The 288,358-nt window shown below is 44.4% G+C and overlaps 2 protein-coding genes and 2 long non-coding RNA genes across 4 annotated transcripts; 2 read left to right on the plus strand and 2 right to left on the minus strand.

Annotated features, from left to right (window-relative positions):
- Positions 1-32,067: 32,067 nt before the first annotated feature.
- On the minus strand, positions 32,068-33,440 carry LOC123409522 (the record flags this gene model as incomplete). The annotated part of the gene is made up of 1 exon (XM_045102393.1): positions 32,068-33,440. A coding segment is annotated over exon 1 (1,170 nt), but the record flags the coding sequence as incomplete, so codon positions are not given.
- A 21,400-nt stretch (positions 33,441-54,840) lies between these two features.
- LOC123409523 (histone H4-like) lies at positions 54,841-149,448 on the plus strand. Its single transcript, XM_045102394.1, has 2 exons — positions 54,841-55,103; positions 149,352-149,448. The coding sequence occupies exons 1-2, from the start codon at positions 54,841-54,843 to the stop codon at positions 149,446-149,448; spliced, it is 360 nt and encodes a 119-aa protein (XP_044958329.1).
- On the minus strand, positions 75,509-77,317 carry LOC123413145. The gene is made up of 2 exons (XR_006613681.1): positions 76,728-77,317; positions 75,509-75,754 (listed from the first exon to the last, which is right to left on the minus strand). It is a non-coding gene; the product is annotated as an uncharacterized LOC123413145 (long non-coding RNA).
- Positions 149,449-149,630: 182 nt separating the features above from the next.
- LOC123413146 lies at positions 149,631-149,960 on the plus strand. The gene is made up of 3 exons (XR_006613682.1): positions 149,631-149,662; positions 149,740-149,779; positions 149,896-149,960. It is a non-coding gene; the product is annotated as an uncharacterized LOC123413146 (long non-coding RNA).
- Positions 149,961-288,358: the final 138,398 nt, after the last annotated feature.

Genomic DNA, 288,358 nt, shown 5'->3' on the forward strand with positions numbered 1-288,358 from the left:
GACCAAGGTAGAAAACCATGCCCGTTGTGCTCTTTCGGTCATCAACATCACCTGCCATGTCACTATCTGAATATCCACGAAGGATCAATCCTTCCTTTCCCTTTCTTTACGTGCAACCAATATTAATGGTGCCTTTCATATAGCGCAAGATTTGATTGACCGCGCTCATGTGCTCGGTTGTCGGATTCTCCATGAAACGACTCACGATCCCGACTGAATAAGCCAAGTCAGGCCGGGTATGCACCAAATATCTTAGGCTGCCCACAACGCTTCGATACATTGTGGTGTCCACCGGCGGATTTGAGCTACGCTTGCTCAACTTGTGACGTTGGTCCATTGGAACTTGTGTCTCGTAGCAATCGGACATGCCACACTTTTCCAATAACTTGACCGCATAAGCCGATTGAGATAGGGAAATCTCTCCGGAGCTTTGCTTCACTTCGATGCCCAAGTAATAGCTGAGTAATCCCAGATCACTCATGCTAAACTTGTTCTTCATTTGCGCCTTGAAACGTTCAATTTCTTGTACCTATCTCCGGTGATAATCAGATCGTCGACATAAACTCCAACTAGCAGGTTTGAGCCTTTGGAGTTCTTTGTATAGACTGCGTGCTCGAGGGGACATCTCTTGAACCCGAGCGAGACCAGACTTCGGTCTAACTTTGAGTTCCAAGCTCTTGGCGCTTGCTTCAACCCGTAAAGTGCCTTCTTGAGCTTGTAAACTTTCCCTTCTTCGCCTTTCTTCTCGTAGCCGAGGGGTTGTTCCACGTACACTTCTTCTGTGAGATCGCCGTTGAGGAAAGCGGATTTAACATCCATATGATGAACCTTCCAATCCTCTTGTGCTGCCAAAGCTAGGAGCACTCTCACCGTCTCGATTCGAGCAACCGGCGCAAACACCTCATCATAGTCAACTCCTTGACGTTGAACGTAGCCCTTTGCAACGAGTCTTGCCTTGTACTTCACAATGGCACCCTCCGTGTCCTTCTTTAACTTGTAAACCCACTTCAAACCTATCGTCTTTTGGTTTGGAGGTCGGGTTACCAAAGTCCACGTGCCATTGCTCTCAATTGCCTTCATCTCCTCATCCATGGCGTGCGTCCAGCTAGGACTTTTGCTCGCCTCTACGAAGTTCGCCGTCTCCTCAACTCCGAAAAGACATAGTCCGGAGTATTCGAGCGTAACTGGCTTTGTGTACTTGTAGACTTTCTTGAGGGTCTTGTAGCGACGAGGCCCTGAGGAATCTGTTGTGGCTTGCGAAGGAGGTGACACAAATTGTGTCGATGTTGATGCACTTGAGGAAGATGGCTGAGTCTCGGGCGTGTCATCGACATCCGCGTCGTCGGCGTAGTCGTCGTGATCATGATCATCATCTTGATTGTCATCGTCACTATGCGCCTCGTTGTCGATGTTGTCGTCGAGATCTCCACCCGTGTCGTGCGCTTCGTTGTCGCTATCTCCTTGCGACCTATGCGCGTCGTCGTTGGTGTCGGCACCATGATGATCACTACCATTGTGGTCACCTTGGTTGGGCGTCTTGCCAACCACCTGGACATCCTCCCCTGCATCATCATCAGTTGGAAATTCAACTGCAAATATGTTACTGTTTGGAGCATCGTCGGCTGCGGTGCTCCAATTCCACGCTTGGTTTTCTTCAAACACGGCGTCGTGTGAAATCCGTAGACGCTTGGTTTGTGGATCGTAGAAATGGTATGCCTTGGTGCCAGAACTGCTCTCGTATCCGATGAACACCATCTTGGTGCTATGATCGGCAAGCTTTGAGAGGTGCGGCTCCGCCGTCTTCACATGTGCCACGCACCTGAATGTCTGTAGATGAGACACATTCGGCTTACGTCCGTAAATTGCTTCATACGGAGTCTTGTCGATCACCGCCTTCGTTGGAGCCCGGTTGAGAAGATAGACCGCCGTGGAGACAGCTTCTCCCCAAAAAGTCCCCGGCAGGTTCTTGCTCTTGAGTAAACTCCTTGCATGTCAACGACGGTTCGATTGCGCCTTTCAACGACCCCATTCTGCTGCGGCGTGTAAGGTGCCGTGAGGAACCTCTTTATGCCAATCTTCTCGTAGTAGTCGTTGAACTCATTCGACGTAAATTCTCCACCGCGATCTGTCCGTAGAGCGCGAACCTTCAACTTGTGTTCCATCTCCGTTGCAGCCTTCAGCTTCTTGAACGCTTCAAACGCCTCATCTTTAGATCGTAGGAGAACGACCCACATATATCTCGAGTAGTCGTCTACCACGAGGAAGAAATACTTCTTTCCAGCGTGAGTTGCCGGGGTGATAGGGCCACATAGATCACCATGGAGCAGCTCGAGTGCATCACTTGCACGATAGGTAGACTGAGCAGGGAATGGCCTGCGGTGCTGTTTTCCAACCAAGCACCCGTCACATACTCGATCAACATGGTCGATAACTGGCATCCCGGATACCATCTCCATCTTTGACATCTTCTTCAAGGCGTAGAAGTTAACGTGTCCAAATCTAGCATGCCATAACCACGAATCATCATCACTCTTGGCAAGCCAACACTTCGGTTGAGATTGATCAAGGTTGAGGATATAGAGCCTATTCCGTGTGCGATTAACACGAGCTAGCACGTTTCGGAGGTTGTCGAAGATCGTCATCACTCCACTCTCTATATTCACCTTGCATCCATTCTCGTCAAGCTTCCCAATAGAGATGATGTTATTGCGCAGCCGTGGGATGTAGTACACTCCGGTGAGTATGCGATGTTCGCCTGTGAGACCCTCAAAGAGGACAGATCCTTGCCCGCAAATCTCCATAGCTGAACCATCACCGAACTTGACCGAGCCTTCAACATCGTATTCCAGCTCGAGGAATTTCTCCTTGCACCCCGTCATGTGGTTACTGGCACCCGTGTCGAGATACCACGACACGTTCTGATCACCAGATAACTTTGATGTCACTTTTTCCTCATGAAGTAGCACCTTCCGGCTTGGTTTCACAACCACCGTTTCAGCGAGATCACAAACTTCGGCCATCAGAAGACCTGGACCTTTGTCTTCCTGCTTTGCCAAATTTGCCTTGATCTCCCGCTTGTTAGGCTTTGGACAATCTTTCGCAAAGTGACCCATCTTATTGAAGTTATACCACTTGACCTCGGACAAGTCCAAGTTCCGTGGTTTCTGCTCTTTAGATTGGCCCGCCTTACCACGACCTTGTGGTTCGCCTTTTCCGTTTTGTCCATCGCCCTTCGTGTTGCTTGAGCCTTCGCCACCGTCACGCCTTCCTTTGCTACTTGGGGCCTCCCAATCTGCGCGCGAGTACATGAGTTGGTCACTACCTCCTCCTTTGCCTTTCCGACACCCACGAGCATTCTCTTCCCATGTCCGCAATCGTCCGATCGCCTCCGTTATGGTCATGTCGTCGATGTCGTAAAGCTGCTCGAGCGTGCCGATGATGTACGTGAATTTATCAGTCACCGAACTAAAAAATTTCTCCACAACCTCGGTCTCACCGAGCTTTGCACCAAGCGCGCGGATCTCTCCCACCAAAGTAGTAAGACGCATGGCATAGTCGTTCACCGATTCAGTTTCCTCCATCTGCAACTTGTGAAATTGGCGCTTCAGCACTTGTGCCCGAGCCTTGGTGACACGATCTTCTCCGATCCTCATCTCCTTGAGTGCGTTCCACGCCTCTCTTGCCGTCTCGAACTCCGCCAATGTCATTAGCATGGAATCCGGCACAGACTGGGCTATGGCGGCCATGGCACCTTCGCCGCGCTCCTCGTCGACGTCGTCGTCCGTGATGGCCTCCCGCACTCGAAGGGATCGAAGAATAATCTTCACCTTCACCGCCCACACGCCGTAGTTGGCGTCGGTGAGCATCGGGTACTGGATGGGGATGTTGCGATGCGCCTGGACATTAGCGCCGCTGGTTCCTCCACCACTGGTTGCTGACTTGACGCCCTTCTTCACCTTGTCGCCGTTCTTGTTCGCCTTGGCACCGCCGCTGCCGGACTTGATCGACACAGCGTCGCTGTCCGTCATCGTAGATCATAGATCGTCGAGGCTCTAGATACCAATTGTTGGCTTTTGAACGTGCGTATGCAGCTGTATATGCGTGCCTACGCGATTCTTGCTTCGGCCGGCTACTTGACGGAACTTGCGTAACTAGCGACACGAATAAAACTGATCGATGGATTTGATGGCTAAAGGCCCGTGTCGAGCCTTTGCTTTGTATTGCTTTTCGTTTTTCTGGTGTTACAATCAACACCCCTAGGGTGTCTTTTATACACGTCCACAAGGGACTATGGAAATAGACTAGGACTAGGAATCCTAATACTACTAGGACTCGGTTTGGCTTTCTTTCCTAATCCTAAAGAAACAACATGATTAACTTCTACATTCACCTCCTTAATCTTGTTGCTTGACTTCACTTCTTGCACTCCGACTTTCTTCCTCATCTCGATGAACTTCTGTCGACCGAGGGACTTGGTGAAAATATCGGCAAGCTGGTCTTTCGTGTTCACGTGCTGAACTTCAATCAACCCTTCCTCAATGCACTCCCGGATGTGATGAAACCGGGTATCTATGTGCTTGCTCCTTTCGTGATGAACCGGATTTTTGCACAATGAGATTGCAGCTTGGTTGTCAATCTTCAATGACACCTTCTGCACCTCCCGCTTTGCAAGAATAGCTAGGAGTCTTCTCAGGCACACTGCTTGACAAGCTGCCGTGCTTGCCGCTATGTATTCTGCCTCGCATGAAGACAGTGCCACCACCTTTTGCTTCTGAGAATTCCAGCTAATCGGATTCGGACCAAGGTAGAAAACCATGCCCGTTGTGCTCTTTCGGTCATCAACATCACCTGCCATGTCACTATCTGAATATCCACGAAGGATCAATCCTTCCTTTCCCTTTCTTTACGTGCAACCAATATTAATGGTGCCTTTCATATAGCGCAAGATTTGATTGACCGCGCTCATGTGCTCGGTTGTCGGATTCTCCATGAAACGACTCACGATCCCGACTGAATAAGCCAAGTCAGGCCGGGTATGCACCAAATATCTTAGGCTGCCCACAACGCTTCGATACATTGTGGTGTCCACCGGCGGATTTGAGCTACGCTTGCTCAACTTGTGACGTTGGTCCATTGGAACTTGTGTCTCGTAGCAATCGGACATGCCACACTTTTCCAATAACTTGACCGCATAAGCCGATTGAGATAGGGAAATCTCTCCGGAGCTTTGCTTCACTTCGATGCCCAAGTAATAGCTGAGTAATCCCAGATCACTCATGCTAAACTTGTTCTTCATTTGCGCCTTGAAACGTTCAATTTCTTGTACCTATCTCCGGTGATAATCAGATCGTCGACATAAACTCCAACTAGCAGGTTTGAGCCTTTGGAGTTCTTTGTATAGACTGCGTGCTCGAGGGGACATCTCTTGAACCCGAGCGAGACCAGACTTCGGTCTAACTTTGAGTTCCAAGCTCTTGGCGCTTGCTTCAACCCGTAAAGTGCCTTCTTGAGCTTGTAAACTTTCCCTTCTTCGCCTTTCTTCTCGTAGCCGAGGGGTTGTTCCACGTACACTTCTTCTGTGAGATCGCCGTTGAGGAAAGCGGATTTAACATCCATATGATGAACCTTCCAATCCTCTTGTGCTGCCAAAGCTAGGAGCACTCTCACCGTCTCGATTCGAGCAACCGGCGCAAACACCTCATCATAGTCAACTCCTTGACGTTGAACGTAGCCCTTTGCAACGAGTCTTGCCTTGTACTTCACAATGGCACCCTCCGTGTCCTTCTTTAACTTGTAAACCCACTTCAAACCTATCGTCTTTTGGTTTGGAGGTCGGGTTACCAAAGTCCACGTGCCATTGCTCTCAATTGCCTTCATCTCCTCATCCATGGCGTGCGTCCAGCTAGGACTTTTGCTCGCCTCTACGAAGTTCGCCGTCTCCTCAACTCCGAAAAGACATAGTCCGGAGTATTCGAGCGTAACTGGCTTTGTGTACTTGTAGACTTTCTTGAGGGTCTTGTAGCGACGAGGCCCTGAGGAATCTGTTGTGGCTTGCGAAGGAGGTGACACAAATTGTGTCGATGTTGATGCACTTGAGGAAGATGGCTGAGTCTCGGGCGTGTCATCGACATCCGCGTCGTCGGCGTAGTCGTCGTGATCATGATCATCATCTTGATTGTCATCGTCACTATGCGCCTCGTTGTCGATGTTGTCGTCGAGATCTCCACCCGTGTCGTGCGCTTCGTTGTCGCTATCTCCTTGCGACCTATGCGCGTCGTCGTTGGTGTCGGCACCATGATGATCACTACCATTGTGGTCACCTTGGTTGGGCGTCTTGCCAACCACCTGGACATCCTCCCCTGCATCATCATCAGTTGGAAATTCAACTGCAAATATGTTACTGTTTGGAGCATCGTCGGCTGCGGTGCTCCAATTCCACGCTTGGTTTTCTTCAAACACGGCGTCGTGTGAAATCCGTAGACGCTTGGTTTGTGGATCGTAGAAGTGGTATGCCTTGGTGCCAGAACTGCTCTCGTATCCGATGAACACCATCTTGGTGCTATGATCGGCAAGCTTTGAGAGGTGCGGCTCCGCCGTCTTCACATGTGCCACGCACCTGAATGTCTGTAGATGAGACACATTCGGCTTACGTCCGTAAATTGCTTCATACGGAGTCTTGTCGATCACCGCCTTCGTTGGAGCCCGGTTGAGAAGATAGACCGCCGTGGAGACAGCTTCTCCCCAAAAAGTCCCCGGCAGGTTCTTGCTCTTGAGTAAACTCCTTGCATGTCAACGACGGTTCGATTGCGCCTTTCAACGACCCCATTCTGCTACGGCGTGTAAGGTGCCGTGAGGAACCTCTTTATGCCAATCTTCTCGCAGTAGTCGTTGAACTCATTCGACGTAAATTCTCCACCGCGATCTGTCCGTAGAGCGCGAACCTTCAACTTGTGTTCCATCTCCGTTGCAGCCTTCAGCTTCTTGAACGCTTCAAACGCCTCATCTTTAGATCGTAGGAGAACGACCCACATATATCTCGAGTAGTCGTCTACCACGAGGAAGAAATACTTCTTTCCAGCGTGAGTTGCCGGGGTGATAGGGCCACATAGATCACCATGGAGCAGCTCGAGTGCATCACTTGCACGATAGGTAGACTGAGCAGGGAATGGCCTGCGGTGCTGTTTTCCAACCAAGCACCCGTCACATACTCGATCAACATGGTCGATAACTGGCATCCCGGATACCATCTCCATCTTTGACATCTTCTTCAAGGCGTAGAAGTTAACGTGTCCAAATCTAGCATGCCATAACCACGAATCATCATCACTCTTGGCAAGCCAACACTCCGGTTGAGATTGATCAAGGTTGAGGATATAGAGCCTATTCCGTGTGCGATTAACACGAGCTAGCACGTTTCGGAGGTTGTCGAAGATCGTCATCACTCCACTCTCTATATTCACCTTGCATCCATTCTCGTCAAGCTTCCCAATAGAGATGATGTTATTGCGCAGCCGTGGGATGTAGTACACTCCGGTGAGTATGCGATGTTCGCCTGTGAGACCCTCAAAGAGGACAGATCCTTGCCCGCAAATCTCCATAGCTGAACCATCACCGAACTTGACCGAGCCTTCAACATCGTATTCCAGCTCGAGGAATTTCTCCTTGCACCCCGTCATGTGGTTACTGGCACCCGTGTCGAGATACCACGACACGTTCTGATCACCAGATAACTTTGATGTCACTTTTTCCTCATGAAGTAGCACCTTCCGGCTTGGTTTCACAACCACCGTTTCAGCGAGATCACAAACTTCGGCCATCAGAAGACCTGGACCTTTGTCTTCCTGCTTTGCCAAATTTGCCTTGATCTCCCGCTTGTTAGGCTTTGGACAATCTTTCGCAAAGTGACCCATCTTATTGAAGTTATACCACTTGACCTCGGACAAGTCCAAGTTCCGTGGTTTCTGCTCTTTAGATTGGCCCGCCTTACCACGACCTTGTGGTTTGCCTTTTCCGTTTTGTCCATCGCCCTTCGTGTTGCTTGAGCCTTCGCCACCGTCACGCCTTCCTTTGCTACTTGGGGCCTCCCAATCTGCGCGCGAGTACATGAGTTGGTCACTACCTCCTCCTTTGCCTTTCCGACAGCCACGAGCATTCTCTTCCCATGTCCGCAATCGTCCGATCGCCTCCGTTATGGTCATGTCGTCGATGTCGTAAAGCTGCTCGAGCGTGCCGATGATGTACGTGAATTTATCAGTCACCGAACTAAAAAATTTCTCCACAACCTCGGTCTCACCGAGGTTTGCACCAAGCGCGCGGATCTCTCCCACCAAAGTAGTAAGACGCATGGCATAGTCGTTCACCGATTCAGTTTCCTCCATCTGCAACTTGTGAAATTGGCGCTTCAGCACTTGTGCCCGAGCCTTGGTGACACGATCTTCTCCGATCCTCATCTCCTTGAGTGCGTTCCACGCCTCTCTTGCCGTCTCGAACTCCGCCAATGTCATTAGCATGGAATCCGGCACAGACTGGGCTATGGCGGCCATGGCACCTTCGTCGCGCTCCTCGTCGACGTCGTCGTCCGTGATGGCCTCCCGCACTCGAAGGGATCGAAGAATAATCTTCACCTTCACCGCCCACACGCCGTAGTTGGCGTCGGTGAGCATCGGGTACTGGATGGGGATGTTGCGATGCGCCTGGACATTAGCGCCGCTGGTTCCTCCACCACTGGTTGCTGACTTGACGCCCTTCTTCACCTTGTCGCCGTTCTTGTTCGCCTTGGCACCGCCGCTGCCGGACTTGATCGACACAGCGTCGCTGTCCGTCATCGTAGATCATAGATCGTCGAGGCTCTAGATACCAATTGTTGGCTTTTGAACGTGCGTATGCAGCTGTACAGGCGTGCCTACGCGATTCTTGCTTCGGCCGGCTACTTGACGGAACTTGCATAACTAGCGACACAAATAAAACTGATCGATGGATTTGATGGCTAAAGGCCCGTGTCGAGCCTTTGCTTTGTATTGCTTTTCATTTTTCTGGTGTTACAATCAACACCCCTAGGGTGTCTTTTATACACGTCCACAAGGGACTATGGAAATAGACTAGGACTAGGAATCCTAATACTACTAGGACTCGGTTTGGCTTTCTTTCCTAATCCTAAAGAAACAACATGATTAACTTCTACATTCACCTCCTTAATCTTGTTGCTTGACTCCACTTCTTGCACTCCGACTTTCTTCCTCATCTCGATGAACTTCTGTCGACCGAGGGACTTGGTGAAAATATCGGCAAGCTGGTCTTTCGTGTTCACGTGCTGAACTTCAATCAACCCTTCCTCAATGCACTCCCGGATGTGATGAAACCGGGTATCTATGTGCTTGCTCCTTTCGTGATGAACCGGATTTTTGCACAATGAGATTGCAGCTTGGTTTTCAATCTTCAATGACACCTTCTGCACCTCCCGCTTTGCAAGAATAGCTAGGAGTCTTCTCAGGCACACTGCTTGACAAGCTGCCGTGCTTGCCGCTATGTATTCTGCCATGAAGACAGTGCCACCACCTTTTGCTTCTGAGAATTCCAGCTAATCGGATTCGGACCAAGGTAGAAAACCATGCCCGTTGTGCTCTTTCGGTCATCAACATCACCTGCCATGTCACTATCTGAATATCCACGAAGGATCAATCCTTCCTTTCCCTTTCTGTACGTGCAACCAATATTAATGGTGCCTTTCACATAGCGCAAGATTTGATTGACCGCGCTCATGTGCTCGGTTGTCGGATTCTCCATGAAACGACTCACGATCCCGACTGAATAAGCCAAGTCAGGTCGGGTATGCACCAAATATCTTAGGCTGCCCACAACGCTTCGATACATTATGGTGTCCACCGGCGGATTTGAGCTACGCTTGCTCAACTTGTGACGTTGGTCCATTGGAACTTGTGTCTCGTAGCAATCGGACATGCCACACTTTTCCAATAACTTGACCGCATAAGCCGATTGACATAGGGAAATCTCTCCGGAGCTTTGCTTCACTTCGATGCCCAAGTAATAGCTGAGTAATCCCAGATCACTCATGCTAAACTTGTTCTTCATTTGCGCCTTGAAACGTTCAATTTCTTGTACGCTATCTCCGGTGATAATCAGATCGTCGACATAAACTCCAACTAGCAGGTTTGAGCCTTTGGAGTTCTTTGTATATACTGCGTGCTCGAGGGGACATCTCTTGAACCCGAGCGAGACCAGACTTCGGTCTAACTTTGAGTTCCAAGCTCTTGGCGCTTGCTTCAACCCGTAAAGTGCCTTCTTGAGCTTGTAAACTTTCCCTTCTTCGCCTTTCTTCTCGTAGCCGAGGGGTTGTTCCACGTACACTTCTTCTGTGAGATCGCCATTGAGGAAAGCGGATTTAACATCCATATGATGAACCTTCCAATCCTCTTGTGCTGCCAAAGCTAGGAGCACTCTCACCGTCTCGATTCGAGCAACCGGTGCAAACACCTCATCATAGTCAACTCCTTGACATTGAACGTAGCCCTTTGCAACGAGTCTTGCCTTGTACTTCACAATGGCACCCTCCGTGTCCTTCTTTAACTTGTAAACCCACTTCAAACCTATCGTCTTTTGGTTTGGAGGTCGGGTTGCCAAAGTCCACGTGCCATTGCTCTCAATTGCCTTCATCTCCTCATCCATGGCGTGCGTCCAGCTAGGACTTTTGCTCGCCTCTACGAAGTTCGCCGGCTCCTCAACTCCGAAAAGACATAGTCCGGAGTATTCGAGCGTAACTGGCTTTGTGTACTTGTAGACTTTCTTGAGGGTCTTGTAGCGACGAGGCCGTGAGGAATCTGTTGTGGCTTGCGAAGGAGGTGACACAAATTGTGTCGATGTTGATGCACTTGAGGAAGATGGCTGAGTCTCGGGCGTGTCATCGACATCCGCATCGTCGGCGTAGTCGTCGTGATCATGATCATCATCTTGATTGTCATCGTCACTATGCGCCTCGTTGTCGATGTTGTCGTCGAGATCTCCACCCGTGCCGTGCGCTTCGTTGTCGCTATCTCCTTGCGACCTATGCGCGTCGTCGTTGGTGTCGGCACCATGATGATCACTACCATTGTGGTCACCTTGGTTGGGCGTCTTGCCAACCACCTGGACATCCTCCCCTGCATCATCATCAGTTGGAAATTCAACTGCAAATATGTTACTGTTTGGAGCATCGTCGGCTGCGGTGCTCCAATTCCACGCTTGGTTTTCTTCAAACACGGCGTCGTGTGAAATCCGTAGACGCTTGGTTTGTGGATCGTAGAAATGGTATGCCTTGGTGCCAGAACTGCTCTCGTATCCGATGAACACCATCTTGGTGCTATGATCGGCAAGCTTTGAGAGGTGCGGCTCCGCCGTCTTCACATGTGCCACGCACCTGAATGTCTGTAGATGAGACACATTCGGCTTACGTCCGTAAATTGCTTCATACGGAGTCTTGTCGATCACCGCCTTCGTTGGAGCCCGGTTGAGAAGATAGACCGCCGTGGAGACAGCTTCTCCCCAAAAAGTCCCCGGCAGGTTCTTGCTCTTGAGTAAACTCCTTGCATGTCAACGACGGTTCGATTGCGCCTTTCAACGACCTCATTCTGCTGCGGCGTGTAAGGTGCCGTGAGGAACCTCTTTATGCGAATCTTCTCGCAGTAGTCGTTGAACTCATTCGACGTAAATTCTCCACCGCGATCTGTCCGTAGAGCGCGAACCTTCAACTTGTGTTCCATCTCCGTTGCAGCCTTCAGCTTCTTGAACGCTTCAAACGCCTCATCTTTAGATCGTAGGAGAACAACCCACATATATCTCGAGTAGTCGTCTACCACGAGGAAGAAATACTTCTTTCCAGCGTGAGTTGCCGGGGTGATAGGGCCACATAGATCACCATGGAGCAGCTCGAGTGCATCACTTGCACGATAGGTAGACTGAGCAGGGAATGGCCTGCGGTGCTGTTTTCCAACCAAGCACCCGTCACATACTCGATCAACATGGTCGATAACTGGCATCCCGGATACCATCTCCATCTTTGACATCTTCTTCAAGGCGTAGAAGTTAACGTGTCCAAATCTAGCATGCCATAACCACGAATCATCATCACTCTTGGCAAGCCAACACTCCGGTTGAGATTGATCAAGGTTGAGGATATAGAGCCTATTCCGTGTGCGATTAACACGAGCTAGCACGTTTCGGAGGTTGTCGAAGATCGTCATCACTCCACTCTCTATATTCACCTTGCATCCATTCTCGTCAAGCTTCCCAATAGAGATGATGTTATTGCGCAGCCGTGGGATGTAGTACACTCCGGTGAGTATGCGATGTTCGCCTGTGAGACCCTCAAAGAGGACAGATCCTTGCCCACAAATCTCCATAGCTGAACCATCACCGAACTTGACCGAGCCTTCAACATCGTATTCCAGCTCGAGGAATTTCTCCTTGCACCCCGTCATGTGGTTACTGGCACCCGTGTCGAGATACCACGACACGTTCTGATCACCAGATAACTTTGATGTCACTTTTTCCTCATGAAGTAGCACCTTCCGGCTTGGTTTCACAACCACCGTTTCAGCGAGATCACAAACTTCGGCCATCAGAAGACCTGGACCTTTGTCTTCCTGCTTTGCCAAATTTGCCTTGATCTCCCGCTTGTTAGGCTTTGGACAATCTTTCGCAAAGTGACCCATCTTATTGAAGTTATACCACTTGACCTCGGACAAGTCCAAGTTCCGTGGTTTCTGCTCTTTAGATTGGCCCGCCTTACCACGACCTTGTGGTTTGCCTTTTCCGTTTTGTCCATCGCCCTTCGTGTTGCTTGAGCCTTCGCCACCGTCACGCCTTCCTTTGCTACTTGGGGCCTCCCAATCTGCGCGCGAGTACATGAGTTGGTCACTACCTCCTCCTTTGCCTTTCCGACAGCCACGAGCATTCTCTTCCCATGTCCGCAATCGTCCGATCGCCTCCGTTATGGTCATGTCGTCGATGTCGTAAAGCTGCTCGAGCGTGCCGATGATGTACGTGAATTTATCAGTCACCGAACTAAAAAATTTCTCCACAACCTCGGTCTCACCGAGGTTTGCACCAAGCGCGCGGATCTCTCCCACCAAAGTAGTAAGACGCATGGCATAGTCGTTCACCGATTCAGTTTCCTCCATCTGCAACTTGTGAAATTGGCGCTTCAGCACTTGTGCCCGAGCCTTGGTGACACGATCTTCTCCGATCCTCATCTCCTTGAGTGCGTTCCACGCCTCTCTTGCCGTCTCGAACTCCGCCAATGTCATTAGCATGGAATCCGGCACAGACTGGGCTATGGCGGCCATGGCACCTTCGTCGCGCTCCTCGTCGACGTCGTCGTCCGTGATGGCCTCCCGCACTCGAAGGGATCGAAGAATAATCTTCACCTTCACCGCCCACACGCCGTAGTTGGCGTCGGTGAGCATCGGGTACTGGATGGGGATGTTGCGATGCGCCTGGACATTAGCGCCGCTGGTTCCTCCACCACTGGTTGCTGACTTGACGCCCTTCTTCACCTTGTCGCCGTTCTTGTTCGCCTTGGCACCGCCGCTGCCGGACTTGATCGACACAGCGTCGCTGTCCGTCATCGTAGATCATAGATCGTCGAGGCTCTAGATACCAATTGTTGGCTTTTGAACGTGCGTATGCAGCTGTACAGGCGTGCCTACGCGATTCTTGCTTCGGCCGGCTACTTGACGGAACTTGCATAACTAGCGACACAAATAAAACTGATCGATGGATTTGATGGCTAAAGGCCCGTGTCGAGCCTTTGCTTTGTATTGCTTTTCATTTTTCTGGTGTTACAATCAACACCCCTAGGGTGTCTTTTATACACGTCCACAAGGGACTATGGAAATAGACTAGGACTAGGAATCCTAATACTACTAGGACTCGGTTTGGCTTTCTTTCCTAATCCTAAAAAAACAACATGATTAACTTCTACATTCACCTCCTTAATCTTGTTGCTTGACTTCACTTCTTGCACTCCGACTTTCTTCCTCATCTCGATGAACTTCTGTCGACCGAGGGACTTGGTGAAAATATCGGCAAGCTGGTCTTTCGTGTTCACGTGCTGAACTTCAATCAACCCTTCCTCAATGCACTCCCGGATGTGATGAAACCGGGTATCTATGTGCTTGCTCCTTTCGTGATGAACCGGATTTTTGCACAATGAGATTGCAGCTTGGTTTTCAATCTTCAATGACACCTTCTGCACCTCCCGCTTTGCAAGAATAGCTAGGAGTCTTCTCAGGCACACTGCTTGACAAGCTGCCGTGCTTGCCGCTATGTATTCTGCCATGAAGACAGTGCCACCACCTTTTGCTTCTGAGAATTCCAGCTAATCGGATTCGGACCAAGGTAGAAAACCATGCCCGTTGTGCTCTTTCGGTCATCAACATCACCTGCCATGTCACTATCTGAATATCCACGAAGGATCAATCCTTCCTTTCCCTTTCTGTACGTGCAACCAATATTAATGGTGCCTTTCACATAGCGCAAGATTTGATTGACCGCGCTCATGTGCTCGGTTGTCGGATTCTCCATGAAACGACTCACGATCCCGACTGAATAAGCCAAGTCAGGCCGGGTATGCACCAAATATCTTAGGCTGCCCACAACGCTTCGATACATTGTGGTGTCCACCGGCGGATTTGAGCTACGCTTGCTCAACTTGTGACGTTGGTCCATTGGAACTTGTGTCTCGTAGCAATCGGACATGCCACACTTTTCCAATAACTTGACCGCATAAGCCGATTGACATAGGGAAATCTCTCCGGAGCTTTGCTTCACTTCGATGCCCAAGTAATAGCTGAGTAATCCCAGATCACTCATGCTAAACTTATTCTTCATTTGCGCCTTGAAACGTTCAATTTCTTGTACCTATCTCCGGTGATAATCAGATCGTCGACATAAACTCCAACTAGCAGGTTTGAGCCTTTGGAGTTCTTTGTATAGACTGCGTGCTCGAGGGGACATCTCTTGAACCCGAGCGAGACCAGACTTCGGTCTAACTTTGAGTTCCAAGCTCTTGGCGCTTGCTTCAACCCGTAAAGTGCCTTCTTGAGCTTGTAAACTTTCCCTTCTTCGCCTTTCTTCTCGTAGCCGAGGGGTTGTTCCACGTACACTTCTTCTGTGAGATCGCCGTTGAGGAAAGCGGATTTAACATCCATATGATGAACCTTCCAATCCTCTTGTGCTGCCAAAGCTAGGAGCACTCTCACCGTCTCGATTCGAGCAACCGGTGCAAACACCTCATCATAGTCAACTCCTTGACGTTGAACGTAGCCCTTTGCAACGAGTCTTGCCTTGTACTTCAAAATGGCACCCTCCGTGTCCTTCTTTAACTTGTAAACCCACTTCAAACCTATCGTCTTTTGGTTTGGAGGTCGGGTTGCCAAAGTCCACGTGCCATTGCTCTCAATTGCCTTCATCTCCTCATCCATGGCGTGCGTCCAGCTAGGACTTTTGCTCGCCTCTACGAAGTTCGCCGGCTCCTCAACTCCGAAAAGACATAGTCCGGAGTATTCGAGCGTAACTGGCCTTGTGTACTTGTAGACTTTCTTGAGGGTCTTGTAGCGACGAGGCCCTGAGGAATCCGTTGTGGCTTGCGAAGGAGGTGACACCAATTGTGTCGATGTTGATGCACTTGAGGAAGATGGCTGAGTCTCGGGCGTGTCATCGACATCCGCGTCGCCGGCGTAGTCGTCGTGATCATGATCATCATCTTGATTGTCATCGTCACTATGCGCCTCGTTGTCGATGTTGTCGACGAGATCTCCACCCGTGCCGTGCGCTTTGTTGTCGCTATCTCCTTGCGACCTATGCGCGTCGTCGTCGGTGTCGGCACCCTGATGATCACTACCATTGTGGTCACCTTGGTTGGACGTCTTGCCAACCACCTGGACATCCTCCCCTGCATCATCATCAGTTGGAAATTCAACTGCAAATATGTTACTGTTTGGAGCATCGTCGGCTGCGGCGCTCCAATTCCACGCTTCGTTTTCTTCAAACACGGCGTCGCGTGAAATTCGTAGACGCTTGGTTTGTGGATCGTAGAAATGGTATGCCTTGGTGCCAGAACTGCTCTCGTATCCGATGAACACCATCTTGGTGCTACGATCGGCAAGCTTTGAGAGGTGCGGCTCCACCGTCTTCACATGTGCCACGCACCCGAATGTCCATAGATGAGACACATTCAGCTTACGTCCGTAAATTGCTTCATACGGAGTCTTGTCGATCACCGCCTTCGTTGGAGCCCGGTTGAGAAGATAGACCGCCGTCGAGACAGCTTCTCCCCAAAAAGTCCCCGGCAGGTTCTTGATCTTGAGTAAACTCCTTGCCATGTCAACGACGGTTCGATTGTGCCTTTCAACGACCCCATTCTGATGCGGCGTGTAAGGTGCCGTGAGGAACCTCTTTATGCCAATCTTCTCGCAGTAGTCGTTGAACTCATTCGACGTAAATTCTCCGCCGCGATCTGTCCGTAGAGCGCGAACCTTCAACTTGTGTTCCACCTCCATTGCAGCCTTCAGCTTCTTGAACGCTTCAAACGCCTCATCTTTAGATCGTAGGAGAACGACCCACATATATCTCGAGTAGTCGTCTACCACGAGGAAGAAATACTTCTTTCCAGCGTGAGTTGCCGGGGTGATAGGGCCACATAGATCACCATGGAGCAGCTCGAGTGCATCACTTGCACGATAGGTAGACTGAGCAGGGAATGGCCTGCGGTGCTGTTTTCCAACCAAGCACCCGTCACATACTCGATCAACATGGTCGATAACTGGCATCCCGGATACCATCTCCATCTTTGACATCTTCTTCAAGGCGTAGAAGTTAACGTGTCCAAATCTAGCATGCCATAACCACGAATCATCATCACTCTTGGCAAGCCAACACTCCGGTTGAGATTGATCAAGGTTGAGGATATAGAGCCTATTCCGTGTGCGATTAACATGAGCTAGCACATTTCGGAGGTTGTCGAAGATCGTCATCACTCCACTCTCTATATTCACCTTGCATCCATTCTCGTCAAGCTTCCCAATAGAGATGATGTTGTTGCGCAGCCGTGGGATGTAGTACACTCCGGTGAGTATGCGATGTTCGCCTGTGAGACCCTCAAAGAGGACAGATCCTTGCCCGCAAATCTCCACAGCTGAACCATCACCGAACTTGACCGAGCCTTCAACATCGTATTCCAGCTCGAGGAATTTCTCCTTGCACCCCGTCATGTGGTTACTGGCACCCGTGTCGAGATACCACGACACGTTCTGATCACCAGATAACTTTGGTGTCACTTTTTCCTCATGAAGTAGCACCTTCCGGCTTGGTTTCACAACCACCGTTTCAGCGAGATCACAAACTTCGGCCATCAGAAGACCTGGACCTTCGTCTTCCTGCTTTGCCAAATTTGCCTTGATCTCCCGCTTGTTAGGCTTTGGACAATCCTTCGCAAAGTGACCCATCTTATTGCAGTTATACCACTTGACCTCGGACAAGTCCAAGTTCCGTGGTTTCTGCTCTTTAGATTGGCCCGCCTTACCACGACCTTGTGGTTTGCCTTTTCCTTTGCCTTTTCCGGTTTGTCCATCGCCCTTCGTGTTGCTTGAGCCTTCGCCACCGTCACGCCTTCCTTTGCTACTTGGGGCCTCCCAATCTGCGCGCGAGTACATGAGTTGGTCACTACCTCCTCCTTTGCCTTTCCGACAGCCACGAGCATTCTCTTCCCATGTCCGCAATCGTCCGATCGCCTCCGTTATGGTCATGTTGTCGATGTCGTAAAGCTGCTCGAGCGTGCCGATGATGTACGTGAATTTATTAGTCACCGAACTGAAAAATTTCTCCACAACCTCGGTCTCATCGAGCTTTGCACCAAGCGCGCGGATCTCTCCCACCAAAGTAGTAAGACGCATGGCATAGTCGTTCACCGGTTCAGTTTCCTCCATCTGCAACTTGTGAAATTGGCGCTTCAGCACTTGTGCCCGAGCCTTGGTGACACGATCTTCTCCGATCCTCATCTCCTTGAGTGCGTTCCACGCCTCTCTTGCCGTCTCGAACTCCGCCAATGTCATCAGCACGGAATCCGGCACAGACTGGGCTATGGCGGCCATGGCACCTTCGTCGCGCTCCTCGTCGACGTCGTCGTCCGTGATGGCCTCCCGCACTCGAAGGGATCGAAGAATAATCTTCATCTTCACCGCCCACACGCCGTAGTTGGCGTCGGTGAGCATCGGGTACTGGATGGGGATGTTGCGATGCGCCTGGACGTTGGCGCCGCTGGTTCCTCCACCACTGGTTGCTGACTTGACGCCCTTCTTCACCTTGTCGCCGTTCTTGTTCGCCTTGGCACCGCCGCTGCCGGACTTGACCGACTCAGCGTCGCTGTCCGTCATCGTAGATCGTCGAGGCTCTAGATACCAATTGTTGGCTTTTGAACGTGCGTATGCAGCTGTACAGGCGTGCCTACGCAATTCTTGCTTCGGCCGGCTACTTGACGGAACTTGCGTAACTAGCGACACAAATAAAACTGATCGATGGATTTGATGGCTAAAGGCCCGTGTCGAGCCTTTGCTTTGTATTGCTTTTCGTTTTTCTGGTGTTACAATCAACACCCCTAGGGTGTCTTTTATACACGTCCACAAGGGACTATGGAAATAGACTAGGACTAGGAATCCTAATACTACTAGGACTCGGTTTGGCTTTCTTTCCTAATCCTAAAGAAACAACATGATTAACTTCTACATTCACCTCCTTAATCTTGTTGCTTGACTTCACTTCTTGCACTCCGACTTTCTTCCTCATCTCGATGAACTTCTGTCGACCGAGGGACTTGGTGAAAATATCGGCAAGCTGGTCTTTCGTGTTCACGTGCTGAACTTCAATCAACCCTTCCTCAATGCACTCCCGGATGTGATGAAACCGGGTATCTATGTGCTTGCTCCTTTCGTGATGAACCGGATTTTTGCACAATGAGATTGCAGCTTGGTTGTCAATCTTCAATGACACCTTCTGCACCTCCCGCTTTGCAAGAATAGCTAGGAGTCTTCTCAGGCACACTACTTGACAAGCTGCCGTGCTTGCCGCTATGTATTCTGCCTCGCATGAAGACAGTGCCACCACCTTTTGCTTCTGAGAATTCCAGCTAATCGGATTCAGACCAAGGTAGAAAACCATGCCCGTTGTGCTCTTTCGGTCATCAACATCACCTGCCATGTCACTATCTGAATATCCACGAAGGATCAATCCTTCCTTTCCCTTTCTTTACGTGCAACCAATATTAATGGTGCCTTTCACATAGCGCAAGATTTGATTGACCGCGCTCATGTGCTCGGTTGTCGGATTCTCCATGAAACGACTCACGATCCCGAGTTAATGGTGCTTTCACATAGCGCAAGTTTGTTCATTCTTCAGTTTTGTGAGCTACATTATTTTCAGTTTCAGTAAAACTAACCAATTACAACCTTACTTTAGGGAATGCTTAGTCATAGTTAGTTCTCCGTCATGTTCAGGTTTTCATTCCTTTCTACTTCAGTTTTCCTATGACCTGGCTAAACCACATATTAGCTTTTGATTCATTTAGTGTGTTGAAAACGCGACAAGGTACGTGGCAGTGGCACAGGAAAGTTTAAATCCAGAGATTTTAGCATAAGGGTTAGATTCGGTATAAGTTCGGGAGCTAGGCCATTTTTGGCTGATCTTTGAAAAGAGGGTCAAATTTGACATTTCTCACTCCATGCCCAGCATTGCTGTTGGTCGCCTCACTGCTGCGGCGATCATTTTAAATCCCGTGGGAGGAGGAAGGGGGGGGGGGGGGGGTCTTAACAGAATCATAGGTGCCGGCATCACCTGCCACCCACCCCTAAGTTTCTTCCTTGCCTGCGCCTTACAGTCAGCCGCATCGTCGCTGGTTCATCCCGGTGTCATCTCTCCTGCACCGTCTCCGCCGCGGCAAGCCAGGGCATTGTCGGCTCTCGCTCGATCTGCCAAACTACCGCTATTCTACTTTTTCTTATATTCTTTTCCGTTCTGCGTCGCACTCCTTGTTAACGTACTTGTCGCCGCGGCGTACAAAGGGCACTCATGAGGCACTCGTTGCTGGAGTTATCGCTGGCTCTGGTTGCTAGCATGGATACCGGAGAGATAAGGCGGACGCCGGAATTCTTGTGGAGATGGGAGAAGATAAGGAGACATTACGAAAGTTCGTGGCAAGGCCCACATTTGTGGCTGTAACGATTTTTTGACATGTGAACCAACCGCGCGACAAAGAGATTAATGCTTATATTTGGCATGCATGTGCATGGGAAACTCCGAAATAGGCAGGTGAAATGTTCAAACTACTATCAAAAAAGAAGGAAAAGGGAAAGTGTCCCACCTATAACGGATGTTGTGAGGCTGATTCGATCAAACAGCTGTACAAACCGTACAGTTAAGCATATTTATTTTGAAACAACATCGAAGATAAAATCATAGATTGAACACGAACACTTTTCTACCTCCTTGTATCTATTAAAAAAAGAGTGAATTCTGTTTTTTACCCTACAGTTGTACATTTGTGACACTAATTACCCCATCAAGTAAAAATTCGTCTATAATACCTCTTTTGGAAGCTTTGGACACCCGTTTTCTTATGCATGTCCATCAGGCAAGATGTGAGGTAACGTCCGGGGTTCAAAAATATATGGACGATGATGAGGAATGGAACCGATGGACAAGGGAAGTCTGTACATGATCGTCAACAATGTCCTCTGATCTTTACAGATTTTTCTATGAATCATTAACGCAACATGTGAATCCTATCTAACATAAACAAGAAAAATGTAAATCTGAGGAATTACCGTGTTAAAAGTCACCAAAATCTGATATTTTGATAAAAAATCCACTAATTGGGGTAATATGTGTCACAAATGTACAACTACAAGGTAAAAAACGGAATTCACTCTAAAAAAAAAGGCAACGAGAAGAACCATGCTTGAATGGCATGCGCTTTTGTGAGGTGAGAGAAACACTGGAAAGGTAAACTGGATCTATCAATCCTTTTACACCTTGACCACAAAATATTCTTTTGTTGATTTCATAAGGCGTAATGTAATATTTGATGCATAAGCTATACAAAAGATCTTATCTCTTGTTTGATTCTCTCAAAAGGGCAATTTGAACAAACAAGACAAGACAAGGCAATGAATCACAATTATGTATCTGTACTGATTAGCTTCTCCACAAGCACAATATAAATAGCCACCAGTAAATCATGCAAACAAGAACAACCAACTCCAGTAATGAATATGCTGGAAGATAACCATGAAGGGAATGACATAACTAAGATGAAATACAAAGCTTACCAAGTTCATACTGTCGGCAAAGACAACAACGGCGGTGGAAAGTTGGTATATATGTAAAGTGTATGTCTTAGTCCGTTTTCAGCAAGCATCCTTTGAAGCTGCATGGTCTTGGCATCCAACGAGAAAAAATCAATATGCAGTGATGAAAAGGCTATGTGCGGCGGCCACTGGGCATCCATCCTTGATAGGATCAAGTACTTGTCTGTTGCAGCTCTGATACAATGACGATACCCATATCCTAGTGAGATTGTCTTCATGTCCCACTGGCCAGAACTCTCACCTATATTTTCCCTAACCATATAACAGAGAAGAGATTCAACACCTGTATTTTCATCATGAATTCTAAACATCCCAAGCCTGCCTTGCCCTGCATCCACAATAGCTACTTGCCCTGCATCCACAATAGCTCCAGGTGGGAAGTCAACAGTGGCGAACTCCATAGTCCTGGTGTGAAGCACCAACATCTCTTTCTTGATCGTCTCCGAGACCCAATAGATACAGCCACAAGCGAAATGGAGCTTGAGAAAATACAAAGGCTCATCTATAACGAACAAATCCCTCGAAGCCTGGGACACTGCGGCTTGCCATAGCCTAGTGCTCGAAGAGAAGACGAAGACGGCCAGATTAATTCCACAACGTGCCATCCAGATCACTCTGAATGCAGTCTCGTCAGTCTCCGGATCGCTGGGTGGAATGAGGTTGGGCTGGCAGATGTGCCCGAAATAATCAAAGACTTTGTTCTCCACCAAAGATGCTAGGTCATCTGGCACCGGGGGAAGGAGGACGTACCGCCGGTGCAAGGGGTCGCAAACCACAAGCTCCGGTAAGATCGTGAGATCCTCCTCGTGCTTTCCGTGCTTGCGTTTAAGCAGGACGAGGCCGTCACGGGTGTCCTGGACGGTCCATTGGCAGTGGGAGGGAAGGAAGGAGAAGGTGAAGTCGGCGGCGAGGGCGAGCGCATGGGCGGCGGGCGCGGAGGGGTGAGGCGGCAGAGCAGGATGGAACCCGTCGAGGGCAAGGAAGCCGAGGAGTGGCGGCACGTGGAGGCGGCGGAAGCGGCGGAGGAATGAGCCGGTGGTGACGAGTCCGCGGAACGCGACGCAGACGGCGGAGGTGCGGGCTAGATCTTGAGGGGGGGACAGCCGGAGGAATATCTCCTCCAAGAGGTGGCCGGGGATCTCCGATACAGTGGAGTCAATTTTCCGGCTGGTCTCCATTGGCGTGGAGTGGAGTGGGGAATGGATCAGAGGAGATATATCTCTACTATTAAAGCAGGATGTGCCGTCGTGATGGTTCAACCTAGGCAATGGTTCGACCTCCCAACGCTAACGCTCGCTACCCTCCCACCCACGTTCCACCACTGATTTTTATTCAACCCTTCAAAAACCAGTCGGTTTAATTAAAAAAAATCTCTTTCTTCCTCTGCGATTGGAAAATCCGCTGGCACCTCCCCCGCACGACGCATCCAACTCCCAACCCCCAACTTCCCCCACTCCATCGCTCCTGCCGCTCCCCTCCTCGCCGACCCTCATCTCAGCATGGCCAATCCATGCCTCTCGTCGCCCTTCTCGTCCGCCTCATGGCCACGGTGGCCACGGTCCTTGCCGCGAACGGCGCTTCCCCGCCCTTAATCCTCCACCAGCGACCTCATCAGCTCGGCCATGTCGGGCCACGGCAAGGGAGGCAAGGGGCTAGGCAAGGGCGACGCGAAGCGCCACCGTAAGTTGTTGCGCGACAACATCCAGGGCATCACCAAGCCGGCCATCTGGCGGCTGGAGCGCAGGGGCGGCTTGAAGCGCATATCCGGGCTCATCTACGAGGAGACCCGCGACGTTCTCAAGATCTTCCTCGAGAACATCATCCGTGACGCCATCACCTACACCGAGCACGCCCGCCGCAAGACCGTCACTGCCATGGACGTCGTCCACGCGCTCAAGCGGCAGGGATGCACCCTCTACGGATTCGGCGGCTAGGCCACGTTCTCATCTATTTCTGTTAGTCCGGTGCCGGTGTTGGCCATTGTTACGGGTTACCGGTGTCTTGTGCTTAAATGTTGAATCCACAGCTCTAACTTTGAGCTGAATAGTAATAAACTTTTAACTTGTGATCATGGTGACCATTTCGTTGTTTGATTTGACAGACCTACCCAAATCCCCTGCAAGATAACACGGCCTACTCTGTTGTCAAGTAAGACTGAACTTGCTCCTGGCTGGTCTTCCTCTGTATGTTGTTGCTGACTGGAAAACCAAATATTCTGTTTGCAGGAAATACTTCGTTAATCCGGATGACACTGTCTCTCAGAAGGTGAATTCTTGAGAAATTCGCCGTGTACTCGTGTTTCCTTTCTGTCAACAACATGTCAAGTACTTTGGTTTAGACAGTCTTCATTTTGATTCAGCGTCTTGTACGTCTCAATGCAGATTGTTGTTCACAAGGATGGCCCAAGAGGAAACCACTTCCGTCATGCTGGACCTCACTAAAGGGTATACCACGCCGTTTTTATGCTGACAAAAGAGAAGGATTGTTCTCTAACCTCTTTGTCTCCATCTGGTCTATTTTGAACCTGACGAGGTCCATGCATGTATTGTCACCTGTGGAGGACTCTGCCCTGGGCTTAATACTGTAATTAGGGAAATTGTATGCGGCTTATCTGACATGTACGGTGTCACCAAGATACTTGGGATTCAGGTAAGTCGCTTCTCATTACATTGCATCACAAATTTCAGTACCAAGAAGCTATTTCCCCTGGATTATATTGCTTCTTTCTGTTTCCTGGAATTTATACACTTACATTGTTTCTGTTACAACTGTCCAATCACATCAACCTAATATCTAGGAAGACGCATCGCGCCAAAACCAAGTATGGATAATGGATATCTATGTCAGTTTGAGGATTTAATATTTTGACTTAGTGCCAGAAAAAATTCTACCAAATTTGTTACGTTGATTATGCCGTACATCAATAGCAGATTCTTTTCACTTACAAACTGCGTTACAGTAAGTTTTTGATGTGTGGGATTAGGAATCATAGGAAAAAAAATAACAATGGCCTCACAAGAAACTGAGATCAATATTACATTGGTTCTGTCTTCTAATATTATGATTATTTCTATGTAGGGTGGGTATAGAGGTTTCTACGCTCGCAACACCATTGACTTGACCCCCAAGAGTGTAAATGACATTCACAAAAGGGGCGGAACTATTCTTGGCTCATCACGAGGAGGACACGACACCATGAAGATTGTTGATAGCATTCAGTACCGTGGCATAAATCAGGTGAACTAAAGAAAAAACACCATTTATACTATTTTTCCGGGCTTGATGGAGTGATTAGGGACATAGATGATGGGTCCCGGCCATCTCCAGTTGTGATGGAACAGTGCCAAGAGGCCATGTCTTGTATGTACTACTTGCTGTAGCGTTACCCTTCTAAGTTTACAGGACTTGATAAGGCATCAGCTGTCTTCGAGAGTGCAGTTAGGACGATACTGACTGTTCTAAAGTCATCTGCCTTTTCGAGGGATTGTCTGGTGGCCTCTGGAGTCAGCTTCTGTGCTGCAATTCAGGTTTTCATGAGTCCCGTGGAGATTTCCTGGTTTATTTCTCAAGGGCTCTTTGGTATCTTTCCTGACCATGAAGATATAAAGGATCTAGCTGTACATGATGCACTTTCTGATTTTAATCTGAGTGAAGAAATCAGAGATCTCTCGGTTTTGAGTAGACTATGTTTGCTCAGAGGAATTTTGACGGCTATTCCAAGGAAAGCACTCAATGTGCGCCAGCTTCATTCAAATGGATCTTTATGGACTGTATTGTATGATGGGATTTTACCTGAGCTTTGCATGCACTGTGAGAACCCCATTGACAGGCACTTCAATTTCCATGCTCTGACAGTTACTCAAATATGTCTGCAGCAGCTTAAGACATCTGTTTTGGCTGATTTCACTGACTTCTTTGGTGACTATAAGCCTTTCTCTAGGGATGTTGTCAACCGTGTATTAAAAATCATATGGAGCAACCTGGAAGATCCTTTGAGTCAGACTGTAAAACAAGTGCACCTCATCTTTGATCTCCTATTGGATATTGAATCGTCTCTTCCATCAGAAGACCAAAGCGTCAAATTGGTTCTGTGCGACATTGCAAATGATTTACTTCGCCTAGGTCCACGATGCAAATTAGGGAGATATATCCCTTTAGCTTCTTTGACAAGGCGACTGGGTGCCAAATCTCTTCTAAGCTTGAAACCAAACCTCCTTCTAGAAACAGCCTATGCGTACATAGATGATGATGTTTGCTGTGCTGCAACATCGTTTTTAAAATGCTTCCTTGAGAATTTAAGGGATGAATGCTGGAAGGAGGATGGTGTTGAGCAAGGATATGATGCCTTTAGAGGGTTGTGCTATGCTGCAACATCGTTTTTAAAATGCTTCTTTGTCTTTTAGGATCACTTTGTTTTTCCCATGCAATATACTCCCTTCGTCCCAAAATAAATGTCGCAACTTTTGTACTAAGTTAGTGCAAATTTAGTACTAAAGCAGCGACACTTATTTTGGGACGGAGGGAGTACAAGTTATTTCAAACCTAAACATTGTAAGCTTGTGCGTTGGTTTCACTCTCTTGTTTTTCCTCTAGGTGTATGTTATTGGTGGTGACAGTAGTCAAAGGGGTGCAGGAGTGATTTTTGAAGTAAGCTCCACTATAAACCAGAAGAAAGCTCTCTTTAAGCTGATTGAATTAGAGCTCTTACTCTCAACATTTTGTCGCTTATAATATCCTTTATATCTTATAATGTGAATCAAATGACATATTGGTATTAAGATCAACTGTATATTCTTACATTTTTTTGCTGATATTAAATCAACCGTACCTTTTTTTTGTGCTGAAACAAGTTTGTAAATGTACGTTTACATGAATCTTAATGCAGGAGGTTAGAAAGTGTGATCTCAAAGTTGCCGTTGCCGGCATTCCTAAGACTATTGATAATGACATCCCGGCAATACTCTGCTCCCGCAGGATGCCGCTCAGGGATGACGACACGCTCAAAGGAGACGATGGTGTTCACGCTCTGCCTGTATCGCTCCTTCGAGGCCGCCGAGGGGTGGCAGTCCAGAACGGTGCAGGTGGCGGAGCCGCGGAGGGACAGGGTGTGCCCGGTGGCGGCGACAGGTCACCAAGACGATCAAGCTTGGAGGCCCCCGTGGCATGGTCGGATGGGTCGACCTCTGGCGCGGCATCCTCGTCCACAACGTGTTCGACGAAAATCCCGCGCTCCATGACGTGCCTGCCGCTGGCGGCCAGGGGCAACTGCGCATCTTACGCCTACCACAAGCGCTGCTCCTCCCCGGTCCGAGACATCACCATCAGCCCGAGCAAACACTACATAAGTACATCGAGATGGAAACTGACCTGCAGAGAAGGCCGGAGGCGGTGACCGCCGAGGAGGAATGCTTCCACCAGAAGCCACGCCCTCAACCCAACTTTGATGGCTGGAGGTCCACCACATGGAGTATGTCGATCCCAATTCTATCATGGGAGGACTGGAGCCCCGGCTGCACCATCGATGCCGATGAAACCATCGTCCAACCAATGCACCACAAGCTGCTGCCTCGGACGTCAGGAAGTATCAGTGACAATGAGCCCACTCAGGTGACGTCGCTGCCAGTCCTCGCCACGGGTTTCCCTGCAATGAGCACGGATGATGATGTAGTGTGCCTGCTCCGTGCAAGTCTTGCTCCACTGACGAGATGGAAGTGGTGATTTCTGTTGATTTGAGGAAGAAGACGCTCCGAGGATTGGGCAAGCTTGTTGCCAGCAAAGACTTCGCTAACATGCACAACCGCGGCACCTAGATATCCAAGTATCTCGGTCCCAAATTCCCAATACGACCGCAGGTAACTTCGCTTTACTGCTACTGCTTCTTGAGTATTTTACCACCTGAATCAAGTGTCTTGTTATACGTTCGTACTTGCTTGGCAGTCTGATTTCATATCTTTTCCAGGCAGAGCATGATGTTCATTAACATAATGAAGTTTGTGAGGGCTAAAGCTAGGTATGCTAGCTCCTGTAAATTGGACATGCCTCCTTATTAATTTGGAAACGAATAAGACCTAGGGTCTTATCACTTACGGTAGTATTCTTTTGATCAGTATGGTATGAAACTCTGAAGGACAACTTCAGATGTTAAGAGACTTAATTCAAGAGTGTCAGGTGATGGTGTGCAATGGGAGGGTAGCAATTATGGCTGTTATATTATGTACTTTGCTGTGTAACTGTCATATCAGCTGATAAAACAGTTCTTGGGAGGCCGTACTGCCATGGTAAGAAAAATAAACAGTGAATTATGTAGCATTTACGCAGCATGGCAGCAGGTGTTCTTCTAACAGAATAGACAGACTGCGGACGGTTGGATGTTGTCAGAAAAACCCTGACACCATATTTCGAACCGACACTTGTTAGATGGTGGAATTCGAATGAACACTGTAAAGGCAGATGATATGCATCCAAGTAATGGTGTTTAGACCTGTTCGTAGCCAAATCAAGCAGGTACTATGCCTGGAAAGAAAAAAAATGATATACATGTCATTCCTAAAAGGAGTACTGAATTTCGTGACAACTATTTTCATGGATGCAGGGGAAGCAAAAAAATTCAGAGCATGGTTGCCAGTTTGAACTTAGTGGTGCTCACGTCGAAACATTACATCAAACTTGTGCGGAGGTTAATTCACAACTCTATCAATTTCTATAAATTAGCAAACTGCTGCATGCACAAGTATTTACTTTCTATAGAAATCTATGAAATGGAAATGTGTTGGAACATGGAGAGGTCGTGATGCACAACCATGGATTCATGGTACATACCCTACACGATGGAATTTTTTTGGTCAAGCAGATGCAGCCGCACTGCTCCACCATGGAATCGACCGAGTGAGGTATTTTTTCCCTTTTCAGATTCTAAAATCTTCCAACTTCCATATGTGAACTTCCTACTTGGCACAGATATTGGGCCAATCGCTACCATGCAAATCATTTGCATGGGCAGGCACGGGGAGGCACTCCCGGCACATCCGCTCGATCCCAACATCCCTATAGATTGCCGCCTGTCCCCAAATCCAGGAAATACATCGGGCGTGGTCCAAGATCGGTGAGGGCAACGAGCGACTTGGTGGTGCGACTGCGGACGACAACGATTCGAGATCCGCGGGTTACGAGCAGAAGCCATGGATGCCATGAAGATGCTACACCAAGTGGGCAAGACAGTTCACTCGATTTGAAGCAACGCCGTACTGGAGCGGTGATGGAGGTGGACTGGTGCCTGGTGGTGGTCTGGTGGAGCCGTAGAGGCGGTCAACAGGGGGTGGCCAGCCGGTAGGCCAGCGACAGCAGGGGCGGCCGGGCGGGGGTTGCCGGGAGGCGGTCAGGCAAAGGCCGGAGGCCGGAGGGGCGGGAAGGGAGAGACAGAGAAGGCCGGGCGTCCGGCGGCCGACCAGATTGGGGTAGAGGGAGAGGGAGAGGGTCGGCGAGTAGGTGTTGAAATGAAGTCTCAAGGATTGAAATAAAGGAGTGTGTGGAGTTGTTTTTGTATAGAATAGATTTATATCCTCTGTTCTTTTAGCTTCGTCATTGGTGAAAGCCTACATGGAAGATCAATTAACCTATATTGTTGTCTTAACTTCTAGTATTATTTCATTTCGATCTAAAGGGACAAAAAGGATCGACGGATATTATGTTGAATCATTGATTTTGTACAAATTTGTGTGTGTGTGTGGGGGGGGGGGGTGGTATTTCAGAGAGCAATCTTGGTTGGTTATTATTAATTTCTTGCATATTAGTAATTGATATTTACAATGCTAACACGATCTTAAAGTTTAGTTGGTTATTCCCTCAAAAGACAAGTTTAGTTGGTTAAATTACTTTCGTAGTACTTATCTTTGGATTCATTTTATAGGAGTGAGGTTCTGCAACGAGGGGCCGTAGTGGGATTTACCAACAATGTGTAATAGGTAAATTTTCTTAAGGAGAAGTTTGAAACATAGGGCAAAAGGGACATTTCAGTTAATCAAGTCTTTGTATAAGTTTAGAGTATCTTGTTCTGGTCAAAAAATAAAGTGGAGCAAACAATTTTTGCACTGAATACATGCTTCATTGTTCACAAATGAGAGATATAAAAATAAATATTCTTTTGAATCAATAAATATAGTATATTTTTAGAAGTACGAGATGGAAAATGACAGTAAGAAAGGACTGGAAGTCAAGACATTACTTTGTCTTCTCACAAGTAGACTATGGTTGCGAAGAAAATGATAATTGCCGTGTGACAAGAAGCGGGAGAAAATCAGTTTATCAATGGCAATCACATACCATCATGTCAACAAATTTGTAAATTCAGACAATTATTCAACCGCTATGTTTTTTTTGCTTCCGTGGCAACGCACGGGCATTAAACTAGTTTTTTCTAAGGGATGGATCAGAGGAGAATATTTTTAGAGACAAATGGATTTTTTTGAGCGGTGAGAAAATGGATGAGAGGAGGGTGCTGCTGCTGGAGTTGGGTGACGGGCCTAAGAATGTGTAACGGGCCATGATTGGGCTGACTTGGGATGAGGTAATTCTTCCGATCTGATCAGACTTTTTTTTGCGAGGGATAGTAATCAAACTTCCCTAAAAAAACTAGTAATCAAACATATACTTAATGTCTCATGGTTGTACAATTTTTTGCGGAGTGTCTCATTGTTCTACTTATCCATTCTCAATCATACTTATATTTCATTTTGTATTCATCAAATTATATTTGACTATTTTCCATGGTTATAAAAATCCTTTTTATGTGATATTTATAGAATAAAATTCGTAGTGTTATGCCTGGGATGGGCAACTTGTATGAATAGGCTATGTTTGTTCAGAAATTAATGAAGATGCCGTTCACCTGGTTGATGAAAAAAAATACTCGGGATGGGCAATGCGAGTTGAAGTTCCTAGACTATTTAAAAAAAAAATAGCATTCAATTATTTGATAATTAGTATAAGAAGGTAATGCTTCCTAACATACTTGCACAAATTCATAAACAACGGTTCTTGCCATGTCAGATTTATTTTAAAACAAATTGTAACAGAGATATAGCAACAACTGTGCTTTTTATATTAAATTTAAAATGATATTGTAACAAACTCATAAACGATGGTTCATGTCGAAGTCACACCCGATAGATATAGCAACAGCATCCCTCCATCCATCAACATATAGCTTTCTTTCCCTAGCTCCTTTGTGCACATCTCTAGCTAGCTAGTAACTAGGAGCAAAGTCAGAGCATAGAAGCCACTAATGAATTCATAACAAATGGTTCATATCAAAGTCACATGCGACAACATAGTACAACTGCATTCATCAATCCACATACATCAACATGCGATAGACAAAAACATATCTGATCAGTTCCGTGCTTCTTGAACTCTAGCAATGCTGCAAGCACCCTGATCTTGCAAATGCTTATTACAACTGTCAGATCTCAGCGCCAAACGAGTTCCGAGGACGACTATGCTCATCTGGCTCAATACCCCATCGATCGGCTCTGCGCAAACATCACAAGAAAATTAATCAGACGACTCAGGTTGCTGACTTGCTATACAGATTCAGCAGTACTTTATGAAAAAGGAGAGCAAAATCTTCTTTTAGGCGCACGATTCGCCTCGCTAAATGCTTCTCTTGATTGAAGGCTTTATGAAATAATTACACGCCGCTTAGTTTTAGCAGTACAACGATAAATATCTCTCCTCAATTTAAGCCTTCGGAACACTAATTTGTGGATGGTGTATTTTAACATGGGTGATGACGTGCCTTAGTAAAGTGCACATTCAGAACTGGGTTTGCTGTAAGTGCCATGTGAAGCAGGTTCGATTGTGGCGAAAATTTGGCCCATTGCCCACAAATTGTTAGTGCTAAATAAGCATGGAAGAAAAACTGGGTACCCTAACTACTAGCTATGCCTGATCTTACGAGGCTGATTGAAATCAAAAAGTTTGTGCGCACAAGTTGTTCTTGCCATGTCAGATTTATTTTGAAACAACATTGAAGATAAAATCACAGATGTGAACATGATCAAAAGAAATCTTTTTTGCCTCCTGATAAATTTACAAAAGATAAAAAGCAGATAATACATGAGTTGCACCTGAATGGAATTAAATTTCGTCAGGTGGATGAAATAAGGTAAACTGGATCTGTAGCAGTATTACTTCTACACCTTGAGTGATTGAAAAGTATTCCTCAAAAATAATTGTTGTAATCTAGCATTTTAATGAGGCAGAATAACAGTTGATTCATATGCGATTGAAAGATCTGTTCTCATGTCAGATTATATCCAGAAGGCAATTGGAATAAACGAAAAAACAATCGCAATTATGTCCCAATGCTTGATTGGTTTTCTCACAAGCACAAGATAAATAACCACTACCAAATCGTGTAAACCAGAATGACTAACTGCAATAATGAACTGTTAAGCATTAGACAAGTATTGTGTACTAAATAGGATGTAATCGAAAGTTTACCACTTCATATTTTTGGTGCAGACAACAACGATGGTGGGAAGTTGGTATATATGTGCGCTCCATTCTTGGCAAACTCGAAAGGTTTAACACAAAACCTCTCAAGCTGGAAAGTATTGACATCTATTGAAATGCATTCCTCGTCTGGCACGCACCAAGGCTCTCCACACTTTGCTAGGAGCAAGTACCTCTCGGTGGCAGCTTTGATATAATGACGGTACCCAGAAGCTAGTGATATTGTCTTCTCCATATGCCATTGGGCAGAACTATGACCTTTATTCCTCCTAATGTAAAAACAGAGATCACCGCCAGTTTCATCACGGATACCAAACATGCCAAGACTGCCTTCTCCCGCCTCCACAATGGCTATATTCATAGTCCATTCTCCAGGTGGAAGATCAACAGTGGAGAACTCCATGCTTCGGGTGTCAAGCATGAGCAACTCTTTGTTAATTTTGTTGAGCTCCCAAAAGAAGCATCCATAAGCATAATGGCGCCTGGAAAATGTATATTGGATCAATGAGACCATGGTGAACTCGCCCACACTTTTCCACTTTCCAGTGCCTGAAGAGAAGATGAAGGCGGCGGCTACCGCGGTTTTCCATGCCGTTTGGTAATGTGCCACCCAGATCACATTGAATGATGTCCCCACATCCACATCCTCGCCAACGATGAGGGGGACACCGAGGAAAGGCTCGCACCATGGATTGTTTACCATGTCCTGGTGCGCTACCAAAGCGGCAAGTTCTTGAGGTACTGCAGGAAGCATGATGTATCGCCGGTGCAAGGGGTCGCATACCGCAAGATCCGTGGATTCTAGGCGATGATTTCCCCAGGGGGCGTAGCGGAGGAGGACGCGGCCGTCGCGTATGTCCTGAACGAACCAATAACCGGGTCGACGATGGGGTGATGGGACGAAAGAGAAGGTGAAGTCGGCTTTGAAGGTGAGTGCGTGGGCGGCGGCCGTGGAGGGGTGGGGCGGTTGGGCTGGGTGGAACCCCCCCTCCTCAAGGAGGACAAGAAATTGTGGGGTGTGGACGCCAAGGACACAACGGAGGAAGGATCGGTCGGTGACGAGGCGACGAAATTCGGTGCAGGCGGCGGAGATGCGGGCGAGATCTTCTATGGTGGCCAACCGGAGGAAGATCTCTGTCAGGAGATGCTCGGGGATATCCATCAGCGACAAGCCCACAACTTCGTTGTTCGCCATGGGCGAGGAGACGGGATATAGGAGGTCGGCGGGGGAGGAGGCAACCGCCCGAGGAGCTAGCCGCCGGTAGCCACTAACCAGGCGGGTGAATGCTGCCTTGAGACGATTGAGGATCGCCATCAGCGGTGAGGAAATTCTCTGCCGGCTGCGAGTGAGGTGGATTGGAGGAGGGAGAGTGGTTGGGTCGGAGGGGGCGGTCGCAGGAGTCGGCAGTCGGGAACCCTAGATGCGGCTGCGGTGTGAAGGGGCGGAGAGTGAATTGGGATGCTTTGCCGATGGAGTGGAGAGTGAAATTTTTGGTTTGTTTCTTTAGGGGAGAGCAATTTCCTCATTCTGCCCTAGAAATGTGTCCGTCATTGGACCTAGACCGTCCATCCACGTGTCTAATTTCCAGGCCCATAGAGTAATATCCTTCCAAATATCAGCACAATTAATATTTTACTTAATATATGAACGTGTAATTAATACCCTACCAAATATCAATCCATAATTAATACCTTACCAAATATCAACGTGTAATTAATATCCTACCTAATATATGTGTTCACGGACATGCACATGATTAGTACCTAACATTCTAAAAAATAAACTTCTAACCCCCGGGGGTTATGAGGCTTTAGGATTTTCGGTTCCTGCTCGCCACTACACTAGCATTGAGCTTTCTTTAATCATGCAAGTACGTCTACAACTGGGATCCCTAAACTGACCTGTGGACTGCGTGGTTAGAAAATCATGACTCGGACGGAGTCCTCAAACAGGTCGTACACGCTCAGGCTGATTACACTTCAAACCCAACCCAAAGCTGGGGCGGGTATGGGGAGGCTCAGACGTGTTGAGGCGCATCCATCACGTCGAACCGGCCCACCCTAGCGACCCCGACCTCACATAAATCCGCACCCTGAACCCTAGACCGGAGTCATCGCTCACTCTCCACTCCACTTTTCTTTATCGACTCCAGTCCCCTCCCCTTTCGATCTAAGAAGAGCGACAACACCAATTCAACGCTCGGTGACGGATCTGTTGCTGACTGGTAATTGATGATACGCAACGTAGAGCGGAACAACGGGAAGGAGCTTGCATTGTGTTCCACCGTCATGGTTGGACCGGGGTGGCAGCAAAAGCTATGGATCCACACCCACCCCCAGCTGCATGGCGCCGCAGTGCATGATGACACTAGACAGTTGCCTCTGCTCCCCGGTCAACCACCCATCGCACCACCCTTCGCCTTCTTTGTCTGCTCTGGGGGGCATCCCCCGCCACCACTGGGTCATCGTGCCTGCGTCGGCACAGATGAAGAGGAGGACGCCTGAATCTGAGGCGCGAGCCACACACCACGAGCAGCAATGGACAAGGGAGAGGGTAGCAGCAGTGGTGACGTTGTCCATGCGCAGGTGGATCTAGAGGAGCATCTCCTCGTGATGGTCCTCCTGTGCATTCCTTGGGACGGAGGAGAACGACACACGGCGGCTCTGGCACAAAAATGCATGTTATCGAGCAGACAGAGGTCAAGGCCAAGGTGGATGCAGCGGCAAAGGTGAACGTGTCTGACTGGCAAAGGCGTCAAAGTATGGCCGACGTCATCTCCTCCGCCTCTGACCTGACCAACGACTCACACGGCTCCAACTCCAACGACGATGGCCCTCCCGCCGTTGATGCCAACACAGAGGGGTACAACCGCACTGACAACCGCAAGGGGAAGGGTCTAGTGAGGAAATGGTGAATTTCTGGGCCTTTCTATATCTCGGTTTTATCTACTTTTTTAGTATGAATTAGTATTGTCGGACGATGAACTATGATCTTTTGGTTGTGATGGAGGTAAATCTTGTAGACTCGAGGTCGAGATTGCACGCTAAGGGTCTATGTATGATGGTTCGGTCTCTCCGAAGAGATAACACCCTACATCTTGTTTGTGTTTATTGCGTTGGAGTAAGTAATGTGGCCCATTCCAGAACCGACAAAGGGGGTCCTCGGCTCGGCCCACCAGGCCGCTAAACAGCGTGGGGAGAGGTCCCCCAGTCGGGACATCGTAAGTAGCCCTTGAACCTTTCTTCAGCATACCTCTCTTCATCCAAGCTTCCATTCGTTATGGATCGTCGGTCTTGAAAACTGGTTCAACGAAACTTTTCTTGGTAGTCAAGTCTTTAATGTCGTACCGCATCTGAGGCGACAAAAACTATTCCAGTCTCTGACATATGTTGGAATGTGGCTAACGAAACTGTGCATCGAAATATTCCTGGGTAGTTGTTCCTTAGGTGCATAATATTCCCCGCGCTTATGGCGTGATGACTATCTGACCTGGTTCAAACGACATAGACCGATATTATCCACCAAATAGAGATGCCTAGCAGTACTCCCCTAATAGTAATTTCGGTATCCACTTTCAACTTTATGGTCAATTCTGTACCAGAATTACTACATTTTCTAAACAATAAGTATGCTACATTTGGGAAGTTAGGGACTTTCTAGTACTTCAAAACCTTGGCATACTGTTATATGCAAATAAAATCTTCACAGCTGCAGGCGAGTTATTTTTCGTTCCAATTGTTTATTTATTTATTTCATTCTCTTCTCTTTGTATATATATTAATAAATCTTTTCTATGTCAGTTCGTCGCTCAAGTCTATATCATCAGTTCTATTTAGACATCTTTTTCCTGTCAGTTTAGAAGTGATACTAACTTCTCTCTTTCTTCGGTCCCTCAGTGTTGTTCGGTCAGTAATCTCTGTCCTTAGTCTTTTAGTCTCTTTTTATTTAGTTTTCGTTCTCTCTTCAATGTTTACTCTAGTTACTCACACTTTTTCATTAGTCACTCTCTTCTGTTTGTATATATTAATCAATCTTTTTTATGTCAGTTCGTCGCTCAAGTCTATATCATCAGTTCTGTATATACAACCTTTTCGTGTCAGTTTAAAAGTGATACTAACTTCTCTCTTTCGTCGGTCCTTCGATGTTGTTCAGTCACTAATCTCTGTCCCCAGTCTCTTCAGTCTCCTTTTCTTTTGTTATCATTTTCTCTTCAATGTTTACTCTAGTTCCTCACACTTTTTCATTAGTCACCTTTATTATGTCTTCTCATTTGTAATCACTACCGGAATAAGCGTTGACGCCGCCGGCCTAATCGATGCCGACGCCCCCGAAGAAACCGTCGGCGTACCTCCCACTTTGCCTACGGCCGCCGTCGGCGTATGATGTCTTCATTCTACTTTCTACTTCAATACGCCTTTTCCCTATGTCATTGTAAGTAATTTTTTAATCTTAACTATTCTGGTTATTATTAAGAGATAAGGGATGTGTGTTCAGTTTTTCATTCAGTCAGTCCACTGAGTCCATTTTTTTCATTCTAATTCTTCACTTTAGTTCATTTCTTTTTTCCATTATTCAGTCTTTTTTCTAACTTTTCTTCATTATCTATTCTTCCATCTCCCTTTCTTGCACTAGTGGAAAACGGGCCTTTGGCCAGGACCCTTTAGTCGGCCCGGCCACGTCGCCCCAATTCTCAATGCCTTCCTCGAGGCTTTAGTCCCGGCCCGTAAGGAGCCTTTAGTCCCGGTTCGTGTCCCAAACCGGGACTAAAGGGCTACGCGGTGGGCATCCCGCATGTGCGCCACCTTTAGTCCCGGTTTGTGTCTCAAACCGGGACTAAAGTCCTCTGCCTATATATAGCACAACCCCCCTCTCCCCTCTTCCTTGCATTTTTCTTGGATGGAAGAGTGTGGGTGTGTGATAGCTCTCCATTTTTTTTGGATGCACTAGAGGTGTTTGTTGAAATGTGTGTTAGAGCGATGCCGCTTCAGTTCACCGAACACAACTACGATATGAGATGCCCGAGCCACGCTTAAACCTCTTCCTCTTTATTTCTACTTATTCTGAAAGGTTAGCAACTATATTTTCTCGTTTAGACCGTGCGGTACTAATTTTTAGGATCGTGATTGTATTTGATATACTGTCGTATAACACAGATGAGCCATCCATGGATGTACGGTGATCGACGCACAGCCGCTTATAGAGAAGGCGTGCATTCTTTTCGAGATGCAGCCGATGCGAACAAGCATGGTGGTGGCTATATGTTTTGTCCATGTGTTGAATGTCGGAATGAGAAGGATTACACTTCCTCAAGAGTCATTCAGAGCCACCTGCTTCGGTCCGGTTTTATGTCGGGCTATAATGTTTGGACCAAGCACGGAGAAAGAGGGGTTATGATGGAAGACGACGATGAAGAAGAAGAGAACGATGATGACAACTACCGATCTATGTTCCCTGAGTATGCTGATACCGCAATGGAAGACAATGAAGAAGAAGATCAGGATGAAGAACGGGAACCAGATGAGCCCGCTGGTGATCTTGGCCGGGTCATTTCTGATGCACGGCGAGGTTGCGACACAGAAAAGGAGAGGTTTCAGTTCGAGCAGATGTTACAGGACCACAACAAATTGTTGTACCCAACTTGTGAAGATGGCCAGAAGAAGCTGGGTAGCACACTGGAATTGCTGAAGTGGAAGGCAGAGACCGGTGTGACTGACTCGTCATTCGAAAAGTTGCTGGTACTGATGAAGAATATGCTTCCAAGAAAGAACGAATTGCCCGCCACCACGTACGAAGCAAAGAAGCTTGTCTGCCCTCTAGGATTAGACGTGCAGAAGATACATGCATGCCCTAATGACTCCATCCTCTACTGCGGTGAGAAGTACGAGAATATGGATAAATGCCCGGTATGCACTGCATTGCGGTATAAGATCAGAAAAGATGACCCTGGTGATATTGAGGGCGAGCCACCCAGGAAGAGGGTTCCTGCCAAGGTGATGTCGTATGCTCCTATAATACCACGGTTGAAACGTCTGTTCAGAAATAAAGATCATGCGAAGTTGTTGCGATGGCACATGGAAGATCGTATGAAAGACGATAAGTTGAGGCACACCACTGATGGTCGGCAATGGAGAAAAATCGAGAGAGAGTTCCCGAGATTTGCAGCTGATGCAAGGAACTTATGGTTAGGTCTGAGTACAAATGGCATGAATCCTTTTGGGGAGCTGAGTTGCAGTCACATCACCTGGCCCGTTACTCTATGTATCTACAACCTTCCTCCTTGGTTGTGCATGAAGCGGAAGTTCATTATGATGCCAGTGCTTATCCAAGGGCCAAAGCAACCCGGCAACGATATTGATGTGTATCTAAGGCCATTAGTTGATGAACTTTTACAGCTGTGGGCCGAACCAGGTGTACGTGTGTGGGACGAGCACATACAAGAGGAATTTGACCTTCGAGCGTTGCTTTTCGTAACCATCAATGATTGGCCTGCTCTTAGTAACATTTCAGGACAATCAAACAAGGGATACAATGCATGCACGCACTGTTTGGATCAGACAGAAAGTATATATCTGGACAAATGTAGGAAGAATGTGTACCCGTACAATCGTCGTTTTCTTCCGCCCAAGCATCCCTTAAAGAAAAAGGCAAGCATTTCAATGGCAAGGTAGAACCCCGGGGGAAGCCTGTCATTCGTACTGGTGCTGAAGTATTTGATATGGTCAAAGATTTAAAAGTAATCTTTGGAAAGGGTCCTGGAAGCCAACCTGTTCCTAACGGCCCTGATAAGCGCGTACCCATGTGGAAGAAGAAATCTATATTTTGGGAGCTACCCTACTGGGAAGTCCATGAGGTCTGCTCGGCAATCAACGTGATGCACCTGACGAAGAATCTCTGTGTGAATATTCTAGGCTTCCTGGGCTTGTATGGGAAGTCAAAAGATACACCGGAAGCACGGGAGGACCAGGAACGTCATAAAGGAAGAGATGGCATGCATCCAGGGCAGTTTCAAGGGCGTGCCAGCTACGCTCTTCCTAAGGAAGAGAAGGAAATCTTCTTTGAAGTCCTTTTCAGTATCAAGGTCCCGACTGGCTTCTCGTCGAATATAAAGGGAATCGTAAATATGAAAGACAAAAAATTCCAAAACCTAAAGTCTCATGACTGCCACGTGCTTATGACACAATTGCTTCCGGTTGCATTGAGGGGAATTCTACCGGAAAATGTTCGCCTGGCAATTGTGAAGGTATGTGCATTCCTCAATGCAATTTCTCAGAAGGTAATCGATCGAGAAAGTCTATCAGGGTTACAGATTGATGTGGTCCAATGTCTGGTCAGCTTTGAGTTGTTGTTCCCGCCATCCTTCTTCAATATAATGACACACCTCCTAGTTCACCTAGTCGAAGAGATTATAATTCTCGGTTCTGTGTTTCTACACAATATGTTCCCCTTCGAGAGGTTCATGGGAGTCTTAAAGAAATATGTTTGTAACCGTGCTAGGCCATAAGGAAGCATCTCCAAGGGCTATGGAACAGAGGAGGTCATTGAGTTTTGTGTGGACTTTCTTCCTGACCTTAAGCCGATTGGTGTTCCTGAATCCCGGTATGAGGGTAGGCTGACAGGAAAAGGCACACTAGAAAGGAAAACAAAAGTATGTATGGACGGACATTCTTTCTCTCAAGCACACTACACAGTTCTACACAATTCCACCGTGGTGGCTCCGTATATCATGAGACACAAGAATATTCTACGCTCCGAAAACCCGGGGAAGGCTGACTCTTGGATTAAAGGGGAACACGAGAAGACTTTCGGCAGTTGGTTGCAGACACATCTCATGAATGACGACACCGTTGGAGATCAGCTATACTGTTTGGCCAGGCCACCATCTTCGACTATATGTACTTTCCATGGGTATGAGATAAATGGGAATACATTTTACACGGTTGCCCAAGATAAAAAGAGCACCAACCAAAATAGTGGTGTCCACTTTGATGCAACAGACGAGAATGGGCACTGTTTGGAAACATATTACGGGTACATAGAGGAGATATGGGAACTTGACTATGAACCTACTTTTAAGATCCCTTTTGTTTCGGTGTAAATGGGTGAAGCTAACAGGAGGCGGGGTAGTTGTAGACCAAAAGTACGACATGAAAATAGTGGATCTCAACAATCTTGCGTACATGGACGAACCATTTGTCCTAGCCAATGATGTCGCTCAGGTTTTCTATGTGAAGGACATGTCTACAAAATCGAGAAAAAGAAATCAGCAAAAGAAGATATCGTCCGATGAGCCAAAACACCACATAGTTCTTTCAGGGAAAAGAAACATCGTGGGAGTAGATGACAAGACAGACATGTCAGAAGATTATAATAAGTTTCATGAAATTCCGACCTTCAAAGTGAAAACTGACCCAAGCATCCTACTGAATGATGAAGATTCTCCATGGCTACGACCCAGAAGAAAACAGAAATAATAGATAGGAATATTGGTGCAATAATGTAATAATGTATTAAACTTTTTATGTAATGCATGTATGGAATGTACTAAATTTCAAACACTTTTCATTTTCATAGTTTTGTCAAATTCTCAAATACGCAAAAAGAATTTTAATAAACCTTTGTAAGAGATGAGTTCTCGTTCGAAACGGTGATACTTCGAGAGAGATTGTCCGTTTTGTACACAAAGTGCATCCAGTTTTTGTCGTAGCCCTCTCAACTTTTTAACACATGCTATGTGGGTGAAATGATGATAGCATGGCAACTTTCAACATTTTCACAGTTCATTTGTAGTGCTTTCCAATTTCAGGGTCAACTAGCTCAAAAAAAAAAGATAATGCACGAAGAATACCAAATGAAGTCAGAAATTGTTGAAATTTTGTGATGTGCCTTTGAATGGTGCATTTTGAACACACAAAAAGTATGGAGTTCAAATAAGTTCAAAAAATGAAATCCCTTTGTAAGAGATGAGTTCTCGTTCGAAACCCTGATACTTCGAGAGAGATTGTCCGTCTTGTACACGAAGTGCATCCAGTTTTTGTCGTAGACCTCTCAACTTTTTAACACATGCTATGTGGGTGAAATGATGATAGCATGCCAACTTTCAACACTTTCAGAGTTCATTTGTAGTGCTTTTCAATTTCAGGGTCAACTAGCTAATTTTTTTTAAGTAAATGCACGAAGAATACCAAATGAGGTCATAAATTGTTGAAATTTAGTGATGTGCCGTTGAATGGTGCATTTTGAACACACAAAAAGTATGGAGTTCAAATAAGTTCAAAAAAATGAAATCCCTTTGTAAGAGATGAGTTCTCGTTCGAAACCCTCATACTTCGAGAGAGATTGTCCGTTTTGTACACGAAGTGCATCCAGTTTTTGTCGTAGCCCTCTCAACTTTTTAACACATGCTATGTGAGTGAAATGATGATAGCATGCCAACTTTCAACATTTTCAGAGTTCATTTGTAGTGCTTTTCAATTTCAGGGTCAACTAGCTCAAAAAAAAGTAAATGCACGAAGAATACCAAATGAAGTCAGAAATTGTTGAAATTTTGTGATGTGGCTTTGAATGGTGCATTTTGAACACACAAAAAGTATGGAGTTCAAATATGTTCAAAAAAATAAAATCCCTTTGTAAGAGATGAGTTCTCGTTCGAAACCCTCATACTTCGAGAGAGATTGTCCGTTTTATACACGAAGTGCATCTAGTTTTTGTCGTAGCCCTCTCAACTTTTTAACGCATGCTATGTGGGTGAAATGATGATAGCATGCCAACTTTCAACATTTTCAGAGTTCATTTGTAGTGCTTTTCAATTTCAGGGACAACTAGCTCAAAGCAAATAGGTAAATGCACGAAGAATACCAAATGAAGTCAGAAATTGTTGAAATTTTGTGATGTGCCTTTGAATGGTGCATTTTGAACACACAAAAAGTATGGAGTTCAAATAAGTTCAAAAAAAATGAAAACCCTTTGTAAGAGATGAGTTCTCGTTCGAAACCCTGATACTTCGAGAGAGATTGTCCGTTTTGTACACGAAGTGCATCCAGTTTTTGTCGTAGCCCTCTAAACTTTTTAACACATGCTATGTGAGTGAAATGATGATAGCATGCCAACTTTCAACATTTTCAGAGTTTATTTGTAGTGCTTTTCAATTTCAGGGTCAACTAGCTCAAAAAAAGTAAATGCACGAAGAATACCAAATGAAGTCAGAAATTGTTGAAATTTTGTGATGTGGCTTTGAATGGTGCATTTTGAACACACAAAAATTATGGATTTCAAATAAGTTCAAAAAAGGAAATCCCTTTGTAAGAGATGAGTTCTCGTTCGAAACCCTCATACTTCGAGAGAGATTGTCTGTTTTATACACGAAGTGCATCCAGTTTTTGTCGTAGCCCTCTCAACTTTTTAACACATGCTATGTGGGTGAAATGATGATAGCATGCCAACTTTCAACATTTTCAGAGTTCATTTTAGTGCTTTTCAATTTCAGGGACAACTAGCTCAAAACAAATAGGTAAATGCACGAAGAATACCAAATAAAGTCAGAAATTGTTGAAATTTTGTGATGTGCCTTTGAGTGGTGCATTTTGAACACACAAAAAGTATGGAGTTCAAATAAGTTCAAAAAAATGAAATCCCTTCGTAAGAGATGAGTTCTCTTTCGAAACCCTCATACTTCAAGAGAGATTGTCCGTCTTGTACACGAAGTGCATCCAGTTTTTGTCGTAGACCTCTCAACTTTTTTACACATGCTATGTGGGTGAAATGATGATAGCATGCCAACTTTCAACACTTCCAGAGTTCATTTGTAGTGCTTTTCAATTTCAGGGTCAACTAGTTCAAAAAAAAAGATAATGCACGAAGAATACCAAATGAAGTCAGAAATTGTTGAAATTTTGTGATGTGCCTTTGAATGGTGCATTTTGAACACACAAAAAGTATGGAGTTCAAATAAGTTCAAAAAAATGAAATCCCTTTGTAAGAGATGAGTTCTCGTTCGAAACCCTGATACTTCGAGAGAGATTGTCCGTCTTGTACACGAAGTGCATCCAGTTTTTGTCGTAGACCTCTCAACTTTTTAACACATGCTATGTGGGTGAAATGATGATAACATGCCAACTTTCAACATTTTCAGAGTTCACTTGTAGTGCTTTTCAATTTCAGGGACAACTAGCTCAAAAAAAAAAGGTAAATGCACGAAGAATACCAAATGAAGTCAGAAATTGTTGAAATTTTGTGATGTGCCTTTGAATGGTGCATTTTGAACACACAAAAAGTATGGAGTTCAAATAAGTTAAAAAAAAATGAAATCCCTTCGTAAGAGATGAGTTCTCGTTCGAAACCCTGATACTTCGAGAGAGATTGTCCGTCTTGTACACGAAGTGCATCCAGTTTTTGTCGTAGACCCCTCAACTTTTTAACACATTCTATGTGGGTTAAATGATGATAGCATGCCAACTTTCAACACTTTCAGAGTTCATTTATAGTGCTTTTCAATTTCAGGGTCAACTAGCTCAAAAAAAGAAGTAAATGCACGAAGAATACCAAATGAAGTCAGAAATTGTTGAAATTTTGTGATGTGCCTTTGAATGGTGCATTTTGAACACACAAAAAGTACGGAGTTCAAATAAGTTCAAAAAAATGAAATCCCTTTGTAAGAGATGAGTTCTCGTTCGAAACCCTGATTGTTCGAGAGAGATTGTCCGTTTTGTACACGAAGTGCATTCCGTTTTTGTCGTAGCCCTTTCAACTTTTTAACACATTCTATGTGGGTGAAATGATGATAGCATGCCAACTTTCAACTTTTTCAGAGTTCATTTGTAGTGCTTTGCAATTTCAGGGTCAACTAGCTCAAAAAAAAAGTAAATGCACGAAGAATACCAAATGAAGTCAGAAATTGTTGAAATTTTGTGATGTGCCTTTGAATGGTGCATTTTGAACACACAAAAATTATGGAGTTCAAATAAGTTCAAAAAAATTAAATCCCTTTGTAAGATATGAGTTCTCGTTCGAAACCCTCATACTTCGAGAGAGATTGTCCGTTTTGTACACGAAGTGCATTCAGTTTTTGTCGTATCCCTCTCAACTTTTTAACACATGCTATGTGGGTGAAATGATGATAACATGCCAACTATCAACATTTTCAGAGTTAATTTGTAGTGCTTTTCAATTTCAGGGTCAACTAGCTCAAAAACAAATAAGTAAATGCACGAAGAATACCAAATGAAGTCAGAAATTGTTGAAATTTTGTGATGTGCCTTTGAATGGTGCATTTTGAACACACAAAAAGTATGGAGTTCAAATAAGTTCAAAAAAATGAAATCCCTTTGTAAGAGATGAGTTCTCGTTGGAAACCCTGATACCTCGAGAGAGATTGTCCGTTTTATACGCGAAGTGCATCCAGTTTGTGTCGTAGCCCTCTCAACTTTTTAACACATGCTATGTGGGTGAAATGATGATAGCATGCCAACTTTCAACATTTTCAGAGTTCATTTGTAGTTCTTTTCAATTTCAGGGTCAACTAGCTTAAAAAAATAAGTAAATGCACGAAGAATACCAAATGAAGTCACAAATTGTTGAAATTTTGTGATGTGCCTTTGAATGGTGCATTTTGAACACACAAAAAGTATGGAGTTCAAATAAGTTCAAAAAATTGAAATCCCTTTGTAAGAGATGAGTTCTCGTTCGAAACCGTAATACTTCGAGAGAGATTGTCCGTTTTGTACAATAAGTGCATCCAGTTTCTGTCGTAGCCCTCTCAACTTTTTAACACATGCTATGTGGGTGAAATGATGATAGCATGCCAACTATCATCATTTTCAGAGTTCATTTGTAGTGCTTTTCAATTTCAGGGTCAACTAACTCAAAAAAAAAAGTAAATGCACGAAGAATACCAAATGAAGTCAGAAATTGTTGAAATTTTGTGATGTGCCTTTGAATGGTGTGCTTTGAACACACAAAAAGTATGGAGTTCAAATAAGTTCAAAAAAATGAAATCCCTTTGTAAGAGATGAGTTCTCATTCGAAACCCTGATACTTCGAGACAAATTGTCCGTTTTGTACACGAAGTGCATCCAGTTTTTGTCGTAGCCGTCTCAACTTTTTAGCACATGCTATGTGGGTGAAATGATGATAGCATGCCAACTTTCAACATTTTGAGAGTTCATTTGTAGTGCTTTTCAATTTCAGGGTCAACTAGCTCAAAAAATAAGTTAATAGTTTGGATAGTCAAAATAATTACTTTTGAAAATAGAAAATAGTTTTGCATTATTTATTCAATTTCAAACACTTTTCATTATCATAGTTTTGTCAAATTCTCAAATATGCAAAAAGAATTTTAATAAACATAGTTTTTAATTGAAATAACAAAATAGTTAATAGTTTGGATAGTCAAAATAATTACTTTTGAAAATAGAAAATAGTTTTGTATTATTTATTCAATTTCAAACACTTTTCATTATCATAGTTTTGTCAAATTCTCAAATATGCAAAAAGAATTTTAATAAACATAGTTTTTAATTGAAAATAACAAAATAGTTATTAGTTTGGATAGTCAAAATAATTACTTTTGAAAATAGAAAATAGTTTTGAATTATTTATTCAATTGCAAACACTTTTCATTATCATAGTTTTGTCAAATTCTCAAATATGCAAAAAGAATTTTAATAAAACATAGTTTCTAATTGAAAATAGAAAAAAATTGAAACTATATGAGAATTTGTAAAGAAACTTAAACCTAAATTCAAAGTGAGCTCACTTTGAATTCAGTTTAAGTTTCTCCACAATTTCAAATATAGTTTCAATTTTTTAATTTACAGTCAGTTTAGGCCCGTAAGCCTGCTTTAGAGAGGAGCTCGATGGAGTAGCTGCGACGGGGCTTATAAACAAGTTTTAGTCTCCCTCGCTGGGCGAGGTGGGACTAAACTTATCGTGCAGGCGAGGAGGGGCTTTAGTCCCGGGTGGAGCCACGACCCGGGACTAAAGCCCCTCGCCTGCCGCCTGCCGAGGAGGGGCTTTAGTCCCGGTGCGTGGCTCCAACCGGGACTACAGACCCCCTTTAGTCCCGGTTGGAGCTCCGCACCGGGACTAAAGGCCCCTGCTTCCCGCCTTCTGGTCTGCCCGAAAAAGGGTCTTTAGTCCCGGGTCGTGGCTCCACCCGGGGCTAAAGGGGGTCTTTAGTCCCGGTTCGAGCCCCGAACCGGGACTAAAGATCCACCTATATAAGCGGGACTTAGAAAAATTCCAACCCAAATCGTCCATTTCTCTTCTTCTTCCTCTCGTTCTCCTGCCCGGCGCGGCACACCGACGACCTCGACGACGCCGTCATCCTCGCCGCCGCCTGCCGTCCTCCTCGCCGTCGCGGCCGTCCTCCTCGCCGTCGCCGTCCTCCTCGCCGCGCGCCGCCCTCCTCGCCACGCGCCGCCGTCCACCTCGCCGCGCGCTGTCGACACCTCCGGCCGGTAAGCCCCCCGCCCCCTCCTCCCCAACACTCCAGCCAGTAGAAGAAAAGAATAAAAAGGAGAAGAAAAGAAGAAAAAGGTGAAGAAAGGAAGAAAAAGGAGAAGAAAGGAAGAAAAAGGAGAAGAAAAGAAGAAAAAGGAGAAGAAAAGAAGAAAAATGAGAAGAAAAGAAGAAAAAGGATAAGAAAAGAAGAAAAAGGAGAAGAAAGGAAGAAAAAGGGAAGAAAGGAAGAAAAAGGAGAAGAAAGGAAGAAAAAGGAGAAGAAAAGAAGAAAAAGGAGAAGAAAGGAAGAAAAAGGGAAGAAAAGAAGAAAAAGAAAAATATTTTTTTTGTCATTTAATTCCTATTGTTATTAGGTTTGTGCTAGATTATTAGGGTTAGTAATATTTGGAATTAGGTTAGGGTTACAAGAAGAAGAAATATGAACAAAAATAAGAAAATAAGATTAGGAAAAAGGAAAATAAGAAGAGGAGGAGAAGAAAATAAGAAAAAGGAGAATAAGAAGAGGAGGAGAAGAGAAGAAGAGGAAAAATAGAAGAAGAGGAGAAGTAGAAGAAGAGAAAATATTAGAAGAGGAGGAGAGGAGAAGTAGAAGAAGAGAAGAGGAGAAGTAGTAGAAGAAGAGGAGAAGTAGAAGTAGAAGAAGAAGTAGAAGAAGAGGAGAAATAGAAGAAGAAGAAGAGGAGAAGTAGTAGAAGAAGAGGAGAAATAGAAGAAGTAAAATTAGTTTTTTGTCATTTAATTTTGCTATTGTATAGTGTATATGTTAAGTGTTAATAGTGTTTCTTAGATTATTGCTTAATTTTGCTATTGTATATGCTTAAGTGTTAATAGTTTAATTTTGCTATTGTATATGCATAAGTGTTAATAGTTTATTTTTAGCAAGAAAATTAATAGAACTAGTTTATTTTTTAGTTCATTTTACGATGCCTATCCCGCATCCTCGTCGTCGACTCGGCGGAGGACACCTGCTTGATCAGAGGGGCCCTGTCCGGGACTGGGCTCCGCCCGGCTGGTATTGGAAGGTGCTACCTTCCGGGGGGCGTAGGTTGGTGAGGAGCCAGCCCGTCGTTGACCCGATCCTTGTTTGGTGGCGGTCGCGTGGGCCAGTGAGGGTGCCGAGGCTTCCGGACACCGCGGAGGTGGTACGACCCGGGACTAAAGTTGTTTTGGAACGGAGTTCCTGATAGAATAATTCTTTTTTGGTACAAAGGTTAAGAGAATCCGTTAGACATATTTTAGAGTTTAGGTTCTAGCCAAGACCCGGGACTAAATGTCCTCCTATATAAAACGACACTTCGAAGTTTCCAACCCTCTTATATAGTTTGTTAGTTTATCAGTTAATCAAATGTCCGTTTTTTGCAGAACTATGGATCCACATATCAGGAACCTCGAAGAGGAAGAACTTCTCGAAGATATAATCAAAGACGTCCCCGACGTTGAACCAGCTAAAGCTCCGTCGTCATATCTAAGCCCCTCCGGATATGGAATGGAGGTCGACCGACACGAAGATGAAGCCGATGGGGCAGGAGATAGGTCCAATGACGGAGAAGGTGATAGCTCCACTGATGGAGAAGCCGGTGGAGAAGCCGGTGAAGAAATAATAAAGTCCGGCGAGGTATACATATGAAGTTCGACAATCACTTGTAATATGTGAAAAATATTGGAGATAGCTCTATATTGTATACATATACATTCATTTGACGAATGTTTCTCCCTCTTAGGCCTCCACATCGAGCAAAGCTACGAAACGAGGCCCGACTAGAAAGTTGGATGCATGGACGCATTACACCTTTGAGGTGATATTGCCTACGGGCGAACCCAAGCTTCCTAAGAATGCTGCTGACACATTCAAGAAGCAATATGGAGTTCTCGTTAGGGATCACGTCCCGATCAACGTTCGGGAGTGGAACAAGCGCAAAGGGGCATCCGATAGTGACTATGTCACCGAAAGGTACAAAGATAATCTTTGGAATGATCTCATGTCACATTTCAACCTGCCAGAATGTAAGAATGAAGACGCCGCAGACAAACTGAGGGCCAAAGTCAAGCAGTGGACTCTAAAGAAGATGGCCGAACTGTTCCGTATCTGGAAGAAGAAGCTATGGAAAAACTATCTGAAGACAAAGAAAGTGCCAGTATTCGAGGGGTATCTAGCCAAGCAGGCGAATCACTGGAAGGCATTTCAAGAGTACAAGGAGTCAGAAGATGCCCATGCATTATCAGAAAAGAACAAGATATATGCCGACAAGAAGAAATATCACCACAAGCTGGGGCCAGGGGGCTATGAGACTGCCATCACAAAGTGGGATAAGAAAGAGCAAGATCTGCTAGCTAAAGGCATCGTACCTGAACCACTCCATGATGAGTGGGAATTGAGAGCAAGAAATTGGTTCCTTGCGCATGGTGGTTCGTACGGCGAAGAAACAGGGGACCTCATCTGCAGTGACGGTCTTAGGATACCCGGGGAGAATTGGAAAAGGATAGTGAAAGAAATTAAGGAGGGAAAAAGAAAGTTCACTACAGATAGAGAGAAAGATTTGCTCACACTGTTCCTCGGCAATGACGAACATGGAGGACGAACGCGAGGCTTCGGTCCTTCTTACCCGTGGTGGCTTGGGTTTTCCAGAGACCAAGACACTTACAGAAGCCGAGAGAGAGCAAAGAAGCGGCAGCAGGATGAGGAGAATGACAAGTTCAACCAGTTGCTTGCCAGGATTAACGAGCAACAGAAGCAGATTGATGAGCTTAGAGGAGTAGCGCGCCAGGAAGATCCTGCATTTGATATTACCGGCGCCCCATCTAAGCGGAAAAGCAGCGTGGCTGAATCTGAGGCCCTGCCCGACAATGCACGAAGAATGATAGAGGGCGGTCCCGGCTACCCCGTGGATGGAATCAAGGAGTCAACATCATGTGAACTCCATCAGAAATTCAAGAACATATCCATGAAGGTGGCCGTCGGACAAGCTTTACCTTCTGGCCCTGATGCACGCTGGTATGGCCGTGAGATTCCAGCTGGCTTTGATAAAGTCGGGGTGGATGAAATCATGGCGCGGTTTCATGATATGGAGCTCGACATAGCTGGACCCAAAGATGAGAGGACACTCGGAGAAGTACTGGGTGGAGTCATCCTATGGGACAAGAACTACATCAAGCTTCCAGGTTCGGCCCCAAGGACAACACCGCCTCCGAGTCGTCGCAGGTCACCTACACCTCCATTACCTCCAAGCCCTCCACATGACGTCGGCCATCACAACACGAGTCCATCTCGATCACCGCCGCCGGACTTGGGACGTCCGTCTCCGCCGCCGGCCGCTCCGGATACTATGCGGAAGCGTGCCAGCAAGAATGCTCCGCCGACGATTTCTAAGCGACGGAGCCCCCCAAAGCGCAAACGGCCGCCCCTCCCAAAGGTACCTCATGCTAATCTTCCTATCAGACCTTATGATCGTACCCCCGAGGAAAACGCCAGGATAGCAAAGGAACATCTTGATGCGCAGATGAAAAAGAAGGAACCCGAGCCCCGCCCGGAATACACCGAGAAGCAAATAGCATTTGCAAAATACTTCACGACCCTTCCATCACATTATGACTTACACCTTAAGCCTGATGACTATACACGCACATTGCAGAAGGAAGTGAAAAAGAGCAGATCACGTGCAAGTGCAAGTGGGAGCAAATCAAGTTCAACTACAAGCAAGAAAAAAATCAGACGTTCCTCAGCTTGGACAATAGGCCAAACAGTCGATCCCACCCCTTAGGGTGTTAACCGAGAATGTCCCCCCCTCTGGTGCAGGGGCAAGATTTGGAATTAGCAAAGAAGTGGGCGGCTGAATGGGGTATCCCGGTGGAAGACATTCTGGCTTCCCAAGACGACAGGTTACCCAAGGCTGTGGTAGCCCCTAAGCCATAGTTTGTCATGGGAGCGCCTTTGGTCAGCAAAGATAAGTTTGATGTTCTCCCAAAAAATATGCGTTACTTGCATACATGGTACTTAAGTGAATCAAAGAATGGGAGAACGATGATCGTGGTGAGTGTCCCACGGGAGTACTACGGCCGCCCCGAAGAAATCCATATCGACTTTGATGAACTCTTCCAGATGTACAATGGCTACGCCCTCGACAAATCGCTTATGAGTTGCTATTGTCTGTAAGTTTTTCAATTCGTTGTCTACATATAACTTGTTTAGTTATTTCAATCCATTGTCTATATATAACTTGTACTCTATTATGCAGAATGAAGATTCTGGATTGTAAAAGTAGGAACATCCTAAATATTGGGTTTATTGACCCAGATAAAATACATATTTCTTTGACCACATACTGTTTCTATACAACTTCAGGTGAGGGTCTTTACTCTGTTGTGTCCATTCACTTATAAGTGTAATTGATAAGTTACTAACACACACACACACACACACACACACACACACACATATATATATATATATATATATATATATATATATATATATATATATATATATATATATATATATATATATATATATATATACATGTGCAGCTTCCATTGGATTCTGTTGGACATTCAAATTGATCAGGAAAGAGTTGATGCCTTCGACCCATTATCGAGACCCTTGGAACAGTTCCAAAGCCTGCAGGACATGCTCCAAGGGTAATTTCAATCATTCTTGCGCTCTATCGGTCTCTTTCAATGATTTTCTGATATATCAATTAATGAAAAACTTAGCAAATCATTATCCTTGTCGGGCAGGGTTTGGAAGCGGTTCAAGTGCGTGACTCCCGGTATCGAGCCTGAGAAGCTGACCTTTAGAGCGGCTCAGGTAAGTAGTAGTATGATATACTTCTATTTTCAATACATTTATGATGCTAGATTATTATTTTGATTATATATATTCTATTCTCGTAAAGTGCGACCAGCAGCCACGGGGGACGCATCTATGCGGATACTATGTTTGCGAGACCATTCGCACGTTTACCTCTGAACACAAGGATCACAGATTCGACGTAAGCAATGAACATTCACACCTCTATTTTTACCCGTCATTCTTTGTTATCATGATTGATATTCATATTCATCTCCTCTTCTTATATAATACACGGCCATGATGAAGAAGGTCCTACCAGAGCAACGCGCGATTGCTGTTGCAGAGGAGCTTGCGACCTTTCTGAGGACGGAAGCTATAGATGACAAATGACGATTTAGTGTAGCTAGGGGCCATTAGTGATGTTCGTCCATGTAATCGAATAGACGGGCTCTAGTCCCGATAATTCAGATCTCCATATAATTATATATATATATGCTCGCTTGTAAGATAAGTTAATCTTATATATATATGCATAATTATTTCTATTTAAAATTATATGAAAACTAATTCCTGAACACCAAACGAGGCATCACGTTAATCTCCCGAACACCTAAACCCTAAAACCCTAAAACCCAAAAATAAATAAAACCTGAAACTCGACAAGGTATGTAGCACAGGAAAGTTAAAAGCCAGAGATTTTGGCGTAAGGGTTAGATTCGGTATAAGTTCGGGAGCTACGCCATTTTTGGCTGATCTTTGAAAAGAGGGTCAAATTTGACATTTCTCACTCCATGCCCAGCATTGCTACTAGTCGCGTCACTGCCGCGGCGATCATTTTAAATCCCGTGGGAGGAGGGGGGCACTCCATGCCAGCATTGCTGCTGGTCGCCTCACTGCAGCGACGATCATTTTAAATCCCGTGGGAGGAGGAGGGGGTAGTCTTAACAGAATCATAGGTGCCGGCATCACCTGCCACCCACCCCTAAGTTTTTTCCTTGCCTGCGCCTTACTGTCAGCCGCACCGTCGCTGGTTCATCCCGGTGTCATCTCTCCTGCACCGTCTCCGTCGCGACAAGCGAGGGCGTTGTCGGTTCTGGCTCGAGCTGCCGAACTACCGCTATTCTACTTCTGCTTATATTCTTTTCCGCTCCGCGTCGCACTCCTTGTTAACGTACTTGTCGCGGCGGTGCACAAAGGGCACTCATTATTGGAGTTATCGCTGGCTCTGGTTGCTGGCATGGATACCGTAGAGATAAGGCGGACGCCGAAATTCTTGTGGAGATGGGAGAAGACGAGACATTATGGAAGTTCATGGCAAGGCCCACTTTTGTCGGCTGTTACGATTTTTTGACATGAGAACCAAGGGCGCGACAAAGAGATTAATGCTTATATTTGGCATGCAGGTGCATGGGAAACTCCGAAATAGGCAGGTGAAATGTTCAAACTACTATCAAAAAGGAAGGAAAAGGAAAAGTGTCCCACCTATAATGGATGTTGTGAGGCTGATTCGATCAAACAGCTGTACAAACCGTACAGTTAAGCATATTTACTTTGAAACAACATCGAAATAAAATCATAGATTGAACACGAACACTTTTCTACCTCCTTGTATCTATTAAAAAAATGGCAACAAGAAGAGCCATGCTTGAATGGCATGCACTTTTGTGAGGTGAGAGAAACATTGGAAAGGTAAACTGGATCTATCAATACTTTTACACCTTGACCACAAAATATTCTTTTGTTGATTTCATAAGGCGTAATGTAATATTTGATGCATAAGCTATACAAAAGATCTTATCTCTTGTTTGATTCTCCACAAGCACAATATGAACAAACAAGACAAGACAAGGCAATGAATCACAATTATGTATCTCTACTGATTAGCTTCTCCACAAGCATAATATAAATAGCCACTAGTAAATCATGCAAACAAGAACAAGCAACTCCAGTAATGAATATGCTGGAAGATAACCATGAAGGGAATGACATAACTAAGATGAAATACAAAGCTTACCAAGTTCATACTGTCGGCAAAGACAACATCGGCGGTGGGAAGTTGGTATATATGTGAAGTGTATGTCTTAATCCGTTTTCAGCAACCATCCTCTAAAGCTGCATGGTCTTGACATCCAATGAGAAAAATTCAATATGCAGTGATGAAAAGGCTATGTGGGGCGGCCACTGGGCATCCATCCTTGATAGGATCAAGTACTTGTGTTTTGCAGCTCTGATACAATGGCGATACCCATATCCTAGTGAGATTGTCTTCATGTCCCACTGGCCAGAACTCTCACCTATATTTTCCCTAACCATATAACAGAAAAGAGATTCAACACCTGTATTTTCATCATGAATTCTAAACATCCCAAGCCTGCTTTGCCCTGCATCCACAATAGCTACTTGCCCTGCATCCACAATAGCTCCAGGTGGGAAGTCAACAGTGGAGAACTCCATAGTCCTGGTGTTAAGCACCAACATCTCTTTCTTGTTCGTCTTCGAGACCCAATAGATGCAGCCACAAGCGAAATGGAGCTTGAGAAAATACAAAGGCTCATCGATAACGAACAAATCCCTCGAGGTCTGGGACACTGCGGCTTGCCATAGCCTAGTGCTCGAAGAGAAGACGAAGACGGCCAGATTAATTCCGCAACGTGCCATCCAGATCACTCTGAATGCAGTCTCGTCAGTCTCCGCATCGCTGGGTGGAATGAGGTTGGGCTGGCAGATGTGCCCGAAAAAATCAAAGAGTTTGATCTCCACCAAAGATGCTAGGTCATCTGGCACCGGGGGAAGGAGGACGTACCGCCGGTGCAAGGGGTCGCAAACCACAAGCTCCGGTAAGATCGTGAGATCCTCCTCGTGCTTTCCGTGCTTGCGTTTAAGCAGGACGAGGTCGTCACGGGTGTCCTGGATGGTCCATTGGCAGTGGGAGGGAAGGATGGAGAAGGTGAAGTCGGCGGCGAGGGCGAGCGCATGGGCGGCGGGCGCGGAGGGGTGAGGCGGCAGAGCAGGATGGAACCCGTCGAGGGTAAGGAAGCCGAGGAGTGGAGGCACGTGGAGGCGGCGGAAGCGGAGGAGGAATGAGCCGGTGGTGACGAGTCTGCGGAACGCGACGCAGACGACAGAGGTGCGGGCTAGATCTTGAGGGGAGGACAGCCGGAGGAATATCTCCTCCAAGAGGTGGCCGGGGATCTCCGATACAGTGGAGTCAATTTTTCGGCTGGTCTCCATTGGCGTGGAGTGGAGTGGGGAATGGATCAGAGGAGATATATCTCTACTATTAAAGCAGGATGTGCCGTCGTGATGGTTCAACCTAGGCAATGGTTCGACCTCCCAACGCTAACGCTCGCTACCCTCCCACCCACGTTCCACCACTGATTTTTATTCAACCCTTCAAAAACTAGTCGGTTTAATTAAAAAATCTCTTTCTTCCTCTGCGATTGGAAAATCCGCTGGCACCTCCCCCCGCACGACGCATCCAACTCCCAACCCCCAACTTCCCCCACTCCATCGCTCCTGCCGCTCCCCTCCTCACCGACCCTTATCTCAGCATGGCCAATCCATGCCTCTCATCGCCCTTCTCGTATGCCTCATGGCCACGGTGGCCACAGTCCTTGCCGCGAACGACGCTTCCCCGCCCTTAATCCCCCACCAGCGACCTCATCAGCTCAGCCATGCCGGGCCGCGGCAAGGGAGGAAAGGGGCTGGGCAAGGGCGACGCGAAGCGCCACCGTAAGGTGTTGCGAGACAACATCCAGGGCATCACCAAGCCGGCCATCCGGCGGCTGGCGCACAGGGGCGGCTTGAAGCGCATCTCCGGGCTCATCTACGAGGAGACCCGCGGCGTTCTCAAGATCTTCCTCGAGAACATCATCCGTGACGCCATCACCTACACCGAGCACGCCCGCCGCAAGACCGTCACCGCCATGGACGTCGTCCACGCGCTCAAGCAGCAGGGATGCACCCTCTACGGATTCGGCGGCTAGGCCGCGTTCTCATCTGTTTCTGTTAGTCCGGTGCCGGTGTTGGCCATTGTTACGTGTTACCGGTGTCTTGTGCTGAAATGTTGAATCCACAACTCTGACTTTGAGCTGAATAGTAATAAACTTTTACCTTGTGATCATGGTGACCATTTCGTTGTTTGATTTGACAGACCTACCCAAATCCGCTGCAAGATAACACGACCTACTCTGTTGTCAAGTAAGAGTGAACTTGCTCCTGGCTGGTCTTCCTCTGTATGTTGTTGCTGACTGGAAAACCAAATATTCTGTTTGCAGGCAATACTTTGTTAATCCGGATGACACTGTCTGTCAGAAGGTGAATTCTTGAGAAATTCGCCGTGTACTCGTGTTTCCTTTCTGTCAACAACATGTCAAGTACTTTGGTTTAGACAGTCTTCATTTTGATTCAGCGTCTTGTACGTCTCAATGCAGATTGTTGTTCACAAGGATGGCCCAAGAGGAAACCACTTCCGTCGTGCTGGACCTCGCTAAAGGGTATACCACGCCGTTTTTATGCTGACAAAAGAGAAGGATTGTTCTCTAACCTCTTTGTCTTCATCTGGTCTATTTTGAACCTGACAAGGTCCATGCATGTATTGTCACCCGTGGAGGACTCTGCCCTGGGCTTAATACTGTAATTAGGGAAATTGTATGCGGCTTATCTGACATGTACGGTGTCACCAAGATACTTGGGATTCAGGTAAGTCGCTTCTCATTACATTGCATCACAAATTTCAGTACCAAGAAGCTATTCCCCCTGGATTATATTGCTTCTTTCTATTTCCTGGAATTTATACACTTACATTGTTTCTGTTACAACTGTCCAATCACATCAACCTGATATCTAGGAAGATGCATCACGCCAAAACCAAGTATGGATAATGGATATCTATGTCAGTTTGAGGATTTAATATTTTGACTTAGTGCCAGAAAAAATTCTACCAAATTTGTTACGTTGATTATGCTGTACATCAATAGCAGATTCTTTTCACTTACAAACTGCGTTACAGTAAGTTTTTGATGTGTGGGATTAGGAATCATAGGAAAAAAAATAACAATGGCCTCACAAGAAACTGAGATCAATATTACATTGGTTCTGTCTTCTAATATTATGATTATTTCTGTGTAGGGTGGTTATAGAGGTTTCTACGCTCGCAACACCATTGACTTGACCCCCAAGAGTGTAAATGACATTCACAAAAGGGGCGGAACTATTCTTGGCTCATCACGAGGAGGACACGACACCATGAAGATTGTTGATAGCATTCAGTACCGTGGCATAAATCAGGTGAACTAAAGAAAAAACACCATTTATACTATTTTTCCGGGCTTGATGGAGTGATTAGGGACATAGATGATGGGTCCCGGCCATCTCCAGTTGTGATGGAACAGTGCCAAGAGGCCATGTCTTGTATGTACTACTTGCTGCAGGTTACCCTTCTAAGTTTACAGGACTTGATAAGGCATCAGCTGTCTTTGAGAGTGCAGTTAGGACGATACTGACTGTTCTAAAGTCATCTGCCTTTTCGAGGGATTGTCTGGTGGCCTCTGGAGTCAGCTTCTGTGCTGCAATTCAGGTTTTCATAAGTCCCGTGAAGATTTCCTGGTTTATTTCTCAAGGGCTCTTTGGTATCTTTCCTGACCATGAAGATATAAAGGATCTAGCTGTACATGATGCACTTTCTGATTTTCATCTAAGTGAAGAAATCAGAGATCTCTCGGTTTTGAGTAGACTATGTTTGCTTAGAGGAATTTTGACGGCTATTCCAAGGAAAGCACTCAATGTGCGCCAGCTTCATTCAAATGGATCTTTATGGACTGTATTGTATGATGGGATTTAACCTAAGCTTTGCATGCACCGTGAGAACCCCATTGACAGGCACTTCAATTTCCATGCTTTGACAGTTACTCAAATATGTCTGCAGCAGCTTAAGACATCTGTTTTGGCTGATTTCACTGATTTCTTTGGTGACTATAAGCCTTTCTCTAGGGATGTTGTCAACCGTGTATTAAAAATCATATGGACCAACCTGGAAGATCCTTTGAGTCAGACTGTAAAACAAGTGCACCTCATCTTTGATCTCCTATTGGATATTGAATCGTCTCTTCCATCAGAAGACCAAAGCGTCAAATTGGTTCTGTGCGATATTGCAAATGATTTACTTTGCCTAGGTCCACGATGCAAATTAGGGAGATATATCTCTTTAGCTTCTTTGACAAGTCGACTGGGTGCCAAATCTCTTCTAAGCTTGAAACCAAACCTCCTTCTAGAAACAGCCTATGCTTACATAGATGATGATGTTTGCTGTGCTGCAACATCGTTCTTAAAATGCTTCCTTGAGAATTTAAGGGATGAATGCTGGAAGGAGGATGGTGTTGAGCAAGGATATGATGCCTTTAGAGGGTTGTGCTATGCTGCAACATCGTTTTTAAAATGCTTCTTTGTCTTTTAGGATCACTTTGTTTTTCCCATGCATTATACTCCCTCCGTCCCAAAATAAATGTCGCAAATTTTGTACTAAGTTAGTGCAAATTTAGTACTAAAGCAGCGACACTTATTTTGGGACGGAGGGAGTACAAGTTATTTCAAACCTAAACATTGTAAGCTTGTGTGTTGGTTTCACTCTCTTGTTTTTCCTCCAGGTGTATGTTATTGGTGGTGACAGTAGTCAAAGGGGTGAAGGAGTGATTTTTGAAGTAAGCTCCACTATAAACCAGAAGAAAGCTCTCTTTAAGCTGATTGAATTAGAGCTCTTACTCTCAACATTTTGTCGCTTATAATATCCTTTATATCTTATAATGTGAATCAAATGACATATTGGTATTAAGATCAACTGTATATTCTTACATTTTTTTGCTGATATTAAATCAACCGTACCTTTTTTTTTGTGCTGAAACAAGTTTGTAAGTGTACGTTTACATGAATCTTAATGCAGGAGGTTAGAAAGTGTGATCTCAAAGTTGCCGTTGCCGGCATTCCTAAGACTATTGATAATGACATCCCGGTAATACTCTGCTCCCGAAGGATGCCGCTCAGGGACGACGACACGCTCAAAGGAGACGATGGTGTTCACTCTCTGCCTGTATCACTCCTTCGAGGCCGCCGAGGGGTGGCAGTCCAGAACGGTGCAGGTGGTGGAGCCGCGGAGGGACAGGGTGTGCCCGGTGGCGGCGACAGGTCACCAAGACGATCAAGCTTGGAGGCCCCCGTGGAATGGTCGGATGGGTCGACCTCTGGCGCGGCATCCTCGTCCACAACGTGTTCGACGAAAATCCTGCGCTCCATGACGTGCCTGCCGCTGGCGGCCAGGGGCAATTGCGCATCTTACGCCTACCACAAGCGCTGCTCCTCCCCGGTCCGAGACATCACCATCAGCCCAAGCAAACACTACATAAGTATATCGAGATGGAAACTGACCTGCAGAGAAGGCCGGAGGCGGTGACCGCCGAGGAGGAATGCTTCCACCAGAAGCCACGCCCTCAACCCAACTTTGATGGCTGGAGGTCCACCACATGGAGTATGTCGATCCCAATTCTGTCATGGGAGGACTGGAGCCCCGGCTGCACCATCGATGCCGATGAAACCATCGTCCAACCAATGCACCACAAGCTGCTGCCTCGGACGTCAGGAAGTATCAGTGACAATGAGCCCACTCAGGTGACGTCGCTGCCAGTCCTCGCCACGGGTTTCCCTGCCATGAGCATGGATGATGATGTAGTGCACCTGCTCCGTGCAAGTCTTGCTCCACTGACGAGATGGAAGTGGTGATTTCTGTTGATTTGAGGAAGAAGACGCTCCGAGGAGTGGGCAAGCTTGTTGCCGGCAAAGACTTCGCTAACATGCACAACCGCGGCACCTAGATATCCAAGTATCTCGGTCCCAAATTCCCAATACGACCGCAGGTAACTTTACTTTACTGCTACTGCTTCTTGAGTATTTTACCACCTGAATCAAGTGTCTTGTTATATGTTCGTACTTGCTTGGCAGTCTTATTTCGTATCTTTTCCAGGCAGAGCATGATGTTCATTAACATAATGAAGTTTGTGAGGGCTAAAGCTAGGTATGCTAGCTCCTGTAAATTGGACATGCCTCCTTATTAATTTGGAAACGAATAAGACCTAGGGTCTTATCACTTACGGTAGTATTCTTTTGATCAGTATGGTATGAAACTCTGAAGGACCAACTTCACATGTTAAGAGACTTAATTCAAGAGTGTCAGGTGATGGTGTGCAATGGGAGGGTAGCAATTATGGCTGTTATATTATTTACTTTGCTGTGTAACTGGCATATCAGCTGATAAAACAGTTCTTGGGAGGCCGTATTGCCATGGTAAGAAAAATAAACAGTGAATTATGTAGCATTTACGCAGCATGGCAGCAGGTGTTCTTCTAACAGAATAGACAGACTGCTGACGGTTGGATGTTGTCAGAAAAACCCTGACACCATATTTCGAACCGACACTTGTTAGATGGTGGAATTCGAATGAACACTGTAAAGGCAGATGATATGCATCCAAGTAATGGTGTTTAGACCTGTTCGTAGCCAAATCAAGCAGGTACTATGCCTGGAAAAAAAAATGATATACATGTCATTCCTAAAAGTGGTACTGAATTTCGTGACAACTATTTTCATGGATGCAGGGGAAGCAAAAAAATTCAGAGCATGGTTGCCAGTTTGAACTTAGTGGTGCTCATGTCGAAACATTACATCAAACTTATGCGGAGGTTAATTCACAACTTTATCAATTTCTATAAATTAGCAAACTGCTGCATGCACAAGTATTTACTTTCTATAGAAATCTATGAAATGTAAATGTGTTGGATTTTTCACTTGTGGCATCGTAATATCATATTTAGTTCCCAGTTCCCAATAGAAAAAACTTTTGAATCAGATCATCATATTCCAAATATAGTTGAAAATAACACTGCTCGGACCTCCAATAGCCATGGGTCAAAGATGTCTGAGAGGAGATCCTGGTGACCTCCGCTACATATGTTGTGATGTGTTTCATTGATGGCTGCACGATGGAATCTTGTCAGTCATTTGAGACATAGTACAGCAACATAGTATTAAGCATTGTTGTTTGTTCCTGTTATTAGCTGACCATTTTAGACATGAGGAAAAAGGAACATGGAGAGGTCGTGATGCACAACCATGGATTCATGGTACATACCCTACACGATGGAATCTTTTTGGTCAAGCAGATGCAGCCGCACTGCTCCACCATGGAATCGACCGAGTGAGGTATTTTTTCCCTTTTCAGATTCTAAAATCTTCCAACTTCCATATGTGAACTTCCTACTTGGCGCAGATATTGGGCCAATCGCTACCATGCAAATCATTTGCATGGGCAGGCACGCGGAGGCACTCCCGGCACATCCGCTCGATCCCAACATCCCTATAGATTGCCGCCTGTCCCCAAATCCAGGAAATACATCGGGCGTGGTCCAAGATCGGTGAGGGCAACGAGCGACTTGGTGGTGCGACTGCGGACGACAACGATCCGAGATCCGCGGGTTACGAGCAGAAGCCATTGATGCCATGAAGATGCTACACCAAGTGGGCAAGACAGTTCACTCAATTTGAAGCAGCGCCGTACTGGAGCGGTGATGGAGGTGGACTGGTGCCTGGTGGTGGTCTGGTGGAGCCGTAGAGGCGGTCAACAGGGGGTGGCCAGCGACAGCAGGGGCGGCCGGGCGGGGGTTGCCGGGAGGCGGTCAGGCAAAGGCCGGAGGCCGGAGGGGCGGAAAGGGAGAGACAGAGATGGCCGGGCGTCCGGCGGCCGACCAGATTGGGGTAGAGGGAGAGGGAGAGGGTCGGCGAGTAGGTGTTGAAATGAAGTCTCAAGGATTGAAATAAAGGAGTGTGTGGAGACGTTTTTGTATAGAATACATCTATATCCTCTGTTCTTTTAGCTTCGTCATTGGTGAAAGCCTACATGGAAGATCAATTAACCTATATTGTTGTCTTAACTTCTAGTATTATTTCATTTCGATCTAAAGGGACAAAAAGGATCGACGGATATTATGTTGAATCATTGATTTTGTACAAATTTGTGTGTGTGTGTGGGGGGTATTTCAGAGAGCAATCTTGGTTGGTTATTGTCGTGGTTTTGTCACGGCAGATGTCCTCGTGAAAGGACTTAGTACTGAAGCCATCGCACCTTGGTGGCGACTCAAAGGGGTTAAGCGGGAGAGACACGGCGATTTACCCAGGTTAGGCCCCTCGAGAAGAGGTAATAGCCTACGTCCTGCTTTGTGTGTATTGATGTGGATTCGATTACAAGGAAGGCGTAACTCGCCTAAACCTAGCACTCGATGATTTCTAACCTACCTCTCCCCCTCCAGACTCGCCTTTATATATAGGTCGAAGCCTTAGGGTTTACAAGAGTCCCTTCCTTTTTACAAATCGTGACCACCGCGGTCTCTAAGTTGCCGTCTTGCAAAAATCAGAGTCCTTCCATAAATCATAACCATCCTGCGACTTTGAACCGCCCAGGCTGAGGCCCAACTAGCCCTAAAGGATGAATCGCCTTAACAGTAACCCGGCCCATATTCGGCGGGTCACTTAACAGGCAATATCCCCAACATTAGGCCCCAAATTGACTTGAATCTTCATGCCAATGCTTCCATTCTAGTTGAAGGTGATTCACTCCTCTGTGTTCCTCCGCACACCAGAAATCTTAACTCGCCGACAGGTACCGGAAAAAGTCTCTGAGCCGCCAACGTATTTCCCATCAGTACTTTCCTTAGCCCTCGATTTTCGGGAACTCCAACACAATCCCAACGGATCTTTCAATGCGTCATTATCCCGAAATTTTCGGACGTCATCATGGCGAATCTTTCCTTCCTCGACGGTTCCCGCTCATAACGCCTCGATCCCCGCGCCCGTCCTGATAAATAGGCCGAAGGGACAGGGCTGACACCGGCCACCTACCAGTCCCGTCAATCCCTGCACCATCATCTCAGCGAGAAGAAAACGCTCCGCATCCCGAAGGCTTCGCCGCCGGCCGCGAACTCCACCCCCGTCCGAAGAACTCCAGTGCTGCCCGCAAGCCGTTGCCGTTCAAGGAGCTCCGGCGCCGCCCGCAAGCCGTTGCCGTTCGAGGAGCCCCGGCGCCGTTCGCAAACCGCCGCCGTTCGAGGAGCTCCGGCGCCGCCCGCAAGCCGCTGCCGTTTGAAGAGCTCCGGCGCCGTTCGAGGAGCTCCAGCGCCGCCCGCACGTCGTCGCCGTCGCCAGGCTCCGCTCGTTCTCCAACAGCCTCCATCATCTCCGATCCTCTTCGACCAAGATCTTCAGGTTAGGCCACTGCTTCCCCTTCTTTTAAGGGTAGATTTTTTTTTGTTCTTGCTGCCGCCATTGCCATAGTTCCGAAGCTCTATGCTCGTCACCATCTTAACTGTCGAACGGATTAGTCCGAGCGCCATTAGGGCACCCAGTGCTTCGAACAATGCTATCCATCTGTGCCCTTGCGAAATTTCTAAATAGACTAGTCTTTTCAAACATGAGGCACCATCCTGATCACACATCGTTCATGTTTTAGCCACGTCCGTAAGCTTTTATATCTGTTGAATAGATCCATTCCTCTTTCACTATTTGTGAAAAGCTGTTTGGAAAATTCGTCCTTCCCTTAGCGTTTCGGAAAGAATAAATTTTAGCACCCACAGTAGCGTCGCTTCTGAGAATAGCCCCGCTCCGATAGGTCGCCACATCAACCCAACCCGGCCTCTCAGTCCGGCGGGTTAAGCAGGAGCTAGTCCTGACTCACATAGTAAATGTTCGAGACATGTAATACCACTTTCTTGCCTATTTGTAGCATGGGTGCCGTTTTCAAGAGCGATTGGCTTCCTACCAAAGTCGATGATGCTGTTTTGGCGAATTACGTAAAAGCGGGCTGCTTGGATCCTCAAGACGTCGTTGGATGGTGCACCGGGTTAGGAGAAGACCTCCCCAACCCCAAGGAAGGGGAGATAGTAGTTTCTGTGGAACACTTAGAACGGGGTTTTAAGCCGCCCGGATCTAAATTCCTTAGAGACGCCCTGAATTTTATGAACGTCCGACTCCAGGATTTGGGACCCAATTCCATAAGCAACCTAAGTCAATTCCAAGTCCTTTGCGAAGCTTATTTGCGGATTGAGCCTTCCGTCCCTCTGTTTTGGTACTTTTTCCACTTGAATCGCCAGACGAAATTCCACAATGGCCCCAGTTTGGAACTCGGCGGGGTCAACGTCCAGCGTCGCAGGGACAGTCCGTTCCCTTCACTCATTATGCCTAGCCATCCCAAAGGCTGGGGTGAATCTTGGTTTTACTGCAAAGAAACATCCCCTGCCGGCGAGAACAAACTTCAGGGCTACAGGCCAAGCCGCCTTCCGGTCAACTTCAAGCTCCCTGACAAGCTCACCGAGGAAGAAGAGTCGGAATTCGTCCCAATTCTGTCCGAACTGAGATCCTTGACGAACAACGGTCTCACCGGGGTTGACTTGATTCGCTGCTGGGTAGAATGGCGGATCCTTCCTTTGAGCCGCCGAGACGGCCTAATGTGCGATTTTGACGGTACTTTGGATCATCCCCAATGCTACTTCCACACAGCATTAACGGAAAAAGACATCGTCACCATCATCAGGAAGCTGACCGGCGAACCTGCAGTGAAATGCGGCCAAATCGGCCTTAAGCCCTTCTGCAAGATTAACCCGGCACCCAAGGTAACCAAAGCTAACTCGCCCTCAACTTTTATTTCATCTGTTTTACTGTCATCATGACTTCATGCCATATTCCTTTCCAGAAAGGCGACAAGTTCTGGTCTAGGAGACCTAAGAAACAAGCCATGAAGAGTGCTAAGCCGCCTTCCAAGAAAAACAAAGGCAAAGGTAAATCGGCTGCGGCCGAGCCATCTGAAGTCGACGAATCTCAAGCTGGCGACGCACTCTCAGAGGTACCAATCCGTCCTTATTTTCACTCGCCACTTATCACCTTTTAACTTTTATTTATCTCTCGCTCCTCTTATAATAGAATGAAGATAACGAAAGCCAGGAAGATTCTGTCGAGGTAATTTCCGTCTCCTCCGATTCATCTCCTTCTCCACCTAAGCCGGCCCGGCGAATATGTGGGAAGGTACCTCTCTCACATCCAAATGCCCATTTGGACCCAAATTTCTTACTGAAGAAAACGCAGCACGCCTCGAAACGGAAAACGCGAAGTCATTCTGGCGATCTGACACCTGGCTTGCCAACAAGGAACAAAAGGAAACCAAGCGAGGTACCTCCTTTTCTTATTTGAGCAACCATTGTTCGCGCTGCTTTGGATCACAGTTATAACCCACCAGTATTATCGATGTACGAATTCTGCAGGATTCTCCCCCCACTTCTGGCGACTCAGTGATGTCGACCCTTCCACCAATGATCCGAGTCCCGGGGTAAGTTCCTTGTCCTGATCCTGCAGAATAACACTCTTTTTAATTTTTTGACACGCCTATCTCTTTCATTAGGGCGCAGGCCAAAAAGAGGAAGACCAGTGGATCAATCCCTGACGCCACTTCTGAACCTCCAAGGAAAGCTACTCCGACTCAAGAAGATCCGAGTCAAAACGAGCCGACAATTCAAGCAAACCCTCCTGAGTCGCCCAAAGGATCAACGGATGTCCCTAGATCACCGGTCGTAATGGCGACAACTGATGACCCAGATGCTGTGGTCATTACTGGTTTTGGTTTCTCCAAGCCGGCAGAGACAATCCTCTCCAAACATATAGCATCCCCTTCTCCATCAATTCCCGAGTCTGGGCCTTCCAAGGCGAAACTTTCTGACTATGCAGGTCTGGAGTTTAAAGAACTCTGTTCTGGCTTCGCAAGTCGCCTGGAAGCGAGTTACGAGATGGAAAAGAATCTGCTAAAGATGTTAAATAATAAGCATGAGGTAAAATTTATACTCTATATTATTCCCATTAACCCCCAAGGGCCGGGTCATCAGTAAAATGATGAGCCGGATCTTTAAAAGCTTCGCAACCAGTAACCCCCAAGGGCCGGGTCATCAGTAAAATGATGAGCCGGATCTTTTAAAAGCTTCGCGACCAGTAACCCCCAAGGGCCGGGTCATCAGTAAAATGATGAGCCGGGTCTCAATTCCTGTATAATTTCCCTTGAGGAATTATACATTAGCCCCCAAGTGTCAGGGGTATTGCCTTGCAATAATTCTGAGACTTGTCTTTGTTTTAAATTTTGAACAGGAAAGCCTTGCCCAGACCGAACTGGCCCTGGGCGACTTAAGGAAAAACTTGGCTGACCAACAAGATGCCCGAACTCAGTCGGAAGAAAAATATAAGTTGGCTCTGGTTGAACTGGAAAAGCTTAAAGCCGAGTTAGAAAGAACTCAGGCTGACCACAGCGCGGTTTCGACGAGAGCCGAAAAAGCAGAAGCAAAGCTGGCAACTGTGCAGCAGGAGCTATCCGGCTTAAAGCGCCATATTTCCAACATGACACAAGCCATCTTTGGTAAGCTTTACCTAACTCTCCAATCTTATCCTCTTCCTTGGGCAAATTCCTTAATGTTTTTACCTTACCGGTTATTTAATCACAGGCTCGAGAGTCGCCAATCTGCAAGACGACAGCGTGTTGATGCTGAAGGCGATCTATACACTGACGGAACAACTGTACACAGGCAGTGTGCTGACCGTCAAAGCTGTGATAGGCGCAAAGGAGCCCATAACTTCCATCAAGAAGGTGCTTGGATATCTATCCACACTGCCTCCCCAGATCGGCGAGTTAACCCGATCAGCCGCCCGGAAGGGTGTCCTGACGGCTCTGAGTCGCTGCCTGGCGTATGCTTCAGAAATTAATTTGGAAGAAGTAGCTGCCGGCTTCCCTCAGCTTAAAGATGACGGCTCGGAGTTCGTGGAAGAAGACTACCAGAAGGTTGTCAAAGATTCTCGACTGGCCGCGACTCAACTCGCCGCCAGCCTTGACTTGACAAAATATCAGGCGGCTTACGATGACAAGAATAAGAAAATCAGCCCGCCAACCTTCGTGGTGACCAACCTTATCCCTCGGCGACCCAAGAATCCTTTTGACTGGGAAACAGACCTGGCATCAATCTTGACCGATGAAGACGATTTCGCCTCTTTGTCCAGATGCAATTGGGTTTTGGGCGATTTACAAATCGAAGCTGGTCAGAGCTCACGCCAGGACTTAGCGGAATAGATTTTCCTTGAATTTGGCCCAAGAGCCATGTAATAGTCAGTACTATCTTTTGATGACATCTTCTGCAAAAAACCCTTATACCGCCTTTGAGGCGGTTTAAAATATTTTGTTAATCTTTATCAGAATCGCCTGAAATGCTCAATCCGCCAAGGATGACAACCTTGAGCACATTATCTGTGAAAATAAAAGAACTACAAACAGTTTCAACGAATAAGCAGTGAGGATAAAAAATCTCCAAGGTCAAATCATACCACGAGTAATTTTGTCGGCTCATATGGTCGCGACAGGAGGGGGCGAGTCGGGAAACTCGTGCACCCACCCTTAATGCAGGTTTCGTCGGCTCATACGGTCGCGACAGGAGGAGGCGAGTCAGAAAGCTCGCGCACCCACCCTTAATGCAGGTTTCGTCGGCTCATACGATCGCGACAGGGGGAGGCGAGTCAGAAAGCTCGTGCACCCACCCTTAATGCAGGTTTCGTCGGCTCATACGGTCGCGACAGGGGGAGGCGAGTCAGAAAGCTCGTGCACCCACCCTTAATGCAGGTTTCGTCGGCTCATACGGTCGCGACAGGGGGAGGCGAGTCAGAAAGCTCGTGCACCCACCCTTAATGCAGGTTTCGTCGGCTCATACGGCCGCGACAGGGGGAGGCGAGTCAGAAAGCTCGTGCACCCACCCTTAATGCAGGTTTCGTCGGCTCATACGGTCGCGATAGGGGGAGGCGAGTCCGAAAGCTCGTGCACCCACCCTTAATGCAGGTTTCGTCGGCTCATACGGTCGCGACAGGGGGAGGCGAGTCAGAAAGCTCGTGCACCCACCCTTAATGCATGTTCTGTCGGCTCATAAGGTCGCAACAGGATATCATGAAATTGCTCTCTCTTTTTCTTTAAAGAAGAAGCCCCCAAGTCAGGGAAACATTATATTATTCCATAATGAAACTGAAAAACTTACAAAGCATGGAGTTTTAAGAACTCAAGTGTAGTAAGGCCGCAAATGGGCAATATTCCAAGGGCGAGTTGACTCAGCCCCCGTAGTCGGTCGATCAGGCCGAAGATCCATCAAATAGTAAGAACCATTACGGAGGTTCTTGCTGACAACGAAAGGTCCCTCCCAAGGGGGCGAAAGCTTGTGCATGCCTGCCCGATCTTGTATCAATCGAAGCACAAAATCGCCTTCCTGGAAAGTCCGACTCTTCACCTGGCGACTATGATAACGCCGCAGATCTTGCTGATAGATCGCCGAACGAGCCGCTGCTAAGTCACGTGCCTCTTCCAAGGCATGCAAGGAGTCCTGACGCGCCAGCTCGTTGTCTTGCTCCACATACGCGGCGACTCTAAGAGAATCATGCCTTATGTCGGTAGGGAGGACGGCTTCTGCTCCATAGACCAAAAAGAAAGGGGTGAACCCCGTGGACCGATTCGGGGTGGTCCGGATGCTCCATAATACCGAAGGTAACTCCTCCACCCAACATCCTGGAGTTCTTTCCAGGGGAACTATGAGCCGAGGTTTGATCCCTCGCAAGACTTCCTGATTCGCTCGCTCGGCCTGCCCGTTTGACTGCGGGTGAGCAACTACAGAGATATCAAGCCGGATATGTTCACGGTGATAGAAATCCAGCATCGCTCCTTGGGACAAGTTAGTACCATTGTCCGTGATGATACTGTGTGGATATCCAAAACGGAAAATCAGCTTCTTCAGAAATTTTACCGCAGTCTCCGCATCGCAAGTCCCAACAGGCTTCGCCTCAATCCATTTAGTGAATTTATCAACCGCCACCAATAAGTGAGTTTTCTTGTTGGAGGACATCTTAAAGGGACCGACCATGTCCAGCCGCCAGACCGCGAAAGGCCAAGTAATGGGGATCATCCTCAATTCTTGAGCCGGCACATGAGCCTGTCTCCCGTATCGTTGGCACCCCTCACACCGCGTACTATATCTTCTGCATCTGCGTGAGCCGTCAACCAGAAGAAACCGTGTCGAAAGGCTTTTGATACCAAAGAACGTGACCCGGCGTGATGTCCGCAGTCTCCAGAATGGATGTCATTAAGGATTGTGCATCCTTCCTCGGAGGAAACGCACCGCTGAAAGACCCCTGAAGCACTTCGTTTATATAGCTCGCCATTAATGATGACCATGGACTTGCTACGCCGAACAATCTGGCGAGCCAAAACTTCGTCAGTGGGTAACTCGCCACGAGCAAGATAAGCTAGATAAGGAAGAGCCCAATCCGGAGCGATATGGAGAGCCGCCACAAGCTGAGACTCGGGATCTGGTATCGCCAATTCCTCCTCCGTGGGTACAGTTACGGACGGTTTATGCAAGACATCCAAGAAGACATTAGGGGGGACCGGTTTTCTTTGTGAGCCGAGTCGCGAGAGGGCATCAGCTGCTTCGTTGAGTTGCCGATCAACATGATCAACCTGGTACCCATGAAAATAGCCCGCCACGTCAGATACGGCTCGCCTGTAAGCCGCCATCATAGGATCTCGAGAGTTCCAGGTGCCCGAAACCTGTTGCACCACCAGATCTGAGTCCCCAAAACATCTGACTCGGGTTAGGTTCATCTCTTTTGCTAGTAGCAAACCGTGAAGCAGAGCTTCATACTCTGCTGCATTATTTGTACAAGGGAACATGAGCCGGAGGACGTAGCAGAACTTATCTCCTTGAGGGGATATCAACACCACACCAGCCCCCGAGCCCTCCAACTGCCTGGATCCATCAAAATAAATAGTCCAATAGGTAAGGTCAGGCCGATCTTCCGGAGCCTGAGGCTCCGTCCAATCATTGACGAAATCAACTAGTGCCTGGGACTTGATGGCCGTGCGGGGGGTATACTGAATGTGATGTGACCAAAGTTCTATTGCCCATTTGGCGATTCGCCCTGTTGCCTCGCAGTTTTGGATCACGTCGCCGAGGGGCGCGGAACTGACCACGGTGATTGGGTGTTCTTGGAAATAATGTTTAAGCTTTCGACTCGCCATGAACACCCCATAGACCAGTTTCTGCCAATGTGGGTATCGCTGTTTGGAAAGAGTTAACACCTCACTGATAAAGTACACCGGGCGTTGTACCGGGTATTCCTTTCCTTCCTCTTTTCTTTCAACGACCACAGCCACGCTGACCGTTTTGGAATTCGCGGCGATATACAGGAGCATAGGCTCCTTTTCAGTCGGGGCCGCCAGGACCGGCGGGTTAACCAATTGATGTTTCAAGGCGTGAAGTGCCTCGTCAGCCTCCTCTGTCCACACGAATCGGTCAGACTTCCTCAACAATTGATAGAGCGGAATCGCCTTTTCTCCGAGGTGGCTTACAAAACGACTGAGAGCCGCAATGCGACCCGCCAATCGCTGAACTTGGTTAACATTCGTCGGCTTGCCGAGGGAGGTAACCGCTTCAATTTTGTCCGGGTTAGCCTCGATGCCGCGCTCCGATACCAAGAAACCCAGTAGTTTTCCCGCAGGTACGCCGAAAACGCACTTGGTAGGATTTAGCTTCATCTGATATACCCGTAAATTACCAAAGGTTTCCTTAAGGTCTTCCAGAAGTGTCTCCTCCCGGCGGGTCTTGATCACAATGTCGTCAACATAAGCATGGACATTGCGGCCAATTTGGCTATGAAGACAATTCTGGATGCAGCGTTGGTAAGTCGCTCCTGCGCTCTTGAGCCCGAACGGCATGGACACATAGCAAAAGGCCCCGAAGGGGGTTATGAAAGCAGTCTTTTCTTGATCTTCCACAACCATTTTGATCTGATGATAACCTGAATAAGCGTCGCAAAAGCACAATCATTCGCATCCCGCCACCGAGTCAATGATTTGGTCGATGCGGGGAAGAGCGAAAGGATCCTTGGGGCAAGCTCTGTTGAGGTCCGTATAGTCAATACACATACGGAACGTGCCATTCTTCTTGAGTACTAACACCGGGTTAGCTAGCCATTTGGGGTGAAAGACTTCCACGATGAACCCGGCGGCTAAAAGACGGGCGACTTCCTCTCCAATCGCCTTCCGTCGCTCCTTGTTAAACCTGCGGAGGTATTGTTGGATAGGTTTGCATTTTGGGTCAATATTAAGATGGTGCTCAGCAAATTCTCTCGGTACACCCGGCATGTCAGAGGGTTTCCATGCGAAGATGTCCCGATTCTCACGGATGAATTCGATGAGCGCGCTTTCCTATTTGGGGTCCAGACCCGTTCCAATGGTAAACTGCTTGGATGAATCGCCAGGGACGAAGTCGACTGTCTTCGTGTCATCCGTTGGTTTGAACTTGAGGGGCGACTCGGAATCTGTAGTCGGTTTCTTGAGTGGTGACATGTCTGCCGGGTCAACATTGGCCCGGTGGTTTTTGAGCTCTTCCGCCGCGCAGGCGACTTCCGCGTAGGCCACATCTCCTTCCTCGCACTCCTTTGCAATTCTTCTATCTCCGTCGACCGTGATGGGCCCTTTAGGACCAGGCATTTTGAGCTTGAGGTAGACGTAGCACGGGCGGGCCATGAAGCGAGCGTAAGCCGGTCGCCCGAACAGCGCATGGTACGGGCTTTTTAATTTGACCACCTCGAAGACCAGAGACTCCGACCTGTAGTTCTGTGCAGTTCCAAACGCTACTGAGAGCCTGACCCGGCCAATCGGATAAGCGGATTTGCCCGGGACGATGCCGTGGAAAACCGTGGTTGAAGGCATCAAGTCTTTCTCTAATAGATTCATCCTCCGGAAGGTGTCGAAGTATAGGATATTAATGCTGCTGCCGCCATCCATTAGTACTTTCGATAGAGTGTAACCCGCCACTTGGGGAGCCACGACCAAGGCCAGGTCGCCCGGGTTATCTATTCTCGGCGGGTGATCCTCTCTGCTCCACGTTATGGTCTGTTCGGACCAGTGGAGATATCTGGGAACTGCCGGCTCAATTACGCTCTACGCCCCGGTGATTTACCTTTTTATCACGTCTGCAAGCATTAGTGGTGAAAACATGATATTGCCCATTACTTAGCTGTTTGGGATTGTTGCGGAAGCCCCCATGGTCATCCTGGTCCTGCGGAGCCCCCTGTGGGGGCGGCTGCTGGAAGACTCCCGGCGGGTTGTACCGCCGGTGGTGGTGCACCGGGTACTGGCCACCGCCTGGCTGCGGCCCTCCCTGAGCCTCTTGTTCGGGAAAACCGCCGAAGGGGTTGTGCCTTTGGTTGGGCGCGGCGAGTTGGTCTTGGCGACGGTTCGGGTCTTCGCCATGGCTCTTCTTGATTGCCTCGGCCCGAAATTCCCGCATCACGAAGCAGTTCTCCCAGGAGTGGCCCGCCGGGCCGTCGGCCGTGGCGTGGTGCGGGCAAGGGCCTTTGAGCAGCTCTTCGTAGTTACGCGGTCTTTTCCCACTGAAGCCTCGATTCTTCTTTTTGCCGTCATTGGCGTTGGTGTTGGCAACCAGATCCGAGGGCTCCTCATGCGGCCTACGCTTGCCGTTGGTCCCCTGGTTATGACGGTTGCGGCCTTGGAGGCGGGTATGCTTATTCGTTGAATCGCCCTTCTTGGGCGAGTTACCCTTACCATCCTCGCCGGGATCCTTGGTATCATCGGCTTCGGCGTACGTAGTGAGGGTATCCATCAGCTCGCCCATATCCTGAACTTCCCGTTTGAGTCGCCCCAGCTTCTGGACCAGCGGTTCGTAGTGGCAATTGTGCTCGAGGATAAGCACAGCTTGCGCTGCCGTGATGCCATCCGATGAATGGATAATTTCCGCGACTCGCCGCGACCAATGATGCGCCGACTCATCCGGGCGTTGCACGCAGTGTTGCAAGTCGACGATTGTCATCGGTCGTTTACAGGTTCCCCGGAAGTTTTTGATGAAACGCTCCTTTAACTCGGCCCAGGACTGGATAGAATTGGGGGGTAAATTTTTCAACCAAGTGCGTGCCGATCCCTCAAGCATCATGGTGAAATATCTGGCGCAAACCGCCTCGTTTACGTCGAGCATGTCCATGGCGATCTCATAGCCCTCGATCCAAGATGTTGGTTCGAGATCTGGTGTGTAATTAGGCACCTTTCTTGGTCCTTTGAAATCCTTGGGCATTCTTTCGTTTCGAAGGGCCAGGGACAAGCAGGGCACCCCAACTCGCCCTCCGGTCCCCGCGGGAGGAGTCTGAGCTTCTTGAGTGTTGGGTGGACCTCTGCCCGGCGGGTCCCGCTCGGGCGGGTTGTCCTGCGGGAGGTGTCGCGGGGCGCTGTTTACGGCTGGCTGATCCTCCGGCCAACCCCTGGTATAGCTCGCCTGGGGGTGGAGTGCAATCGCTCGGGGCTGTGTGAGAACTGCGCGTTTTGGACCACTGCCGTTTTCAACATCTCGATGGCGTTCCTTGCTTCGATCTCAACTGGGGTGTTGCCGTGGATCGGGAGAGACTCCAGATGGCGAGTTGCGGCAAGCACGTTATCCACCGGGTTAGAGAAGTGGCCTCGGGGGGTACGGAAACGAGGAATTTGACCCTCAGTCGGCTGAATCGGCGGGTTAGGAGGGCGGCCCATCCCTCCTGCTGGAGCGGCTCCCATCCCGGGTGTTTGGGGAGTGTCGAACAGGCGAGTCGGATTGAGATCATGGGGCAGGCGTCCCTGGTGCCTCCGCTGATGGATGGCGTCGGATGCGCGCTGCTGTCTTTCAAGCCGCCAATTGTCGGTGTTCAACCGCATCCTTTCGGCCGTAATCTGGGCCTGTCGAGTTTCCATCCTGGCGGACTCCGTCTCAGCATCCTGATGGGCCTTTGCCACCGCCTCCCTCAGTTTTGCTAACTCCGCATTTATCTCTTCTTGGTTCTCTGGCGTGAGGGGGGTTGACATTAGTCTTGTGATTTCCGCCGCTAAATCCACCAGGACTGCTGACGCACTTCTGGACGTCCCGCCGGTTCCATCGCCCCCGGCGGGGTTCTGTGCGGGTTGAGTCGCCCCAGCCATGTAGATGGCGATCTGGCGGCGGGTTCGATCGAGGATTTCCGGATCCATGGCTAATGACAAGCCCCCAAGACCGTCTCCGTGGAAGGACTGGATGGAATCGGAATCGCCCATTGATGACTCGTCGTCAGAGTTGATGGGGGTAACCTCCTGAGCCGCCGCGTGCTCTGGCTCCTCGGACCCCTGTGTGAAACCCACAAAGACCGGGCGGGTCAGATTCCGGGTTATGACTGGATGAACGTACCTGGCCGGCTCGACGATGTCGGAGGAGATGTCCGGCTCAGGAACGGATGACCCGATCATGCCGATGAAGACGTTGATCTTGCTGAAGGGGACCCTGTAGCCTGATTCGAGGGAATTTGCTGCAGGCCCCCATCGCCGGTTGTCGATGTAGGCTATGCCGCGTCGGCTCCAAGTCATGAGCGCCGCCGCATAACTCCCAGACCCTGGTAGGGCTCCCTTTGAGAACTCAACTCCACCGTGCGCAGGCCCCACGGTGGGCGCCAACTGTCATGGTTTTGTCACGGCAGATGTCCTCGTGAAAGGACTTAGTACTGAAGCCATCGCACCTTGGTGGCGACTCAGAGGGGCCGAACCTGGGTAAATCGCCGTGTCTCTCCCGCTTAACCCCTTTGAGTCGCCACCAAGGTGCGATGGCTTCAGTACTAAGTCCTTTCACGAGGACATCTGCCGTGACAAAACCACGACAGTTATTATTAATTTCTTGCATATTAGTAATTGATATTTACAATGCTAACACGATCTTAAAGTTTAGTTGGTTATTCCCTCAAAAGACAAGTTTAGTTGGTTAAATTACTTTCGTAGTACTTATCTTTGGATTCATTTTATAGGAGTGAGGTTGTGCAACGAGGGGCCATAGTGGGATTTACCAACAATGTGTAATAGGTAAATTTTCTGGAGGAGAAGTTTGAAACATAGGGCAAAAGGGACATTTCAGTTAATCAAGTCTTTGTATAAGTTTAGAGTATCTTGTTCTGGTCAAAAAATAAAGTGGAGCAAACAATTTTTGCACCGAATACATGCTTCATTGTTCACAAATGAAAGATATAAAAATAAATATTCTTTTGAATCAGTAAATATAGTATATTTTTAGAAGTACGAGATGGAAAATGACAGTAAGAAAGGACTGGAAGTCAAGACAGTACTTTGTCTTCTCACAAGTAGACTATGGTCGCGAAGAAAACGATAATTGCCGTGGGACAAGAAGCGGGAGAAAATCAGTTTATCAATGGCAATCACATACCATCATGTCAACAAATTTGTAAATTCAGACAATTATTCAACCGCTATGCTTTTTTTTTTTACTTCCGTGGCAACGCACGAGCATTAAACTAGTTTTTTCTAAGGGATGGATGAGAGGAGAATTTTCTTAGAGACAAATGGATTTTTTTTGAGCGGTGAGACAAATGGATGAGAGGAGGGTGCTGCTGCTGGAGTTGGGTGACGGGCCTAAGAATATGTAACGGGCCATGATTGGGCTGACTTGGGATGAGGTAATTCTTCCGATCTGATCAGACTTTTTTTTGCGAGGGATAGTAATCAAACTTCCCTAAAAAAAACTAGTAACAAACATATACTTAATGTCTCATGGTTGTACAATTTTTTGCGGAGTGTCTCATTGTTCTACTTATCCATTCTCAACCGTACTTATATTTCATTTTGTATTCATCAAATTATATTTGACTATTTTCCATGGTTATAAAAATCCTTTTTATGTGATATTTATAGAATAAAATTCGTAGTGTTATGCCTGGGATGGGCAACTTGTATGAATAGGCTATGTTTGTTCAGAAATTAATGAAGATGCCGTTCACCTGGTTGATGAAAAAAAAATACTCGGGATGGGCAATGCGAGTTGAAGTTCCTAGACTATTTTAAAAAAATAGCATTCAATTATTTGATAATTAGTATAAGAAGGTAATGCTTCCTAACATACTTGCACAAATTCATAAACAACGGTTCTTGCCATGTCAGATTTATTTTAAAACAAATTGTAACAGAGATATAGCAACAACTGTGCTTTTTATATTAAATTTAAAATGATATTGTAACAAACTCATAAACAATGGTTCATGTCGAAGTCACACCCGATAGATATAGCAACAACATCCCTCCATCCATCAACATATAGCTTTCTTTCCCTAGCTCCTTCGTGCACATCTCTAGCTAGCTAGTAACTAGGAGCAAAGTCAGAGCATAGAAGCCACTAATGAATTCATAACAAATGGTTCATATCAAAGTCACATGCGACAACAGAGTACAACTGCATTCATCAATCCACATACATCAACATGCGATAGACAAAAACATATCTGATCAGTTCCGTGCTTCTTGAACTCTAGCAATGCTGCAAGCACCCTGATCTTGCAAATGCTTATTACAACTGTCAGATCTCAGCGCCAAACGAGTTCCGAGGACGACTATGCTCATCTGGCTCAATACCCCATCGATCGGCTCTGCGCAAACATCACAAGAAAATTAATCAGACGACTCAGGTTGCTGACTTGCTATACAGATTCAGCAGTACTTTATGAAAAAGGAGAGCAAAATCTTCTTTTAGGCGCACGATTCGCCTCGCTAAATGCTTCTCTTGATTGAAGGCTTTATGAAATAATTACACGCCGCTTAGTTTTAGCAGTACAACGATAAATATCTCTCCTCAATTTAAGCCTTCGGAACACTAATTTGTGGATGGTGTATTTTAAGACGGGTGATGACGTGCCTTAGTAAAGTGCACATTCAGAACTGGGTTTGCTGTAAGTGCCATGTGAAGCAGGTTCGATTGTGGCGAAAATTTGACCCATTGCCCACAAATTGTTAGTGCTAAATAAGCATGGAAGAAAAACTGGGTACCCTAACTACTAACTATGCCTGATCTTACGAGGCTGATTGAAATCAAAAAGTTTGTGCGCACAAGTTGTTCTTGCCATGTCAGATTTATTTTGAAACAACATTGAAGATAAAATCATAGATGTGAACATGATCAAAAGAAATCTTTTTTGCCTCCTGATAAATTTACAAAAGATAAAAAACAGATAATACATGAGTTGCACCTGAATGGAATTAAATTTCGTCAGGTGGATGAAATAAGGTAAACTGGATCTGTAGGAGTATTACTTCTACACCTTGAGTGATTGAAAAGTATTCCTCAAAAATAATTGTTGTAATCTAGCATTTTAATGAGGCAGAATAACAGTTGATTCATATGCGATTGAAAGATCTGTTCTCATGTCAGATTATATCCAGAAGGCAATTGGAATAAACGAAAAAACAATCGCAATTATGTCCCAATGCTTGATTGGTTTTCTCACAAGCACAAGATAAATAACCACTACCAAATCGTGTAAACGAGAATGACTAACTGCAATAATGAACTGTTAAGCATTAGACAAGTATTGTGTACTAAATAGGATGTAATCGCAAGTTTACCACTTCATATTTTTGGTGCAGACAACAACGATGGTGGGAAGTTGGTATATATGTGCGCTCCATTCTTGGCAAACTCGAAAGGTTTAACACAAAACCTCTCAAGCTGGAAAGTATTGACATCTATTGAAATGCATTCCTCGTCTGGCACGCACCAAGGGTCTCCACACTTTGCTAGGAGCAAGTACCTCTCGGTGGCAGCTTTGATATAATGACGGTACCCAGAAGCTAGTGATATTGTCTTCTCCATATGCCATTGGGCAGAACTATGACCTTTATTCCTCCTAATGTAAAAACAGAGATCACCGCCAGTTTCATCACGGATACCAAACATGCCAAGACTGCCTTCTCCCGCCTCCACAATGGCTATATTCATAGTCCATTCTCCAGGTGGAAGATCAACAGTGGAGAACTCCATGCTTCGGGTGTCAAGCATGAGCAACTCTTTGTTAATTTTGTTGAGCTCCCAAAAGAAGCATCCATAAGCATAATGGCGCCTGGAAAATGTATATTGGATCAATGAGACCATGGTGAACTCGCCCACACTTTTCCACTTTCCAGTGCCTGAAGAGAAGATGAAGGCGGCGGCTACCACAGTTTTTCATGCCGTTTGGTAATGTGCCACCCAGATCACATTGAATGATGTCCCCACATCCACATCCTCGCCAACGATGAGGGGGACACCGAGGAAAGGCTCGCACCATGGATTGTTTACCATGTCCTGGTGCGCTACCAAAGCGGCAAGTTCTTGAGGTACTGCAGGAAGCATGATGTATCGCCGGTGCAAGGGGTCGCATACCGCAAGATCCGTGGATGCTTGGCGATGATTTCCCCAGGGGGCGTAGCGGAGGAGGACGCGGCCGTCGCGTATGTCCTGAACGAACCAATAACCGGGTCGACGATGGGGTGATGGGACGAAAGAGAAGGTGAAGTCGGCTTTGAAGGTGAGTGCGTGGGCGGCGGCCGTGGAGGGGTGGGGCGGTTGGGCTGGGTGGAACCCCCCTCCTCAAGGAGGACAAGAAATTGTGGGGTGTGGACGCCAAGGACACAACGGAGGAAGGATCGGTCGGTGACGAGGCGACGAAATTCGGTGCAGGCGGCGGAGATGCGGGCGAGATCTTCTATGGTGGCCAACCGGAGGAAGATCTCTGTCAGGAGATGCTCGGGGATATCCATCAGCGACAAGCCCACAACTTCGTTGTTCGCCATGGGCGAGGAGACGGGATATAGGAGGTCGGCGGGGGAGGAGGCAACCGCCCGAGGAGCTAGCCGCCGGTAGCCACTAACCAGGCGGGTGAATGCTGCCTTGAGACGATTGAGGATCGCCATCAGCGGTGAGGAAATTCTCTGCCGGCTGCGAGTGAGGTGGATTGGAGGAGGGAGAGTGGTTGGGTCGGAGGGGGCGGTCGCAGGAGTCGGCAGTCGGGAACCCTAGATGCGGCTGCGGTGTGAAGGGGCGGAGAGTGAATTGGGATGCTTTGCCGATGGAGTGGAGAGTGAAATTTTTGGTTTGTTTCTTTAGGGGAGAGCAATTTCCTCATTCTGCCCTAGAAATGTGTCCGTCATTGGACCTAGACCGTCCATCCACGTGTCTAATTTCCAGGCCCATAGAGTAATATCCTTCCAAATATCAGCACAATTAATATTTTACTTAATATATGAACGTGTAATTAATACCCTACCAAATATCAATCCATAATTAATACCTTACCAAATATCAACGTGTAATTAATATCCTACCTAATATATGTGTTCACGGACATGCACATGATTAGTACCTAACATTCTAAAAAATAAACTTCTAACCCCCGGGGGTTATGAGGCTTTAGGATTTTCGGTTCCTGCTCGCCACTACACTAGCATTGAGCTTTCTTTAATCATGTAAGTATGTCTACAACTGGGATCCCCAAACTGACCTGTGGACTGCGTGGTTAGAAAATCATGACTCGGACGGAGTCCTCAAACAGGTCGTACACGCTCGGGCTGATTGGTACCCTTCAAACCCAACCCAAAGCTGGGGCGGGTATGGGGAGGCTCAGACGTGTTGAGGCGCATCCATCACGTCGAACCGGCCCACCCTAGCGACCCCAACCTCACATAAATCCGCACCCTGAACCCTAGACCGGAGTCATCGCTCACTCTCCACTCCACTTTTCTTTATCGACTCCAGTGCCCTCCCCTTTCGATCTAAGAAGAGCGACAACACCAATTCAATGCTCGGTGACGGATCTGTTGCTGACTGGTAATTGATGATACGCAACGTAGAGCGGAACAACGGGAAGGAGCTTGCATTGCGTTCCACCGTCATGGTTGGACCGGGGTGGCAGCAAAAGCTATGGATCCACACCCACCCCCAGCTGCATGGCGCCGTAGTGCATGATGACACTGGACAGTTGCCTCTGCTCCCCGGTCAACCACCCATCGCACCACCCTTCGCCTTCTTTGTCTGCTCTGGAGGGCATCCCCCGCCACCACTGGGTCATCGTGCCTGCGTCGGCACAGATGCAGAGGAGGACGCCTGAATCTGAGGCGCGAGCCACACACCACGAGCGGCAATGGACGAGGGAGAGGGTAGCAGTAGTGGTGATGTTGTCCATGCGCAGGTGGATCTAGAGGAGCATCTCCTCGTGATGGTCCTCCTGTGCATTCCTTGGGACGGAGGAGAACGACACACGGCGGCTCTGGCACAAAAATGCATGTTATCGAGCAGATAGAGGGCAAGGCTAAGGTGGATGCAGCGGCAAAGGTGAACGTGTCTGACTGGCAAAGGCGTCAAAGTATGGCCGACGTCATCTCCTCCGCCTCTGACCTGACCAACGACTCACACGGCTCCAGCTCCAACGATGATGGCCCTCCCGCCGTTGATGCCAACACAGAGGGGTACAACCACACTGACAACCGCAAGGGGAAGGGTCCAGTGAGGAAATGGTGAATTTCTGGGCCTTTATATATCTCGGTTTTATCTACTTTTTAGTATGAATTAGTATTGTCGGACGATGAACTATGATCTTTTGGTTGTGATGGAGGTAAATCTTGTAGACTCGAGGTCGAGATTGCACGCTAAGGGTCTATGTATGATGGTTCGGGCTCTCTGAAGAGATAACACCCTACATCTTGTTTGTGTTTATTGCGTTGGAGTAAGTAATGTGGCCCATTCGAGAACCGACAAAGGGGCTCGGCCCACCAGGCCGCTAAACAGCGTGGGGAGAGGTCCCCCAATCGGGACATCGTAAGTAGCCCTTGAACCTTTCTTCAGCATACCTCTCTTCATCCAAGCTTCCATTCGTTATGGATCGTCGGTCTTGAAAACTGGTTCAACGAAACTTTTCTTGGTAGTCAAGTCTTTAATGTCGTACCGCATCTGAGGCGACAAAAACTATTCCAGTCTCTGACATATGTTGGAATGTGGTTAACGAAACTGTGCATCGAAATATTCCTGGGTAGTTGTTCCTTAGGTGCATAGTATTTCCCGCGCTTATGGCGTGATGACTATCTGACCTGGTTCAAACGACATAGACCGATATTATCCACCAAATAGAGATGCCTAGCAGTACTCCCCTAATAGTAATTTCGGTATACACTTTCAACTTTATGGTCAATTCTGTACTAGAATTACTACATTTTCTAAACAATAAGTATGCTACATTTGGGAAGTTAGGGACTTTCTAGTACTTCAAAACCTTGGCATACTGTTATATGCAAATAAAATCTTCACAGCTGCAGGCGAGTTATTTTTCGTTCCAATTGTTTATTTATTTATTTCACTCTCTTCTCTTTATATATATATTAATCAATCTTTTCTATGTCAGTTCGTCGCTCAAGTCTATATCATCAGTTCTATTTAGACATCTTTTTCATGTCAGTTTAGAAGTGATACTAACTTCTCTCTTTCTTCGGTCCCTCAGTGTTGTTCGGTCAGTAATCTCTGTCCTTAGTCTATTAGTCTCTTTTTATTTAGTTTTCGTTCTCTCTTCAATGTTTACTCTAGTTACTCACACTTTTTCATTAGTCACTCTCTTCTGTTTGTATATATTAATCAATCTTTTTTATGTCAGTTCGTCGCTCAAGTCTATATCATCAGTTCTGTATATACAACCTTTTCGTGTCAGTTTAAAAGTGATACTAACTTCTCTCTTTCGTCGGTCCTTCGATGTTGTTCAGTCACTAATCTCTGTCCCCAGTCTCTTCAGTCTCCTTTTCTTTTGTTATCATTTTCTCTTCAATGTTTACTCTAGTTCCTCACACTTTTTCATTAGTCACCTTTATTATGTCTTCTCATTTGTAATCACTACCGGAATAACCGTTGACGCCGCCGGCCTAATCGATGCCGACGCCCCCGAAGAAACCGTCGGCGTACCTCCCACTTTGCCTACGGCCGCCGTCGGCGTATGATGTCCTCATTCTACTTTCTACTTCAATACGCCTTTTCCCTATGTCATTGTAAGTAATTTTTTAATCTTAACTATTCTGGTTATTATTAAGAGATAAGGGATGTGTGTTCAGTTTTTCATTCATTCAGTCCACTGAGTCCATTTTTTTCATTCTAATTCTTCACTTTAGTTCATTTCTTTTTTCCATTATTCAGTCTTTTTTCTAACTTTTCTTCATTATCTATTCTTCCATCTCCCTTTCTTGCACTAGTGGAAAACGGGCCTTTGGCCGGGACCCTTTAGTCCCGGCCTGCCTCTGGGCCGGGACTAAAGGCCCGACCACGTCGCCCCAATTCTCAATGCCTCCCTCGAGGCTTTAGTCCCGGCCCGTAAGGAGCCTTTAGTCCCGGTTCGTGTCCCAAACTGGGACTAAAGGGCTACCCGGTGGGCAGCCCGCATGTGCGCCACCTTTAGTCCCGGTTTGTGTCTCAAACCGGGACTAAAGTCCTCTGCCTATATATAGCACAGCCCCCCTCTCCCCTCTTCCTTGCATTTTTCTTGGATGGAAGAGTGTGGGTGTGTGCTAGCTCTCCATTTTTTTAGATGCATTAGAGGTGTTTGTTGAAATGTGTGTTAGAGCGATGCCGCTTCAGTTCACCGAACACAACTACGATATGAGATGGCCGAGCCACGCTTAAACCTCTTCCTCTTTATTTCTACTTATTCGAAAAGGTTAGCAACTATATTTCCTCGTTTAGACCGTGCGGTACTAATTTTTAGGATCGTGATTGTATTTGATATACTGTCGTATAACACAGATGAGCCATCCGTGAATGTACGGCGATCGACGCACAACCGCTTACAGAGAAGGCGTGCATTCTTTTCGAGATGCAGCCGATGGGAACAAGCATGGTGGTGGCTATATGTTTTGTCCATGTGTTGAATGTCGGAATGAGAAGGATTACACTTCCTCAAGAGTCATTCAGAGCCACCTGCTTCGGTTTGGTTTTATGTCGGGCTATAATGTTTGGACCAAGCACGGAGAAAGAGGGGTTATGATGGAAGACGACGATGAAGAAGAAGAGAACGATGATGACAACTACCGATCTATGTTCCCTGAGTATGCTGATACCGCAATGGAAGACAATGAAGAAGAAGATCAAGATGAAGAACGGGAACCAGATGAGCCCGCTGGTGATCTTGGCCGGGTCATTTCTGATGCACGGCGAGGTTGTGACACAGAAAAGGAGATTTGCAGTTCGAGCAGATGTTACAGGACCACAACAAATTGTTGTACCCAACTTGTGAAGATGGCCAGAAGAAGCTGGGTAGCACACTGGAATTGCTGAAGTGGAAGGCAGAAACCGGTGTGACTGACTCGTCATTCGAAAAGTTGCTGGTACTGATGAAGAATATGCTTCCAAGAAAGAACGAATTGCCCGCCAGCACGTACGAAGCAAAGAAGCTTGTCTGCCCTCTAGGATTAGACGTGTAGAAGATACATGCATGCCCTAATGACTGCATCCTCTACCGCGGTGAGAAGTACGAGAATATGGATAAATGCCCGGTATGCACTGCATTGCGGTATAAGATCAGAAAAGATGACCCTGGTGATATTGAGGGCGAGCCACCCAGGAAGAGGTTTCCTGCCAAGGTGATGTGGCATGCTCCTATAATACCATGGGGAAGCCTGTCATCCGTACTGGTGCTGAAGTATTTGATATGGTCAAAGATTTAAAAGTAATCTTTGGAAAGGGTCCTGGAAGCCAACCTGTTCCTAACGGCCCTGATAAGCGCGTACCCATGTGGAAGAAGAAATCTATATTTTGGGAGCTACCCTACTGGGAAGTCCATGAGGTCCGCTCGGCAATCGACGTGATGCACCTGACGAAGAATCTCGGCGTGAATATTCTAGGCTTCCTGGGCTTGTATGGGAAGTCAAAAGATACACCGGAAGCACGGGAGGACCAGGAACGTCATAAAGGAAGAGATGGCATGCATCCAGGGCAGTTTCAAGGGCGTGCCAGCTACGCTCTTACTAAGGAAGAGAAGGGAATCTTCTTTGAAGTCCTTTTCAGTATCAAGGTCCCGACTGGCTTCTCGTCGAATATAAAGGGAATCATAAATATGAAAGGCAAAAAATTCCAAAACCTAAAGTCTCATGACTGCCACGTGCTTATGACGCAATTGCTTCCGGTTGCATTGAGGGGAATTCTACCGGAAAATGTTCGCCTGGCAATTGTGAAGGTATGTGCATTCCTCAATGCAATTTCTCAGAAGGTAATCGATCGAGAAAGTCTATCAGGGTTACAGATTGATGTGGTCCAATGTCTGGTCAGCTTTGAGTTGTTGTTCCCGCCATCCTTTTTCAATATAATGACACACCTCCTAGTTCACCTAGTCGAAGAGATTAGAATTCTCGGTCCTGTGTTTCTACACAATATGTTCCCCTTCGAGAGGTTCATGGGAGTCTTAAATAAATATGTTTGTAGCCGTGCTAGGCCAGAAGGAAGCATCTCCAAGGGCTATGGAACAGAGGAGGTCATTGAGTTTTGTGTGGACTTTCTTCCTGACCTTAAGCCGATTGGTGTTTCTGAATCTCGGTATGAGGGTAGGCTGACAGGAAAAGGCACACTAGGAAGGAAAGCAAAATTATGTATGGACGGACATTCTGTCTCTCAATCACACTACACAGTTCTACACAATTCCACCGTGGTGGCTCCGTATATCATGAGACACAAGAATATTCTACGCTCCGAAAACCCGGGGAAGGCTGACTCTTGTATTAAAGGGGAACACGAGAAGACTTTCGGCAGTTGGTTGGAGACACATCTCATGAATGACGACACCGTTGGAGATCAGCTGTACTGTTTGGCCAGGCCACCATCTTCGACTATATGTACTTTCCATGGGTATGAGATAAATGGGAATACATTTTACACGGTTGCCCAAGATAAAAAGAGCACCATCAAAATAGTGGTGTCCGCTTTGATGCAACAGACGAGAATGGGCACTGTTTGGAAACATATTACGGGTACATAGAGGAGATATGGGAACTTGACTATGGACCTACTTTTAAAATCCCTTTTGTTTCGGTGCAAATGGGTGAAGCTGACAGGAGGCGGGGTAGTTGTAGACCAAAAGTACGACATGACAACAGTGGATCTCAACAATCTTGCGTACATGGACGAACCACTTGTCCTAGCCAATGATGTCGCTCAGGTTTTCTATGTGAAGGACATGTCTACAAAAACGAGAAAAAGAAATCAGCAAAAGAAGATATCGTCCGATGAGCCAAAACGCCACATAGTTCTTTCAAGGAAAAGAAACATCGTTGGAGTAGATGACAAGACAGACATGTCAGAAGATTATAATAAGTTTCATGAAATTCCGCCCTTCAAAGTGAAAACTGACCCAAGCATCCTACTGAATGATGAAGATTCTCCATGGCTACGACCCAGAAGAAAACAAAAATAATAGATAGGAATATTGGTGCAATAATGTAATAATGTATTAAACCTTTTATGTAATGCATGTATGGAATGTACTAAATTTCAAACACTTTTCATTTTCATAGTTTTGTCAAATTCTCAAATACGCAAAAAGAATTTTAATAAACCTTTGTAAAAGATGAGTTCTCGTTCGAAACGCTGATACTTCTAGAGAGATTGTTCGTTTTGTACACGAAGTGCATCCAGTTTTTGTCGTAGCCCTCTCAACTTTTTAACACATGCTATGTGGGTGAAATGATGATAGCATGTCAACTTTCAACATTTTCAGATTTCATTTGTAGTGCTTTTCAATTTCAGGGTCAACTAGCTAAAAAAAAGTAAATGCACGAAGAATACCAAATGAAGTCAAAAGTTGTTGAAATTTTGTGATGTGCCTTTGAATGGTGCATTTTGAACACACAAAAAGTATGGAGTTCAAATAAGTTCGAAAAAATGAAATTCCTTTGTAAGAGATGATTTCTCGTTCGAAACCGTGATACTTCGAGAGAGATTGTCCGTTTTGCACACGAAGTGCATCCGGTTTTTGTCGTAGCCCTCTCAACTTTTTAACACATGCTATGTGGGTGAAATGATGATAGCATGCCAACTTTCATCATTTTCAGATTTCATTTGTAGTGCTTTTCAATTTCAGGGTCAACTAGCTCAAAAAAAAGTAAATGCACGAAGAATACCAAATGAAGTCCGAAATTGTTGAAATTTTGTGATGTGCCTTTGAATGGTGCATTTTGAACACACAAAAAGTATGGAGTTCAAATAAGTTCAAAAAATTGAAATCCCTTTGTAAGAGATGAGTTCTCGTTCGAAACCCTCATACTTCGAGAGAGATTGTCCGTTTTGTACACGAAGTGCATCCAGATTTTGTCGTAGACCTCTCAACTTTTTAACACATGCTATGTGGGTGAAATTATGATAGCATTCCAACTTTCAACACTTTCAGAGTTCATTTGTAGTACTTTTCAATTTCAGGGTCAACTAGCTCAAAAAAAAGTAAATGCACGAAGAATACCAAATGAAGTCAGAAATTGTTGAAATTTTATGATTTGGCTTTGAATGGTGCATTTTAAACACACAAAAAGTATGGAGTTCAAATAAGTTCAAAAAATAAAATCCCTTTGTGAGAGATGAGTTCTCGTTCGAAACCGTGATACTTCGAGAGAGATTGTCCGTTTTATACACGAAGTGCATCCAGTTTTTGTCGTAGCCCTCTCAACTTTTTAACGCATGCTATGTGGGTGAAATGATGATAGCATGCCAACTTTCAACATTTTCAGAGTTCATTGGTAGTGCTTTTCAATATGAGGGACAACTAGCTCAAAACAAATAGGTAAATGCACGAAGAATACCAAATGAAGTCAGAAATTGTTGAAATTTTGTGATGTGCCTTTGAATGGTGCATTTTGAACACACAAAAAGTATGGAGTTCAAATAATATCAAAAAAATGAAATCCCTTTGTAAGAGATGAGTTCTCGTTCGAAACCGTGATACTTCGAGAGAGATTGTCCGTTTTGTACACGAAGTGCATCCAGTTTTTGTCGTAGCCCTCTCAACTTTTTAACACATTCTATGTGGGTGCAATGATGATAGCATGCCAACTTTCAACATTTTAAGAGTTCATTTGTAGTGCTTTTCAATTTCAGGGTCAACTAGCTCAAAAAAAAGTAAATGCACGAAGAATACCAAATGAAGTCAGAAATTGTTGAAATTTTGTGATGTGCCTTTGAATGGTGCATTTTGAACACACAAAAAGTATGGAGTTCAAATAAGTTCAAAAAAATGAAATCCCTTTGTAAGAGATGAGTTCTCGTTCGAAACCCTGATACTTCGAGAGAGATTGTCCGTCTTGTACACGAAGTGCATCCAGTTTTTGTCGTAGACCTCTCAACTTTTTAACACATGCTATGTGGGTGAAATGATGATAACATGCCAACTTTCAACACTTTCAGAGTTCATTTGTAGTGCTTTTCAATTTCAGGGTCAACTAGCTCAAAAAAAAAAGTAAATGCACGAAGAATACCAAATGAAGTCAGAAATTGTTGAAATTTTGTGATGTGCCTTTGAATGGTGCATTTTGAACACAAAAAAAGTATGGAGTTCAAATAAGTTCAAAAAAATGAAATCACTTTGTAAGAGATGAGTTCTCGTTCGAAACCTTGAAACTTCGAGAGAGATTGTCCGTCTTGTACACGAAGTGCATCCAGTTTTTATCGTAGACCTCTCAAATTTTTAACACATGCTATGTGGGTGAAATGATGGTAGCATGCCAACTTTCAACACTTTCAGAGTTCATTTGTAGTGCTTTTCAATTTCAGGGTCAACTAGCTCAAAAAAACAAGTAAATGCACGAAGAATACCAAATGAAGTCAGAAATTGTTGAAATTTTGTGATGTGCCTTTGAATGGTGCGTTTTGAACACACAAAAAGTATGGAGTTCAAATAAGTTCAAAAAAATGAAATCCCTTTGTAAGAGATGAGTTCTCGTTCGAAACCGTGATACTTCGAGAGAGATTGTCCGTTTTGTACACGAAGTGCATCCAGTTTTTGTCGTAGCCCTCTCAACTTTTTAACACATGCTATGTGGGTGAAATGATGATAGCATGCCAACTTTCAACATTTTCAAAGTTCATTTGTAGTGCTTTTCAATTTCAGGGTCAACTAGCTCAAAAAAAAGTAAATGCATGAAGAATACCAAATGAAGTCAGAAATTGTTGAAATTTTGTCACGTGCCTTGGAATGGTGCATTTTGAACACACAAAATGTATGGAGTTCAAATAAGTTCAAAAAAATGAAATCTCTTTGTAAGAGATGAGTTCTCGTTCGAAACCCTGATACTTCGAGAGAGATTGTCCGTTTTATACACGAAGTGCATCCAGTTTTTGTCGTAGCCCTCTCAACTTTTTAACACATGCTATGTGGGTGAAATGATGATAGCATGCCAACTTTCAACATTTTCAGAGTTCATTTGTAGTGCTTTTCAATTTCAGGGACAACTAGCTCAAAAAAAAGGTAAATGCACGAAGAATACCAAATGAAGTCAGAAATTGTTGAAATTTTGTGATGTGCCTTTGAATGGTGCATTTTAAACACACAAAAAGTATGGAGTTCAAATAAGTTCAAAAAAAATGAAATCCCTTTGTAAGAGATGAGTTCTCGTTCGAAACCCTGATACTTCGAGAGAGATTGTCCGTTTTGTACACGAAGTGCATACGGTTTTTGTCGTAGCCCTCTCAACTTTTTAACACATGCTATGTGGGTGAAATGATGATAGCATGCCAACTTTCAACATTTTCAGAGTTCATTTGTAGTGCTTTTCAATTTAAGGGTCAACTAGCTCAAAAAAATAAGTAAATGCACGAAGAATACCAAATGAAGTAAGAAATTGTTGAACTTTTGTGATGTGTCTTTGAATGGTGCATTTTGAACACACAAAAAGTATGGAGTTCAAATAAGTTCGAAAAAATGAAATTCCTTTGTAAGAGATGATTTCTCGTTCGAAACCGTGATACTTCGAGAGAGATTGTCCGTTTTGCACACGAAGTGCATACGGTTTTTGTCGTAGCCCTCTCAACTTTTTAACACATGCTATGTGGGTGAAATGATGATAGCATGCCAACTTTCAACATTTTCAGAGTTCATTTGTAGTGCTTTTCAATTTCAGGGTCAACTAGCTCAAAAAAAAAAGTAAATGCACGAAGAATACCAAATGAAGTCCGAAATTGTTGAAATTTTGTGATGTGCCCTTGAATGGTGCATTTTGAACACACCAAAAGTATGGAGTTCAAATAAGTTCAAAAAATTGAAATCCCTTTGTAAGAGATGAGTTCTCGTTCGAAACCCTGATACTTCGAGAGAGATTGTCCGTCTTGTACACGAAGTGCATCCTGTTTTTGTCGTAGACCTCTCAACTTTTTAACACATGCTATGTGGGTGAAATGATGATATCATGCCAACTTTCAACACTTTCAGAGTTCATTTGTAGTGCTTTTCAATTTCAGGGTCAACTAGCTCAAAAAAAATAAGTAAATGCACGAAGAATACCAAATGAAGTCAGAAATTGTTGAAATTTTGTGATGTGCCTTTGAATGGTGCATTTTGAACACACAAAAAGTATGGAGTTCAAATAAGTGCAAAAAAATGAAATCCCTTTGTAAGAGATGAGTTCTCGTTTGAAACCCTGATACTTCGAGAGAGATTGTCCGTGTACTCGTTAATCCGGATGACACTGTCTGTCAGAAGGTGAATTCTTGAGAAATTCGCCGTGTACTCGTGTTTCCTTTCTGTCAACAACATGTCAAGTACTTTGGTTTAGACAGTCTTCATTTTGATTCAGCGTCTTGTACGTCTCAATGCAGATTGTTGTTCACAAGGATGGCCCAAGAGGAAACCACTTCCGTCGTGCTGGACCTCGCTAAAGGGTATACCACGCCGTTTTTATGCTGACAAAAGAGAAGGATTGTTCTCTAACCTCTTTGTCTCCATCTGGTCTATTTTGAACCTGACAAGGTCCATGCATGTATTGTCACCCGTGGAGGACTCTGCCCTGGGCTTAATACTGTAATTAGGGAAATTGTATGCGGCTTATCTGACATGTACGGTGTCACCAAGATACTTGGGATTCAGGTAAGTCGCTTCTCATTACATTGCATCACAAATTTCAGTACCAAGAAGCTATTCCCCCTGGATTATATTGCTTCTTTCTATTTCCTGGAATTTATACACTTACATTGTTTCTGTTACAACTGTCCAATCACATCAACCTGATATCTAGGAAGATGCATCACGCCAAAACCAAGTATGGATAATGGATATCTATGTCAGTTTGAGGATTTAATATTTTGACTTAGTGCCAGAAAAAATTCTACCAAATTTGTTACGTTGATTATGCTGTACATCAATAGCAGATTCTTTTCACTTACAAACTGCGTTACAGTAAGTTTTTGATGTGTGGGATTAGGAATCATAGGAAAAAAAATAACAATGGCCTCACAAGAAACTGAGATCAATATTACATTGGTTCTGTCTTCTAATATTATGATTATTTCTGTGTAGGGTGGTTATAGAGGTTTCTACGCTCGCAACACCATTGACTTGACCCCCAAGAGTGTAAATGACATTCACAAAAGGGGCGGAACTATTCTTGGCTCATCACGAGGAGGACACGACACCATGAAGATTGTTGATAGCATTCAGTACCGTGGCATAAATCAGGTGAACTAAAGAAAAAACACCATTTATACTATTTTTCCGGGCTTGATGGAGTGATTAGGGACATAGATGATGGGTCCCGGCCATCTCCAGTTGTGATGGAACAGTGCCAAGAGGCCATGTCTTGTATGTACTACTTGCTGCAGGTTACCCTTCTAAGTTTACAGGACTTGATAAGGCATCAACTGTCTTTGAGAGTGCAGTTAGGACGATACTGACTGTTCTAAAGTCATCTGCCTTTTCGAGGGATTGTCTGGTGGCCTCTGGAGTCAGCTTCTGTGCTGCAATTCAGGTTTTCATAAGTCCCGTGAAGATTTCCTGGTTTATTTCTCAAGGGCTCTTTGGTATCTTTCCTGACCATGAAGATATAAAGGATCTAGCTGTACATGATGCACTTTCTGATTTTCATCTAAGTGAAGAAATCAGAGATCTCTCGGTTTTGAGTAGACTATGTTTGCTTAGAGGAATTTTGACGGCTATTCCAAGGAAAGCACTCAATGTGCGCCAGCTTCATTCAAATGGATCTTTATGGACTGTATTGTATGATGGGATTTAACCTAAGCTTTGCATGCACCGTGAGAACCCCATTGACAGGCACTTCAATTTCCATGCTTTGACAGTTACTCAAATATGTCTGCAGCAGCTTAAGACATCTGTTTTGGCTGATTTCACTGATTTCTTTGGTGACTATAAGCCTTTCTCTAGGGATGTTGTCAACCGTGTATTAAAAATCATATGGACCAACCTGGAAGATCCTTTGAGTCAGACTGTAAAACAAGTGCACCTCATCTTTGATCTCCTATTGGATATTGAATCGTCTCTTCCATCAGAAGACCAAAGCGTCAAATTGGTTCTGTGCGATATTGCAAATGATTTACTTTGCCTAGGTCCACGATGCAAATTAGGGAGATATATCTCTTTAGCTTCTTTGACAAGTCGACTGGGTGCCAAATCTCTTCTAAGCTTGAAACCAAACCTCCTTCTAGAAACAGCCTATGCTTACATAGATGATGATGTTTGCTGTGCTGCAACATCGTTCTTAAAATGCTTCCTTGAGAATTTAAGGGATGAATGCTGGAAGGAGGATGGTGTTGAGCAAGGATATGATGCCTTTAGAGGGTTGTGCTATGCTGCAACATCGTTTTTAAAATGCTTCTTTGTCTTTTAGGATCACTTTGTTTTTCCCATGCATTATACTCCCTCCGTCCCAAAATAAATGTCGCAAATTTTGTACTAAGTTAGTGCAAATTTAGTACTAAAGCAGCGACACTTATTTTGGGACGGAGGGAGTACAAGTTATTTCAAACCTAAACATTGTAAGCTTGTGTGTTGGTTTCACTCTCTTGTTTTTCCTCCAGGTGTATGTTATTGGTGGTGACAGTAGTCAAAGGGGTGAAGGAGTGATTTTTGAAGTAAGCTCCACTATAAACCAGAAGAAAGCTCTCTTTAAGCTGATTGAATTAGAGCTCTTACTCTCAACATTTTGTCGCTTATAATATCCTTTATATCTTATAATGTGAATCAAATGACATATTGGTATTAAGATCAACTGTATATTCTTACATTTTTTTGCTGATATTAAATCAACCGTACCTTTTTTTTTGTGCTGAAACAAGTTTGTAAGTGTACGTTTACATGAATCTTAATGCAGGAGGTTAGAAAGTGTGATCTCAAAGTTGCCGTTGCCGGCATTCCTAAGACTATTGATAATGACATCCCGGTAATACTCTGCTCCCGAAGGATGCCGCTCAGGGACGACGACACGCTCAAAGGAGACGATGGTGTTCACTCTCTGCCTGTATCACTCCTTCGAGGCCGCCGAGGGGTGGCAGTCCAGAACGGTGCAGGTGGTGGAGCCGCGGAGGGACAGGGTGTGCCCGGTGGCGGCGACAGGTCACCAAGACGATCAAGCTTGGAGGCCCCCGTGGCATGGTCGGATGGGTCGACCTCTGGCGCGGCATCCTCGTCCACAACGTGTTCGACAAAAATCCTGCGCTCCATGACGTGCCTGCCGCTGGCGGCCAGGGGCAATTGCGCATCTTACGCCTACCACAAGCGCTGCTCCTCCCCGGTCCGAGACATCACCATCAGCCCAAGCAAACACTACATAAGTATATCGAGATGGAAACTGACCTGCAGAGAAGGCCGGAGGCGGTGACCGCCGAGGAGGAATGCTTCCACCAGAAGCCACGCCCTCAACCCAACTTTGATGGCTGGAGGTCCACCACATGGAGTATGTCGATCCCAATTCTATCATGGGAGGACTGGAGCCCCGGCTGCACCATCGATGCCGATGAAACCATCGTCCAACCAATGCACCACAAGCTGCTGCCTCGGACGTCAGGAAGTATCAGTGACAATGAGCCCACTCAGGTGACGTCGCTGCCAGTCCTCGCCACGGGTTTCCCTGCCATGAGCATGGATGATGATGTAGTGCACCTGCTCCGTGCAAGTCTTGCTCCACTGACGAGATGGAAGTGGTGATTTCTGTTGATTTGAGGAAGAAGACGCTCCGAGGAGTGGGCAAGCTTGTTGCCGGCAAAGACTTCGCTAACATGCACAACCGCGGCACCTAGATATCCAAGTATCTCGGTCCCAAATTCCCAATACGACCGCAGGTAACTTTACTTTACTGCTACTGCTTCTTGAGTATTTTACCACCTGAATCAAGTGTCTTGTTATATGTTCGTACTTGCTTGGCAGTCTTATTTCGTATCTTTTCCAGGCAGAGCATGATGTTCATTAACATAATGAAGTTTGTGAGGGCTAAAGCTAGGTATGCTAGCTCCTGTAAATTGGACATGCCTCCTTATTAATTTGGAAACGAATAAGACCTAGGGTCTTATCACTTACGGTAGTATTCTTTTGATCAGTATGGTATGAAACTCTGAAGGACCAACTTCACATGTTAAGAGACTTAATTCAAGAGTGTCAGGTGATGGTGTGCAATGGGAGGGTAGCAATTATGGCTGTTATATTATTTACTTTGCTGTGTAACTGGCATATCAGCTGATAAAACAGTTCTTGGAAGGCCGTATTGCCATGGTAAGAAAAATAAACAGTGAATTATGTAGCATTTACGCAGCATGGCAGCAGGTGTTCTTCTAACAGAATAGACAGACTGCTGACGGTTGGATGTTGTCAGAAAAACCCTGACACCATATTTCGAACCGACACTTGTTAGATGGTGGAATTCGAATGAACACTGTAAAGGCAGATGATATGCATCCAAGTAATGGTGTTTAGACCTGTTCGTAGCCAAATCAAGCAGGTACTATGCCTGGAAAGAAAAAAATGATATACATGTCATTCCTAAAAGTGGTACTGAATTTCGTGACAACTATTTTCATGGATGCAGGGGAAGCAAAAAAATTCAGAGCATGGTTGCCAGTTTGAACTTAGTGGTGCTCATGTCGAAACATTACATCAAACTTATGCGGAGGTTAATTCACAACTTTATCAATTTCTATAAATTAGCAAACTGCTGCATGCACAAGTATTTACTTTCTATAGAAATCTATGAAATGTAAATGTGTTGGATTTTTCACTTGTGGCATCATAATATCATATTTAGTTCCCAGTTCCCAATAGAAAAAACTTTTGAATCAGATCATCATATTCCAAATATAGTTGAAAATAACACTGCTCGGACCTCCAATAGCCATGGGTCAAAGATGTCTGAGAGGAGATCCTGGTGACCTCCGCTACATATGTTGTGATGTGTTTCATTGATGGCTGCACGATGGAATCTTGTCAGTCATTTGAGACATAGTACAGCAACATAGTATTAAGCATTGTTGTTTGTTCCTGTTATTAGCTGACCATTTTAGACATGAGGAAAAAGGAACATGGAGAGGTCGTGATGCACAACCATGGATTCATGGTACATACCCTACACGATGGAATCTTTTTGGTCAAGCAGATGCAGCCGCACTGCTCCACCATGGAATCGACCGAGTGAGGTATTTTTTCCCTTTTCAGATTCTAAAATCTTCCAACTTCCATATGTGAACTTCCTACTTGGCGCAGATATTGGGCCAATCGCTACCATGCAAATCATTTGCATGGGCAGGCACGCGGAGGCACTCCCGGCACATCCGCTCGATCCCAACATCCCTATAGATTGCCGCCTGTCCCCAAATCCAGGAAATACATCGGGCGTGGTCCAAGATCGGTGAGGGCAACGAGCGACTTGGTGGTGCGACTGCGGACGACAACGATCCGAGATCCGCGGGTTACGAGCAGAAGCCATTGATGCCATGAAGATGCTACACCAAGTGGGCAAGACAGTTCACTCAATTTGAAGCAGCGCCGTACTGGAGCGGTGATGGAGGTGGACTGGTGCCTGGTGGTGGTCTGGTGGAGCCGTAGAGGCGGTCAACAGGGGGTGGCCAGCCGGTAGGCCAGCGACAGCAGGGGCGGCCGGGCGGGGGTTGCCGGGAGGCGGTCAGGCAAAGGCCGGAGGCCGGAGGGGCGGGAAGGGAGAGACAGAGAAGGCCGGGCGTCCGGCGGCCGACCAGATTGGGGTAGAGGGAGAGGGAGAGGGTCGGCGAGTAGGTGTTGAAATGAAGTCTCAAGGATTGAAATAAAGGAGTGTGTGGAGTTGTTTTTGTATAGAATAGATTTATATCCTCTGTTCTTTTAGCTTCGTCATTGGTGAAAGCCTACATGGAAGATCAATTAACCTATATTGTTGTCTTAACTTCTAGTATTATTTCATTTCGATCTAAAGGGACAAAAAGGATCGACGGATATTATGTTGAATCATTGATTTTGTACAAATTTGTGTGTGTGTGTGGGGGGGGGGTATTTCAGAGAGCAATCTTGGTTGGTTATTGTCGTGGTTTTGTCACGGCAGATGTCCTCGTGAAAGGACTTAGTACTGAAGCCATCGCACCTTGGTGGCGACTCAAAGGGGTTAAGCGGGAGAGACACGGCGATTTACCCAGGTTAGGCCCCTCGAGAAGAGGTAATAGCCTACGTCCTGCTTTGTGTGTATTGATGTGGATTCGATTACAAGGAAGGCGTAACTCGCCTAAACCTAGCACTCGATGATTTCTAACCTACCTCTCCCCCTCCAGACTCGCCTTTATATATAGGTCGAAGCCTTAGGGTTTACAAGAGTCCCTTCCTTTTTACAAATCGTGACCACCGCGGTCTCTAAGTTGCCGTCTTGCAAAAATCAGAGTCCTTCCATAAATCATAACCATCCTGCGACTTTGAACCGCCCAGGCTGAGGCCCAACTAGCCCTAAAGGATGAATCGCCTTAACAGTAACCCGGCCCATATTCGGCGGGTCACTTAACAGGCAATATCCCCAACATTAGGCCCCAAATTGACTTGAATCTTCATGCCAATGCTTCCATTCTAGTTGAAGGTGATTCACTCCTCTGTGTTCCTCCGCACACCAGAAATCTTAACTCGCCGACAGGTACCGGAAAAAGTCTCTGAGCCGCCAACGTATTTCCCATCAGTACTTTCCTTAGCCCTCGATTTTCGGGAACTCCAACACAATCCCAACGGATCTTTCAATGCGTCATTATCCCGAAATTTTCGGACGTCATCATGGCGAATCTTTCCTTCCTCGACGGTTCCCGCTCATAACGCCTCGATCCCCGCGCCCGTCCTGATAAATAGGCCGAAGGGACAGGGCTGACACCGGCCACCTACCAGTCCCGTCAATCCCTGCACCATCATCTCAGCGAGAAGAAAACGCTCCGCATCCCGAAGGCTTCGCCGCCGGCCGCGAACTCCACCCCCGTCCGAAGAACTCCAGTGCTGCCCGCAAGCCGTTGCCGTTCAAGGAGCTCCGGCGCCGCCCGCAAGCCGTTGCCGTTCGAGGAGCCCCGGCGCCGTTCGCAAACCGCCGCCGTTCGAGGAGCTCCGGCGCCGCCCGCAAGCCGCTGCCGTTTGAAGAGCTCCGGCGCCGTTCGAGGAGCTCCAGCGCCGCCCGCACGTCGTCGCCGTCGCCAGGCTCCGCTCGTTCTCCAACAGCCTCCATCATCTCCGATCCTCTTCGACCAAGATCTTCAGGTTAGGCCACTGCTTCCCCTTCTTTTAAGGGTAGATTTTTTTTTGTTCTTGCTGCCGCCATTGCCATAGTTCCGAAGCTCTATGCTCGTCACCATCTTAACTGTCGAACGGATTAGTCCGAGCGCCATTAGGGCACCCAGTGCTTCGAACAATGCTATCCATCTGTGCCCTTGCGAAATTTCTAAATAGACTAGTCTTTTCAAACATGAGGCACCATCCTGATCACACATCGTTCATGTTTTAGCCACGTCCGTTAGCTTTTATATCTGTTGAATAGATCCATTCCTCTTTCACTGTTTGTGAAAAGCTGTTTGGAAAATTCGTCCTTCCCTTAGCGTTTCGGAAAGAATAAATTTTAGCACCCACAGTAGCGTCGCTTCTGAGAATAGCCCCGCTCCGATAGGTCGCCACATCAACCCAACCCGACCTCTCAGTCCGGCGGGTTAAGCAGGAGCTAGTCCCGACTCACATAGTAAATGTTCGAGACATGTAATACCACTTTCTTGCCTATTTGTAGCATGGGTGCCGTTTTCAAGAGCGATTGGCTTCCTACCAAAGTCGATGATGCTGTTTTGGCGAATTACGTAAAAGCGGGCTGCTTGGATCCTCAAGACGTCGTTGGATGGCGCACCGGGTTAGGAGAAGACCTCCCCAACCCCAAGGAAGGGGAGATAGTAGTTTCTGTGGAACACTTAGAACGGGGTTTTAAGCCGCCCGGATCTAAATTCCTTAGAGACGCCCTGAATTTTATGAACGTCCGACTCCAGGATTTGGGACCCAATTCCATAAGCAACCTAAGTCAATTCCAAGTCCTTTGCGAAGCTTATTTGCGGATTGAGCCTTCCGTCCCTCTGTTTTGGTACTTTTTCCACTTGAATCGCCAGACGAAATTCCACAATGGCCCCAGTTTGGAACTCGGCGGGGTCAACGTCTAGCGTCGCAGGGACAGTCCGTTCCCTTCACTCATTATGCCTAGCCATCCCAAAGGCTGGGGTGAATCTTGGTTTTACTGCAAAGAAACATCCCCTGCCGGCGAGAACAAACTTCAGGGCTACAGGCCAAGCCGCCTTCCGGTCAACTTCAAGCTCCCTGACAAGCTCACCGAGGAAGAAGAGTCGGAATTCGTCCCAATTCTGTCCGAACTGAGATCCTTGACGAACAACGGTCTCACCGGGGTTGACTTGATTCGCTGCTGGGTAGAATGGCGGATCCTTCCTTTGAGCCGCCGAGACGGCCTAATGTGCGATTTTGACGGTACTTTGGATCATCCCCAATGCTACTTCCACACAGCATTAACGGAAAAAGACATCGTCACCATCATCAGGAAGCTGACCGGCGAACCTGCAGTGAAATGCGGCCAAATCGGCCTTAAGCCCTTCTGCAAGATTAACCCGGCACCCAAGGTAACCAAAGCTAACTCGCCCTCAACTTTTATTTCATCTGTTTTACTGTCATCATGACTTCATGCCATATTCCTTTCCAGAAAGGCGACAAGTTCTGGTCTAGGAGACCTAAGAAACAAGCCATGAAGAGTGCTAAGCCGCCTTCCAAGAAAAACAAAGGCAAAGGTAAATCGGCTGCGGCCGAGCCATCTGAAGTCGACGAATCTCAAGCTGGCGACGCACTCTCAGAGGTACCAATCCGTCCTTATTTTCACTCGCCACTTATCACCTTTTAACTTTTATTTATCTCTCGCTCCTCTTATAATAGAATGAAGATAACGAAAGCCAGGAAGATTCTGTCGAGGTAATTTCCGTCTCCTCCGATTCATCTCCTTCTCCACCTAAGCCGGCCCGGCGAATATGTGGGAAGGTACCTCTCTCACATCCAAATGCCCATTTGGACCCAAATTTCTTACTGAAGAAAACGCAGCACGCCTCGAAACGGAAAACGCGAAGTCATTCTGGCGATCTGACACCTGGCTTGCCAACAAGGAACAAAAGGAAACCAAGCGAGGTACCTCCTTTTCTTATTTGAGCAACCATTGTTCGCGCTGCTTTGGATCACAGTTATAACCCACCAGTATTATCGATGTACGAATTCTGCAGGATTCTCCCCCCACTTCTGGCGACTCAGTGATGTCGACCCTTCCACCAATGATCCGAGTCCCGGGGTAAGTTCCTTGTCCTGATCCTGCAGAATAACACTCTTTTTAATTTTTTGACACGCCTATCTCTTTCATTAGGGCGCAGGCCAAAAAGAGGAAGACCAGTGGATCAATCCCTGACGCCACTTCTGAACCTCCAAGGAAAGCTACTCCGACTCAAGAAGATCCGAGTCAAAACGAGCCGACAATTCAAGCAAACCCTCCTGAGTCGCCCAAAGGATCAACGGATGTCCCTAGATCACCGGTCGTAATGGCGACAACTGATGACCCAGATGCTGTGGTCATTACTGGTTTTGGTTTCTCCAAGCCGGCAGAGACAATCCTCTCCAAACATATAGCATCCCCTTCTCCATCAATTCCCGAGTCTGGGCCTTCCAAGGCGAAACTTTCTGACTATGCAGGTCTGGAGTTTAAAGAACTCTGTTCTGGCTTCGCAAGTCGCCTGGAAGCGAGTTACGAGATGGAAAAGAATCTGCTAAAGATGTTAAATAATAAGCATGAGGTAAAATTTATACTCTATATTATTCCCATTAACCCCCAAGGGCCGGGTCATCAGTAAAATGATGAGCCGGATCTTTAAAAGCTTCGCAACCAGTAACCCCCAAGGGCCGGGTCATCAGTAAAATGATGAGCCGGATCTTTTAAAAGCTTCGCGACCAGTAACCCCCAAGGGCCGGGTCATCAGTAAAATGATGAGCCGGGTCTCAATTCCTGTATAATTTCCCTTGAGGAATTATACATTAGCCCCCAAGTGTCAGGGGTATTGCCTTGCAATAATTCTGAGACTTGTCTTTGTTTTAAATTTTGAACAGGAAAGCCTTGCCCAGACCGAACTGGCCCTGGGCGACTTAAGGAAAAACTTGGCTGACCAACAAGATGCCCGAACTCAGTCGGAAGAAAAATATAAGTTGGCTCTGGTTGAACTGGAAAAGCTTAAAGCCGAGTTAGAAAGAACTCAGGCTGACCACAGCGCGGTTTCGACGAGAGCCGAAAAAGCAGAAGCAAAGCTGGCAACTGTGCAGCAGGAGCTATCCGGCTTAAAGCGCCATATTTCCAACATGACACAAGCCATCTTTGGTAAGCTTTACCTAACTCTCCAATCTTATCCTCTTCCTTGGGCAAATTCCTTAATGTTTTTACCTTACCGGTTATTTAATCACAGGCTCGAGAGTCGCCAATCTGCAAGACGACAGCGTGTTGATGCTGAAGGCGATCTATACACTGACGGAACAACTGTACACAGGCAGTGTGCTTTCCGTCAAAGTTGTGATAGGCGCAAAGGAGCCCATAACTTCCATCAAGAAGGTGCTTGGATATCTATCCACACTGCCTCCCCAGATCGGCGAGTTAACCCGATCAGCCGCCCGGAAGGGTGTCCTGACGGCTCTGAGTCGCTGCCTGGCGTATGCTTCAGAAATTAATTTGGAAGAAGTAGCTGCCGGCTTCCCTCAGCTTAAAGATGACGGCTCGGAGTTCGTGGAAGAAGACTACCAGAAGGTTGTCAAAGATTCTCGACTGGCCGCGACTCAACTCGCCGCCAGCCTTGACTTGACAAAATATCAGGCGGCTTACGATGACAAGAATAAGAAAATCAGCCCGCCAACCTTCGTGGTGACCAACCTTATCCCTCGGCGACCCAAGAATCCTTTTGACTGGGAAACAGACCTGGCATCAATCTTGACCGATGAAGACGATTTCGCCTCTTTGTCCAGATGCAATTGGGTTTTGGGCGATTTACAAATCGAAGCTGGTCAGAGCTCACGCCAGGACTTAGCGGAATAGATTTTCCTTGAATTTGGCCCAAGAGCCATGTAATAGTCAGTACTATCTTTTGATGACATCTTCTGCAAAAAACCCTTATACCGCCTTTGAGGCGGTTTAAAATATTTTGTTAATCTTTATCAGAATCGCCTGAAATGCTCAATCCGCCAAGGATGACAACCTTGAGCACATTATCTGTGAAAATAAAAGAACTACAAACAGTTTCAACGAATAAGCAGTGAGGATAAAAAATCTCCAAGGTCAAATCATACCACGAGTAATTTTGTCGGCTCATATGGTCGCGACAGGAGGGGGCGAGTCGGGAAACTCGTGCACCCACCCTTAATGCAGGTTTCGTCGGCTCATACGGTCGCGACAGGAGGAGGCGAGTCAGAAAGCTCGCGCACCCACCCTTAATGCAGGTTTCGTCGGCTCATACGATCGCGACAGGGGGAGGCGAGTCAGAAAGCTCGTGCACCCACCCTTAATGCAGGTTTCGTCGGCTCATACGGTCGCGACAGGGGGAGGCGAGTCAGAAAGCTCGTGCACCCACCCTTAATGCAGGTTTCGTCGGCTCATACGGTCGCGACAGGGGGAGGCGAGTCAGAAAGCTCGTGCACCCACCCTTAATGCAGGTTTCGTCGGCTCATACGGCCGCGACAGGGGGAGGCGAGTCAGAAAGCTCGTGCACCCACCCTTAATGCAGGTTTCGTCGGCTCATACGGTCGCGATAGGGGGAGGCGAGTCCGAAAGCTCGTGCACCCACCCTTAATGCAGGTTTCGTCGGCTCATACGGTCGCGACAGGGGGAGGCGAGTCAGAAAGCTCGTGCACCCACCCTTAATGCATGTTCTGTCGGCTCATAAGGTCGCAACAGGATATCATGAAATTGCTCTCTCTTTTTCTTTAAAGAAGAAGCCCCCAAGTCAGGGAAACATTATATTATTCCATAATGAAACTGAAAAACTTACAAAGCATGGAGTTTTAAGAACTCAAGTGTAGTAAGGCCGCAAATGGGCAATATTCCAAGGGCGAGTTGACTCAGCCCCCGTAGTCGGTCGATCAGGCCGAAGATCCATCAAATAGTAAGAACCATTACGGAGGTTCTTGCTGACAACGAAAGGTCCCTCCCAAGGGGGCGAAAGCTTGTGCATGCCTGCCCGATCTTGTATCAATCGAAGCACAAAATCGCCTTCCTGGAAAGTCCGACTCTTCACCTGGCGACTATGATAACGCCGCAGATCTTGCTGATAGATCGCCGAACGAGCCGCTGCTAAGTCACGTGCCTCTTCCAAGGCATCCAAGGAGTCCTGACGCGCCAACTCGTTGTCTTGCTCCACATACGCGGCGACTCTAAGAGAATCATGCCTTATGTCGGTAGGGAGGACGGCTTCTGCTCCATAGACCAAAAAGAAAGGGGTGAACCCCGTGGACCGATTCGGGGTGGTCCGGATGCTCCATAATACCGAAGGTAACTCCTCCACCCAACATCCTGGAGTTCTTTCCAGGGGAACTATGAGCCGAGGTTTGATCCCTCGCAAGACTTCCTGATTCGCTCGCTCGGCCTGCCCGTTTGACTGCGGGTGAGCAACTACAGAGATATCAAGCCGGATATGTTCACGGTGACAGAAATCCAGCATCGCTCCTTGGGACAAGTTAGTACCATTGTCCGTGATGATACTGTGTGGATATCCAAAACGGAAAATCAGCTTCTTCAGAAATTTTACCGCAGTCTCCGCATCGCAAGTCCCAACAGGCTTCGCCTCAATCCATTTAGTGAATTTATCAACCGCCACCAATAAGTGAGTTTTCTTGTTGGAGGACATCTTAAAGGGACCGACCATGTCCAGCCGCCAGACCGCGAAAGGCCAAGTAATGGGGATCATCCTCAATTCTTGAGCCGGCACATGAGCCTGTCTCCCGTATCGTTGGCACCCCTCACACCGCGTACTATATCTTCTGCATCTGCGTGAGCCGTCAACCAGAAGAAACCGTGTCGAAAGGCTTTTGATACCAAAGAACGTGACCCGGCGTGATGTCCGCAGTCTCCAGAATGGATGTCATTAAGGATTGTGCATCCTTCCTCGGAGGAAACGCACCGCTGAAAGACCCCTGAAGCACTTCGTTTATATAGCTCGCCATTAATGATGACCATGGACTTGCTACGCCGAACAATCTGGCGAGCCAAAACTTCGTCAGTGGGTAACTCGCCACGAGCAAGATAAGCTAGATAAGGAAGAGCCCAATCCGGAGCGATATGGAGAGCCGCCACAAGCTGAGACTCGGGATCTGGTATCGCCAATTCCTCCTCCGTGGGTACAGTTACGGACGGTTTATGCAAGACATCCAAGAAGACATTAGGGGGGACCGGTTTTCTTTGTGAGCCGAGTCGCGAGAGGGCATCAGCTGCTTCGTTGAGTCGCCGATCAACATGATCAACCTGGTACCCATGAAAATAGCCCGCCACGTCAGATACGGCTCGCCTGTAAGCCGCCATCATAGGATCTCGAGAGTTCCAGGTGCCCGAAACCTGTTGCACCACCAGATCTGAGTCCCCAAAACATCTGACTCGGGTTAGGTTCATCTCTTTTGCTAGTAGCAAACCGTGAAGCAGAGCTTCATACTCTGCTGCATTATTTGTACAAGGGAACATGAGCCGGAGGACGTAGCAGAACTTATCTCCTTGAGGGGATATCAACACCACACCAGCCCCCGAGCCCTCCAACTGCCTGGATCCATCAAAATAAATAGTCCAATAGGTAAGGTCAGGCCGATCTTCCGGAGCCTGAGGCTCCGTCCAATCATTGACGAAATCAACTAGTGTCTGGGACTTGATGGCCGTGCGGGGGGTATACTGAATGTGATGTGACCAAAGTTCTATTGCCCATTTGGCGATTCGCCCTGTTGCCTCGCAGTTTTGGATCACGTCGCCGAGGGGCGCGGAACTGACCACGGTGATTGGGTGTTCTTGGAAATAATGTTTAAGCTTTCGACTCGCCATGAACACCCCATAGACCAGTTTCTGCCAATGTGGGTATCGCTGTTTGGAAAGAGTTAACACCTCACTGATAAAGTACACCGGGCGTTGTACCGGGTATTCCTTTCCTTCCTCTTTTCTTTCAACGACCACAGCCACGCTGACCGTTTTGGAATTCGCGGCGATATACAGGAGCATAGGCTCCTTTTCAGTCGGGGCCGCCAGGACCGGCGGGTTAACCAATTGATGTTTCAAGGCGTGAAGTGCCTCGTCAGCCTCCTCTGTCCACACGAATCGGTCAGACTTCCTCAACAATTGATAGAGCGGAATCGCCTTTTCTCCGAGGCGGCTTACAAAACGACTGAGAGCCGCAATGCGACCCGCCAATCGCTGAACTTGGTTAACATTCGTCGGCTTGCCGAGGGAGGTAACCGCTTCAATTTTGTCCGGGTTAGCCTCGATGCCGCGCTCCGATACCAAGAAACCCAGTAGTTTTCCCGCAGGTACGCCGAAAACGCACTTGGTAGGATTTAGCTTCATCTGATATACCCGTAAATTACCAAAGGTTTCCTTAAGGTCTTCCAGAAGTGTCTCCTCCCGGCGGGTCTTGATCACAATGTCGTCAACATAAGCATGGACATTGCGGCCAATTTGGCTATGAAGACAATTCTGGATGCAGCGTTGGTAAGTCGCTCCTGCGCTCTTGAGCCCGAACGGCATGGACACATAGCAAAAGGCCCCGAAGGGGGTTATGAAAGCAGTCTTTTCTTGATCTTCCACAACCATTTTGATCTGATGATAACCTGAATAAGCGTCGCAAAAGCACAATCATTCGCATCCCGCCACCGAGTCAATGATTTGGTCGATGCGGGGAAGAGCGAAAGGATCCTTGGGGCAAGCTCTGTTGAGGTCCGTATAGTCAATACACATACGGAACGTGCCATTCTTCTTGAGTACTAACACCGGGTTAGCTAGCCATTTGGGGTGAAAGACTTCCACGATGAACCCGGCGGCTAAAAGACGGGCGACTTCCTCTCCAATCGCCTTCCGTCGCTCCTTGTTAAACCTGCGGAGGTATTGTTGGATAGGTTTGCATTTTGGGTCAATATTAAGATGGTGCTCAGCAAATTCTCTCGGTACACCCGGCATGTCAGAGGGTTTCCATGCGAAGATGTCCCGATTCTCACGGATGAATTCGATGAGCGCGCTTTCCTATTTGGGGTCCAGACCCGTTCCAATGGTAAACTGCTTGGATGAATCGCCAGGGACGAAGTCGACTGTCTTCGTGTCATCCGTTGGTTTGAACTTGAGGGGCGACTCGGAATCTGTAGTCGGTTTCTTGAGTGGTGACATGTCTGCCGGGTCAACATTGGCCCGGTGGTTTTTGAGCTCTTCCGCCGCGCAGGCGACTTCCGCGTAGGCCACATCTCCTTCCTCGCACTCCTTTGCAATTCTTCTATCTCCGTCGACCGTGATGGGCCCTTTAGGACCAGGCATTTTGAGCTTGAGGTAGACGTAGCACGGGCGGGCCATGAAGCGAGCGTAAGCCGGTCGCCCGAACAGCGCATGGTACGGGCTTTTTAATTTGACCACCTCGAAGACCAGAGACTCCGACCTGTAGTTCTGTGCAGTTCCAAACGCTACTGAGAGCCTGACCCGGCCAATCGGATAAGCGGATTTGCCCGGGACGATGCCGTGGAAAACCGTGGTTGAAGGCATCAAGTCTTTCTCTAATAGATTCATCCTCCGGAAGGTGTCGAAGTATAGGATATTAATGCTGCTGCCGCCATCCATTAGTACTTTCGATAGAGTGTAACCCGCCACTTGGGGAGCCACGACCAAGGCCAGGTCGCCCGGGTTATCTATTCTCGGCGGGTGATCCTCTCTGCTCCACGTTATGGTCTGTTCGGACCAGTGGAGATATCTGGGAACTGCCGGCTCAATTACGCTCTACGCCCCGGTGATTTACCTTTTTATCACGTCTGCAAGCATTAGTGGTGAAAACATGATATTGCCCATTACTTAGCTGTTTGGGATTGTTGCGGAAGCCCCCATGGTCATCCTGGTCCTGCGGAGCCCCCTGTGGGGGCGGCTGCTGGAAGACTCCCGGCGGGTTGTACCGCCGGTGGTGGTGCACCGGGTACTGGCCACCGCCTGGCTGCGGCCCTCCCTGAGCCTCTTGTTCGGGAAAACCGCCGAAGGGGTTGTGCCTTTGGTTGGGCGCGGCGAGTTGGTCTTGGCGACGGTTCGGGTCTTCGCCATGGCTCTTCTTGATTGCCTCGGCCCGAAATTCCCGCATCACGAAGCAGTTCTCCCAGGAGTGGCCCGCCGGGCCGTCGGCCGTGGCGTGGTGCGGGCAAGGGCCTTTGAGCAGCTCTTCGTAGTTACGCGGTCTTTTCCCACTGAAGCCTCGATTCTTCTTTTTGCCGTCATTGGCGTTGGTGTTGGCAACCAGATCCGAGGGCTCCTCATGCGGCCTACGCTTGCCGTTGGTCCCCTGGTTATGACGGTTGCGGCCTTGGAGGCGGGTATGCTTATTCGTTGAATCGCCCTTCTTGGGCGAGTTACCCTTACCATCCTCGCCGGGATCCTTGGTATCATCGGCTTCGGCGTACGTAGTGAGGGTATCCATCAGCTCGCCCATATCCTGAACTTCCCGTTTGAGTCGCCCCAGCTTCTGGACCAGCGGTTCGTAGTGGCAGTTGTGCTCGAGGATAAGCACAGCTTGCGCTGCCGTGATGCCATCCGATGAATGGATAATTTCCGCGACTCGCCGCGACCAATGATGCGCCGACTCATCCGGGCGTTGCACGCAGTGTTGCAAGTCGACGATTGTCATCGGTCGTTTACAGGTTCCCCGGAAGTTTTTGATGAAACGCTCCTTTAACTCGGCCCAGGACTGGATAGAATTGGGGGGTAAATTTTTCAACCAAGTGCGTGCCGATCCCTCAAGCATCATGGTGAAATATCTGGCGCAAACCGCCTCGTTTACGTCGAGCATGTCCATGGCGATCTCATAGCCCTCGATCCAAGATGTTGGTTCGAGATCTGGTGTGTAATTAGGCACCTTTCTTGGTCCTTTGAAATCCTTGGGCATTCTTTCGTTTCGAAGGGCCAGGGACAAGCAGGGCACCCCAACTCGCCCTCCGGTCCCCGCGGGAGGAGTCTGAGCTTCTTGAGTGTTGGGTGGACCTCTGCCCGGCGGGTCCCGCTCGGGCGGGTTGTCCTGCGGGAGGTGTCGCGGGGCGCTGTTTACGGCTGGCTGATCCTCCGGCCAACCCCTGGTATAGCTCGCCTGGGGGTGGAGTGCAATCGCTCGGGGCTGTGTGAGAACTGCGCGTTTTGGACCACTGCCGTTTTCAACATCTCGATGGCGTTCCTTGCTTCGATCTCAACTGGGGTGTTGCCGTGGATCGGGAGAGACTCCAGATGGCGAGTTGCGGCAAGCACGTTATCCACCGGGTTAGAGAAGTGGCCTCGGGGGGTACGGAAACGAGGAATTTGACCCTCAGTCGGCTGAATCGGCGGGTTAGGAGGGCGGCCCATCCCTCCTGCTGGAGCGGCTCCCATCCCGGGTGTTTGGGGAGTGTCGAACAGGCGAGTCGGATTGAGATCATGGGGCAGGCGTCCCTGGTGCCTCCGCTGATGGATGGCGTCGGATGCGCGCTGCTGTCTTTCAAGCCGCCAATTGTCGGTGTTCAACCGCATCCTTTCGGCCGTAATCTGGGCCTGTCGAGTTTCCATCCTGGCGGACTCCGTCTCAGCATCCTGATGGGCCTTTGCCACCGCCTCCCTCAGTTTTGCTAACTCCGCATTTATCTCTTCTTGGTTCTCTGGCGTGAGGGGGGTTGACATTAGTCTTGTGATTTCCGCCGCTAAATCCACCAGGACTGCTGACGCACTTCTGGACGTCCCGCCGGTTCCATCGCCCCCGGCGGGGTTCTGTGCGGGTTGAGTCGCCCCAGCCATGTAGATGGCGATCTGGCGGCGGGTTCGATCGAGGATTTCCGGATCCATGGCTAATGACAAGCCCCCAAGACCGTCTCCGTGGAAGGACTGGATGGAATCGGAATCGCCCATTGATGACTCGTCGTCAGAGTTGATGGGGGTAACCTCCTGAGCCGCCGCGTGCTCTGGCTCCTCGGACCCCTGTGTGAAACCCACAAAGACCGGGCGGGTCAGATTCCGGGTTATGACTGGATGAACGTACCTGGCCGGCTCGACGATGTCGGAGGAGATGTCCGGCTCAGGAACGGATGACCCGATCATGCCGATGAAGACGTTGATCTTGCTGAAGGGGACCCTGTAGCCTGATTCGAGGGAATTTGCTGCAGGCCCCCATCGCCGGTTGTCGATGTAGGCTATGCCGCGTCGGCTCCAAGTCATGAGCGCCGCCGCATAACTCCCAGACCCTGGTAGGGCTCCCTTTGAGAACTCAACTCCACCGTGCGCAGGCCCCACGGTGGGCGCCAACTGTCATGGTTTTGTCACGGCAGATGTCCTCGTGAAAGGACTTAGTACTGAAGCCATCGCACCTTGGTGGCGACTCAGAGGGGCCGAACCTGGGTAAATCGCCGTGTCTCTCCCGCTTAACCCCTTTGAGTCGCCACCAAGGTGCGATGGCTTCAGTACTAAGTCCTTTCACGAGGACATCTGCCGTGACAAAACCACGACAGTTATTATTAATTTCTTGCATATTAGTAATTGATATTTACAATGCTAACACGATCTTAAAGTTTAGTTGGTTATTCCCTCAAAAGACAAGTTTAGTTGGTTAAATTACTTTCGTAGTACTTATCTTTGGATTCATTTTATAGGAGTGAGGTTGTGCAACGAGGGGCCGTAGTGGGATTTACCAACAATGTGTAATAGGTAAATTTTCTGAAGGAGAAGTTTGAAACATAGGGCAAAAGGGACATTTCAGTTAATCAAGTCTTTGTATAAGTTTAGAGTATCTTGTTCTGGTCAAAAAATAAAGTGGAGCAAACAATTTTTGCACCGAATACATGCTTCATTGTTCACAAATGAAAGATATAAAAATAAATATTCTTTTGAATCAATAAATATAGTATATTTTTAGAAGTACGAGAAGGAAAATGACAGTAAGAAAGGACTGGAAGTCAAGACAGTACTTTGTCTTCTCACAAGTAGACTATGGTCGCGAAGAAAACGATAATTGCCGTGGGACAAGAAGCGGGAGAAAATCAGTTTATCAATGGCAATCACATACCATCATGTCAACAAATTTGTAAATTCAGACAATTATTCAACCGCTATGCTTTTTTTTTTGCTTCCGTGGCAACGCACGAGCATTAAACTAGTTTTTTCTAAGGGATGGATGAGAGGAGAATTTTCTTAGAGACAAATGGATTTTTTTTGAGCGGTGAGACAAATGGATGAGAGGAGGGTGCTGCTGCTGGAGTTGGGTGACGGGCCTAAGAATATGTAACGGGCCATGATTGGGCTGACTTGGGATGAGGTAATTCTTCCGATCTGATCAGACTTTTTTTTGCGAGGGATAGTAATCAAACTTCCCTAAAAAAAACTAGTAACAAACATATACTTAATGTCTCATGGTTGTACAATTTTTTGCGGAGTGTCTCATTGTTCTACTTATCCATTCTCAACCATACTTATATTTCATTTTGTATTCATCAAATTATATTTGACTATTTTCCATGGTTATAAAAATCCTTTTTATGTGATATTTATAGAATAAAATTCGTAGTGTTATGCCTGGGATGGGCAACTTGTATGAATAGGCTATGTTTGTTCAGAAATTAATGAAGATGCCGTTCACCTGGTTGATGAAAAAAAAATACTCGGGATGGGCAATGCGAGTTGAAGTTCCTAGACTATTTAAAAAAAAATAGCATTCAATTATTTGATAATTAGTATAAGAAGGTAATGCTTCCTAACATACTTGCACAAATTCATAAACAACGGTTCTTGCCATGTCAGATTTATTTTAAAACAAATTGTAACAGAGATATAGCAACAACTGTGCTTTTTATATTAAATTTAAAATGATATTGTAACAAACTCATAAACAATGGTTCATGTCGAAGTCACACCCGATAGATATAGCAACAACATCCCTCCATCCATCAACATATAGCTTTCTTTCCCTAGCTCCTTCGTGCACATCTCTAGCTAGCTAGTAACTAGGAGCAAAGTCAGAGCATAGAAGCCACTAATGAATTCATAACAAATGGTTCATATCAAAGTCACATGCGACAACAGAGTACAACTGCATTCATCAATCCACATACATCAACATGCGATAGACAAAAACATATCTGATCAGTTCTGTGCTTCTTGAACTCTAGCAATGCTGCAAGCACCCTGATCTTGCAAATGCTTATTACAACTGTCAGATCTCAGCGCCAAACGAGTTCCGAGGACGACTATGCTCATCTGGCTCAATACCCCATCGATCGGCTCTGCGCAAACATCACAAGAAAATTAATCAGACGACTCAGGTTGCTGACTTGCTATACAGATTCAGCAGTACTTTATGAAAAAGGAGAGCAAAATCTTCTTTTAGGCGCACGATTCGCCTCGCTAAATGCTTCTCTTGATTGAAGGCTTTATGAAATAATTACACGCCGCTTAGTTTTAGCAGTACAACGATAAATATCTCTCCTCAATTTAAGCCTTCGGAACACTAATTTGTGGATGGTGTATTTTAAGACGGGTGATGACGTGCCTTAGTAAAGTGCACATTCAGAACTGGGTTTGCTGTAAGTGCCATGTGAAGCAGGTTCGATTGTGGCGAAAATTTGACCCATTGCCCACAAATTGTTAGTGCTAAATAAGCATGGAAGAAAAACTGGGTACCCTAACTACTAACTATGCCTGATCTTACGAGGCTGATTGAAATCAAAAAGTTTGTGCGCACAAGTTGTTCTTGCCATGTCAGATTTATTTTGAAACAACATTGAAGATAAAATCATAGATGTGAACATGATCAAAAGAAATCTTTTTTGCCTCCTGATAAATTTACAAAAGATAAAAAACAGATAATACATGAGTTGCACCTGAATGGAATTAAATTTCGTCAGGTGGATGAAATAAGGTAAACTGGATCTGTAGGAGTATTACTTCTACACCTTGAGTGATTGAAAAGTATTCCTCAAAAATAATTGTTGTAATCTAGCATTTTAATGAGGCAGAATAACAGTTGATTCATATGCGATTGAAAGATCTGTTCTCATGTCAGATTATATCCAGAAGGCAATTGGAATAAACGAAAAAACAATCGCAATTATGTCCCAATGCTTGATTGGTTTTCTCACAAGCACAAGATAAATAACCACTACCAAATCGTGTAAACGAGAATGACTAACTGCAATAATGAACTGTTAAGCATTAGACAAGTATTGTGTACTAAATAGGATGTAATCGCAAGTTTACCACTTCATATTTTTGGTGCAGACAACAACGATGGTGGGAAGTTGGTATATATGTGCGCTCCATTCTTGGCAAACTCGAAAGGTTTAACACAAAACCTCTCAAGCTGGAAAGTATTGACATCTATTGAAATGCATTCCTCGTCTGGCACGCACCAAGGGTCTCCACACTTTGCTAGGAGCAAGTACCTCTCGGTGGCAGCTTTGATATAATGACGGTACCCAGAAGCTAGTGATATTGTCTTCTCCATATGCCATTGGGCAGAACTATGACCTTTATTCCTCCTAATGTAAAAACAGAGATCACCGCCAGTTTCATCACGGATACCAAACATGCCAAGACTGCCTTCTCCCGCCTCCACAATGGCTATATTCATAGTCCATTCTCCAGGTGGAAGATCAACAGTGGAGAACTCCATGCTTCGGGTGTCAAGCATGAGCAACTCTTTGTTAATTTTGTTGAGCTCCCAAAAGAAGCATCCATAAGCATAATGGCGCCTGGAAAATGTATATTGGATCAATGAGACCATGGTGAACTCGCCCACACTTTTCCACTTTCCAGTGCCTGAAGAGAAGATGAAGGCGGCGGCTACCACAGTTTTCCATGCCGTTTGGTAATGTGCCACCCAGATCACATTGAATGATGTCCCCACATCCACATCCTCGCCAACGATGAGGGGGACACCGAGGAAAGGCTCGCACCATGGATTGTTTACCATGTCCTGGTGCGCTACCAAAGCGGCAAGTTCTTGAGGTACTGCAGGAAGCATGATGTATCGCCGGTGCAAGGGGTCGCATACCGCAAGATCCGTGGATGCTTGGCGATGATTTCCCCAGGGGGCGTAGCGGAGGAGGACGCGGCCGTCGCGTATGTCCTGAACGAACCAATAACCGGGTCGACGATGGGGTGATGGGACGAAAGAGAAGGTGAAGTCGGCTTTGAAGGTGAGTGCGTGGGCGGCGGCCGTGGAGGGGTGGGGCGGTTGGGCTGGGTGGAACCCCCCTCCTCAAGGAGGACAAGAAATTGTGGGGTGTGGACGCCAAGGACACAACGGAGGAAGGATCGGTCGGTGACGAGGCGACGAAATTCGGTGCAGGCGGCGGAGATGCGGGCGAGATCTTCTATGGTGGCCAACCGGAGGAAGATCTCTGTCAGGAGATGCTCGGGGATATCCATCAGCGACAAGCCCACAACTTCGTTGTTCGCCATGGGCGAGGAGACGGGATATAGGAGGTCGGCGGGGGAGGAGGCAACCGCCCGAGGAGCTAGCCGCCGGTAGCCACTAACCAGGCGGGTGAATGCTGCCTTGAGACGATTGAGGATCGCCATCAGCGGTGAGGAAATTCTCTGCCGGCTGCGAGTGAGGTGGATTGGAGGAGGGAGAGTGGTTGGGTCGGAGGGGGCGGTCGCAGGAGTCGGCAGTCGGGAACCCTAGATGCGGCTGCGGTGTGAAGGGGCGGAGAGTGAATTGGGATGCTTTGCCGATGGAGTGGAGAGTGAAATTTTTGGTTTGTTTCTTTAGGGGAGAGCAATTTCCTCATTCTGCCCTAGAAATGTGTCCGTCATTGGACCTAGACCGTCCATCCACGTGTCTAATTTCCAGGCCCATAGAGTAATATCCTTCCAAATATCAGCACAATTAATATTTTACTTAATATATGAACGTGTAATTAATACCCTACCAAATATCAATCCATAATTAATACCTTACCAAATATCAACGTGTAATTAATATCCTACCTAATATATGTGTTCACGGACATGCACATGATTAGTACCTAACATTCTAAAAAATAAACTTCTAACCCCCGGGGGTTATGAGGCTTTAGGATTTTCGGTTCCTGCTCGCCACTACACTAGCATTGAGCTTTCTTTAATCATGTAAGTATGTCTACAACTGGGATCCCCAAACTGACCTGTGGACTGCGTGGTTAGAAAATCATGACTCGGACGGAGTCCTCAAACAGGTCGTACACGCTCGGGCTGATTGGTACCCTTCAAACCCAACCCAAAGCTGGGGCGGGTATGGGGAGGCTCAGACGTGTTGAGGCGCATCCATCACGTCGAACCGGCCCACCCTAGCGACCCCAACCTCACATAAATCCGCACCCTGAACCCTAGACCGGAGTCATCGCTCACTCTCCATTCCACTTTTCTTTATCGACTCCAGTGCCCTCCCCTTTCGATCTAAGAAGAGCGACAACACCAATTCAATGCTCGGTGACGGATCTGTTGCTGACTGGTAATTGATGATACGCAACGTAGAGCGGAACAACGGGAAGGAGCTTGCATTGCGTTCCACCGTCATGGTTGGACCGGGGTGGCAGCAAAAGCTATGGATCCACACCCACCCCCAGCTGCATGGCGCCGTAGTGCATGATGACACTGGACAGTTGCCTCTGCTCCCCGGTCAACCACCCATCGCACCACCCTTCGCCTTCTTTGTCTGCTCTGGAGGGCATCCCCCGCCACCACTGGGTCATCGTGCCTGCGTCGGCACAGATGCAGAGGAGGACGCCTGAATCTGAGGCGCGAGCCACACACCACGAGCGGCAATGGACGAGGGAGAGGGTAGCAGTAGTGGTGACGTTGTCCATGCGCAGGTGGATCTAGAGGAGCATCTCCTCGTGATGGTCCTCCTGTGCATTCCTTGGGACGGAGGAGAACGACACACGGCGGCTCTGGCACAAAAATGCATGTTATCGAGCAGATAGAGGGCAAGGCTAAGGTGGATGCAGCGGCAAAGGTGAACGTGTCTGACTGGCAAAGGCGTCAAAGTATGGCCGACGTCATCTCCTCCGCCTCTGACCTGACCAACGACTCACACGGCTCCAGCTCCAACGATGATGGCCCTCCCGCCGTTGATGCCAACACAGAGGGGTACAACCACACTGACAACCGCAAGGGGAAGGGTCCAGTGAGGAAATGGTGAATTTCTGGGCCTTTATATATCTCGGTTTTATCTACTTTTTAGTATGAATTAGTATTGTCGGACGATGAACTATGATCTTTTGGTTGTGATGGAGGTAAATCTTGTAGATTCGAGGTCGAGATTGCACGCTAAGGGTCTATGTATGATGGTTCGGGCTCTCTGAAGAGATAACACCCTACATCTTGTTTGTGTTTATTGCGTTGGAGTAAGTAATGTGGCCCATTCGAGAACCGACAAAGGGGCTCGGCCCACCAGGCCGCTAAACAGCGTGGGGAGAGGTCCCCCAATCGGGACATCGTAAGTAGCCCTTGAACCTTTCTTCAGCATACCTCTCTTCATCCAAGCTTCCATTCGTTATGGATCGTCGGTCTTGAAAACTGGTTCAACGAAACTTTTCTTGGTAGTCAAGTCTTTAATGTCGTACCGCATCTGAGGCGACAAAAACTATTCCAGTCTCTGACATATGTTGGAATGTGGTTAACGAAACTGTGCATCGAAATATTCCTGGGTAGTTGTTCCTTAGGTGCATAGTATTTCCCGCGCTTATGGCGTGATGACTATCTGACCTGGTTCAAACGACATAGACCGATATTATCCACCAAATAGAGATGCCTAGCAGTACTCCCCTAATAGTAATTTCGGTATACACTTTCAACTTTATGGTCAATTCTGTACTAGAATTACTACATTTTCTAAACAATAAGTATGCTACATTTGGGAAGTTAGGGACTTTCTAGTACTTCAAAACCTTGGCATACTGTTATATGCAAATAAAATCTTCACAGCTGCAGGCGAGTTATTTTTCGTTCCAATTGTTTATTTATTTATTTCACTCTCTTCTCTTTATATATATATTAATCAATCTTTTCTATGTCAGTTCGTCGCTCAAGTCTATATCATCAGTTCTATTTAGACATCTTTTTCATGTCAGTTTAGAAGTGATACTAACTTCTCTCTTTCTTCGGTCCCTCAGTGTTGTTCGGTCAGTAATCTCTGTCCTTAGTCTATTAGTCTCTTTTTATTTAGTTTTCGTTCTCTCTTCAATGTTTACTCTAGTTACTCACACTTTTTCATTAGTCACTCTCTTCTGTTTGTATATATTAATCAATCTTTTTTATGTCAGTTCGTCGCTCAAGTCTATATCATCAGTTCTGTATATACAACCTTTTCGTGTCAGTTTAAAAGTGATACTAACTTCTCTCTTTCGTCGGTCCTTCGATGTTGTTCAGTCACTAATCTCTGTCCCCAGTCTCTTCAGTCTCCTTTTCTTTTGTTATCATTTTCTCTTCAATGTTTACTCTAGTTCCTCACACTTTTTCATTAGTCACCTTTATTATGTCTTCTCATTTGTAATCACTACCGGAATAACCGTTGACGCCGCCGGCCTAATCGATGCCGACGCCCCCGAAGAAACCGTCGGCGTACCTCCCACTTTGCCTACGGCCGCCGTCGGCGTATGATGTCCTCATTCTACTTTCTACTTCAATACGCCTTTTCCCTATGTCATTGTAAGTAATTTTTTAATCTTAACTATTCTGGTTATTATTAAGAGATAAGGGATGTGTGTTCAGTTTTTCATTCATTCAGTCCACTGAGTCCATTTTTTTCATTCTAATTCTTCACTTTAGTTCATTTCTTTTTTCCATTATTCAGTCTTTTTTCTAACTTTTCTTCATTATCTATTCTTCCATCTCCCTTTCTTGCACTAGTGGAAAACGGGCCTTTGGCCGGGACCCTTTAGTCCCGGCCTGCCTCTGGGCCGGGACTAAAGGCCCGACCACGTCGCCCCAATTCTCAATGCCTCCCTCGAGGCTTTAGTCCCGGCCCGTAAGGAGCCTTTAGTCCCGGTTCGTGTCCCAAACTGGGACTAAAGGGCTACCCGGTGGGCAGCCCGCATGTGCGCCACCTTTAGTCCCGGTTTGTGTCTCAAACCGGGACTAAAGTCCTCTGCCTATATATAGCACAGCCCCCCTCTCCCCTCTTCCTTGCATTTTTCTTGGATGGAAGAGTGTGGGTGTGTGCTAGCTCTCCATTTTTAGATGCATTAGAGGTGTTTGTTGAAATGTGTGTTAGAGTGATGCCGCTTCAGTTCACCGAACACAACTACGATATGAGATGGCCGAGCCACGCTTAAACCTCTTCCTCTTTATTTCTACTTATTCGAAAAGGTTAGCAACTATATTTCCTCGTTTAGACCGTGCGGTACTAATTTTTAGGATCGTGATTGTATTTGATATACTGTCGTATAACACAGATGAGCCATCCGTGAATGTACGGCGATCGACGCACAACCGCTTACAGAGAAGGCGTGCATTCTTTTCGAGATGCAGCCGATGCGAACAAGCATGGTGGTGGCTATATGTTTTGTCCATGTGTTGAATGTCGGAATGAGAAGGATTACACTTCCTCAAGAGTCATTCAGAGCCACCTGCTTCGGTTTGGTTTTATGTCGGGCTATAATGTTTGGACCAAGCACGGAGAAAGAGGGGTTATGATGGAAGACGACGATGAAGAAGAAGAGAACGATGATGACAACTACCGATCTATGTTCCCTGAGTATGCTGATACCGCAATGGAAGACAATGAAGAAGAAGATCAAGATGAAGAACGGGAACCAGATGAGCCCGCTGGTGATCTTGGCCGGGTCATTTCTGATGCACGGCGAGGTTGTGACACAGAAAAGGAGAGGTTGCAGTTCGAGCAGATGTTACAGGACCACAACAAATTGTTGTACCCAACTTGTGAAGATGGCCAGAAGAAGCTGGGTAGCACACTGGAATTGCTGAAGTGGAAGGCAGAGACCGGTGTGACTGACTCGTCATTCGAAAAGTTGCTGGTACTGATGAAGAATATGCTTCCAAGAAAGAACGAATTGCCCGCCAGCACGTACGAAGCAAAGAAGCTTGTCTGCCCTCTAGGATTAGACGTGTAGAAGATACATGCATGCCCTAATGACTGCATCCTCTACCGCGGTGAGAAGTACGAGAATATGGATAAATGCCCGGTATGCACTGCATTGCGGTATAAGATCAGAAAAGATGACCCTGGTGATATTGAGGGCGAGCCACCCAGGAAGAGGGTTCCTGCCAAGGTGATGTGGTATGCTCCTATAATACCATGGGGAAGCCTGTCATCCGTACTGGTGCTGAAGTATTTGATATGGTCAAAGATTTAAAAGTAATCTTCGGAAAGGGTCCTGGAAGCCAACCTGTTCCTAACGGCCCTGATAAGCGCGTACCCATGTGGAAGAAGAAATCTATATTTTGGGAGCTACCCTACTGGGAAGTCCATGAGGTCCGCTCGGCAATCGACGTGATGCACCTGACGAAGAATCTCGGCGTGAATATTCTAGGCTTCCTGGGCTTGTATGGGAAGTCAAAAGATACACCGGAAGCACGGGAGGACCAGGAACGTCATAAAGGAAGAGATGGCATGCATCCAGGGCAGTTTCAAGGGCGTGCCAGCTACGCTCTTACTAAGGAAGAGAAGGGAATCTTCTTTGAAGTCCTTTTCAGTATCAAGGTCCCGACTGGCTTCTCGTCGAATATAAAGGGAATCATAAATATGAAAGGCAAAAAATTCCAAAACCTAAAGTCTCATGACTGCCACGTGCTTATGACGCAATTGCTTCCGGTTGCATTGAGGGGAATTCTACCGGAAAATGTTCGCCTGGCAATTGTGAAGGTATGTGCATTCCTCAATGCAATTTCTCAGAAGTTAATCGATCGAGAAAGTCTATCAGGGTTACAGATTGATGTGGTCCAATGTCTGGTCAGCTTTGAGTTGTTGTTCCCGCCATCCTTTTTCAATATAATGACACACCTCCTAGTTCACCTAGTCGAAGAGATTAGAATTCTCGGTCCTGTGTTTCTACACAATATGTTCCCCTTCGAGAGGTTCATGGGAGTCTTAAAGAAATATGTTTGTAGCCGTGCTAGGCCAGAAGGAAGCATCTCCAAGGGCTATGGAACAGAGGAGGTCATTGAGTTTTGTGTGGACTTTCTTCCTGACCTTAAGCCGATTGGTGTTCCTGAATCTCGGTATGAGGGTAGGCTGACAGGAAAAGGCATACTAGGAAGGAAAGCAAAAGTATGTATGGACGGACATTCTGTCTCTCAATCACACTACACAGTTCTACACAATTCCACCGTGGTGGCTCCGTATATCATGAGACACAAGAATATTCTACGCTCCGAAAACCCGGGGAAGGCTGACTCTTGGATTAAAGGGGAACACGAGAAGACTTTCGGCAGTTGGTTGGAGACACATCTCATGAATGACGACACCGTTGGAGATCAGCTGTACTGTTTGGCCAGGCCACCATCTTCGACTATATGTACTTTCCATGGGTATGAGATAAATGGGAATACATTTTACACGGTTGCCCAAGATAAAAAGAGCACCATCAAAATAGTGGTGTCCGCTTTGATGCAACAGACGAGAATGGGCACTGTTTGGAAACATATTACGGGTACATAGAGGAGATATGGGAACTTGACTATGGACCTACTTTTAAGATCCCTTTTGTTTCGGTGCAAATGGGTGAAGCTGACAGGAGGCGGGGTAGTTGTAGACCAAAAGTACGACATGACAACAGTGGATCTCAACAATCTTGCGTACATGGACGAACCACTTGTCCTAGCCAATGATGTCGCTCAGGTTTTCTATGTGAAGGACATGTCTACAAAAACGAGAAAAAGAAATCAGCAAAAGAAGATATCGTCCGATGAGCCAAAACGCCACATAGTTCTTTCAAGGAAAAGAAACATCGTTGGAGTAGATGACAAGACAGACATGTCAGAAGATTATAATAAGTTTCATGAAATTCCGCCCTTCAAAGTGAAAACTGACCCAAGCATCCTACTGAATGATGAAGATTCTCCATGGCTACGACCCAGAAGAAAACAACAATAATAGATAGGAATATTGGTGCAATAATGTAATAATGTATTAAACCTTTTATGTAATGCATGTATGGAATGTACTAAATTTCAAACACTTTTCATTTTCATAGTTTTGTCAAATTCTCAAATACGCAAAAAGAATTTTAATAAACCTTTGTAAAAGATGAGTTCTCGTTCGAAACGCTGATACTTCTAGAGAGATTGTTCGTTTTGTACACGAAGTGCATCCAGTTTTTGTCGTAGCCCTCTCAACTTTTTAACACATGCTATGTGGGTGAAATGATGATAGCATGTCAACTTTCAACATTTTCAGATTTCATTTGTAGTGCTTTTCAATTTCAGGGTCAACTAGCTAAAAAAAAGTAAATGCACGAAGAATACCAAATGAAGTCAAAAGTTGTTGAAATTTTGTGATGTGCCTTTGAATGGTGCATTTTGAACACACAAAAAGTATGGAGTTCAAATAAGTTCGAAAAAATGAAATTCCTTTGTAAGAGATGATTTCTCGTTCGAAACCGTGATACTTCGAGAGAGATTGTCCGTTTTGCACACGAAGTGCATCCGGTTTTTGTCGTAGCCCTCTCAACTTTTTAACACATGCTATGTGGGTGAAATGATGATAGCATGCCAACTTTCATCATTTTCAGATTTCATTTGTAGTGCTTTTCAATTTCAGGGTCAACTAGCTCAAAAAAAAGTAAATGCACGAAGAATACCAAATGAAGTCCGAAATTGTTGAAATTTTGTGATGTGCCTTTGAATGGTGCATTTTGAACACACAAAAAGTATGGAGTTCAAATAAGTTCAAAAAATTGAAATCCCTTTGTAAGAGATGAGTTCTCGTTCGAAACCCTCATACTTCGAGAGAGATTGTCCGTTTTGTACACGAAGTGCATCCAGATTTTGTCGTAGACCTCTCAACTTTTTAACACATGCTATGTGGGTGAAATTATGATAGCATTCCAACTTTCAACACTTTCAGAGTTCATTTGTAGTACTTTTCAATTTCAGGGTCAACTAGCTCAAAAAAAAGTAAATGCACGAAGAATACCAAATGAAGTCAGAAATTGTTGAAATTTTGTGATTTGGCTTTGAATGGTGCATTTTAAACACACAAAAAGTATGGAGTTCAAATAAGTTCAAAAAATAAAATCCCTTTGTGAGAGATGAGTTCTCGTTTGAAACCGTGATACTTCGAGAGAGATTGTCCGTTTTATACACGAAGTGCATCCAGTTTTTGTCGTAGCCCTCTCAACTTTTTAACGCATGCTATGTGGGTGAAATGATGATAGCATGCCAACTTTCAACATTTTCAGAGTTCATTGGTAGTGCTTTTCAATATGAGGGACAACTAGCTCAAAACAAATAGGTAAATGCACGAAGAATACCAAATGAAGTCAGAAATTGTTGAAATTTTGTGATGTGCCTTTGAATGGTGCATTTTGAACACACAAAAAGTATGGAGTTCAAATAATATCAAAAAAATGAAATCCCTTTGTAAGAGATGAGTTCTCGTTCGAAACCGTGATACTTCGAGAGAGATTGTCCGTTTTGTACACGAAGTGCATCCAGTTTTTGTCGTAGCCCTCTCAACTTTTTAACACATGCTATGTGGGTGCAATGATGATAGCATGCCAACTTTCAACATTTTAAGAGTTCATTTGTAGTGCTTTTCAATTTCAGGGTCAACTAGCTCAAAAAAAAGTAAATGCACGAAGAATACCAAATAAAGTCAGAAATTGTTGAAATTTTGTGATGTGCCTTTGAATGGTGCATTTTGAACACACAAAAAGTATGGAGTTCAAATAAGTTCAAAAAAATGAAATCCCTTTGTAAGAGATGAGTTCTCGTTCGAAACCCTGATACTTCGAGAGAGATTGTCCGTCTTGTACACGAAGTGCATCCAGTTTTTGTCGTAGACCTCTCAACTTTTTAACACATGCTATGTGGGTGAAATGATGATAACATGCCAACTTTCAACACTTTCAGAGTTCATTTGTAGTGCTTTTCAATTTCAGGGTCAACTAGCTCAAAAAAAAAGTAAATGCACGAAGAATACCAAATGAAGTCAGAAATTGTTGAAATTTTGTGATGTGCCTTTGAATGGTGCATTTTGAACACAAAAAATGTATGGAGTTCAAATAAGTTCAAAAAAATGAAATCACTTTGTAAGAGATGAGTTCTCGTTCGAAACCTTGAAACTTCGAGAGAGATTGTCCGTCTTGTACACGAAGTGCATCCAGTTTTTATCGTAGACCTCTCAAATTTTTAACACATGCTATGTGGGTGAAATGATGGTAGCATGCCAACTTTCTACACTTTCAGAGTTCATTTGTAGTGCTTTTCAATTTCAGGGTCAACTAGCTCAAAAAAACAAGTAAATGCACGAAGAATACCAAATGAAGTCAGAAATTGTTGAAATTTTGTGATGTGCCTTTGAATGGTGCGTTTTGAACACACAAAAAGTATGGAGTTCAAATAAGTTCAAAAAAATGAAATCCCTTTGTAAGAGATGAGTTCTCGTTCGAAACCGTGATACTTCGAGAGAGATTGTCCGTTTTGTACACGAAGTGCATCCAGTTTTTGTCGTAGCCCTCTCAACTTTTTAACACATGCTATGTGGGTGAAATGATGATAGCATGCCAACTTTCAACATTTTCAAAGTTCATTTGTAGTGCTTTTCAATTTCAGGGTCAACTAGCTCAAAAAAAAAGTAAATGCATGAAGAATACCAAATGAAGTCAGAAATTGTTGAAATTTTGTCACGTGCCTTGGAATGGTGCATTTTGAACACACAAAATGTATGGAGTTCAAATAAGTTCAAAAAAATGAAATCTCTTTGTAAGAGATGAGTTCTCGTTCGAAACCCTGATACTTCGAGAGAGATTGTCCGTTTTACACACGAAGTGCATCCAGTTTTTGTCGTAGCCCTCTCAACTTTTTAACACATGCTATGTGGGTGAAATGATGATAGCATGCCAACTTTCAACATTTTCAGAGTTCATTTGTAGTGCTTTTCAATTTCAGGGACAACTAGCTCAAAAAAAAGGTAAATGCACGAAGAATACCAAATGAAGTCAGAAATTGTTGAAATTTTGTGATGTGCCTTTGAATGGTGCATTTTAAACACACAAAAAGTATGGAGTTCAAATAAGTTCAAAAAAATGAAATCCCTTTGTAAGAGATGAGTTCTCGTTCGAAACCCTGATACTTCGAGAGAGATTGTCCGTTTTGTACACGAAGTGCATACGGTTTTTGTCGTAGCCCTCTCAACTTTTTAACACATGCTATGTGGGTGAAATGATGATAGCATGCCAACTTTCAACATTTTCAGAGTTCATTTGTAGTGCTTTTCAATTTAAGGGTCAACTAGCTCAAAAAAATAAGTAAATGCACGAAGAATACCAAATGAAGTAAGAAATTGTTGAACTTTTGTGATGTGCCTTTGAATGGTGCATTTTGAACACACAAAAAGTATGGAGTTCAAATAAGTTCGAAAAGATGAAATTCCTTTGTAAGAGATGATTTCTCGTTCGAAACCGTGATACTTCGAGAGAGATTGTCCGTTTTGCACACGAAGTGCATACGGTTTTTGTCGTAGCCCTCTCAACTTTTTAACACATGCTATGTGGGTGAAATGATGATAGCATGCCAACTTTCAACATTTTCAGAGTTCATTTGTATTGCTTTTCAATTTCAGGGTCAACTAGCTCAAAAAAAAAGTAAATGCACGAAGAATACCAAATGAAGTCCGAAATTGTTGAAATTTTGTGATGTGCCCTTGAATGGTGCATTTTGAACACACAAAAAGTATGGAGTTCAAATAAGTTCAAAAAATTGAAATCCCTTTGTAAGAGATGAGTTCTCGTTCGAAACCCTGATACTTCGAGAGAGATTGTCCGTCTTGTACACGAAGTGCATCCAGTTTTTGTCGTAGACCTCTCAACTTTTTAACACATGCTATGTGGGTGAAATGATGATATCATGCCAACTTTCAATACTTTCAGAGTTCATTTGTAGTGCTTTTCAATTTCAGGGTCAACTAGCTCAAAAAAAATAAGTAAATGCACGAAGAATACCAAATGAAGTCAGAAATTGTTGAAATTTTGTGATGTGCCTTTGAATGGTGCATTTTGAACACACAAAAAGTATGGAGTTCAAATAAGTTCAAAAAAATGAAATCCCTTTGTAAGAGATGAGTTCTCGTTCGAAACCCTGATACTTCGAGAGAGATTGTCCGTCTTGTACACGAAGTGCATCCAGTTTTTGTCGTAGCCCTCTCAACTTTTTAACACATGCTATGTGGGTGAAATGATGATAGCATGCCAACTTTCAACACTTTCAGAGTTCATTTGTAGTGCTTTTCAATTTCAGGGTCAACTAGCTCAAAAAAAAGTAAATGCACGAAGAATACCAAATGAAGTCAGAAATTGTTGAAATTTGTGATGTGCCTTTGAATGGTGCATTTTGAACACACAAAAAGTATGGAGTTCAAATAAGTTCAAAAAAATGAAATCCCTTTGTAAGAGATGAGTTCTCGTTCGAAACCCTGATAATTCGAGAGAGGCTGTCCGTCTTGTACACGAAGTGCATCCAGTTTTTGTCGTAGACCTCTCAACTTTTTAACACATGCTATGTGGGTGAAATGATGATAGCATGCCAACTTTCAACACTTTCAGAGTACATTTGTAGTGCTTTTCAATTTCAGGGTCAACTAGCTCAAAAAACAAACTAAATGCACGAAGAATACCAAATGAAGTCAGAAATTGTTGAAATTTTGTGATGTGCCTTTGAATGGTGCATTTTGAACACACAAAAAGTATGGAGTTCAAATAAGTTCAAAAAATTGAAATCCCTTTGTAAGAGATGAGTTCTCGTTCGAAACCCTGATACTTCGAGAGAGATTGTCCGTTTTGTACACGAAGTGCATCCAGTTTTTGTCGTAGCCCTCTCAACTTTCTAACACATGCTATGTGGGTGAAATGATGATAGCATGCCAACTTTCAACATTTTCAGAGTTCATTTGTAGTGCTTTTCAATTTCAGGGTCAACTAGCTCAAAAAAAAAGTAAATGCACGAAGAATACCAAATGAAGTCAGAAATTGTTGAAATTTTGTGACGTGCCTTTGAACGGTGCATTTTTAACAAAGAAAAAGTATGGAGTTCAAATAAGTTCAAAAAAATGAAATCCCTTCGTAAGAGATGAGTTCTCCTTCGAAACCCTGATACTTCGAGAGAGATTGTCCTTTTTATACACGAAGTGCATCCAGTTTTTGTCGTAGCCCTCTCAACTTTTCAACACATGCTATGTGGGTGAAATGATGATAGCATGCCAACTTTCAACATTTTCAGAGTTCATTTGTAGTGCTTTTCAATTTCGGGGACAACTAGCTCAAAAAAAAGGTAAATGCACGAAGAATACCAAATGAAGTTAGAAATTGTTGAAATTTTGTGTTGTGCCTTTGAATGGTGCATTTTAAACACACAAAAAGTATGGAGTTAAAATAAGTTCAAAAAAAGTGAAATCCCTTTGTAAGAGATGAGTTCTCGTTCGAAACCCTGATACTTCGAGAGAGATTGTCCGTTTTGTACACGAAGTGCATCCGGTTTTTGTCGTAGCCCTCTCAACTTTTTAACACATGCTATGTGGGTGAAATGATGATAGGATGCCAACTTTCAACATTTTCAGAGTTCATTTCTAGTGCTTATCAATTTCAGGGTCAACTAGCTCAAAAAAAATAAGTAAATGCACGAAGAATACCAAATGAAGTCAGAAATTGTTGAACTTTTGTGATGTGCCTTTGAATGGTGCATTTTGAACACACAAAAAGTATGGAGTTCAAATAAGTTCAAAAAAAATGAAATTCCTTTGTAAGAGATGATTTCTCGTTCGAAACCGTGATACTTCGAGAGAGATTGTCCGTTTTGCACACGAAATGCATCCGGTTTTTGTCGTAGCCCTCTCAACTTTTTAACACATGCTATGTGGGTGAAATGATGATAGCATGCCAAATTTCATCATTTTCAGAGTTCATTTGTAGTGCTTTTCAATTTCAGGGTCAACTAGCTAAAAAAAAGTAAATGCACGAAGAATACGAAATGAAGTCAGAAATTGTTGAAATTTTGTGATGTGCCTTTGAATGGTGCATTTTGAACACACAAAAAGTATGGAGTTCAAATAAGTTCAAAAAATTGAAATCCCTTTGTAAGAGATGAGTTCTCGTTCGAAACCCTGATACTTCGAGAGAGATTGTCCGTCTTGTACACGAAGTGCATCCAGTTTTTGTCGTAGACCTCTCAACTTTTTAACACATGCTATGTGGGTGAAATGATGATAGCATGCCAACTTTCAACACTTTCAGAGTTCATTTTAGTGCTTTTCAATTTCAGGGTCAACTAGCTCAAAAAAAATAAGTAAATTCACGAAGAATACCAAATGAAGTCAGAAATTGTTGAAATTTTGTGATGTGCCTTTGAATGGTGCATTTTGAACACACAAAAATTATGGAGTTCAAATAAGTTCAAAAAAATGAAATCCCTTTGTAAGAGATGAGTTCTCGTTCGAAACCCTGATACTTCGAGAGAGATTGTCCGTTTTGTACACGAAGTGCATCGAGTTTTTGTCGTAGCCCTCTCAACTTTTTAACACATGCTATGTGGGTGAAATGATGATAGCATACCAACTTTCAACATTTTCAGAGTTCATTTGTAGTGCTTTTCAATTTCAGGGTCAACTAGCTCAAAAAAAGTAAATGTACGAAGAATACCAAATGAAGTCAGAAATTGTTGAAATTTTGTGATGTTCCTTTGAATGGTGCATTTTGAACACACAAAAAGTATGGAGTTCAAATAAGTTCAAAAAAATGAAATCCCTTTGTAAGAGATGAGTTCTCGTTCGAAACCGTGATACTTCGAGAGAGATTGTCCATTTTATACACGAAGTTCATCCAGTTTTTGTCGTAGCCCTCTCAACTTTTAACACATGCTATGATGGTGAAATGATGATAGCATGCCAACTTTCAACACTTTCAGAGTTCATTTGTAGTGCTTTTGAATTTCAGGGTCAACTAGCTCAAAAAAAAGTAAATGCACGAAGAATACCAAATGAAGTCAGAAATTGTTGAAATTTTGTGATGTGCCTTTGAATGGTGCATTTTGAACACACAAAAAGGATGGAGTTCAAATAAGTTCAAAAAAATGAAATCCCTTTGTAAGAGATGAGTTCTCGTTCGAAACCCTGATACTTCGAGAGAGATTGTCCGTCTTGTACACGAAGTGCATCCAGTTTTTGTCGTAGACCTCACAACTTTTTAACACATGCTATGTGGGTGAAATGATGATAGCATGCCAACTTTCAACACTTTCAGAGTTCATTTGTAGTGCTTTTCAATTTCAGGGTCAACTAGCTCAAAAAAAAAGTAAATGCATGAAGAATACCAAATGAAGTCAGAAATTGTTGAAATTTTGTGATGTGCCTTTGAATAGTACATTTTGAACACACAAAAAGTATGGAGTTAAAATTAGTTCAAAAAAATGAAATCCCTTTGTAAGAGATGAGTTTTCGTTCGAAACCCTGATATTTCGAGAGAGATTGTCCGTCTTGTACACGAAGTGCATCCAGTTTTTGACGTAGACCTCTCAACTTTTTAACACATGCTATGTGGGTGAAATGATGATAGCATGCCAACTTTCAACACTTTCAGAGTTCATTTGTAGTGCTTTTCAATTTCAGGGTCAACTAGCTCAGAAAAAATAAGTAAATGCACGAAGAATACCAAATGAAGTCAGAAATTGTTGAAATTTTGTGATGTGCCTTTGCATGGTGCATTTTGAACACACAAAAAGTATGGAGTTCAAATAAGTTCAAAAAATTGAAATCCCTTTGTAAGAGATGAGTTCTCGTTCGAAACCGTGATACTTCGAGAGAGATTGTCCATTTTGTACACGAAGTGCATCCAGTTTTTGTCGTAGCCCTCTCAACTTTTTAACACATGCTATGTGGGTGAAATGATGATAGCATGCCAACTTTCAACATTTTCAGAGTTCATTTGTAGTGCTTTTCAATTTCAGGGTCAACTAGCTCAAAAAAAAAAGTAAATGCACGAAGAATACCAAATGAAGTCAGAAATTGTTGAAAATTTGTGACGTGCCTTGGAATGGTGCATTTTGAACACACAAAAAGTATGGAGTTCAAATAAGTTCAAAAAAATGAAATCCCTTTGTAAGAGATGAGTTCTCGTTGAAAACCGTGATACTTCGAGAGTGATTGTCCGTTTTATACACGAAGTGCATCCAGTTTTTGTCGTAGCCCTCTCAACTTTTTAACACATTCTATGTGGGTGAAATAATGATAGCATGCCAACTTTCAACATTTTCAGAGTTCATTTGTAGTGCTTTTCAATTTCAGGGTCAACTAGCTCAAAAAACAAAGTAAATGCACGAAGAATACCAAATGAAGTCACAAATTGTTGAAATTTTGTGATGTGCCTTTGAATGGTGCATTTTGAACACACAAAAAGTATGGAGTTCAAATAAGTTCAAAAAATTGAAATCCCTTTGTAAGAGATGAGTTCTCGTTCGAAACCCTGATACTTCGAGAGAGATTGTCCGTCTTGTACACGAAGTGCATCCAGTTTTTGTCGTAGACCTCTCAACTTTTTAACACATGCTATGTGGGTGAAATGATGATAGCATGCCAACTTTCAACACTTTCAGAGTTCATTTGTAGTGCTTTTCAATTTCAGGGTCAACTAGCTCAAAAAAATAAGTAAATGCACGAAGCATACCAAATGAAGTCAGAAATTGTTGAAATTTTGTGATGTGCCTTTGAATGGTGCATTTTGAATACAAAAAAAGTATGGAGTTAAAATAAGTTCAAAAAATGAAATCCCTTTGTAAGAGATGAGTTCTCGTTCGAAACCCTCATACTTCGAGAGAGATTGTCCGTCTTCTACACGAAGTGCATCCAGTTTTTGTCGTAGACCTCTCAACTTTTTAACACATGCTATGTGGGTGAAATGATGATAGCATGCCAACTTTCAACACTTTCAGAGTTCATTTGTAGTGCTTTTCAATTTCAGGGTCAACTAGCTCAAAAAAAAAGTAAATGCACGAAGAATACCAAATGAAGTCAGAAATTGTTGAAATTTTGTGATGTGCCTTTGAATGGTGCATTTTGAACACACAAAAAGTATGGAGTTCAAATAAGTTCAAAAAATTGAAATCCCTTTGTGAGAGATGAGTTCTCGTTCGAAACCCTGATACTTCGAGAGAGATTGTCCGTTTTGTACACGAAGTGCATCCAGTTTTTGTCGTAGCCCTCTCAACTTTTTAACACATTCTATGTGGGTGAAATGATGATAGCATACCAACTTTGAACATTTTCAGAGTTCATTTGTAGTGCTTTCCAATTTCAGGGTCAACTAGCTCAAAAAAAAGTAAATGCACGAAGAATACCAAATGAAGTCAGAAATTGTTGAAATTTTGTGATGTGCCTTTGAATGGTGCATTTTGAACACACAAAAAGTATGGAGTTCAAATAAGTTCAAAAAAAAAAGTTGTCGGGACCCCGATCCTAAGCCATAGGAATCCAGCCTGTAACACATAGCATCCCTTTGTGGTCTCACGCACGGTTAACTCCACGGCTGCAGCCTTACCTTAGCCGGGACCGTTTGCGTCTTTTGACTCACGTATGCGATAGTGTCGCTAGCATTCCAATGTCAAAGAACCCGGATCGACATGTCTAGTCATAAGCCAAAGTGGCAGTTCCGCACAAGGACAGGCATACATGACCCAACAAAGCAGGTGTCGGTCATCAACGAACGTAGACGAGTCGTAGCAAGCTACAAGGACTCCATTACGTCGCGTGACATTTCCCCAAAGGGGACAGACACAACAGCTAAGAAGGACACATGCCGGTCAACCAATGTGTCCGGAGCAGTAGCGAACTACCAAGGCTCGCTGGATCACGACGGGGCATTTCCTTGTAGGGAGTGCTACTAAAGTTCACGACTAGGTATTCGAACCCCATACATATCAAGTAAGACACGCGTACGCATGGCATACCGATATGTATAGATACATCGATGGCATCACAACATAACCATAAACATACAAACTTTATTTAGGAGGCTCGGAAGAGCCACACACATAATATTACACATCAGGGGTCTCGCGACCCATAATAGCAGTCATACAATACAAGCCAGCGGAAGAATTATAAACTGTCTGGGTATAGACAGAGCAACTAGAAGGCACATGGCCTGACTATACTACAGAGTCGACGTAGGGCCAGATCGTAGCTGGGACACCAGCTACTCGTCGTCGTCGATGTCTACGAAGAACCCTCCATTAGGGTCATTAGCAACCTCTGCAACATTATTAAGCAAACATGAGTACGAAGGTACTCAGCAAGACTTTAGGATGGCTAACTACTCATGCAAGGTATCAAGAAGGTATTGTGGGGTTTCATGCAGAAAGCCAGCATTTGACTCGTGGCTAGACAACTTGCTTTTTGAAATTAGTTTTGACAATTCGATTTCTCGCACACGAGTCCACTAACACCACAACAATACCCTATCGTGGAATCATTCCGTCTCCATACGGAAATGCCATCCACGACACTCACGCTTATCTTGACAATTTTATGAGTAGCCGTTGTAGTTATCTATGAACAACATATGTCTCCAAGTAGTCCATATCCGCGGACGCGGCTATTCGAATAGATCATAACCCTGCAGGGGTGTACTTCGTCACACACGCTCCCGCCAGTTATCGCCATGTGCACGTCATGCACCTCGGCAACCTTCAAGCGGAAGCCCAGCGAGGGAGTCGGCCACGACCGTTAACCACATTAGTACCTAGTCCAGGTTTATCGCCTATCTGAGAGTAACCCGTACGGAAGTCCAGCCGAGGTTTTCGCCACGGCCTCAAACGATGTGCGCAGGGTTCCCAAGCCCACCATCCGGGTGCCACTTGGTACACCGTGCCACTGCCTACCGCATCACAGTCCACCTCTCAGGTCAGCACCATGCACGGCCTCCAGCATTACTATAAACACCAGAAACTACTTGCAACTCCTGGACCGAGTACTACGCGATTAATAGGCCGAGCGGGGTCATATTTTAGGGCCCAGCATGTGGTAGTAGCTAGTCTTGGATTACATACACGGAACTTAGTTCCTAAGGACGGTTCCAATGAAACAACCCGCCATGTACTCCTACACAGCCTTTCACCGGTACCTTTACCAAATCAAGTTCAACACACGACCTTTGCTTACCGAACACATTCCACATTTCTGTTCATCTCCCAGATGACAGACCATACACAACTCTAAGCATAGCATGCGTAGCAGGATAAGGCACATCATAGCTCAAGCAACTACCAGGTATGCTAGGTTGCAAAGTTCGGCTATTTACTGTGACAAGGTTAAGTCATGCAAAGGAAGTGGGTCCAACTATCGTGGCAAAAGCAGTTGAAGCATTTGATCCTAATGCATTAAATAGGTGCAGGAGCAAGAACATAGGTGTTATTGGGATGATTAAAAGGGGTGCTTGCCTTGTTGCTCAGAGGAGGGACGATATCCGTCGGACGGATATTCGGTGGAATCCGGGGGTGCGGAGCCTACCGAAATGAACGGCAACATTTAATAACAATCATATGCAATCAAAATGATGCATGAGCATGGCATGAGAATGCAAAGTGATAAGTTATTATAATTAAGATGTTTTAGGTTTAGAGTTGATTTGAATCACATTCGAATAGCAATTCAAACGGGTATTTTCGGATACCGGTTTAATTGATTCGACCTGATGCTCAGACCAACCTAATGTTAACATGCATGAAATGTCATGTTATGGTACTGGCTTATATCTAGGGCAGTGTGTGATCATTGCATTTATAATGAAATTTGGATATCTTTGCAAATTCCATTTATAAAGTGATTAAAGAATTGAATTATTCCTTATTTCACAACTTAGGGTTCTGTAACCTTTTCAAACATAGCTGAAAATAGCATAATCAGAATCCTTGAATTTTTCTGATACTTTTTCATATATAATTTACTTTCATTGGAGTTACAGAATAATTTCTATGATTTTTGCAATTTTTAGCAATTTCCTGAATTATTTTTATACTGGAAATTCCATTTATTGCATCAGGCTGACGTCAGCAGGTCAGCCGACCTGTGCAGGTCAAACCTGACAGGGGGGTCCCACTGGTCAGCCTCTCTGGGACTAATCCCGCGCTGACCAGCCCCTAATTGGGGTTTGACCAGGCGTGGGGCCCTGTGTCAGCGACTCAGAGGAGGGCGATTAGGCCCTAATGGCCGGCCACGTCGACGGCCACCGGAGGGTGGTCGCCGGCGACCAAACTCGCGGCGGAGGGCTCGCCGGAGGCGACCTAGACGGCGCTGCACCGCACGAAAACGCACGCGGTTGGCAGCTAAAGCAAGCTCGCGAAGTGGCCGATCTGGCAGGACCAAGTGGGGAGGCTAGGGTCGTCGGAAGAGGCGTCGGCGACGAGCCAGAGCGGCGGCCGAAGCTCGGGCGTCGTCGGGGGCTTTGAATCAGAGGGATCCACGCTTAGATCCTAGCTGCTACGGCATCTACGCGTCGTCCTGGAGCTTCTGGTGCTCACGGGAGGACGAGCTGGACATCGGAGGGCTACCGACGACGAGCGGCAGCGGCGGTGCTCGTCGGGCTCCGGTGAAACTAGGGGTAGAGGAGGGGATCGACGGGGAAAGCTTAGGGAAAACCACCGCATGCTCACAGGGAGTGCAGAGAAGAGCTCAGACGGCTCGGGGAAGGCCTGGGGGCGACGAATCGACGGGAGAGGTCCGGCGGCCGGAGGAAGAAGACAATGGCGTTGCGGGCGTTGCAGGGCTCGAGGGGACTTCGGCTTCTGCAGAGACGACCAGGGCGACGAGGCGGAGCTAATGGCGTGCTCGCGGAGGAGATCCTATGGCCAGGGGCACGGCCAGCTCGAGCTCGAGCTCGGCTCTAATGGCGGCAGCAGGGAGGGGGAGGAGATCCGGGCGGAGGGGAAGAACCGAGGCGGGGAATGGATAGAGGAGGCTCTGGGGAGCTTATCCCCGTCGTCGCCAGCGCGAACCGGCGACCAGGCACGCACGCAGGTGCATGGCCGCGCCGGAGGGGGCAGCGGCCACCTCCTGCAGCCTACTGGCGCGGGGAAGGGGACGAGCGGCGAGATGGGCTGGGCCTGGCTTGGGCGTCACGTAAGTCTTTTCCTTTTTCTTCTGCTTTTGTTTTTCTGTTTTGCTATTTATTGCTTTGCTAATTATTTCAGCTCCAAAACAAAAAGTAAAAACTAAGTTTTGACCTCCTGAAATATTTGTTATAATATCCCCACTCATTTCCAAGACTTTCAACATTTTTGGAAATTTATAGTTTCTGATTTCAAATTTTTAAATTTGAAACCAGTGGCTTTTGCATTTATTTAGGATGCTTAAAGTGTCCAGAAAATAGTTTTTGTCTAATGCTCATTTACTTTCATGATTTATCAGAAAGTTTGAACATTTCTTGAGGCCATTTTGGGTTCATTGATTTTGAACTAGTTGAATTTTCCTTTAATTGAAATGGTGGCTAGGGTTTAGAGTTTTTCCTTTGCCACTTTGTTGTTTTTGTTGGAACTTCTTGGATGCAAATGCAAAGAAGACATGAGCACAATGCTATCTAGCTTAAGGTTTAGGGATGTGCAACTCACCCCCACTCAAAAGAATCTCGTCCCGAGATTTAGAAGTCGTCGGGAATAACGCAGGATATTCAAGTCGGAGACGATCCTCTCTTTCCCAAGTTGCCTCCTTTTCAGAATGATTTGACCATTGAACATTAAGAAACTTGAGATTTCGACGTCGAGTGGTACGCTCAGCTTGATCAAGAATACGCACGGGGTATTCTCGGTAAGAAAGGTTATCTTGGAGATCAAGCGTTTCGTGGTCCACTTCACGGATAGGATCCGAAAAGCAACGCCTGAGTTGCGAGATGTGGAAAACATCATGAACTTTGGAAAGATGCGGAGGAAGTTCCAACTGGTAGGCAACTTCTCCTCGTTTGGCAAGAATGCGAAAAGGTCCAATGTAACGAGGAGCCAACTTGCCCTTGATACCGAAACGATGGGTACCCTTCAAAGGTGTAACCCGAAGATAAGCCTTCTCGTCAACTTTTTAACACATGCTATGTGGGTGAAATGATGATAGCATGCCAACTTTCAACACTTTCAGAGTTCATTTGTAGTGCTTTTCAATTTCAGGGTCAACTAGCTCAAAAAAAAAGTAAATGCAAGAAGAATACCAAATGAAGTGAGAAATTGTTGAAATTTTGTGATGTGCCTTTGAATGGTGCATTTTGAACACACAAAAAGTATGGAGTTCAAATAAGTTCAAAAAAATGAAATCCCTTTGTAAGAGATGAGTTCTCGTTCGAATCCCTGATACTTCGAGAGAGATTGTCCGTCTTGTACACGAAGTGCATCCAGTTTTTGTCGTAGACCTCTCAACTTTTTAACACATGCTATGTGGGTGAAATGATGATAGCATGCCAACTTTCAACACTTTCAGAGTTCATTTGTAGTGCTTTTCAATTTCAGGGTCAACTAGCTCAAAAAAAAGTAAATGCACGAAGAATACCAAATGAAGTCAGAAATTGTTGAAATTTTGTGATGTGCCTTTGAATGGTGCATTTTGAACACACAAAAAGTATGGAGTTCAAATAAGTTCAAAAAAATGAAATCCCTTTGTAAGAGATGAGTTCTCGTTCGAAACCCTCATACTTCGAGAGAGATTGTCCGTCTTGTACACGAAGTGCATCCAGTTTTTGTCGTAGACCTCTCAACTTTTTAACACATGCTATGTGGGTGAAATGATGATAGCATGCCAACTTTCAACACTTTCGGAGTTCATTTGTAGTGCTTTTCAATTTCAGGGTCAACTAGCTCAAAAAAAGTAAATGCACGAAGAATACCAAATGAAGTCAGAAATTGTTGAAATTTTGTGATGTGCCTTTGAATGGTGCATTTTGAACACACAAAAAGTATGGAGTTCAAATAAGTTCAAAAAAATGAAATCCCTTTGTAAGAGATGAGTTCTCGTTCGAAACCGTGATACTTCGAGAGAGATTGTCCGTTTTATACACGAAGTGCATCCAGTTTTTGTCGTAGCCCTCTCAACTTTTTAACACATGCTATGTGGGTGAAATGATGATAGCATGCCAACTTTCAACACTTTCATAGTTCATTTGTAGTGCTTTTCAATTTCAGGGTCAACTAGCTCAAAAAAAAGTAAATGCACGAAGAATACCAAATGAAGTCAGAAATTGTTGTAATTTTGTGACGTGCCTTTGAATGGTGCATTTTGAACACACAAAAAGTATGGAGTTCAAATAAGTTCAAAAAAATGAAATCCTTTTGTAAGAGATGAGTTCTCGTTCGAAACCCTAATACTTCGAGAGAGATTGTCCGTTTTATACACGAAGTGCATCCAGTTTTTGTCGTAGCCCTCTCAACTTTTTAACACATGCTATGTGGGTGAAATGATGATAGCATGCCAACTTTCAACATTTTCAGAGTTCATTTGTAGTGCTTTTCAATTTCAGGGACAACTAGCTCAAAAAAAAGGTAAATGCATGAAGAATACCAAATGAAGTCAGAAATTGTTGAAATTTTGTGACGTGCCTTTGAATGGTGCATTTTGAACACACAAAAAGTATGGAGTTCAAAAAAGTTCAAAAAAATGAAATCCTTTTGTAAGAGATGAGTTCTCGTTCGAAACTCTAATACTTCGAGAGAGATTGTCCGTTTTATACACGAAGTGCATCCAGTTTTTGTCGTAGCCCTCTCAACTTTGTAACACATGCTATGTGGGTGAAATGATGATAGCATGCCAACTTTCAACATTTTAAGAGTTCATTTGTAGTGCTTTTCAATTTCAGGGACAACTAGCTCAGAAAAAAAGGTAAATGCACGAAGAATACCAAATGAAGTCAGAAATTGTTGAAATTTTGTGATGTGCCTTTGAATGGTGCATTTTAAACACACAAAAAGTATGGAGTTCAAATAAGTTCAAGAAAAATGAAATCCCTTTGTAAGAGATGAGTTCTCGTTCGAAACCCTGATACTTCGAAAGAGATTGTCCGTTTTGTACACGAAGTGTATCCAGTTTTTGTCGTAGACCTCTCAACTTTTTGACACATGCTATGTGGGTGAAATGATGATAGCATGCCAACTTTCAACACTTTCAGAGTTCATTTGTAGTGCTTTTCAATTTCAGGGTCAACTAGCTCAAAAAAAATAAGTAAATGCACGAAGAATACCAAATGAAGTCAGAAATTGTTGAAATTTTGTGATGTGCCTTTGAAAGGTGCATTTTGAACACACAAAAAGTATGGAGTTCAAATAAGTTCAAAAAAATGAAATCCCTTTGTAAGAGATGAGTTCTTGTTCGAAACCCTGATACTTCGAGAGAGATTGTCCGTTTTGTACACGAAGTGCATCCAGTTTTTGTCGTAGCCCTCTCAACTTTTTAACACATGCTATGTGGGTGAAATGATGATAGCATGCCAACTTTCAACATTTTCAGAGTTCATTTGTAGTGCTTTTCAATTTCAGGGACAACTAGCTCAAAAAAAAGTAAATGCACGAAGAATACCAAATGAAGTCAGAAATTGTTGAAATTTTATGGCGTGCCTTTGAATGGTGCATTTTGAACACACAAAAAGTATGGAGTTCAAATAAGTTCAAAAAAATGAAATCCCTTTGTAAGAGATGAGTTCTCGTTCGAAACCCTTATACTTCGAGAGAGATTGTCCGTTTTATACACGAAGTGCATCCAGTTTTTGTCGTAGCCCTCTCAACTTTTTAACACATGCTATGTGGGTGAAATGATGATAGCATGCCAACTTTCGACATTTTCAGAGTTCATTTGTAGTGCTTTTCAATTTCTGGGACAACTAGCTCAAAAAAAAGGTAAATGCACGAAGAATACAAAATGAAGTCAGAAATTGTTGAAATTTTGTGATGTGCCTTTGAATGGTGCATTTTCAACACACAAAAAGTATGGAGTTCAAATAAGTTCAAAAAAAATGAAATCCCTTTGTGAGAGAAGAGTTCTCGTTCGAAACCCTGATACTTCGAGAGAGATTGTCCGTTTTGTACACGAAGTGCATCCGGTTTTTGTCGTAGCCCTCTCAACTTTTTAACACATTCTATGTGGGTGAAATGATGATAGCATGCCAACTTTCAACATTTTCAGAGTTCATTTGTAGTGCTTTTCAATTTCAGGATCAACTAGCTCAAAAAAATAAGTAAATGCACGAAGAATACCAAATGAAGTTAGAAATTGTTGAACTTTTGTGATGTGCCTTTGAATGGTGCATTTTGAACACACAAAAAGTATGGAGTTCAAATAAGTTCAAAAAATTGAAATCCCTTTGTAAGAGATGAGTTCTCGTTCGAAACCCTGATACTTCGAGAGAGATTGTCCGTCTTGTACACGAAGTGCATCCAGTTTTTGTCGTAGACCTCTCAACTTTTTGACACATGCTATGTGGGTGAAATGATGATAGCATGCCAACTTTCAACACTTTCATAGTTAATTTGTAGTGCTTTTCAATTTGAGGGTCAACTAGCTCAAAAAAAATAAGTAAATGCACGAAGAATACCAAATGAAGTCAGAAATTGTTGAAATTTTGTGACGTGTCTTTGAATGGTGCATTTTGAACACACAAAAAGTATGGATTTCAAATAAGTTCAAAAAAATGAAATCCCTTTGTAAGAGATGAGTTCTCGTTCGAAACCCTGATACTTCGAGAGAGTTTGTCCGTTTTGTATACGAAGTGCATCCAGTTTTTGTCGTAGCCCTCTCAACTTTTTAACACATGCTATGTGGGTGAAATGATGATAGCATGCCAACTTTCAACATTTTCAGTGTTCATCTGTAGTGCTTTTCAATTTCAGGGTCAACTAGCTCAAAAAAAAAGTAAATGCACGAAGAATACCAAATGAAGTCAGAAATTGTTGAAATTTTGTGATGTGCCTTTGAATGGTGCATTTTGAACACACAAAAAGTATGGAGTTCAAATAAGTTCAAAAAAATGAAATCCCTTTGTAAGAGATGAGTTCTCATTCGAAACCCTGATACTTCGAGAGAGATTGTCCGTCTTGTACACGAAGTTCATCCAGTTTTTGTCGTAGACCTCTCAACATTTCAACACATGCTATGTGGGTGAAATGATGATAGCATGCCAACTTTCAACACTTTCAGAGTTCATTTGTAGTGCTTTTCAATTTCAGGGTCAACTAGCTCAAAAAAAAAGTAAATGCACGAAGAATACCAAAGGAAGTCAGAAATTGTTGAAATTTTGTGATGTGCCTTTGAATGGTGCATTTTGAACACACAAAAAGTATGGAGTTCAAATAAGTTCAAAAAAATGAAATCCCTTTGTAAGAGATGAGTTCTCGTTCGAAACCCTGATACTTCGAGAGAGATTGTCCGTCTTGTACACGAAGTGCATCCAGTTTTTGTCGTAGACCTCTCAACTTTTTAACACATGCCATGTGGGTGAAATGATGATAGCATGCCAACTTTCAACACTTTCAGAGTTCATTTGTAGTGCTTTTCAATTTCAGGGTCAGCTAGCTCAAAAAAAAAAATAAGTAAATGCACGAACAATACCAAATGAAGTCAGAAATTGTTGAAATTTTGTGATGTGCCTTTGAATGGTGTATTTTGAACACACAAAAATTATGGAGTTCAAATAAGTTCAAAAAAATGAAATCCCTTTGTAAGAGATGAGTTCTCGTTCGAAACCCTGATACTTCGAGAGAGATTGTCCATTTTGTACACGAAGTGCATCCAGTTTTTGTCGTAGCCCTCTCAACTTTTTAACACATGCTATGTGGGTGAAATTATGATAGCATGCCAACTTTCAACATTTTCAGAGTTCATTTGTAGTGCTTTTCAATTTCAGGGTCAACTAGCTCAAAAAAAAATGCACGAAGAATACCAAATGAAGTCAGAAATTGTTGAAATTTTGTGACGTGCCTTTGAATGGTGCATTTTGAACACACAAAAGTATGGAGTTCAAATAAGTTCAAAAAAATTAAATCCTTTTGTAAGAGATGAGTTCTCGTTCGAAACCCTAATACTTCGAGAGAGATTGTCCGTTTTATACACGAAGTGCATCCAGTTTTTGTCATAGCCCTCTCAACTTTTTAACACATGCTATGTGGGTGAAATGATGATAGCATGCCAACTTTCAACATTTTCAGAGTTCATCTGTAGTGCTTTTCAATTTCAGGGACAACTAGCTCAAAAAAAAGGTAAATGCACGAAAAATACCAAATGAAGTCACAAATTGTTGAAATTTTGTGATGTGCCTTTGAATGGTGCATTTTAAACACACAAAAAGTATGGAGTTCAAATAAGTTCAAGAAAAATGAAATCCCTTTGTAAGAGATGAGTTCTCGTTCGAAACCCTGATACTTCGAAAGAGATTGTCCGTTTTGTACACGAAGTGTATCCGGTTTTTGTCGTAGCCCTCTCAACTTTTTAACACATGCTATGTGGGTGAAATGATGATAGCATGCCAACTTTCAACATTTTCAGAGTTCATTTGTAGTGCTTTTCAATTTCAGGGTCAACTAGCTCAACAAAATAAGTAAATGCACGAAGAATACCAAATGAAGTCAGAAATTGTTGAACTTTTGTGATGTACCTTTGAATGGTGCATTTTGAACACACAAAAAGTATGGAGTTAAAATAAGTTCAAAAAATGAAATTCCTTTGTAAGAGATGATTTCTCGTTCGAAACCGTGATACTTCGAGAGAGATTGTCCGTTTTGCACACGAAGTGCATCCGGTTTTTGTCGTAGCCCTCTCAACTTTTTAACACATGCTATGTGGGTGAAATGATGATAGCATGCCAACTTTCAACATTTTCAGAGTTCATTTGTAGTGCTTTTCAATTTCAGGGTCAACTAGCTCAAAAAAAAGTAAATGCACGAAGAATACCAAATGAAGTCAGAAATTGTTGAAATTTTGTGATGTGGCTTTGAATGGTGCATTTTGAACACACAAAAAGTATGGCGTTCAAATAAGTTCAAAAAATTGAAATCCCTTTGTAAGAGATGAGTTCTCGTTCGAAACCCTGATACTTCGAGAGAGATTGTCCGTCTTGCACACGAAATGCATCCAGTTTTTGTCGTAGACCTCTCAACTTTTTAACACATGCTATGTGGGTGAAATGATGATAGCATGCCAACTTTCAACACTTTCAGAGTTCATTTGTAGTGCTTTTCAATTTCAGGGTCAACTAGCTGGAAAAACAAATAAGTAAATGCACGAAGAATACCAAATGAAGTCAGAAATTGTTGAAATATTGTGATGTGCCTTTGAATGGTGCATTTTGAACACACAAAAAGTATGGAGTTCAAATAAGTTCAAAAAAATGAAATCCCTTTGTAAGAGATGAGTTCTCGTTCGAAACCCTGATACTTCTAGAGAGCTTGTCCGTTTTGTACACGAAGTGCATCCAGTTTTTGTCGTAGCCCTCTCAACTTTTGAACACATGCTATGTGGGTGAAATGATGATAGCATGCCAACTTTCAACATTTTCAGAGTTCATTTGTAGTGCTTTTCAATTTCAGGGTCAAGTAGCTCAAAAAAAAGTAAATGCACGAAGAATACCAAATGAAGTCAGAAATTGTTGAAATTTTGTGATGTGCCTTTGAATGGTTCATTTTGAACACAAAAAAAGTATGGAGTTCAAATAAGTTCAAAAAAATGAAATCCCTTTGTAAGAGATGAGTTCTCGTTCGAAACCGTGATACTTCGAGAGAGATTGTCCGTTTTATACACGAAGTGCATCCAGTTTTTGTCGTAGCCCTCTAAACTTTTTAACACATGCTATGTGGGTGAAATGATGATAGCATGCCAACTTTCAACATTTTCATAGTTCATTTTTAGTGCTTTTCAATTTCAGGATCAACTAGCTCAAAAAAATAAGTAAAAGCACGAAGAATACCAAATGAAGTCAGAAATTGTTGAAATTTTGTGATTTGCCTTTGAATGGTGCATTTTGAACACACAAAAAGTTTGGAGTTCAAATAAGTTCAAAAAAATGAAATTCCTTTGTAAGAGATGATTTCTCGTTCGAAACCGTGATACTTCGAGAGAGATTGTCCGTTTTGCACACGAAGTGGATCCGGTTTTTGTCGTAGCCCTCTCAACTTTTTAACACATGCTATGTGGGTGAAATGATGATAGCATGCCAACTTTCAACATTTTCAGAGTTCATTTGTAGTGCTTTTCAATTTCAGGGTCAACTAGCTCAAAAAAAAAGTAAATGCTCGAAGAATACCAAATGAAGTCAGAAATTGTTGAAATTTTGTGATGTGTCTTTGAATGGTGCATTTTGAACACAAAAAAAGTATGGAGTTCAAATAAGTTCAAAAAAATGAAATCCCTTTGTAAGAGATGAGTTCTCGTTCGAAACCGTGATACTTCGAGAGAGATTGTCCGTTTTATACACGAAGTGCATCCAGTTTTTGTCGTAGCCCTCTAAACTTTTTAACACATGCTATGTGGGTGAAATGATGATAGCATGCCAACTTTCAACATTTTCATAGTTCATTTTTAGTGCTTTTCAATTTCAGGATCAACTAGCTCAAAAAAATAAGTAAATGCACGAAGAATACCAAATGAAGTCAGAAATTGTTGAAATTTTGTGATGTGCCTTTGAATGGTGCATTTTGAACACACAAAAAGTTTGGAGTTCAAATAAGTTCAAAAAAATGAAATCCCTTTGTAAGAGATTAGTTCTCGTTCGAAACCGTAATACTTCGAGAGAGATTGTCCGTTTTGTACAATAAGTGCATCTAGTTTCTGTCGTAGGCCTCTCAACTTTTTAACACATGCTATGTGGGTGAAATGATGATAGTATGCCAACTATCAAGATTTTCAAAGTTGATTTGTAGTGCTTTTCAATTTCAGGGTCAACTAGCTCAAAAAAAATAAGTATATGCACGAAGAATACCAAATGAAGTCAGAAATTGTTGAGATTTTGTGATGTGCCTTTGAATGGTGCATTTTGAACACACAAAAAGTATGGAGTTCAAATAAGTTCAAAAAAATGAAATCCCTTTGTAAGAGATGAGTTCTCGTTCGAAACCTTGATACTTCGAGACAGATTGTCCTTTTTGTACACGATTTGCATCCAGTTTTTGTCGTAACCCTCTCAACTTTTTAACACATGCTATGTGGGTGAAATGATGATAGCATGCCAACTTTCAACATTTTGAGAGTTCATTTGTAGTGATTTTCAATTTCAGGGTCAACTAGCTCAAAAAAAAAATAAGTTAATAGTTTGGATAGAAAAAATAATTACTTTTGAAAATAGAAAATAGTTTTGCATTATTTATTCAATTTCAAACACTTTTCATTATCATAGTTTTGTCAAATTCTCAAATATGCAAAAAGAATTTTAATAAACATAGTTTTTAATTGAAAATAACAAAATAGTTAATAGTTCGGATAGTCAAAATAATTACTTTTGAAAATAGAAAATAGTTTTGAATTACTTATTCAATTTCAAACAATTTTCATTATCATAGTTTTGTCAAATTGTCAAATATGCAAAAAGAATTTTAATAAACATAGTTTTTAATTGAAAATAACAAAATAGTTAATAGTTTGGATAGTCAAAATAATTACTTTTGAAAATAGAAAATAGTTTTGAATTATTTATTCAATTTCAAACACTTTTCATTTTCATAGTTTTGTCAAATTCTCAAATATGCAAAAAGAATTTTAATAAAACATAGTTTTTAATTGAAAATAGAAAAAAATTGAAACTATATGAGAATTTGTAAAGAAACTTAAACCTAAATTCAAAGTGAGCTCACTTTGAATTCAGGTTTAAGTTTCTCCACAATTTCAAATATAGTTTCAATTTTTTAATTTACAGTCAGTTTAGGCCCGTAAGCCTGCTTTAGAGAGGAGCTCGATGGAGTAGCTGCGACGGGGCTTATAAACAAGTTTTAGTCCCCCTCGCTGGGCGAGGTGGGACTAAACTTATCGTGCAGGCGAGGAGGGGCTTTAGTCCCGGGTGGAGCCACGACCCGGGACTAAAGCCCCTTGCCTGCCGCCTGCCGAGGAGGGGCTTTAGTCCCGGTGCGTGGCTCCAACCGGGACTACAGACCCCCTTTAGTCCCGGTTGGAGCTCCGCACAGGGACTAAAGGCCCCTGCTTCCCAGCTTCTGGTCTGCCCGAAAAAGGGCCTTTAGTCCCGGGTCGTGGCTCCACCCGGGATTAAAGGGGGTCTTTAGTCCCGGTTCGAGCCCCGAACCGGGACTAAAGATCCACCTATATAAGCGGGACTTAGAAAAATTCCAACCCAAATCGTCCATTAATCTTCTTCTTCCTCTCGTTCTCCTGCCCGGCGCGGCACACCGACGACCTCGACGACGCCGTCAGGCTGCCCGCCGTCATCCTCGCCGCCGCCTGCCGTCGTCCTCCTCGCCGACGCCGTCCTCCCCGCCGCGCGCCGCCGTCCTCCTCGCCGCGGGTCGTCGACACCTCCGGCCGGTAAGCCCCCCGCCCCCTCCTCCCCAACATTCCGGCCAGTAGAGGAAAAGAAGAAAAAGGAGAAGAAAAGAAGAAAAAGGAGAAGAAAAGAAGAAAAACGTGAAGAAAGGAAGAAAAAGGAGAAGAAAGGAGGAAAAAGGAGAAGAAAAGAAGAAAAAGGAGAAGAAAAGAAGAAAAATGAGAAGAAAAGAAGAAAAAGGAGAAGAAAGGAAGAAAAAGGGAAGAATGGAAGAAAAAGGAGAAGAAAGGAAGAAAAAGGAGAAGAAAAGAAGAAAAAGGAGAAGAAAAGAAGAAAAAGAAAAAGATTTTTTTTGTCATTTAATTCCTATTTTTGTTAGGTTTGTGCTAGATTATTAGGGTTAGTAATATTTAGAATTAGGTTTGGGTTACAAGAAGAAGAAATATGAACAAAAATAAGAAAATAAGATTAGGAAAAAGGAAAATAAGAAGAGGAGGAGAAGAAAAGAAGAAAAAGGAGAATAAGAAGAGGAGGAGAGGAGAAGAAGAGGAAAAATAGAAGAAGAGGAGAAGTAGAAAAAGAGAAAAAATTCGAAGAGGAGGAGAGGAGAAGTAGAAGAAGAGAAGAGGAGAAGTAGTAGAAGAAGAGGAGAAGTAGAAGTAGAAGAAGAAGTAGAAGAAGAGGAGAAATAGAAGAAGAAGAAGAGGAGAAATAGAGAAGAGGAGAAGTAGTAGAAGAAGAGGAGAAATAGAAGAAGTAAAATTAGTTTTTTGTCATTTAATTTTGCTATTGTATAGTGTATATGCTTAAGTGTTAATAGTGTTTCTTAGATTATTGCTTAATTTTGCTATTGTATATGCTTCAGTGTTAATAGTTTAATTTTGCTATTGTATATGCTTAAGTGTTAATAGTTTATTTTTAGCAAGAAAGTTAATTGAACTAGCTTATTTTTTTAGTTCATTTTACGATGCCTATCCCGCATCCTCGTCGTCGACTCGGCGGAGGACACCTGCTTGATCAGAGGGGCCCTGTCCGGGACTGGGCTCCGCCCGGCTGGTATAGGGAGGTGCTAGCTTCCGGGGGCGTAGGTTGGTGAGGAGCCAGCCCGTCGTTGACCCGATCCTTGTTTGGTGGCGGTCGCTGGGCCAGTGAGGGTGCCGAGGCTTCCGGACACCGCGGAGCTGGTACGACCCGGGTCTAAAGTTGTTTTGGAACGGAGTTCCTGATAGAATAATTCTTTTTTGGTACAAAGGTTTAGAGAATCCGTTAGACATATTTTAGAGTTTAGGTTCTAGCCAAGACCCGGGACTAAAGGTCCTCCTATATAAAAGGACACTTCGAAGTTTCCAACCCCTCTTATATAGTTTGTTAGTTTATTAGTTAATCAAATGTCTGTTTTTTGCAGAACTATGGATCCACATATCACGAACCTCGAAGAGGAAGAACTTCTCGAAGATATAATCAAAGACGGCCCCGACGTTGAACCAGCTGAATCTCCGTCGTCATATCTAAACCCCTCCGGATATGGAATGGAGGTCGACCGACACGAAGATGAAGCCGATGGGGCAGGAGATAGGTCCAATGACGGAGAAGGTGATAGCTCCACTGATGGAGAAGCCGGTGGAGAAACCGGTGAAGAAATAATAAAGTCCGGCGAGGTATACATATGAAGTTCGACAATCACTTGTAATATGTGAAAAATATTGGAGATAGCTCTATATTGTATACATATACATTCATTTGACGATTGTTTCTCCCTCTTAGGCCTCCACATCGAGCAAAGCTACGAAACGAGGGCCGACTAGAAAGTTGGATGCACGGACGCATTACAGAAGCCGAGAGAGAGCAAAGAAGCGGCAACAGGATGAGGAGAATGACAAGTTCAACCAGTTGCTTGCCAGGATTAACGAGCAACAGAAGCAGATTGATGAGCTTAGAGGAGTAGCGCGCCAGGAAGATCCTGCATTTGATATTACCGGCGCCCCATCTAAGCGGAAAAGCAGCGTGGCTGAATCTGAGGCCCTGCCCGACGATGCTCGAAGAATGATAGAGGGCGGTCCCGGCTACCCCGTGGATGGAATCAAGGAGTCAACATCATGTGAACTCCATCAGAAATTCAAGAACATATCCATGAAGGTGGCCGTCGAACAAACTTTACCTTCTGGCCCTGATGCACGCTGGCATGGCCGTGAGATTCCAGCTGGCTTTGATAAAGTCGGGGTGGATGAAATCATGGCGAGGTTTCATGATATGGAGCTCGATATAGCTGGACCCGAAGATGAGAGGACACTCGGAGAAGTACTGGGTTGAGTCATCCTATGGGACAAGAACTACATCAAGCTTCCAGGCTCGGCCCCAGGGACAACACCGCCTCCGAGTCGCCGTAGGTCACCTACACCTCCATTACCTCCAAGCCCTCCACATGACGTCGGCCAGCACAACACGTGTCCATCTCGATCACCGCCGCCGGACTTGGGTCGTCCGTCTCCGCCGCCGCCCGCTCCGGATACTATGCGGAAGCGTGCCAGCAAGAATGCTCCGCCGACGATTTCTAAGCGACGGAGCCCCCCCAAAGCGCAAACGGTCGCCCCTCCCAAAGGTACCTCATGCTAATATTCCTATCAGACCTTATGCTCGTACCCCCAAGGAAAACGCCTGGATAGCAAAGGAACATCATGATGCGCAGATGAAAAAGAAGGAACCCGAGCCCCGCCCGGAATACACCGAGAAGCAAATAGCATTTGCAAAATACTTCACGACCCTTCCATCACATTATGACTTACACCATAAGCCTGATGACTATACACGCACATTGCAGAAGAAAGTGAAAAAGAGCAGATCACGTGCAAGTGCAAGTGGGAGCAAATCAAGTTCAACTACAAGGAAGAAAAAAATCAGACGTTCCTCAGCTTGGACAACAGGCCAAACAGTCGATCCCACCCCTCAGGGTGTTAATCGAGAATGTCCCCCCCTCCGGTGCAGGGGCAAGATTAGGAATTAGCAAAGAAGTGGGCGGCTGAATGGGGTATCCCGGTTGAAGACATTGTGGCTTCCCAAGACGACAGGTTACCCAAGGCTGTGGTAGCCCCTAAGCCACAGTTTGTCATGGGAGCGCCTTTGGTCAGCAAATATAAGTTTGATGATCTCCCAACAAATATGCGTTACTTGCATACATGGTACTTAAGTGAATCAAAGAATGGGAGAACGATGATCGTGGTGAGTGTCCCACGGGAGTACAACGGCCGCCCCGAAGAAATCCATATCGACTTTGATGAACTCTTCCAGATGTATAATGGCTACGCCCTCGACAAATCGCTTATGAGTTGCTATTGTGTGTAAGTTTTTCAATTCGTTGTCTACATATAGTTTGTTTAGTTATTTCAATTCATTGTCTATATATAACTTGTACTCTATTATGCAGAATGAAGATTCTGGATTGTAAAAGTAGGAACATCCTAAATATTGGGTTTATTGACCCAGATAAAATACATATAGCGACGCTAACTGATAAACCCAAGGAGACGGAGGAAAACCTTCTAAGGTTTCTAACAGACCAAAATTTCTGTGACCACATACTGTTTCCATACAACTTCAGGTGAGGGTCTTTACTCTGTTGTGTCCATTCACTTATAAGTGTAATTGATAAGTTACTGACACACACACACACACACACACACACACACATATATATATATATACATGTGCAGCTTCCATTGGATTCTGTTGGACATTCAAATTGATCAGGGAAGAGTTGATGCCTTCGACCCATTATCGAGACCCTTGGAATAGTTCCAAAGCCTGCAGGACATGCTCCAAGGGTAATTTCAATCATTCTTGCGCTCTATCGGTCTCTTTCGATGATTTTCTGATATATCAATTAATGAAAAACTTAGCAAATCATTATCCTTGTCGGGCAAGGTTTGGAAGCGGTTCAAGTGCGTGACTCCCGGTATCGAGCCTGAGAAGCTGACCATTAGAGCGGCTCAGGTAAGTAGTAGTATGATATACTTCTATTTTCAATACATTTATGATGCTAGATTATTATTTTGATTATATATATTCTATTCTCGTAAAGTGCGACCAGCAGCCACGGGGGACGCATCTATGTGGATACTTTGTTTGCGAGACCATTCGCACGTTTACCTCTGAGCACAAGGATCACGGATTCGACGTAAGCAATGAACATTCACACCTCTATTTTATCCGTCATTCTTTGTTATCATGATTGATATTCATATTCATCTCCTCTTCTTTATAGTACATGGCCATGAGGGAGAAGGTCCTACCAGAGCAACGCGCGATTGCTGTTGCAGAGGAGCTTGCGACCTTTCTGAGGACGGAAGCTATAGATGACAAAGGACGATTTAGTGTAGCTAGGGGCCATTAGTGATGTTCGTCCATGTAATCGAATAGACGGGCTCTAGTCCCGATAATTCAGATCTCCATATAATTGTATATATATACTCGCTTGTAAGTTAAGTTAATCTTATATATATATGCATAATTATTTTTATTTAGAATTATATGAAAACTAATTCCTGAACACCAAACGAGGCATCACGCTAATCTCCCGAACACCTAAACCCTAAAACCCTAAAACCAAAAAATAAATAAAACCTAAAACTCGACAAGGTATGTAGCACAGGAAAGTTAAAAGCCATAGATTTTGGCGTAAGGGTTAGATTCGGTATAAGTTCGGGAGCTACGCCATTTTTGGCTGATCTTTGAAAAGAGGGTCAAATTTGACATTTCTCACTCCATGCCCAGCATTGCTGCTAGTCGCGTCATTGCCGCGGCGATCATTTTAAATCCCGTGGGAGGAGGGGGGCACTCCATGCCCAGCATTGCTGCTGGTCGCCTCACTGCAGCGACGATCATTTTAAATCCCGTGGGAGGAGGAGGGGGTAGTCTTAACAGAATCATAGGTGCCGGCATCACCTGCCACCCACCCCTAAGTTTTTTCCTTGCCTGCGCCTTACTGTCAGCCGCACCGTCGCTGGTTCATCCCGGTGTCATCTCTCCTGCACCGTCTCCGTCGCGACAAGCGAGGGCGTTGTCGGTTCTGGCTCGAGCTGCCGAACTACCGCTATTCTACTTCTGCTTATATTCTTTTCCGCTCCGCGTACGTCGCACTCCTTGTTAACGTACTTGTCGCGGCGGCGCACAAAGGGCACTCGTTATTGGAGTTATCGCTGGCTCTGGTTGCTGGCATGGATACCGGAGAGGTAAGGCGGACGTCGGAATTCTTGTGGAGATGGGAGAAGACGAGACATTATGGAAGTTCATGGCAAGGCCCACTTTTGTCGGCTGTTATGATTTTTTGACATGAGAACCAAGGGCGCGACAAAGATATTAATGCTTATATTTGGCATGCAGGTGCATGGGAAACTCCGAAATAGGCAGGTGAAATGTTCAAACTACTATCAAAAAGGAAGGAAAAGGAAAAGTGTCCCACCTATAACGGATGTTGTGAGGCTGATTCGATCAAACAACTGTACAAACCGTACAGTTAAGCATATTTACTTTGAAACAACATCGAAATAAAATCATAGATTGAACAAGAACACTTTTCTACCTCCTTGTATCTATTAAAAAAATGGCAACAAGAAGAGCCATGCTTGAATGGCATGCACTTTTGTGAGGTGAGAGAAACACTGGAAAGGTAAACTGGATCTATCAATACTTTTACACCTTGACCACAAAATATTCTTTTGTTGATTTCATAAGGCGTAATGTAATATTTGATGCGTTAGCTATACAAAAGATCTTATCTCTTGTTTGATTCTCCACAAGCACAATATGAACAAACAAGACAAGACAAGGCAATGAATCACAATTATGTATCTCTACTGATTAGCTTCTCCACAAGCATAATATAAATAGCCACTAGTAAATCATGCAAACAAGAACAAGCAACTCCAGTAATGAATATGCTGGAAGATAACCATGAAGGGAATGACATAACTAAGATGAAATACAAAGCTGACCAAGTTCATACTGTCGGCGAAGACAACATCGGCGGTGGGAAGTTGGTATATATGTGAAGTGTATGTCTTAGTCCGTTTTCAGCAACCATCCTCTAAAGCTGCATGGTCTTGACATCCAATGAGAAAAATCAATATGCAGTGATGAAAAGGCTATGTGCGGCGGCCACTGGGCATCCATCCTTGATAGGATCAAGTACTTGTGTGTTGCAGCTCTGATACAATGGCGATACCCATATCCTAGTGAGATTGTCTTCATGTCCCACTGGCCAGAACTCTCACCTATATTTTCCCTAACCATATAACAGAAAAGAGATTCAACACCTGTATTTTCATCATGAATTCTAAACATCCCAAGCCTGCTTTGCCCTGCATCCACAATAGCTACTTGCCCTGCATCCACAATAGCTCCAGGTGGGAACTCAACAGTGGAGAACTCCATAGTCCTGGTGTTAAGCACCAACATCTCTTTCTTGTTCTTCTCCGAGACCCAATAGATGCAGCCACAAGCGAAATGGAGCTTGAGAAAATACAAAGGCTCATCGATAACGAACAAATCCCTCGAGGTCTGGGACACTGCGGCTTGCCATAGCGTAGTGCTCGAAGAGAAGACGAAGACGGCCAGATTAATTTCGCAACGTGCCATCCAGATCACTTTGAATGCAGTCTCGTCAGTCTCCGCATCGCTGGGTGGAATGAGGTTGGGCTGGCAGATGTGCCCGAAAAAATCAAAGAGTTTGTTCTCCACCAAAGATGCTAGGTCATCTGGCACCGGGGGAAGGAGGACGTACCGCCGGTGCAAGGGGTCGCAAACTACAAGCTCCGGTATGATCGTGAGATCCTCCTCGTGCTTTCCGTGCTTGCGTTTAAGCAGGACGAGGCCATCACGGGTGTCCTGGACGGTCCATTGGCAGTGGGAGGGAAGGATGGAGAAGGTGAAGTTGGCGGCGACGGCGAGCGCATGGGCGGCGGGCGCGGAGGGGTGAGGCGGCAGAGCAAGATGGAACCCGTCGAGGGCAAGGAAGCCGAGGAGTGGCGGCACGTGGAGGCGGCGGAAGCGGCGGAGGAATGAGCCGGTGGTGACGAGTCTACGGAACGCGACGCACACGGCGGAGGTGCGGGCTAGATCTTGAGGGGAGGACAGCCGGAGGAATATCTCCTCCAAGAGGTGGCCGGGGATCTCCGATACAGTGGACTCAATTTTTCGGCTGGTCTCCATTGGCGTGGAGTGGAGTGGGGATTGGATCAGAGGAGATATATCTCTACTATTAAAGCAGGATGTGCCGTCGTGATGGTTCAACCTAGGCAATGGTTCGACCTCCCAACGCTAACGCTCGCTACCCTCCCACCCACGTTCCACCACTGATTTTTATTCAACCCTTCAAAAACTAGTCGGTTTAATTAAAAAATCTCTTTCTTCCTCTGCGATTGGAAAATCCGCTCGCACCTCCCCCCGCACGACGCATCCAACTCCCAACCCCCAGCTTCCCCCACTCCATCGCTCCTGCCGCTCCCCTCCTCGCCGACCCTCATCTCAGCATGGCCAATCCATGCCTCTCGTCGCCCTTCTCGTCCGCCTCATGGCCACGGTGGCCACGGTCCTTGCCGCGAACGGCGTTTGCCCGCCCTTAATCCTCCACCAGCAACCTCATCAGCTCAGCCATGTCGGGCCGCGGCAAGGGAGGCAAGGGGCTGGGCAAGGGCGATGCGAAGCACCACCGTAAGGTGTTGCGCGACAGCATCCAGGGCATCACCAAGCCGGCCATCCGGCGGCTGGCGCGCAGGGACGGCTTGAAGCGCATCTCCGGGCTCATCTACGAGGAGACCCGCGGCATTCTCAAGATCTTCCTCGAGAACATCATCCGTGACGCCATCACCTACACCGAGCACGCCCGCCGCAAGACCGTCACCGCCATGGACGTCGTCCACGCGCTCAAGCGGCAGGGATGCACCCTCTACGGATTCGGCGGCTAGGCCGCGTTCTCATCTGTTTCTGTTAGTCCGGTGCCGGTGTTGGCCATTGTTACGGGTTACCGGTGTCTTGTGCTGAAATGTTGAATCCACAGCTCTGACTTTGAGCTGAATAGTAATAAACTTTTACCTTGTGATCCTGGTGACCATTTCGTTGTTTGATTTGACAGACCTACCCAAATCCGCTGCAAGATAACACGGCCTACTTTGTTGTCAAGTAAGACTGAACTTGCTCCTGGCTGGTCTTCCTCTGTATGTTGTTGCTGACTGGAAAACCAAATATTCTGTTTGCAGGCAATACTTCGTTAATCCGGATGACACTGTCTGTCAGAAGGTGAATTCTTGAGAAATTTGCCGTATACTCGTGTTTCCTTTCTGTCAACAACATGTCAAGTACTTTGGTTTAGACAGTCTTCATTTTGATTCAGCGTCTTGTACGTCTCAATGCAGATTGTTGTTCACAAGGATGGCCCAAGAGGAAACCACTTCCGTCGTGCTGGACCTCGCTAAAGGGTATACCACGCCGTTTTTATGCTGACAAAAGAGAAGGATTGTTCTCTAACCTCTTTGTCTCCATCTGGTCTATTTTGAACCTGACGAGGTCCATGCATGTATTGTCACCTGTGGAGGACTCTGCCCTGGGCTTAATACTGTAATTAGGGAAATTGTATGCGGCTTATCTGACATGTACGGTGTCACCAAGATACTTGGGATTCAGGTAAGTCGCTTCTCATTACATTGCATCACAAATTTCAGTACCAAGAAGCTATTCCCCCTGGATTATATTGCTTCTTTCTGTTTCCTGGAATTTATACACTTACATTGTTTCTGTTACAACTGTCCAATCACATCAACCTGATATCTATGAAGATGCATCGCGCCAAAACCAAGTATGGATAATGGATATCTATGTCAGTTTGAGGATTTAATATTTTGACTTAGTGCCAGAAAAAATTCTACCAAATTTGTTACGTTGATTATGCCGTACATCAATAGCAGATTCTTTTCACTTACAAACTGCGTTACAGTAAGTTTTTGATGTGTGGGATTAGGAATCATAGGAAAAAAAATAACAATGGCCTCACAAGAAACTGAGATCAATATTACATTGGTTCTGTCTTCTAATATTATGATTATTTCTGTGTAGGGTGGGTATAGAGGTTTCTATGCTCGCAACACCATTGACTTGACCCCCAAGAGTGTAAATGACATTCACAAAAGGGGCGGAACTATTCTTGGCTCATCACGAGGAGGACATGACACCATGAAGATTGTTGATAGCATTCAGTACCGTGGCATAAATCAGGTGAACTAAAGAAAAAACACCATTTATACTATTTTTCCGGGCTTGATGGAGTGATTAGGGACATAAATGATGGGTCCCGGCCATCTCCAGTTGTGATGGAACAGTGCCAAGAGGCCATGTCTTGTATGTACTACTTGCTGCAGCGTTACCCTTCTAAGTTTACAGGACTTGATAAGGCATCAGCTGTCTTCGAGAGTGCAGTTAGGACGATACTGACTGTTCTAAAGTCATCTGCCTTTTAGAGGGATTGTCTGGTGGCCTCTGGAGTCAGCTTCTGTGCTGCAATTCAGGTTTTCATGAGACCCGTGGAGATTTCCTGGTTTATTTCTCAAGGGCTCTTTGGTATCTTGTTCGGGAACGTCGCATGGGAAACAAAAATTTTCCTACGCGCACGAAGACCTATCATGGTGATGTCCATCTACGAGAGGGGATGAGTGATCTACGTACCGTTGTAGATCGTTGAGCAGAAGCGTTAGTGAACGCGGTTGATGTAGTGGAACGTCCTCACGTCCCTCGATCCGCCCCGCGAACTATCCCACGATCAGTCCCACGATCTAGTGCCGAACGGACGGCACCTCCGCGTTCAGCACACGTACGGCTCGACGATGATCTCGGCCTTCTTGATCCAGCAAGAGAGATGGAGAGGTAGAAGAGTTCTCCGGCAGCGTGACGGCACTCCGGAGGTTGGTGATGATCTCGTCTCAGCAGGGCTCCGCCCGAGCTCTGTAGAAATGCGATCTAGAGGAAAAACCGTGGAGGTATGTGGTCGGGCTGCCGTGGAAAAATCGTCTCAAATCAGCCCTAAAACCTCCGTATATATAGGTGGGAGAGGGGGGACCTTGCCTTGGGGCTCAAGGAGCCGCAAGGGGGTCGGCCGAGCCAAAGGGAGAAAGGACACCCCCCCAAACCGAGTCCTACTTGGTTTGGTGGGTGGAGTCCTTCTTTCCTTTCCCACCTCCTCCTTTTTTTCTTTTCTCTTTGATTTTTCTTCCAATGTGCATAGGGCCCTTTTGGGCTGTCCCACCAGCGCACTAAGGGCTGGTGCGCCACCCTCAAGGCCTATGGGCTTCCCCGGGGTGGGTTGCTCCCCCCCGGTGAACTCCCGGAACCCATTCGTCATTCCCGGTAAATTCCCGGTAACTCCAAAAACCTTCCGGTAATCAAATGAGGTCATCCTGTATATCAATCATTGTTTCTGGACCATTCCGGATACCCTCGTGACGTCCGTGATTTGATCCAGGACTCCGAACAACATTCGGTAACCAACCATATAACTCAAATACGCATAAAACAACGTCGAACCTTAAGTGTGCAGACCCTGCGGGTTCGAGAACTATGTAGACATGACCCGAGAGACTCCTCGGTCAATATCCAATAGCGGGACCTGGATGCCCATATTGGATCCTACATTTTCTACGAAGATCTTATCGTTTGAACCTCAGTGCCAAGGATTCATATAATCCCGTATGTCATTCCCTTTGTCCTTCGGTATGTTACTTGCCCGAGATTCGATCGTCAGTATCCGCATACCTATTTCAATCACGTTTACCGGCAAGTCTCTTTACTCGTTCCATAATACAAGATCCCCCAACTTACACTAAGTTACATTGCTTGCAAGGCTTGTGTGTGATGTTGTATTACCGAGTGGGCCCCGAGATACCTCTCCGTCACACGGAGTGACAAATCCCAGTCTTGATCCATACTAACTCAACGAACACCTTCGAAGATACCTGTAGATCATCTTTATAGTCACCCAGTTACGTTGCGACGTTTGATACACACAAAGTATTCCTCCGGTGTTAGTGAGTTATATGATCTCATGGTCATAGGAACAAATACTTGACACGTAGAAAACAGTAGCAACAAAATGACACGATCAACATGCTACCTCTATTAGTTTGGGTCTAGTCCATCACATGATTCTCCTAATGATGTGATCCCGTTATCAAGTAACAACACTTGCCTATGGCTAGGAAACCTTGGCCATCTTTGAGGAACGAGCTAGTCAACTAGAGGCTTACTAGGGACAGTGTTTTGTCTATGTATCCACACAAGTATTGTGTTTCCAATCAATACAATTATAGCATGGATAATAAACGATTATCATGAACAAATAAATATAATAATAACTAATTTATTATTGCCTCTAGGGCATATTTCCAACAGTCTCCCACTTGCACTAGAGTCAATAATCTAGTTCACATCACCATGTGATTCCAACGAATCCGACACCCATATAGTTATGGGGTCTCATCACGTCTTGCTCATGAGAGAGGTTTTAGTCAACGGTTCTGAAATTTTCAGATCCTTGTGTTCTTTACAAATCTTTATGTTATCTTATAGATGCTGCTACTATGTGCTATTCGGAAATACTCCAAATATCTACTCTACTATACGAATCCGTTTCACTACTCATAGTTATTCGGATTAGTGTCAAAGCTTACATCGACGTAACCCTTTACGACGAACTCTTTAACCACCTCCATAATCGAGAAAAATTCCTTAGTCCATCAGTTACTAAGGATAAATTTTGACGCTGCTAGTGATTCAATCATGGATCACTCTCCGTACCTCTCAACAGACTTGCTGCAAGGCACACATCAGGTGCGGTATTCAGCATGGCATACTTTAGAGTCTACGGCTAAGGCATAGAAGACGACCTTCGTCTATTCTCTTTATTCTGCCGTGGTCGGATTTTGAGTCTTACTCAAATTCACACCTTACAACGCAACCAATAACTCCTTCTTTGCTGATCTATTTTGAACTCCTTCAAAACTTGTCAAGGCATGCATCTTGTTGAAACTTCCATTAAGTGCTTTCGATCTATCTCCATAGATCTTTGATGCTCAACTTTCAAGTAGCTCAATCCAGGTATTCCTTTGAAAACTCCTTTCAAACAACCTTGTATGCTTTACAGAAATTCTACATTACTTCTGATCCACAATATGTCAACCACATATACTTATCAGAAATTCTATAGTGCTCCCACTCACTTCTTTGGAAATACAAGTTTCTCATAAACCTTGTACAAACCCAAAATCCTTGATCATCTCATCAAAGTGTATATTCCAACTCCGAGATGCTTGCACCAGTCCATTTAAGGATCGCTGGAGCTTGCATACTTGCTAGTATCTTTAGGATCGACAAAACCTCATGGTTGTATCTCATACAATGTTTGCTCAAGGAAACCGTCGAGGAAACAATGTTTTGACATCCTACATGCAATATTTCATAAATAATGCAGCAACTACTAACATAATTCTAACAGACTTTTAGCATCGCTACGAGTGAGAATGTCTCATCATAGTCAACTGTTTGATCTTGTCGGAAACATCTTTGCGACAAGTCGAGCTTTTCTTAATAGTGACTTATCACCATCATCGTCTTTCTTCCTTTTAAAGATCCATCCTTACTCAATAGTCCTATGACCATCAAGTAGTTCTTCCAAAGTCTACACTTTGTTTTCATACATGGATCCTCTCTCGGATTTCATGGTCTCCAACCATTTGTCGGAATCCGGGCCCACCATTGCTTTCTCCATAACTCGTAGGTTCACTGTTGCTCAACAACATGACCTCCAAGACAGGGTTACCGTACCACTCTGCAGTAGTACGCGACCTTGTCAACCTACGAGGTTTGTAGTAACTTGATCCGATGCTCGATGATCACCATCATCAGCTTTAACTTCAATTGGTGTAGGCGCCACAGGAACAACTTCCTGCGCCCTGCTACACACTGGTTGAAGTGATGGTTCAGTAACCTCATCAAGTTCTACCACCCTCCCACTCAATTCTTTCGAGAGAAACCTTTTCTCGAGAAAGGATCCGTTTCTAGAAACAAACACTTTGCTTTCGGATCTGAGATAGGAGATGTACCCAACTGTTTTGGATATCCTATGAAGATGCATTTATCCGCTTTGGGTTCGAGCTTATCAGACTGAAACTTTTTCACATAAGTGTCGAAACCCCAAACTTTCAAGAAACGACAGTTTAGATTTCTCTAAACCTGAGTCTATATTGTGTCATCTCAACGGAAATACGTGGTGCCCTATTTAAAGTGAATGCGGTTGTCTCTAATGCTTAACCCATAAATGATAGTGGTAATTCGATAAGAGACATCATAGCATGCACCATACCAAATAGTGTGTGGCTATGACGTTCAAACACATCATCACACTATGATGTTCTAGGTGGCATGAACCGCGAAACAATTTCCACAGTGTCTTAACTGCGTACCAAAACTCGTAAGTCAGATATTCATTTCTATGATCATATCATAGACAGTTTATCCTCTTGTTACGACGAACTTCACTCCGAAACAGAATTGAACTTTTCAATATTTCAGACTTGTGATTCATTAAGCAAATACTCTAGTATCTATTCAAATCATCATTGAAGTAAGAACATAATGATATCCACTGCGTGCCTCAGCACCCATTGGACTGCATACATCAAAATGTATCACTTCCAACAAGTTACTGTCTTATTTCATCTCAATGAAAACAAGGCCTTGCTCATGTGGTATGATTTGCATGTCACTAGTGATTCAAAATCAAGTGAGTATAAAGATCCATCAGCATGGAGCCTCTTCATGCAATTTATACCAACATGACTCAAGCGGCAGTGCCACAAGTAAGTGGTACTATCATCATTACCTCGTATCTTTTGGCACCAACATCATGAACATGTGTAACACTACGATCGAGATTCAATAGACCATTGAAGGTGATTATTCAAGAAAATAGAGTAACCATTATTCTCTTTAAATGAATAATCGTATTGCAATAAACACGATCCAATCATGTTCATGCTTAACGCAAGCACCAAATAACAATTATTTAGGTTTAACACCAATCCCGATGGTAGAGGGAGCGTGAGACGTTTGATCATATCAACCTTGGAAACACTTCCAACATGTATCGTCACCTCGCCTTTAGCTAGTCTCCGTTTATGCCGTAGCTTTCATTTCGTGTTACTAATCACTTAGCAGCCGAACCGGTATCCAATACCCTCATGCTACTAGGAGTACTAGTAAAGTACACATCAACATCATGTATATCAAATATACTTCTTTTGACTTTTGCCAGCCTTCTTATCTACCAAGTATCTAGAGTTGCTCCGCCTCAGTGACTGTTCCCCTCATTACAGAAGCACTTAGTCTCGGGTTTGGGTTTAATCTTGGGTCTCTTCATTAGTGCAGCAACTGTTTTGCCGTTTCACGAAGTATCCCTTCTAGCCCTTGCCTTCCTTGAAACTTAGTGGTTTTACAAACCATCAACTATTGATGCTCCTTCTTGATTTCTACTTTCGTAGTGTCAAACATCGCGAATAGCTCAAGGATAATTGTATCTATCCTTGATATGTTATAGTTCATCATGAAGCTCTCACAGCTTGGTGGCAGTGACTTTGGAGAACCATCACTATCTCATCTGGAAGATTAACTCCCACTTGATTCAAGTGATTGTCGTACTCAGACAATCTGAGCACACGCTCAACGATTGAGCTTTTCTCCTTTACTTTGTGGACAAAGAATCTTGTCGGAGGTCTCGCACCTCTCAACAAGGGCACGAGCATGAAATCACAATTTCATCTCTTTAGAACATCACTTATGTTCCGTGATGTTTCAAAACGTCTTCGGTGCCTTGCTTCTAAGCCATTAAGTATTTTGCACTGAACTATCGTGTAGTCATCAGAAACGTGTATGTCGGATGTTCACAGCATCCACAGACGACGCTCGAGGTGCAGCACACCGAGTGGTGCATTAAGGACATAAGCCTTCTGCGCAGCAACGAGGACAATCCTCTTCAAAGTTTCCTACTATCAACTTTCAACTAAATTTTCTCTAGGAACATATAAAAATAGTAGAGCTATAGCGCAAGCAACATCGTAATTCGCAAAGACCATTAGACTATGTTCATGACAATTAGTTCAATTAATCATATTACTTAAGAACTCCCACTCAAAAAGTACATCTGTCTAGTCATTTGAGTGGTACATGATCCAAATCCACTATCTCAAGTCCGATCATCACGTGAGTCGAGAATAGTTTCAGTGGTAAGCCTCTCTATGCTAATCATATCAACTATACGATTCACGCTCGACCTTTCGGTCTCATGTGTTCCGAGGCCATGTCTTCACATGCTAGGCTCGTCAAGCTTAACTCGAGTGTTCCGCGTGTGCAACTGTTTTGCACCCGTTGTATGTGAACGTTTAGTCTATCACACCCGATCATCACGTGGTGTCTCGAAACGAAGAACCGTCGCAACAGTGCACAGTCGGGGAGAACACAATTTCGTCTTGAAATTTTAGTGAGAGATCACCTCATAATGCTACCGTCGTTCTAAGAAAGATAAGGTGCAAAAAAGGATTAACATCACATGCAATTCATAAGTGACATGATATGGCCATCATCACGTGCTTCTTGATCTCCATCACCAAAGCACCGGCACGATCTTCTTGTCATCGGCGTCACACCATGATCTCCATCATCATGATCTCCATCAACGTGTCGCCATCGGGGTTGTCGTGCTACTCATGCTATTACTACTAAAGCTACATCCTAGCAAAATAGTAAACCCATCTGCAAGCACAAACGTTAGTTTAAAGACAACCCTATGGCTCCTGCCGGTTGCCGTACCATCGACGTGCAAGTCGATATTATCTATTACAACATGATCATCTCATACATCCAATATATCACATCACATCGTTGGCCATATCACATCACAAGCATACCCTGCAAAAACAAGTTAGACGTCCTCTAATTTTGTTGTTGCATATTTTACGTGGTGACCATGGGTATCTAGTAGGATCGCATCTTACTTACGCAAACACCACAACGGAGATATATGAGTTGCTATTTAACCTCATCCAAGGACCTCCTCGGTCAAATTCGATTCAACTAAAGTTGGAGAAACCGACACTTGCCAGTCATCTTTGAGCAACGGGGTTACTCGTAGCGATGAAACCAGTCTCTCGTAAGCGTATGAGTAATGTCGGTCCAAGCCGCTTCAATCCAACAATACCGCGGAGTCAAGAAAAGACTAAGGAGGGCAGCAAAACGCACATCACCGCCCACAAAAACTTTTGTGTTCTACTCGAGAAGACATCTACGCATGAACCTAGCTCATGATGCCACTGTTGGGGAACGTCGCATGGGAAACAAAAATTTTCCTACGCGCACGAAGACCTATCATGGTGATGTCCATCTACGAGAGGGGATGAGTGATCTACGTACCGTTGTAGATCATACAGCAGAAGCGTTAGTGAACGCGGTTGATGTAGTGGAACGTCCTCACGTCCCTCGATCCGCCCCGCGAACTATCCCGCGATCAGTCCCACGATCTAGTGCCGAACGGACGGCACCTCCGCGTTCCGCACACGTACAGCTCGACGATGATCTCGGCCTTCTTGATCCAGCAAGAGAGACGGAGAGGTAGAAGAGTTCTCCGGCAGCGTGACGGCGCTCCGGAGGTTGGTGATGATCTCGTCTCAGCAGGGCTACGCCCGAGCTCTGCAGAAACGCGATCTAGAGGATAAACCGTGGAGGTATGTGGTCGGGCTGCCGTGGAAAAATCGTCTCAAATCAGCCCTAAAACCTCCGTATATATAGGTGGGAGAGGGGGAACCTTGCCTTGGGGCTCAAGGAGCCCCAAGGGGTCGGCTGAGCCAAAGGGGGGAAGGACTCCCCCCCAAACCGAGTCCTACTTGGTTTGGTGGGTGGAGTCCTTCTTTCCTTTCCCACCTCCTCCTTTTTTTTATTTTCTCTTTGATTTTTCTTCCAATGTGCATAGGGCCCTTTTGGGCTGTCCCACCAGCCCACTAAGGGCTGGTGCGCCACCCTCAAGGCCTATGGGCTTCCCCGGGGTGGGTTGTGCCCCCGGTGAACTCCCGGAACCCATTCGTCATTCCCGGTACATTCCCGGTAACTCCGAAAACCTTCCGGTAATCAAATGAGGTCATCCTATATATCAATCTTTGTTTCCGGACCATTCCGGATACCCTCGTGATGTCCGTGATCTCATCCGGGACTCCGAACAACATTCGGTAACCAACCATATAACTCAAATACGCATAAAACAACGTCAAACCTTAAGTGTGCAGACCCTGCGGGTTCGAGAACTATGTAGACATGACCCGAGAGGCTCCTCGGTCAATATCCAATAGCGGGACCTGGATGCCCATATTGGATCCTACATATTCTACGAAGATCTTATCGTTTGAACCTCAGTGCCAAGGATTCATATAATCCCGTATGTCATTCCCTTTGTCCTTCGGTATGTTACTTGCCCGAGATTCGATCGTCAGTATCCGCATACCTATTTCAATCTCGTTTACCGGCAAGTCTCTTTACTCGTTCCGTAATACAAGATCCCGCAACTTACACTAAGTTAAATTGCTTGCAAGGCTTGTGTGTGATGTTGTATTACCGAGTGGGCCCCGAGATACCTCTCCGTCACACGGAGTGACAAATCCCAGTCTTGATCCATACTAACTCAACGAACACCTTCGGAGATACCTGTAGAGCACCTTTGATACACACAAAGTATTCCTCCGGTGTTAGTGAGTTATATGATCTCATGGTCATAGGAACAAATACTTGACACGCAGAAAACAGTAGCAACAAAATGACACGATCAACATGCTACGTCTATTAGTTTGGGTCTAGTCCATCACATGATTCTCCTAATGATGTGATCCCGTTATCAAGTAACAACACTTGCCTATGGCGAGGAAACCTTGGCCATCTTTGATCAACGAGCTAGTCAACTAGAGGTTTACTAGGGACAGTGTTTTGTCTATGTATCCACACAAGTATTGTGTTTCCAATCAATACAATTATAGCATGGATAATAAACAATTATCATGAACAAAGAAATATAATAATAACTAATTTATTATTGCCTCTAGGGCATATTTCCAACATCTTTGGTATCTTTCCTGACCATGAAGATATAAAGCATCTAGCTGTACATGATGCACTTTCTGATTTTCATCTGAGTGGAGAAATCAGAGATCTCTCGGTTTTGAGTAGACTATGTTTGCTCAGAGGAATTTTGACGGCTATTCCAAGGAAAGCACTCAACGTGCGCCAGCTTCATTCAAATGGATCTTTATGGACTGTACTGTATGATGGGATTTTACCTGAGCTTTGCATGCACTGTGAGAACCCCATTGACAGGCACTTCAATTTCCATGCTCTGACAGTTACTCAAATATGTCTGCAGCAGCTTAAGACATCTGTTTTGGCTGATTTCACTGACTTCTTTGGTGACTATAAGCCTTTCTCTAGGGATGTTGTCAACCATGTATTAAAAATCATATGGAGCAACCTGGAAGATCCTTTGAGTCAGACTGTAAAACAAGTGCACCTCATCTTTGATGTCCTATTGGATATTGAATCGTCTCTTCCATCAGAAGACCAAAGCGTCAAATTGGTTCTGTGCAACATTGCAAATGATTTACTTCGCCTAGGTCCAGGATGCAAATTAGGGAGATATATCCCTTTAGCTTCTTTGACAAGGCTACTGGGTGCCAAATCTCTTCTAAGCTTGAAACCAAACCTCCTTCTAGAAACAACCTATGCTTACATAGATGATGATGTTTGCTGTGCTGCAACATCGTTTTTAAAATGCTTCCTTGAGAATTTAAGGGATGAATGCTGGAGGGAGGATGGTGTTGAGCAAGGATATGATGCCTTTAGAGGGTTGTGCTATGCTGCAACATCGTTTTTAAAATGCTTCTTTGTCTTTTAGGATCACTATGTTTTTCCCATGCATTATACTCCCTCCGTCCCAAAATAAATGTCGCAACTTTTGTACTAAGTTAGTGCAAATTTAGTACTAAAGCAGCGACACATATTTTGGGACGGAGGGAGTACAAGTTATTTCAAACCTAAACATTGTAAGCTTGTGCGTTGGTTTCACTCTCTTGTTTTTCCTCGAGGTGTATGTTATTGGTGGTGACGGTAGTCAAAGGGGTGCACGAGTGATTTTTGAAGTAAGCTCCACTATAAACAAGAAGAAAGCTCTCTTTAAGCTGATTGAATTAGAGCTCTTACTCTCAACATTTTGTCGCTTATAATATCCTTTATATCTTATAATGTGAATCAAATGACATATTGGTATTAAGATCAACTGTATATTCTTACATTTTTTTGCTGATATTTAATCAACCGTACCTTTTTTTTGTGCTGAAACAAGTTTGTAAGTGTACGTTTACATGAATCTTAATGCAGGAGGTTAGAAAGTGTGATCTCAAAGTTGCCGTTGCCAGCATTCCTAAGACTATTGATAATGACATCCCGATAATACTCTGCTCCCGCAGGATGCCGCTCAGGGACGACGACACGCTCAAAGGAGACGATGGTGTTCACGCTCTGCCTGTATCGCTCTTTCGAGGCCGCCGAGGGGTGGCAGTCCAGAACGGTGCAGGTGGCGGAGCCGCGGAGGGACAGGGTGTGCCCGGTGGCGGCGACAGGTCACCAAGACGATCAAGCTTGGAGGCCCCCGTGGCATGGTCGGATGGGTCGACCTCTGGTGCGGCATCCTCGTCTACAACGTGTTCGACGAAAATCCCGCGCTCCATGACGTGCCTGCCGCTGGCGGCCAGGGGCAACTGCGCATCTTACGCCTACCACAAGCGCTGCTCCTCCCCGGTCCGAGACATCACCATCAGCCCGAGCAAACACTACATAAGTACATCGAGATGGAAACTGACCTGCAGAGAAGGCCGGAGGCGGTGACCGCCGAGGAGGAATGCTTCCACCAGAAGCCACGCCCTCAACCCAACTTTGATGGCTGGAGGTCCACCACATGGAGTATGTCGATCCCAATTCTGTCATGGGAGGACTGGAGCCCCGGCTGCACCATCGGTGCCGATGAAACCATCGTCCAACCAATGCACCACAAGCTGCTGCCTCGGACGTCAGGAAGTATCAGTGACAATGAGCCCACTCAGGTGACGTCGCTGCCAGTCCTCGCCACGGGTTTCCCTGCAATGAGCATGAATGATGATGTAGTGTGCCTGCTCTGTGCAAGTCTTGCTCCACTGACGAGATGAAAGTGGTGATTTCTGTTGATTTGAGGAAGAAGACGCTCCGAGGAGTGGGCAAGCTTGTTGCCGGCAAAGACTTCGCTGACATGCACAACCGCGGCACCTAGATATCCAAGTATCTCGGTCCCAAATTCCCAATACGACCGCAGGTAACTTCGCTTTACTGCTACTGCTTCTTGAGTATTTTACCACCTGAATCAAGTGTCTTGTTATACGTTCGTACTTGCTTGGCAGTCTGACTTCATATCTTTTCCAGGCAGAGCATGATGTTCATTAACATAATGAAGTTTGTGAGGGCTAAAGCTAGGTATGCTAGCTCCTGTAAATTGGACATGCCTCCTTATTAATTTGGAAACGAATAAGACCTAGGGTCTTATCACTTACGGTAGTATTCTTTTGATCAGTATGGTATGAAACTCTGAAGGACCAACTTCAGATGTTAAGAGACTTAATTCAAGACTGTCAGATGATGGTGTGCAATGGGAGGGTAGCAATTATGGCTGTTATATTATGTACTTTGCTGTGTAACTGGCATATCAGCTGATAAAACAGTTCGTGGGAGGCCGTACTACCATGGTAAGAAAAATAAACAGTGAATTATGTAGCATGAGAGGGTTTCCTGGTGACCTCCGCTACATATGTTGTGATGTGCTTCATTGATGGCTGCACGATGGAATCTTGTCAGTCATTTGAGACATAGTACAACAACATAGTATTAAGCATTGTTGTTTGTTCCTGTTATTAGCTGACCATTTTAGACATGAGGAAAAAGGAACATGGAGAGGTCGTGATGCACAACCATGGATTCATGGTACATACCCTACACGATGGAATCTTTTTGGTCAAGCAGATGCAGCCGCACTGCTCCACCATGGAATCGACCGAGTGAGGTATTTTTTCCCTTTTCAGATTCTAAAATCTTCCAACTTCCATATGTGAACTTCCTACTTGGCGCAGATATTGGGCCAATCGCTACCATGCAAATCATTTGCGTGGGCAGGCACGGGGAGGCACTCCCGGCACATCCGCTCGATCCCAACATCCCTATAGATTGCCGCCTGTCCCCAAATCCAGGAAATACATCGGGCGTGGTCCAAGATCGGTGAGGGCAACGAGCGACTTGGTGGTACGACTACGGACGACAACGATCCGAGATCCGCGGGTTACGAGCAGAAGCCATGGATGCCATGAAGATGAAGCAGCGCCGTACTGGAGCGGTGATGGAGGTGGACTGGTGCCTGGTGGTGGTCTGGTGGAGCCGTAGAGGCGGTCAACAGGGGGTGGCCAGCCGGTAGGCCAGCGACAGCAGGGGCGGCCGGGCGGGGGTTGCCGGGAGGCGGTCAGGCAAAGGCCGGTGGCCGGTGGGGCGGGAAGGGAGAGACAGAGAAGGCCGGGCGTCCGGCGGCCGGCCAGATTGGGGTAGAGGGAGAGGGAGAGGGTCGGCGAGTAGGTGTTGAAATGAAGTCCCAAGGATTGAAATAAAGGAGTGTGTGGAGTTGTTTTTGTATAGAATACATTTATATCCTCTGTTCTTTTAGCTTCGTCATTGGTGAAAGCCTACATGGAAGATCAATTAACCTATATTGTTGTCTTAACTTCTAGTATTATTTCATTTCGATCTAAAGGGACAAAAAGGATCGACGGATATTATGTTGAATCATTGATTTTGTACAAATTTGTGTGTGTGTGGGGGGGGGTATTTCAGAGAGCAATCTTGGTTGGTTATTATTAATTTCTTGCATATTAGTAATTGATATTTACAATGCTAACACGATCTTAAAGTTTAGTTGGTTATTCCCTCAAAAGACAAGTTTAGTTGGTTAAATTAGTTTCGTAGTAGTTATCTTTGGATTCATTTTATAGGAGTGAGGTTGTGCAACGAGGGGCCGTAGTGGGATTTACCAACAATGTGTAATAGGTAAATTTTCTTAAGGAGAAGTTTGAAACATAGGGCAAAAGGGACATTTCAGTTAATCAAGTCTTTGTATAAGTTTAGAGTATCTTGTTCTGGTCAAAAAATAAAGTGGAGCAAACAATTTTTGCACCGAATACATGCTTCATTGTTCACAAATGAGAGATATAAAAATAAATATTCTTTTGAGTCAATAAATATAGTATATTTGTAGAAGTACGAGATGGAAAATGAGAGTAAGAAAGGACTGAAAGTCAAGACATTACTTTGTCTTCTCACAAGTAGACTATGGTTGCGAAGAAAACGATAATTGCCGTGGGACAAGAAGCGGGAGAAAATCAGTTTATCAATGGCAATCATATACCATCATGTCAACAAATTTGTAAATTCAGACAATTATTCAACCGCTATGCTTTTTTTGCTTCCGTGGCAACGCACGGGCATTAAACTAGTTTTTTCTAAGGGATGGATCATAGGAGAATTTTTTTAGAGACAAATGGATTTTTTTGAGCGGTGAGACAAATGGATGAGAGGAGGGTGCTGCTGCTGGAGTTGGGTGACGGGCCTAAGAATGTGTAACGGGCCATGATTGGGCTGACTTGGGATGAGGTAATTCTTCCGATCTGATCAGACTTTTTTTTGCGAGGGATAGTAATCAAACTTCCCAAAAAAAACTAGTAATCAAACATATACTTAATGTCTCATGGTTGTACAATTTTTTGCGGAGTGTCTCATTGTTCTACTTATCCATTCTCAATCATACTTATATTTCATTTTGTATTCATCAAATTATATTTGACTATTTTCCATGGTTATAAAAATCCTTTTTATGTGATATTTATAGAATAAAATTCGTAGTGTTATGCCTGGGATGGGCAACTTGTATGAATAGGCTATGTTTGTTCAGAAATTAATGAAGATGCCGTTCACCTGGTTGATGAAAAAAAATACTCGGGATGGGCAATGCGAGTTGAAGTTCCTAGACTATTTAAAAAAAATAGCATTCAATTATTTGATAATTTGTATAAGAAGGTAATGCTTCCTAACATACTTGCACAAATTCATAAACAACGGTTCTTGCCATGTCAGATTTATTTTAAAACAAATTGTAACAGAGATATAGCAACAACTGTGCTTTTTATATTAAATTTAAAATGATATTGTAACAAACTCATAAACAATGGTTCATGTCGAAGTCACACCCGATAGATATAGCAACAGCATCCCTCCATCCATCAACATATAGCTTTCTTTCCCTAGCTCCTTTGTGCACATCTCTAGCTAGCTAGTAACTAGGAGCAAAGTCAGAGCATAGAAGCCACTAATGAATTCATAACAAATGGTTCATATCAAAGTCACATGCGACAACAGAGTACAACTGCATTCATCAATCCACATACATCAACATGCGATAGACAAAAACATATCTGGTCAGTTCCGTGCTTCTTGAACTCTAGCAATGCTGCAAGCACCCTGATCTTGCAAATGCTTATTACAACTGTCAGATCTCAGCGCCAAACGAGTTCCGAGGACGAGTACGCTCATCTGGCTCAATACCCCATCGATCGGCTCTGCGCAAACATCACAAGAAAATTAATCAGACGACTCAGGTTGCTGACTTGCTATACAGATTCAGCAGTACTTTATGTAAAAGGAGAGCAAAATCTTCTTTTAGGCGCACGATTCGCCTCGCTAAATGCTTCTCTTGATTGAAGGCTTTATGAAATAATTACACGCCGCCTAGTTTTAGCAGTACAACGATAAATATCTCTCCTCAATTTAAGCCTTCGGAACACTAATTTGTGGATAGTGTATTTTAAGACGGGTGATGACGTGCCTTAGTAAAGTGCACATTCAGAACTGGGTTTGCTGTAAGTGCCATGTGAAGCAGGTTCGATTGTGGCGAAAATTTGGCCCATTGCCCACAAATTGTTAGTGCTAAATAAGCATGGAAGAAAAACTGGGTACCCTAACTACTAGCTATGCCTGATCTCACGAGGCTGATTGAAATCAAAAAGTTTGTGCGCACAAGTTGTTCTTGCCATGTCGGATTTATTTTGAAACAACATTGAAGATAAAATCATAGATGTGAACATGATCAAAAGAAATCTTTTTTGCCTCGTGATAAATTTACAAAAGATAAAAAGCAGATAATACATGAGTTGCACCTGTATGGAATTAAATTTCGTCAGGTGGATGAAATAAGGTAAACTGGATCTGTAGTAGTATTACTTCTACACCTTGAGTGATTGAAAAGTATTCCTCAAAAATAATTGTTGTAATCTAGCATTTTAATGAGGCAGAATAACAGTTGATTCATATGCGATTGAAAGATCTGTTCTCATGTTAGATTATATCCAGAAGGCAATTGGAATAAACGAAAAAACAATCGCAATTATGTCCCAATGCTTGATTGGTTTTCTCACAAGCACAAGATAAATAACCACTACCAAATCGTGTAAACGAGAATGACTAACTGCAATAATGAACTGTTAAGCATTAGACAAGTATTGTGTACTAAATAGGATGTAATCGCAAGTTTACCACTTCATATTTTTGGTGCAGACAACAACGATGGTGGGAAGTTGGTATATATGTGCGCTCCATTCTTGGCAAACTCGAAAGGTTTAACACAAAACCTCTCAAGCTGGAAAGTATTGACATCTATTGAAATGCATTCCTCGTCTGGCACGCACCAAGGGTCTCCACACTTTGCTAGGAGCAAGTACCTCTCGGTGGCAGCTTTGATATAATGACGGTACCCAGAAGCTAGTGATATTGTCTTCTCCATATGCCATTGGGCAGAACTATGACCTTTATTCCTCCTAATGTAAAAACAGAGATCACCGCCAGTTTCATCACGGATACCAAACATGCCAAGACTGCCTTCTCCCGCCTCCACAATGGCTATATTCATAGTCCATTCTCCAGGTGGAAGATCAACAGTGGAGAACTCCATGCTTCGGGTGTCAAGCATGAGCAACTCTTTGTTAATTTTGTTGAGCTCCCAAAAGAAGCATCCATAAGCATAATGGCGCCTGGAAAATGTATATTGGATCAATGAGACCATGGTGAACTCGCCCACACTTTTCCACTTTCCAGTGCCTGAAGAGAAGATGAAGGCGGCGGCTACCACAGTTTTCCATGCCGTTTGGTAATGTGCCACCCAGATCACATTGAATGATGTCCCCACATCCACATCCTCGCCAACGATGAGGGGGACACCGAGGAAAGGCTCGCACCATGGATTGTTTACCATGTCCTGGTGCGCTACCAAAGCGGCAAGTTCTTGAGGTACTGCAGGAAGCATGATGTATCGCCAGTGCAAGGGGTCGCATACCGCAAGATCCGTGGATTCTTGGCGATGATTTCCCCAGGGGGCGTAGCGGAGGAGGACGCGGCCGTCGCGTATGTCCTGAACGAACCAATAACCGGGTCGACGATGGGGTGATGGGACGAAAGAGAAGGTGAAGTCGGCTTTGAAGGTGAGTGCGTGGGCGGCGGCCGTGGAGGGGTGGGGCGGTTGGGCTGGGTGGAACCCCCCCTCCTCAAGGAGGACAAGAAATTGTGGGGTGTGGACGCCAAGGACACAACGAAGGAAGGATCGGTCGGTGATGAGGCGACGAAATTCGGTGCAGGCGGCGGAGATGCGGGCGAGATCTTCTATGGTGGCCAACCGGAGGAAGATCTCTGTCAGGAGATGCTCGGGGATATCCATCAGCGACAAGCCCACAACTTCGTTGTTCGCCATGGGCGAGGAGACGGGATATAGGAGGTCGGCAGGGGAGGAGGCAACCGCCTGAGGAGCTAGCCGCCGGTAGCCACTAACCAGGCGGGTGAATGCTGCCTTGAGACGATTGAGGATCGCCATCAGCGGTGAGGAAATTCTCTGCCGGCTGCGAGTGAGGTGGATTGGAGGAGGGAGAGTGGTTGGGTCGGAGGGGGCGGTCGCAGGAGTCGGCAGTCGGGAACCCTAGATGCGGCTGCGGTGTGAAGGGGCGGAGAGTGAATTGGGATGCTTTGCCGATGGAGTGGAGAGTGAAATTTTTGGTTTGTTTGTTTAGGGGAGAGCAATTTCCTCATTCTGCCCCAGAAATGTGTCCGTCATTGGACCTAGACCGTCCATCCACGTGTCTAATTTCCAGGCCCATAGAGTAATATGCTTCCAAATATCAGCACAATTAATATTTTACTTAATATATGAACGTGTAATTAATACCCTACCAAATATCAATCCATAATTAATACCTTACCAAATATCAACGTGTAATTAATATCCTTCCTAATATATGTGTTCGCGGACATGCACATGATTAGTACCTAACATTCTAAAAAATAAACTTCTAACCCCCCGGGGGTTATTAGGCTTTAGGATTTTCGGTCCTGCTCGCCACTACACTAGCATTGAGCTTTCTTTAATTATGTAAGTACGTCTACAACTGGGATCCCCAAACTAACCTGTGGACTGCGTGGTTCGAAAATCACGACTCGGACGGAGTCCTCAATCAGGTCGTACAAGCTCGGGCTGATTGGAACCCTTCAAACCCAACCCAAAGCTGGGGCGGGTATGGGGAGGCTCAGACGTGTTGAGGCGCATCCATCACGTCGAACCGGCCCACCCTAGCGACCCCGACCTCACATAAATCCGCACCCTGAACCCTAGACCGGAGTCATCGCTCACTCTCCACTCCACTTTTCTTTATCGACTCCAGTCCCCTCCCCTTTCGATCTAAGAAGAGCAACAACACCAATTCAACGCTCGGTGACGGATCTGTTGCTGACTGGTAATTGATGATACGCAACGTAGAGCGGAACAACGGGAAGGAGCTTGAATTGCGTTCCACCATCATGGTTGGACCGGGGTGGCAGCAAAAGCTATGGATCCACACCCACCCCCAGCTGCATGGCGCCGTAGTGCATGATGACACTGGACAGTTGCCTCTGCTCCCCGGTCAACCACCCATCGCACCACCCTTCGCCTTCTTTGTCTGCTCTGGAGGGCATCCCCCGCCACCACTGGGTCATCGTGCCTGCGTCGGCACAGATGCAGAGGAGGACGCCTGAATCTGAGGCGCGAGACACACACCACGAGCGGCAATGGACGAGGGAGAGGGTAGCAGCAGTGGTGACGTTGTCCATGCGCAGGTGGATCTAGAGGAGCATCTCCTCGTGATGGTCCTCCTGTGCATTCCTTGGGACGGAGGAGAACGACACACGGCGGCTCTGGCACAAAAATGCATGTTATCGAGCAGACAGAGGGCAAGGCTAAGGTGGATGCAGCGGCAAAGGTGAACGTGTCTGACTGGCAAAGGCGTCAAAGTATGGCCGACGTCATCTCCTCCGCCTCTGACCTGACCAACGACTCACACGGCTCCGGCTCCAATGACGATGGCCCTCCCGCCGTTGATGCCAACATAGAGGGGTACAACCACACTGACAACCGCAAGGGGAAGGGTCCAGTGAGGAAATGGTGAATTTCTGGGCCTTTCTATATCTCGGTTTTATCTACTTTTTTAGTATGAATTAGTATTGTCGGACGATGAACTATGATCTTTTGGTTGTGATGGAGGTAAATCTTGTAGACTCGAGGTCGAGATTGCACGCTAAGGGTCTATGTATGATGGTTCGGGCTTTCCGAAGAGATAACACCCTACATCTTGTTTGTGTTTATTGCGTTGGAGTAAGTAATGTGGCCCATTCCAGAACCGACAAAGGGGGTCCTCGGCTCGGCCCACCAGGCCGCTAAACAGCGTGGGGAGAGGTCCCCCAGTCGGGACATCGTAAGTAGCCCTTGAACCTTTCTTCAGCATACCTCTCTTCATCCAAGCTTCCATTCGTTATGGATCATCGGTCTTGAAAACTGGTTCAACGAAACTTTTCTTGGTAGTCAAGTCTTTAATGTCGTACCGCATCTGAGGCGACAAAAACTATTCCAGTCTCTGACATATGTTGGAATGTGGTTAACGAAACTGTGCATCAAAATATTCCTGGGTAGTTGTTCCTTAGGTGCATAGTATTTCCCGCGCTCATGGCGTGATGACTATCTGACCTGGTTCAAACGACATAGACCGATATTATCCACCAAATAGAGATGCCTAGCAGTACTCCCCTAATAGTAATTTCGGTATCCACTTTCAACTTTATGGTCAATTCTGTACCAGAATTACTACATTTTCTAAACAATAAGTATGCTACATTTGGGAAGTTAGGGACTTTCTAGTACTTCAAAACCTTGGCATACTGTTATATGCAAATAAAATCTTCACAGCTGCAGGCGAGTTATTTTTCGTTCCAATTGTTTATTTATTTATTTCACTCTCTTCTCTTTGTATATATATTAATCAATCTTTTCTATGTCAGTTCGTCGCTCAAGTCTATATCATCAGTTCTATTTAGACATCTTTTTCATGTCAGTTTAGAAGTGATACTAACTTCTCTCTTTCTTCGGTCCCTCAGTGTTGTTCGGTCAGTAATCTCTGTCCTTAGTCTTTTAGTCTCTTTTTATTTAGTTTTCGTTCTCTCTTCAATGTTTACTCTAGTTACTCACACTTTTTCATTAGTCACTCTCTTCTGTTTGTATATATTAATCAATCTTTTTTATGTCAGTTCGTCGCTCAAGTCTATATCATCAGTTCTGTATATACAACCTTTTCGTGTCAGTTTAAAAGTGATACTAACTTCTCTCTTTCGTCGGTCCTTCGATGTTGTTCAGTCACTAATCTCTGTCCCCAGTCTCTTCAGTCTCCTTTTCTTTTGTTATCATTTTCTCTTCAATGTTTACTCTAGTTCCTCACACTTTTTCATTAGTCACCTTTATTATGTCTTCTCATTTGTAATCACTACCGGAATAAGCATTGACGCCGCCGGCCTAATCGATGCCGACGCCACCGAAGAAACCGTCGGCGTACCTCCCACTTTGCCTAGGGCCGCCGTCGGCGTATGATGTCTTCCTTCTACTTTCTACTTCAATACGCCTTTTCCCTATGTCATTGTAAGTAATTTTTTAATCTTAACTATTCTGGTTATTATTAAGAGATAAGGGATGTGTGTTCAGTTTTTCATTCAGTCAGTCCACTGAGTTCATTTTTTTCATTCTAATTCTTCACTTTAGTTCATTTCTTTTTTCCATTATTCAGTCTTTTTTCTAACTTTTCTTCATTATCTATTCTTCCATCTCCCTTTCTTGCACTAGTGGAAAACGGGCCTTTGGCCGAGACCCTTTAGTCCCGGCCTGCCTCTGGGCCGGGACTAAAGGCCCGGCCACGTCGTCCCAATTCTCAGTGCCTCCCTCTAGGCTTTAGTCCCGGCCCGTAAGGAGCCTTTAGTCCCGGTTCGTGTCCCAAACCGGGACTAAAGGGCTACGCAGTGGGCAGCCCGCATGTGCGCCACCTTTAGTCCCGGTTTGAGTCTCAAACCGGGACTAAAGTCCTCTGCCTATATATAGCACAACTCCCCTCTTCCCTCTTCCTTGCATTTTTCTTGGATGGAAGAGTGTGGGTGTGTGCTAGCTCTCCATTTTTTTTGGATGCACTAGAGGTGTTTTTTGAAATTTGTGTTAGAGCGATGCCGCTTCAGTTCACCGAACACAACTACGATATGAGATGCCCGAGCCACGCTTAAACCTCTTCCTCTTTATTTCTACTTATTCTAAAAGGTTAGCAACTATATTTCCTCGTTTAGACCGTGCGGAACTAATTTTTAGGATCGTGATTGTATTTGATATACTGTCGTATAACACAGATGAGCCATCCATGGATGTACGGTGATCTTTGCACAGCCGCTTATAGAGAAGGCGTGCATTCTTTTCGAGATGCAGCCGATGCGAACAAGCATGGTGGTGGCTATATGTTTTGTCCATGTGTTGAATGTCGGAATGAGAAGGATTACACTTCATTCAGAGCCACCTGCTTCGGTCCGGTTTTATGTCGGGCTATAATGTTTGGACCAAGCACGGAGAAAGAGGGGTTATGATGGAAGACGACGATGAAGAAGAAGAGAACGATGATGACAACTACCGATCTATGTTCCCTGAGTATGCTGATACCGCAATGGAAGACAATGAAGAAGAAGATCAGGATGAAGAACGGGAACCAGATGAGCCCGCTGGTGATCTTGGCCGGGTCATTTCTGATGCACGGCGAGGTTGCGACACAGAAAAGGAGAGGTTGCAGTTTTAGCAGATGTTACAGGACCACAACAAATTGTTGTACCCAACTTGTGAAGATGGCCAGAAGAAGCTGGGTAGCACACTGGAATTGCTGAAGTGGAAGGCAGAGACCGGTGTGACTGACTCGTCATTCGAAAAGTTGCTGGTACTGGTGAAGAATATGCTTCCAAGAAAGAACGAATTGCCCGCCAGCACGTACGAAGCAAAGAAGCTTGTCTGCCCTCTAGGATTAGACGTGTAGAAGATACATGCATGCCCTAATGACTGCATCCTCTACCACGGTGAGAAGTACGAGAATATGGATAAATGCCCGGTATGCACTGCATTGCGGTATAAGATCCGAAAAGATGACCCTGGTGATATTGAGGGCGAGCCACCCAGGAAGTGGGTTCCTGCCAAGGTGATGTGGTATGCTCCTATAATACCACGGTTGAAACGTCTGTTCAGAAATAAAGATCATGCGAAGTTGTATGAAAGACGATAAGTTGAGGCACACCGCTGATGGTCGGCAGTGGAGAAAAATCGAGAGAGAGTTCCCGAGATTTGCAGCTGACGCAAAGGAACTTATGGTTAGGTCTGAGTATAGATGGCATGAATCCCTTTGGGGAGCAGAGTTGCAGTTACAACACCTGGCCCGTTACTCTACGTATCTACAACCTTCCTCCTTGGTTGTGCATGAAGCGGAAGTTCATTATGATGCCAGTGCTTATCCAAGGTCCAAAGCAACCCGTCAACGATATTGATGTGTATCTAAGGCCATTAGTTGATGATCTTTTACAGCTGTGGGCCAAACCAAGTGTACGTTTGTGGGACGAGCACAAACAAGAGGAATTTGACCTTCGAGCGTTGATTTTCGTAACCATCAATGATTGGCCTGCACTTAGTAACATTTCAGGACAGTCAAACAAGGGATACAATGCATGCACGCACTGTTTGGATCAGACAGAAAGTATATATCTGGACAAATGTAGGAAGAATGTGTACCCGTACAATCGTCGTTTTCTTCCGCCCAAGCATCCCTTAAAGAAAAAGGCAAGCATTTCAATGGCAAGGCAGAACCCCGGGGGAAGCCTGTCATCCGTACTAGTGCTGAAGTATTTGATATGGTCAAAGATTTAAAAGTAATCTTTGGAAAGGGTCCTGGAAGCCAACCTGTTCCTAACGGCCCTAATAAGCGCGTACCCATGTGGAAGAAGAAATCTATATTTTGGGAGCTGCCCTACTGGGAAGTCCATGAGATCCGCTCGGCAATCGACGTGATGCACGTGACGAAGAATCTCGGCGTGAATATTCTAGGCTTCCTAGGCTTGTATGGGAAGTCAAAAGATACACCGGAAGCACGGGAGGACCAGGAACGTCATAAAGGAAGAGATGGCATGCATCCAGGGCAGTTTCAAGGGCGTGCCAGCTACGCTCTTACTAAGGAAGAGAAGGAAATCTTCTTTGAAGTCCTTTTCAGTATCAAGGTCCTGACTGGCTTCTCGTCAAATATAAAGGGAATCGTAAATATGGAAGACAAAAAATTCCAAAACCTAAAGTCTCATGACTGCCACGTGCTTATGACGCAATTGCTTAAGGTTGCATTGAGGGGAATTCTACCAGAAAATGTTCGCCTGGCAATTGTGAAGGTATGTGCATTCCTCAATGCAATTTCTCAGAAGGTAATCGATCGAGAAAGTCTATCAGGGTTACAGATTGATGTGGTCCAATGTCTGGTCAGCTTTGAGTTGTTGTTCCCGCCATCCTTCTTCAATATAATGACACACCTCCTAGTTCACCTAGTCGAAGAGATTAGAATTCTCGGTCCTGTGTTTCTACACAATATGTTCCCCTTCGAGAGGTTCATGGGAGTCTTAAAGAAATATGTTTGTAGCCGTGCTAGGCCAGAAGGAAGCATCTCCAAGGGCTATGGAACAGAGGAGGTCATTGAGTTTTGTGTGGACTTTCTTCCTCACCTTAAGCCGATTGGTGTTCCTGAATCTCGGTATGAGGGTAGGCTGACAGGAAAAGGCACACTAGGAAGGAAAGCAAAAGTATGTATGGACGGACATTCTTTCTCTCAAGCACACTACACAGTTCTACACAATTCCACCGTGGTGGCTCCGTATATCATGAGACACAAGAATATTCTACGCTCCGAAAACCCGGGGAAGGCTGACTCTTGGATTAAAGGGGAAGCGAGAAGACTTTCGGCAGTTGGTTGCAGACACATCTCATGAATGACGACACCGTTGGAGATCAGCTGTACTGTTTGGCCAGGCCACCATCTTTGACTATATGTACTTTCCATTGGTATGAGATAAATGGGAATACATTTTACACGGTTGCCCAAGATAAAAAGAGCACCAAGAAAAATAGTGGTGTCCCCTTTGATGCAACAGACGAGAATGGGCACTGTTTGGAAACATATTACGGGTACATAGAGGAGATATGGGAACTTGACTATGGACCTAGTTTTAAGATCCCTTTTGTTTCGGTGCAAATGGGTGAAGCTGACAGGAGGCGGGATAGTTGTAGACCAAAAGTACGACATGACAACAGTGGATCTCAACAATCTTGCGTACATGGACGAACCATTTGTCCTAGCCAATGATGTCGCTCAGGTTTTCTATGTGAAGGACATGTCTACAAAAACGAGAAGAAGAAATCAACAAAAGAAGATATCGTCCGATGAGCCAAAACGCCACATAGTTCAGTCAGGGAAAAGAAACATCGTGGGAGTAGATGACAAGACAGACATGTCAGAAGATTATAATAAGTTTCATGATATTCCGCCCTTCAAAGTGAAAACTGACCCAAGCATCCTACAGAATGATGAAGATTCTCCATGGCTACGACCCAGAAGAAAACAGAAATAATAGATAGGAATATTGGTGCAATAATGTAATAATGTATTACACCTTTTATGTAATGCATGTATGGAATGTACTAAATTTGAAACACTTTTCATTTTCATAGTTTTGTCAAATTATCAAATACGCAAAAATAATTTTAATAAACCTTTGTAAAAGATGAGTTCTCGTTCGAAACCCTGATACTTCTAGAGAGATTGTCCGTTTTGTACACGAAGTGCATCCAGTTTTTGTTGTAGCCCTCTCAACTTTTTAACACATTCTATGTGGGTGAAATGATGATAGCATGCCAACTTTCAACATTTTCAGAGTTCATTTGTAGTGCTTTTCAATTTCAGGGACAACTAGCTCAAAACAAATAGGTAAATGCACGAAGAATACCAAATGAAGTCAGAAATTGTTGAAATTTTGTGATGTGCCTTTGAATGGTGCATTTTGAACACACAAAAAGTATGGAGTTCAAATAAGTTCAAAAAATGAAATCCCGTTGTAAGAGATGAGTTCTCGTTCGAAACGCTGATACTTCGAGAGAGATTGTCCGTTTTGTACACGAAGTGCATCCAGTTTTTGTCGTAGCCCTCTCAACTTTTTAACACGTGCTATGTGGGTGAAATGATGATAGCATGCCAACTTTCAACATTTTCAGAGTTCATTTGTAGTGCTTTTCAATTTCATGGTCAACTAGCTCAAAAAAAAAGTAAATGCACGAAGAATACCAAATGAAGTCAGAAATTGTTGAAATTTTGTGATGTGCCTTTGAATGGTGCATTTTGAACACACAAAGAGTATGGAGTTCAAATAAGTTCAAAAAAATGAAATCCCTATGTAAGAGATGAGTTCTCGTTCGAAACCTCGATACTTCGAGAGAGATTGTCCGTCTTGTACACGAAGTGCATCCAGTTTTAGTCGTAGCCCTCTCAAGTTTTTAACACATGCTATGTGGGTGAAATGATGATAGCATGCCCACTTTCAACATTTTCAGAGTTCATTTGTAGTGCTTTTCAATTTCAGGGTCAACAAGCTTAAAAAAATAATAAGTAAATGCTCGAAGAATACCAAATGAAGTCAGAAATTGTTGAAATTTAGTGATGTGCCTTTGAATGGTGCATTTTGAACACACAAAAAGTATGGAGTTCAAATAAGTTCAAAAAAATGAAATCCCTTTGTAAGAGATGAGTTCTCGTTCGAAACCCTGATACTTCGAGAGAGATTGTCCGTTTTGTACACGAAGTGCATCCAGTTTTTGTCGTAGCCCTCTCAACTTTTTAACACAGGCTATGTGGGTGAAATGATGATAGCATGCCAACTTTCAACATTTTCAGAGTTCATTTGTAGTGCTTTTCAATTTCAGGGTCAACTAGCTCAAAAAAAAGTAAATGCACGAAGAATACCAAATGAAGTCAGAAATTGTTGAAATTTTGTGATGTGCCTTTGAATGGTAAATTTTGAACACAAAAAAAGTATGGAGTTCAAATAAGTTCAAAAAAATGAAATCCCTTTGTAAGAGATGAGTTCTCGTTCGAAACCCTCATACTTCGAGAGAGATTGTCCGTTTTGTACACGAAGTGCATCCAATTTTTGTCGTAGCCCTCTAAACTTTTTAACACATGCTATTTGGGTGAAATGATGATACAATGCCAACTTTCCACATTTTCAGAGATCATTTGTTGTGTTTTTCAATTTCAGGGTCAACAAGCTCAAAAAAATAATAAGTAAATGCACGAAGAATACCAAATGAAGTCAGAAATTGTTGAAATTTAGTGATGCGCCTTTGAATGGTGCATTTTGAACACAGAAAAAGTATGGAGTTCAAATAAGTTCAAAAAAATGAAATCCCTTTGTAAGAGATGAGTTCTCGTTCGAAACCCTGATACTTCGAGAGAGATTGTCCGTTTTGTACATGAAGTGCATCCAGTTTTTGTCGTAGCCCTCTCAACTTTTTAACACATGCTATGTGGGTGAAATGATGATAGCATGCCAACTTTCAACATTTTCAGAGTTCATTTGTAGTGCTTTTCAATTTCAGGGTCAACTAGCTCAAAAAAAAAAGTAAATGCACGAAGAATACCAAATTAAGTCAGATATTGTTGAAATTTTGTGTTGTGGCTTGGAATGGTGCATTTTGAACACACAAAAAGTATGGAGTTCAAATAAGTTCAAAAAAATGAAATCCCTTTGTAAGAGATGAGTTCTCGTTCGAAACCCTGATACTTCGAGAGAGATTGTCCGTTTTATACACGAAGTGCATCCAGTTTTTGTCGTAGCCCTCTCAACTTTTTAACACATGCTATGTGGGTGAAATGATGATAGCCTGCCAACTTTCAACATTTTCAGAGTTCATTTGTAGTGCTTTTCAATTTCAGGGACAACTAGCTCAAAACAAATAGGTAAATGCACGAAGAATACCAAATGAAGTCAAAAATTGTTGAAATTTTGTGATGTGCCTTTTGATGGTGCATTTTGAACACACAAAAAGTATGGAGTTCAAATAAGTTCAAAAAAATTAAATCCCTTTGTAAGAGATGAGTTCTCGTTCGAAACTCTGATACTTCGAGGGAGATTGTCCGTTTTGTACACGAAGTGCATCCAAATTTTGTCGTAGCGCTCTAAAATTTTTAACACATGCTATGTGGGTGAAATGATGATAGCATGCCAAGTTTCAACATTTCCAGATATCATTTGTAGTGCTTTTCAATTTTAGGGTCAAGTAGCTCAAAAAAAAATTAAATGCACGAAGAATACCAAATTAAGTCAGAAATTGTTGAAATTTTGAGATGTGCCTTTGAATGGTGCATTTTGAACACACAAAAAGTATGGAGTTCAAATAAGTTCAAAAAAAATGAAATCCCTTTGTAAGAGATGAGTTCTCGTTCGAAACCCTCCTACTTCGAGAGAGATTGTCCGTCTTGTACACGAAGTGCATCCAGTTTTTGTCTTAGACCTCTCAACTTTATAACACATGCTATGTGGGTGAAATGATGATAGCATGCCAACTTTCAACACTTTGAGAGTTTATTTGTAGTGCTTTTCAATTTCAGGGTCAACTAGCTCAAAAATAAGTAAATGCACGAAGAATACCAAATGAAGTCAGAAATTGTTGAAATTCTGTGATGTGCCTTTGAATGGTGCATTTTGAACGCAAAAAAAGTATGGAGTTCAAATAAGTTCAAAAAAATGAAATCCCTTTGTAAGAGATGAGTTCTCGTTCGAAACCCTGATACTTCGAGAGAGGTTGTCCGTTTTATACACGAAGTGCATCCAGTTTTTGTCGTAGCCCTCTCAACTGTTTAACACATGCTATGTGGGTGAAATGATGATAGCATGCCAACTTTCAACATTTTCAGAGTTCATTTGTAGTGCTTTTCAATTTCAGGGACAACTAGCTCAAAAAAAGGTAAATGCACGAAGAATACCAAATGAAGTCAGAAATTGTTGAAATTTTGTGATGTGCCTTTGAATGGTAAATTTTGAACACACAAAAAGTATGGAGTTCAAATAAGTTCAAAAAAATGAAATCCCTTTGTAAGAGATGAGTTCTCGTTCGAAACCCTCATACTTCGAGAGAGAAGGTCCGTTTTGTACACGAAGTGCATCCAATTTTTGTCATAGCCCTCTAAACTTTTTAACACATGCTATTTGGGTGAAATGATGATACAATGCCAACTTTCAACATTTTCAGAGATCATTTGTAGTGCTTTTCAATTTCAGGATCAACTAGCTCAAAAAAAAATTAAATGCACGAAGAATACCAAATGAAGTCAGAAATTGTTGAAATTTTGAGATTGCCTTTGAATGGTGCATTTTGAACACACAAAAAGTATGGAGTTCAAATAAGTTCAAAAAAATGAAATTCCTTTGTAAGAGATGATTTCTCGTTCGAAACCCTGATACTTCGAGAGAGATTGTCCGTTTTGTACACGAAGTGCATCCAGTTTTTGTCGTAGCCCTCTCAACTTTTTAACACATGCTATGTCCGTGAAATGATGATAGCATGCCAACTTTAACCATTTTCAGAGTTCATTTGTAGTGCTTTTCAATTTCAGGGTCAACTAGCTCAAAAAAAAGTAAATGCACGAAGAATACCAAATGAAGTCAGATATTGTTGAAATTTTGTGATGTGGCTTGGAATGGTGCATTTTGAACACACAAAAAGTATGGAGTTCAAATAAGTTCAAAAAAATGAAATCCCTTTGTAAGAGGTGAGTTCTCGTTCGAAACCCTGATACTTCGAGAGAGATTGTCCGTTTTGTACACGAAGTGCATCCAGTTTTTGTCGTAGCCCTCAAAAGTTTTTAACACATGCTATGTGGGTGAAATGATGATAGCATGCCAACTTTCAACATTTTCAGAGTTCATTTGTAGTGCTTTTCAATTTCAGGGTCAACAAGCTCAAAAAAAAAATTAAATGCACGAAGAATACCAAATGAAGTCAGAAATTGTTGAAATTTTGAGATGTGCCTTTGAATGGTGCATTTTGAACACACAAAAAGTATGGAGTTCAAATAAGTTCAAAAAAATGAAATTCCTTTGTAAGAGATGATTTCTCGTTCGAAACCCTGATACTTCGAGAGAGATTGTCCGTTTTGTACACGAAGTGCATCCAGTTTTTGTCGTAGCCCTCTCAACTTTTTAACACATGCTATGTCGGTGAAATGATGATAGCATGCCAACTTTCAACATTTTCAGAGTTCATTTGTAGTGCTTTTCAATTTGAGGGTCAACTAGCTCAAAAAAAAGTAAATGCACGAAGAATACCAAATGAAGTCAGATATTGTTGAAATTTTGTGATGTGGCTTGGAATGGTGCATTTTGAACACACAAAAAGTATGGAGTTCAAATAAGTTCAAAAAAATGAAATCCCTTTGTAAGAGGTGAGTTCTCGTTCGAAACCCTGATACTTCGAGAGAGATTGTCCGTTTTGTACACGAAGTGCATCCAGTTTTTGTCGTAGCCCTCTACACTTTTTAACACATGCTATGTGGGTGAAATGATGATAACATGCCAAATTTCAACATTTTCAGAGTTCATTTGTAGTGCTTTTCAATTTCAGGGTCAACTAGCTCAAAAAAAAAATTAAATGCACGAAGAATACCAAATGAAGTCAGAAATTGTTGAAATTTTGAGATGTGCCTTTGAATGGTGCATTTTGAACACACAAAAAGTATGGAGTTCAAATAAGTTCAAAAAAATGAAAACCCTTTGTAAGAGATGAGTTCTCGTTCGAAACCCTCATACTTCGAGAGAGATTGTCCGTCTTGTACACAAAGTGCATCCAGTTTTTGTCGTAGACCTCTCAACTTTTTAACACATGCTATGTGGGTGAAATGATGATAGCATGCCAACTATCAACACTTTGAGAGTTCATTTGTAGTGCTTATCAATTTCAGGGTCAACTAGCTCAAAAAAAAGTAAATGCACGAAGAATACCAAATGAAGTCAGAAATTGTTGAAATTTTGTGATGTGGCTTTGAATGGTGCATTTTGAACACACAAAAAGTATGGAGTTCAAATAAGTTCAAAAAAATGAAATCCCTTTGTAAGAGATGAGTTCTCGTTCGAAACCCTGATACTTCGAGAGAGATTGTCCGTTTTGTACACGGAGTGCATCCAGTTTTTGTCGTAGCCCTCTAAACTTTTTAACACATGCTATGTGGGTGAAATGATGATACGATGCCAACTTTCAACATTTTCAGAGTTCATTTTTAGTGCTTTTCAATTTCAGGATCAACTAGCTCAAAAAAAAAGTAAATGCACGAAGAATACCAAATGAAGTCAGAAATTGTTGAAATTTTGTGATGTGCCTTCGAATGGTGCATTTTGAACACACAAAAAGTATGGAGTTCAAATAAGTTCAAAAAATGAAATTCCTTTGTAAGAGATGATTTCTCGTTCGAAACCCTCATACTTCGAGAGAGATTGTCCGTTTTGTACACGAAGTGCATCCGGTTTTTGTCGTAGCCCTCTCAACTTTTTAACACATGCTATGTGGGTGAAATGATGATAGCATGCCAACTTTCAACATTTTCAGAGTTCATTTGTAGTGCTTTTCAATTTCAGGGTCAACTAGCTCAAAAACAATAAGTAAATGCACGAAGAATACCGAATGAAGTTAGAAATTTTGTGATGTGCCTTTGATAGGTGCATTTTGAACACACAAAAAGTATGGAGTTCAAATAAGTTCAAAAAAATGAAATCCCTTTGTAAGATATGAGTTCTCGTTCGAAACCCTCATACTTCGAGAGAGATTGTCCGTTTTGTACACGGAGTGCATCCAGTTTTTGTCGTAGCCCTCTAAACTTTTTAACACATGCTATCTGGGTGAAATGTTGATACAATGCCAACTTTCAACATTTTCAGAGTTCATTTTTAGTGCTTTTCAATTTCAGGATCAACTAGCTCAAAAAAAAAGTAAATACACGAAGAATACCAAATGAAGTCAGAAATTGTTGAAATTTTGTGATGTGCCTTCGAGTGGTGCATTTTGAACACATAAAAAGTATGGAGTTCAAATAAGTTCAAAAAAATGAAATTCCTTTGTAAGAGATGATTTCTCGTTCCAAACCCTGATACTTCGAGAGAGATTATCCGTTTTGTACACGAAGTGCATCCGGTTTTTGTCGTAGCCCTCTCAACTTTTTAACACATGCTATGTGGGTGAAATTATGATAGCATGCCAACTTTCAACATTTTCAGAGTTCATTTGTAGTGCTTTTCAATTTCGGGGTCAACTAGCTCAAGAAAACATAAGTAAATGCACGAAGAATACCAAATGAAGTCAGAAATTGTTGAAATTTTGTGATGTGCCTTTGAATGGTGCATTTTGAACACACAAAAAGTATGGAGTTCAAATAAGTTCAAAAAAATGAAATCCCTTTGTAAGATATGAGTTCTCGTTCGAAACCCTGATACTTCGAGAGAGATTGTCCGTTTTGTACACGAAGTGCATCCAGTTTTTGTCGTAGCCCTCTCAACTTTTTAACACATGCTATGTGGGTGAAATGTTGATAGCATGCCAACTTTCAACATTTTCAGAGTTCATTTGTAGTGCTTTTCAATTTCAGGGACAACTAGCTCAAAAAAAAGGTAAATGCATGAAGAATACCAAATGAAGTCAGAAATTGTTGAAATTTTGAGATGTGCCTTTGAATGGTGCATTTTGAACACACAAAAAGTATGGAGTTCAAATAAGTTCAAAAAAATGAAATCCCTTTGTAAGAGATGAGTTCTCGTTCGAAACCCTCATACTTCGAGAGAGATTGTCCGTCTTGTACACGACGTGCATCCAGTTTTTGTCGTAGACCTCTCAACTTTTTCACACATGCTATGTGGGTGAAATGATGATAGCATGCCAACTTTCAACACTTTGAGAGTTCATTTGTAGTGCTTTTCAATTTCAGGGTCAACTAGCTCAAAAAAAAAGTAAATGCACGAAGAATACCAAATGAAGTCAGAAATTGTTGAAATTTTGTGATGTGGCTTTGAATGGTGCATTTTGAACACACAAAAAGTATGGAGTTCAAATAAGTTCAAAAAAATGAAATCCCTTTGTAAGATATGAGTTCTCGTTCGAAACCCTGATACTTCGAGGGAGATTGTCCGTTTTGTACACGGAGTGCATCCAGTTTTTGTCGTAGCCCTCTAAACTTTTTAACACACGCTATGTGGGTGAAATGATGATACAATGCCAACTTTCAACATTTTCAAAGTTCATTTTTAGTGCTTTTCAATTTCAGGATCAACTAGCTAAAAAAAATAAGTAAATGCACGAAGAATACGAAATGAAGTCAGAAATTGTTGAAATTTTGTGATGTGCCTTTGAATGGTGCATTTTGAACACACAAGAAGTATGGATTTCAAATAAGTTCAAAAAATGAAATCCCTTTGTAAGAGATGATTTCTCGTTCGAAACCCTGATACTTGGAGAGAGATTGTCCGTTTTGTACACGAAGTGCATCCGGGTTTTGTCGTAGCCCTCTCAACTTTTTAACACATGATATGTGGGTGAAATGATGATAGCATGCCAACTTTCAACATTTTCAGAGTTCATTTGTAGTGCTTTTCAATTTCAGGGTCAACTAGCTCAAAAAAATAATAAGTAAATGCACGAAGAATACCAAATGAAGTCAGAAATTGTTGAAATTTTGTGATGTGCCTTTGAATGGTGCATTTTGAACACACAAAAAGTATGGAGTTCAAATAAGTTCAAAAAAATGAAATCCCTTTGTAAGACAAGATTTCTCGTTCGAAACCCTGATACTTCGAGAGAGATTGTCCGTTTTATACAGGAAGTGCATCCAGTTTTTGTCATAGCCCTCTAAACTTTTTAACACACGCTATGGTGGTGAAATTATGATACAATGCCAACTTTCAACATTTTCAGAGTTCATTTTTAGTGCTTTTCAATTTCAGGATCAACTAGCTCAAAAAAATAATAAGTAAATGCACGAAGAATACCAAATGAAGTCAGAAAATGTTGAAATTTTGTGATGTGCCTTTGAATGGTGCATTTTGAACACACAAAAAGTATGGAGTTCAAATAAGTTCAAAAAAATGAAATCCCTTTGTAAGAGATGATTTCTCGTTCGAAACCATCATACTTCGAGAGAGATTATCCGTTTTGTACACGAAGTGCATCCGGTTTTTGTCGTAGCTCTCTCAACTTTTTAACACATGCTATGTGGGTGAAATTATGATAGCATGCGAACTTTCAACATTTTCAGAGTTCATTTGTAGTGCTTTTCAATTTCAGGGTCAACTAGCTCAAAAAAAACATAAGTAAATGCACGAAGAATACCAAATGAAGTCAGAAATTATTGAAATTTTGTGATGTGCCTTTGAATGGTGCATTTTGAACACACAAAAAGTATGGAGTTCAAATAAGTTCAAAAAAATGAAATCCCTTTGTAAGATATGAGTTCTCGTTCGAAACCCTGATACTTCGAGAGAGATTGTCCGTTTTGTACACGAAGTGCATCCAGTTTTTGTCATAGCCCTCTCAACTTTTTAACACATGCTATGTGGGTGAAATGATGATAGCATGCCAACTATCAACATTTTCAGAGTTAATTTGTAGTGCTTTTCGATTTCAGGGTCAACTAGCTCAAAAACAAATAAGTAAATGCACGAAGAATACCAAATGAAGTTAGAAATTGTTGAAATTTTGTGATGTGCCTTTGAATGGTGCATTTTGAACACACAAAAAGTATGGAGTTCAAATAAGTTCAAAAAAATGAAATCCCTTTGTAAGAGATGAGTTCTCGTTCGAAACCCGGATACTTCGAGAGATATTGTCCGTTTTATACACGAAGTGCATCCAGTTTTTGTCGTAGCCCTCTCAACTTTTTAACACATGCTATGTGGGTGAAATGATGATAGCATGCCAACTTTCAACATGTTCAGAGTTAATTTGTAGTGCTTTTCAATTTCAGGGACAACTAGCTCAAAACAAATAGGTAAATGCACGAAGAATACCATATGAAGTCAGAAATTCTTGAAATTTTCTGATGTGCCTATGAATGGTGCATTTTGAACACACAAAAAGTATGGAGTTCAAATAAGTTCGAAAAAATGAAATCCCTTTGTAAGAGATGAGTTCTCGTTCGAAACGCTGATACTTCGAGAGAGATTGTCCGTTTTGTACACGAAGTGCATCCAGTTTTTGTTGTAGCCCTCTAAACTTTTTAACACATGCTATGTGTTTAAAATGATGATAGCATGCCAACTTTCAACATTTTCAGAGTTCATTTGTAGTGCTTTTCAATTTCAGGGTCAGCTAACTCAAAACAAATAGGTAAATGCACGTAGAATACCAAATGAAGTCAGAAATTGTTGAAATTTTGTGATGTGCCTTTGAATGGTGCATTTTGAACACACAAAAAGTATGGAGTTAAAATAAGTTCAAAAAAATGAAATCCCTTTGTAAGAGATGAGTTCTCGTTCGAAACCCTGATACTTCGAGAGGGATTGTCCGTCTTGTACACGAAGTGCATCCAGTTTTTGTCGTAGACCTCTCAATTTTTGAACACAAGCTATGTGGGTGAAATGATGATAGCATGCCAACTTTCAACACTTTCAGAGTTCATTTGTAGTGCTTTTTAATTTCAGGGTCAACTAGCTCAAAAAAAAAGTAAATGCACGAAGAATACCAAATGAAGTCAGAAATTGTTGAAATTTTGTGATCTGGCTTTGAATGGTGCATTTTGAACACACAAAAATTATGGAGTTCAAATAAGTTCAAAAAATGATATCCCTCTGTAAGAGATGAGTTCTCGTTCGAAACCCTCATACTTCGAGACAGATTGTCCGTGTTGTACACGAAGTGCATCCAGTTTTTGTCGTAGCTCTCTCAACTTTTCGACACATGATATGTGGGTGAAATGATGATAGCATGCCAACTTTCAACACTTTCAGAGTTCATTTGTAGTGCTTTTCAATTTCAGGGTCAACTAGCTCAAAAAAAAAGTAAATGCACGAAGAATACCAAATGAAGTCAGAAATTGTTGAAAATTTGTGATGTGGCTTTGAATCGTGCATTTTGAACACACAAAAAGTATGGAGTTCAAATAAGTTCAAAAAAATGATATCCCTTTGTAAGAGATGAGTTCTCGTTCGAAACCGTGATACTTCGAGACAGATTGTCCGTTTTATACACGAAGTGCATCCAGTTTTTGTCGTAGCCCTCTCAACTTTTTAACACATGCTATGTGGGTGAAATGATGATAGCATTCCAACTTTCAACATTTTCAGAGTTCATTTGTAGTGCTTTTCAATTTCAGGGTCAACTAGCTCAAAAAAAAAGTAAATGCACGAAGAATACCAAATGAAGTCAGAAATTGTTGAAACTTTGTGATGTGCCTTTTAATGGTCCATTTTGAACACACAAAAAGTATGGAGTTCAAATAAGTTCAAAAAAATGAAATCCCTTTTGTAAGAGATGAGTTCTCGTTCGAAACCCTCATACTTCGAGAGAGATTGTCCGTTTTATACACGAAGTGCATCCAGTTTTTGTCGTAGCCCTCTCAACTTTTTAACACATGCTATGTGGGTGAAATGATGATAGCATTCCAACTTTCAACATTTTCAGAGTTCATTTGTAGTGCTTTTCAATTTCAGGGACAACTAGCTCAAAAAAAAGGTAAATGCACGAAGAATACCAAATGAAGTCAGAAATTGTTGAAATTTTGTGATGTGGCTTTGAATGGTGCATTTTGAACACACAAAAAGTATGGAGTTCAAATAAGTTCAAAAAATGAAATTCCTTTGTAAGAGATGATTTCTCGTTCGAAACCCTGATACTTCGAGAGAGATTGTCCGTTTTGTACACGAAGTGCATCCGGTTTTTGTCGTAGCCCTCTCAACTTTTTAACACATGCTATGTGGGTGAAATGATGATACAATGCCAACTTTCGACATTTTCAGAGTTCATTTTTAGTGCTTTTCAATTTCAGGATCAACTAGCTCAAAAAAAAATTAAATGCACGAAGAATACCAAATGAAGTCTGAAATTGTTGAAATTTTGTGATGTGCCTTCGAATGGTGCATTTTGAACACACAAAAAGTATGGAGTTCAAATAAGTTCAAAAAATGAAATTCCTTTGTAAGAGATGATTTCTCGTTCGAAACCCTGATACTTCGAGAGAGATTGTCCGTTTTGTACACGAAGTGCATCCGGTTTTTGTCGTAGCCCTCTCAACTTTTTAACACATGCTATGTGGGTGAAATAATGATAACATGCCAACTTTCTACATTTTCAGAGTTCATTTGTAGTGCTTTTCAATTTCAGGGTCAACTAGCTCAAAAAAAATAAGTAAATGCACGAAGAATACCAAATGAAGTCAGAAATTGTTGAAATTTTGTGATGTGCCTTTGAATGGTGCATTTTGAACACACAAAAAGTATGGAGTTCAAATAAGTTCAAAAAAAAGAAATCCCTTTGTAAGATATGAGTTCTCGTTCGAAACCCTCATACTTCGATAGAGATTGTCCGTTTTATACACGAAGTGCATCAAGTTTTTGTCGTAGCCCTCTCAACTTTATAACACATGCTATGTGGGTGAAATGATGATAGCATGCCAACTTTCAACATTTTCAGAGTTCATTTGTAGTGCTTTTCAATTTCAGGGACAACTAGCTCAAAAAAAAAGGTAAATGCACAAAGAATACCAAATGAAGTCAGAAATTGTTGAAATTTTGTGATGTGGCTTTGAATGGTGCATTTTGAACACACAAAAAGTATGGAGTTCAAATAAGTGCAAAAAAATGAAATCCCTTTGTAAGAGATGAGTTCTCGTTCAAAATGCTGATACTTTGATAGAGATTGTTCGTTTTGTACACGAAGTGCATCCAGTTTTTGTCGTAGCCCTCTCAACTTTTTAACATATGCTATGTGGGTGAAATGATGATAGCATGCCAACTTTCAACATTTTCAGAGTTCATTTGTAGTGCTTTTCAATTTCAGGGTCAACTAGCTCAAAAAAAAAGTAAATGCACGAAGAATACCAAATGAAGTCAGAAATTGTTGAAATTTTGTGATGTGCCTTTGAATGGTGCATTTTGAACACACAAAAAGTATGGAGTTTAAATAAGTTCAAAAAAATGAAATCCCTTTGTAAGAGATGAGTTCTCGTTCGAAACCCTGATACTTCGAGAGAGATTGCCCGTTTTGTACACGAAGTGCATCCAGTTTTTGTCGTAGCCCTCTCAACTTTTTAACACATGCTATGTGGGTGAAATGATGATAGCATGCCAACTTTCAACATTTTCAGAGTTCATTTGTAGTGCTTTTCAATTTCAGGGTCAACTAGCTCAAAAAAAAAAGTAAATGCACGAAGAATACCAAATGAAGTCAGAAATTGTTGAAAATTTGTGATGTGCCTTTTAATGGTCCATTTTGAACACACAAAAAGTATGGAGTTCAAATAAGTTCAAAAAAATGAAATCCCTTTTGTAAGAGATGAGTTCTCGTTCGAAACCCTCATACTTCGAGAGAGATTGTCCGTTTTATACACGAAGTGCATCCAGTTTTTGTCGTAGCCCTCTCAACTTTTTAACACATGCTATGTGGGTGAAATGATGATAGCATTCCAACTTTCAACATTTTCAGAGTTCATTTGTAGTGCTTTTCAATTTCAGGGACAACTAGCTCAAAAAAAAGGTAAATGCACGAAGAATACCAAATGAAGTCAGAAATTGTTGAAATTTTGTGATGTGGCTTTGAATGGTGCATTTTGAACACACAAAAAGTATGGAGTTCAAATAAGTTCAAAAAATGAAATTCCTTTGTAAGAGATGATTTCTCGTTCGAAACCCTGATACTTCGAGAGAGATTGTCCGTTTTGTACACGAAGTGCATCCGGTTTTTGTCGTAGCCCTCTCAACTTTTTAACACATGCTATGTGGGTGAAATGATGATACAATGCCAACTGTCGACATTTTCAGAGTTCATTTTTAGTGCTTTTCAATTTCAGGATCAACTAGCTCAAAAAAAAATTATATGCACGAAGAATACCAAATGAAGTCTGAAATTGTTGAAATTTTGTGATGTGCCTTCGAATGGTGCATTTTGAACACACAAAAAGTATGGAGTTCAAATAAGTTCAAAAAATGAAATTCCTTTGTAAGAGATGATTTCTCGTTCGAAACCCTGATACTTCGAGAGAGATTGTCCGTTTTGTACACGAAGTGCATCCGGTTTTTGTCGTAGCCCTCTCAACTTTTTAACACATGCTATGTGGGTGAAATAATGATAACATGCCAACTTTCTACATTTTCAGAGTTCATTTGTAGTGCTTTTCAATTTCAGGGTCAACTAGCTCAAAAAAAATAAATAAATGCACGAAGAATACCAAATGAAGTCAGAAATTGTTGAAATTTTGTGATGTGCCTTTGAATGGTGCATTTTGAACACACAAAAAGTATGGAGTTCAAATAAGTTCAAAAAAAAGAAATCCCTTTGTAAGATATGAGTTCTCGTTCGAAACCCTCATACTTCGAGAGAGATTGTCCGTTTTATACACGAAGTGCATCAAGTTTTTGTCGTAGCCCTCTCAACTTTATAACACATGCTATGTGGGTGAAATGATGATAGCATGCCAACTTTCAACATTTTCAGAGTTCATTCTTAGTGCTTTTCAATTTCAGGGACAACTAGCTCAAAAAAAAAGGTAAATGCACAAAGAATACCAAATGAAGTCAGAAATTGTTGAAATTTTGTGATGTGGCTTTGAATGGTGCATTTTGAACACACAAAAAGTATGGAGTTCAAATAAGTGCAAAAAAATGAAATCCCTTTGTAAGAGATGAGTTCTCGTTCAAAATGCTGATACTTTGATAGAGATTGTTCGTTTTGTACACGAAGTGCATCCAGTTTTTGTCGTAGCCCTCTCAACTTTTTAACATATGCTATGTGGGTGAAATGATGATAGCATGCCAACTTTCAACATTTTCAGAGTTCATTTGTAGTGCTTTTCAATTTCAGGGTCAACTAGCTCAAAAAAAAAGTAAATGCACGAAGAATACCAAATGAAGTCAGAAATTGTTGAAATTTTGTGATGTGCCTTTGAATGGTGCATTTTGAACACACAAAAAGTATGGAGTTTAAATAAGTTCAAAAAAATGAAATCCCTTTGTAAGAGATGAGTTCTCGTTCGAAACCCTGATACTTCGAGAGAGATTGCCCGTTTTGTACACGAAGTGCATCCAGTTTTTGTCGTAGCCCTCTCAACTTTTTAACACATGCTATGTGGGTGAAATGATGATAGCATGCCAACTTTCAACATTTTCAGAGTTCATTTGTAGTGCTTTTCAATTTCAAACACTTTTCAATTGAAAATAACAAAATAGTTAATAGTTTGGATAGTCAAAATAATTACTTTTGAAAATAGAAAATAGTTTTGCATTATTTATTCAATTTCAAACACTTTTCATTATCATAATTTTGTCAAATTCTCAAATATGCAAAAAGAATTTTAATAAACATAGTTTTTAATTGAAAATAAAAAAATAGTTAATAGTTTCGATAGTCAAAGTAATTACTTTTGAAAATAGAAAATAGTTTTGAATTATTTATTCAATTTCAAACACTTTTCATTATCATAGTTTTGTCAAATTTTCAAATATGCAAAAAGAATTTTAATAAACATAGTTTTTAATTGAAAATAACAAAATAGTTAATAGTTTGGATAGTCAAAATAATTGCTTTTGAAAATAGAAAATAGTTTTGAATTATTTATTCAATTTCAAACACTTTTCATTATCTTAGTTTTGTCAAATTCTCAAATATGCAAAAAGAATTTTAATAAGCATAGTTTTTAATTGAAAATAAGAAAATAGTTAATTTTGAAAATAGAATTTTTTTTGAGAATAACAAAATAGTTAATGTTGAGCTCACTTTGAATTCAGGTTTAAGTTTCTCCACAATTTCAAATATAGTTTCAATTTTTAAATTTAGAGTCAGTTTAGGCCCGTAAGCCTGCTTTAGAGAGGAGCTCGATGGAGTAGCTGCGAAAGGGCCTATAAACAAGTGTTAGTCCCCCTCGCTGGGCGAGGTGGGACTAAACTTATCGTGCAGCCGAGGAGGGGCTTTAGTCCCAGGTGAAGCCACGACCCGGGACTGAAGCCCCTCGCCTGCCACCTGTCGAGGAGGGGCTTTAGTCCCGGTGCGTGGCTCCAACCGGGACTAAAGACCCCCTTTAGTCCCGGTTGGAGCTCCGCACCGGGACTAAAGACCCCTGCTTCCCGTCGTCTGGTCGGCCGAAAAAGGGCCTTTAGTCCCGGGTCGTGGCTCCACCCGGGACTAAAGGGGGTGTTTAGTCCCGGTTCGAGCCCCGAACCGGGACTAAAGATCCACCTATATAAGCGGGAGTTAGAAAAATTCCAACCCAAATCGTTCTTTTCTCTTCTTCTTCCTCTCATTCTCCTGCCCGGCACGGCACACCGACGACCTCGACGACACCGTCAGGCTGCCCGCCGTCCTCCTCGCCGTCGCCGTCGTCCACCTCGCCGCCGCCGTCCTCCTCGCCGCGCGCCACCCTCCTCCCCGCACGCCGCCGTCCTCCTCGCCGCGCGCCGTCGACACCTCCGGCCGGTAAGCCCCCCGCCCCCTCCTCCCCAACACTCCAGCCAGTAGAAGAAAAGAAGAAAAAGGAGAAGAAAAGAAGAAAAAGGAGAAGAAAAGAAGAAAAAGGGAAGAAAAAGGAGAAGAAAGGAAGAAAAAGGAGAAGAAAGGAAGAAAAAGGAGAAGAAAGGAAGAAAAAGGAGAAGAAAAGAAGAAAAAGAAGAAGAAAAGAAGAAAGAGGGAAGTAGAAGAAAAGAAGAAAAAGGAGAAGAAAAGAAGAAAAAGGAGAAGAAAAGAAGAAAAAGGAGAAGAAAAGAAGAAAAAGGGAAGAAAGGAAGAAAAAGGAGAAGAAAGGAAGAAAAAGGAGAAAAAAAGAAGAAAAAGGGAAGAACAGAAGAAAAAGAAAAAGATTTTTTTTATCATTTAATTCCTATTGTTATTAGGTTTGTGCTAGATTATTAGGGTTAGTAATATTTAAAATTAGGTGAGGGTTACAAGAAGAAGAAATATGAATAAAAATAAGAAAATAAGATTAGGCAAAAGGAAAATAAGAAGAGGAGGAGAAGAAAAGAAGAAAAAGGAGAATAAGAAGAGGAGGAGAGGAGAAGAAGAGGAAAAATAGAAGAAGAGGAGAAGTAGAAGAAGAGAAAAAATTAGAAGAGGAGGAGAGGAGAAGTAGAAGAAGAGAAGAATAGAAGTAGTAGAAGAAGAGGAGAAGTAGAAGTAGAAGAAGAAGTAGAAGAAGAGGAAAATTTTGGTTAGGGTTACTAGAAGAAGAAATATATTTTTTTGTCATTTAATTTTGCTATTGTATAGTGTATATGCTTAAGTGTTAATAGTGTTTCTTAGATTATTGCTTAATTTTGCTATTGTATATGCTCAAGTGTTAATAGTTTAATTTTGCTATTGTATATGCTTAAGTGTTAATAGTTTATTTTTACCAAGAAAATTAATAGAACTAGTTTATTTTTTTAGTTCATTTTACGATGCCTATCCCGCATCCTCGTCGTCGACTCGGCGGAGGACACCTGCTTGATCAGAGGGGCCCTATCCGGGACTGGGCTCCGCCCGGCTGGTATTGGGAGGTGCTACCTTCCGGGGGGCGTAGGTTGGTGAGGAGCCAGCCCGTTGTTGACCCGATCCTTGTTTGGTGGCGGTCGCGTGGGCCAGTGACGGTGCCGAGGCTTCCGGACACTGCGGAGGTGGTACGTCACCGTGTCAGCGAGGAGGATGAGCACGTCCGTCGCTACATGGTTGCGTTGGAGGGCAGGTTCGAGCATACCTGGCAGGTTCTTCGGGGATCTCACTGGAGCTATGATCATGTGATGGTTCCTTCTCTTTGGGTGTCCACCGACCACGACGCGCCCGACGGGTATCGTCGCGGGCGGTGGACACCCAAAGAGAAGGAACCATCACAGGATCATAGCTCCAGTGAGATCCCTGAAGAACCTGCCAGGTATGCTCGAACCTGCCCTCCAACGCATCCATGTAGCGACGGACGTGCTCATCCTCCTCGCTCACATGGTGACGTACCACCTCCGCGGTGTCCGGAAGCCTCGGCCCCGTCACTGGCCCACGCGACCGCCACCAAACAAGGATCCGGTCAACAACGGGCTGGCTCCTCACCAACCTACGCCCCCCGGAAGGTAGCACCTCCCAATACCAGCCGGGCGGAGCCCAGTCCCGGACACGGCCCCTCTGATCAAGCAGGTGTCCTCCGTCGAGTCGACGACGAGGATGCGGGATAAGCATCGTAAAATGAACTAAAAAAATAAACTAGTTCTATTAATTTTCTTGCTAAAAATAAACTAATTGTATATATAGTAAAATAAAGTAGTTTTATTAAATCAACTAGTTCAACTATATATTAATTCTAAATATTACTAACCCTAATAATCTAGCACAAACCTAATAACAATAGGAATTAAATGACAAAAAAATCTTCTCCTCCTCCTCTTCTTCTTCCTTTTGTTCTCCTCTTCTTCTACTCCTCCTCCTCTTCTTCTACTTCACCTCCTCCTCTTCTTCTACTTCTCCTCCTCACCGGCACGACGGCGGCGGTGGCGTCATCTTTTCTTCTCCTCCTCTTCTTATTTTCCTTTTTCCTAATCTTATTTTCTTATTTTTGTTCATCTTTCTTCTTCTTGTAACCCTAACCTAATTCTAAATATTACTAACCCTAATAATCTAGCACAAACCTAATAACAATAGGAATTAAATGACAAAAAAAATCTTATTCTCCTCCTCTTCTTCCTTTTCTTCTCCTCTTCTTCTACTCCTCCTCCTCTTCTACTACTTCTCCTCCTCCTCTTCTTCTAGTTCTCCTCCTCACCGACACGACGGCGGCGATGGCGTCATCTTTTCTTCTCCTCCTCTTCTTATTTTCCTTTTTCCTAATCTTATTTTCTTATATTTGTTCATCTTTCTTCTTCTTGTAACCCTAACCTAATTCTAAATATTACTAACCTTAATAATCTAGCACAAACCTAATAACAATAGGAATTAAATGACAAAAAAAATCTTCTCCTCCTCCTCTTGTTATTCCTTTCTTCTCCTCTTCTTCTACTTATACTCCTCCTCTTCTTCTACTTCTCCTCCTCACCGGCACGACGGCGGCGGTGGCGTCCCCGCCGGCGGGCGCCGACGGCTCGTCCTTCGGGTTCGGCATGGGGAGGAGGGGGTGGGGGGCTTACCGGCCGGAGTGGGAGGGGAGGGCGTCGACGACGGCGAGAGCGAGGCAGAGGAGGACGGCACGGCGACGGCGAGGAGGACGGCAGGCGGCGGCGAGGAGGACGTCGGGCAGCCTGGCGGCGTCGAGTTCGTCCGGTGCCGCGCCGGGCAGGAGAGGCGAGCGAGAGGAAGAAGAGAACGATATGGCGTTTGGATTTTGGATTTTTCGTCGGGGTCGTATATATAGTAGGATCTTTAGTCCCAGTTCGGGGCTCGAACCGGGACTAAAGACACCCTTTAGTCCCGGGTGGAGCCACGACCCGAGACTAAACATCCTTTTCCGGCACACCAAAAGGCGGGAAGCACGGGCCTTTAGTCCCGGGTCGGGGCTCAAGCCGGGACTAAAGACACCCTTTAGTCCCGGGTCTAGCCACGACCCGGGGCTAAAGACCCCTTTTCGGCACGCGGCAAGCGAGGGGCTTTAGTCCCGGGTCGTGGCTCCTGCCGGGACTAAAGACCACGCTTTAGTCCCGGCTCGAGCCCCGACCCGGGACTAAAGGCTTGGGCTGGCGGCATTCCAAAGTTTAGTCCCACCTCGCTTGTCCAGAGGAGCCGACACTGGTTTATAAGCCCTCTTGTTCCAACCGTGTCGAGCTCCTCTCTAAAGCAGGCTTACGGGCCTAAACAGACTATAAATTTAAAATTTTAAAATATATTTGAAATTATGGAGAAAATTCAACCTGAACTCAAAGTGAGGTCACTTTGAATTTAGGTTGAATTTTCTCTATAAATTCTCATACAGTTTCTATTTTTTCCCATTATTTTTGTTTTGTTCTTTGCTTTATTTATTTTGTTTTTTATAAGCTATTAAATATTTTGTTATTTTCAATTAAAAACTATGTTTATTAAAATTCTTTTTGCATATTTGAGAATTTGACAAAACTATGAAAATGAAAAGTGTTTGAAATTGAGTAAATAATTCAAAACTATTTTCTATTTTCAAAATTAATTATTTTGACTATCCAAACTATTAACTATTTTGTTATTTTCAATTAAAAACTATGTTTATTAAAATTCTTTTTGCATATTTAAGAATTTGACAAAACTATGAAAATGAATAGTGTTTGAAATTGAATAAATAATTCAAACTATTTTCTATTTTCAAAATGAATTATTTTGACTATCCAAACTATTAACTATTTTGTTATTTTCAATTAAAAACTATGTTTATTAAAATTCTTTTTGCATATTTGAGAATTTGACAAAACTATGAAAATGAAAAGTGTTTGAAATGAATAAATAATTCAAAACTATTTTCTATTTTCAAAATTAATTATTTTGACTATCCAAACTATTAACTATTTTGTTATTTTCAATTAAACGATGTATCAGGGTTTCGAACGAGAACTCATCTCTTACAAATGGATTTCATTTTTTTGAACTTATTTAAACTCCATACTTTTTTTTATTCAAAATGCACCATTCAAAGGCACATCACAAAATTTCAACAATTTCTGACTTCGTTTGGTATTTTTCGTGCATTTACTTATTTTTTTCATTTTGTTGACCCTAAAATTGAAAAGCACTACAAATGAACTCTGAAAGTGTTGAAATTTGGCATGCTATCATCATTTCACCCACATAGCATGTGTTAAAAAGTTAAGAGGGCTACGACAAAAACTGGATGCACTTCGTGTACAAAACGAACAATCTCTCTTGAAGTATAAGGGTTTCGAACGAGAACTCATCTCTTACAAAGGGATTTCATTTTTTTGAACTTATTTGAACTCCATACTTTTTGTGTGTTCAAAATGCACCATTCAAAGGCACATCACAAAATTTCAACAATTTATGACTTCATTTGGTATTTTTCGTGCATTTACTTATTTGTTTTGAGCTAGTTGACCCTAAAATTGAAAAGCACTACAAATCAACTCTGAAAATGTTGAAAGTTGGCATGCTATCATCATTTCACCCACATAGCATGTGTTAAAAAGTTGAGAGGGCTACGACAAAAACTAGATGCACTTCGTGTACAGAACGGACAATCTCTGTCGAAGTATCGGCGTTTCGAACGAGAACTCATCTCTTACAAAGGGATTTCATTTTTTTGAACTTATTTGAACTCCATACTTTTTGTGTGTTCAAATTGCACTATTCAAAGGCATATCTCAAAATTTCAACAATTTCTTACTTAATTTGGTATATTTCGTGCATTTACTTATTTTTTTGAGCTAGTTGACCCTAAAATTGAAAAGCACTACAAATGAACTCTCAAAATGTTGAAAGTTGGCATGCTATCATCATTTCACCCACATAGCATGTGTTAAAAAGTTTAGAGGGCTACGACAAAAACTGTATGCACTTCGTGTACAAAACGGACAATCTCTCTCGAAGTATCAGCGTTTCAAACGAGAACTCATCTCTTACAAAGGTTTATTAAAATTGTTTTTGCATATATGAGAATTTGACAAAACTATGAAAATTAAAAGTGTTTGAAATTGAATTAATAATTCAAAACTAAAAGGTTTAGTACAATCCATACATGCATTACATAAAAGGTTTAATACATTATTACATGATTGCACCAATATTCCTATCTATTATTTCTGTTTTCTTATGGGTCGTAGCCATGGAGAATCTTCATCATTCACTAGGATGCTTGGGTCAGTTTTCACTTTGAAGGGCGGAATTTCATGAAACTTATTATAATCTACTGACATGTCTGTCTTGTCATCTACTCCCACAATGTTTCTTTTCCCTAAAAGAACGATGTGGCGTTTTGGCTCATCGGACGATATCTTCTTTTGCTGATTTCTTTTTCTCGTTTTTGTAGACATGTCCTTCACATAGACAACCTGAGCGACATCATTGGCTAGGACAAATGGTTCGTCCATGTACGCAAGATTGTTGAGATCCACTGTTGTCATGCCGTACTTTTGGTCTACAACTACCTCGCCTCCTGTCAGCTTCACCCATTTGCGACGAAACGAAGGGATCTTAAAAGTAGGTCCATAGTCAAGTTCCCATATCTCCTCTATGTACCCGTAATATGTTTCCAAACAGTGCCCATTCTCGTCTGTTGCATCAAAGCGGACACCACTATTTTGGTTGGTGCTGTTTTTATCTTGGGCAACCGTGTAAAATGTATTCCCATTTATCTCATACCCTTGGAAAGTACATATAGTCGAAGATGGTGGCCTGGCCAAACAGTACAACTGATCTCCAACGGTGTCGTCATTCATGAGATGTGTTTGCAACCAACTGCCAAAAGTCTTCTCGTGTTCCCCTTTAATCCAAGAGTCAGCCTTCCCCAGGTTTTCGGAGCGTAGAATATTCTTGTGTCTCACGATATACGGAGCCACCACGGTGGAATTGTGTAGAACTATGTAGTGTGCTTGAGAGAAAGAATGCCCGTCCATACATACTTTTGCTTTCCTTCCTAGTGTGCCTTTTCCTGTCAGCCTACCCTCATACCGAGATTCAGGAACACCAATCGGCTTAAGGTCAGTAAGAAAGTCCACACAAAACTCAATGACCTCCTCTGTTCCATAGCCCTTGGAGGTGCTTCCTTCTGGCCTAGCACAGTTACAAACATATTTCTTTAAGACTCCCATGAACCTCTCGAAGGGGAACATGTTGTGTAGAAACACACGAACGAGAATTCTAATCTCTTCGACTAGGTGAACTAGGAGGTGTGTCATTATATTGAAGAAGGATGGCGGGAACAACAACTCAAAGCTGACCAGACATTGGACCACATCAATCTGTAACCCTGATAGACTTTCTCGATCGATTACCTTCTGAGAAATTGCATTGAGGAATGCACATACCTTCACAATTGCCAGGCGAACATTTTCCGGTAGAATTCCCCTCAATGCAACCGGAAGCAATTACGTCATAAGCACGTGGTAGTCATGAGACTTTAGGTTTTGGATTTTTTTGGCTCTCATATTTACGATTCCCTTTACATTCGACGAGAAGCCAGTCGGGACCTTGATACTGAAAAGGACTTCAAAGAATATTTCCTTCTCTTCCTTAGTAAGAGCGTAGCTGGCACGCCCTTGAAACTGCCCTGGATGCATGCCATCTCTTCCTTTATGACGTTCCTGGTCCTCCCGTACTTCCGGTGTATCTTTTGACTTCCCATACAAGCCTAGGAAGCCTAGAATATTCACGGAGAGATTCTTCGTCAGGTGCATCACGTCGATTGCCGAGAGGACCTCATGGACTTCCCAGTAGGGTAGCTCCCAAAATATAGATTTCTTCTTCCACATGGGTACGCGCTTATCAGGGCCGTTAGGAACAGGTTGGCTGCCAGGACCCTTTCCAAAGATTACTTTTAAATCTGTGACCATATCAATTACTTCAGCACCAGTACGGATGATAGGCTTCCCCCGGGGTTCTGCCTTGCCATTGAAATGCTTGCCTTTTTTCTTTAAGGGATGCTTGGGCGGAAGAAAACGATGATTGTACGGGTACACATTCTTCCTACATTTGTCCAGATATATACTTTCTGTCTGATCCAAACAGTGCGTGCATGCATTGTATCCCTTGTTTGACTGTCCTGAAATGTTACTAAGAGCAGGTCAATCATTGATGGTTACGAAAAGCAACGCTCGAAGGTCAAATTCCTCTTGTTTGTGCTCGTCCCACACACGTACACCTGGTTCGGCCCACAGCTGTAAAAGTTCATCAACTAATGGCCTTAGGTACACATCAATATCGTTGCCGGGTTGCTTTGGACCTTGGATAAGCACTGGCATCATAATGAACTTCCGCTTCATGCACAACCAAGGAGGAAGGTTGTAGATACATAGAGTAATGGGCCAGGTGCTGTGACTTCAACTCTGCTCCCTAAAAGGATTCATGCCATCTGTACTCAGACCTAACCATAAGTTCCTTGCGTCAGCTGCAAATCTCGGGAACTCTCTCTCGATTTTTCTCCACTGCCGACCATCAGCGGCGTGCCTCAACTTATCGTCTTTCATACGATCTTCCATGTGCCATCGCAACAACTTCGCATGATCTTTATTTCTGAACAGACTTTTCAACCGTGGTATTATAGGAGCATACCACATCTCCTTGGCAGGAACCCTCTTCCTGGGTGGCTCACCCTCAATATCACCAGGGTCATCTTTTCTGATCTTATACCGCAATGAAGTGCATACCGGGCATTTATCCATATTCTCGTACTTCTCACCGTGGTAGAGGATGCAGTCATTAGGGCATGCATGTATCTTCTGCATGTCTAATCCTAGAGGGCAGACAAGCTTCTTTGCTTTGTACGTGCTGGCGGGCAATTCGTTCTTTCTTGGAAGCATCTTCTTCATCAGTACCAGCAACTTTTCGAATGACGAGTCAGTCACACCGGTCTCTGCCTTCCACTTCAGCAATTCCAGTGTGCTACCCAGCTTCTTTTGGCCATCTTCACAAGTTGGGTACAACAATTTGTTGTGGTCCTGTAACATCTGCTCGAACTGCAACCTCTCCTTTTCTGTGTCGCAACCTCGCCGCGCATCAGAAATGACCCGGCCAAGATCATCAGCGGGCTCATCTGGTTCCCGTTCTTCATCCTGATCTTCTTCTTCATTGTCTTCGATTGCGGTATCAGCATACTCAGGGAACATAGATCGATAGTTTTCAATATCGTTCTCTTCTTCTTCATCGTCGTCTTCCATCATAACCCCTCTTTCTCCGTGCTTGGTCCAAACATTATAGCCCGACATAAAACCGGACCGAAGCAGGTGGCTCTGAATGACTCTTGAGGAAGTGTAATCCTTCTCATTCCGACATTCAACACATGGACAAAACATATAGCCACCACCATGCTTGTTCGTATCGGCTGCATCTCGAAAAGAATGCACGCCTTCTCTGTAAGCGGCTGTGCGTCGATCACCGTACATCCATGGATGGCTCATCTGCGTTATACGACAGTATATCAAATACAATCACGATCCTAAAAATTAGTACCGCACGGTCTAAACGAGGAAATATAGTTGCTAACCTTTTAGAATAAGTAGAAATAAAGAGGAAGAGGTTTAAGCATGGCTCGGGCATCTTATATCGTAGTTGTGTTCGGTGAACTGAAGCGGCATCGCTCTAACACATACTTCAACAAACACCTCTAGTGCATCCAAGAAAAATGGAGAGCTAGCACATACCACACTCTTCCATCCAAGAAAAATGCAAGGAAGAGGGGAGAGGGGGGCTGTGGCCAATATATATAGGCAGAGGACTTTAGTCCTGGTTTGAGACACAAACCGGGACTAAAGGTGGCGCACATAAGGGTTGCGCACCGCGTAGCCCTTTAGTCCCGGTTTGAGACGCAAATCGGGACTAAAGGCTCCTTACGGGCCGGGACCAAAGCCTCCTGGGCAGCATTGCGATTTGGGGCGACGTGGCCGGGCCTTTAGTCCCGGCCTAGATGGAGGCCGGGACTAAAGGGTCCAGGCCAAAGGCCCATTTTCCACTAGTGGCAATTGTAATAAACGAAAAAACAATCACAATTATGTCCCAGTGCTTGATTGGTTTTCTCACAAGCAGAAGATAAATAACCACTACCAAATCGTGTAAACCAGAATGACTAACTGCAATAATGAACTCTTAAGCATTAGACAAGTATTGTGTACTAAATAGGATGTAATCGAAAGTTTACCACTTCATATTTTTGGTGCAGACAACAACGATGGTGGGAAGTTGGTATATATGTGCGCTCCATTCTTGGCAAACTCGAAAGGTTTAACACAAAACCTCTCAAGCTGGAAAGTATTGACATCTATTGAAATGCATTCCTCCTCTGGCGCGCACCAAGGGTCTCCATACTTTGCTAGGAGCAAGTACCTCTCGGTGGCAGCTTTGATATAATGATGGTACCCAGAAGCTAGTGACATTGTCTTCTCCATATGCCAACGATGAGGGGGACACCGAGGAAAGGCTCGCACCATGGATTGTTCACCACGTCCTGGTGCGCTACCAAAGCGCCAAGTTCTTGAGGTACTGCAGGAAGCATGATGTATCGCCGGTGCAAGGGGTCACATACCGCAAGCTCTGTGGATTCTAGGCGATGATTGCCCCAGGGGGCGTAGCGGAGGAGGACCCGGCCGTCGCGTGTGTCCTGAACGAACCAATAACCGGGTCGATGATGGGGTGATGGAACGAAAGAGAAGGTGAAGTCGGCTTTGAAGGTGAGTGCGTGGGCGGCGGCCGTGGAGGGGTGGGGCGGTTGGGCTGGGTGGAACCCCCCTCCTCAAGGAGGGCAAGAAATTGTGGGGTGTGGACGCCAAGGACGCGGCGGAGGAAGGATCGGTTTCGATGCAGGCGGCGGAGATGCGGGCGAGACCTTCTATGGTGGCCAACCGGAGGAAGATCTCTGTCAGGAGATGCTCGGGGATATCCATCAGCGACAAGCCCACAACTTCGTTGTTCGCCATGGGCGAGGAGATGGGATATAGAAGGTCGGCGTGGGAGGAGGCAATCGCCGGAGGAGCTAGCCACCGGTAGCCACAAACCAGGCGGGTGAATGCTGCCTTGAGACGATTGAGGATCGCCATCAGTGGTGAGGAAATTCTCTGCCGGCTGCGAGTGAGCAGGACTGGAGGAGGGAGAGTGGTTGGGTCGGAGGAGGCGGTTGCAGCAGTCGGCCGCCGGGAACCCTAGATGCGGCTGCGGTGTGAAGGGCCGGAGAGTGAATTGGGATGCTTTGCCGATGGAGTGGAGAGTGAAATTTTTGGTTTGTTTCTTTAGGGGTGAGAAATTTCCTCATTCTGCCCTAGAAATGTGTCCATCATTGGACCTAGACCGTCCATCCACGTGTCCAATTTCGAGGCCCATAGAGTAATATTCTTCCAAATATCAGCACAATTAATATTTTACTTAATATATGAACATGTAATTAACACCGTACCAAATATCAATCCATAATTAATACCTTACTGAATATCAACGTGTAATTAATATCCTACCTAATATATGTGTTCGCGGACATGCACATGATTAGTACCTAACATTCTAAAAAATAAACTTCTGACCCCAGGGTTATTAGGCTTTAGGATTTTTGGTTCCTGCTCGCCACTACACTAGCATTGAGCTTTCTTTAATTATGTAAGTACGTCTACAACTCAACTGGGATCCCCAAACTGACCGGTGGACTGCGTGGTTAGAAAATCATGACTCGGACGGAGTCCCCAAACAGGTCGTACACGCTCGGGTTGATTGGTACCCCTCAAACCCAACCCAAAGCTGGGGCGGGTATGGGGAGGCTCAGACGTGTTGAGGCGCATCCATCACGTCGAACTAACCCTGACCTCACATAAATCCGCACCCTGAACCCTAGACTGGAGTCATCGCTCACTCTCCACTCCACTTTTCTTTATCGGCTGCAGTCCCCTCCCCTTTCGATCTAAGACGAGCGACCACACCAATTCAACGCTCGGTGACGGATCTGTTGCTGACTGGTAATTGCTGATACGCAACGTAGAGCGGAACAACGGGAAGGAGCTTGCATTGCGTTGCACCGTCATGGTTGGACCGAGATGGCAGCAAAAGCTATGGATCCACACCCACCCCCAGCTGCATGGCGCCGTAGTGCATGATGACACTGGACAGTTGCCTCTGCTCCCCTCCCGGTCAAACACCCATCGCACCACCCTTCGTCTTCTTTGTCTGCTCTGGAGGGCATCCCCCGCTACCACTGGGTCATCGTGCCCGCGTCGGCACAGATGCAGAGGAGGACGCCTGAATCTGAGGCACGAGCCACACACCATGAGTGGCAATGGACGAGGGAGAGGGTAGTAGCAGTGGTGACATTGTCCATGCGCAGGTGGATCTAGAGGAGCATCTCCTCGTGATGGTCCTCCTGTATATTCCTCGGGACGGCGGAGAACGACACACATCGGCTCTGGCACAAAAATGCATGTTATCGAGCAGACAGAGCGCAAGGCTAAGGTGGATGCAGCGGCAAAGGTGAATGTGTCTGACTGGCAAATGCGTGAAAGTATGGCCGACGTCATCTCCTCCGCCTCTGACCTGACCAACAACTCACACGGCTCCAGCTCCAACGACGATGGCCCTCCCGCCGTTGATGCCAACACAGAGGGGTACAACCACACTGACAACCGCAAGGGGAAGGGTCGAGTGAGGAAATGGTGAATTTCTGGGCCTTTCTATATCTCGGTTTTATCTACTTTTTTAGTATGAATTAGTATTTTCTGGGCCTTTCTATATCTCGGTTTTATCTACATTTTTAGTATGAATTAGTATTGTGGGACGATGAACTATGATCTTGTGGTTGTGATGGATGTAAATCTTGTAGACTCGAGATCGAGATTGCACGCTAAGGATCTATGTATGATGGTTCGGGCTCTCCGAAGAGATAACACCCTACATCTTGTTTGTGTTTATTGTGTTGGAGTAAGTAATGTGGGCCACTCCAGAACCGACAAAGGGGGTCCTCGGCTCGGCCCACCAGGCCGCTAAACAGCGTGGGGAGAGGTCCCCCAGTCGGGACATCGTAAGTAGCCCTTGAACCTTTCTTCAACATACCTTTGTTCATCCAAGCTTCCATTCGTCATGGATCGTCGGTCTTGAAAACTGGTTCAACGAAACTTTTCTTGGTAGTCAAGTCTTTAATGTCGTACCACATCTGAGGCGACAAAAACTATTCCAGTCTTTGACATATGTTGGAATGTGGTTAACCAAACTATGCGTCGAAATATTCCCGGGTAGTTGTTCCTTAATTAGGTGCATAGTATTTCCCGCGCTTATGGCGTGATGACTATCTGACCTGGTTCAAACGACATAGACCGATATTATCCACCAAATAGAGATGCGCCTGGAAGTACTCTAAAGGCATAATTGTGTTGTAGTGGTACACCTTAAGCCATTCATTTACTTTTGGATGGCTTTGATCTCAATTTTTTATTAAATGTTTGCAGCACCAGTAGCATCCCACGAAAGGCATGGTATAGACCAGCCAGGTCAGCGATCGATAACTCATTCAAAAGATCAAAGATTTTTATTGGGCTTTGTGAATTTCCTTCTTAAGACGGAGCAAATGCTCCCGAGCAACACCTTAGAACTTTCCTTTTTTTTAAAACACCCCCATATATAAATCAACTTAAAACATGCTTACAATCGTTCAATACAGAGTACGCCACGCAAGATGGAACACTATATAATACAGAGTTCGATCGGCTGCGCATGGACGACGGTGACGAGCTCGATGCATACGCGAGCCAGGTATACGGGATGGCAGAGAGGTACGCGGTGCTCGGGGCGACCCTCGACGATGCAGCAATGGTGAAGAAGCTGCTCGACATCGTGTCAGACCGGCTGTATGCAGCGGTGGCCGGGATCAAGCAGTTCTGCGACGTTGAGGCAATGGCCTTCGATGAGGCGCTCGGGCGGCTCAAGGCTTTCGAGGAACGAACACGTCGGCGAGCGTAGGGCGGCGGCAAGCGATCTGATGGGCAGCTGATGCTCACGGAGGCGCAATGGGCGGCGTGCCAGCGGCAGCGGAGCGGCGGCTTCGACGACGACGACACGGCCAGCACGGCATCGGGCGGCAGGGTGAAGAGGCGCGGGCGCTACTACAACTATGGGCAGCGCGGCCACTTAAAACGCGATTGCCCAAAGCCTCGGCAGGCGGCGGCAGCGGCGGAGCAAGCTCTCATGGCGGCGGTCGACGACGACTCGGTGCTTCTCTAGTCACGGCTTAGGGAGTGATTGTGAGGAATAAGCCATGATCGGAGGCGACGGGCGTGCGTACGCCTGGTGCGGTTCGACCACGTGGCGTGTGTGCGCTATGGTGCGGTCCAGGCACGGGTGCCTGCGTACAGGTGTGTGTTAGCGCAATAGGCCCAGGGGTGACCACGTTCAGGCAGGAGACCCAGCAGCGTTCTACACGTGCGTGCGCGCCGGGCGCGTGAGCTGCGGAGTGCGGGGCGTGGAGATCGTGGGAGTGGGGTGCGTTAGAGCGCGGCGTGGAGTGTCCGTACACCCGGGTATAAAACCGTATCCCCCGTGTATTGAGCTGAGACGATTGAGTGCGTGCTCGTGGTGAAAAAACGAACAGGCCGTTCGTGCCCTTAGGGTGTTTGAGCACCCGCAAAATCATTGTGTTTGTCTTCCACCCCTTCTTCCTTGTCTCTGGCGATTGGTCGGTTCTATTTTTATCCTAACAGGGTGGCAAGCACGGAAATAATTTTGGATTTCATACAGTTAATGACGAGCAGCAAATGCCTGGAGTGATCCTAATTTGAACCGATTTTACTTCTTTGAGCAATTAAATGTCCTTCCATTATTGTCATATAAAAGTGCTTGTATCTTTTTTCACAATCCCCACGAGGAAAACATAGGATTCGCTACGCTTTTCTCTTCCAGCGAGGAAAGAGACGACCCGTTTACCGCCGTTTGCTCCGGTGGCTCTCCTCTCCTGATGACCTTTGGTCGTCAGTGGGAGGCGGGTGCCGGACCGTACGTATGACATACAGTAGGAGTAGTCTAAGACTAGTTTGTTTAGGGTTTCACTCGTCCATAGTTTCTTCTCTAGCGATGTTAATTGCGGCAGGAAATAAATTGTCTCCGGATGCTTCTCTGATGCAGCATCATCTATTCTCGGTGTTAGATTTGGTTGGTTCCGCGTTCAAGCAAGGTTGACGCAGCGGCGTCGACTACTTTGTGGAGGCTATGTGTGCTTCGATTCCGCCGTTGCAACGGCGTCTGTTCCAACGCCATGGTCGGGATCGATGGCCTTGTTCTGGATGCAGTGGGGTTGTTGCTGATGTCTCCCTCGAACACGATGGCAATGACCTCATTTGAAAGATTGCTCGTTCAGCACATGATGGGTGGATGATGTATGGTGGTTTCGAGTCTCCTGGTCCCATGGTAGGCAAATACGATGACATTTCACCATGAGGCGAATCTTGGCTCCTGCCACGCTCCTCTAGCAACGAGGAGAACTACCAGTCGCAGTAGCGGCCATGTCTCCTCGTGGAGGCCGCTCTGAAAGACTTCGTCCGTCAGATGGGCCCGGCACCACCATCGTTGACGCGCGTCAAGGTGGAGCCATCGTCCTCAATGTGCTTCAGCATGAAGCGGGGGTCGGTGTTCCTACTTTGGCGGGTAAAGGATGAACCCACGTCCCCGCTGTGCAACTGCTTCCCCCATATTGGAGGCCGTGTCAAGAAGGAGCCCATGTCCCCCCCCAGCTCATGTGATGCGTCAAGAACGAGCCAGCGTTGTCCCGGTGCATAGACGATACACCCGCATTGTTGGGCCCGCGTTACGGCCACGCCGCAACCGCTGCCCCATAAAGTAGGAGCTACCGCCAGGGATCACGAAGGTGTGGGGCTGCATCCTCTACTACAGCGGAGGAGGCGGTTACGGGAGTGCCTCGGTCTCCAAAGCCATCGTGGCCGAGGAGGAGCGTGCATCTAGGGCCCTGTTTGGAACCATTCAGATTATATAATTCAGTTTTTATAATCTATTATGTCTCCAAACAGGACAAATTATGGTGTAGATTATAAAAACTAGATAGACAAATTATTAAAAACTCACAATCTACTCTACCCCAGCTAAAATCAGATTATGGATTGCTAATGACCCATTACCAAAGAAAAAAATAGCACGCTATTTGAAATAGCGCACCCTTCAAAAAAACGCTATGAACGAAATAGCGTGCTAATAACGCGCTATTTTGCAAAATAGCGTGTCACAAAACATTATTCAGATTTCAACATATAGCAACAAAAATGACAGATTTCAGCAGAGGCGGAAGAGGAGAGGAGGCTGCGAGCGGAGGAGGCGGCAAGAGGCGGTCGGCCGTGGTTGGAGGAGACGGGCAAAGCACCGGTGGCCGTCGCTGCCGCCGTCGCTCGGTAGGGTTGGTTAGGGATTTAGGGTCACTAGTGGAAAACGGGCCTTTGGCCTGGACCCTTTAGTCCCGACCTGCCTCTGGGCCGGGACTAAAGGCCCGACCACGTTGCCCCAAATCGCAATGCCTCCCACGAGGCTTTAGTCCCGGCCCGTAAGGAGCCTTCAGTCCCGGTTTGTGTCCCAAACCGGGACTAAAGGGCTACGCGGTGTGCAGCCCGCATGTGCGCCACCTTTAGTCCCGGTTTGTGTCTCAAACCGGGACTAAAGTCCTCCGGCTATATATAGCATAACCCCCCTCTCCCTTCTTCCTTGCATTTTTCTTGGATCAAAGAGTGTGGGTGTGTGCTAGCTCTCCATTTTTTTGATGCACTAGAGGTGTTTGTTAAAATGTGTGTTAGAGTGATGCCGCTTCAGTTCACCGAACACAACTACGATATGAGATGCCTGAGCCACGCTTAAACCTCTTCCTCTTTATTTCTACTTATTCTAAAAGGTAGCAACTATATTTCCTCGTTTAGACCGTGCGGTACTAATTTTTAGGATCGCGATTGTATTTGATATATTGTCGTATAACGCAGATGAGCAATCCATGGATGTACGGTGGTCGACGCACAGTCGCTTACAGAGAAGGCGTGCATTCTTTTTGAGATGCAGCCGATGCGAACAAGCATGGTGGTGGCTTTATGTTTTGTCCACGTGTTGAATGTCGGAATGAGAAGGATTACACTTCCTCAAGAGTCATTCAGAGCCACCTGCTTCGGTCCGGTTTTATGTCGGGCTATAATGTTTGGACCAAGCACGGAGAAAGAGGGGTCATGATGGAAGACGACGATGAAGAAGAAGAGAACGATGATGACAACTACCGATCTATGTTCCCTGAGTGTGCTGATACCACAATGGAAGACAATGAAGAAGAAGATTAGGATGAAGAACGGGAACCAGATGAGCCCGCTGATGATCTTGGCCGGGTCATTTCTGATGCACGGCGAGGTTGTGACACAGAAAAGGAGAGGTTGCAGTTCGAGCAGATGCTACAGGACCACAACAAATTGTTGTACCCAACTTGTGAAGATGGCCAGAAGAAGTTGGGTAGCACACTGGAATTGCTGAAGTGGAAGGCAGAGACCGGTGTGACTGGCTCGTCATTCGAAAAGTTGCTGGTACTGATGAAGAAGATGCTTCCAAGAAAGAACGAATTGCCCGCCAGCACGTACGAAGCAAAGAAGCTTGTGTGCCCTCTTGGATTAGACGTGCACAAGATACATGCATGCCCTAATGACTGCATCCTCTACCGCGGTGAGAAGTACGAGAATATGGATAAATGCCCCGTATACACTGCATTGCGGTATAAGATCAGAAAAGATGACCCTGGTGATATTGAGGGCGAGCCACCCATGAGGAGGGTTCCTGCCAAGGTGATGTGGTATGCTCCTATAATACCACGGTTGAAACGTCAGTTCAGAAATAAAGATCATGCGAAGTTGTTGCGATGGCACATGGAAGATCGCATGAAAGACGATAAGTTGAGGCACACCGCTGATGGTCGGCAGTGGAGAAAAATCGGGAGAGAGTTCGCGAGATTTGCGGCTGACACAAGGAACTTATGGTTAGGTCTGAGTACAGATGGCATGAATCCTTTTGGGGAGCAGAGTTGCAGTCACAACACCTGACCCGTTACTCTATGTATCTACAACCTTCCTCCTTGGTTGTGCATGAAGCGGAAGTTCATTATGATGCCAGTGGTTATCCAAAGTCCAAAGCAACCCGACAACGATATTGATGTGTACCTAAGGCCATTAGTGGATGAACTTTTACAGCTGTGGGCCGAACCAGGTGTACGTGTGTGGGACGAGCACAAACAAGAGGAATTTGACCTTCGAGCATTGCTTTTCGTAACCATCAATGATTGGCCTGCTCTTAGTAACATTTCAGGACAGTCAAACAAGGGATACAATGCATGCACGCACTGTTTAGATCAGACAGAAAGTATATATCTGGACAAATGTAGGAAGAATGTGTACCCGTACAATCGTCGTTTCTTTCTGCCCAAGCATCCCTTAAAGAAAAAAGGCAAGCATTTCAATGGCAAGGCAGAACCCCGGGGGAAGCCTGTCATCCGTACTGGTGCTGAAGTATTTGATATGGTGAAATATTTAAATGTAATCTTTGGAAAGGGTTCTGGCAGCCAACCTGTTCCTAACGGCCCTGATAAGCGCGTACCCATGTGGAAGAAGAAATCTATATTTTGGGAGCTACCCTACTGGGAAGTCCATGAGGTCCGCTCGTCAATCGATGTGATGCACGTGACGAAGAATATCTGCGTGAATATTCTAGGCTTCCTGGGCTTGTATGGGAAGTCAAAAGATACACCGGAAGCACGGGAGGACCAGGAACGTCATAAACGAAGAGATGGCATGCATCCAGGACAGTTTCAAGGGCGTGCCAGCTACGCTCTTACTAAGGAAGAGAAGGAAATCTTCTTTGAAGTCCTTTTCAGTATCAAGGTCCCGACTGGCTTCTCGTCGAATATAAAGGGAATCGTAAATATGAAAGACAAAAAATTCCAAAACCTAAAGTCTCATGACTGCCACGTGCTTATGACGCAATTGCTTCCGCTTGCATTGAGGGGAATTCTACCGGAAAATGTTCGCCTGGCAATTGTGAAGGTATGTGCATTCCTCAATGCAATTAATTAGAAGGTAATCGATCAAGAAAGTCTATCAGGGTTACAGATTGATGTGGTCCAATGTCTGGTCAGCTTTGAGTTGTTGTTCCCGCCATCCTTCTTCAATAAAATGACACACCTCCTAGTTCACCTAGTCGAAGAGATTAGAATTCTCGGTCCTGTGTTTCTACACAATATGTTCCCCTTCGAGAGGTTCATGGGAGTCTTAAAGAAATATGTTTGTAACGGTGCTAGGCCAGAAGGAAGCATCTCCAAGGGCTATGGAACAGAGGAGGTCATTGAGTTTTGTGTGGACTTTCTTCCTGATCTTAAGCCGATTGGTGTTCCTGAATCTCGGTATGAGGGTAGGCTGACAGGAAAAGGCATACTAGGAATGAAAGCAAAAGTATGTATGGACGGGCATTCTTTATCTCAAGCACACTACACAGTTCTACATAATTCCACCGTGGTGGCTCCGTATATTATGAGACACAAGAATATTCTACGCTCCGAAAACCCGGGGAAGGCTGACTCTTGGATTAAAGGGGAACGCGAGAAGAGTTTCGGCAGTTGATTGCAAACACATCTCATGAATGACGACACCGTTGGGGATGAGCTGTACTGTTTGGCCAGGCCACCATCTTCGACTATATGTACTTTCCAAGGCTATGAGATAAATGGGAATACATTTTACACGGTTGCCCAAGATAAAAAGAGCACCAACCAAAATAGTGGTGTCCGCTTTGATGCAACAGATGAGAATGGGCACTGTTTGGAAACATATTACGGGTACATAGAGGAGACATGGGAACTTGACTATGGACCTACTTTTAAGATCCCTTTGTTTCGGTGCAAATGGATGAAGCTGACAGGAGGCGGGGTAGTTGTAGACCAAAAGTACGACATGACAACAGTGGATCTCAACAATCTTGCGTACATGGACGAACCACTTGTCCTAGCCAATGATGTCGCTCAGGTTTTCTATGTGAAGGACATGTCTACAAAAACGAGAAAAAGAAATAAGCAAAAGAAGATATCGTCCGATGAGCCAAAACGCCACATAGTTCTTTCAAGGAAAAGAAACATCGTTGGAGTAGATGACAAGACAAACATGTCAGAAGATTATAATAAGTTTCGTGAAATTCCGCCCTTCAAAGTGAAAACTGACCCAAGCATCCTACTGAATGATGAAGATTCTTCATGGCTACGACCCAGAAGAAAACAAAAATAATAGATAGGAATATTGGTGCAATAATGTAATAATGTATTAAACCTTTTATGTAATGCATGTATGGAATGTACTAAATTTCAAACACTTTTCTTTTTCATAGTTTTGTCAAATTCTCAAATACGCAAAAAGAATTTTAATAAACCTTTGTAAAAGATGAGTTCTCGTTCGAAACGCTGATACTTCTAGAGAGATTGTCCGTTTTGTACACGAAGTGCATCCAGTTTTTGTCGTAGCCCTCTCAACTTTTTAACACATGCTATGTGGGTGAAATGATGATAGCATGTCAACTTTCAACATTTTCAGAGTTCATTTGTAGTGCTTTTCAATTTTTGGGTCAACTAGCTCAAAAAAAATAAGTAAATGCATGAAGAATACCAAATTAAGTCAGAAATTGTTGAAATTTTGTGATGTGCCTTTGAATGGTGCATTTTGAACACACAAAAAGTATGGAGTTCAAATAAGTTAAAAAAATGAAATCCCTTCGTAAGAGATGTGTTCTCGTTCGAAACGCTGATACTTCGAGAGAGATTGTCCGTTTTGTACACGAAGTGCATCCAGTTTTTGTTGTAGCCCTCTCAATTTTTAACACATGCTATGTGGGTGAAATTAAGATAGCATGCCAACTTTCAACATTTTCAGAGTTGATTTGTAGTGCTTTTCAATTTTAGGGTCAACTAGCTCAAAAAAAAGAGTAAATGCACGAAGAATACCAAATTAAGTCAGAAATTGTTGAAATTTTGTGATGTGCCTTTGAATGGTGCATTTTGAACACACAAAAAGTATGGAGTTCAAATAAGTTCAAAAAAATGAAATCCCTTTGTAAGAGATGAGTTCTCGTTCGAAACGCTGATACTTCGAGAGAGATTGTCCGTTTTGTACACGAAGTGCATCTAGTTTTTGTCGTAGCCCTCCCAACTTTTTAACACATGCTATGTGGGTGAAATTATGATGGCATGCCAACTTTCAACATTTTCAGAGTTCATTTGTAGTGCTTTCCAATTTCAGGGTCAACTAGCTAAAAAAAAAAGTAAATGCATGAAAAATACCAAATTAAGTTAGAAATTGTTGACATTTTATGATGTGCCTTTGAATGGTGCATTTTGAACACACAAAAAGTATGGATTTCAAATAAGTTCAAAAAAATGAAATCCCTTTGTAAGAGATGAGTTCTCGTCCGAAACGCTCATACTTCGAGAGAGAATGTCCGTTTTGTACATGAAGTGCATCCAGTTTTTGTCGTAGCCCTCTCAACTTTTTAACACATGCTATGTGGGTGAAATGATGATAGCATGCCAACTTTCAACATTTTCAGAGTTCATTTGTAGTGCTTTTCAATTTCAGGGTCAACTAGCTCAAAAAAAATAAGGAAATGCACGAAAGATACCAAATTAAGTGAGAAATTGTTGAAATTTTGTGATGTGCGTTTGAATGGTGCATTTTGAACACAAAAAGTATGCATTTGAAATAAGTTTAAAAAAATGAAATTCCTTTGTAAGAGATGAGTTCTGGTTCGAAACCCTCATACTTCGAGAGAAATTGTCCGTTTTGTACAAGTAGTGCATCCAGTTTTTGTCGTAGCCCTCGCAAATTTTTAACACATGCTATCTGGGTGAAATGATGATAGCATGCCAACTTTCAACATTTTGAGAGTTCATTTGTAGTGCTTTTCAATTTCAGGGTCAACTAGCTCAAAAAAAAAATAAGTAAATGCGCGAAGAATACCAAATTAAGTCAGAAATTGTTGAAATTATGTGATGTGCCTTTGAATGGTGCATTTTGAACACACAAAAAGTATGGAGTTCAAATAAGTTCAAAAAAATGAAATCCCTTTGTATGAGATGAGTTCTCGTTCGAAACCCTAATACTTCAAGAGAAATTGTTCGTTTTGTACACGAAGTGCATCCAGTTTTTGTCGTAGCCTTCTCAACTTTTTAACGCATGCTATGTAGGTGAAATGATGATAGCATGCCAACTTTCAACATTTTCAGAGTTCATTTGTAGTGCTTTTCAATTTCCGGGTCAACTAGCTCAAAAAAAAGTAAATGCATGAAGAATACCAGATGAAGTCAGAAATTGTTGAAATTTTGTGATGTGCCTTTGAATGGTGCATTTTGAACACACAAAAAGTATGGAGTTCAAATAAGTTAAGAAAATGAAATCCCTTTGTAAGAGATGAGTTCTCTTTCGAAACGCTGATACTTCGAGAGAGATTGTCCGTTTTGTACACGAAGGGCATCCAGTTTTTGCCGTAGCCCTCTCAACTTTTTAACACATGCTATGTGGGTGGAATGATGATAACATGCCAACTTTCAATATTTTCAGATTTGATTTGTAGTGCTTTTCAATTTTAGGGTCAACTAGCTCAAAAAAAAAAGTAAATGCACGAAGAATACAAAATTAAGTCAGAAATTGTTGAAATTTTGTGATGTGCCTTTGAATGGTGCATTTTGCACACAAAAAAAGTATGGAGTTCAAATAAGTTCAAAAAAATGAAATCACTTTGTAAGAGATGAGTTCTCGTTCGAAACCCTGATACTTCGAGAGAGATTGTCCGTTTTGTACACGAAGTGCATCTAGTTTTCGTCATAGCCCTCTCAACTTTTTAACACATGCTATGTGGGTGAAATGATGATAGCATGCCAACTTTCAACATTTTCAGAGTTTATTTGTAGTGCTTTTCCACTAGTGGAAAATAGGCCTTTGGCCTGGACCCTTTAGTCCCGGCCTGCCTCTGGACCGGGACTAAAGGCCCGGCCACGTCGCCCCAATTCCCAATGCCTCCCTCGAGGCTTTAGTCCCGGTCCGTAAGGAGCCTTTAGTCCCGGTTCGTGGCCCAAACCGGGACTAAAGGGATATGCGGTGGGCAGCGCGCATGTGCCCCACCTTTAGTCCCGGTTTGTATCTCAAACCGGGACTAAAGTCCTCTGCCTATATATAGCACAACCCCCCTCTCCCCTCGTCCTTGCATTTTTCTTGGATGGAGGATTGTGGGTGGGTGCTAGCTCTCCACTTTTTTTGATGCACTAGAGGCGTTTGTTGAAATGTGTGTTAGACCGATGCCGCTTAAGTTCACCGAACACAACTACGATATGAGATGCCTGAGCCACACTTAAACCTCTTCCTCTCTATTTCTACTTATTCTAAAAGGTTAGCAACTATATTTCCTTGTTTAGACCGTGCGGTACTAATTTTTAGGATCGTGATTGTATTTGCTATACTGTCGTATAACACAGATGAGCCATCCATGGATGTACGGTGATCGACGCACAACAGCTTACAGAGAAGGCGTGCATTCTTTTCGAGATGCAGCCGATGCGAACAAGCATGGTGGTGCCTATATGTTTTGTCCATGTGTTGAATGTGGGAATGAGAAGGATTACACTTCCTCAAGAGTCATTGAGAGCCACCTGCTTCGGTCCGGTTTTATGTCGGGCTATAATGTTTGGACCAAGCACGGAAGAAGAGGGGTTATGATGGAAGACGACGATGAAGAAGAAGAGAACGATGATGAAAACTACCGATCTATGTTCCCCGAGTATGCTGATACATCAATGGAAGACAATGAAGAAGAAGATCAGGATGAAGAACGGGAACCAGATGAGCCCGCTGATGATCTTGGCCGGGTCATTTCTGATGCACGGCGAGGTTGTGACACAGAAAAGGAGAGGTTGTAGTTCGAGCAGATGTTACAGGACCACAACAAATTGTTGTATCCAACTTGTGAAGATGGCCAGAAGAAGCCGGGTAGCACACTGGAATTGCTGAAGTGGAAGGCAGAGACCGGTGTGACTGACTCGTCATTCGAAAAGTTGCTGGTACTGATGAAGAAGATGCTTCCAAGAAAGAACGAATTGCCCGCCAGCACGTACGAAGCAAAGAAGCTTGTGTGCCCTCTTGGATTAGACGTGCACAAGATACATGCATGCCCTAATGACTGCATCCTCTACCGCGGTGAGAAGTACGAGAATATGGATAAATGCCCCGTATGCACTGCATTGCAGTATAAGATCAGAAAAGATGACCCTGGTGATATTGAGGGCGAGCCACCCAGGAAGAGGGTTCCTGCCAAGGTGATGTTGTATGCTCCTATAATACCACGGTTGAAACGTCTGTTCAGAAATAAAGATCATGCGAAGTTGTTGCGATGGCACATGGAAGATCGCATGAAAGACGATAAGTTGAGGCACACCGCTGATGGTCGGCAGTGGAGAAAAATCGGGATAGAGTTCCCGAGATTTGCAGCTGACACAAGGAACTTATAGTTAGGTCTGAGTACAGATGGCACGAATCCTTTTGGGGAGCAGAGTTGCAGTCACAGCACCTGGCCTGTTACTCTATGTATCTACAACCTTCCTCCTTGGTTGTGCGTGAAGCGGAAGTTCATTATGATGCCAGTGCTTATCCAAGGTCCAAAGCAACCCGGCAACGATATTGATGTGTACCTAAGGCCATTAGTTGATGAACTTTTACAGCTGTGGGCCGAACCAGGTGTACGTGTGTGGGACGAGCACAAACAAGAGGAATTTGACCTTCGAGCGTTGCTTTTCGTAACCATCAATGATTGGCCTGCTCTTAGTAACATTTCAGGACAGTCAAACGAGGGATAGAATGCATGCACACACTGTTTGGATCAGACAGAAAGTATATATCTAGACAAATGTAGGAAGAATGTGTACCCGTACAATCGTCGTTTTCTTCCGCCCAAGCATCTCTTAAAGAAAAAAGGCAAGCATTTCAATGGCAAGGCAGAACCCCGGGGGAAGCCTGTCATCTATACTGGTGCTGAAGTATTTGATATGGTGAAAGATTTAAAAGTAATCTTTGGAAAGGGTCCTGGGAGCCAACCTGTTCCTAATGGCCCTGATAAGCGCGTACCCATGTGGAAGAAGAAATCTATATTTTGGGAGCTACCCTACTGGGAAATCCATGAGGTCCGCTCGGCAATCGATGTGATGCACCTGACGAAGAATATCTGCGTGAATATTCTAGGCTTCCTGGGCTTGTATGGGAAGTCAAAAGATACACCGGAAGCACGGGAGGACCAGGAACGTCATAAAGGAAGAGATGGCATGCATCCAGGAAAGTTTCAAGGGCGTGCCAGCTACGCTCTTACTAAGGAAGAGAAGGAAATCTTCTTTGAAGTCCTTTTCAGTATCAAGGTCCCGACTGGCTTCTCGTCGAATATAAAGGGAATCGTAAATATGAAAGACAAAAAATTCCAAAACTTAAAGTCTCATGACTGCCACGTGCTTATGACGCAATTGCTTCCGGTTGCATTGAGGGGAATTCTACCGGAAAATGTTCGCCTGGCAATTGTGAAGGTATGTGCATTCCTCAATGCAATTTCTCAGGAGGTAATCGATCGAGAAAGTCTATCAGGGTTACAGATTGATGTGGTCCAATGTCTGGTCAGCTTTGTGTTGTTGTTCCCGCCATCCTTCTTCAATATAATGACACACCTCCTAGTTCACCTAGTCGAAGAGATTAGAATTCTGGGTCCTGTGTTTCTACATAATATGTTCCCCTTCGAGAGGTTCATGTGAGTCTTAAAGAAATATGTTCGTAACCGTGCTACGCCAGAAGGAAGCATCTCCAAGGGCTATGGAACAGAGGAGGTCATTGAGTTTTATGTGGACTTTCTTCCTGACCTTAAGCCGATTGGTGTTCCTGAATCTCGGTATGAGGGTAGGCTGACAGGAAAAGGCACACTAGGAAGGAAAGCAAAAGTATGTATGGACGGGCATTCTTTCTCTCAAGCACACTACACAGTTCTACACAATTCCATCGTGGTGGCTCCCTATATCGTGAGACACAAGAATATTCTACGCTCCGAAAACCCGGGGAAGGCTAACTCTTAGATTAAAGGGAAACACGAGAAGACTTTCGGCAGTTGGTTGCAGACACATCTCATGAATGACGACACCGTTGGAGATGAGTTGTACTGTTTGGCCAGGCCACCATCTTCGACTATATGTACTTTCCAAGGGTATGAGATAAATGGGAATACATTTTACACGGTTGCCCAAGATAAAAAGAGCACCAACCAAAATAGTGGTGTCCGCTTTGATGCAACAGACGAGAATGGGCACTGTCTGGAAACATATTACGGGTACATAGAGGAGACATGGGAACTTGACTATGGACCTACTTTTAAGATCCCTTTGTTTCGGTGCAAATGGGTGAAGCTGACAGGAGGCGGGGTAGTTGTAGACCAAAAGTACGGCATGACAACAGTGGATCTCAACAATCTTGCATACATGGACGAACCATTTGTCCTAGCCAATGATGTCGCTCAGGTTTTCTATGTGAAGGACATGTCTACAAAAACGAGAAAAAGAAATAAGCAAAAGAAGATATCGTCCGATGAGCCAAAACGCCACATAGTTCTTTCAGGGAAAAGAAACATCGTGGGAGTAGATGACAAGACAGACATGTCAGAAGATTATAATAAGTTTCATGAAATTCCGCCCTTCAAAGTGAAAACTCACCCAAGCATCCTACTGAATGATGAAGATTGTCCATGGCTACGACCCAGAAGAAAACATAAATAATAGATAGGAATATTGGTGCAATAATGTAATAATGCATTAAACCTTTTATGTAATGCATGCATGGAATGTACTAAATTTCAAACACTTTTCATTTTCATAGTTTTCTCAAATTCTCAAATATACAAAAAGAATTTTAATAAACCTTTGTAAGAGATGAGTTCTCGTTCGAAACGCTGATACTTCGAGAGAGATTGTCCGTTTTGTACACGAAGTGCATCCAGTTTTTGTCGTAGCCATCTCAAGTTTTTAACACATACAATGTGGGTGAAATGATGATAGCATGCCAACTTTCAACATTTTCAGAGTTCATTTGTAGTGCTTTTCAATTTTAGGGTCAACTAGCTCAAAAAAAAAAGTAAATGCATGAAGAATACCAAATTAAGTCAGAAATTGTTGAAATTTAGTGATGTGCCTTTGAATGGTGCATTTTGAACACACAAAAAGTATGGAGTTCAAATAAGTTAAAAAAATGAAATCCCTTCGTAAGAGATGAGTTCTCGGTCGAAACGCTGATACTTCGAGAGAGAATGTCCGTTTTGTACACGAAGTGCATCCAGTTTTTCTCGTAGCCCTCTCAACTTTTTAACACATGCTATGTGGGTGAAATGATGATAGCATGCCAACTTTCAACATTTTCAGAGTTGATTTGTTGTGCTTTTCAATTTTAGGGTCAACTAGCTCAAAAAAAAGAGTAAATGCACGAAGAATACCAAATTAAGTGAGAAATTGTTGAAATTTTGTGATGTGCCTTTGAATGGTGCATTTTGAACACACAAAAAGTATGGAGTTCAAATAAGTTCAAAAAAATGAAATCCCTTTGTAAGAGATGAGTTCTCGTTCGAAACGCTGATACTTCGAGAGAGATTGTCCGTTTTGTACACGAAGTGCATCTAGTTTTTGTCGTAGCCCTCTCAACTTTTTAACACATGCTATGTGGGTGAAATTATGATGGCATGCCAACTTTCGACATTTTCAGAGTTCATTTGTAGTGCTTTCCACTTTCAGGGTCAACTAGCTAAAAAAAATAAGTAAATGCACGAAAAATACCAAATTAAGTCAGAAATTGTTGACATTTTATGATGTGCCTTTGAATGGTGCATTTTGAACACACAGAAAGTATGGATTTCAAATAAGTTCAAAAAAATGAAATCCCTTTGTAAGAGATGAGTTCTCGTCCGAAACGCTCATACTTCGGGAGAGAATGTCCGTTTTGTACACGAAGTGCATCCAGTTTTTGTCGTAGTCCTCTCAACTTTTTAACACATGCTATGTGGGTGAAATGATGATAGCATGCCAACTTTCAACATTTTCAGAGTTCATTTGTAGTGCTTTTCAATTTCAGGGTCAACTAGCTCAAAAAAAATAAGTAAATGCACGAAAGATACCAAATTAAGTGAGAAACTGTTCAAATTTTGTGATGTGCGTTTGAATGGTGCATTTTGAACACACAAAAAGTATGGATTTGAAATAAGTTCAAAAAAATGAAATCCCTTTGTAAGAGATGAGTTCTCGTTCGAAACCGTGATACTTCGAGAGAAATTGTCCGTTTTGTACAAGAAGTGCATCCAGTTTTTGTCGTAGCCCTCTCAACTTTTTAACACATGCTATCTGGGTGAAATGATGATAGCATGCCAACTTTCAACATTTTGAGAGTTCATTTGTAGTGCTTTTCAATTTCAGGGTCAACTAGCTCAAAAAAAAAGTAAATGCGCGAAGAATACCAAATTAAGTCAGAAATTGTTGAAATTCTGTGATGTGCCTTTGAATGGTGCATTTTGAACACACAAAAAGTATGGAGTTCAAATAAGTTCAAAAAAATGAAATCCCTTTGTATGAGATGAGTTCTCGTTCGAAACCCTAATACTTCAAGAGAGATTGTCCGTTTTGTACACGAAGTGCATCCAGTTTTTGTCGTAGCCTTCTCAACTTTTTAACGCATGCTATGTGGGTGAAATGATGATAGCATGCCAACTTTCAACATTTTCAGAGTTCATTTGTAGTGCTTTTCAATTTCAGGGTCAACTAGCTCAAAAAAAAGTAAATGCACGAAGAATACCAGATGAAGTCAGAAATTGTTGAAATTTTGTGATGTGCCTTTGAATGGTGCATTTTGAACACACAAAAAGTATGGAGTTTAAATAAGTTAAGAAAATGAAATCCCTTTGTAAGAAATGAGTTCTCTTTCGAAACGCTGATACTTCGAGAGAGATTGTCCGTTTTGTACACGAAGGGCATCCAGTTTTTGTCGTAGCCCTCTCAACTTTTTAACACATGCTATGTGGGTGAAATGATGACAGCATGCCAACTTTCAATATTTTCAGATTTGATTTGTAGTGCTTTTCAATTTTAGGGTCAACTAGCATAAAAAAAATAAGTAAATGCACGAAGAATACAAAATTAAGTCAGAAATTGTTGAAATTTTGTGATGTGCCTTTGAATGGTGCATTTTGAACACAAAAAAAGTATGGAGTTCAAATAAGTTCAAAAAAATGAAATCACTTTGTAAGAGATGAGTTCTCGTTCGAAACCCTGATACTTCGAGAGAAATTGTCCGTTTTGTACACGAAGTGCATCCAGTTTTTGTCGTTGCCCTCTCAACTTTTTAACACATGCTATGTGGGTGAAATAATGATAGCATGCCAACTTTCAACATTTTCAGAGTTTATTTGTAGTGCTTTTGCACTAGTGGAAAACAGGCCTTTGGCTGGACCCTTTAGTCCCGGCCTGCCTCTGGACCGGGACTAAAGGCCCGGCCACGTCGCCCCAATTCCCAATGCCTCTCTCGAGGCTTTAGTCCCGGCCCGTAAGGAGCCTTTAGTCCCAGTTCGTGTCCCAAACCGGGACTAAAGGGCTACGCGGTGGGCAGCCCGCATGTGCCCCACCTTTAGTCCCGGTTTGTATCTCAAACCGGGACTAAAGTCCTCTGCCTATATATAGCACAACCCCCCTCTCCCCTCTTCCCTGCATTTTTCTTGGATGGAGGATTGTGGGTGGGTGCTAGCTCTCCACTTTTTTTGATGGACTAGAGGTGTTTGTTGAAATGTGTGTTAGACCGATGCCGCTTAAGTTCACCGAACACAACTACGATATGAGATGCCTGAGCCACACTTAAACCTCTTCCTCTTTATTTCTACTTATTCTAAAAGGTTAGCAACTATATTTCCTTGTTTAGACCGTGCGGTACTAATTTTTAGGATCGTGATTGTATTTGATATACTGTCGTATAACACAGATGAGCCATCCATGGATGTACGGTGATCGACGCACAACAGCTTACAGCGAAGGCGTGCATTCTTTTCGAGATGCAGCCGATGCGAACAAGCATGGTGGTGCCTATATGTTTTGTCCATGTGTTGAATGTCGGAATGAGAAGGATTACACTTCCTCAAGAGTCATTGAGAGCCACCTGGTTCGGTCCGGTTTTATGTCGGGCTATAATGTTTGGACCAAGCACGGAGAAAGAGGGGTTATGATGGAAGACGACGATGAAGAAGAAGAGAACGATGATGAAAACTACCGATCTATGTTCCCCGAGTATTCTGATACCTCAATGGAAGACAATGAAGAAGAAGATCAGGATGAAGAACGGGAACCAGATGAGCCCGCTGATGATCTTGGCCGGGTCATTTCTGATGCACGGCGAGGTTGCGACACAGAAAAGGAGAGGTTGTAGTTCGAGCAGATGTTACAGGACCACAACAAATTGTTGTATCCAACTTGTGAAGATGGCCAGAAGAAGCCGGGTAGCACACTGGAATTGCTGAAGTGGAAGGCAGAGACCGGTGTGACTGACTCGTCATTCAAAAAGTTGCTGGTACTGATGAAGAAGATGCTTCCAAGAAAGAACGAATTGCCCGCCAGCACGTACGAAGCAAAGAAGCTTGTGTGCCCTCTTGGATTAGACGTGCACAAGATACATGCATGCCCTAATGACTGCATCCTCTACCGCGGTGAGAAGTACGAGAATATGGATAAATGCCCCGTATGCACTGCATTGCGGTATAAGATCAGAAAAGATGACCCTGGTGATATTGAGGGCGAGCCACCCAGGAAGAGGGTTCCTGCCAAGGTGATGTGGTATGCTCCTATAATACCACGGTTGAAACGTCTGTTCAGAAATAAAGATCATGCGAAGTTGTTGCGATGGCACATGGAAGATCGCATGAAATACGATAAGTTGAGGCACACCGCTGATGGTCGGCAGTGGAGAAAAATCGGGAGAGAGTTCCCGAGATTTGGAGCTGACACAAGGAACTTATAGTTAGGTCTGAGTACAGATGGCATGAATCCTTTTGGGGAGCAGAGTTGCAGTCACAGCACCTGGCCTGTTACTCTATGTATCTACAACCTTCGTCCTTGGTTGTGTGTGAAGCGGAAGTTCATTATGATGCCAGTGCTTATCCAAGGTCCAAAGCAACCCGGCAACGATATTGATGTGTACCTAAGGCCATTAGTTGATGAACTTTTACAGCTGTGGGCCGAACCAGGTGTACGTGTGTGGGACGAGCACAAACAAGAGGAATTTGACCTTCGAGCGTTGCTTTTCGTAACCATCAATGATTGGCCTGCTCTTAGTAACATTTCAGGACAGTCAAACGAGGGATAGAATGCATGCACACACTGTTTGGATCAGACAGAAAGTATATATCTGGACAAATGTAGGAAGAATGTGTACCCGTACAATCGTCGTTTTCTTCCGCCCAAGCATCCCTTAAAGAAAAAAGGCAAGCATTTCAATGGCAAGGCAGAACCCCGGGGGAAGCCTGTCATCCATACTGGTGCTGAAGTATTTGATATGGTGAAAGATTTAAAAGTAATCTTTGGAAAGGGTCCTGGCAACCAACCTGTTCCTAACGGCCCTGATAAGCGCGTACCCATGTGGAAGAAGAAATCTATATTTTGGGAGCTACCCTACTGGGAAGTCCATGAGGTCCGCTCGGCAATCGATATGATGCACCTCACGAAGAATATCTGAGTGAATATTCTAGGCTTCCTGGGCTTGTAGGGGAAGTCAAAAGATACACCGGAAGCACGGGAGGACCAGGAACATCATAAAGGAAGAGATGGCATGCATCCAGGGCAGTTTCAAGGGCGTGCCAGCTATGCTCTTACTAAGGAAGAGAAGGAAATCTTCTTTGAAATCCTTTTCAGTATCAAGGTCCCGACTGGCTTCTCGTCGAATATAAAGGGAATCGTAAATATGAAAGACAAAAAATTCCAAAACCTAAAGTCTCATGACTGCCACGTGCTTATGACGCAATTGCTTCCGGTTGCATTGAGGGGAATTCTACTGGAAAATGTTCGCCTGGCAATTGTGAAGGTATGTGCATTCCTCAATGCAATTTCTCAGAAGGTAATCGATCGAGAAAGTCTATCAGGGTTACAGATTGATGTGGTCCAATGTCTGGTCAGCTTTGAGTTGTTGTTCCCGCCATCCTTCTTCAATATAATGACACACCTCCTAGTTCACCTAGTCGAAGAGATTAGAATTCTGGGTCCTGTGTTTCTACATAATATGTTCCCCTTCGAGAGGTTCATGTGAGTCTTAAAGAAATATGTTCGTAACCGTGCTACGCCAGAAGGAAGCATCTCCAAGGGCTATGGAACAGAGGAGGTCATTGAGTTTTATGTGGACTTTCTTCCTGACCTTAAGCCGATTGGTGTTCCTGAATCTCGGTATGAGGGTAGGCTGACAGGAAAAGACACACTAGGAAGGAAAGTAAAAGTATGTATGGACGGGCATTCTTTCTCTCAAGCACACTACACAGTTCTACACAATTCCATCGTGGTGGCTCCCTATATCGTGAGACACAAGAATATTCTACGCTCCGAAAACCCGGGGAAGGCTGACTCTTAGATTAAAGGGAAACATGAGAAGACTTTCGGCAGTTGGTTGCAGACACATCTCATGAATGACGACACCGTTGGAGATGAGTTGTACTGTTTGGCCAGGCCACCATCTTCGACTATATGTACTTTCCAAGGGTATGAGATAAATGGGAATACATTTTACACGGTTGCCCAAGATAAAAAGAGCACCAACCAAAATAGTGGTGTCCGCTTTGATGCAACAGACGAGAATGGGCACTGTTTGGAAACATATTACAGGTACATAGAGGAGATATGGGAACTTGACTATGGACCTACTTTTAAGATCCCTTTGTTTTGGTGCAAATGGGTGAAGCTGACAGGAGGCGGGGTTGTTGTAGACCAAAAGTACGACATGACAACAGTGGATCTCAACAATCTTGCGTACATGGACGAACCATTTGTCCTAGCCAATGATGTCGCTCAGGTTTTCTATGTGAAGGACATGTCTACAAAAACGAGAAAAAGAAATCAGCAAAAGAAGATATCGTCCGATGAGCCAAAACGCCACATAGTTCTTTCAGGGAAAAGAAACATCGTGGGAGTAGATGACAAGACAGACATGTCAAAAGATTATAATAAGTTTCATGGAATTCCGCCCTTCAAAGTGAAAACTGACCCAAGCATCCTACTGAATGATGAAGATTCTCCATGGCTACGACCCAGAAGAAAACAGAAATAATAGATAGGAATATTGGTGCAATAATGTAATAATGTATAAAACCTTTTATGTAATGCATGTATGGAATGTACTAAATTTCAAACACTTTTCATTTTCATAGTATCCATGTAAGAGATGAGTTCTCGTTCGAAACCCTGATACTTCGAGAGAGATTGTCCGTTCTGTACACGAAGTGCATCCAGTTTTTGTCATAGCCCTCTCAACTTTTTAACACATGCTATGTGGGTGAAATGATGATAGCATGCCAACTTTCAACATTTTCAGAATTCATTTGTAGTGCTTTTCAATTTCAGGGTCAACTAGCTCAAAAAAAATAGTAAATGCACGAAATATACCAAATGAAGTTAGAAATTGTTGAAATTTTGTGATGTGCCTTTGAATGGTCATTTTGAACACACAAAAAGTATGGAGTTCAAATAAGTTCAAAAAAATGAAATCCCTTTGTAAGAGATGAGTTCTCGTTTGAAACCCCGATACTTCAAGAGAGATTGTCCGTTTTGTACACGAAGTGCATCCAGTTTTTGTCGTAGCCCTCTCAACTTTTTAACACATTCTATGTGGGTGAAATGATGATAGCATGCCAACTTTCAACATTTTCAGAATTCTTTTGTAGTGCTTTTCAATTTCAGGGTCAACTAGCTCAAAAAAATAAGTAAATTCACGAAATATACCAAATGAAGTCAGAAATTGTTGAAATTTTGTGATGTGCCTTTGAGTGGTGCATTTTGAACACACAAAAAGTACGGAGTTCAAATAAGTTCAAAAAAATGAAATCCCTTTGTAAGAGATGAGTTCTCGTTCGAAACCCTGATACTTCGAGAGAGATTGTCCGTTTTGTACACGAAGTGCATCCAGTTTTTGTCGTAGCCCTCTCAACTTTTTAACACATGCTATGTGGGTGAAATGATGATAGCGTTCCAACTTTCAACATTTTCAGAGTTCATTTGTAGTGCTTTTCAATTTCAGAGTCAACTAGCTCAAAAAAATAAGTAAATGCACGAAATATACTAAACGAAGTCAGATATTGTTGAAATTTTGTGATGTGCCTTTCAATGGTGCATTTTGAACACACAAAAAGTATCGAGTTCAAATAAGTTCAAAAAAATGAAATCCCTTTGTAAGAGATGAGTTCTCGTTCGAAACCCTGATACTTCGGGAGAGATTGTCTGTTTTGTACACGAAGTGCATCCAGTTTTTGTGGTAGCCCTCTCAACTTCTTAACACATGCTATGTGGGTGAAATGATGATAGCATGCCAACTTTTAACATTTTCAGAGTTCATTTGTAGTACTTTTCAATTTCAGGGTCAACTAGCTCAAAAAACCATTGCAGAACATATGACCAAATTAATACAAGTTCATCATCACATTAAAGCCAAAGAACAGTAGTGATCAAATGTTATTATTGCAAAAAATAAATACATAATGTTCTCTTATAAAACAACATACAACTATGTAAAACATTTAAATGCAACAACAAACGCGATAAAAATCACAACTAAAGTAACAATTGACCCAACAGCATAATGATACCAAGCCTCTTTATCAATGGCATATTTTCTAATATTCCTAACCTTCAAGTGCATTTCATCCATCTTCAAGCGCATTGCATCCATCTTCAACCGCATCGCATCGATCTTCATCTTGCGATCATCGATGACATCGGTGACATGCAACTCCAGTTCCATATTCTTATCCTCAATTATTTTCAATTTTTTCTTCAAGTATTTGCTTTCTTTTTCAGCCAAATTTAGCTTCTCGACAAGAATTTTTATGTGGGTTAGAATTTCCGGTTCACATACCTCCTAGATTAAAAATATATATGTCACATTGATCGTCATAATTGTCATAAACACTAAATAAAACAAATAGTTATAAAAGATAATATATATACCACATCCGAATCATAGACAGGACGAGGGCCGACGGAGGCGGATACCAAAACCATCGCACTATATAATAACATAGCTGGATGAAATCCTGACGGGGTTTCGTGATATGGAGCTCGACATAGCTGGACCCGAAGATGAGAGGACACTCGGAGAAGTACTGGGTGGAGTCATCCTATGGGACAAGAACTACATCAAGCTTCCAGGCTCGGCCCCATGGACAACACCGCCTCCGAGTCGTCGCAGGTCACCTACACCTCCATCACCTCCAAGCCCTCCACATGACGTCGGCCAGCACAACAAGAGTCCATCTCGATCACCGCCGCCGGACTTGGGTCGTCCGTCTCCGCCGCCGCCCGCTCCGGATACTAAACGGAAGCGTGCCAGCAAGAATGCTCCGCCGATGATTTCTAAGCGACGGAGCCCCCCAAAGCGCAAACTGTCGCCCCTCCCAAAGGTACCTCATGCTAATCTTCCTATCAGACCTTATGATCGTACCCCCGAGGAAAACGCCAGGATAGCAAAGGAACATCATGATGCGCAGATGAAAAAGAAGAAATCCGAGCCCCGCCCGGAATACACCGAGAAGCAAATAGCATTTGCAAAATACTTCACGACCCTTCCATCACAGTATGACTTACACCATAAGCCTGATGACTATACACGCACATTGCAGAAGGAAGTGAAAAAGAGCAGATCACGTGCAAGCCCTCAACATGACATCGGCCAGCACAACACGAGTCCATCTCGATCACCGCCGCCGGACTTGGGTCGTCCGTCTCCGCCGCCGCTCGCTCCGGATACAAAGCGGGAGCGTGCCACCAAGAACGCTCCGCCGACGATTCCTAAGCCACAGAGCACCCCAAAGCGCAAACGGTCGCCCCTCCCAAAGGTATGTCATGCTAATCTTCCTATCAGACCTTATGATCGTACCCCCGAGGAAAACGCCAGGATAGCAAAGGAACATCATGATGCGCAGATGAAAAAGAAGGAACCCGAGCCCCGCCCGGAGTACACCGAGAAGCAAATAGCATTTGCAAAATACTTCACGACCCTTCCATCACAGTATGACTTACACCATAAGCCTGATGACTATACACGCACATTGCAGAAGGAAGTGAAAAAGAGCAGATCACGTGCAAGTGCAAGTGGGAGCAAATCAAGTTCAACTACAAGCAAGAAAAAATCAGACGTTCCTCAGCTTGGACAACAGGCCAAACAGTCGATCACACCCCTCAAGGTGTTAACCGAGAATGTTCCCCCTCCGGTGCAGGGGCTAGCTTTTGAAAGAGAAAAGGTGTTGGCGGCTGCATGTGGTGACTCGGTTGAAGATTTCCTGGCTTCCCAAGACGACAGGATACCCAAGGCTGTGGTAGCCCCTAAGCCACAGTTTGTCATGGGTGAGCCTTTGGTCAGCAAAGATGATCTCCCAACAAATATGCGTTACTTGCATCAATGGTACTTAAGTGAATCAAAGAATGGGAGAACGATGATCGTGTTGAGTGTCTCACAGGAGTACTACAGCCGCCCCGAACAAATCCATATCGACTTTGATGAACTCTTCCAGATGTACAATGGTGACGCCCTCGACAAATCGCTTATGAGTTGCTATTGTTTGTAAGTTTTTCAATTTGTTGTCTACATATAACTTGTTTAGTTATTTCAATTCATTATCTATATATAACTTGTACTCTATTATGCAGAATGAAGTTTCTGGATTGTAAGAGTAAGAGCATCCTAAATATTGGGTTTATTGACCCAGATAAAATACATATAGCGACGCTAACTAATTATCCCAAGGAGACGGAGGAAAACCTTCTAAGGTTTCTAACAGATCAAAATTTCTGTGAACACATACTGTTTCCATACAACTTCAGGTGAGGGTCTTTACTCTGTTGTGTCCATTCACTTATAAGTGTAATTGATAAGTTACTGACACACACATATATATATATACATGTGCAGCTTCCATTGGATTCTGTTGGACATTCAAATTGATAAGGGAAGAGTTGATGCCTTCGACCCATTATCGAGACCCTTGGAACAGTTCCAAAGCCTGCAGGACATGCTCCAAGGGTAAGTTCAAGCATTCTTGCGCTCTATCGGTCTCTTTCGATGATTTTCTGATATATCAATTAATGAAAAACTTAGCACACCATTATTCTTGTCGGGCAGGGTTTGGAAGCGGTTCAAGTGCGTGACTCCCGGTATCGAGCATGAGAAGCTGACCTTTAGAGCGGCTCAGGTAAGTAGTAGTATGATATACTTCTATTTTCAATACATTTATGATGCTAGATTATTATTTTGATTATATATATTCTATTCTCGTAAAGTGCGACCAGCACCACGGGGAACGCATCTATGCGGATACTATGTTTGCGAGACCATTCACACGTTTACCTGTGAGCACAAGGATCACAGATTCGACGTAAGCAATGAACATTCACACCTCTATTTCTACCCGTCATTCTTTGTTATCATGATTGATATTCATATTCATCTCCTATTCTTATATAGCACACGGCCATGACGACGAAGGTCCTACCAGAGCAACGCGCGATTGCTATTGCAGTGGAGCTTGCGACCTTTCTGAGGACGGAAGCTATAGATGACAAAGGACGATTTAGTGTAGCTAGGGGCCATTACTGATGTTCGTCCATGTAATCTAATAGACGGGCTCTAGTCCCGATAATTCAGATCTCCATATAATTGTATATATATGCTCGCTTGTAAGATAAGTTAACCTTATATATATATGCATAATTATTTCTATTTAAATTATATGAAAACTAATTCCCGAACACCAAACGAGGCATCACGTTAATCTCCCGAACACCTAAATCCTAAAACCCTAAAACCCAAAAATAATTTCATTAAAAAAACCGAAAATAAGCAAAATCTGAAACTCTTTAGTCCCGGCCCGCGTAACGAACCGGGACTAAAGGTCCTGCCCCTGGTGCGCTACGACGCGCCCACGTGGAGCACCTTTAGACCCGGCTTGTAACAGGGCCGGGACTAAAGGTTAGGTCTTTAGTCCCGCCCCTTTAGTCCCGGTTGGTGAATCGGGACTAAAGCCCCTTACGGGCTGGGGCTAAAGGCGCCGTCCCCACTAGTGTTCAATTTCAGGGTCAACTAGCTCAAAAAAAATAAGTAAATGCACGAAAAATACCAAATTAAGTCAGAAATTGTTGAAATTTTGTGATATGCCTGTGAATGGTGCATTTTGAACACACAAAAAGTATGGATTTCAAATAAGTTCAAAAAAATGAAATCCCTTTGTAAGAGATGAGTTCTCGTTCGAAACGCTCATACTTCGAGAGAGATTGTCCGTTTTGTACACGAAGTGCATCCAGTTTTTGTCGTAGCCCTCTCAACTTTTAACACATGCTATGTGGGTGAAATGATGATAGCATGCCAACTTTCAATATTTTCAGAGTTCATTTATAGTGCTTTTCAATTTCAGGGTCAACTAGCTCAAAACAAATAAGTAAATCCACGAAAAATACAAATTATGTCAGAAATTGTTGAAATTTCGTGATGTGGCTTTGAATGGTGCATTTTGAACACACAAAAAGTATGGATTTCAAATAAGTTCAAAAAAATGAAATCCCTTTGTAAGAGATGAGTTCTCGTTCGAAACCCTAATACTTCGAGAGAGATTGTCCGTTTTGTACACGAAGTGCATCCAGTTTTTGTCGTAGCCCTCTCAACTTTTTAACGCATGCTATGTGGGTGAAATGATGATAGCATGCCAACTTTCAACATTTTCAGAGTTCATTTGTAGTGCTTTTCAATTTCAGGGTCAACTAGCTCAAAAAAAATAAGTAAATGCACGAAGAATACCAGATGAAGTCAGAAATTGTTGAAATTTTGTGATGTGCCTTTGAATGGTGCATTTTGAACCCACAAAAAGTATGGAGTTCAAATAAGTTCAAAAAATGAAATCCCTTTGTAAGAGATGAGTTCTCGTTCGAAACCCTGATACTTCGAGAGAGATAGTCCGTTTTGTACACGAAGTGCATCCAGTTTTTGTCGTACCCTCAAAACTTTTTAACACATGCTATGTGGGTGAAATGATGATAGCATCCAACTTTCAACATTCTCAGAGTTCATTTGTAGTGCTTTTCAATTTCAGGGTCAACTAGCTCAAAAAAAAAGTAAATGCACGAAGAATACTAGATGAAGTCAGAAATTGTTGAAATTTTGTGATGTGCCTTTGAATGGTGCACTTTGAACACACTAAAAGTATGGAGTTCAAATAAGTTCAAAAAAATGAAATCCCTTCGTAAGAGATGAGTTCTCGTTCGAAACGCTGATACTTCGAGAGAGATTGTCCGTTTTGTACACGAAGTGCATCCAGTTTTTCTCGTAGCCCTCTCAACTTTTTAACACATGCTATGTGGGTGAAATGATGATAGCATGCCAACTTTCAACATTTTCAGACTTGATTTGTAGTGCCTTTCAATTTTAGGGTCAACTAGCTCAAAAAAATAAGTAAATGCACGAAGAATACCAAATTAAGTCAGAAATTGTTGAAATTTTGTGATGTGCCTTTGAATGGTGCATTTTGAACACACAAAAAGTATGGAGTTCAAATAAGTTTTAAAAAATGAAATCCCTTTGTAAGAGATGAGTTCTCGTTCGAAACGATGATACTTCGAGAGAGATTGTCCGTTTTGTACACGAAGTGCATCCAGTTTTTGTCGTAGCCCTCTCAACTTTTTAACACATGCTGTGTGGGTGAAATGATGATAGCATGCCAACTTTCAACATTTTCAGAGTTCATTTGTAGTGCTTTTCAATTTCAGGGTCAACTAGCTAAAAAAATAAGTAAATGCACGAAAAATACCAAATTAAGTCAGAAATTATTGAGATTTTGTGATGTGCCTTTGAATGGTGCATTTTGAACACACAAAAAGTATGGATTTCAAATAAGTTCACAAAAATGAAATCCCTTTGTAAGAGATGAGTTCTCGTTCGAAACGCTGATACTTCGAGGGAGATTGTCCGTTTTGTACACGAAGTGCATCCAGTTTTTGTGGTAGCCCTCTCAACTTTTTAACACATGCTATGTGGGTGAAATGATGATAGCATGCCAACTTTCAACATTTTCAGACTTGATTTGTAGTGCCTTTCAATTTTAGGGTCAACTAGCTCAAAAAAATAAGTAAATGCACGAAGAATACCAAATTAAGTCAGAAATTGTTGAAATTTTGTGATGTGCCTTTGAATGGTGCATTTTGAACACACAAAAAGTATGGAGTTCAAATAAGTTTTAAAAAATGAAATCCCTTTGTAAGAGATGAGTTCTCGTTCGAAACGATGATACTTCGAGAGAGATTGTCCGTTTTGTACACGAAGTGCATCCAGTTTTTGTCGTAGCCCTCTCAACTTTTTAACACATGCTGTGTGGGTGAAATGATGATAGCATGCCAACTTTCAACATTTTCAGAGTTCATTTGTAGTGCTTTTCAATTTCAGGGTCAACTAGCTAAAAAAATAAGTAAATGCACGAAAAATACCAAATTAAGTCAGAAATTATTGAGATTTTGTGATGTGCCTTTGAATGGTGCATTTTGAACACACAAAAAGTATGGATTTCAAATAAGTTCACAAAAATGAAATCCCTTTGTAAGAGATGAGTTCTCGTTCGAAACGCTCATACTTCGAGGGAGATTGTCCGTTTTGTACACGAAGTGCATCCAGTTTTTGTGGTAGCCCTCTCAACTTTTTAACACATGCTATGTGGGTGAAATGATGATAGTATGCCAACTTTCAACCTTTTCAGAGTTCATTTGTTGTGCTTTTCAATTTCAGGGTCAACTAGCTAAAAAAAATTAAATGCACGAAAAATACCAAATTAAGTCATAAATTGTTGAAATTTTGTGATGTGCCTTTGAATGGTGCATTTTGAACACACAAAAAGTATGGATTCCAAATAAGTTCAAAAAAATGAAATTCCTTTATAAGAGATGAGTTCTCGTTCGAAACCCTGATACTTCGAGAGAGATTGTCCGTTTTATACACGAAGTGCATCCAGTTTTTGTCGTAGCCCTCTCAACTTTTTAACACATGCTATGTGGGTGAAATGATTATAGCATGCCACCTTTCAACATTTTCAGAGTTCATTTGTAGTGCTTTTCAATTTCAGGGTCAACTACCTCAAAAAAAAAAGTACATGCACGAAGTATACCAAATTAAGTCAGAAATTGTTGAAATTTTGTGATGTGCCTCTGAATGGTGCATTTTGAACACACAAAAAGTATGGAGTTCAAATAAGTTCAAAAAAAATGAAATCCCTTTGTAAGAGACGAGTTCTCGTTGGAAACCCTCATACTTCGAGAGAAATTGTCCGTTTTGTACACGAAGTGCATCCAGTTTTTCTCGTAGCCCTCTCAACTTTTTAACACATGCTATGTGGGTGAAATGATGATAGCATGCCAACTTTCAAAATTTTCAGAGTTCATTTGTAGTGCTTTTCAATTTCAGGGTCAACTAGCTAAAAAAAAAAAGTAAATGCACGAAGAATACCAGATGAAGTCAGAAATTGTTGAAATTTTGTGATGTGCCTTTGAATGGTGCATTTTGAACACAGAAAAAGTATGGAGTTCAAATAAGTTCAAAAAAAATGAAATCCCTTTGTAAGAGATGAGTTCTCGTTCAAAACCCTGATACTTCGAGAGAGATTGTCTTTTTTGTACACGAAGTGCATTCAGTTTTTGTCGCAGCCCTCTCAACTTTTTAACACATGCTATGTGGGTGAAATGATGATAGCATGCCAACTTTCAACATTTTCAGAGTTCATTTGTAGTGCTTTTCAATTTCAGGGTCAACTAGCTCAAAAAAATAGTTTTTAATTGAAAATAGAAAATAGTTTTGAATTATTTATTCAATTTCAAACACTTTTCATTATCATAGTTTTGTCAAATTCTCAAATATGCAAAAAGAATTTTAATAAACATAGTTTTTACTTGAAAATAACAAAATAGTTAATAGTTTGGATAGTCAAAATAATTACTTTTGAAAATAGAAAATAGTTTTGAATTATTTATTCAATTTCAAACACTTTTCATTATCATATTTTTGTCAAATTCTCAAATATGCAAAAAGAATTTTAATAAACATAGTTTTTAATTGAAAATAACAAAATAGTTAATTTTGAAAATACAAAAAAATTGAAACTATATGAGAATTTATAGAGAAAATTAAACCTAAATTCAAAGTGAGCTCACTTTGAATTCAGGTTTAATTTTCTCCATAATTTCAAATATAGTTTCAATTTTAAGATTTACAGTCAGTTTAGGCCCATAAGCCTGGTTTAGAGAGGAACTCCATGGAGTTGCTGCGACGGGGCTTATAAACAAGTGTTAGTCCCCCTCGCTGGGCGAGGTGGGACTAAACTTATCGTGCAGCCGAGGAGGGGCTTTAGTCCCGGGTGGAGCCACGACCCGGGACTAAAGCCCCTCGCCTGCCGCCTGCCGAGCCCCTGCTTCCCGCCTTTTGGTCTGCCGAAAAAGGGCCTTTAGTCCCGGGTCGTGGCTCCACCCGGGACTAAAGGGGGTCTTTAGTCCCGGATCGAGCCCCGAACCAGGACTAAAGCTCCACTATATAAGCGGTAGTTAGAAAATTTCCAACCCAAATCGCATTTCCTTCTCTCCTTCCTCATTCTCCTGCCCGGCGCGGCACACCGACGAACTCGATGACGCCGTCAGGCTGCCCACCGTCCTCCTCGCCGCCGCCTGCCGTCCTCCTCGCCGTCACCGTCGTCCTCCTCGCCGTCGCCATCCTCCTCGCCGCCGTCGTCCTCCTCGCCGCCGCCTGCCGTCCTCCTCGCCGTCGTCAACGCCTCCGGCTGGTAAGCCCCCCGCCCCCTCCTCCCCAACACTCCGGCCGGTAGAAGAAAAGAAGAAAAAGGAGAAGAAAAGAAGAAAAAGGAGAAGAAAAGAAGAAAAAGGAGAAGAAAAGAAGAAAAAGGGAAGAAAAGAAGAAAAAGGAGAAGAAAAGAAGAAAAAGGAGAAGAAAAGAAGAAAAAGGGAAGAAAGGAAGAAAAAGGAGAAGAAAGGAAGAAAAAGGAGAAGAAAGGAAGAAAAAGGAGAAGAAAAGAAGAAAAAGGGAAGAAAGGAAGAAAAAGGAGAAGAAAGGAAGAAAAAGGAGAAGAAAGGAAGAAAAAGGGAAGAAAGGAAGAAAAAGGAGAAGAAAGGAAGAAAAAGGAGAAGAAAAGAAGAAAAAGGAGAAGAAAAGAAGAAAAAGAAAAAGAATTTTTTTGTCATTTAATTCCTATATTTATTAGGTTTGTGCTAGATTATTAGGGTTAGTAATATTTAGAATTAGGTTAGGGTTACAAGAAGAAGAAATATGAACAAAAATAAGAAAATAAGATTAGGAAAAAGGAAAATAAGAAGAGGAGGAGAAGAAAAGAAGAAAAAGGAGAAAAAGAAGAGGAGGAGAGGAGAAGAAGAGGAAAAATAGAAGAAGAGGAGAAGTAGAAGAAGAGAAGTTGAAGAAGAAGCGGAGAAGAAAATAAGAAAGAAGAAGAAGAAGACATTTCTACGTATATAGATGCTTAATTAGTGTTTCTTAGATTATTGCTTAATTTTGCTATTGTATATGCTTAAGTGTTAATAGTTTAATTTTGCTATTGTATATGCTTAAGTGTTAATAGTTTATTTTTAGCAAGAAAATTAATAGAACTAGTTTATTTCTTTAGTTCATTTTACGATGCCTATCCCGCATCCTCGTCATCGACTCGACGGAGGACACCTGCTTGATCAGAGGGGCCCTGTCCGGGACTGGGCTCCGCCCTGCTGGTATTGGGAGGTGCTACCTTCCGGGGGGCGTAGGTTGGTGAGGAGCCAGCCCGTTGTTGACCCGCTCATTGTTTGGTGGCGGTCGCGTGGGCCAGTGACGGTGCCGAGGCTTCCGGACACCAGGAGGTGGTACGTCACCGTGTCAGCGAGGAGGATGAGCACGTCCGTCGCTACATGGTTGCGTTGGAGGGCAGGTTCGAGCATACCTGGCAGGTTCTTCGGGGATCTCACTGGAGCTATGATCATGTGATGGTTCCTTCTCTTTGGGTATCCACCGCCCGCGACGATACCCGTCGGGCACTACGGTTCTAGCTGTATCAGTGATGCTATATATATGATAGTATTCGAGGAGTATTAGTGATAATATTCGACGATGTACGGACAAAAGAGATGATGTAGTTTTTCTTATAATTGAATGCATGCTAATTTGAATATTACTTTATTTTACGATTTGGTTTTGCTTATTGAATGCTCAAATTGGAAAAGTAGTCCTACTTTGAATACTATGCAGAAATCTAGGAGTCCCGGGTGGAGCTACGACCCGGGACTAAAGTTGTTTTGGAACGGAGTTCCTGATAGAATAATTCTTTTTTGGTACAAAGTTCAACAAAGTACTTTAACACTAGACAATGTGACATATAGAAGGGTAGATGAGATCAGGACAAATAGGATCATATGCTGCACATCTAGAATGTCGCCATTTTGTTAAATCCTTAAAGGTTAAGAGAATCCATTAGACATATTTTAGAGTTTAGGTTCTAGCCAAGACCCGGGACTAAAGGTCCTCCTATATAAAACGACACTTCGAAGTTTCCAACCCCTCGTATATAGTTTGTTAGTTTATTAGTTAATCAAATGTCCGTTTTTTGCAGAACTATGGATCCACATATCAGGAACCTCGAAGAGGAAGAACTTCTCGAAGATATAATCAAAGACGGCCACGACGTTGAACCAGCTGAATCTCCGTCGTCATATCTAAACACCTCCGGATATGGAATGGAGGTTGACCGACACGAAGATGAAACCGATGGGGCTGGAGATAGGTCCAATGACGGAGAAGGTGATAGCTCCACTGATGGAGAAGCCGGTGGAGAAATAATAAAGTCCGGGGAGGTATACATATGAAGTTCGACAATCACTTGTAATATGTGAAAAATATTGGAGATAGCTCTATATTGTATACATATACATTCATTTGACGAATGTTTCTCCCTCTTAGGCCTCCACATCGAGCAAAGCTACGAAACGAGGCCCGACTAGAAAGTTGGATGCACGGACGCATTACACCTTTGAGGTGATATTTCCTACGGGCGAACCCAAGCTTCCTAAGAATTCTGCTGACACATTCAAGAAGTAATGCGGAGTTCTCGTTAGGGATCACGTCCCGATCAGCGTTCGGGAGTGGAACAAGCGCAAAGGGGCAGCCGATAGTGACTATGTCGCCGAAAGGTACAAAGATAATCTTTGGAATGATCTCATGTCACATTTCAACCTGCCAGAATGTGAGAATGAATACGCCGCACACAAACTGAGGGCCAAAGTCAAGCAGTGGACTCTAAAGAAGATGGCCGAACTGTTTCGTGGCTGGAAGAAGAAGCTATGGAAAAACTATCCGAAGACAAAGAAAGTGCCAGTATTCGAGGGGTATCTAGCCAAGCAGGAGAATCCCTGGAAGGCATTTCAAGAGTACAAGGAGTCAGAAGATGCCCAGGCATTATCAGAAAAGAACAAGATAAATGCCAACAAGAAGAAATATCACCAGAAGCTGGTGCCAGGGGGCTATGAGACTGCCATCCCAAAATGGGATAAGAAAGAGCAAGATCTGCTAGCTAAAGGCATCGTACCTGAACCACTCCGTGATGAGTGGGAATTGAGAGCAAGAAATTGGTTCCTTGAGCATGGTGGTTCGTACGACGAAGAAATAGGGGACCTCATCTGCAGTGACGGTCTTAGGATACCCAGGGAGAATTGGAAAAAGATAGTGAAAGAAATTAAGGAGGGAAAAATAAAGTTCACTCCAGATAGAGAGAAAGATTTGCTCACACTGGTCCTCGGCAATGACGAACATGGAGGACGAATGCGAGGCTTCGGTCCTTCTTACCCGTGGTGGCTTGGGTTTGCCAGAGACCAAGACACTTACAGAAGCCGAGCGAGAGCAAAGAAGCGGCAACAGGATGAGGAGAATGACAAGTTCAACCAGTTGTTTGCCAGGATTAACGAGCAACAGAAGCAGATTGATGAGCTTAGAGGAGTAGCACGCCAGGAAGATCCTGCACTTGATATTACCGGCGCCCCATCTAAGCGGAAAAGCAGCGTGGCTGAATCTGAGGCCCCGCCCGAGGATGGACGAAGAATGATAGAGGGCGGTCCCGGCTACCCCGTGGATGGAATCCAGGAGTCAACATCATGTGAACTCCATCAGAAATTCAAGAACATATCCATGAACGTGGCCGTCGGACAAGCTTTACCTTCTGGCCCTGATTCACGCTGGCATTGCCGTGAGATTCCAGCTGGCTTTGCTAAAGTCGGGGTGGATGAAATCATGGTGGGGTTTCATGATATGGAGCTCGACATAGCTGGACCCGAAGATGAGAGGACACTCGGAGAAGTACTGGGTGGAGTCATCCTACGGGACAAGAACTACATCAAGCTTCCAGGCTCGGCCCCAAGGACAACACCGCCTACCGAGTCGTCGCAGGTCACCTACACCTCCATCACCTCCAAGCCTTTCACATGACGTCGGCCAGCACAACACGAGTCCATCTCGATCACTGCCGCCGGACTTGGGTCGTCCGTCTCCGCCGCCGCCCGCTATGGATACTAAGCAGAAGCGTGCCAGCAAGAACGCTCCGCCGATGATTTCTAAGCGACGGAGCCCCCAAAAGCGCAAACTGTCGCCCCTCCCAAAGGTACCTCATGCTAATTTTCCTATCAGACCTTATGATCGTACCCCCGAGGAAAACGCCAGGATAGCAAAGGAACATCATGATGCGCAGATGAAAAAGAATAAATCCGTGCCCCGCCCGGAATACACCGAGAAGCAAATAGCATATGCAAAATACTTCATGACCCTTTCATCACAGTATGACTTACACCATAAGCCTGATGACTATACACGCACATTACAGAAGGAAGTGAAAAAGAGCAGATCACGTGCAAGTGCAAGTGGGAGCAAATCAAGTTCAACTACAAGCAAAAAAAGATGAGACGTTCCTCAGCTTGGACAACAGGCCAAACAGTCGATCCCACCCCTCAGGGTGTTACCCGAGAATGTCCCCCCTCTGGTGCAGGGGCAAGATTTGGAATTAGCAAAGAAGTGGGCAAATGAATGGGGTATCCCGGTTGAAGACATTCTGGCTTCCCAAGACGATAGGTTACCTAAGGCTGTGGTAGCCCCTAAGCCATAGTTTGTCATGGGAGCGCCTTTGGTCAGCAAAGATGATCTCTCAACAAATATGCGTTACTTGCATACATGGTACTTAAGTGAATCAAAGAATGGGAGAACGATGATCGTGGTGAGTGTCCCACGGGAGTACTACGGCTGTCCCGAAGAAATCCATATCGACTTTGATGAACTCTTCCAGATGTACAATGGAGACGCCCTCGACAAATCACTTATGAGTTGCTATTGTCTGTAAGTTTTCTAATTCGTTGTCTACATATAACTTGTTTAGTTATTTCAATTCATCGTCTATATATAACTTGTACTCTATTATGCAGAATGAAGATTCTGGATTGTAAAAATAGGAACATCCTAAATATTGGGTTTATTGACCCAGATAAAATACATATAGCGACACTAACTGATAAACCCAAGGAGACGGAGGAAAACCTTCTAAGGTTTCTAACAGATCAAAAATTTTGTGACCACATACTGTTTCCATACAACTTCAGATGAGGGTCTTTACTCAGTTGTGTCCATTCACTTATAAGTGTAATTGATAAGTTACTGACACACACACACATATATATATACATGTGCAGCTTCCATTGGATTATGTTGGACATTCAAACTGATAAGGGAAGAGTTGATGCCTTCGACCCATTATCGAGACCCTTCGAACAGTTCCAAAGCCTGCAGGACATGCTCCAAGGGTAATTTCAATCATTCTTGCGCTCTATCGGTCTCTTTCGTTGATTTTATGATATATCAATTAATGAAAAACTTAGCAAATCATTATCCTTGTCGGGCAGGGTTTGGAAGCGGTTCAAGTGCGTGAATCCCGGTATCGAGCCTGAGAAGCTGACCTTTAGAGCGGCTCAGGTAAGTAGTAGTATGATATACTTCTATTTTCAATACATTTATGATGCTAGATTATTATTTTGATTATATATATTATATTCTCGTAAAGTGCGACCAGCAGCCACGGGGGACGCATCTATGCGGATACTATGTTTGCGAGACCATTCGCACGTTTACCTCTGAGCACAAGGATCACAGATTCGACGTAAGCAATGAACATCCACACCTCTATTTTTATCCGTCATTCTTTGTTATCATGATTGATATTCATATTCATCTCCTCTTCTTATATAGTACACGGCCATGAGGGAGAAGGTCCTACCAGAGCAACGCGCGATTGCTGTTGCAGAGGAGCTTGCGACCTTTGTGAGGACGGAAGCTATAGATGACAAAGGACGATTTAGTGTAGCTAGGGGCCATTACTGATGTTGGTCCATGTAATCGAATAGACGGGCTCTAGTCCCGATAATTCAGATCTGCATATAATTGTATATATATGCTCGCTTGTAAGATAAGTTAATCTTATATATATATATGCATAAACATGTATATTTAGAATTATATGAAAACTAATTCCCGAACACCAAACGAGGCATCACGTTAATCTCCCGAACACCTAAACCCTAAAACCCTAAAATAAACAAAATCTGCAGAAACTCTTTAGTCCCGGTCCGTGTTAAGACCCGGGACTAAAGGGCCTGCCCCTGACGGCGCTCCGAGGCGCCCACGTGGAGCACCTTTGGTCCCGGCTTGGAACAGGGCCGGGACTAAAGGTTAGGCCTTTAGTCCCGCCCCTTTGGTCCCGGTTGGTGAACCGGGACTAAAGCCCCTTACGGGCCGGGACTATAGGCCCTGTCCCCACTAGTGGGTTTGCTCGGTATGTCTGGTCGTCGCTATAGGTTTGGTCGTCTCTGGTTAGGGTTACTGGGCCATAAAGCCCAAAAGAATAGTGGACTGATGAAAAATTCGTCTGGGAAAAATAGCGCCGCGTCGAAAAAATAGCGCCGATACGGGCTATAGCACGAAATTGCCGTATTTAGCGTGAATAGCGCCATAGCGAGTGAAATATGCATAACGTAGCGTTTAGCTTTTAAATACGCTATTAGCGTGCTATAGCGGCGTTTTAGCGCGCTATTTTTTTTTCCATGCCCATTACCCTTATAAAGATGGAGTTAATTACATTCCTACCACCGCCAGCCTCCTTTTTTTTAAGAAAAACAAAGGGCAGACAAGTCATTATGCAATTTAAAACCTGGATTACAGTTTATATAATCTGGCCTCCAAACATGCTCACGTAGATTATATCTTCATAATCCAGATTATCATAACCTATTGTAGTTCCAAACAGAGCCTAAGTAACATGCGTGATAGGAGCGGTGCAATGCTGCTCTGTGTTCGCCAAGTCCTACACAGCACCGGAATGAGTTGCAACAACCGGGTTCTTGTTCTAATATATATATGTAAACATTTGCAATCAATAAAGTCAAGAGTATATTTAGCCCTCAAAAGGGAATGTAAAATTTATCCCAAAAAAGAAAGAAACTAAACGGAAAAGAATAAAATCACATCCAATTACACAATGGAAATTAGTTCCTCTGTATCTAAATAATTGTTGTTGAGCTCTCCTCAACAATAATTATTTAGATGCATAGGAAGAAACCATGGATACTCTCTTATATATCTTGGAGGCCATTTTTATGTACAGACACTACGGCACCATGGTCTACCTCTTGGAAGCCGCCACCAGAGGCGTCCAATATCAGATGGTAGAGATGTATATTATGCTCAAATTGTGTATATTAATTCAAGAGCTTACAAGCAAAATGAAGATGATAAGACATAATATTATATCACAGACGGAAGCAGAGTAGACTGTCTCACTGGTAATACTGAACTACAATGAACTTGAAGCATGTAATTGCATGTTTATCACTGTATGTAATTTTCAAGACGCAATATTTGTAAGTTCGAATCTACAGCCAGACAGGCATGTAAGCACAGCCAAAGATTCCTGGAGAAAACAAGTCATGCAAAGTCAGTAGCTTTGTGCCGAAAGACATCCTAGTACCTAGTAGTATTAGTAAACTTTTAACTTAGGTCACAGATGTAAAAAGAAGAAGAAAGAAAAGAAACAAGCGTCTTGGCAGTAGTTTTTAGAGGCATGTGAAATTTTGAGCTGTCTAAAACAGAAAAGTAAACAAAAGGGACTTGGGTGCCCAGCCTATAACTGATCTTATGATGCCGATTTAAACCACAGCTAGCGAGCACAGTCACTATTTCTACTCAGAGCAGTGACAGATTCATTTCAAAACAATTAAATGAGATAAAATTATAAACCACTGATTGTGAGCACAAGTCACTCTTTCTATTCAGAGCAGCTGGAATGTATTTTCCTGAACAAAGATAAACAGGATCCATATTTGTATAGTCTCACCTTTCTATTCACCTAAGGCTGTGACGCCGAGCCTGAGCGGGAGCGGACTGGCGATAGAGGGGCAACGATGCTCCTCGCCGCCGCCGCCCCGACCATCCGCCCAGACACAGTTGGGTGGGGGCCGGTTTTGGGTGCTGGCGGAGGGCGATGATGCGGATGACGATGACGTCGACCAGCCGACGGTGACCTCGCCGACCCCATCGGATTTGATCTGCAAATCGATTAAGGTAGGGTACTCTGAAGAATGTTAGAATTAAATGGTCTTGGCCCATTTACAAAATTTTGAAATCTTAAATTAAGCCCATGAATAAAATGGCAAGTGGTGGTGTGGTGGTCCTAAAGTTTAGTCCCACACCGCTAGTGGACGAAGTGTTGGACCTCTTTATATAGTGAGTTCTCCCCACCACTCTAAGTGTGTGTTGAGAAGAGAAAGGAGAGAACCACACGCGCGCACTCGCTCGCCTCACCTGGCAGGGCGGCGCGTACGTGTGACATGCGCGTGAATGGTCCGCCAAATTCCGGTCCCATGCCTTGCGGGGGCGCGGCTAGCTTTTGCCATTTTATTTTTTATGTCCAATGCCTTGCGGGGGCGCGGCTAGCTTTTGCCATTTTATTTTTTATGTCTTGGCACCAGACAAGTTAATTTCTTGTCCGGTAAGTATACGACTTGGAAACCAAGTCGGTTTGAGACGTGGTCGCGACACAGAACCGACATTGGTCCTCCTATATATACAGCTTATCGGGGTCGGCCAAAGACACACCGAAAAACATCTAGGATTTTGCCTCGTCACACAACTTGCGCCGCCATCATAGTGTACCTCATCCCGAGCGCCGGCGTCCAACGGCGAACGGGAGAGCAGGTCCCCAGAACCAGTCGCCTTTGCGATCTTGTACGGGAGAGGGCGAATTAGGTTTTTGGGAAGCGCTCTGCGGGACTGCTCGCTGCTTCCACAACGGGTCGTCTACCAAGCAAGTCGGGCGGTGCTGCGTACCGCCGCCTCAAGCGTCATCTACTTCATCCTGTCATCACCAACGTCATCGTCAACAACGTAGCTGCACCGAACACATCTGCTTCCTCTACGAACGTTCGGTACGTGCGTCGTGTTCCCGTTAGCCTGATGAACATGTTAGATGCGTACATGTTTTGCTATACGGTCTTGCTGCTATTCATGTTGTCTGTTGCATCCAGTATGTTAGAGTTTCACATGTTAGTAGATGGTATCGTCATGCTTTATATTCTGGAATTAATCATGGAAATTGTGCCTAATTATTCAATAATCCAAAAACCTAATTGTAGGCAATTTCCTGAGTTAAGAATGGCTGGATTTTCTGATGCAGTGAGGCCGGATAAGTTTACCGGTGTGCACTTTAAGAGGTGGGAAGTGAGATCCACGCTCTGGCTTACTGCTCTGAAAATTTTCCATGTTAGTGTTTGCATGCCAGAGGGAGCTTCTAATGAAGATCAGAGGAAGTTCCAGGAAGCCAACACTATGTTTGTGGGATGCATTTTGAGTGTTCTTGCTGACCGTCTGTGTGATGTGTACATGCACATACAAGATGGAAAGACACTGTGGGATGCACTGAAGGCTAAATTTGGTGCTACAGATGCAAGAAGTGAATTGTACATCATGGAGAATTTTCACGACTACAAGATGGTGAATAACCGTTCTGTGGTTGAACAAGCTCATGAGATAGAGTATTGTGAAGGAACTGGAACTCCTTAAGTGTGATCTACCCGATAAGTTTGTGGCTGGTGCATGATTGCAAAGTTGCCTTCTTCATGGAGGAACTTCGCCACTTCTCTGAAACATAAGATACAGGAGATATCAGTTGAAAATCTGATTGCATCTCTTGATGTTGAAGGGAAAGGTCGGGCTAAATACACTACTGAGAAAGAAGGTGAGGTTTAACCTACCGCCAACATGGTACAAAGGTTCCCACAGAACAAGAACAAAGGAAAGAACAAGCCTGTTTTGAACAATCCTATACAAACTACTACCTTCAAGAAGAAGAAGTTCAACAAGGCTGAGCTAGAGTGCTACGCCTGCGGGAAGCTCGGACACTTTTCCAAGGAATGCCCAGAATGCCCAGACCGCGGAGGAAAAACCAGCTCCAAGACAGTCAACATGGTGACCGCTAGCAATACTGATGGGTATGGTAATCTACCTATTGTGCTTTCAGTATTTCAATCATCTTCATGGTGGATTGATTCAGGAGCTAACGTTCATGTGTGTGCAGACGTCTCTTTGTTTACTTCTTATCAGGTCGCAAGGGATTCTTCCGTTCTAATGGGGAATGGGTCGCATGCTTCTGTTTGTGGCATTGGCACGGTGGATCTGAAGTTTACTTCGGGAAAGATCGTGCAACTAAGGAACATGCAGCATGTCCCTACTATGAAGAAGAATCTAGTTAGCGGCTCCCTTCTATGTCGAGATGGGTTTAAGGTAGTTTTAGAGTCAAATAAAGTAATCGTGTCGAGATTTGGACAATTTATAGGTAAAGGCTGTGAGTGCGGAGGCTTGTTCCTCTTTTCCCTTTCAAATTTTTGCAATAACTCAGTAAACCAATTTTGTGCTAGTATTAATGATGATACAAGTGTTTGGAATTCTCGTTTGTGTCATATTAATTTTGGTTTAATGTCTCGACTATCCAGTATGAGTTTAATTCCTAATTTCACACTTGCCAAAGGTTCTAAGTGCCATAGTTGTGTGCAATCGAAGCAACCTCGAAAGCCTCACACGGCTGCTGAAGAGAGAAACTTGGCACCTCTAGAACTCATACATTCTGATCTATGTGAGATGAATGGCGTGTTGACAAAAGGTGGAAAGAAATATTTCATGACTTTGATTGATGATGCGACTAGATTTTGCTATGTTTATTTGTTGCAAACTAAAGATGAAGCTCTCAGATTACTTTAAGATCTATAAAGCTGAAGTTGAAAATCAACTAGAGAGAAAGATCAAGCGTCTTAGGTCGGATCGTGGTGGAGAACATTTTTCCAATGTTTTTGATGAATTTTGTGAGGAACATGGAATTATTTATGAGAGGACGCCTCCCTATTCGCCCCAACCAAACGGGATTGCCGAGAGGAAAAACCGCACGTTGATTGACTTGGTGAACGCCATGATAGACACTGCTAGTTTATCTAAGGCATGGTGGGGGAGGCTTTGTTGACTGTTGATACGTCTCCAACGTATCTATAATTTTTGATGGTTTCATGCTATTATCTTGTCAAACTTTGGATGTTTTTCATGTCTTCTATATATTTTTTGGACTAACTTATTAACTCAGTGCCAAGTGCCAGTTCCCGTTTTTTCCATGTTTTTGACCCCTTTCAGAGGAGATTTTGAAACGGAGTCCAAACGAAAGAAAATCCCCGAAAAGATTTTTTTTTGGAACGGAATAAGATCGGGGAGCTTGGGAGCCAAGGCAGGGGAGCCCCAGGGGCCCCACAAGCCTCCACCCCGCGGCCAGGGGGGCCGCACCATCCAGGCTTGTGGGCCCCCTGGACGCCCTTTGCCCCAGGTATTTCGCCTATATATTCCCATAAATTCTAGAAAAAATCAGGAGATCATCGCAATCACTTTTCCGCCACCGCAAGCTTCTGTCTCCGCAAGATCCCATCTGGGCACGTTCTGGTGCCCTGCCGGAGTGGGATTCAGACATGGAGGGCTTCTTCATCGACACCATGACCTCTCCGATGATGCGTGAGTAGTTCACCATAGACCTTCTCTCTCTTGGATCTTCAATATAAAGTTCTCCATGATCTTTATGGAGATCTATCCGATGTAATCTTCTTTTGCGGTGTGTTTGTCGAGATCCGATGAATTGTGGATTTATGATCACATTATCTATGAATCTTATTTGAGTTTCTTATGATCTCTCTTATGCATGATTTCATATCCTTGTAATTCTCTTCGAGTTGTGGGTTTTGTCTAGCCAACTAGATACTAATGGCGCACCACACAAGTAGTGCGCCACTACTATATAGTAGTGGCGCACCATGTGAGGGGTGCCATTAGTGTGATGGACACTAATGGCGCACCACACACTCGGTGCGCCACTAATATATTTTTTTTATTTTTTATTTTTTTTGCAAAACTACTAATGGCGCACCAACAGCTGGTGCGCCATTAGTAACCAGGGTTACTAATGACGCATCTGTTAGTAGTGCGGCACTACTATAATTTTTTTTTGTTTTTTTTTGCAAACTACTAATGGCGCACCACAACTAGTGCGCCATTAGTAACCAGTGTTACTAATGGCGCATCTCTTGGTGGTGCGCCACTACTATTTTTTTTTGCAGAACTACTAATGGCGCATCACAGGAGGTGCGCCATTAGTAAGCAGGATTATTAATGGCGCACCCCTGGGGATGCGCCATTGCTATTACATGAAAACTGCCACCGAGTGGCCCAGCCCCCTCAGCAAATCCGTCTCCCCCACCCGCATCTCATTCCCCCCCGACCGACCGGCTAGGGTTTCCTCCCACCGCCGACCGCCGCCCGCCGACGGCCGACGGCCGCGTCACTCGACCCCCACCCCGCCAGATCCTCCACCTCGTCCGTCCACCTTGCCGTCGGCCGAGATAAGCGCCTTCCCTCATCCTTGGCACCCTCTGAACTGAAGTGCCAGCCCATCGCCGCGGCTCCTCCGCATCGCAATGCGCGACGCAGAGCACTCGCGGTACCGGCGGCGGGCGAGCGCGGCCTTCCCCGTGCCCCTCCCGCTACTCGCGCTCGCTCTGCTCGCCGGGGGCGCCAGCGGGCAGCCGCAGCGGCTGGTGCCGCCGGAGCTGAGGGCCGTGGAGGCGCAGCTCACGGCGCTCACCAACGACGTCGCCCAAACCATCTCCGACCGCTTCAGCTTCTGCTTCTCCGACACGTGAGTAGACCACTCCGCCCTAGCTCCTCCTCCGTTTCTGCCTCCGGCGGTGCTCTGTTTTCCCGTCGGGTTCCGTCGGTGGTCGACGAAGACTGACCTGACCTTGGTTGCGTTTTGGCCGGCTGGACGGTGGTTCGCGCAGGCAGGAGGACTGGAATGGCGCCTTCAACTACACCTCCGACCTCGGCTTCGTCCAGCGCTGCCAAGCCCAAACCAGAGGACATTATTTCAGGAAGTTGAAATCATGCACTATACAACAGAATGAAATTACCCATTATGTCAGATTTTTTGTAAACCTATTAATTGAACTGTTTCTCGTACTTACTGCAGAGAGGTGAAGCTAAACTTCTGATAGAAGATTGGGAAGGTGCGGTTGAGGACCTAAAAGAGGCTGCCCAGAAATCCCCACAGGTGAATTTTATGCAATTTTGCTTTGTTGTCCTTGAGTAATACTCGTAGTATATCACAGCTGGCATGAGTATATCTTTTTTTCTTTTGTTCCAACTGAAGGAGCCTAAGCTGCCAGTCTGTCAGAGCATGCCAATTTGAATTTCCCGCATCTTGTTGTATTTGATTTACTCTCTAATGATGTGCTTCTGTTGGCGTGCATCTTGTTATTCCTATTTCCATTAGGCTGAATACAGTTGTGTTCTGAGTGGTCTGGATACAGTTAGGCTCAGTAGTGGTCTGGATATAGTTTCCCAGTGGACAAATCATGCGTTTAACTGCTTGGATGGATGACGTACACAACAATAGATCCTACATTAGCTAGACTTTAGTATAATATGCAGGGTGCAACTTGTGGTTAATAGTGAGCGATCATGTAGATTGTTTGAAGAGACTCTCTGGCTAAGGTTACGCACACAGTAGAAACTCTGCTGCCATGCCCTGTTTCCTGTCCCTGTCCTTTATTATTTGTTCTTTGAAATTTAAAACTAAAAGGATCGATAATGCATCTGCAATTGACAGTTTTACTAATCTTGTCCTTGCAAGCTTGTTTTTTGGCTCGTGTGAACAAATAAACTCTGGTCTGATGGCAAGTTTTCTGTTGACGCTGACTCAGGACATGGCAATCCGGGAAGCGCTCATGAAAGCTAAAAGGCAGCTGAAGCTGAGCAAAAGGAAAGACTGGTACAAAATCCTGGGCATTTCGAAGACAGTGTTGGAAATATATCCTAGAGGCAATAATAAATTAGTTATTATTATATTTCATTGTTCATGATAATCGTTTATTATCCATGGTATGATTGTATTGATTGAAATAGTTTCAGTCTGATAAGCTCGAACACAAAGCGGATAAATGCATCTTCATAGGATATCCAAAACAGTTGGGTACATCTCCTATCTCAGATCCGAAAGCAAAGTGTTTGTTTCTAGAAACGGATCCTTTCTCGAGGAAAGGTTTCTCTCGAAAGAATTGAGTAGGAGGGTGGTAGAACTTGATGAGGTTATTGAACCATCACTTCGACCAGTGTGTAGCAGGGCGCAGGAAGTTATTCCTGTGGCGCCTACACCAATTGAAGTGAAAGCTGATGATGGTGATCATCGAGCATTGGATCAAGTTACTACAAGCCTCGTAGGTTGATAAGGTCGCGTACTACTACAGAGTGGTACGGTAACCCTGTCTTGGAGGTCATGTTGTTGCGTAACAGTGAACCTACGAGTTATGGAGAAAGCAATGGTGGGCCCAGATTCCGGCAAATGGCTGGAAGCCATGAAATCCAAGAGAGGATCCATGTATGAAAATAAAGTTTAGACTTTGGAAGAACTACTTGATGGTCATAGGACTATTGAGTAAAGATGGATCTTTAAAAGGAAGACAGACGATGATAGTGATAAGTCACTATTAAGGAAAGCTCGACTTGTCGCAAAGATGTTTCCGACTAGATCAAACAGTTGACTATGATGAGACTTTCTCACTCGTAGCGATGCTAAAAGTCTGTTAGAATTATGTTAGTAGTTGCTGCATTATTTATGAAATATTGCATGTAGGATGTCAAAACATTGTTTCCTCGACGGTTTCCTTGAGCAAACATTGTATGAGATACAACCAAGAGGTTTTGTCGATCCTAAAGATACTAGCAAGTATGCAAGCTCCAGCGATCCTTAAATGGACTGGCGCAAGCATCTCGGAGTCGGAATATACACTTTGATGAGATGATCAAAGATTTTGGGTTTGTACAAAGTTTGTGAGAAACTTGTATTTCCAAAGAAGTGAGTGGGAGCACTATAGAATTTCTGATAAGTATATGTGGTTGACATATTGTGGATCAGAAGTAATGTAGAATTTCTGTAAAGCATACAAGGTTGTTTCAAAGGAGTTTTCAAAGGAATACCTGGATTGAGCTACTTGAACGTTGAGCATCAAAGATCTATGGAGATAGATCGACAGCGCTTAATGGAAGTTTCAACAAGATGCATGCCTTGACAAGTTTTGAAGGAGTTCAAAATAGATTAGCAAAGAAGGAGTTCTTGGTTGCGTTGTAAGGTGTGAATTTGAGTAAGACTCAAAACCCAACCACGGGAGAATAAAGAGAATAGACGAAGGTCATCTTCTATGCCTTAGCCATAGACTCTAAAGTATGCCATGCTGAGTACCGCACCTGATGTGTGCCTTGCAGCAAGTCTGTTGAGAGGTACAAAGAGTGATCCATGATTGAATCACTAGGAGCGGTTAAAATTTATCCTTAGTAACTGATGGACTAAGAATTTTTTTCTCGATTATGGAGGTGGTTAAAGAGTTCGTCGTAAAGGGTTACGTCGATGTAAGCTTTGACACTAATCCGAATAACTATGAGTAGTGAAACGGATTCGTATAGTAGAGTAGATATTTGGAGTATTTCCGAATAGCACATAGTAGCAGCATCTATAAGATGACATAAAGATTTGTAAAGAACACACGGATCTGAAAATTTCAGAACCGTTGACTAAAACCTCTCTCATGAGCAAGACGTGATCAGACCCCATGACTATATGGGTGTTGGATTCGTTGGAATCACATGGTGATGTGAACTAGATTATTGACTCTAGTGCAAGTGGGAGACTGTTGGAAATATGCCCTAGAGGCAATAATAAATTAGTTATTATTATATTTCTTTGTTCATGATAATGGTTTATTATCCATGCTATAATTGTATTGATTGGAAACACAATACTTGTGTGGATACATAGACAAAACACTGCCCCTAGTAAGCCTCTAGTTGACTAGCTCGTTGATCAAAGATGGCCAAGGTTTCCTGGCCATAGGCAAGTGTTGTTACTTGATAACGGGATCACATCATTAGGAGAATCATGTGATGGACTAGACCCAAACTAATAGACGTAGCATGTTGATCGTGTCATTTTGTTGCTACTGCTTTCTGCGTGTCAAGTATTTGTTCCTATGACCATGAGATCATATAACTCACTGACACCGGAGGAATGCTTTGTGTGTATCAAACGTCGCAACGTAACTGGGTGACTATAAAGATGCTCTACAGGTATCTCCGAAGGTGTTAGTTGAGTTAGTATGGATCGAGACTGGGATTTGTCACTCCGTGTGACGGAGAGGTATCTCGGGGCCCACTCGGTAATACAACATCACACACAAGCCTTGCAAGCAATGTGACTTAGTGTAAGTTGCGGGATCTTGTATTACGGAACGAGTAAAGAGACTTGCCGGTAAACGAGATTGAAATAGGTATGCAGATACTAACGATTGAATCTCGGGCAAGTAACATACCAAAGGACAAAGGGAATGACATACGGGATTATATGAATCCTTGGCACTTAGGTTCAAACGATAAGATCTTCATAGAATATGTAGGATCCAATATGGGCATCCAGGTCCTGCTATTGGATATTGACCGAGGAGTCTCTCGGGTCATGTCTACATAGTTCTCGAACCCGCAGGGTCTGCACACTTAAGGTTCGACGTTGTTTTATGCGTATTTGAGTTATATGGTTGGTTACCGAATGTTGTTCAGAGTCCCGGATGAGATCACAGATGTCACGAGGGTTTTCGGAATGGTCCGGAAACTAAGATGGATATATAGGATGACCTCATTTGATTACCGGAAGGTTTTCGGAATTACCGGGAATGTACCGGGAATGACGAATGGGTTCCGGGTGTTCACCGGGGGGGCAACCCACCCCGGGGAAGCCCCTAGGCCTTGAGGGTGCCGCACCAGACCTTAGTGGGCTGGTGGGACAGCCCAAAAGGGCCTATGCGCATTGGAAGAAAAATCAAACAGAAAAAAAGGAGGAGGTGGGAAAGGAAAGAAGGACTCCACCCACCAAACCAAGTAGGACTCGGTTTGGGGGGAGTCCTTCCCCCCTTTGGCTCGGCCGACCCCCTTGGGGCTCCTTGAGCCCCAAGGCAAGGCTCCCCCTCTTCCCCCTATATATACGGAGGTTTTAGGGCTGATTTGAGACGACTTTTCCACGGCAGCCCGACCACATACCTCCACGGTTTTTCCTCTAGATCGCGTTTCTGCGGAGCTCGGACGGAGCCCTGCTGAGACGAGATCATCACCAACCTCCGGAGCGCCGTCACGCTACCTGTCGTGGTTTTGTCACGGCAGATGTCCTCGTGAAAGGACTTAGTACTGGAGCCATCGCACCTTGGTGGCGACTCAAAGGGGTTAAGCGGGAGAGACACGGCGATTTACCCAGGTTCGGCCCCTCTGAGGAGGTAATAGCCTACGTCCTGCTTTGGTGTGTATTGATATGGATTCGATTACAAGGAAGGCGTAACTCGCCTAAATCTAGCACTCAATGATTTCTAACCTACCTCTCCCCCTCCAGACTCGCCTATATATATAGGTCGAAGCCTTAGGGTTTACAAGAGTCCCTTCCCTTTTACAAATCATGACCACCGCGGTCTCTAAGTTGCCGTCTTGCAAAACCCAAAGACCTTCCATAAATCATAACCATCCTGCGACTTTGAACCGCCCAGGCTGAGGCCCAACTAGCCCTAAAGGATGAATCGCCTTACTAGTAACCCGGCCCATATTCGGCGGGTCACTTAATAGGTAATATCCCCAACATTAGGCCCCAAATTGACTTGAATCTTCATGCCAATGCTTCCGTTTTAGTTGAAGGTGATTCACTCCTTTGTGTTCCTCCATACGCCAGAAATTTTAACTCGCCAACTGGTACTGGAAAAAGTTTTTGAGCCGCCAATGCATTTCCCGTCAGCACTTTCCTTAGCCCTCGATTTTCGGGAACTCCAACACAATCCCAACGGATCTTTTAGTGCATTATTATCCCAAAATTTTCGGACGTCGTCATGGCGAATCTTTTCTTCCTCGACGGTTCCCGCTCACGGCGCCTCGATCCCCGCGCCCGTCCTGATAAATAGGCGGAAGGGACAGGGCTGACACCGGCCACCTACCAGTCTCGTCAGTCCCTCCACCATCATCACAGCGAGAAGAGACGCCCCGCATCCCGAAGGCTTCGCCGCCGGCCGCAAACTCCACCCCCGTCCAAAGAACTCCAGTGCCGCCCGCAAGCCGTCGCCGTTCGGGGAGCTCCGGCGCCGCCCGCAAGCCGTCGCCGTTCGGGGAGCTCCGGCGCCGCCCGCAAGCCGTCGCCGTTGCCAGGCTCCGCCGCCGCCGAAGGTCCCTTCATTCCCCGGGACCCCTGCACTCCTCAACAGCCTCCATCACCGCCGATCTTCCTCGACCAAGATCTTCAGGTTAGGCCCCTGTTTCCCCTTCTTTAAGGGTAGATTTACTTCTTGTTGATACTTCCGACATTGCCATGGTTTCGAAGCTCTCCGTTCATAACCATCTATTACCCTCGAACCGATCAGTCCGAGCGCCATTAGGGCACCCAGTGCCTTGAATAGTCTTATCCATCTGTTCTCTTGCGAATTTTCCAAATACGCCAGTTTCTTCAAACATGGGGTATCACCCTGATCACACATCGTTCATGTTTTAGCCATGTCCGTAAGTTTTTATATCTGTTGAACAGATCCATTCCTCTTTCACTGTTTGTAAAAAGCTGTTTGGAAACTTCGTCCTTCCCTTAGTGTTTCGGAAAGAATAAATTTTACCACCCACAGTAGCGTCGCTTCTGAGAATAGCCCTGCTCCGATAGGTCGCCACATCAGCCCAACCCGGCCTCCCAGTCCGGCGGGTTAAGAAAAAGCTGATCCCGATTCACATAGTAAATGTTCGAGACATGTAATACCATTCTCTTGCCTATTTGTAGCATGGGTGCCGTTTTCAAGAGCGATTGGCTTCCTACCAAAGTCGATGATGCTATTTTGGCGAATTACGTGAAAGCGGGCTGCTTGGATCCTCAAGACGTCATTGGATGGCGCACCGGGTTAGGAGAAGACCTCCACAACCCCAAGGAAGGGGAGATAGAAGTTTTTGTGGAACACTTGGAACGGGGTTTTAAGCCGCCCGGATCTAAATTCCTTAGAGACGCCCTGAACTTTATGAATGTCCGACTCCAGGATTTGGGACCCAATTCCATAAGCAACCTAAGTCAATTCCAAGTCCTTTGCGAAGCTTATTTGCGGATCGAGCCTTCTGCCCCTCTGTTTTGGTACTTTTTCCACTTGAATCGCCAGACGGAATTCCACAATGGCCCCAGTTTGGAACTCGGCGGGGTCAACGTCCAGCGTCGCAGGGACAGTCCCTTCCCTTCACTCACTATGCCTAGCCATCCCAAAGGCTGGGGTGAATCTTGGTTTTATTGCAAAGAAACATCCCCTGCCGGCGAGAACAAACTTCAGGGCTACAGGCCAAGCCGCCTTCCGGTCAACTTCAAGCTCCCTGACAAGCTCACCGAGGAAGAAGAGTCGGACTTCGTCCCAATTCTGTCCGAACTGAGATCCTTGACTAACAACGGTCTCACCGGGGTTGACTTGATCCGCTGCTGGGTCGAATGGCGGATCCTTCCTCTGAGCCGCCGAGAAGGTCTGATGTGCGAATTTGACGGTACTCTGGATCATCCCCAATGCTACTTTCACACAACATTAACGGAAAAAGACATCGTCGCCATCATCAAGAAGCTGACCGGCGAACCTGCAGCAAAGTGTGGCCAAATCGGCCTTAAGCCCTTCTCCAAGATTAACCCGGCGCCCAAGGTAACCAAAGATAACTCGCCCTCAACTTTTATTCCATCTGTTTTATTGCCATCATGACTTCATGCCATATATCTTTCCAGAAAGGCGACAAGTTCTGGTCTAGGAGACCTAAGAAACAAGCCATGAAGAGAGCTAAGCTGCCTTCCAAGAAAAACAAGGGCAAAAGTAAATCGGCTGCGGCCGAGCCATCTGAAGTCGACGAATCTCAAGCTGGCGACGCACTCTCAGAGGTACCAATCCGTCCTCATTTTCACTCGCCACCTATCACCTTTTAACTTTTATTTACCGCTCACTCCTCTTATAATAGAATGAAGATAACGAAAGCCAAGAAGACTCTGTCGAGGTAATTTCCGTCTCCACCGATTCATCTCCTTCTCCACCTAAGCCGGCCCGGCGAATATGTGGGAAAGTACCTCTCTCACATCCAAATGCCCATTTGGACCCAAATTTCTTACTGAAGAAAACGCAGCACACCTCAAAACGGAAAACGCGAAGTCATTCTGGCGACCTAACACCTGGCTTGCCAACAACGAACAAAAGAAGACCAAGCGAGGTAGCTCCTTTTTTTATTTGAGCAGCCATTGTTCGTGCTGCTTTGGATCACAGTCATAACCCGCCTGTATTATCGATGTACAAATTCTGCAGGATTCTCCCCCTACTTCTGGCGACTCAGTGATGTCGACCCTTCCACCAATGATCCGAGTCCTGGGGTAAGTTTCTTGCCCTGATCCTTGAGAATAGCACTCTTTTTAATTTTTTAACACACCTATCTCTTTCATTAGGGCGCAAGCCAAAAAGAGGAAGACCAGTGGATCAATCCCTGACGCCACTTCTGAGCTTCCAAGGAAAGCTACTCCGACTCAAGAAGATCCGAGTCAAAACGAGCCGACAATTCAAGCAAACCCTCCTGAGTCGCCCAAAGGATCAACGGATGTCCCTAGATCACCGGTCGTAATGGCGACAGCTGATGACCCAGATGCTGTAGTCATTACTGGTTTTGGTTTCTCCAAGCCGACAGCGACAATCCTCTCCAAACATATAGCATCCCCTTCTCCATCAATTCCCGAGTCTGGGCCTTCCAAGGCGAAACTTTTTGACTATGCAAGTCTGGAGTTTAAAGAACTCTGTTCTGGCTTCGCAAGTCGCCTGGAAGCGAGTTATGAGATGGAAAAGAATCTGCTAAAGATGTTAAATAACAAGCATGAGGTAAACTTTATACTCTATATTATTCCCAGTAACCCCCAAGGGCCGGGTCATCAGTAAAATGATGAGCCGGGTCTTTTAAAAGCTTCGCGACCAGTAACCCCCAAGGGCCGGGTCATCAGTAAAATGATGAGCCGGGTCTCGATTTCTGTATAATTTCCCTTGAGAAATTATACATTAGCCCCCAAGTGTCAGGGGTATTGCCTTGCAATAATTCTGAGACTTATCTTTATTTTAAATTTTGAACAGGAAAGCCTTGCCCAGACCGAACTGGCCCTGGGCGACTTAAGGAAAAACTTGGCTGACCAACAAGATGCCCGAACTCAGTCGGAAGACAAATATAAGTTGGCTCTGGTTGAACTGGAAAAGCTCAAAGCCGAGTTAGAAAGAACTCAGGCTGACCACAGCGCGGCTTTGACGAGAGCCGAAAAAGCAGAAGCAAAGCTGGCAACTGTGCAGCAGGAGCTATCCGGCTTAAAGCGCCATATCTCCAACATGACACAAGCCATCTTTGGTAAGCTTTACCTAACTCTCCAATCTTATCCTCTTCCTTGGGCAAATTCCTTAATGTTAACTTACCGGTTATTCAATCCCAGGCTCGAGAGTCGCCAATCTGCAAGACGACTGCATGTTGATGCTGAAGGCGATCTATACACTGACGGAACAACTGTACACAGGCAGTGTGCTGACCGTCAAAGCCGTGATAGGTGCAAAAGAGCCCATAACTTCCATCAAGAAGGTGCTTGGATATCTATCCACACTTCCTCCCCAGATCGGCGAGTTAACCCGGTCAGCCGCCCGGAAGGGTGTCCTGACGGCTCTGAGTCGCTGCTTGGCGTACGCTCCGGAAATTAATTTGGAAGAAGTAGCTGCCGGCTTCCCTCAGCTTAAAGATGACGGCTCGGTGTTCGTGGAAGAAGACTACCAGAAGGTTGTCAAAGATTCTCGGTTGGCCGCAACTCAACTTGCCGCCAGCCTTGACTTGACAAAATATCAGGCGGCTTACGATGATAAGAATAAGAAAATCAGCCCGCCAACCTTCGTGGTGACCAATCTAATCCCTCGGCGACCCAAGAATCCCTTCGACTGGGAAACAGACCTGGCATCAATCTTGACCGATGAAGACGACTTTGCCTCTTTGTCCAGATGCAATTGGGTCTTGGGCGATTTACAAATCGAAGCTGGTCAGAGCTCACGCCAGGACTTAGCGGAGTAGATTTTCCTTGAATTTGGCCCAAGAGCCATGTAATAGTCAGTACTATCTTTTGATGACATCTTCTGCAAAAAAACCCTTATACCGCTTTTGAGGCAGTTTAAAATAGTTAATCCTTATCAGAATCGCCTGTAATGCTCAATCCGCCAAGGATGAAACCTTGAACACATTATCTGTGAAAACAAAAAGAACTACAAATAGTTTCAACGAATATGCAGTGAAGATAAAAATCTCCAAGGTCAAATCATAACACGAGTAATTTTGTCGGCTCATACGGTCGCGACAGGGGGAGGCGAGTCAGAAAGCTCGTGCACCCACCCTTAATGCAGGTTTCGTCGGCTCATACGGTCACGACAGGGGGAGGCGAGTCAGAAAGCTCGTGCACCCACCCTTAATGCAGGTTTCGTCGGCTCATACGGTCGCGACAGGGGCAGGCGAGTCAGAAAGCTCGTGCACCCACCCTTAATGCAGGTTTCGTCGGCTCATACGGTCGCGACAGGGGGGGCGAGTCAGAAAGCTCGTGCACCCACCCTTAATGCAGGTTTCGTCGGCTCATACGGTCGCGACAGGGGGGGGCGAGTCAGAAAACTCGTGCACCCACCCTTAATGCAGGTTTCGTCGGCTCATACGGTCGCGACAGGGGGAGGCGAGTCAGAAAGCTCGTGCACCCACCCTTAATGCAGGTTTCGTCGGCTCATACGATCGCGACAGGGGGAGGCGAGTCAGAAAGCTCGTGCACCCACCCTTAATGCATGTTCTGTCGGCTCATAAGGTCGCAACAGGATGTCATGAAATTGCTCTGTTTTTTTAAGAAGAAGCCCCCAAGTCAGGGAAACATTATATTATTCCATAATGAAACTAAAGAACTTACAAAGCATGGAGTTTTAAGAACTCAAGTGTAGTAAGGCCGTAAATGGGCAATATTCCAAGGGCGAGTTGACTCAGCCCCCGTAGTCGGTCGATCAGGCCGAAGATCCATCAAGTAGTAAAAGCCATTGCGGAGGTTCTTGATGACAACGAAAGGCCCCTCCCAAGGGGGCGAAAGCTTGTGCATGCCTGCCCGATCTTGTATCAGTCGAAGCACCAAATCACCCTCCTGGAAAGTCCGACTCTTCACCCGGCGACTATGATAACGCCGCAGATCTTGCTGATAGATCGCCGAACGAGCCGCTGCTAAGTCACGTGCCTCTTCCAAGGCATCCAAAGAGTCCTGACGCGCCAGCTCGTTGTCTCGCTCCACATATGCGGCGACTCTAAGAGAATCATGACTTATGTCGGTAGGGAGGACGGCTTCTGCTCCATAGACCAAAAAGAAAGGGGTGAACCCCGTGGACCGATTCGGGGTGGTCCGGATGCTCCATAATACCGAAGGTAACTCCTCCACCCAACATCCTGGAGTTCTTTCCAGGGGAATTATGAGCCGAGGTTTGATCCCTCGCAGGACTTCCTGATTCGCCCGCTCGGCCTGCCCGTTTGACTGCGGGTGAGCAACTTGGGAGATATCAAGCCGGATATGTTCACGGCGACAGAAATCCAGCATCGCTCCTTGGGACAAGTTAGTACCATTGTCCGTGATGATACTGTGTGGATATCCAAAACTGAAAATCAGCTTCTTCAGAAATTTGACCGCAGTCTCCGCATCGCAAGCCCCAACCGGTTCCGCCTCAATCCATTTAGTGAATTTATCAACCGCCACGAATAAGTGAGTTTTCTTGTTGGAGGACATCTTAAAGGGACCGACCATGTCCAGCCCCCAGACCGCGAAAGGCCAAGTAATGGGGATCATCCTCAATTCTTGAGTCGGCACATGAGCCTGTCTCCCATATCGTTGGCACCCCTCACACTGCCGTACTATATCTTCTGCATCTGCGTGAGCCGTCAACCAGAAGAAACCGTGTCGAAAGGCTTTTGATACCAAAGAACGTGACCCGGCGTGATGTCCGCAGTCTCCAGAATGGATGTCATTTAAGATTATGCATCCTTCCTCGGAAGAAACGCACCGCTGAAAGACCCCTGAAGCACTTCGTTTATATAGCTCGCCATTAATGATGACCATGGACTTGCTACGCCGAACAATCTGGCGAGCCAAAACTTCGTCAGTGGGTAACTCGCCACGAGCAAGATAAGCTAGATAAGGAAGAGCCCAGTCCGGAGCGACATGGAGAGCCGCCACAAGCTGAGACTCGGGATCTGGTATCGCCAATTCCTCCTCCGTGGGTACAGTCACAGACTGTTTATGCAGGACATCCAAGAAAACATTAGGGGGGACCGGTTTTCTCTGTGAGCCGAGTCGCGAGAGGGCATCAGCTGCTTCGTTGAGTCGCTGATCAACATGATCAACCTGGTATCCATGAAAATAGCCCGCCACATCAGATACAGCTCGTCTGTAAGCCGCCATCATAGGATCTCGAGAGTCCTAGGTGCCCGAAACCTGTTGCGCCACCAAATCTGAATCCCCAAAGCATCTGACTCGGGTTAGGTTCATCTCTTTTGCCAGTCGCAAACCGTGAAGCAGAGCTTCATACTCTGCCGCATTATTTGTGCAAGGGAACATGAGCCGGAGGACGTAGCAGAACTTATCTCCTTGAGGGGATATCAACACCACACCCGCCCCCGAGCCCTCCAACTGCCTGGATCCATCAAAATAAATGGTCCAATAGGTAAGGTCAGGCCGATCTTCCGGAGCCTGAAGCTCCGTCCAATCATTGACGAAATCAACTAGTGCCTGGGACTTGATGGCCGTGCGGGGGGTATACTGTATGTGATGTGACCCAAGTTCTATTGCCCATTTGGCGATTCGCCCTGTTGCCTCGCGGTTTTGGATGACGTCACCGAGGGGCGTGGAACTGACCACGGTGATCGGGTGTTCCTGGAAATAATGTTTAAGCTTTCGACTCGCCATGAACACCCCATAGACCAGTTTCTGCCAATGTGGGTATCGCTGTTTGGAAAGAGTTAACACCTCACTGATAAAGTACACCGGGCGTTGCACCGGGTATTCCTTTCCTTCCTCCTTTCTTTCGACGACCACAGCCACACTGACCGCTTTGGAATTCGCGGCGATATACAGGAGCATAGGCTCCTTTTTAGTCGGGGCCGCCAGGACCGGCGGGTTAACCAATTGATGTTTCAAGGCCTGAAATGCCTCGTCCGCCTCCTCTGTCCACACGAATCGGTCGGACTTTCTCAACAATTGATAAAGAGGAATCGCCTTTTCTCCGAGGCGGCTCACGAAACGACTGAGAGCCGCAATACGACCCGCCAATCGCTGAACTTGATTAACATTCGTCGGCTTGCCGAGGGAAGTAACCGCTTCAATTTTGTCCGGGTTAGCCTCGATGCCGCGCTCCGATACCAAGAAACCCAGTAGTTTTCCCGCAGGTACGCCGAAAACGCACTTGGTAGGATTTAGCTTCATCTGATATACCCGTAAATTATCAAAGGTTTCCTTAAGGTCTTCCAGAAGTGTCTCCTCCCGGCGGGTCTTGATCACAATGTCGTCAACATAGGCATGGACGTTGCGGCCAATTTGGCTATGAAGACAATTCTGGATGCAGCGTTGGTAAGTCGCCCCTGCGCTCTTGAGCCCGAACGGCATGGACACATAGCAAAAGGCCCCGAAGGGGGTTATGAAGGCGGTCTTCTCCTGATCTTCCACAGCCATTTTGATCTGATGATAACCTGAATAGGCGTCCAAAAAGCACAATCGTTCGCATCCCGCCACCGAGTCAATGATTTCATCGATGCGGGGAAGAGCGAAAGGATCCTTGGGACAACCTCTGTTGAGGTCCGTATAGTCAATACACATACGGAACGTGCCATTCTTCTTGAGTACTAACACCGGGTTAGCTAGACATTTGGGGTGAAAGACTTCCACGATGAACCCGGCGGCTAAAAGACGGGCGACTTCCTCTCCAATCGCCTTCCGTCGCTCCTCGTTAAACCTGCGAAGGTATTGTTGGACAGGTTTGCATTTTGGGTCAATATTAAGATGGTGCTCAGCGAATTCTCTCGGTACACACGGCATGTCAGAGGGCTTCCATGCGAAGATGTCCCGATTCTCACGGATGAATTCGATGAGCGCGCTTTCCTATTTGGGGTCCAGACCCGTTCAATGGTAAACTGCTTGGATGAATCGCCAGGGACGAAGTCGACTGTCTTTGTGTCATCCGTTGGTTTGAACTTGAGGGGCGACTCGGAATCTGTAGTCGGCTTCTTGAGCGGTGACATGTCTGCCGGGTCAACATTGGCCCGGTGGTTTTTGAGCTCTTCCGCCGCGCAGGCGACTTCCACATAGGCCGCGTCTCCTTCCTCACACTCCTTTGCAATTCTTCTATCTCCGTCAATCGTGATGGGCCCTTTAGGACCAGGCATTTTGAGCTTGAGGTAGACGTAGCACGGGCGGGCCATGAAGCGAGCGTAAGCCGGTCGCCCGAACAGCGCATGGTAAGGGCTTTTTAGTTTGACCACCTCGAAGACCAGAGACTCCGACCTGTAATTCTACGCAGTTCCAAACGCTACTGAGAGCCTGACCCGGCCTATGGGATAAGCCGATTTGCCCGGGACGATGCCGTGGAAGACCGTGGTTGAAGGCATCAAGTCTTTCTCTAATAGATTCATCCTCCGGAAGGTGTCGAAGTATAGGATATTAATGCTGCTGCCGCCATCCATTAGTACTTTCGATAGAGTGTAGCCCCCCACTTGGGGAGCCACGACCAATGCCAGGTCGCCCGGGTTATCTATTCTCGGCGGGTGATCCTCTCTGCTCCATGTTATGGTCTGTTCAGACCAGTGGAGATATCTGGGAACTGCCGGCTCAATTACGCTGTACGCCCGGTGATTTACCTTTTTATCACGCCTGCAAGCATTAGTGGTGAAAACATGATACTGCCCATTACTTAGCTGTTTAGGATTGTTGCGGAAGCCCCCATGGTCATCCTGGTCCTGCGGAGCCCCCTGTGGGGGCGGCTGCTGGAAAACTCCCGGCGGGTTGTACCGCCGCTGGTGGTGCACCGGGTACTGGCCGCCGCCTGGCTGCGGCCCCCCCTGTGCCTCTTGTTCGGGATAACCGCCGAAGGGGTTGTGCCTTTGGTTGGGCGCGGCGAATTGGTCCTGGCGACAGTTCGGGTCTTCGCTTTGGCTCTTCTTGATTGCCTCGGCCCGAAATTCTCGCATCATGAAGCAGTTCTCCCAAGAGTGGCCCGCCGGGCCGTCGGCCGTGGCGTGGTGCGGGCAAGGGCCTTTGAGTAGCTCTTCGTAGTTACGCGGTCTTTTCCCACTGAAGCCTCGATTCTTCTTTTTGCCGTCATTGGCGTTGGTGTTGGCAACCAGATCCGAGGGCTCCTCATGTGGCCTACGCTTGCCGTTGGTCCCCTGGTTGTGACGGTTGCGGCCTTGGAGGCGGGTGTGGTTTTTGGTTGAATCGCCCTTCTTGGGCGAGTTACCCTTACCATCCTTGCCGGGATCCTTTGTATTATCGGCCTCGGCGTACCTAGTGAGGGTATCCATCAGCTCGCCCATATCCTGAACTTTCCGTTTGAGTCGCCCCAGTTTCTGGACCAGAGGTTCATACTGGTAGTTGTGCTCGAGGATAAGCACAGCTTGCACTGCCGTGATGCCATCCGATGAATGGATAATTTCCACGACTCGCCGCGACCAATGGTGCGCCGACTCATCCGGGCGTTGCACGCAGTGTTGCAAGTCGACGATTGTCATCGGCCGTTTACAGGTTTCCCGGAAGTTTTTGATGAAACGCTCCTTCAACTCGGCCCAGGACTGGATAGAATTGGGGGGTAAGTTTTTCAACCAAGTGCGTGCCGATCCCTCGAGCATCATGGTGAAATATCTGGCGCAAACCGCCTCGTTTACGTCGAGCATTGCCATGGCGATCTCATAGCCCTCGATCCAAGATGTTAGTTCGAGATCTGGTGTGTAATTAGGCACCTTTCTTGGTCCTTTGAAATCCTTGGGCATTCTTTCGTTTCGAAGGGCCAGGGACAAGCAGGGCACCCCAACTCATCCTCCGGTCCCCGCGGGAGGAGTCTGAGCCTCTTGAATGTTGGGTGGACCACTGTCTGGCGGGTTCCGCTCGGGCGGGTTGTCCTGCGGGAAGTGTCGTGGGGCACTGTTTACGGCTGGCTGATCCTCCGGCCAACCCCTGGTATAGCTCGCCTGGGGGGTGGAGTGCAATCGCTCGGGGCTGTGTGAGAAATGCGCGTATTGGACCACCGCCGTTTTCAACATCTTGATGGCGTTCCTTGCTTCGATCTCAGCTGGGGTGTTGCCGTGGATCGGAAGAGACTCCAGATGGCGAGTTGCGGCAAGCACGTTATCCACCGGGTTAGAGAAGTGGCCTCGAGGGGTACGGAAACGAGGAATTTGACCCTCAGTCGGCTGAATCGGCGGGTTAGGAGGGCGGCCCAGCCCTCCTGCTGGGGCGGCTCCCATCCCGGGTGTTTGCGGAGTGTCGAACAGGCGAGTCGGATTGAGATCATGGGGCAAGCGTCCCTGGTGTCTCCGCTGATGGACGGCGTCGGATGCGCGCTGCTGTCTTTCAAGCCGCCAGTTGTCGGTGTTCAATCGTGTCCTTTCGGCCGTAATCTGGGCTTGTCGAGTTTCCATCCTGGCGGACTTCGTCTCAGCATCCTGATGGGCCTTTGCCACCGCCTCCCTCAGCTTTGCTAACTCTGCATTTATCTCTTCTTGGTTCTCTGGCGTGAGGGGGGTTGACATTAGTCTTGTGATCTCCGCCACTAAATCCACTAGGACTGCTGACGCACTTCTGGACATCCCGCCGGTTCCATCGCCTCCGGCGGGATTCTGTGCGGGTTGAGTCGCCCCGGCCATGTAGATGGCGATCTGGCGGCGGATTCGATCGAGGATTTCTGGGTCCATGGCCAATGACAAGCCTCCGAGACCGTCTCCATGAAGGGACTGGATGGAATCTGAATCGCCCATGGATGATTCGTCGTCAGAGTTGACGGGGGTAACCTCCTGAGCCGCCGCGTGCTCTGGTTCCTCCGACCCCTGCGTGAACCCCACAAAGACCGGGTGGGTCAGATTCCGTGTTATGACTGGATGAACGTACCTGGCTGGCTCGACGATGTCGGAGGAGGCGTCCGGCTCAGGAACAGATGACCCGATCATGCCGATGAAGACGTTGATCTTGCCTAAGGGGACCCTGTAGCCTGATTCGAGAGAATTCGCTTCAGGTCCCCATCGCTGGTTGTCGATGTAGGCTATGCCGCGTCGGCTCCAAGTCATGAGCGCCGTTGCATAACTCCCAAACCCTGGTAGGGCTCCCTTTGAAAACTCAACTCCACCGTGCGTAGGCCCCACGGTGGGCGCAAACTGTCGTGGTTTTGTCACGGCAGATGTCCTCGTGAAAGGACTTAGTACTGGAGCCATCGCACCTTGGTGGCGACTCAAAGGGGTTAAGCGGGAGAGACACGGTGATTTACCCAGGTTCGGCCCCTCGGAGGAGGTAATATCCTACGTCCTGCTTTGGTGTGTATTGATATGGATTCGATTACAAGGAAGGCGTAACTCGCCTAAATCTAGCACTCGATGATTTCTAACCTACCTCTCCCCCTCCAGACTCGCCTATATATATAGGTCGAAGCCTTACGGTTTACAAGAGTCCCTTCCCTTTTACAAATCGTGACCACCGCGGTCTCTAAGTCGCCGTCTTGCAAAACCCAGAGACCTTCCATAAATCATAACCATCCTGCGACTTTGAACCGCCCAGGATGAGGCCCAACTAGCCCTAAAGGATTAATCGCCTTACTAGTAACCCGGCCCATATTCGGCGGGTCACTTAATAGGTAATATCCCCAACACTACCGGATAACTCTTCTACCTCTCCGTCTCTCTTGCTGGATCAAGAAGGCCGAGATCATCGTCGAGCTGTACGTGTGCTGAACGCGGAGGTGCCGTCCGTTCGGCACTAGATCGTGGGACTGATAGCGGGATAGTTCGCGGGGCGGATCGAGGGACGTGAGGACGTTCCACTACATCAACCGCGTTCACTAACGCTTCTGCTGTACGGTCTACAAGGGTACGTAGATCACTCATCCCCTCTCGTAGACGGACATCACCATGATAGGTCTTCGTGCGCGTAGGAAATTTTTTGTTTCCCATGCGACGTTCCCCAACAGTGGCATCATGAGCTAGGTTCATACGTAGATGTCTTCTCGAGTAGAACACAAAAGTTTTTGTGGGCGGTGATGTGCATTTTGCTGCCCTCCTTAGTCTTTTCTTGATTCCGCGGTATTGTTGGATTGAAGCGGCTTGGACCGACATTACTCGTACGCTTACGAGAGACTGGTTTCATCGCTACGAGTAACCCCGTTGCTCAAAGATGACTGGCAAGTGTCGGTTTCTCCAACTTTACTTGAATCGTATTTGACCGAGGAGGTCCTTGGATGAGGTTAAATAGCAACTCATATATCTCCGTTGTGGTGTTTGCGTAAGTAAGATGCGATCCTACTAGATACCCATGGTCACCACGTAAAACATGCAACAACAAAATTAGAGGACGTCTAACTTGTTTTTGCAGGGTATGCTTGTGATGTGATATGGCCAACGATGTGATGTGATATATTGGATGTATGAGATGATCATGTTGTAATAGAAAATATCGACTTGCACGTCGATGGTACGGCAACCGGCAGGAGCCATAGGGTTGTCTTTATACTAATGTTTGTGCTTGCAGTTGCGTTTACTATTTTGCTAGGATGTAGCTTTAGTAGTAATAGCATGAGTTGCACGACAACCCCGATGGCGACACGTTGATGGAGATCATGGTGTGGCGCCCGTGACAAGAAGATCGTGCCGGTGCTTTGGTGATGGAGATCAAGAAGCACGTGATGATGGCCATATCATGTCACTTATGAATTGCATGTGATGTTAATCCTTTTATGCACCTTATTTTGCTTAGAACGACGGTGGCATTATGAGGTGATCTCTCACTAAAATTTCAAGAAAAAATTGTGTTCTCCCCGACTGTGCACCGTTGCTACAATTCGTCATTTCGAGACACCACGTGATGATCGGGTGTGATAGACTCAACGTTCACATACAACGGGTGCAAAACAGTTGCGCACGCGGAACACTCGGGTTAAGCTTGACGAGCCTAGCATGTGTAGACATGGCCTCTCAACACATGAGACCGAAAGGTCGATCATGAATCATATAGATGATATGATTAGCATAGGGATGCTTACCACTGAAACTATACTCAACTCACGTGATGATCGGACTTGAGCTAGTGTAAGTGGATCATGAACCACTCAAATGACTAGAGAGATGTACTTTTTGAGTGGGAGTTCTTAAGTAATATGATTAATTTAACTAATTGTCATGAACATAGTCTAATGGTCTTTGCGAATTACGATGTAGCTTGCGCTATAGCTCTACTGTTTTTATATGTTCCTAGAGAAAATTTAGTTGAAAGTTGATAGTAGCAAACTTTGTAGAGGATTGTCCTCGTTGCTGCGCAGAAGGCTTATGTCCTTAATGCACCACTCGGTGTGCTGCACCTCGAGCGTCATTTGTGGATGCTGTGAACATCCGATATACACGTTTCTGATGACTACACGATAGTTCAGTGCAAAATACTTAAGGTCTTAGAAGCAAGGCACCGAAGAAGTTTTTTGAAACGTCACGGAACATAAGTGATGTTCTAAAGAGATGAAACTGTGATTTCATGCTCGTGCCCTTGTTGAGAGGTACGAGACCTCTGACAAGATTCTTTGTCCACAAAGTAAAGGAGAAAAGCTCAATCATTGAGCGTGTGCTCAGATTGTCTCAGTACGACAATCACTTGAATCAAGTGGGAGTTAATCTTCCAGATGAGATAGTGATGGTTCTCCAAAGTCACTGCCACCAAGCTGTGAGAGCTTCGTGATGAACTATAACATATCAAGGATAGATACAATGATCCTTGAGCGATTCGCGATATTTGACACTGCCAAAGTAGAAATCAAGAAGGAGCATCAATAGTTGATGGTTTGTAAAACCACTAAGTTTCAAGAAAGGCAAGGGCTAGAAGGGATACTTCGTGAAACGGAAAAACAGTTGCTGCACTAATGAAGAGACCCAAGATTAAACCCAAACCCGAGACTAAGTGCTTCTGTAATGAGGGGAATAGTCACTGAGGCGGAGCAACTCTAAATACTTGGTAGATAAGAAGGCTGGCAAAAGTCGAAAGAAGTATATTTGATATACATGATGTTGATGTGTACTTTACTAGTACTCCTAGTAGCATGAGGGTATTGGATACCGGTTCGGTTGCTAAGTGATTAGTAACACGAAATGAAAGCTACGGCATGAACGGAGACTAGCTAAAGGCGAGGTGACGATACGTGTTGGAAGTGTTTCCAAGGTTGATATGATCAAACATCGCACGCTCCCTCTACCATCGGGATTGGTGTTAAACCTAAATAATTGTTATTTGGTGCTTGCGTTAAGCATGAACATGATTGGATCGTGTTTATTGCAATACGATTATTCATTTAAAGAGAATAATAGTTACTCTATTTTCTTGAATAATCACCTTCAATGGTTTATTGAATCTCGATCGTAGTGTTACACATGTTCATGATATTGGTGCCAAAAGATACGAGGTAATGATGATAGTACCACTTACTTGTGGCACTGCCGCTTGAGTCATGTTGGTATAAATTGCATGAAGAGGCTCCATGCTGATGGATCTTTATACTCACTTGTTTTTGAATCACTAGTGACATGCAAATCATACCACATGAGCAAGGCCTTGTTTTCATTGAGATGAAATAAGATAGTAACTTGTTGGAAGTGACACATTTTGATGTATGCAGTCCAATGGGTGCTGAGGCACGCAGTGGATATCATTATGTTCTTACTTCAATGACGATTTGAGTAGATACTAGAGTATTTGCTTAATGAATCACAAGTCTGAAATATTGAAAAGTTCAATTCTGTTTCGGAGTGAAGTTCGTCGTAACAAGAGGATAAACTGTCTACAATATGATCATAGAAATGAATATCTGAGTTACGAGTTCTGGTACGCAGTTAAGACAATATGGAAAAAAATTCGCGGTTCATGCCACCTAGAACATCATAGTGTGATGATGTGTGTGAACGTCATAGCCACGCACTATTTGGTATGGTGCATGCTATGATTTCTCTTATCGAATTACCACTATCGTTTATGGGTTATGCATTAGAGACAACCGCATTCACTTTAAATAGGGCACCGCGTATTTCCGTTGAGATGACACGGTATAGACTGAGGTTTAGAGATATCTAAACTGTTGTTTCTTGAAAGTTTGCGGCTTCGACACTTATGTGAAAAAGTTTAAGTCTGATAAGCTCGAACCCAAAGCGGATAAATGCATCTTCATAGGATATCCAAAACAGTTGGGTACATCTCCTATCTCAGATCCGAAAGCAAAGTGTTTGTTTCTAGAAACGGATCCTTTCTCGAGGAAAGGTTTCTCTCGAAAGAATTGAGTAGGAGGGTGGTAGAACTTGATGAGGTTATTGAACCATCACTTCGACCAGTGTGTAGCAGGGCGCAGGAAGTTGTTCCTGTGGCGCCTACACCAATTGAAGTGAAAGCTCATGATGGTGATCATCGAGCACCGGATCAAGTTACTACAAGCCTCGTAGGTTGACAAGGTCGCGTACTACTACAGAGTGGTACGGTAACCCTGTCTTGGAGGTCATGTTGTTGAGTAACAGTGAACCTACGAGTTATGGAGAAAGCAATGGTGGGCCCAGATTCCGACAAATGGCTGGAAGCCATGAAATCCGAGAGAGGATCCATGTATGAAAACAAAGTGTAGACTTTGGAAGAACTACTTGATGGTCATAGGACTATTGAGTAAAGATGGATCTTTAAAAGGAAGACAGACGATGATAGTGACAAGTCACTATTAAGAAAAGCTCGACTTGTCGCAAAGATGTTTCCGACAAGATCAAACAGTTGACTATGATGAGACTTTCTCACTCGTAGCGATGCTAAAAGTCTGTTAGAATTATGTTAGTAGTTGCTGCATTATTTATGAAATATTGCATGTAGGATGTCAAAACATTGTTTCCTCGACGGTTTCCTTGAGCAAACATTGTATGAGATACAACCATGAGGTTTTGTCGATCCTAAAGATACTAGCAAGTATGCAAGCTCCAGCGATCCTTAAATGGACTGGTGCAAGCATCTCGGAGTTGGAATATACACTTTGATGAGATGATCAAAGATTTTGGGTTTGTACAAAGATTTTGGGCAAGTACCAAGGTGATGTTGTATGCTCCTATAATACCACGGTTGAAACGTCTGTTCAGAAATAAAGATCATGCGAAGTTGTTGCGATGGCACATGGAAGATCGCATGAAAGACGATAAGTTGAGGCACACCGCTGATGGTCGGCAGTGGAGAAAAATCGGGATAGAGTTCCCGAGATTTGCAGCTGACACAAGGAACTTATAGTTAGGTCTGAGTACAGATGGCACGAATCCTTTTGGGGAGCAGAGTTGCAGTCACAGCACCTGGCCTGTTACTCTATGTATCTACAACCTTCCTCCTTGGTTGTGCGTGAAGCGGAAGTTCATTATGATGCCAGTGCTTATCCAAGGTCCAAAGCAACCCGGCAACGATATTGATGTGTACCTAAGGCCATTAGTTGATGAACTTTTACAGCTGTGGGCCGAACCAGGTGTACGTGTGTGGGACGAGCACAAACAAGAGGAATTTGACCTTCGAGCGTTGCTTTTCGTAACCATCAATGATTGGCCTGCTCTTAGTAACATTTCAGGACAGTCAAACGAGGGATAGAATGCATGCACACACTGTTTGGATCAGACAGAAAGTATATATCTAGACAAATGTAGGAAGAATGTGTACCCGTACAATCGTCGTTTTCTTCCGCCCAAGCATCTCTTAAAGAAAAAAGGCAAGCATTTCAATGGCAAGGCAGAACCCCGGGGGAAGCCTGTCATCTATACTGGTGCTGAAGTATTTGATATGGTGAAAGATTTAAAAGTAATCTTTGGAAAGGGTCCTGGGAGCCAACCTGTTCCTAATGGCCCTGATAAGCGCGTACCCATGTGGAAGAAGAAATCTATATTTTGGGAGCTACCCTACTGGGAAATCCATGAGGTCCGCTCGGCAATCGATGTGATGCACCTGACGAAGAATATCTGCGTGAATATTCTAGGCTTCCTGGGCTTGTATGGGAAGTCAAAAGATACACCGGAAGCACGGGAGGACCAGGAACGTCATAAACGAAGAGATGGCATGCATCCAGGACAGTTTCAAGGGCGTGCCAGCTACGCTCTTACTAAGGAAGAGAAGGAAATCTTCTTTGAAGTCCTTTTCAGTATCAAGGTCCCGACTGGCTTCTCGTCGAATATAAAGGGAATCGTAAATATGAAAGACAAAAAATTCCAAAACCTAAAGTCTCATGACTGCCACGTGCTTATGACGCAATTGCTTCCGGTTGCATTGAGGGGAATTCTACCGGAAAATGTTCGCCTGGCAATTGTGAAGGTATGTGCATTCCTCAATGCAATTTCTTAGAAGGTAATCGATCAAGAAAGTCTATCAGGGTTACAGATTGATGTGGTCCAATGTCTGGTCAGCTTTGAGTTGTTGTTCCCGCCATCCTTCTTCAATAAAATGACACACCTCCTAGTTCACCTAGTCGAAGAGATTAGAATTCTCGGTCCTGTGTTTCTACACAATATGTTCCCCTTCGAGAGGTTCATGGGAGTCTTAAAGAAATATGTTTGTAACGGTGCTAGGCCAGAAGGAAGCATCTCCAAGGGCTATGGAACAGAGGAGGTCATTGAGTTTTGTGTGGACTTTCTTCCTGATCTTAAGCCGATTGGTGTTCCTGAATCTCGGTATGAGGGTAGGCTGACAGGAAAAGGCATACTAGGAATGAAAGCAAAAGTATGTATGGACGGGCATTCTTTATCTCAAGCACACTACACAGTTCTACATAATTCCACCGTGGTGGCTCCGTATATCATGAGACACAAGAATATTCTACGCTCCGAAAACCCGGGGAAGGCTGACTCTTGGATTAAAGGGGAACGCGAGAAGAGTTTCGGCAGTTGATTGCAAACACATCTCATGAATGACGACACCGTTGGGGATGAGCTGTACTGTTTGGCCAGGCCACCATCTTCGACTATATGTACTTTCCAAGGCTATGAGATAAATGGGAATACATTTTACACGGTTGCCCAAGATAAAAAGAGCACCAACCAAAATAGTGGTGTCCGCTTTGATGCAACAGACGAGAATGGGCACTGTTTGGAAACATATTACGGGTACATAGAGGAGACATGGGAACTTGACTATGGACCTACTTTTAAGATCCCTTTGTTTCGGTGCAAATGGATGAAGCTGACAGGAGGCGGGGTAGTTGTAGACCAAAAGTACGACATGACAACAGTGGATCTCAACAATCTTGCGTACATGGACGAACCACTTGTCCTAGCCAATGATGTCGCTCAGGTTTTCTATGTGAAGGACATGTCTACAAAAACGAGAAAAAGAAATAAGCAAAAGAAGATATCGTCCGATGAGCCAAAACGCCACATAGTTCTTTCAAGGAAAAGAAACATCGTTGGAGTAGATGACAAGACAAACATGTCAGAAGATTATAATAAGTTTCGTGAAATTCCGCCCTTCAAAGTGAAAACTGACCCAAGCATCCTACTGAATGATGAAGATTCTCCATGGCTACGACCCAGAAGAAAACAAAAATAATAGATAGGAATATTGGTGCAATAATGTAATAATGTATTAAACCTTTTATGTAATGCATGTATGGAATGTACTAAATTTCAAACACTTTTCATTTTCATAGTTTTGTCAAATTCTCAAATACGCAAAAAGAATTTTAATAAACCTTTGTAAAAGATGAGTTCTCGTTCGAAACGCTGATACTTCTAGAGAGATTGTCCGTTTTGTACACGAAGTGCATCCAGTTTTTGTCGTAGCCCTCTCAACTTTTTAACACATGCTATGTGGGTGAAATGATGATAGCATGTCAACTTTCAACATTTTCAGAGTTCATTTGTAGTGCTTTTCAATTTTAGGGTCAACTAGCTCAAAAAAAATAAGTAAATGCATGAAGAATACCAAATTAAGTCAGAAATTGTTGAAATTTTGTGATGTGCCTTTGAATGGTGCATTTTGAACACACAAAAAGTATGGAGTTCAAATAAGTTAAAAAAATGAAATCCCTTCGTAAGAGATGAGTTCTCGTTCGAAACGCTGATACTTCGAGAGAGATTGTCTGTTTTGTACACGAAGTGCATCCAGTTTTTGTTGTAGCCCTCTCAATTTTTAACACATGCTATGTGGGTGAAATTATGATAGCATGCCAACTTTCAACATTTTCAGAGTTGATTTGTAGTGCTTTTCAATTTTAGGGTCAACTAGCTCAAAAAAAAAGAGTAAATGCACGAAGAATACCAAATTAAGTCAGAAATTGTTGAAATTTTGTGATGTGCCTTTGAATGGTGCATTTTGAACACACAAAAAGTATGGAGTTCAAATAAGTTCAAAAAAATGAAATCCCTTTGTAAGAGATGAGTTCTCGTTCGAAACGCTGATACTTCGAGAGAGGTTGTCCGTTTTGTACACGAAGTGCATCTAGTTTTTGTCGTAGCCCTCCCAACTTTTTAACACATGCTATGTGGGTGAAATTATGATGGCATGCCAACTTTCAACATTTTCAGAGTTCATTTGTAGTGCTTTCCAATTTCAGGGTCAACTAGCTAAAAAAAAAAGTAAATGCATGAAAAATACCAAATTAAGTTAGAAATTGTTGACATTTTATGATGTGCCTTTGAATGGTGCATTTTGAACACACAAAAAGTATGGATTTCAAATAAGTTCAAAAAAATGAAATCCCTTTGTAAGAGATGAGTTCTCGTCCGAAACGCTCATACTTCGAGAGAGAATGTCCGTTTTGTACATGAAGTGCATCCAGTTTTTGTCGTAGCCCTCTCAACTTTTTAACACATGCTATGTGGGTGAAATGATGATAGCATGCCAACTTTCAACATTTTCAGAGTTCATTTGTAGTGCTTTTCAATTTCAGGGTCAACTAGCTCAAAAAAAATAAGGAAATGCACGAAAGATACCAAATTAAGTGAGAAATTGTTGAAATTTTGTGATGTGCGTTTGAATGGTGCATTTTGAACACAAAAAGTATGCATTTGAAATAAGTTTAAAAAAATGAAATTCCTTTGTAAGAGATGAGTTCTGGTTCGAAACCCTCATACTTCGAGAGAAATTGTCCGTTTTGTACAAGTAGTGCATCCAGTTTTTGTCGTAGCCCTCGCAAATTTTTAACACATGCTATCTGGGTGAAATGATGATAGCATGCCAACTTTCAACATTTTGAGAGTTCATTTGTAGTGCTTTTCAATTTCAGGGTCAACTAGCTCAAAAAAAAAAAAGTAAATGCGCGAAGAATACCAAATTAAGTCAGAAATTGTTGAAATTCTGTGATGTGCCTTTGAATGGTGCATTTTGAACACACAAAAAGTATGGAGTTCAAATAAGTTCAAAAAAATGAAATCCCTTTGTATGAGATGAGTTCTCGTTCGAAACCCTAATACTTCAAGAGAGATTGTTCGTTTTGTACACGAAGTGCATCCAGTTTTTGTCGTAGCCTTCTCAACTTTTTAACGCATGCTATGTAGGTGAAATGATGATAGCATGCCAACTTTCAACATTTTCAGAGTTCATTTGTAGTGCTTTTCAATTTCCGGGTCAACTAGCTCAAAAAAAAGTAAATGCATGAAGAATACCAGATGAAGTCAGAAATTGTTGAAATTTTGTGATGTGCCTTTGAATGGTGCATTTTGAACACACAAAAAGTATGGAGTTCAAATAAGTTAAGAAAATGAAATCCCTTTGTAAGAGATGAGTTCTCTTTCGAAACGCTGATACTTCGAGATAGATTGTCCGTTTTGTACACGAAGGGCATCCAGTTTTTGTCGTAGCCCTCTCAACTTTTTAACACATGCTATGTGGGTGGAATGATGATAACATGCCAACTTTCAATATTTTCAGATTTGATTTGTAGTGCTTTTCAATTTTAGGGTCAACTAGCTCAAAAAAAAAAGTAAATGCACGAAGAATACAAAATTAAGTCAGAAATTGTTGAAATTTTGTGATGTGCCTTTGAATGGTGCATTTTGCACACAAAAAAAGTATGGAGTTCAAATAAGTTCAAAAAAATGAAATCACTTTGTAAGAGATGAGTTCTCGTTCGAAACCCTGATACTTCGAGAGAGATTGTCCGTTTTGTACACGAAGTGCATCTAGTTTTCGTCATAGCCCTCTCAACTTTTTAACACATGCTATGTGGGTGAAATGATGATAGCATGCCAACTTTCAACATTTTCAGAGTTTATTTGTAGTGCTTTTCCACTAGTGGAAAATAGGCCTTTGGCCTGGCCCCTTTAGTCCCGGCCTGCCTCTGGACCGGGACTAAAGGCCCGGCCACGTCGCCCAAATTCCCAATGCCTCCCTCGAGGCTTTAGTCCCGGTCCGTAAGGAGCCTTTAGTCCCGGTTCGTGTCCCAAACCGGGACTAAAGGGCTATGCGGTGGGCAGCGCGCATGTGCCCCACCTTTAGTCCCGGTTTGTATCTCAAACCGGGACTAAAGTCCTCTGCCTATATATAGCACAACCCCCCTCTCCCCTCTTCCTTGCATTTTCATGGATGGAGGATTGTGGGTAGGTGCTAGCTCTCCACTTTTTTTGATGCACTAGAGGCGTTTGTTGAAATGTGTGTTAGACCGATGCCGCTTAAGTTCACCGAACACAACTACGATATGAGATGCCTGAGCCACACTTAAACCTCTTCCTCTCTATTTCTACTTATTCTAAAAGGTTAGCAACTATATTTCCTTGTTTAGACCGTGCGGTACTAATTTTTAGGATCGTGATTGTATTTGATATACTGTCGTATAACACAGATGAGCCATCCATGGATGTACGGTGATCGACGCACAACAGCTTACAGAGAAGGCGTGCATTCTTTTCGAGATGCAGCCGATGCGAACAAGCATGGTGGTGCCTATATGTTTTGTCCATGTGTTGAATGTCGGAATGAGAAGGATTACACTTCCTCAAGAGTCATTGAGAGCCACCTGCTTCGGTCCGGTTTTATGTCGGGCTATAATGTTTGGACCAAGCACGGAAGAAGAGGGGTTATGATGGAAGACGACGATGAAGAAGAAGAGAACGATGATGAAAACTACCGATCTATGTTCCCCGAGTATGCTGATACATCAATGGAAGACAATGAAGAAGAAGATCAGGATGAAGAACGGGAACCAGATGAGCCCGCTGATGATCTTGGCCGGGTCATTTCTGATGCACGGCGAGGTTGTGACACAGAAAAGGAGAGGTTGTAGTTCGAGCAGATGTTACAGGACCACAACAAATTGTTGTATCCAACTTGTGAAGATGGCCAGAAGAAGCCGGGTAGCACACTGGAATTGCTGAAGTGGAAGGCAGAGACCGGTGTGACTGACTCGTCATTCGAAAAGTTGCTGGTACTGATGAAGAAGATGCTTCCAAGAAAGAACGAATTGCCCGCCAGCACGTACGAAGCAAAGAAGCTTGTGTGCCCTCTTGGATTAGACGTGCACAAGATACATGCATGCCCTAATGACTGCATCCTCTACCGCGGTGAGAAGTACGAGAATATGGATAAATGCCCCGTATGCACTGCATTGCAGTATAAGATCAGAAAAGATGACCCTGGTGATATTGAGGGCGAGCCACCCAGGAAGAGGGTTCCTGCCAAGGTGATGTTGTATGCTCCTATAATACCACGGTTGAAACGTCTGTTCAGAAATAAAGACCATGCGAAGTTGTTGCGATGGCACATGGAAGATCGCATGAAAGACGATAAGTTGAGGCACACCGCTGATGGTCGGCAGTGGAGAAAAATCGGGATAGAGTTCCCGAGATTTGCAGCTGACACAAGGAACTTATAGTTAGGTCTGAGTACAGATGGCACGAATCCTTTTGGGGAGCAGAGTTGCAGTCACAGCACCTGGCCTGTTACTCTATGTATCTACAACCTTCCTCCTTGGTTGTGCGTGAAGCGGAAGTTCATTATGATGCCAGTGCTTATCCAAGGTCCAAAGCAACCCGGCAACGATATTGATGTGTACCTAAGGCCATTAGTTGATGAACTTTTACAGCTGTGGGCCGAACCAGGTGTACGTGTGTGGGACGAGCACAAACAAGAGGAATTTGACCTTCGAGCGTTGCTTTTCGTAACCATCAATGATTGGCCTGCTCTTAGTAACATTTCAGGACAGTCAAACGAGGGATAGAATGCATGCACACACTGCTTGGATCAGACAGAAAGTATATATCTAGACAAATGTAGGAAGAATGTGTACCCGTACAATCGTCGTTTTCTTCCGCCCAAGCATCTCTTAAAGAAAAAAGGCAAGCATTTCAATGGCAAGGCAGAACCCCGGGGGAAGCCTGTCATCTATACTGGTGCTGAAGTATTTGATATGGTGAAAGATTTAAAAGTAATCTTTGGAAAGGGTCCTGGGAGCCAACCTGTTCCTAATGGCCCTGATAAGCGCGTACCCATGTGGAAGAAGAAATCTATATTTTGGGAGCTACCCTACTGGGAAATCCATGAGGTCCGCTCGGCAATCGATGTGATGCACCTGACGAAGAATATGTGCGTGAATATTCTAGGCTTCCTGGGCTTGTATGGGAAGTCAAAAGATACACCGGAAGCACGGGAGGACCAGGAACGTCATAAAGGAAGAGATGGCATGCATCCAGGGCAGTTTCAAGGGCGTGCCAGCTATGCTCTTACTAAGGAAGAGAAGGAAATCTTCTATGAAATCCTTTTCAGTATCAAGGTCCCGACTGGCTTCTCGTCGAATATAAAGGGAATCGTAAATATGAAAGACAAAAAATTCCAAAACTTAAAGTCTCATGACTGCCACGTGCTTATGACGCAATTGCTTCCGGTTGCATTGAGGGGAATTCTACCGGAAAATGTTCGCCTGGCAATTGTGAAGGTATGTGCATTCCTCAATGCAATTTCTCAGGAGGTAATCGATCGAGAAAGTCTATCAGGGTTACAGATTGATGTGGTCCAATGTCTGGTCAGCTTTGTGTTGTTGTTCCCGCCATCCTTCTTCAATATAATGACACACCTCCTAGTTCACCTAGTCGAAGAGATTAGAATTCTGGGTCTTGTGTTTCTACATAATATGTTCCCCTTCGAGAGGTTCATGTGAGTCTTAAAGAAATATGTTCGTAACCGTGCTACGCCAGAAGGAAGCATCTCCAAGGGCTATGGAACAGAGGAGGTCATTGAGTTTTATGTGGACTTTCTTCCTGACCTTAAGCCGATTGGTGTTCCTGAATCTCGGTATGAGGGTAGGCTGACAGGAAAAGGCACACTAGGAAGGAAAGCAAAAGTATGTATGGACGGGCATTCTTTCTCTCAAGCACACTACACAGTTCTACACAATTCCATCGTGGTGGCTCCCTATATCGTGAGACACAAGAATATTCTACGCTCCGAAAACCCGGGGAAGGCTGACTCTTAGATTAAAGGGAAACACGAGAAGACTTTCGGCAGTTGGTTGCAGACACATCTCATGAATGACGACACCGTTGGAGATGAGTTGTACTGTTTGGCCAGGCCACCATCTTCGACTATATGTACTTTCCAAGGGTATGAGATAAATGGGAATACATTTTACACGGTTGCCCAAGATAAAAAGAGCACCAACCAAAATAGTGGTGTCCGCTTTGATGCAACAGACGAGAATGGGCACTGTCTGGAAACATATTACGGGTACATAGAGGAGACATGGGAACTTGACTATGGACCTACTTTTAAGATCCCTTTGTTTCGGTGCAAATGGGTGAAGCTGACAGGAGGCGGGGTAGTTGTAGACCAAAAGTACGGCATGACAACAGTGGATCTCAACAATCTTGCGTACATGGACGAACCATTTGTCCTAGCCAATGATGTCGCTCAGGTTTTCTATGTGAAGGACATGTCTACAAAAACGAGAAAAAGAAATAAGCAAAAGAAGATATCGTCCGATGAGCCAAAACGCCACATAGTTCTTTCAGGGAAAAGAAACATCGTGGGAGTAGATGACAAGACAGACATGTCAGAAGATTATAATAAGTTTCATGAAATTCCGCCCTTCAAAGTGAAAACTCACCCAAGCATCCTACTGAATGATGAAGATTCTCCATGGCTACGACCCAGAAGAAAACATAAATAATAGATAGGAATATTGGTGCAATAATGTAATAATGCATTAAACCTTTTATGTAATGCATGCATGGAATGTACTAAATTTCAAACACTTTTCATTTTCATAGTTTTCTCAAATTCTCAAATATACAAAAAGAATTTTAATAAACCTTTGTAAGAGATGAGTTCTCGTTCGAAACGCTGATACTTCGAGAGATATTGTCCGTTTTGTACACGAAGTGCATCCAGTTTTTGTCGTAGCCATCTCAACTTTTTAACACATACAATGTGGGTGAAATGATGATAGCATGCCAACTTTCAACATTTTCAGAGTTCATTTGTAGTGCTTTTCAATTTTAGGGTCAACTAGCTCAAAAAAAATAAGTAAATGCATGAAGAATACCAAATTAAGTCAGAAATTGTTGAAATTTAGTGATGTGCCTTTGAATGGTGCATTTTGAACACACAAAAAGTATGGAGTTCAAATAAGTTAAAAAAATGAAATCCCTTCGTAAGAGATGAGTTCTCGGTCGAAACGCTGATACTTCGAGAGAGAATGTCCGTTTTGTACACGAAGTGCATCCAGTTTTTCTCGTAGCCCTCTCAACTTTTTAACACATGCTATGTGGGTGAAATGATGATAGCATGCCAACTTTCAACATTTTCAGAGTTGATTTGTTGTGCTTTTCAATTTTAGGGTCAACTAGCTCAAAAAAAAGAGTAAATGCACGAAGAATACCAAATTAAGTGAGAAATTGTTGAAATTTTGTGATGTGCCTTTGAATGGTGCATTTTGAACACACAAAAAGTATGGAGTTCAAATAAGTTCAAAAAAATGAAATCCCTTTGTAAGAGATGAGTTCTCGTTCGAAACGCTGATACTTCGAGAGAGATTGTCCGTTTTGTACACGAAGTGCATCTAGTTTTTGTCGTAGCCCTCTCAACTTTTTAACACATGCTATGTGGGTGAAATTATGATGGCATGCCAACTTTCGACATTTTCAGAGTTCATTTGTAGTGCTTTCCACTTTCAGGGTCAACTAGCTAAAAAAAATAAGTAAATGCACGAAAAATACCAAATTAAGTCAGAAATTGTTGACATTTTATGATGTGCCTTTGAATGGTGCATTTTGAACACACAGAAAGTATGGATTTCAAATAAGTTCAAAAAAATGAAATCCCTTTGTAAGAGATGAGTTCTCGTCCGAAACGCTCATACTTCGAGAGAGAATGTCCGTTTTGTACACGAAGTGCATCCAGTTTTTGTCGTAGTCCTCTCAACTTTTTAACACATGCTATGTGGGTGAAATGATGATAGCATGCCAACTTTCAACATTTTCAGAGTTCATTTGTAGTGCTTTTCAATTTCAGGGTCAACTAGCTCAAAAAAAATAAGTAAATGCACGAAAGATACCAAATTAAGTGAGAAACTGTTCAAATTTTGTGATGTGCGTTTGAATGGTGCATTTTGAACACACAAAAAGTATGGATTTGAAATAAGTTCAAAAAAATGAAATCCCTTTGTAAGAGATGAGTTCTCGTTCGAAACCATGATACTTCGAGAGAAATTGTCCGTTTTGTACAAGAAGTGCATCCAGTTTTTGTCGTAGCCCTCTCAACTTTTTAACACATGCTATCTGGGTGAAATGATGATAGCATGCCAACTTTCAACATTTTGAGAGTTCATTTGTAGTGCTTTTCAATTTCAGGGTCAACTAGCTCAAAAAAAAAGTAAATGCGCGAAGAATACCAAATTAAGTCAGAAATTGTTGAAATTCTGTGATGTGCCTTTGAATGGTGCATTTTGAACACACAAAAAGTATGGAGTTCAAATAAGTTCAAAAAAATGAAATCCCTTTGTATGAGATGAGTTCTCGTTCGAAACCCTAATACTTCAAGAGAGATTGTCCGTTTTGTACACGAAGTGCATCCAGTTTTTGTCGTAGCCTTCTCAACTTTTTAACGCATGCTATGTGGGTGAAATGATGATAGCATGCCAACTTTCAACATTTTCAGAGTTCATTTGTAGTGCTTTTCAATTTCAGGGTCAACTAGCTCAAAAAAAAGTAAATGCACGAAGAATACCAGATGAAGTCAGAAATTGTTGAAATTTTGTGATGTGCCTTTGAATGGTGCATTTTGAACACACAAAAAGTATGGAGTTTAAATAAGTTAAGAAAATGAAATCCCTTTGTAAGAAATGAGTTTTCTTTCGAAACGCTGATACTTCGAGAGAGATTGTCCGTTTTGTACACGAAGGGCATCCAGTTTTTGTCGTAGCCCTCTCAACTTTTTAACACATGCTATGTGGGTGAAATGATGACAGCATGCCAACTTTCAATATTTTCAGATTTGATTTGTAGTGCTTTTCAATTTTAGGGTCAACTAGCATAAAAAAAATAAGTAAATGCACGAAGAATACAAAATTAAGTCAGAAATTGTTGAAATTTTGTGATGTGCCTTTGAATGGTGCATTTTGAACACAAAAAAAGTATGGAGTTCAAATAAGTTCAAAAAAATGAAATCACTTTGTAAGAGATGAGTTCTCGTTCGAAACCCTGATACTTCGAGAGAAATTGTCCGTTTTGTACACGAAGTGCATCCAGTTTTTGTCGTTGCCCTCTCAACTTTTTAACACATGCTATGTGGGTGAAATGATGATAGCATGCCAACTTTCAACATTTTCAGAGTTTATTTGTAGTGCTTTTGCACTAGTGGAAAACAGGCCTTTGGCTGGACCCTTTAGTCCCGGCCTGCCTCTGGACCGGGACTAAAGGCCCGGCCACGTCGCCCCAATTCCCAATGCCTCTCTCGAGGCTTTAGTCCCGGCCCGTAAGGAGCCTTTAGTCCCAGTTCGTGTCCCAAACCGGGACTAAAGGGCTACGCGGTGGGCAGCCCGCATGTGCCCCACCTTTAGTCCCGGTTTGTATCTCAAACCGGGACTAAAGTCCTCTGCCTATATATAGCACAACCCCCCTCTCCCCTCTTCCCTGCATTTTTCTTGGATGGAGGATTGTGGGTGGGTGCTAGCTCTCCACTTTTTTTGATGGACTAGAGGTGTTTGTTGAAATGTGTGTTAGACCGATGCCGCTTAAGTTCACCGAACACAACTACGATATGAGATGCCTGAGCCACACTTAAACCTCTTCCTCTTTATTTCTACTTATTCTAAAAGGTTAGCAACTATATTTCCTTGTTTAGACCGTGCGGTACTAATTTTTAGGATCGTGATTGTATTTGATATACTGTCGTATAACACAGATGAGCCATCCATGGATGTACGGTGATCGACGCACAACAGCTTACAGCGAAGGCGTGCATTCTTTTCGAGATGCAGCCGATGCGAACAAGCATGGTGGTGCCTATATGTTTTGTCCATGTGTTGAATGTCGGAATGAGAAGGATTACACTTCCTCAAGAGTCATTGAGAGCCACCTGGTTCGGTCCGGTTTTATGTCGGGCTATAATGTTTGGACCAAGCACGGAGAAAGAGGGGTTATGATGGAAGACGACGATGAAGAAGAAGAGAACGATGATGAAAACTACCGATCTATGTTCCCCGAGTATGCTGATACCTCAATGGAAGACAATGAAGAAGAAGATCAGGATGAAGAACGGGAACCAGATGAGCCCGCTGATGATCTTGGCCGGGTCATTTCTGATGCACGGCGAGGTTGCGACACAGAAAAGGAGAGGTTGTAGTTCGAGCAGATGTTACAGGACCACAACAAATTGTTGTATCCAACTTGTGAAGATGGCCAGAAGAAGCCGGGTAGCACACTGGAATTGCTGAAGTGGAAGGCAGAGACCGGTGTGACTGACTCGTCATTCAAAAAGTTGCTGGTACTGATGAAGAAGATGCTTCCAAGAAAGAACGAATTGCCCGCCAGCACGTACGAAGCAAAGAAGCTTGTGTGCCCTCTTGGATTAGACGTGCACAAGATACATGCATGCCCTAATGACTGCATCCTCTACCGCGGTGAGAAGTACGAGAATATGGATAAATGCCCCGTATGCACTGCATTGCGGTATAAGATCAGAAAAGATGACCCTGGTGATATTGAGGGCGAGCCACCCAGGAAGAGGGTTCCTGCCAAGGTGATGTGGTATGCTCCTATAATACCACGGTTGAAACGTCTGTTCAGAAATAAAGATCATGCGAAGTTGTTGCGATGGCACATGGAAGATCGCATGAAATACGATAAGTTGAGGCACACCGCTGATGGTCGGCAGTGGAGAAAAATCGGGAGAGAGTTCCCGAGATTTGGAGCTGACACAAGGAACTTATAGTTAGGTCTGAGTACAGATGGCATGAATCCTTTTGGGGAGCAGAGTTGCAGTCACAGCACCTGGCCTGTTACTCTATGTATCTACAACCTTCGTCCTTGGTTGTGCGTGAAGCGGAAGTTCATTATGATGCCAGTGCTTATCCAAGGTCCAAAGCAACCCGGCAACGATATTGATGTGTACCTAAGGCCATTAGTTGATGAACTTTTACAGCTGTGGGCCGAACCAGGTGTACGTGTGTGGGACGAGCACAAACAAGAGGAATTTGACCTTCGAGCGTTGCTTTTCGTAACCATCAATGATTGGCCTGCTCTTAGTAACATTTCAGGACAGTCAAACGAGGGATAGAATGCATGCACACACTGTTTGGATCAGACAGAAAGTATATATCTGGACAAATGTAGGAAGAATGTGTACCCGTACAATCGTCGTTTTCTTCCGCCCAAGCATCCCTTAAAGAAAAAAGGCAAGCATTTCAATGGCAAGGCAGAACCCCGGGGGAAGCCTGTCATCCATACTGGTGCTGAAGTATTTGATATGGTGAAAGATTTAAAAGTAATCTTTGGAAAGGGTCCTGGCAACCAACCTGTTCCTAACGGCCCTGATAAGCGCGTACCCATGTGGAAGAAGAAATCTATATTTTGGGAGCTACCCTACTGGGAAGTCCATGAGGTCCGCTCGGCAATCGATATGATGCACCTCACGAAGAATATCTGAGTGAATATTCTAGGCTTCCTGGGCTTGTAGGGGAAGTCAAAAGATACACCGGAAGCACGGGAGGACCAGGAACATCATAAAGGAAGAGATGGCATGCATCCAGGGCAGTTTCAAGGGCGTGCCAGCTATGCTCTTACTAAGGAAGAGAAGGAAATCTTCTTTGAAATCCTTTTCAGTATCAAGGTCCCGACTGGCTTCTCATCGAATATAAAGGGAATCGTAAATATGAAAGACAAAAAATTCCAAAACCTAAAGTCTCATGACTGCCACGTGCTTATGACGCAATTGCTTCCGGTTGCATTGAGGGGAATTCTACTGGAAAATGTTCGCCTGGCAATTGTGAAGGTATGTGCATTCCTCAATGCAATTTCTCAGAAGGTAATCGATCGAGAAAGTCTATCAGGGTTACAGATTGATGTGGTCCAATGTCTGGTCAGCTTTGAGTTGTTGTTCCCGCCATCCTTCTTCAATATAATGACACACCTCCTAGTTCACCTAGTCGAAGAGATTAGAATTCTGGGTCCTGTGTTTCTACATAATATGTTCCCCTTCGAGAGGTTCATGTGAGTCTTAAAGAAATATGTTCGTAACCGTGCTACGCCAGAAGGAAGCATCTCCAAGGGCTATGGAACAGAGGAGGTCATTGAGTTTTATGTGGACTTTCTTCCTGACCTTAAGCCGATTGGTGTTCCTGAATCTCGGTATGAGGGTAGGCTGACAGGAAAAGACACACTAGGAAGGAAAGTAAAAGTATGTATGGACGGGCATTCTTTCTCTCAAGCACACTACACAGTTCTACACAATTCCATCGTGGTGGCTCCCTATATCGTGAGACACAAGAATATTCTACGCTCCGAAAACCCGGGGAAGGCTGACTCTTAGATTAAAGGGAAACATGAGAAGACTTTCGGCAGTTGGTTGCAGACACATCTCATGAATGACGACACCGTTGGAGATGAGTTGTACTGTTTGGCCAGGCCACCATCTTCGACTATATGTACTTTCCAAGGGTATGAGATAAATGGGAATACATTTTACACGGTTGCCCAAGATAAAAAGAGCACCAACCAAAATAGTGGTGTCCGCTTTGATGCAACAGATGAGAATGGGCACTGTTTGGAAACATATTACAGGTACATAGAGGAGATATGGGAACTTGACTATGGACCTACTTTTAAGATCCCTTTGTTTTGGTGCAAATGGGTGAAGCTGACAGGAGGCGGGGTTGTTGTAGACCAAAAGTACGACATGACAACAGTGGATCTCAACAATCTTGCGTACATGGACGAACCATTTGTCCTAGCCAATGATGTCGCTCAGGTTTTCTATGTGAAGGACATGTCTACAAAAACGAGAAAAAGAAATCAGCAAAAGAAGATATCGTCCGATGAGCCAAAACGCCACATAGTTCTTTCAGGGAAAAGAAACATCGTGGGAGTAGATGACAAGACAGACATGTCAGAAGATTATAATAAGTTTCATGGAATTCCGCCCTTCAAAGTGAAAACTGACCCAAGCATCCTACTGAATGATGAAGATTCTCCATGGCTACGACCCAGAAGAAAACAGAAATAATAGATAGGAATATTGGTGCAATAATGTAATAATGTATAAAACCTTTTATGTAATGCATGTATGGAATGTACTAAATTTCAAACACTTTTCATTTTCATAGTATCCATGTAAGAGATGAGTTCTCGTTCGAAACCCTGATACTTCGAGAGAGATTGTCCGTTCTGTACACGAAGTGCATCCAGTTTTTGTCATAGCCCTCTCAACTTTTTAACACATGCTATGTGGGTGAAATGATGATAGCATGCCAACTTTCAACATTTTCAGAATTCATTTGTAGTGCTTTTCAATTTCAGGGTCAACTAGCTCAAAAAAAAAAAGTAAATGCACGAAATATACCAAATGAAGTTAGAAATTGTTGAAATTTGGTGATGTGCCTTTGAATGGTCATTTTGAACACACAAAAAGTATGGAGTTCAAATAAGTTCAAAAAAATGAAATCCCTTTGTAAGAGATGAGTTCTCGTTTGAAACCCCGATACTTCAAGAGAGATTGTCCGTTTTGTACACGAAGTGCATCCAGTTTTTGTCGTAGCCCTCTCAACTTTTTAACACATTCTATGTGGGTGAAATGATGATAGCATGCCAACTTTCAACATTTTCAGAATTCTTTTGTAGTGCTTTTCAATTTCAGGGTCAACTAGCTCAAAAAAATAAGTAAATTCACGAAATATACCAAATGAAGTCAGAAATTGTTGAAATTTTGTGATGTGCCTTTGAGTGGTGCATTTTGAACACACAAAAAGTACGGAGTTCAAATAAGTTCAAAAAAATGAAATCCCTTTGTAAGAGATGAGTTCTCGTTCGAAACCCTGATACTTCGAGAGAGATTGTCCGTTTTGTACACGAAGTGCATCCAGTTTTTGTCGTAGCCCTCTCAACTTTTTAACACATGCTATGTGGGTGAAATGATGATAGAGTTCCAACTTTCAACATTTTCAGAGTTCATTTGTAGTGCTTTTCAATTTCAGAGTCAACTAGCTCAAAAAAATAAGTAAATGCACGAAATATACTAAACGAAGTCAGATATTGTTGAAATTTTGTGATGTGCCTTTGAATGGTGTATTTTGAACACACAAAAAGTATCGAGTTCAAATAAGTTCAAAAAAATGAAATCCCTTTGTAAGAGATGAGTTCTCGTTCGAAACCCTGATACTTCGGGAGAGATTGTCTGTTTTGTACACGAAGTGCATCCAGTTTTTGTGGTAGCCCTCTCAACTTCTTAACACATGCTATGTGGGTGAAATGATGATAGCATGCCAACTTTTAACATTTTCAGAGTTCATTTGTAGTACTTTTCAATTTCAGGGTCAACTAGCTCAAAAAACCATTGCAGAACATATGACCAAATTAATACAAGTTCATCATCACATTAAAGCCAAAGATCAGTAGTGATCAAATGTTATTATTGCAAAAAATAAATACATAATGTTCTCTCATAAAACAACATACAACTATGTAAAACATTTAAATGCAACAACAAACGCGATAAAAATCACAACTAAAGTAACAATTGACCCAACAGCATAATGATACCAAGCCTCTTTATCAATGGCATATTTTCTAATATTCCTAACCTTCAAGTGCATTTCATCCATCTTCAAGCGCATTGCATCCATCTTCAACCGCATCGCATCGATCTTCATCTTGCGATCATCGATGACATCGGTGACATGCAACTCCAGTTCCATATTCTTATCCTCAATTATTTTCAATTTTTTCTTCAAGTATTTGCTTTCTTTTTCAGCCAAATTTAGCTTCTCGACAAGAATTTTTATGTGGGTTAGAATTTCCGGTTCACATACCTCCTAGATTAAAAATATATATGTCACATTGATCGTCATAATTGTCATAAACACTAAATAAAACAAATAGTTATAAAAGATAATATATATACCACATCCGAATCATAGACAGGACGAGGGCCGACGGAGGCGGATACCAAAACCATCGCACTATATAATAACATAGCTGGATGAAATCCTGACGGGGTTTCGTGATATGGAGCTCGACATAGCTGGACCCGAAGATGAGAGGACACTCGGAGAAGTACTGGGTGGAGTCATCCTATGGGACAAGAACTACATCAAGCTTCCAGGCTCGGCCCCATGGACAACACCGCCTCCGAGTCGTCGCAGGTCACCTACACCTCCATCACCTCCAAGCCCTCCACATGACGTCGGCCAGCACAACAAGAGTCCATCTCGATCACCGCCGCCGGACTTGGGTCGTCCGTCTCCGCCGCCGCCCGCTCCGGATACTAAACGGAAGCGTGCCAGCAAGAATGCTCCGCCGATGATTTCTAAGCGACGGAGCCCCCCAAAGCGCAAACTGTCGCCCCTCCCAAAGGTACCTCATGCTAATCTTCCTATCAGACCTTATGATCGTACCCCCGAGGAAAACGCCAGGATAGCAAAGGAACATCATGATGCGCAGATGAAAAAGAAGAAATCCGAGCCCCGCCCGGAATACACCGAGAAGCAAATAGCATTTGCAAAATACTTCACGACCCTTCCATCACAGTATGACTTACACCATAAGCCTGATGACTATACACGCACATTGCAGAAGGAAGTGAAAAAGAGCAGATCACGTGCAAGCCCTCAACATGACATCGGCCAGCACAACACGAGTCCATCTCGATCACCGCCGCCGGACTTGGGTCGTCCGTCTCCGCCGCCGCTCGCTCCGGATACAAAGCGGGAGCGTGCCACCAAGAACGCTCCGCCGACGATTCCTAAGCCACAGAGCACCCCAAAGCGCAAACGGTCGCCCCTCCCAAAGGTATGTCATGCTAATCTTCCTATCAGACCTTATGATCGTACCCCCGAGGAAAACGCCAGGATAGCAAAGGAACATCATGATGCGCAGATGAAAAAGAAGGAACCCGAGCCCCGCCCGGAGTACACCGAGAAGCAAATAGCATTTGCAAAATACTTCACGACCCTTCCATCACAGTATGACTTACACCATAAGCCTGATGACTATACACGCACATTGCAGAAGGAAGTGAAAAAGAGCAGATCACGTGCAAGTGCAAGTGGGAGCAAATCAAGTTCAACTACAAGCAAGAAAAAATCAGACGTTCCTCAGCTTGGACAACAGGCCAAACAGTCGATCACACCCCTCAAGGTGTTAACCGAGAATGTTCCCCCTCCGGTGCAGGGGCTAGCTTTTGAAAGAGAAAAGGTGTTGGCGGCTGCATGTGGTGACTCGGTTGAAGATTTCCTGGCTTCCCAAGACGACAGGATACCCAAGGCTGTGGTAGCCCCTAAGCCACAGTTTGTCATGGGTGAGCCTTTGGTCAGCAAAGATGATCTCCCAACAAATATGCGTTACTTGCATCAATGGTACTTAAGTGAATCAAAGAATGGGAGAACGATGATCGTGTTGAGTGTCTCACAGGAGTACTACAGCCGCCCCGAACAAATCCATATCGACTTTGATGAACTCTTCCAGATGTACAATGGTGACGCCCTCGACAAATCGCTTATGAGTTGCTATTGTTTGTAAGTTTTTCAATTTGTTGTCTACATATAACTTGTTTAGTTATTTCAATTCATTATCTATATATAACTTGTACTCTATTATGCAGAATGAAGTTTCTGGATTGTAAGAGTAAGAGCATCCTAAATATTGGGTTTATTGACCCAGATAAAATACATATAGCGACGCTAACTAATTATCCCAAGGAGACGGAGGAAAACCTTCTAAGGTTTCTAACAGATCAAAATTTCTGTGAACACATACTGTTTCCATACAACTTCAGGTGAGGGTCTTTACTCTGTTGTGTCCATTCACTTATAAGTGTAATTGATAAGTTACTGACACACACATATATATATATACATGTGCAGCTTCCATTGGATTCTGTTGGACATTCAAATTGATAAGGGAAGAGTTGATGCCTTCGACCCATTATCGAGACCCTTGGAACAGTTCCAAAGCCTGCAGGACATGCTCCAAGGGTAAGTTCAAGCATTCTTGCGCTCTATCGGTCTCTTTCGATGATTTTCTGATATATCAATTAATGAAAAACTTAGCACACCATTATTCTTGTCGGGCAGGGTTTGGAAGCGGTTCAAGTGCGTGACTCCCGGTATCGAGCATGAGAAGCTGACCTTTAGAGCGGCTCAGGTAAGTAGTAGTATGATATACTTCTATTTTCAATACATTTATGATGCTAGATTATTATTTTGATTATATATATTCTATTCTCGTAAAGTGCGACCAGCACCACGGGGAACGCATCTATGCGGATACTATGTTTGCGAGACCATTCACACGTTTACCTGTGAGCACAAGGATCACAGATTCGACGTAAGCAATGAACATTCACACCTCTATTTCTACCCGTCATTCTTTGTTATCATGATTGATATTCATATTCATCTCCTATTCTTATATAGCACACGGCCATGACGACGAAGGTCCTACCAGAGCAACGCGCGATTGCTATTGCAGTGGAGCTTGCGACCTTTCTGAGGACGGAAGCTATAGATGACAAAGGACGATTTAGTGTAGCTAGGGGCCATTACTGATGTTCGTCCATGTAATCTAATAGACGGGCTCTAGTCCCGATAATTCAGATCTCCATATAATTGTATATATATGCTCGCTTGTAAGATAAGTTAACCTTATATATATATGCATAATTATTTCTATTTAAATTATATGAAAACTAATTCCCGAACACCAAACGAGGCATCACGTTAATCTCCCGAACACCTAAATCCTAAAACCCTAAAACCCAAAAATAATTTCATTAAAAAAACCGAAAATAAGCAAAATCTGAAACTCTTTAGTCCCGGCCCGCGTAACGAACCGGGACTAAAGGTCCTGCCCCTGGTGCGCTACGACGCGCCCACGTGGAGCACCTTTAGACCCGGCTTGTAACAGGGCCGGGACTAAAGGTTAGGTCTTTAGTCCCGCCCCTTTAGTCCCGGTTGGTGAATCGGGACTAAAGCCCCTTACGGGCTGGGGCTAAAGGCCCCGTCCCCACTAGTGTTCAATTTCAGGGTCAACTAGCTCAAAAAAAATAAGTAAATGCACGAAAAATACCAAATTAAGTCAGAAATTGTTGAAATTTTGTGATATGCCTGTGAATGGTGCATTTTGAACACACAAAAAGTATGGATTTCAAATAAGTTCAAAAAAATGAAATCCCTTTGTAAGAGATGAGTTCTCGTTCGAAACGCTCATACTTCGAGAGAGATTGTCCGTTTTGTACACGAAGTGCATCCAGTTTTTGTCGTAGCCCTCTCAACTTTTAACACATGCTATGTGGGTGAAATGATGATAGCATGCCAACTTTCAATATTTTCAGAGTTCATTTATAGTGCTTTTCAATTTCAGGGTCAACTAGCTCAAAACAAATAAGTAAATCCACGAAAAATACAAATTATGTCAGAAATTGTT

The sequence above is a fragment of the Hordeum vulgare genome, chromosome 7H (genome assembly GCF_904849725.1).
Source record: "Hordeum vulgare subsp. vulgare chromosome 7H, MorexV3_pseudomolecules_assembly, whole genome shotgun sequence".
Taxonomy (NCBI): domain Eukaryota; kingdom Viridiplantae; phylum Streptophyta; class Magnoliopsida; order Poales; family Poaceae; genus Hordeum; species Hordeum vulgare.

Excerpts from the sequence above, each read along its gene's own strand:
- LOC123409523 (XM_045102394.1), top strand. The coding sequence starts at position 54,841 with ATGCCGGGCCGCGGCAAGGGAGGAAAGGGGCTGGGCAAGGGCGACGCG. Across the intron at positions 55,104-149,351 it reads GTCACCGCCATGGACGTCGT|CTACACCGAGCACGCCCGCC; the intron begins CCACGCGCTCAA and ends TGACGCCATCAC.